We start from the raw sequence: 255,250 nt of genomic DNA on the forward strand, positions 1-255,250 counted from the left end.
GCAGAGGTTTTGACAGGTGTTTCTGGTGGTAAATGGGTTTTTGTTCCTCGAATTCAGTTGGCTCCATCAGATTCTAATTTACCTTTTGTTCTGAAACGTCGTCAGTTTCCTGTCAGATTGGCTTATTCAATGACAATTAATAAAAGTCAAGGTCAAACATTTGATAGAGTTGGGGTATATCTCAAAAAACCGTGTTTCTCTCATGGTCAACTATATGTTGCATGTTCAAGAACTAGAGCATTTAATAGTTTGTTTTTTTAAAATTGACAAACATCTTATTCAAGATATGGTAGGTGAAAAGTGTTACACAAATGTTATATTTTTTTTATTACTTTAATATTTTTTTCATAGTATTTGATTAATATACCTGTCATTTAATATGTTTATATGTATTATATGAAACCATATTTGTTTATAGCTGTATATATGTTTAAATTATGTTGTTTCCATGTTTTCAAAGTGGTGTGAGTTGGCATTATATTGAGCAAGATTGATAACCTTGCCAGCCAAGCGGTGTACTTATAGCAGAGGTGTGACTTGGCAGCATTTAGTGTCAGGCGGTTTTACTGCTTTAGAGCTAGGTTGTGTTGTCTAGCCTTTTTTTAATTATTCTGGAAACACAATAATGTTTAGCGTAATGTGTATGGGAGAGTTTGCAACCTTGATCTTTAAATCTAGGGTGTTTTCATGTCCTAAATTTGAAGTAATTGAATAACTAATATTGAATATAAAAACAAATATACTTTTATGTATTTATATGTTTAGTAAAAAGATAAATATATAGTTAAGTTTAAATTGGTTTTCTACTTTTGCCTTTCATATTTTAATTTGGTTTGTTATTTTCGCTGGATTTTAGGATCAAGGGTGTAAATATGCTACTGTTATGTGTTATTGTTGTGATGTTTTGTGTTGATAGACTGATTGGCTTACCTTCACGTTGGTGTCTATTGTTAAAAATGAGTAATAGGTAGTTTCATTATTGGAACTTACTGCTTTTATTTATTTACTAAAAGCCAACATTATGCTAAAAATGCAGTTTATATCTTAATTTGATTTTTTTTTTTTTAATTTATTTTAGTATTGTTAATCCTTTGCACTTCCAAACAGATTTTATAGTTACATTTTCGATGTTTTATTAACTGCCATGTCAAAATAGGTTACTATAAATAGGTAAATCGATTTTTAGTTTTTATGTGGTTTTTTTTTTTTTTCTTTAAGATTTACGATTGACGCATTTATACGATTTATAAAAAGAAAACCTGATTACCTTTTATTGTAAATTTTTGTCAGTTAAAATGATATAAATAGATGCAATTAGTTCAATTTTTTTTTAATTTTCTCTATTTTATGCCTAAAAATATCTGTTGTACGTAACTTAGGGGATCTTTTTAAACGGGGGGTGAATATTGTAGTTTTGCGCATTTGTCAAATATCGAGTTACTTAAATCTTATTAGGTGTTTAACTAATTAATTAGCTTAATTTTGAGGAAAGAAAAATTCTTATATATGATAAATTCTTAAATCATTGTTTCACATTTTATTATTCTGGTAAAAGGTCTTCATCAAAAACTTGATAACTCTTAAAAATAGCTCTATTCTCCTGACCACCATTAAGGCAAAAACGGGGAAGGGAGGTCCTTTATTAGTGTCAAAATATTTAAGAGAATTAAATTTCGTGTAACAAAAGGAATTTTTAGTAAATGGTAGCAAATTACCGTTTATTAAAAACTGTTGAAACAAAGAGGCCATATATGGAAATGGTCAGATTAGTGCCATAAATAGTAATGGTCAAATGTTCAAATATTTTTAATTTATTTTGTTGTGTACATTAAACGTTTTAAAGACAATTTCCTTTTTTAAAGAAACATGTATCAAGGGGATACCAAAAAATTAACAATTCATGTATAATTAACGTTCGCTTTATATTACTCTTATTAATTAAAGTTCATGTTATAAAAAATATAACAAAAATTTAGCTTTTTTCGTCAATTTAAAGCATGATTAAGTGTTTTTATTTTCTGTCAGTAACTAAAAACGTATTGTTTTGAACTTTGTAATGTCGAGGAAAATGGTTCTGCCTTACACTGATGTGACCTATGTCAGTTTAAAATTTCTCAAATGATGTTAAATAATTGGTAAATTATTTTACCTCCGCATACTTTTTGTTTTAATTTTACAGATGGTTTAATTTTTTAAATTTGAAGGCGTTTTTTTAAAAGGGTATTAGTAATGGTTTCGCAACTTTAAATTGTGGAAAACAGCCATCATAAATTAACAGACCGACCATAACCCGTATTACGGGTTGCTTATTGCTAGTTAGTAATGAATATGAACTGAGAACAGATGAAAGTCACCAACAAGATATTTTAAATAAAACTAATGGTGTAACTGGTTTGTCTGCATTACATAAATTAATGAAAATTCGAACAGGTGCACCAATTGACTACATGCATAGTGTCTGCTTAGGTTCAGTTAGATCATTATACTTTTATTGGAAGAAGTTTCAAATGCTTAATAAAGCTGATATAAATAAAATGAGCCAATTACATTCATCCTTTTTGATTCCGAGCTCAATAAACAGGCCTCCACAATCATTTAAAGAGGCTAAAGATTGGAAAGCATCACAGTGGAAATGTTTCCTTTTGTTCACTGGTCCAATTGTGTTACTAGATTTTTTGCCAGCTGAAAGCTACCTTAATTTTCTATATTTATCAAATGGTGTAAAAATTTATCTTGAATCTACTAATATTGAACAACTTGAAAATGCAAAGTTTCTTTTGAAAAATTATCATAAATGTTTGTCTACATTATCACAAAGTTGTTATACAATCAATAACCATTTACTTTTACATTTGCCTGATCAAGTTAAGAAATATGGTATTTTATCAGAGACATGCATTTAGCTTTGAATCAACCATGGGCAAACTGCGCAGATTGATAAGTGGTCCAAGAAATATTATTTCTGAAGTAGTCAGAAAATTTATACAGAAGCAAAGCGATGAGAAATGTAAGTCAAATATAGGTCCCAGCAAAAGTAATATCATATATTCCTTGGGAAAAACAATTACTACCAATGTTTCCGCAAATTCTTATGCTAGAATTGTTATTTATGGCAAACAATTTAACTCCACAAAATATGATAGAAATGGAAAATATTCATTAATGCATTATGCCCAATTGAGCAATAATGATCATGTTATATAAAATTTTTTCTATTTTGATGGTAGTAATTGGATTGCAGCTGTAAATGAACTTGTTGATGGTACTGACTTTAGTGACTTTTATGAATCAACATTAAACCATACTCCTCACATAAAAGTATATAGTGGAAAAGTCATTGGAAAACAAATATGTGAAGTGTGAAAATATAAAAAATAATTGGATTGTTTTAGAAAATTATGAATTGATTTATGTTATTAATTGTTTATCTGAGTTTGAGCATGACTAAATTTCTAAACATTAAATACATGTCAATGTTCCTAACAAATGTTTGTGTTTTTTATAATTAAAGTGGTTTCTTTTATATCTTGTTGATGTAAAATGTAAATGCTAAACTAAAATACACCAGCTTGTCTATAATTTAAATTTTTATAATTGGTGACAAGCAGGTGCAACAAGCGACTAATAAATTATATTGATAAATTATGACTATTTTTTGATAAAGAGCAGCAATATTCAATTATTTCAAGCTGCTCTAATCTTATATTACCTGGATCAGTCATTAAACCTGATTGCATCATTCAGGTAAAATACAACAATCAATTTTATGATGCAAAAGTTGTTGCTTTTGGTAATCAAAATTTTTTCAATTCACAAAAGGAGCGCCTGGAAGAAAGGTTGCAGGAAACTAGTGTGCATGGCCTAAGTTTCCTCAATGAGGAAGAAAATCTTCAACTTCCTGATAAACAGGTGTGGTTATTGACAGCTATCAAAGTTATTGCTTTGGCCAAGTCACAAAATTATTTATAACTGATTATTTATTTCCAGATTTATACGCATAATGTAACAACACCGACACACAGTTCTACTGAAAGTGTTTATGAAGAAATACAAAACAAGATAAGAAGGACTGATTCAGGCTTTGCACAACTGGAGGCAATTCCTAATGATTTGATGGTAAGAAAGCTGTATTTCTAAAATTACTCACAAATGTCTCAAGTACATATGTCATATAATAGCTTGCTAACTACTCTAATATAATGAAATTTTCAGCTGATTTTGATATATTTTAGGAATCAGATGAAAATGTTGCTCCAGAACAAAAACTTGTAAATGTTCTTGAAAATTTGAATAAAACTATGTTAGTTATGACAAAATCAGTCGATAACCTTGCAGCAGAACAAGCAAAAGCAAGATCTTTACTTAAAGGCGTAAGATTTAAACTAATTATTTTTAATATTTTAGAATTATATGTTTTACTAATAATAGTATACAGATTATGTTTAAGATTTAGTTATTATGTTAAGTTTTAGTTATTATACTTAATTTTAGTTGTTTAAGGAAAAGAACATCGGCTATACCCCAACAACTGTTAGCAGCACAGAACCAATTGTAAGTTACTAAGTAATGTACTGTATTTAAAGACTACAGGGGAAGACCCAAAGTTGTCCATTTTTTCTATATTTGAGAAAAATCAAATTTTGTCTTTAAAGATTTCAGTAGTCTTTAATGTTAAACATTTTTAAATGCCTCGATAAACCCTGATAATGGTGGTTTTTTGCTTGTATAAGAAGCCGTACCTGCCCCTTCAGTAGTAATGCTATTAATAACAGTTAATCAATAATGAAGAATGTTATTACAAATTTTTTTCAACTATAGATGCATGAGGGTGTTAATTTATGAACCATTATCGGTAATGAGCCATCGAAGTATGGTATTAAATTGGCGACACAATTACTCGGTACAGAAAATTTAAAGCTGTATATAATCGATCCAAAGAGAAATTATACTGGCGAAAACGCAAGAAAGAGCTACCCTGATGAATTTCGTGTGGTAATAGAGAAAATTAAAGAAGCAATTTGCAAAACGCTTTGGCGAACAGGCTGTTGACACAGCTGTAAAAGCCATCAATCAGCTGGGACTCTATCTAAAACGAAAATGTTTAAGCAATTAAACTGAAAACAGTTTTATGTTGTATAATTGTATATTGCTTGCTTAATATTAACCTATTCTGCGTCCACTTTTTGAGCATTTTGAGCTGACAGCATTGGATAATAGAGCGTTTGTTTTTTTTTTGTAATGTACTCACTTTAATTTATCACTAAATCCATCGTTTCATAAAGTAGTTCTTTTATGTGTATTGTTCTATCTTATCTGTACTTTCGATTTTTAAAGTTTTAAATTCAATATTCTCATTTTAAACTAATTTGGATGAAGTATAGGCTAATCTTCTTCAAGGAATATGCTGTATATCTTAATTTTCTTTCTTATATATATACACACATACAAACACACTTATGTACATTGTTAACATTTTTAATTTAGTAGTAGTTTTATTAATAATTATAATCTTTAATTAATTTTGAATGTAATTAATTTTTCAATTAAAATTAATTAAGATATTTATTTTGGTTATTAATATTTAATCTATATCTGAGGATATGAGTTCAAATTATTTGCAATCGGATTAAATCCGTAAGATCTTAAAAAATTTTGGTAAATATCTTTTGAATATTACAAAACCTTAAGATCTTCTAATATTCAAAAGATATTTTGTGTGCTAATTAGGACGCATTTCGTATGCATGCGCACTTAATCTTGTAAGATCTTCCATTTCTTACAAATCTTACTAAGAAATCACACTAAAACTTATGAATCTTATTAAGATCTTCCATCTCTTGCAAATCTTACTAAGCAATCGTAGGAAAACTTACAAATCTTAATAAGGTCTTACTAGTTTTCTTGCACGTCTTGCAAGACTTACTAATCTTACTAAGAATCTTTTAAAAATCTTGTTAAGATTTCCAAGATTCGTCGCTCTGGGTATAGTATAATTATTTGCATCTAATTTAATTCACAAAATAATTCGTTTATATATGGCATATTTATTATATATTTCTATATTACATTATTTTTCTTTGAGTTTCATCATGTTTTTTTATCATTTACTATATTTATCATTTGTTACATGTATTTATTATACTTTATTTATTGTATTTTATTTATACTTTTTCTTTTATTTATACTTTTTCTTTTATTTCTTTCAAATAATTACTTGAAAGTATGTAAGTTGTTCAATTGATTTCGTGTAGACCTAATCTGCACTATTAGATACTCAAAAGTATATATGCAGTTTAAGGCGACACGCTGTAAAATATTGTTACTTCCGTGTAGACCTAATCTCCAATTTTAAACATTTTGTTTTAAATTCGTAATATATATATATATATATATATATATATATATATATATATATATATATATATATATATATTTGATTTGTATTGACGATATACATCATGTATTCATTATGATTTGCATACATATATCGTATTTTATAAATTTATACTTCTTACCATTTTGCATATTGTGCATTTATTTTTATATAGTATATTCAGTATATTTATTCTATATTTATTATTTATTCCTATTGTAATTTATCTATTATTCATCATGTTTTATTTATGTATTACTTTTCATTCATCAAAAATTTCGACTATCTAATCGAATATATATTAGTAGCCTAATCTCAAATTTGAAGTATTCGATATATGCAGTTTAAGGCGATATCATTGCAAAATATTATCGATATCGCAGCTTTATATTCCTATTGAAGTACAATAGAACAAATATGTAGCATTGGATGAAGTTATTGCATTAGTTTGTTGAGAAATAACAGATTGGTGTTAACTTAAACACAGTTTTGTACGTATACAAGGGAGTGTCCGTTGCAAGCAACATTTCTTGTGAAGCGCGGTAAAAATGTAAAGAAACTATGATGATGTGGATAGATTTATATAGAAACCTTGATATTTATTAAATTGGTATAACTGATATTGTTTACATTGATATAACATAATATTGTTTAAAAAAACTAATTTAAAAAAGATTTTCATTACTTTAAAATCTGCGCATTACTTTTAAATTAAAAAATGACGTAACTTCGATTCCGCGCCAAATTGAATTTTTTTTGGCGTAAGAAAATGTATATCTTGTTTATTTCGAAACACACTCGTTTTCAAGACAAAACAAAATATTTTTAAAATAAGTATTCTAAAAGTCTTTATTAAACAGTTTTTATATTTTTGATATAGACTTAAATAACATAAAAATAATCGTGTAGGCCTAATCTTCACTTTTACGGATTTGTACAATATACATGCTTAATAATAAAACGCTGATTTTTAGCGAAATTTTAAATAAAAAACAAAAATATTAAATGGAAACTCTATAAATTATAAAAGAAAACCACACGGGTTGTGAAAAAAGTATCAGCTAAAAAAATTAGTCAGAAAAATTATGCTTGAATTAAGGTCTACACGAAATATGTCGCCCTTAGTTATATGTAGACCTAATATAGCAAACTTTCACATTTCGTGTAGACGTAAACTGCTCTTATATATATATATATATATATATATATATATATATATATATATATATATATATATATATATATATATATATATATATATATATATATATATATATATATATATATATATATATATGTATGAAGAGCTTATTTTCAAAACGCGTTAAGGGACATTTTTGAAAAAATTGCGTTAACTGCCCATTATTATAAAAATAAACAAATATTTTTAAGTCATGTTAGTAACTATTTTCAAAGACTTCAATATTTTGATTTATTTTTAGCTAAAAAATATTTTTATTTTCAAAACGCGGTATGACTTTTTTAATTTATTTTCAAAACGCTGTTTTTTTTTGGACCAATCATAGCGTGCAGAAAGATAATTTTTCGCGAACGCAATAAACCACTCGAAGAAAAACTTAAAAATGGCTAACTATGGTTGTTTGGATGAAAGTGTTGTTTTAGCGTTGAAGTCTCGAAAAAGAAAAAAGCAATGCTCAGCAAGAGAAATGAGAAAGTTATTTCGACATTCAAGTGGAGGAAAAATTCCTTCTATATCATGTAATCACGTTGCAGGCTTTTGCAAGGTGAGTTTATTTGATTTTGTTGAGCTTATTGTTATAAAATTGTTATAATAATCTTTAAATTTATGACAAATTTATTTCAGGCTCGAGATATTACACCAGACAATCTGTTTAAATGTCATTCAGAATTCTATTGTAATACCAACAAAGTGTCACAGGATGCTTCTATATTATCAATGCTTAATATAGTTAGTATAAAAAGAGCCAGAGTGAAAAATAATGAGCGAAAAAAGTTAAGAACTATGAGCATTGAGTACTTTTTATGCATTGAAGGATACAAACTACGAGTTTGCCAAGCTTTATTTTGTTCAGTATTGTGTAAGTTTACAATTACTTTAGTTTTATTTTAGAACAATTTGCATAATTTATGCATGTATATTTGTTGAAAAAATGTTTTATTGACAAAAATCAATAATTTATTTATTTTTATAATCTAGCCATAAATCCTGATAGAGTTAACCTGTCTTCTTTCTTCTGATTATTGGGGTGCTAACTTCATTAAATTCAAAGAGTATATCTCAAGATACTGGCTAAAAATTAAAGAGGTAATATTTATGAGGTGAACATCTGATCAATTATTTAATCAGGTGTTTAACTATCAGTATCTATATGATACTATAAGTATGATATAGAGAAATTTAATAGTTTTAGATTTATCAATTATGATATAATACTATAAGTACAGGGTGTATACTTAATTTCTGACCCCCCACATGTTACAAACATAAGATTTTGAGTTGCTCTCTTAAATGCTACTTTAGCCCGAAAAATACTTTAGTATGTATTTTGGTGTAACTATACTTTCTGCACGTAAAACGCTCACTTCAGATAGGATATGACCTCAGAAAATGTTTATGGGAGCCATTTTGTCAACATACATAAAAATGATGTTTGCATTCTCCTTATCTTCCACGGCCTTTGGCATTATGACTAAAGTTTTAGCACGATTTTTAAGTAAATTGTCCTTATTACTCCTTTATATGTGATCTTAGTTTGCCAATTAATAACACATTTTTTCTTCACTGTTTATGACGTATTGCTACTCTTCGAAACCGGGGTCAGAAATTAAGTTTACACTTTTTTAATGTTTAGCATTTTGGCTACAAGAAATAATCAGCATTATTTTTATTTGCCTTATTTATATCAGTGATACTTGGTGTCTGTTTATGATTTACATTAATTACTCTGTGTGTATTTATATGTATTATATGTATATGTTACTAACATGTATTATATAACATGTGTTTTTTAGCAATTTACTTTGAAAATTAGTTCTGATAAACAGTTACTTCGTCACCGAATTCAAGTTTTATGTAGTCAAGGATTAAGCATTAAAGAAATCACTAGACAGTGTAAAGTTTCTCGAAATACTGTAAGGAAGTGGGCAAGAAAACAAGAGGGTTTTTAAACAGTTACTTCGTTACCAGTTACTTCGTCACCAGTTACTTCGTCACCGAATTCAAGTTTTATGTAGTCAAGGATTAAGCATTAAAGAAATCACTAGACAGTGTAAAGTTTCTCGAAATACTGTAAGGAAGTGGGCAAGAAAACAAGAAGTGACGTCACAGATGCTCAGCGACCTGGAAAGCCAACAAAGTTTTCACCAAGAACCAAGGACAAGGTCAGAAAGTGGGTCCAAGACAAAGTCGGAGTTGGAACGAGAACTGTAGCTAAGAAACTGAATTTTTCAGACAGTTACAAAGAAAGAGGAAAAACAATTTCACACAGTGCTATCAGTAAATACTTGCGCAAGACCACATGGGGAAAGCATGCCTATACACAGAAAGTGAAACCCATGTTGCCGCAAAAAAACATCACTGATCGCATAAATTTTTGTACTCGTTTGCAAGAAGAGGGATTCGCAGATGACTCACCGGATGGTAAAGTGAAACGAGTTCACGTATTGTGGACTGATGAGAGTCCAATTGAATTATATCCGGCTCCAAACCGTCAAAATCAAAGAGTACGTACAGCAACACCAGAGTCAATACCTTATGTTCGACGTCCGAAATTCGGTCTCAAGATTATGATAGCCGGCGGCATTTCTCGATATGGCAAAACTGATCTGGTTGTTGTTGAGCAAAATAAAACTGTTGATGGAAAATATTACCGTGATATTATTCTAGCTGTGTACAAACGTGCAGCTGATGATAAGACCATCTTTCCTGTGAGAAATAAAGTTATTCTGATGCAAGATGGAGCAACTTGCCACACGGCAAGAGCAACAATGAATGTGATCAACAGAGACTTTCCTGCAGTGTGGACCGACTGGCCTGGCAACTCGCCCGACTTAAATGTCATCGAACATATTTGGTCAAGACTCCAGGACAGTGTTTTACACAATCCTCGACCTCGTAATCGTGAACAGTTGATCAGACGTGTTGAACAGGAGTGGGCTGCCATTACGCAAGAAGAGTGTTTTCGCCTAGTAGAAAGCCTGCCAAGGAGAATTACCCAATGCATAGAAAGAAATGGACAAAATACTGATTACTGACTATTAACATATATTCTTTGTCTAATTAAATTGATATGACAGTAATAAAATGGTATGTGTTGAAATACCGTATTCTTAAACCGAGATATAGGGGGTCAGAAATTAAGTATACACCCTGTATGATACAGAGAAATGTAATAGTTTTAGATTTATCAATTATCAAGTATGTTTATAGAGATGGGTTAGGGCATATCGAAGTGATAGATTTTTGGTGAATTGCAATACAAATAATGGTGTAGAACGACAAAACCAATCATTTAAATATTCATACCTTCAACGATATAAAAACTCCTCAATTACTAGCATGCTCACAATTCTAATTGAAGAATTCTTTCCTGATAAGCTAGAGAAGTTCTTTACTTTGTTTTTAGTTTATATTTTACATTTATATTTTATAGGTTTACAATAGTAGTTTCAGTATGGTAAAATATAAATTTGTGTGGAATTCTATAATTTAGATAAAAAGTTATAGTTATACATATATACATATACTTTTATACTGTCACACATACGAGCATTTTAATTTGCAATAGTAATGCGTGTCTATATACTAGTACATAATTAAAGTAAATAAAATAGTAATGTGAAGAGTTGCAAATGTATTGCAAAAGTAAATGCTGTAGTTTTATGAAATTAACCTTTTTAATTAATTTATTTAACTATAAAGAAGCGAACCTTAAAATGCACTCCAGCTATAAACTCTATAATACAACTGTCCCTGAATATCTATTCAACAGACTACATGATTTTATCAAAAACTGTTTAGAGAAGATTGCAATTGCTAATGACTCTGAGATGACTGGAGCTTGGCCACAAAGTCATGGAGTATTTACGGTAAACAGTTTCTCAGGTAACAATGAAAGTTACACTGTAGATTTTGGAAGTGACAAACTGATGCCAAAATGTTCTTGCAAAAGTTGGCGTGAATCTGCATATTTATGCAAGCATTTTTTCCTGGTATTTATAAGATTTCCTGAAACATGGTCATTGAATTCTTTGCCATCATTATATAAAAATTCTCCTTTCCTGACTCTGGATAATGATGATGAGAATACTGCATACATTCTAATCAACTCACCAACTCCATGTAAAGTTGGTGATGAATCAATACAAAATGACATTTTAAAGATCTATATTTTTCTTATAATTCTTTTTCTTTCGTTGATCTGATATTCCCAATTTTCTATGAGTCCCCTTCTCCTACTACTCCCATTTTTTGAAATGTTAAAATTCAAACCATCAAAAAAGATTACAATCTTTGTATTCGTAGCGTTAGAAAAGCGCTCAATAACATTACAACAAGATTTTAATAAGTTGAGTTCTCCGTGAAATGGGAGCAGCAGTTTTGGTATTTACTAACCCGCAAAAAGTCTGTTTAAGAAGTGAATTATTTGATTTAATTCTCACAAATCAGATATTTTACCTTCATACTTACTGTTTTACGGGGATGGATGCGGTAACGGAGAAAGAAGACGGTACTGGGTAGTTTTCAACAGGGGAATGAAGATAACAACAAAGTTGGAGAGTGGAAAGAACAAATGAGTTTAGTGGTTACAGTCGACTCCCTGACTACAGGACATGATTATTAGTTAAAAATGTAGACACTTTCTAGTATTTGTATTTAAGATTTGACTTTGGAAACAATCTGTTAAATATTAATACCAGAAGTAACATCTCAATAGATGTTAACTTTATAATTAAAAAATTGTCTGCGCAGTATCACAAAAAACTAGTTCTGGCGGAAACCTTTTAGTCTAATTATCGGTTTCGCCAAAAGTAATGGATTATACTCGGATTTAGGCCTACCTCTAGTCCAATTTGTATCGTAAAAAAAAAAAATCTTTCAGCAAATTATGCAGCAAAAAATCAAACATTAATAACATTTAAAACTTCGTTTCACAAAACTCAATAGTTGTATCAAATTTGGAAAATTCATTTCCATTACCAACCCACGGACGTAAAAATACAAAGTGCGAAAATTCTTGGCCGTGTTTAGATCAAATTTACGGTAATTTTAACGGACATTGCGGAGTGACCTTCTTTTGAGGGATGTTTTAGTATCTCAACCAATTAAAAAGGGAATTCTTTAATCTTTTTTGCAAAAAATTTTCTTAATGAAATTGTGTGGCTATGAAAATAGCCGTTTTTAATTAGGAAGATTCTAGGCAATAGAGATATTGCGTTTGTTTGTTAGTTTTTGAAGAGCATGACATGTTGATAAATGTAGAAACAAAATAATTATTCTGAAACATTCGTTTTTATATGAAAGACATAATGAAAATAAATTTTTACAAGGGGTTAACTTGAAGTAATAAATAAAAACTCTATAGTTTGAAATATACTTTGCTAATAAACAATTTAATTTTTTTTTAAATTTATTTTAGTATATAATCAATAACAGAAACTTTTAACTTATTCCATAAAAAACTTTAAAAGATATTCTAGACCACTAAGTAAGAGCCCTAGTTGAAGCATATTCGCGTGATAATTAAAACGCTAATGAATTCTCATGTTCTATTATTCCAAGTCTTCATTTTAACAAAATAAAAACCTGGTCGTGAATACTTTGAAATGATAACTTTTAGATAAAAAAAAAAAAATCATTATTCAAGATGACGAATATCAGGGATTTGTCTTATAATTTTGTACTTTCAACTTCAGATTGGAGCACTTTCCATTGATTTTGAGACCCATGTTTTCATACGATTCTTAATCAGCATAAAATTCTCTATAAGAATCAATCATAAAATTAGGAGGGGGGGGGGGGGCGGGGAAAGAAAAAGTCGAGTAGCGCAATATATATATATATATATATATATATATATATATATATATATATATACACACACACACACATATATATATATATATACATATATATATATATATATATATATATATACACATACACACATATATATATATATATACATATATATATATATATATATATATATATATATATATATATATATATATATATATATATATATATATATATATATATATATATATATGCAGAGGTGATATTTAAAATTTTTAACAACCGGTACGCTTAAAAAAAACTTTTAGATTATACATACTTACTTTTGTACATAATTATTTATTTACATAAAATAAAAACAATAATATTAAAATTCTAATTTAATAAGTTCCATATTAAATTTTGGTTTTCGCAAGGTGTGATGGGGGTTACTTGTTTAACACGTATATCATTTGCCAGATGATGTCCTTGTCGCAACCATAATTTAATTCCATTTAATGGAATAGCGTCGAACTCTTCTATCGTTTTTCCCATTAAATTTATTGTCATCAAATGACTTGTTGTCTCTGTTTGTAAGAATTTCTTTTATCATAGATTATTTTATTCATTGTACTTAATCCTCTTTCAGCTTCGGCGGAATTAACAGCAATTAAGTTTAAAATTCGTTTAGCCCTTAAAATACTATTTGGAACAATTGTAGCTTGTATATCTCTGCCATTAACAAAGTCTCGAAAGTCGTTTACTGAAATGTTGTATTTTATTAGTTTATTTAGCTGCTTTAGTCTATTTTCACCAAAAATCAATGGTGCTTCACAAATCGTCAAGTAGGAAACGCATTTTCATATGTTTTACTAAACTATCATAAAATTTATCTCTAAAAAGTACAATTGATGATTTTTTCCTGTTAATTTTAAACGGAATATTGTACTTTTTAGTTTTAATTATATTATCTACATCCTTTTCATATGTTCCTTTGTTTAATTTTAAATGCTAAATTACATTTATTGTTCGTCTTATCAATCTATCTGCTCTAATTATTGTATTAAACCTTATTCTCTCAAAAGGTTTTCATTTTTCAAATATGATAGTATTCCAATTTCTTGATTACGATTACAGTGAATATTAAAGGCCTGATAAGATTTCCAAGCTGCTTTAGTGGTCATAGCGCTGCATGCTGCCCACCGAGGGCTAAATATTCTACCAATTTTGACTACTTCAATTTCAAGTTCTTTAGAAATATTATTTAATTTCCGTTGATGTTTATTTGAATTATGATAATAAAGATAAAGTTTATCGAGAAAATATCTAAAATTATTTATTTCTTTTACTTCTTTTACTTCTTTTATTACATCATCTAGCAATAACCGAATGCGATAAGCTAAACGATGGCAAACGCTAAAATTTGGAAATTTTTCTAATATTTTTGCTGATATTCCAGCCTTTTTTTCTAACATTACACTAGCACCGTCTGAGCAAAATCCGATAAGATTTTCGTATAAATATTTTTCACTAAAACCATGTTTTTCAAGTACTGATATTATAGTTTCAAAATTTATTAGAAGAACCTCTATTTATATATGTATTGTACTTTAGCTTTTTCTCTGTTAACTGAACATGCTGGCTTATTAATTCTAATAAAATCGTTTTTCGCAACGTATTCTCTAACTTTTCTTGAGTTCTAATTAAATGTTATATTTATGTAATTTACTTACATAACTTTATCAACTTTTCAGGAAGATATTTGTGAAGGAAAAAGCTATTGGAAAAATATGGAAAACATTTTAGCGGAACTTCAATCAAGAAGTAAAACATCAATCGATTATGAATCAATCACCCATCCATTCTCATATTTAAATTTACCTCCCTCAAAGTTAAATCACCAAAGAGATCTAATTGAAAGAAAAATTTGGGTTAAACCGAAAAGTTCTCAATGGTTTAATGAGATTTTTACTCAAATGGAGGAACGTGAATTTAAAGAACATTTTTGAGTAAATCATAAAACATTTATTTTCCTGGTTAATGAATTACATCCACATTTAAGCAAAACTACAACAGCAATGAGAGAACCTATTTCAGTAGTAAAACGTGTTGCGGTTGCATTGCATTATCTAGCATCATGTGAAGAGTATCGTGTTGTGTCCAGTCTTTTTGGCATAGGAAAGTCAACTGCAAATTTAATTGTCCATGAATTTGTTAACGCCGTTAATTACTTTTTGCTCCCTAGATATGTTAAATTTCTAATGTCAGAAGAAAACTTAAAAGAATGTACCGTGGTGTGACCTAACAAAGTCCTATGCTGTAAGAAAGTAACAAATGATATGTATGTAATAAAATGTAACAAATGACTAATTTTGTATATTATAAAATAATTATTCTGAGAAAACACTTTGTTATTTTAACTAAATGTTTTTGAAGAAACTTTCCATAAAGAAATTGACTGGATTGGAGAATTCGGCCTGTCAGAGTATTTTTTCTACTGAGATGTAAATATTCAATATAAGTTAATACCATTTTGAACATTGCATCAAAAATTGTATGGTGAAGATTTAGGTTTTATATTGTAAAAATTTTGTTGTTAAAAAACTATTTTGATCAATAATGGCTCATGAACGTGGTAAGTTTGGAATTTGCATGTATAAACGATCGATTTACACGTAAAAGCTAATATTTTTACGAAAAAGTTTATGTGACTTTGTTTTTTCCTCTTTTTTACCGTATACAAAAGAAAGTCCTAGCTTTACAAAAACGATTTAATTTTTTGTTTTAGGCCCAAAAAGATCTTAAAAACCATATTCACAACAGGATATGGATGAAGCATTGAATAAAATAAAAAAAGAAGACTATGACAATATATGCAGCATCTAAATTTTATAAAATACGATAACCCTTGTTCAACGAACACAAGGTCGAGCAAAGAGTCAAGCAGGGCGTCCAACAATTTTTGATAAAAACATAGAGGTTTAAAATTAAAAATTGGCTAATTGATATGGCTAATGTTGGTATGCCAGTCACAGGGAAACTTCTTCTTAAGGGTGTATCTATTTTAGCACATAAAATGAATCTTGACCAAAAAGTAATCATACTCGTTGGGCAAGCAATTTTTTCAAGAGACATTCAACACTTTCAATTCGAAAGGCTCAGACACTTCCAAAACAAAGAATACTTGTTTCCAAACAAGATGTTAAAACGTGGTTCCAAAAAATAACAGAGTATATGGATAAAAATGATTTATTGTCTGTGTTTGAGGATCGTAATCGAATTTGAAACCTTGATGAATCATCTTTTGATCTGTGTCCATCTATTAAAAATGCAATTGGACAAAAAAAATAAACGATTGTATAACATCACTGCAAATAGTGATAAAGAAAGTTTCTCAGTTATGATAACAGTAAATGCAAGTAATTTATTTGCACCACCTTTGGTTTTGTATCCCTATGAACGGCGAATTCCACCAGAAATTGCAGCTGACTTTCCTAAAGATTGGGTTATGGGTAAATCAGCCAAAGATTACCAGATGTCCCAAACATTTTACGATTATATATCTGGACATTTTATTGAGATTTTAAGGAAAAATAGTGTCCTATTGCCAATAATTATTTTTTTAGATGGCCACAAATCACATTTGACCTTAGATTTGGAACATTTTTGCAGAGAAAATGGTATTGCAATCATTTGTTTGCCACCTAATTGCACCCATTTTGCACAACCAATGGACTGAGTTTACTTTCATGTTGCAAAAGATACATAGTCACAGAATGGAGAATGCAAAACCTTGGAGTTGCTCTACCAAAAAGGACATTTGCACCCCTGCTCCAGACTGTAATTGCAAAAACACAGGAAAATCCAACTTTAATACCAAATGGATTTAAATGCTGTGGTTTGTGTCCTTTTTCACTAGAAAATTTTGATCTTACAAAAGTCCAGTTAAGTGTACAAGAAAATGAAATTCAAAGGGATCCTAAAGAATCCGCTGAAACTCCGGTTATAGCTGAACTGTTGAGTCCAATTGATAAGGTCAAAAATAATTTAGAAACTGATATGACAGATGAGCAATTAAAATCTTTTAGAGCCCATCGTAATCTTATGTATTGGACAGGTGCAATAGAACAAGAAGCCTTATCTTATTACTGGCAGAAGAAAATGGACAAATTAGAGGGTGTTGATCCCACAACTCGAGAAAAGAACATGGTTCTAGAAACGCTATTAGAGGAAACTCCAGTAAGTAATGAGAACTCAACAATTGCATATAATGAGCTTTAGCACCAGTTCAAGGACCTTTGCAAGCAAATGACAATATTTTCGATTCAATATTTGTTAGTCCTGAAGAATTTCAGAGTAAAAGTACCAAGACAAGCCACAAGAGTTTCATCAGTCATTACATCTGACCAATATATAGCTAGTTTAGAGGAGAAAAAGAGAGCTAAAGAAGAATCAGAAAGACAGAGAATTGAGAAAAAGAAAGAAAGAGGAAAAAAGCTGAAAAAGAGTTTGAGAAACAGGAAATAAAGCGAATTCGGCTAGAGAATTTGAAAGAAGAACAAGAAAAAGCAGCTAAAAAGTCTAAAACTAAGTAAAGTTATATGAAGAATAATGGAAAGGAATTTTTAATTTTATATCATGTGTAGAATTAATAAATCTCTGTCAGAAAAATAAATGTCTTTAGTGTATTAGTCATTTTAATCTTCAAGAAATATACAATAGTAAACATTAGGACTTTCTTTTATTCCAAACAAAATTATAGAACTTTCTTTTTGTCATTACCTCGAACTATATTACACCTTAAAATAAGACTTTTTTGAATGTATTCACGGCTAAAATAGGGTAAAACTGAAAACTTATTCATTATTCTACAATAATATTAAAAACCAAGATTCATTATGTTTTAGTATTAATTCATTATGTTTTAGTATTAATTCACTTTTATAAATTAAGATATCGAAAGCTAGGACTTTCTTACGTCACACCACGGTAGTAAAAATTTTGAAGCTATACTTAGCTTTCCGCAATGCATTGGAGCTATTGATGGATGTCATATCCCTTTTTCAGCCCCTAAAGATCAAGCAATTTCTTATTATAATTAGAAAGGATGGTATTCCATTGTTCTTTTTGCCGTTGTAGACTGTAGATACCGTTTCATTTATACGAGTGTTGGATCACCAGGAAGAAATGATGATGGCTATATTTTGTAGAATTCTTCTTTGAAAGCAATTTTAGATTCAAATCTATTTGATAAATGTTGTAAAGAAGTAGGTGGTTCTAGTGTTCCTTTATGTTTGATGGGTGATTCAGCATTTCCTTTAACATGTCATTTGATGAAACCTTATCGTGAGCATTTAGAGCTTAGCGTTGTTCAAAAAAACTATAATAAAGTATTTTGTGGAGTTAGAAGAGTGGTTGAGAATGCTTTTGGACGTCTTAAAGCCCGATTCCGCGTTATTTGCAAACGTACGGAATGTGATATTAACTTTTGTACAAAAATTGTTAATGCTTGCGTCACTCTTCACAACATTTGTGAATACTATAACGATATTATTAGAATAGAATGGCTTATACGTTATCACGGTGATGACGGTCTGGCTCAACCAAATACAGTTTCTACTGTTGGGAACAATGGACCAGGAAAAATTATTCGTGATTCTATTGCTAAATATCTTTACGAAAAGGATCAATAAAGTGGTGATAAGAATGTTTTTTTTTTTATTTAAACCTTTAGCAGTAATATGTAATCGAGTCGTGTCCTGCAAATACTTTAATGGAGCCATCTGAACATCAAAGTTTTATAATTAATTCACTCCTAAAACTTCATGTCTGTGGAATTTTCTCCCAGCGCTCATGTTTTCAGTCTTTCTTTTGTATCCTCTTTTCTCCTGATGCAATAAGTAGCCTGTGTAGGGTAAGAAAAAAGCAAAGCTTAATTTTTGTTTATAACTAGGCTTAGACTTGGCAAGTTTTAACTCGGATTGGTGGCCAACATAGTGTGCTTAAGGAGCATAGCCCTACATAAGCTTATTCATAAAAACCTAGCTCTTTAACGCTAATTTTATTACCATGATATTTTGTTTCAGGGAAAATTGCTATATAATAACGATTAAATTCTATTTACATAAGTTAACGTTCATTTAAGCCATAGTCACAAGAATATATAGTCTGGAAACAAACAAAAGCGCTTTGTTTATATTATTGTTTAAGAAATTACTAGTTCTCATTCTTCCGAAGGTGCACAGTAACGCAAATAAACAAAAAACTGCATAGCTGAAGTCCTTAAATTTTTCAATTTTCCCCTAATTTTTGTAAAGTTTCAAAATTTTCAATTTTCCCCAAATGATGCAGATGAGTTGTGGCATAAGCTAAAGAGTCTTTTTGAAAAGTTATATGGTGACCCTAAGAAATATTACTCAGCATTTCTTAGCCTCATGTTGAATAATCTGCCTAAAACCTGACTAATTATTTTGAAGAACCCACTTTTTCCAATACTCTATTGCAGGACGTAGCAAATGATATTTTAAACTACTTTACCGATAAAAACAATGGAAGGATGCAAAAATGAAGTTTGCAATATTTAGCTGCTTATGTTATTCACTAACTGTTCAATAAGTTACACTATTCAAAAAACTTATTCTTTTTATAGCATTCCATGATGTTTTTTACTTCTTGCATGTTAAGTAGAACTTGACATTATTCAATGCTCATGATGGAGATGGTTTATGGAGTGAATTCTAAAATTATTGATATACTTGTACAATGTGAACTATTATTTAGAAAAAAAAACTTCAACATTTATCAGTGTTTTCTGTAAATGATTTTGCAAAAGAAATTCTTACAAACACAACAATTATATCTAATTTTAACAATTTTTGCATATCAACTAATACTTCTGTTACAAACAAAATCAAAACAAAAGTGCTTAAGCAGATTATCAGTTTGTTTGTAGGAGTTCAAACATTTTCATTTGCAAAAAATAAATGTGAAAACACAAATTTGCAAGGCAGGACTGAATAAATGTGAAAACACAAATTTGCAAGGCAGGACTCCAAAAAAAGATCACTGCGAACTGAAACAAAGAAACTTAGCTGTAGCAATAAACTTGTGTAACCGAATATGTTTTAAAACTGCTATTAAACTAAAAAAAGAGTATTTTTCATTTGTTATAAAAAAAACTACTAATAACAAATTTGTAAGAGCATTAAATTTGAAAAAAATGTAAATTTGCTAACAAGTCAAAGATAAAGAATACAAAAGTTACATTTTTATTATAATAGTAAATCTTTTATATTATCACTATATATTATCTGCAAAACAAGTTAACATCAGGAAGGGCTTACGATTCTAATAAATCACTCCAACTTCCATTTCATATTTACTTATTTAAATATGACATTAAGCTTCAATGTCATATTTAAACTAGAAAATAACATTATGGAAAACTGTCTATAGCACATACGCACATATAGTGCATATAGTAAATATAATTTATATATATATATATATATATATGATGTATATGTATATATATTATATAATGTATATACATTATAGACGGGTTTAAATGTTTACATTATTTTGCGCATGCGTATTTTGCTGGCAGTATAGAAAAAACAAAGTATCGTATTTCACACACAAACTAAAGGTATTTAAACTGCAACAAACTAAGAAATATGCCAGATAATTGTTGTGCTGTTGGTTGTAGTAATGTTAGAACAAATTATAATGATATCAAAAGAAGCTTCTACAGAATACTAGATAAAAAACAAGTCGAGAAACGCAAATTATGGCTATTAGCAATTCGAAGAAAAAACTGGTCTGAAAAATCCATAGAATATGCTAGACTTTGCAGTGATCATTTTATTTCTGGTAAATATTTATAGATTTTTTTTTTTTTTTTTTTTTTATTGATCTTTTTTTATATATACTTTGAATAAACATTGAATATAGAGCATAAATCAAATATTCTTTTTGTTAAATTGTCCTCTAATTTGAGATTTGGTTTATTATAGGAAAAAAGTCTGACAATCCTTTAAATCTTGACTATGTACCAAGCATTTTTAATTATAAAAATGTTCCAGAAAATGTTTTAAGCCAAAAAAAAGATCGTTTTAAACGTGCTCAGAAAAGAAAAACCCAAGTTTTTACTAGTTTAGATTCTCCAGCAAAAAACAACAAGGAACTATTAACTTTTGAAAAAGGTAAATACTTTTATAATTCAATTTTTTTTATTTGCATACAATTAATCTTGATTATCTATTGTTATATTCACATCACAAAAATTATAATTTTTTTCTAATTTAGATTCTCCAGCAGAAGACAATATGGAACCATTAACTTTTGAAAAAGGTACATATTTTTATAATTCTATTTTTGCATTTGCTTTTATTTGATCTTGATAATAACTTGTTATATTCACATCTATAAATACTTTTATATACTATGTAACAAAAAGTAAATAACGCAAATCTAAATAACGCAGCATATAAAATATAATTAAATAATATTTTATTACCTGCATTATTTACTTTTTGTAGCTTTTATAGCTTATAAGCTACTTGTTAAACTTTATTGAAGTATTTACTAATATTATGTAAATAAATAAGAATAAGATAAATAAGATTACTGTTTACGATTAAATTAAAATAACTATTATAAGAACAATATTCTTAACAATAAACTTATTATTTACTTCATTTTTATATTCCTCTGATTTCAAAGCTATTTTTGGTGTAACTTTATCTACAGTAACATTCATCTTTAGGTACACAGATTGAGTGTAATCAATTTGAAAGCCTACAAAAAGAACTTATGGAAAGAAATTTGGAGCTATATTAGTTGCGTGATAAAATTACAAAATTGGAGTCACACAAGTTTTCATACAAAAGTATTTCAAAAAACAATGCAAAGGTTCGATTTTACACTGGTATGAGTGCAGAAAACTTTATCTGGCTATTTGAAAGAATTAAAAACCATGTCAAAAGCTTTTCAAAAAAAATATCCTTAGAAGACCATTTATTGTTGGTTTTAATGCGATTACGTAGAGGATTATTTATAAAAGATCTTGCTTTCAGGTTTTCATTAAATTATGGTTTGGCATCAAAAATATTTAGATGTTGGATTGTTGTTATAGCAACTAGACTTAAATTTTTAATAAATTGGCCTGACCGAATTGCAATGAGAAAAGTTTTACCTCGTTGTTTTTATAATTTCAGAAGTTGTATTTCAATTATTGACTGCTTTGAAATATTTATACAAAGATCCCTAGGACTAAACTCTAGGGCTCAGTCTTGGTCGTCGTATAAAAATAGTAATACAATTAAATATCTTATAAGTATCACCCCAACAGGTTCTGTAAGTTTCTGTTCTGAAGGCTGGGGTGGCCGTGTTTCAGATAAACAGATTACAATACAGTCAGGTTTTCTCAACATGCTTGAAAATGGTGATCTTATTCTAGCAGACCGAGGCTTCCGAATTGAACAAGAAGTCGCAACAAAAGGTGCAATATTAAAAGTACCAGCTTTCACAAAAGGAAGAAGTCAACTCTCTGCTAAAGAAGTAAATAAATCTAGGCAACTTGCTAATGTAAGAATTCACGTAGAGCGAGTTATTGGACGCTTGAAAAAATTTGACATTTTGAATGCTAAATTACCTATAAGTCAAGTTGATTTATTAGATAACATTGTTTTTACTATTTGTGGACTTGTAAATATGAGTAATAGTGTTGTTGTTTAACTGAAAAACTGGCAAAAAGTTTACTTTATTTTTATTTTTGATTCTTGTTTTGTATCCTTGCAAGTTGGGCAAAGCCATGGTTTTTTGGGTGCATGTTTTATACTGACACACGAGTAGTGGTACCATTCAATTTTGCAGTTTGGACTATCACATTCAATCATTGGATAAAAACTTGGTTTCTGGCAAAGACAGTATTTTTTCTCTTCTAATTCATTTTTTGGGTCTTTCTTTCTGCATAATAGTTCTGGAAGTATTACTTCTAAGAAAACACTATTCAATTTTTCCAGTAATGTTTTACAAAAATTGTCATATCTTTCGACTCTCAATAAAAATGTATTTCCTTTTTTAAGTCCATTACTCCATACAAAAAAGTCACAATAAGTTCTATCTGTTACATACATCTGATGCTGCATTTGATAGTAATATTTATGTTCTTTTAATATGTTGCCATAAATATCAATTGGACTTCCTTTATCCTCTTTCCATCCATCAAGACCATTCCTAAATTTAAATGGGCATTTAACTTCTAAAACTCCAGCGCCATGACATTTACATTCAACAAAGCCATCAGGACTTGCTCCTAAAAATGGATTTTCAATATTAATGTACAATCCAGCACCAGTCAAGCGAAAATCTTTGTGCTTTGCTGCTAATAAAGTGTTGTAGCACTTCCTGGCGTGTTCCTCGTTTTTCTTACCGTAGTTTAAAGCAGGTAAGTTTGGGATTTGTTTATACTGCATTATTTCATAAATAAAATTTAATGATGGGTTTTCAATATCAGTGCAAAATGCTTGTTTTGATATTGAAGCTGTAATACGACCTGCTCTATGTAAATGCCAAATTTTATTATTACTTTGTGTCATAGTAACCATAGCAAGTTGTTCAAATTGTTTTTGATAACTAAATTTTTTATACTCACTAAAACGCTGTTTTGAAATATTTTTAACTTCATCTAAAGAGTTATTAACAATTGATGGATCGTATAAATAGGTTAAGGGCTCTGGCAAATTTGTGCGATCATCTTCATCAGCTGAATCTGTTTCACTATTATAACTAGTGCTTGATAACCAGCCTATACATGAAATCTTAAAAAGAGATTCTAAATCTTTTTTATCTTCTTGTGAAATCGGGGCACCGTGGTGTGTTGTGAATCCTTTAAGCATGTAATTAGCAGGTGGTTCTATACATGGCACTTTTGCATTATGTTTTGGCCGCTTGAGGTTCATATACTTCAATGGGACTGGTTCAGTCTTAGTTCTTGATTTGTTCCAATTGCACAGTTTACTTGTGCATGCTGTTTCCTCATTTAGTTCCAGTTGAACACAAGCTTGTAATTTGAACAATAGAGCAGCAAGATGGCTACAGGCTGATCCAAGTCCGGCCATACAGGAGCAATTACCGGTCAAAATCCAGCCCTTTTTATGCAGTGCAACCCAAACGCTGTAGTCCTCGTGTCTTTGTCCTTGCCGCTGACTTGGCAGAACCTATAAACAACCATAATTAAAAAAAAAAAAGTAAATAGTTACTAAATAATTTCTTTAATACATTACCTTAGTTTTCAAGTAACAGTAGTCAGTGTTTTTGATTTTATGATAAAATACATCATGAACATGCCCAGAAACAAAGAAGTTGTATGCTTCTAAAGACTTATATGCTCTTATATTCTCTCTGGTGAATCGACTAGGTGTGTCAATAAGGTAGAGTTGTATATCACCAAGTGATATATTAGGGAGCAGTGTCACATTGTTTTGCCAGTCATCAATTGATAATGGATCTGGCAAGACCGATCCGTTTCCAAGAGTTAATTTTTCTTTGTATTTTACTTGCTCTTCATTGTTAAGAGTTCTTCTTGCATCTGTTCTTCTCTCTTTCGTTTCAATGAATCTTTGTAATGTGAATGAGACATATTTACACTTTTAACCATTGATTTGGTTATTTCAACATTGCAAACTCCACCAACATGGTGAATTCTATCATATACCTGTCTTTGGGCAACTACAGAGCTCGCATGTAAATTTTCTACTAGAACATCTGAATTGATAGAAAACCCACTTTCAACTTGTGCATTTCCATGTGAAAAAGTGAAGACAATTTTGGATACTTCAAATAAGGAACTAAAATTCTGGCTTATAAAAGGAATTAAAAAAACATCCAACCTATCTTTATAAACATTATAATTTGTAAACTGTAATCTGTGGATGCCTTTGGCAAGATCACATAAATCTTGATACTGAATATTGACCTTATCAGCTAATGTGGCATTAATCCATTTAGATTCATGAAGGATTGTGAGTAAATCAGTCATTCTGCTTTTTCCTATCTCAGAATTAGAACAAATAGTAATGGGGTTTAAAGCGGATATAGCTCTTGTAAGTTTATATTTTAAAGGACTTCTCTCCCTCAGTTTATCAACCACTTCGATATAAAACTGGATACAATCACTTCGAAATTGTAACTTTTGATTTTCACTTACTTTTATTTTACAAAGAAGCGAAGAAGTTGCAATACCAAATTTTACTTCTTTTTCGTGACACTTGTGCATGATTAGGTCTATTTTCATTAGCTTAATAATAGATTTTGCCCCATCCAATACATCTTTTTTAATAAAGTTCTGCATGACAGATCTCATTAGTTTTTCTAGTTCTTGGTAAAGGAAAGGTGCTAACGGAGAATCTGACTGAAAAAGTCTTAAGAAAGGCTCTGCAATTGAAGCAAAATACTGAAAAAATGAAATTTTAGCAGGCATCAAAAGATCATTGACAGCGTCAGTAACAATATTTACAGTATAATTGTTTGGTAGTTTAGACTGTTTAACATACAACTTCACATTATCGTAAATATCTAAAGCTCTCTGACATACAGATACATTTTCAACCCATCTTGTTGAACAAAATTTCTTAGGAAACTTACCACTTCCACAAATTGATTGATAATCTGCCCTACGTGCAGGACTATCATGAAAAAGTTTATAAAAACTCCTGAGTACTCCATTAACATTCCAATCGACTTTTTTATGACCTGCTTGAAATGCACCATGTACAACATGTAAGCCACATGACCCCATTTCAAGAATAGATGTTTCAAATTTTTTACCGAATTCATCACGGAGTATATCAAAAAACTTCCAATTTACATTTGGTCAATCCATAGATATTTGTAAAATTTTAGCTTGGAGATTTTCATTTAGGACATTTGTAAAACCTTTGTACAAATTATAAGCAGTTGCATGGCCAAGAAACACAGACGAAAAGTATCTTGTAGTACTTGGTTACGCATCACATCCCAATATCGAATGCAAATATCCATTTGGCCTTTTTGAACAACTTCATTTAAAGATTCATCAAAACATACAACAATGTGGGTAGAGTTAAAGACAGCTTTTAAAACTAAATCATGAAAATACGGGGCAAGTCCGTGCGTAATGTTATAGGCCACTTTAGTTTTCCCAATAGTCATTTTTTTAGCAATATAACTGTCAGGAAACATACGCTGAAATAGAAGTCCAATTTTGGAACATGATCTGAAAATAATCTAGTACTTTTGGTTGACTTTTTAAAGATATTTTTTTAAAATACTTGCCACTTTTTTCATGGCTTCTAACTGCCATTATACCCATATTACTTAGAGAAAATGTCTTTCCACATACACTACACAAAGCCTTTGTTTTATCATCGGTTCTCTTTAGCCAATCCCATGATGGATGCAATTCATGATTGATCCAGTCATTGTCAAAATAAGTTAGTTTAGACATTATTGTTACTATTTTTTAACTATATACCTAGAAAAAATCTACACTACATAAACATACAGTTATAAAATATATTATATAGATATAATATATTTAACTCATATAGCAGCACACAGTTAAATAAATTGAATATAAAAATAATTTATTTTAAAAATAAGTTTCAAACTTTAGATATAATAATATAATAGCAATCATAGTTACTATTTTTATCAGAATTTAAGAGGGTTGTAACTACAATAACAAAAAAAATATTAAAATAAATTAAATTTTTCTTTCCTTCTCTTCTATTATTCACCTCCCCAAGGCCAAGGGGGCCATTTCAGTCAAGGAGGCTGCTCATTTTTTTTAAAACTTAATTTTCCCTGACTTTTGGCAAAAAAAGTAAAAACCCCTGACTTTTCCCTGATTTCACTGACTAAAATGTTTTTCCCTGACTTTTCCCTGATTGCCCTGATTTCCAGTTGGCTGGCCACCCTGGAATCACAAGGAGAATAATGTGAAAATTTTCGTTTTGTGCACCTTCACCGGGTCGTTGGTACAAGTTTCAACATAAAGCGGTTGAACAATCGAAACGGCCTTTGTTTCGAGCCTATATATTCTTGTGACTATGTTTAAGCGATATTCATTTTATGTACCGTCAAGCCGCATTGACGTGTGAACGCCACAAGAAACATTTTGAAGAACATTTTGTTCCGGTAACTTTTCTTCCGGAGTAATGTTCTGCCAAACGTCGCTTGTGTATCATGGAATAAGTGATACTTTCTTTTGCTTACCGTAACTAGAGGCTTGGAAGTAATTTCAAGAAGGTTGGGTACAAACTGTTGTTCACATGAAAATAAGTCAAGATATCATGATCTTAAAATGTGATGTTCGACCTTCATATAGAACCACATCTCCTAATCATAAGCCTTGGATAGCTCTTGATTTAATTGGTAATGTAGTGACTGCTCACTGTAGTTGTAAGGTTGGGTAAGTGTCTGTTGAGCATTTGAGTATGATAATTTAACACTTAAGATGGTCCTATACCATCAAACTTTTGTCGCTGACGTTTGACCTTAAAACACATTTTACTGCATATAATAGGATGCCCAGGTATAAAAAAAGAAAAAAAAAAAATTTTACGAGGTTAACAAACCATGTTGGGACCCGAATTACCCGAATTACTTTTTCCTTATTGAATAAAATTTTACAAAAAGTTTTGTATAACTATGAAGAACAATTTGAACTAAAATCAATAAAATTTATTGAGTAGTTATTATTTTATAGATAAAAGACAATTTATATCAAAAAGTGACTATAGTTATCAATCCCTGCGAACTCGGCTAAAAATCCATACATTTAAGTGTAATTGTCTGTAAATTGAATTATGGGATGTATTGCGGGACCATATTCTAAACAATATTTTATGAAACACAGTTGTTGTTTACTTTATATATAAAAAATAATTCTATAGACAGACTTATAATATTAAATATGCCAGCCTTTTGTTCAGCCATCAATTGAAAACAAGCGTGGAATGAATGTTGGAAATAATATCTTTTTTTAGATTTCCAAAGGACCAAAATAGGTGAGTAACTAATAATCAGACAAAATTTATAAACGAACTTGTGTATCCAAATTTTAAAGAGAATTATAAAATACTGTCTAACTTAAAATATTTTGAGATATTATATATATATATATATATATATATATATATATATATATATATATATATATATATATATATATATATATATATATATATATATATATATATATATATGTATATATATATATAACATTGGGCAGATAATTTCATGTATAATATGGGGCAGATAATTTCAACAAATTAATAAGGTTTTATCTACATTTTAGATGCAAACTTTGGGTTCGTCATGGTAACTGCTGTACCAACAACTTTTAATTTTCCTAATCAACCATCTTATTTAAATTTAAAAAGAAAACAACCAAGAATAAGACTCCATTATAGAATACCAAAAAAAGAAGTCAACAATAAAGAAATAGACTCCAAGATAAAATACCAAAAAAAGAAGTCAACAATAAAGTTGAATTTATCGGAAGCAATGAAGTTGAAACTATTAGTACGAGTAATGTAACAGCTCTCAAGACTTCTTTAGAAATAAGTATCTGTTATCTCAAGTAAAAATTTGTCGATTTAAAAATAGTTAGAGAACATAAAGTTAAAGCAAAAAGTGTTAAAAAAGTGTGATGGTTCAATAGAACACATTATCAATTTATTTAAAAAACTTTTAACAAACACACAACTAATATTTTTTCAAAGTCAATCACGTATGAATAACCGTGTTAAAAAAGGAAAACGCTGGACTGTTAAAGATAAATTTTTAGCTTTGAGAATTATGTATGATGTACCGGTTAATCCTGAAACTTTTTATAAATTCCTCACAGCCCACCCGCCCGCGTGCCGCCGAGCGGGCCGCAACTAACTATAAGATATCTTATAGTGTTAAGTACTTATTCTACATTTTTGAATGCTTATCAGAAAGTATTTTATCCTGCTTTTAAAAGTCAAGAGTAGAATAAGTACATTCAGCACCAAACTTAGCACCAAACTTAGCTTGATTGGCACGCTTTTAAGTAGGATCAGGAGGATAAAAAGTCATTTTATCAAACACCCATTGTCTCTTAAACACCTGAATAGTATGCTTTAATCGAATACGACCACGAACAGTAGTAGGTAATATTTCACCCTCTCGATAAGCAGGATCAACACAAAAAAATCAAACGCTTACAAGTCTTATCGCCAGAAAAAGGCATAATAGAAGGCAAATTGCTCCAAGTAGTATTAAGAGAATTTTCAACTAAGGCATTCCCACAAACTAGATCAAAATTTTGGCGATTCTTTAACAAAACAGCATCATGATCAAATTCGGAATAAGGCTGTAAATAAGTATCCTGACCTTGCTCCTGAAAATAAGGAACTTTAGCATTGCTAGCATAACGAGTAATCGCAGTAAATACAGCTGGAGTACTACCAGTAAGATATTCAGTAATGCCTTCAGCTTGCTGATAAAATCGAGCATAACCAACAGGATAACGTATATCCTTGCGAGTGTCATCATTGGCACTAACAATAATACGAGCACATAAATTCTTAAAACCAAACTTCGGCATCTCAATATGACCAAAACGATAATCACAAGGGTAAGTATTTAAAACAGACCAAGTCTCATGAAAAATATGATTTGCCTTTAAACGATCAGCACTAGCTGTAACATCGCAGCAAGAACCACCAGGATTACCAGAAGTATCAGTCAATCGAAAAGTAACCAAAGTATTAGGATCATTAAATAACAACTTATTAGGCTTACGTAAACCAATATCATTGACCCATTTAGAATGATAAATAACTTTCTCAGCAACATTATTTCTTTCAACAAAACGAGGATCCTTAGTTGTAATCACATTAGAAATTCGTGTTCCAACAGGCTTCAATGTCTTAGGATCATTAAAGAAAATAGAATCTTCATATAACTTCATAGTAGGCAAAGGACTAGGTTTCTTCTCGCTAGGCTTTAATTTCATATCTTGAATCTTTTTAAAATCGGCAACATCAAATAAAGGATAAACTGGATCAGTAAACAATTGATCACCTTCAACATCATAAAAACGAATACCAATATTAGACATCTCCAATGGTACAATAGAAGCCTGAGAAGTCTTTAATTGATTCTCAACACGAAAGTCCAAAACTTCACATTCTACTTCTTTATCAATATAGAACAAAGCATCAGCAACAGGCCAATATTGATCCACATTAGATCAAATATTAGGAAAATCAACAGGAAAATAATAAATATCATTAACGGTAGCAGAAGTAGAACTTATATAAAAATACAATGAACTTTCAATAGTATGTTCGTCCCAATATCCTTTGATAGGGTCAAAACTTCTTTCTATAACGAAATCGGGAGATGTTCGTCTAAATATCCTTTGAAATGGTCAAAACTTCTTTCTAAAAAGAAATCAGGAGACGCGCTGGGTTCCGAATTTGGGGGCTGCTCCGCCATAACTAATATGAGAACCTCGCTGAGCCCAACCTCTTCTTCCTTTTGGATGTACGAATCTTCTTGTTGTCGTTAAGGACATCAGCCAGCGAAAAGAAATCTTCTGGAGGAACGCGAGCATTTATATGCGGCATAGACCCAGAATGCTTTATCGAAGTTTTAAGCGAATCAGAATAAACACCGTACCAAACAGCCTTCATAAAATCAGAGGGACGATTATTCGAAGTATCGCTTTTAGACGGAATTTTACGGGAAACATTAGCCGCCCGTAAAGATGGTAAATCAAAACGTTTATAAAAAGGTTCCACGAGAGAAGGCTTAGAAACATTACGACGCATATACAGGAATATCGTCCGTAGGGACTGGCTTATAATCCGAATGAAAACTCCAAGTCGAACCTTCTGTACTGCTAGTGGAAAACAAACTACTCACATCGTTCGTAGAAGTAGAACGAGAGAAGTTGGAATTCCATTCGGATTCAGAATAAAGCGCATCTTCTAATAAACTTGTAGGGCGCGTCCTCCCAAATTCTTTCATGCCAATCTTTTTATAGAAGGTAAGATCATTTTTAGGCAATATTGCCTGCTTTAGGGTACGACGAATCTGTCCCACAATAGACACTGCTTTAACAACGTCTTTAATAGCTTTAGCTGCGTTAATCGTAGTTTGAGGGTTAACAGCGCCAGTAAGTCCCGTGAGAACAGGCTCACCAATTCGAGCAGCATTAGGGTCTTTAAAATTCGCCAATTCGAGCAGCATTAGGGTCTTTAAAATTCTTTTCGTTGACGCCAAAGATCTGCTTGTCCCATCCTGGCGCCACCTGAAAGCTCTTCTCCTCAGGCACTTTGTGCGGCCGGCTCTGGGGTCCGTTTGGATTGAACCCGAGGGGGAGAGGAAAAGCATACTCTTCTCCCATCAGCAAGGGCAAAGTTGTGACACCCGCAAATTGTCCAAAAGTCACAAGCAGCGAGATTATGATCAAGGCATTCATTATACAAAGCAAAACATGCTGACTTCCCACACCATTCACCACTAACAATTACAACCATAACAACAAAACCAAAATCATAACTGAATAACTAAAAAAATTTACACCTTATATAACAAAAAAACTGCTGACAAAGCATCTCCCACTTAAAATAAAACGAAACATTTACAAATTCCCATCCCGACCGACCATCTTCTATGAGATCTCATAGTTGATGGTCGGTCGGGATGGGCCGGCGGCCCGGGCGGGCGGTCGGTCGGTAAGTAATTTGTAAATCTTTCGTATTAGCAAGTATAACATAAAACCAGTTTTTAGCCAATAGGAAAAAGGATTAGCTTAATCCAAACTATAAAAGATTCATTTTTAAAACAACGCCTCATAACACGCTCCAACTACAAAGACTAAATACGGAATATTATAACTTTTATAAAACCTATTTTAAAATGCCTAACACAAAAGTTGTGAAAAGACAAAAAAAAGAAGTACCAAAGGAAGTAAAAGCAGCAAAGGAACGACAAATAAAATCATTAAAAGAAATGTTAGAGACTTGCAACAACCAACAACAAGCTTACGAAATTCTGATGCAACTTTCGTATACAGTAGATGACAATAAAGAAGCAATGGAATACAATAAAGAAGCAATGGAATGCGCTAAAGAAGCTTCAAATTTAAAACCGCTTACTGATTCGCAACTGGATGAATTACTTGCTGACGATATGAATCAGTGCACATCCAAAGATGCAGAGCCAAGAATTGAACCGCCAAGCAAGAAACAAAGAATTATCGAAATACCTGATTCAGAAGAAGAAACAGAACAAACAACAGAACTAGAAACAGCAACAACAGAGTTAAAAAAAATAATGGACTGAACATCAATAGAATTAGATAAAACAGTAAGTTATTTTCCTTAACATTTTAATAAAACACAGATTTTCATTTCCCTAAAGGAACTATTTATTTTCAACACAGGAATTGAACGAGGATTTGACCTGTTACATACAACCATTGTGGGAAAACCAAATGACGCTGTCTGGTTTGATCACTCCACCAGTCAATCAGCAGCAATCCCACTTAAGCAAAAAACGCACGTTAAATGCGAGTATGCCGATGGAAAATGTAGCAAGTTCGATGGCAAAGAACACACGCACTATTTCCTTGCCATACCAGTTGTCAACATTAAAGACCGTAACTTCGACAACCAGTCACTCATCGTTAGAAGACGAATATTCAAATCAAGGAGATTTACATGCCGAGGATGTAACGACATCCACACAAGAAGGTATGGAAGCAATTGTGACTCATGCCAATTTAAACTTGAAATTAAGCACGTTAATGACCGTTATTATTACGGTAACGTGCTTAAATACTTTGAAAAAATTGTATAAACACCTTGATGAAGTTTTAATAGCAACAGATATAGCACCTCCAAAAATTAATTTAATTAGGACAGAGAGAAAATCTAAAAGGAGTCAAACTAGAGAGCTATTCATAGATTACATAGTTAATCACAAAATTATGAATAGCAGACAGTACGACTTAACATTAAAGGAATGTAAAGAACTAAGACTCCTGGAACGAAATATGGCATCAGGAAAATTAGAATCTCGTAAAAAAACTATTTTCCGACAAAATTATTTACAATTTGGAGACAGTGATATTATCTTAACTAGAATTAAAGAATGCACAGACAAAAGCAGACTTGGCGCAGTCATTTATATTTTGCGCAATATAGCACAACAAAATTTATTAACAATTGATAGACTAATAACACCTTTAGCACGATTTTTATTTAATGAAAATTTTAAAAAAAAAGGATTGATCTTATGTGGAACTTCAGATGGCGGTAAATCTTTTTTCGCAAACCTACTTTATGCAGGTTTTTTACCACATGAAGTAGGTTTCTGGAACTGTCCGCTAAGCGCAAACCCATCGCCATTCCTTCTTCAAAACTTAGTTAATTGTATTGTATACAGATGCGATGAATTTATATTCGAGCAAGCTGGAGCAGTACAATTAATGAAGCAATTGTTAGAAGGAGCGCCCACCCTAACTACTGACATCAAATATAAAGACCCGCTACCTGTAGATCCACACCCAGTAATGATAACAACGAACAGTGAAAACAAAGAGGATATACTCAAATGGCATGCCAATGAATATAAAGCCTTTGAAAATCGTTGCGTCATCCTCTTCTTAGGGAAACCATTATTTGACTGGATTAAAGAGGAGGAGTTATCAGAATACGCTAAGCTCAATCCTGAATTATTATATATATTATCAAAAGCAAGAAAGAAAACTGCACCTGTAAACACAAATATATTTCAAAAGCATATAAACGAAATACATTTTTAAATTTTAATACGTTTATTTATTGGCTCGTCTATATTATCTTCTTCTACATCAGTAGCAATACCAATAAACATATTAACAAAAGCAGGTAAAAATACTTTTTGATAACAATTCAAAAATATCAATTGGGGATTACCCTTAACAAATGGGGTAGGCATAGTGGTAGTATAAAAGTAGCATCAGAACCAAATTTAGCTTGAACTTGTTTACATCTCACATAATTAGGATCAGGAGGATTTAATACACCATCCGCGCACGATCGTGCGCATATGGTCGGAGCGTGGTTATTTCTAAAAAGATATAGTATATAATTTCTATATATCTCATAGTATTAGATATGGATGGTCGGAGCGCTGTTACTTCTAAAAAGATATAGTATATTTGAATTTGTAAATGTTCCCTTTAAGCAATGAGGCGGCACACCTGAAGGAGTTAAGCTGTTCAAAAACTCAGGAAAGTTATTTCTTTCATAAGGTCATCAGTATCAATTTGATCAGCACTCAAAATTTGACCTGACCTGGCAGACATTCAAGCTCTTCATTGATTGATAATGAATCCTCATTAGTTGGTGTTAAAATCACGCGTTTAGAATAATCATTTTGATCAGCATCTTCAAAAATCTTCTCAACAATCGATTCATTTTCTCTAATAATGCATTGATTTGGTATTTCAATATATCCTTAAAAGGATCCTCCTCTTTAACTGGTATTGTTCCATTCCCAAGTTTTAGTAGCAATTGGGAAAATTCACCTTCCCCATCTTGTACTCTCTTATTTTCAGTTAAAGCAAACTTCTGCACTCATTGCCAATTCAAAGAACATTTTATACGCGATTCTACTATCTCAGCTGGTTGTCCTCTTTTTACTACATTTAAGGCATGTTTAGGTATCATGGATGTTTCATTAAGCAAAAACAAACTAACTTGTCTTAAAAATGCCTGTGAAAAGAGTTAGGAGCATGGCTTACTATATAACAGGCCTTGCCAACGAGCGGCTTGCGTAAAAAACTGGAGGCAAGATAGTTTTATGTTTGAAAAACTAGAAAGCCGTTTTACAAAATAAACACGGGGGTGTTTTTTTTGTAACAATAATAATTATATAACATTAAATAATTATTATAAAATTAACAAAATAATTTTCATTTAAAATTTATTTGATAAAGTTAATTAAAGTTGAATATATATACACGCATAAATTTAATATTTGCATAAAATTAACAATAACCAAACACCCGTCATTATTTTAACTAACTTCCAAATTAAAAAAAAAGTTAGTTGAGAGGTGAAGGATTAAGCAAAGGATTTAATTTAGTATTTAGAAAATGGTTCGTCGATGTTGTGTAACAAATTGCAATGGCAATTATAATCCTCAGAATAGAGTTAAAACATTTAGACTTCCAAGAAACATTGAAGAACGAAAACGTTGGATTGCTATAATACCAAGAGATAATGTTCCTGATACTGATAACACCGTAGTATGTGAAAGACATTAGCCAAAAAATTATTCAACTGTTACTGTTTATGGGAAGCTGAGACCTCGTGATGCTCCGTCAGTATTTGATTGCATAAAGCCAAGCTTAGTTCCTACTGTACCCATGCCACTTAGAAAAACATCAAAAAGTCTTAATAGTGCTCGCTGGCAAGAAGAGGATGAGTTAGCAATATTTAATTCACAAGAAAAAATAGAAAGTATTAATGTTTTATGTGAAAAGTTAAAAACTAATCAATTTAATTTTGCTATTATTAATTATTTATGCAATGATATATTACAGATTCAGTCTTCAGACTTTTTAAAGGAAAGTGCTATTCCTAGATTTCTTCTTTGCATAAATAAAGATCTCATTTTTGAAGCATTTCATTGTGGAGTTAAAATTAGTGTTATGACTTTATCATCTAACCGAGTTTATATTATGAACAAATTTTCTCATATCCAAGAAGCATTAAGACTTTTAAATTGTTGTGAAATAACACCTAAAAAAGAAGTTGTATATCAACAAATTTTGTCAATGAATAAAACATGTATTGGGGAAAAAAAGTATCCAGTTGAAACAATTGTGCGAGCATTTGAGTATTTTTCTCTTTCACGATCAGCCTACAATCGTATCAGAGAAGATTTTGAACTTCCAAGTTTACGCACTTTAGGAAGAATTACATCTAAATGTAAATCTTTAGATGATACCACTTACATCAGACATATTTTCTCTAATCTCAGAGATGATAGACAAAAAACATGCATTTTACTTCTTGATGAGGTTTATGTTAAACCAATGTTACAGTATCATGGTGGCATAGTATTTGGTAAATCTGTCAACAAACCTCATCTATTAGCAAACACAGTACTGAGCTTTTTGGTTGTAACATTGTTTAATGGACCAAAATTTCTTTACAAAATGTTACCAGTCAGAGAACTTGATGCTGAGTTTCTTTTTGAACAGACAACCCTGATTCTTGATGCAATTAAAAATAATGGGGGCAATGTTGTTGCTATTGTCTGTGATGGTAACAGAGTCAATCAGAAATTTTATAACTTTTTTGAAAAAAAAAGAAGCATGGTGCACTAAAGACAATATTTTTCTTTTATTTGATTATGTTCATTTATTAATAAGTATACGTAATAACTGGATTACAGAAAAAACTCAAGAACTTGTATTTTATATTGATGGTGAAAAAAAAATAGCACGGTGGGTTGATATTACTAATTTGTACAAGCTTGAAACGAAAAACATTGTTAAAATGTCTAAATTAACGGAAGTTTCTGTTTATCCAAAGCCAATTGAAAGACAAAAAGTTATCACTTGTCTGCAAGTGTTTTGCGATGAAACATTGTCAGCATTAAAAAGTCATCCAGACCTGCATGATAATGAAGGGACGATTATTTTCATCTCTAAAGTCATTGAATTTTGGAAAATTTGTAATGTTCACAGTCCGTATGCAGACATTTGTTTGAAAGATTCTAATCGAGCTGCTATTGCTTCTGCTAATGATGACAATTTAAGCAAACTTTCTGCAATGGGTGATTTTGCTATACAAATAAAAAATACAGAAAAAGGAAAAAGAGTCAAATTACTAACAAGAGAAACTGCTAGTTGTTTAGCTCAGACCTGTTATGGTTTGGTTCAGTTGTCAAAATATCTTTTAGATACAACTCATCAGTATGTGTTATTAGGCAACTTTACAACAGATCCATTAGAAAAGCTTTTTGGAAAATTAAGACAAGGCTCAGGAGGAACTTATTTTATTTCCGTTCAACAAGTTCTTGAAAAAGTAACTATATACCGTACAAAGTTGCTATTAAAGTTTGAGAAAAGTTCAGATGTGTTAGCCAATCTAGGTTCAGATCACTCTTGTCCAAAATGTAAATTTTTACCAAGCGAGGGTATTTGCAACGTTATTGACAATTTACCTGCTCTGTGTGACTCATTGACCGTCGATATTAAAATGTCATTAGTTTATATTGCAGGGTACATTATTCGTGAAGATGAAAATCCAGATGACACCTTTTATTTCTATGAAGCGTATGGAAACTTTGTAAAGGACTTAAATCGAGGAGGTTTAACAATTCCTGGTGACAAAGTTTGTCAATGGGCAACTTACTGTTACATTCTTTTTTATGAAGTATATAATGACACTTGTCGGTCATCACTGTGTAACCTCCTTATGATGCTATCAGAATTTTATTCATTAGGTATGCAAAGACATCATGGATTAACAATGACAAATATTTTATTTAATAATTATTGTCGACTCTATTCACCTCGTTCACACAAGGAGCCAAAGCAGAAGCTGATAAAACTCAGCACAAAGTAAAATGCTTTTAACAAAAACTGTAAAATAGTGTTTAGTAAAATATCTAAAAAGCTTGTATTTACTTTTTATTCTCTAAAGATTTTATCTCTTTTTTCTCAAAAATTTATTTTTAATACTTAAAAAACCCATTAATAAATTTTGTGGTAAATGCTAACATTAAATTACAGCAGAATATAAATCTATATATACTAACTAAATTGTTTAAACATAATTTGCTTTAGATACATTTAAGTTAATTTAAAATTGTTATAAATGTTATTTGTTAGTTATATTACAATGTTAGTTATAAACAAAATTAAAAAAATAATAGTAATAAATTCATCTTTTCACTTTTTATAAGTTACTTTTAGTAGATATATCATACAAATATTATATTCATGCAAAAATCACCTAACTGAGAATGTAAATTATTGCGAAGTAATATTTTTAATCTTGCCTCCAGTTTTTTACGCAAGCCGCGCGTTGGCAAGGCCTGTTATATAGTAAGCCATGGTTAGGAGCTACACTCCATTTGCTTTTATCCAATATTGGAACAGGAAGTTTGAATAAGCCATGCAATGTAGATCCATTTGTAAGAAGAGTTGCTGCTATGCCAGTCCATGCACCTGTAGCAGATTTAAAGCCCCTACTTATTGTTTCAGCAATCAAATAATTATAATTAAAGATTTTTCCACTACCAGCTGGTCCCACCATGAAAAACAATCTAGAATGTTGATTTTCTGCACTTGCTTGCTCATTTAGTGCAGCAAGGTCAGCATTACATACATTTTATTGAGTGACATTAGGCAACAGTCTCATTCGATTAGCTTCGTCAATAGATTGTTAAACATTTTCATCAAAATTTTCTAAATGTAAACCTAGAAATTCATCAATAACAAGCAGATTGTAATCAGCCAGCGTTTCACCACTTTGATTAACAATCTTTTTAACTTGATCAAGAGTAGCTTATTCAGTTATTAGAAGTGGGACTGAGCAGTGAATGAAATCTTCCATCATAAAAGCTTTGTATGTATTCCAGAGCTGTAAAGGATTGTCAGATTCACAAAAGGTCAAAATTATTGAAAAAAATGTCTAATGACATGAATAGTTAAATTATAGTCATAATTATGAAAGTTAATTTTACTTTTAAATGAAATTTTCACTTGTGTGACTGGATTCATAAATTAAGTTAAATTATTTTGAAGAACACTTTTTTTTGATGTGGTGTAAACCTGTTTTGCTGATCAGTGGGTTTTATGTGACAACTAGAAAGATTACCTCATACTGCAATTTTGTTTTAGGGTTTAGGTAGTTTTATTGTTTAGGTGGTTTAGATTTTTAAATCAGATTTATGGAGCCTCTTCTTCCCCATATGTAAGCAGTTTTACAGAAATATAAAAGTTTCAAGAAAGAATTTCTTTACAGAAATATAAAAGTTTCAATTGCAATGATTAAACCTAACAATGATTTTCTAGACACTTTTATACTGATATAAACCTTTTAGGCAGCCAAGAGTGCAATTTATTTATTTTATTTTTTAGTTAAAATAATTAATTTTTTTTGAAGTAATAATTTCTGTATGGGAAAGACTAAATACCAATTCTCCTGGGAAAAGAGTTATCCATGGATAAAAGCTTCAAATAAGTCTGTTAACCATGGCTTCTGTAGATTTTGTTATGTGGACATAAACATTTCAGCTGGTGTAACCCAGATTAATCTACATTTGAAATCAAAGAAACATAGAGAAAATGCAAAATCAGGTAGATTACAGTCTTAATTTGTGACAAATTCAGACAGTTTAGCTCTAAAGCTACCTACAAAAAGTATAACATTAAGTACCGAAGACCAAGTAGTTACAGCTGAAATTGTTCGTTGCTTAGATTTGATGAAACAACTACATCACAAACAAAAAAACAATATGACGCTTATGCCACGTACCATTCTAATCACTTTCAGCAAATAATAACATCATACTTGAGTACATTGTTTGTAGGAAGGTGTACTGCGGAAGACCTCCTTGGTCGTTTTAAAAAGTTGTTATGGAAAATGCAGCTGCAACCAGAGTCAATTCTCTCCATTAGTATGGACGGTCCCAATGTCAATAAATTGTTCTTAAAAAAATTAGAAAAATATTTTGAAAAAAAAGAAAAGTTCATTATCAATGTTGGGTCATGTCCGCTCCATACAGTTTCCAATTCATTTTTGAAAGGCTTGAAATCGTTGATTTCTGAGGGTATTGATTTGGACCAATTAGCAATTGATTTGCATAGTTTTTTTAAATTTTCTGCAAAAAGAATTGAAGAATATTTTGCTGTGGAATCATTCACTGAGCTTCAAGGTCAACGGATGTTAAGACATATCTCTAGTCGTTGGATAAGCATTCAAGACGTATTAGTGAGGGTAATGGAGCAGTTTGACAATTTGCGGGAATATTTTTTAAAAGTTCTACCAAATCAAAAAGAGTTCAATGGTAAAGCAGGTATTGAAACAACTGAAAGGTACATTCGTATTAAAAAAGCACTAAATAATAAAATGTTGCCTGCCATTACATACTCTGTCATCTTTATTGCTCATGATTTCAAAGGCTTCACAGCTGCATTAGAAACAAAACAGCCAATGATTACAGTCCTGTTCCCAAAGATGCAGAACCTTCTAAAGAATTTGCTCTCAAAGTTTGTTATTGTTGATGTTATTCTGCAACCATCCAAACGGTTGAAGCCTATATCAAAGTTGAAAACCCTTGACTTAAATAATGTTGAGATTCACAAGGTAACATGGATTTCATATGAGTTGGCTTTTTATTTTAGTTTTTTTTATTTTCAAAATTGACTATGCTAGAATGTTATTTTTAAGATAAACAATTTGTAATGTTTTTAGAACAAATGTGAACTTGGTAAGAAAACTGCTTTAGAGCTTGAATCTCTTAATGGTCTTGTTAGCAAGAAAGTTGTCAGTTTAATAAAAAACTTTTTGTCCAAAAGCATTACTTACCCATTGAAGAATCTTTCGCTGGATATCCAAGTGAGTTGTATTTATTAAAACTTGTCATTTAGCTTAACATTTTTATTTCTCTAAGCAATTTATTTCAACTATTTTCATTTTATTTTTATAATTTTTTATTATGTTATTTTCTAAAAGCTGATTTTTAAGCTGGTTTTATTTTCAGGTGATACGTGATGCAATATACTCACATCCTAAAAAACATGATGGCTTGAAAGCAGTTGATGCAATTGACCGATTATCACAAGAAGTATTTTTAGGCTTAGACTCATTGGTTCAAAATGTCTTTAAGAAAACATTTTCAAAGTTTGACTTCTGTGATATTGTCAAGAAAGAGTTTCAAGAATTTCAAAATGATAAGTTACCAGATTTTTCAAAGAAAGAAGAATTTTCTCTTAAAGCTTCTATAATACGTCCTTCTTATTGGGCAACTTGTTATGGCCAGTATGGAATATCGGTTATAAACACTGCTGTCAATGTAGATGTTGAAGAATATTGGAAAAAGGTAAAGTAACTTTTATTTTGTAGGATTTTTCTAATGCATAAAATATTCTTTGCGTTTTTCAGTGAAAATAGATGATAGACTTGATTAAACCAACCCAATATATTTTACATTTCATAACTAATTGGTATAGTTATTTTACTAGATTCGCTGTTTGGAAGACGAAAATGGCAGTGCAAAGTACTTTCACCTTGCCAATATGACATTAACAGTTTTACTTCTTCCACATGGAAATGCTGATTCAGAAAGAGGATTTTCTATCAACAAAAAATTACTCGAGGCAAGTTTACAAGAACTTATTGTTTTGTGTTGTCCTGATAATAAAAAATATTCAGGGTACATGGCAGTTTTGGAAATCCATTTTCCCTGAGTTTTCCCTGAGTATTCCCTGATTTTTACCCGATTTCAAGTACTTTTTTCCTGAGTTCAGGTGGAGAAAAGTATATAATTTTCCTTGCTAATGTTGAAGGATATAATACTTTCGCAACTGAATCCATGTTCCCCTAATATTTTTATCAAAACTTTTTAAAGATATAAATACTTCTTAATTAATTGATAGCAATCTGTTAAAGGAAGGTTTTTAAGTAATAAAAAGTGGTTTAAAAAGGAAACAAAACCATAAAAGTTCAATAAATATTTATCATATTATCTTTCCATACAATTTATTGATAATTAAACCTTATTCCTTTTATTATTCTTTTATTTAAAAAATAAAATGAAGAAGTTTTTTTAAAAGATATTTCGAACAAAGTAATGTGTTTTAACAAAATATAAACTTTATATGAGAACCATTCTATGTAAAGTTATTTTAGCAACTTTCTCTTTTGCTCTAAGATATCAAGTGCTAGCTCTAATTTCTTAATTTCTTCGTTTTTCTCATTTGCTTTTCGTTTCTTAGCATTAGCTTTAGAAATTAACCCCAGATCTTGCTTCTCTTCAGCTTCCTCAACAAATTTTACAAAATCAAACTGTAACATTTCACTGGTCTTCTTCAGTTGATCTCGTCTTGTTTCAACATCTTTTATTTCATCACTAACAACTTTCTTTGCCAATTGACTTGCTTTTTTTTTTATTAGTGTCTGTTATTGAACTTAGGTAACTTCTATATCTTTCATGGGATGATCTTACATTGATTATCATTTTGTTTATAATTTCAATATCATGTGGCTGAAGATTATTTGATCCATCTAGTCGGAATCACGTGACTTAATTGCGCAATAAAAGTAACCATATTGAAATGAGGGAAAACAAACTATTATTTCTTATACGTAAAGATAAGAAAACGCCCATTTAGTTATTATGTCTTTCAATTATTTTGAAAGTTTATCAAAAGAAGCAGCAGAAAGATATCTGCGAAAAATAAGTCTATTAGGTGATCAGCTTTTCTGTTAATTTACTTTTTAAACCATTTTAGTTAAAAAAAAAAAAAAAAAAGGAAGATAGAACAGCATTTTTATTTTAGGATCGGACAAGTGTCCATATAAGTATCCAGCCGATTCTTGGACTGAAGATCTGAGTCAATGGCCTTCTTTACGTTATCATAATCTTTATCATTACCTGATTAAGACTCCATGTAAGGAATATTTTTAAATAGTTGTTTAAAAGCCAATTTAATTCCAATATTTATTAGTTTGATTGGCTGATGTTGTAAATTTTTAAGTTTGTTTTGCGAATATTTATTTTTGCTTTGTGAATATTTATGTTTGCTTACACTTTTTTTTAAGTTTCAACATCGTTTAGGTATCTTTTCTCCAAAAGCTATTGAAGATTACAAGTCATTAGAGGCTTGGAAGTACTTTTAAGAAGGTTGGGTACAAACTGTTGTTCACATGAAAATAAGTCAAGATATCATGATCTTAAAATGTGATGTTCGACCATCATATAGAACCACGTCTCCTAATCATAAGCCTTGGATAGCTCTTGATTTACTTGGTAATGTAGTGACTGCTCACTGTAATTGTAAGACTGGGTAAGTGTCTGTTGAGCATTTGAGTATGATAATTTAACAATTAAAAACTCTTGTTTTGTGAACTTTTTTTTTAAAATTATTCAAATGCGATGACATTGTTCAAACATGTTTTTATTTTATTTACATCTGTAGTTAATTTTTTTTAACAGCCTTAGTGAAACATGCTCACATGAAGCTGCAATGTTATACAAAATTGAAGCTGCTGTTCGCATTGGAATGACATCGTCCACACCAACTGATTTACCATGTCAATGGAATCAAACATTTATTAAAAATATTGTTGGTTCCCCAGTTTCATCTATCAATTTATATTCTGATGCTGCTAAGGAAAAACTTAAGAGAAAAAGAATAAGGAAAATGCCTGTTTCTCCAACCAATATTGAAAAAAATAAGTTTTTGTCAGGTTTTCAAAGTGTACAGCCCAAAACAGCTGCTCTTCATTTGTTCAAAGATTATGATGATGAATTTATTCACCTAGAATCTACTGCTGTGGCAAAATTGCCACTATCTCTTAGAAATTTTTTCATTAAAAACTATAAATCTCTAGATAAAAAGCAGTTAAGTTCCTATTATGATGAGAAAAGTAAAGTTTTAAAAATCAGTTCTGATGACATCGTCTATGTTGAAGAAGCAACTTGAAATCAATCGTTGTGTGATTCTTGGTATCAGGTACAAGTAGGCCGAATAACTGGTACTACTTTGTATCAAGTTTATCATGCTAGAGTTGAAACACCACCTAAATCATTAATTTTAAATATTTGTTCTGAAAAGAATGTGATAATAAGAAGTCCTCCAATAGTTTGGGGACGAGAAAATGAGATAAATACATTGACTGTATATGCACAAATTTATTCAGACTACAATAAATCTCATAATTCAGTGCCACTTTCTGAGATTGTTGTCCATCAAAATTTGAAAGTTGAAAAATTAGGACTTTGTATTGACTATGAAAAACCATGGTATACAGCATCTCCTGATGCTTCTGTTTATTGCACTTGTTGTGGGCATGGTGTTTTGGAAATTAAATGTCCTTACATTTTAAAAGATAAATCTTTGAAAGAAGAAATATTGAAAGATGTTTTTTATGTTGGTGTAAATACAGATGGGAAATATTTTTTACAAAAACAGCACAAATATTTTTTCCAGGTTCAGCTTGAAATGAGAGTTACTGGAGTTAGTTATTATGATTTTATGGTGTGGACACCCAGTGAGTTTATAGTTTTACGCATTGAACCTGACAGCAGTTTTATTGAATCTGTGTTTAATAAATGTGATATTTTTTGGAATATGTTTATTTTGAGGGAATTAGTAACAAGAGAAGTTGAATCAGGAATGAAGTTGCCTGCCTTAATTTTAAATGAAACTGTCAATGAAAATGATAATGTGTTTTGTATTTGTTAATCTAAAAGGTCAGAAAATGGCAATGCAATGGTAGGCTGTGACTCATGTGGTAACTGGTTTCATCTTAAATGTATATCTTTAAAATCAGTGCCAAGATCGAATGTATGGCATTGCAATAGCTGTAAATACAAGAAACTAATACAATAATTGAGCAGTGCGAATGCTGAGAAATGAAATGAAAAAAGCATCATTTTGCTGAAATAAAGATTATCAAATTTTTGAATAACGGCTATTTTCATAGCCACATATTTTTAAAAACATAAAGGCATATGATTCAATATCGAAAAAACTATTACAGATTAGCTTTAATTATCTAGATTATCTTTGAGATTGCGGGGAATATGCAGTAAAAGAGTTTGATTATCTGATCGAGAGAAAGAAGTTGACTGCGGATCTGGGTACCATTTGGTGTTTTTTCTATGTGTTAAACGGTATTTTACATTAAAACAAGACTTTACTGTATTTTATGTTTATATTTCTCCGCAAGTTTTTTATTTTTTCCAACTGATTTTTATCTATTTTGGACAAACTAAATGTTAAGTGTGAGATGTAAAATGAGAGTAAAGTCTTCTCTAAAACATAAAGCTTCGTAAAACTGTAAAATCTGTGTAATCTTGAAGTTCACCTTTACTGAAATTGTACGAACCGATTAATTTACTGAAAAATCGTGTTAACAGATTATTACATTTTTGACCGTATAAACCGTACGGAAATATTTACAATTTTTATACTTTTTTAGCGGAAGTCAAACACAACACTCAACTACCTGAAAATATTTAATGCCATGTTAAGACAATATTGAAAGCAGATAGCTTATTGGTATGACCAATATTTTACGATACCTAGAAATGTAAAACTGTAAATTAGACAATCTAATTTGCAGTTTTACATTTAATAATAAATTTGTTTTTATACTTTTATTTACTTTTATACTATTCCCACCCACCCTTGTATTAAGGACTCGAGAGTATGGAAAACGTTTTGGATATGCAGAAAAACTAAAAGTTGAAAAAAATATCTGGAGAAAGATAATCCCTAAGAACACACCGCTTGCCCTACCCCCCTCCCCCTTCATCCTTCACGACGGCCTTGCTTATTAAATGTAAACAATTCTCTACGTCAAATAATGCTTTTATTGAGATATGGGGCTATGAAAATAGCCGTTTTAAGAAAACTTAGGATGAAACGTCTTTATTGAACACAATTCCTTCCCCAAGGTTTGGGGAAGGAATTGTGTTCAATAAAGAGGTTTCATCCTAACAAACTGTTTGTTAGGACGTTTCATCCTAACAGACTGTAACAATTTTGTCACAATTAGAAAGAGTAACTGAGGTAGCTTCATCAGTTATGTTTTTAACAGTTCGCAAAGGCAATACACCTTGAAGAATGGTGTAACGATTTTTTAAAAGCCCAATAACTCTTTCTATATGAATCCTTACAGATGATATTTTGCGAGATGTTTCTACCTCTGAAGCAGAGAGTTGTGCTTTACCCTTTGTAAAGGCTGAATTAATTAACACAGAGCAACTTCCAGCTGCAAAATCGTCTTTTAAAGTAAAGCCTCTATCTGATAAGATTTGATCACCTGACATATGATACTTGCTAGATGTAAAATCTGATTCTCGAGTTATTTGATTATCTGAAGCTCTCCCACCATAACATTTGGAAATAAAGTTAATTGCTCCAAGAGGTGTGCATGAGATAAGACATTTAATCGTACAATGTTTTTCATATTGGCTGTAAAATTGTGCTCTTGCCATAAGAGATGATGGTGATTCCACAAAAATCTCAAAGCAATCAATAATTGATGTTAGTCTTGGGAATTTTTTCTTGAAAACAGGAGGGATTGTTTCATATATATGATCTCGATCTTGCATTTTTATTAAAAATTTTAATTTTACATACATAATGTCAATTCATTTCCAAATGTTATCCAATGCAGTCGTTTTTTTAAAGCCAAACATAAATGATAACATGTCAAAGTATGCTTCCTGCAGAAAGAAAGACAAACTGCAACTTCGATTCATTCTAAGTAATAAGCGCTAGACTCTTTATGAGACGTGAGCATCATGTGACCCCTGTACTAAACACAGTAGGCCTATAGACACAGACAGTTATGTATATTGTTGTACTAGACGCTTTGATACTGTTAATTTTGTAATACATGTATAATTATATATCACATAATGTTTTTTGTTATATCACAGTACATGTTGCATAAATAAATAAAATAACAACAGGAGTATGACTCTTACAACATCTTCAGCCTTTAATATTCATTTACTGTACAAAAGTGTACCTATTGAAAATTCGATTTTTTGGTTTTGGGGTGACCTTTTTTCAAAATATGTCAAAATGAAACATCTATTCGTTCTTTTTACATAAAAGTTCATTGAATTACGATACAGACCTAGTAGGTTGCAAAAAAGTCATATCCCATATATATATATATATATATATATATATATATATATATATATATATATATATATATATATATATATATATATATATATATATATATATATATATATATTAGGGTTGGTCAAATGCCCCTTAATTTCGAAAATATAAAGGCACTGTTTTCCGTGTGCTGCGGGTGTACTCTGTGATTAATAAAAAACAAAATTTAACTCATTTACCCAATTTTTAGACCCTGCTCAATGAGCTCAAAGATCAAATTTTTACCTCAAAAAAACATATTTTAACCGGTTAAATAACTTTAAAGATAGATCTTTGAGGCACTTTTCATATTAGGCCCAACTTTATGATCATATTAGGCCCAACTTTATAGTTATTGAATAAGTTTTAGACTGTGTTCAAGCATTTTGGACCCAGAGTTTTGACCCGGTTTCTTAAAAACTTGACCGGTTTTTACCATACCTTCAACTTGCCGGTCCGTTTATTTTATTAGGATCGCAAATATTAATGACGCTTTTAACCTTAATTAAAGTGGAAAAATTGACTTTTTCGCCTAGAGAAAAATCAAAAATAACTTTAATTTTTATTATTTTCCTGTTTTATGTTTTACTTTAGCGGAAAAAATAATATATCTACATTTACAGTAGAAACAAATATAATGTAATAATTAAAATGAAATGGGAAAAGATACAAGATCGAAACAAAGTTTTGTTGATCAATGATACCATTGAGATACTACCATAATTTCAATTGTCTACTGGAGAGCAAGTTCTGCAATATTTACATGACAAACTAATTAAAGCGAGAAAAGAAAATTTACAATATAAACTCAGTGATATAGTTTCTTTCAAATTTCCGCATGATAGTTTTGAAATTGGTTGCAATAACACTGGAGGATGTAATTTTCTTAAAAGCACTTGTGTTGTTTCGTCACTGAAGAAAATCTGGAACAGAAGTTCAATTACAATAATAGCTGACCAATATATTTGGTAAATATAGCAAATTTTAAGCTTTGTAAACCTATAGCTTTTCATCATGCAAGATTTTTATCAAAAGCTACTACATGACAATAGAACTGCTAACATTTGATTTACAACAATTTGATATAATTAGTGCAGAAGAAATAGTAACAGTTCATCAAGTTGCTGAATTTACTGGGCTGTTTCATGCAAGATGGTTTCTGAAAGCACCATTAGCAGCCTCTTCTCCTTGCTTAGATTTACGTGCAATCAGGGACATGATCAAGTATGGGTCATTTAATAAAACAATTTCAACTGCATCAATTAAGAGTTTTAAAAATCATTTATGGTTTCTTACAGAACGAAATGTTGTACTTGCTATATGCGATGAAATGCTAGACAATAACACAAGAGAAAAAATTACCAAAAAGTTATTTTTATACCATAAACCTTCAAGATTAACATAGGGAAAATCATCTTTTCCAAACATTAACATAACAAAAATTCCAGATTATGGGAACTGGTTGGACCTCAAAGCTGGATTCTAATTCAACAGCTAAGTATATCTGCAATAAAAACAGAATGGATGCAAGTTAGTTCAAAGTAAATTTTTTTCTTAATTGATTTAATTTATTAATTTTATTAGCAATTAAAATATTTAAAAATGCATGTATATATTTTATTTTAGAGATTGGAATAAGTCTAAAGTCCTAAAAAAAATCGTAGAAAAGTTAATTGTAGTAAATGATTGTGCTGAGAGAGGAGTAAAACTTATCCAAGATTTTACACAATTGTGCCAAGATGAGGAATTAAAGCAATGTTTGATGCTTTCAATTTCAAGTTACAGACAAAAATTTTCAGCCAATACTAGAGACAAGTTGTCAAAAATTATTTTAAATGTGTTATTTAATCATTACATTGTTTATGTGATTGTTAAATTGTAAAAAGTTATCTAATTTCATAAATTTATGTCAAGTCATAAATTTATGTTAAGTTAATTGATAAAAAAAAAAAAAATTTTAAAACATAATTTTAAAGTAAAAATTTTAAAAAATTGTAAATATTATTTATAAATGTGCTAATAAATGCTTTCTTAACTCACAGATGTGCATAACTATGCATAGCATAATAAGAAAACTATCCCTAATTGTATATTTCTTCTGCTGTCGATAGCTAGACATTAAGTCTAATATTATGTAAAAAACGGGTTTTTTTGGGAAACCAGTTTAAAGTTTTAATATAAAAAAACTTACAAAACAATACCTAGAGCTGTCCTGATAGTTTCTATTTTGCTGAATTATTGTTTTAATTGATCACACAAATGTCCCCATTCACTTGAACAAAAAAAAAAAAAAAAAATTAATTAAGGTTGTTTAACTACTCATAATATGACTTTTTGGGGCAAAAATCAAATCTTTGAGCCCGTTGAGCGGGGTCTAAAATTTGAGCAAATAAGTTAAATTTTGATTTTTATTGATCATAGAGTATACCCACAGCACATGGAAAACATTGCCTTTTTATTTTCAAAAATAAGGGGCCTTTGACCCACCCTTACATATATATATATATATATATATATATACACACACACCAAAAACCCAGAACAACACTGCTAAATGACTTAAGTTTTAGTGTATCGCATCTAACCATGTTGCAGCTGTAGGACATGAGGGTAGTGCTTTTATATAAGATGTGTGTTTAAGTTAAACAATGTGAACAATTTAGATTAATCAATTAAGCACTACGTTAAAGGATGCATGCTTTGGATATAATGATTGTTAGCAGCAAACCGAATAATATATTACTATGCTGCATAGAATGCTTGAAATAACTAGAAATTGTTTGATAATATATCTGTAAATAGCTTGACTCTTTTCAGTGATATTCTATATCTGCATATAATCATTTTTAGATCCTTTTGAGAAGCTACGGTTTCCATTAAGCGATGCTGGTAAGGTTGTTTTAAGGTCTAATGTTTTAGATATAATATTTATTTTTTGACTCTCTTATTTTTTCTATTCACAGGAATTCAATGGAATTCTTGTTTAGCTGAACTTTGCAAATTAAAACCATTTCAAAAATTATTCCTGTGTAAAATGTGTTGAATAAGTCTCTTATTTTAAATGCTAGATAAGAGGACTTTGGAATTTTTTTAAAAAAAAATCAAGGCTTCTACAAGAATTATTAATCGCACAAGATTTTTTATCTTAAACAGTTTCAGAGTACCAGAAACTGTCACTTGGTCTCTTGTGGGAGATAAAAGAAAATGTTGTTAATTGTTGTTGACCAACAGAAGAAAAGGGTAGCCAAGCAATAAAAATGATGGCAACGATGGAAGATTTTAATGCCTCAGAAAGAGAGCTGTTAGACGAACAGAAACGTTCAATCATGGTATTTGTTATTTTTTTTTTTGTGTCTAGCTTTTTGATATTTAAACAAGATTGAAAAGTTATGCATTTTCCAATGTCTTGTCATTATAGTATTAAAATTTTGTAAGTAAAGTAAGAGAACCTCGCTATAACCAGAAAGCTGTTTTTAAACAGCGTTATCATGGTATTTATTATTGTGTTGCCTTACAGAGAAAATCTTTACGTCAAGTCCGTGGTTTAGATACAAAAGGCCAAGTAAAAATGATACTGGAAAGGTAGACTTTCTTATAGCTAAACATCATTGGAGTTTTCTAGTCTTCATTTTTTTTTATGTGTGTTTCATCTGTGTTGCTAATGATATTGCCTGTTTTTATAATTTTATGTTAAGTAAAGTATCATCATGTTTCAGGCTAAAATAGAGATTTGATACTTTTATCCAGTTTAAATGAATAACAACTCGTAATGTGTATTAGCTGAATTATCTTTTTGTTTTTGATAGTCTTTAGTCAATAAAGGATTTTTAAATTGTTATGGGTCAACAACACTTAATTTCAGCGAAATCAAGTAAAAAAAAAACCTCATAGAAGACAGGAAAAATATCAATATCTGTTTTCCATAACTTCTCTTTCATAGCAAATCTGAGAGGTGCAAATGCTTAGTTTGGTTTAAGTACTACATAATATAATACATCGTTGTACAGTCATTTTGATAATAATAAATTTCTTTAGCAAACTCAATTTCTTTAGCATACTCATTTTTTTTATTTTTAGACTGTTTACCGTTGGACTCCTGTCCCAATTTAACTTAGCGGGGACAAAAAGAAAGGACCGCGCTGGAAACAAGAGGGGGTTGAAAGGATCAGCCCTTTTTGAATTAAGAGTCGGTAAGTCTAATGTGTTTCAGTCAGCTGATAAAATTTCATTTGCTATTTCATATTACATTAAAACAAGTGACTGTTTTTCATGTTAACTCATTTTTTAGAAGTCGTAGCCAGCTCGTTTAAAAAGAGTTCTCGACGAGAAATAATTAATTTTATTCAGAGAAAGCTGAAGAACGCCCCTGACCAAATCGGGGGGTTGCATAAGCAACAACGCCAAGAAACAGGATAAAGCTCAAGAAACAGAGAAAGAGGAAGGTGAAAATAATGATGAATCTAGGGATGAATCTGCTGATGACTCTTAGATTAATATATTCTTTTATATTCTATTATATTTTTATATTATATTCTTATATTCTTTAGATAAATACAAAAAAAAGACGTCTTTTCAATCCCGAAAAAAGTTGTCTTTTAGATTTGCATAATCGACTAAAAAAAGACGCCTTAAAGACATAGTAAATAAGAAATTGTAAATAAGACTTTTAAAGAAGTCTTTTCGACGTCTTTTTTCCCACTGGGTTGTTCTGCTACTTCTCTAAAATACAATAACTGATTTTCAGGTAGATGTTTACCAAGTCACAGCACTTTGAAAACACAAAAATAACATAATATAAACATATATACCAACTATAAACACAATAAATGTGTTTAAATATGTATATAAGGTTAAATATATACCTTATATACATATTTAAACACATTTTTAAAACAATTAAATAACACATATTAACACATACACAAACAATAACACTTGACATTATTGTACTACTTTACATTATTATAAAAACACATTGATAAAACAACTATAAAGCACTTATTACCACATACTCATGCATATCAAAAAAGCATATATGCAAACAATAAACGTGTGCAAACAAAAATTTTAAAAACGACACGAGAAAATTTAAAGTATATATTTACAAACAATACTCTTTACCTTCTTTTTTTTTCATAAGAACTGTAATCCTCATAACAAAATTTAACCTTTACATACAATAACATGTGACATGCCATGTCAGTGTTGGCACAAAAGTTTAATTTATTTTTCTAAATTTTCTAAAAAAGAAAATTTAGAAAAAAAAATTGTATTTGTATAACTTTAAATAGCATCCATACCCATATTTTCCTTCTAAAAAATAAAATAATAAAATTAAAACTGCTAAAAGAAAAACTAAAACAAACAAAATATAAACGATTTAAAAAATTAAAGGCCTTTCTACTTTTTTCTAATAAAAATGTATATATAACTATTTCATATACTTACTTCAATTATAATATGATCTTAACGATGATTATTTATCTTAATATGATTCTTTATGTAATATCTAAACTAATAATTAAATTCCAAAAGGAAAAATATTTAACTCGCTTGAAAGATCTTTCTTTAATGACCGCGTGCATTTACAGAACGCGCTCTTTCAAAGCCTAGTAACCAATTCAAAGCCTATTAACTAATGACGAAACGACGTTAAACATTAAACATTGAACATTAAGCATTTCTGTAGGAATTATATGATTATACTTTGTAAACTGTGATCTGTGAATGCCTTTGGCAAGATCACATAAATCTTGATACTGAATATTGACCTTATCAGATAATGTAGAATTAATCCATTTAGATTCAAGAAGGATTGTGAGTAAATCAGTCATTCTGCTTTTTCCTATCTCAGAATTAGAACAAATAGTAATGGGGTTTAAAGCGGATATAGCTCTTGTAAGTTTATATTTTAAAGGACTTCTCTCCCTCAGTTTATCAACCACTTCGATATAAAACTGGATACAATCACTTCGAAATTGTAACTTTTGATTTTCACTTACTTTTATTTTACAAAGAAGCAAAGAAGCTTATCACTTCCACAAACTGATTGATCATCTGCCCTACGTGCAGGACTACTATGAAAAAGTTCATAAAAACCTCTGAGTACTCCATTAACATTTCAATTCACTTTTTTCTGACCTGCTTGAAATGCGCCATGTATAACGTGTAGGCCACATGACTCCATATCAAGAATAGGTGTTTCAAATTTTTGACCGAATTTATCATTCAGTATATCAAAAAACTTCCAATTCACATTTGGTCCATCCGTAGATATTTGTAAAATTTTATCTTGGAGATTTTTGTTTATGACATTTGTAAAACCATAAGCAGTTACATGGCCAAGAAACACATACGAAAAGTATCTTGTAGTACTTGGTTACGCATATCATCCCAATATCAAATGCAAATATCCATTTGGCCTTTTTGAACAAATTCATTTAAAGATTCATCAAAACATACAACAATGTGGGTAGAGTTAAAGACAGCTTTGAAAACTAGATCATGAAAATACGGGGAAAGTCCGTGTTTAATGTTATAGGCCACTTTAGTTTTCCCAATAGTCATTTATTTAGCAATATAACTGTCAGAAAACATACGCTGAAATAGAAGTCCAATTTTGGAACATGATCTGTATCAAAAATGCTGCTGAGTTACGTTTAGTGCCCAAAGTATATCTGTACGTATTACATCATTTTGAGCCATAAATAAAGAGAAAGATGGTACTACTGTCCTGGAAGATGTTGTTGAAACGATTGATACTGTTGATAAGATCTTGGAAATGAATCAGTAGCTAATGAAGTTGATGAAGCAGAAGCTTGTGATGCTGTATTTTTCTGTGACATATTACTACTACAATAATCTAGTACTTTTGGTTGACTTTTTAAAGATATTTTTTTTAAATGCTTGCCACTTTTTTCATGGCTTCTAACTGCCATTATACCCATTTTACTTTGAGAAAATGTTTTTCCAAATACATTACACATAAACATTGTTTTATCATCGGTTTTCTTTAGCCAACCCCATGATGGATGGAATTCATTATTTATCCAGTCATTGTCAAAAGAAGTTAGTTTAGGCATTATTGTTACTATTTTTTAATTATTTACCAGGAAAAATCTTAATATATAAACATACAGTTATAAAACATATTATATAGATATAATATATATAATTCATATAGAAGCACACAGTTAAATAAATTGAATACAAAAATTATTTCTTTTAAAGATAAGTTTCAAACATTAATAATATAATTGCAATCAGGCTCGTACGCAGGGGGAGGGGGGAGGGGAGGGGGAGGGAGGATGTGTCGTGAATAAGTCTTCAAGACGTAATTGAAGGTGTGTGAAGGCGTGTTTGAAGGTGTGTTTTTGTGAAGGCGTGTTTGAAGGTGTTAATATTTTGTAGATGCTAATGAGTGTATGAGTTAAGGTATTTAATTGCTAATGCATAAAATGTGTGAAAATGACGCGATTGTAAGAATGTATAGAAAAGAGAGCGTATTTTGTAAAATGTATTGACTCGCAGTCAGATGTAAAATATATTATCAAGTTTAAAAAGTGACTCTTTAGTGTCTCAGGGAAAGTCTAAATAATCCCCCAGAGATGTGCGTAAGGTGCGAATGCACCCCCCCCCACCCCAATTTTTGAAAGGTTCACATTTTATGTAATATTAAATTCTTTAAAGGAAAAATTGCACCTATAACTGCATATAGCATACGTTTTTCGTTTCATATTGATTAGATTTTTCTATTCTATGGTACTATACACTTTTGATGTCACTAAGTATCGTCGTTATGAACACTATGTCTTCATTAACGTTCGTACGATTTTTCTTGACAACAATTTTGTTTTTACTCAGCGTAGTTAAGGTGCTTTTCAAAAAACTGCCGTCAGTCGATTATTAGTTTGAACAATCAAGATATTTTCGGTAAATATCTGGTCTGCAATAAACCATTAGATATTTTATTGCAAAAAGACGTTTATTTCCGCAATAAAGTTTTGAATTGAAGTCTAGTTAAAATTTATTTTTAACGTAATTAGTTGCCTTTTTTTTTACTATTGAAAAAAGCATTTATTTCCTTTTTTGATTTAATTGTTTCACGGCAGTGGCTAAGTTTCCGAAGCCCCATGATGGTTTGAGGAGGAGGGAGGGGAGGGGGGGGGGAAGGTTGTAGTAAAAAAATTAAAGTTTAATTAAAACTTAAAAGGCTAAATTATTTGTATTTTATCATAGAGTATATATAATTTCAACCAGGGGTGGAAAAAGTAGGTTTTTATGCTTTTTTTTAATAAACTGTAAAAACTCAAAATTATTTTTGGTTAAATTACACCATGTAACAACATTTTTGTTTATGTTAATTTTTTAATGTTTCTTACATAATTTTTGTATGCTGATTTCAGTGGTACCATTGGTTTTTCTCTATCATCAAGATTTCCTGAGAAAAAGCATAAAGTATATTTCGGAGTTTTCGTATATGTGTAATGCAATTAAAACATTATATATATATGCTGATTTTAACTATATTCGTGTGTTTATTTTCAGTTTAACTAATTACAACTGTTACATGAAGTGGTGAATATGTCTAGTAGATCCTGCAAGCTTTGTCCTGACTCATTCTGTTATGTTTGTGGTTACTATATTAGTCCAACACAAGCTAAACATAAGATTGTCAGTGGTACAAAATTCTTTACTGCATATCATGCTTATTTTGGCATGGCTATGGGAGATCAGGACAAATCGTGGGCACCACACTACAGTTGTGGTAGCTGCAGATCAACTCTGGAAGGATGGCTGCGTGGAATCCGAAAGTCAATGCCCTTTGCGATTCCGAGAATATGGAGAGAACCGACGAACCATCATGATGACTGCTTTTTCTGCATTGTTGACATTTCAAAGTATAAAAAACCGAAAGATAGGCTGACTCTAGTTTATCCAAGTACACCATCTTCTATTGGACCAGTTCCACACAGTGATGAATTGCCTGTTCCTACTCCACCTCAATCCGAAGAAGCAGCTGCATATCATTCTGAAGTAGACTCACCGGATGAACTCAATGATGACTGTGATTTCAGGGAACCGAATGATTCACCTCATTTCCCTATCCAACAAGAACTTGATGACTTAGTACGAGATTTAGGTCTCACTAAATCAAATGCAGAACTTCTGACATCACGTTTGAAAGAATGGAATTTATTAGATCCAAGCTGCAGAACCTCGAAATACCGAAAAAGACATGAAACATTCGCATACTTTTATGTAGTATCAGAATCACTGTGCTATTGTCATGACGTTCGTGGTCTTTTCAATGACATTGGCATTGTTCACAATCCTGAAGAGTGGAGATTATTCATTGACAGCTCAACAAGAAGTCTAAAGGCAGTTTTGCTCCATAACGGAAACCGATTTCCTTCGATTCCAGTAGCTCATTCCGTTCATCTAAAGGAAGACTATAAGAACGTGAAGTTGTTGCTTGAGAAAATCAACTACGATAGTTACAAGTAGGATGTATGTGGAGACTTTAAGATGCTAGCATTTCTTCTCGGTCTGCAAGGAGGATACACAAAGTACTCGTGTTTTCTTTGTTTATGGGATAGCAGGGCTGCAAACCAGCACTTCACAAGACGTGAGTGGCCAGTGAGAGAACATTTACAGCCTGGTTCGCACAATGTTATTAATCAATCTCTGATACCTGTTGAAAAGATCTTACTACCACCCCTTCACATTAAACTTGGTCTTATCAAACAATTTGTCAAAGCATTAAACCCAGATAGTGCAGCATTCCAGCATATTCGGCAGATGTTTCCAAAGGTGTCAGATGCAAAAATTTCAGCAGGTATATTCGTTGGTCCACAGATTAAAGTTATGTTGGCATGTAAGGAGCTTGAGGACAAAATGTCTGCTGTTGAAAAAGAAGCATGGACTGCATTTAGACATGTTGTTCATAGCTTTTTAGGCAACAATAAGAGTGATAACTACAAAGAGATAGTGGAAAACTTAATTGTACGGTACGCAGATATGAAATGCAGAATGTCAATAAAGCTGCATTACCTGCATTCACACTTGGAATTTTTCAGACCAAATTTGGGTGATGTGAGTGAAGAGCACGGGGAACGTTTCCATCAGGATATTCTTGCAATGGAGAAAAGATACCAGGGCAGATGGGATGCAGCTATGATGGGTGACTACATCTGGTGTTTGATACGCGATGACGAGAAACTTCATAAAAGAAAACCTCGTTCTACTGTTCACTTTTAGTGTTTTTTGAGATTGTGAGAGACTGTTACAATACAATATAATGTAACATGATTGCAAAACGATTTATATTAATTATATGTTTAATTGATTTTTTTTTTTTTACGACCAAACGATTGATGCAATAAAAAATCCAATGTCATATTTAGACTCAGCATACTCAAATTAATTAAGAAACATCAAAAAACTTTGATAAACAGAAATTTTTTTTTTTTTTTGTTACATTGTGTTATTTGACCATTTTTTTGAAGAATACTAAATTGTATAATAACGGTAGTAAATGGATATTTTTAAAGACAATTATAGTTTATAAAGTGAATTCTTTTTGTAAATTTAGTGCTTTTTGCTTTAAAACAAAACACCTGTAAAGCCAAAAAAACTGGTTTCTTTACCTCCTAATATCAAAGTCAAAAAAAATTTTAAGTTTTCTAATCCATTCATAACTTTTATTTTATAGATATAATATAAAAATAACAGCAGTAAGTTAATATCACAACAAGATTACAGCCATTAAAAATAGAAATTAATTTATAATAAAAACAATTAAAACAAATAAAAGTTTCAAATTAATAAAACAAATCCAAGTAATATTAAAATTTTATGAAATAACATCAAAATAAAACGAATTTATTTGTTTTATTATTGAGAAATTGTTAAAAAAAAAGAAAACTATTTTAAAAATTAAAACTTTTTCATATTTCATAAGGAACAGCTTTTCAGTGTTTTCAAAAATATTAATTTAGTCTTGTTGGTCATTTTATTTTCAACTTTAACCTTATATGCAGGTATTTACATATTAGCATACGACAAGCATATTTCATTCCAGCAACTTTTAATGTAATTAAGTTCTTCTACAGCTGTTCAGGAAAGTTTAAACGATTGCAGAATTTTTATAAAGTATGTTTGGTTTTTGTTTAATAAAGAAAAACTGTAAAATGATATCGACTTCATTTTTTTATTTATTAAAGAAAAAGTAATTAGCTTTAAAATGAATATGAACATGTTATAAAAATTTTAATATTTAGTTAGAAAAAAGCCATTATAAAAAATCTTATAAGAAAAATAAGAAGCACAAAAGTTTAAACGAATTGCAACATTCGAACAAAAAATGAAAAAAAAAGTCAAACTAATATTTGAAGTGTCCTCCTTTGTTTTTATAGCAAAGATAAACTCGTTTATGCATTGATTCAACTAATTTCATGCACATCACGCGAGGTACCTTCAGCCAGTACCCATTCAAAAGTTGCTTTAAATGCTGAGTTGATTGAATTTCATGGTATGTCAGTTGATTGTCGATCCAAGACCAAATATTTTCGATTGGGTTGAGATCTGGTGATCTAGGGCACCAGGGCATCACATTGAAATTTTTTTTTAAAAAAATATTCTTTGATTGAGTGTGCTGTATGAGCTGAAGCCCCGTCTTGTTGAAAGATGAATTGCTTGCTTCTGCCATACAAGTGTCTGATTGATGGAACTAAACACGTTTCCAATGTGTTCTTGTAGGTGTATTGATTAATTCGGCCTTCATACAGCTCACAGAAGCCTATACCTTTGTGAGAAAAACATCTCCAGATGCCAACCGAACCTCCACCGCCTTGTCAACGATGTTGCAAAAACCTGTCTGAATATTTCTCAGTTGCAAATCTTTTCACATAGATTCTTCCCTTACGGTTTACAACTTGAAAGTTAGCTTCATCACTCCAAATAACTTTTGCCCACTGCTCTACAGACCAGTACAGCCATTCTTTGGACCACACTCGTCGGTTACGTTTATCCGTGATTGAAAGAATAGGTTTTTTAGCAGCTATGTACGTTCCAATACCTTTGTCCGACAATTTTCGTTAGGGTACAGTGAGATTTATATGTTTTTGAAAAAAATAAATTTCAAGCGTAAGAAAAGGTGTATTCCTATGTAAAATTAAATTTCAAGGTAGGTTTGTTATGGACCACTTTTTGATAAGAAAACGTCTTGATACCCAAATTTTCATATTAACAGATTATTAAAATGAAAAAAACTTAAATTATTATAAAGTAAACAAAATCCGTTTTTATGTAATAAACTCTCCTAATAAGCGCAGCGCCGAATTAATTTTAAAAGATATTTTTACTTGGCTCTCCGCTGTATAAAGGCTTTATACAAGATCGAAGTTTGTTACTATTTTATTCATTATTAGTTATTTAATTGAGATATTCATAAATGTCAAAAGTTAAGACTAGATCATCCACCACTGCAATTTCAGATTTTATTGGACCTGGAAAAGATTTTATTCCTAGTGAGCTGCCTACAAACAGAGCAGTTATTCAAAAAGGGATTTTACTAAAAGAACAAAAAAGCATGACATGCAATCTACACCATAATAAATATTCTAACAAAGATCTTGCTAGCGATCTGATTCCATTTGTTCTTGCTCAATGGAGAAAAGCAAATGTTAAGTTTCAACAGCCAGTTATTATTGGTGAGAAATCACTTTATTATAGAATTAAAACCCTTTGGGAGAAAGTAGAAAACGTTGCATGGGGAAGAACTAAGGCAAAAGTAAAAGAAGAACTTATATTGAAGTTAGATAAGCTAATGGACCTCATAACATGTCCTCATAAGATTTTTCTGTGTGAACATGATATGTCTGGGTGTTCTTCCCCCCAAAATTGTAAAAGTAAAGCACATATAAATTGCACCTGTATTTTTTCTAAAAAAATTACAACTATGGAGCTCAGGTGGTTATACAGTCAAAGAAATAAGACAGGTGAAAAGTCTGACATGCAAATGGGACATGCTGAAAAAATTGAGACAACGAAACTTAGAAAAAAATATAAGAGAAAAATCAGTGACGAAAAAGCTTATGAGAAAAGAATGAAAAAACTGAAAAATTTGCTGCGAAAAAAAATTTCGCAGCGGATTCATCAATTAATTAGCAAATAATTGATCCTAAATAAAATCATTTAAATTTTTGTGAAACCTCTTAATTTGCATCACCTACCTTTTAATGAAATTTCTGAGTAAACGGTAATGAGTCAAAACCTACTTTTTTTTATTCTATTAACAAATAGCTTCTTAGTTAACACAAAACGTTCGTAGAACGTTAGAAACGGTCGGGCACGTTCTAAGAACGTTTCTAACGTTCTTTGAACGTACTCGAACGTTTTGTGTTAGCTGGGCTATTTACCAAATTGGAAAAATAATTATTTTGATATCTATTTCCGTTAGATTTTTATTCAAGAAAAACCGAAGATTAGATTTGAAAATTCTGCAAACGTTTAAACTTTCGTGAATAGCTCTATTATTGTTTTTGTTCTAAAATGGTGTGGAGTCTTTTTACTAGATTCCACGTTTTTAAAATCATAAATTTCAACACCAAATTTTGTGTCACACCAATAAACATTTGTTTCAATAAGAAAATCAGCTATTTTTTGTAGCATTGCTTGACATTCATTCGGATAATTTCTCTTTATTTCAAAGGATATAGTTGTATTCGACTTTGGTCGAATGACTTTATAAAATGTTGAAATTAATGATTTTATGAAGGGAATTTCACTAAAATTACTATTTAACTCATTGGATACTTGCATCCTTATTAATGCATTTGAAATAATATGACTAGGGTGACGATTTGATGTGGCGCTCGTGGTTTTTAAAAAGTTAAACTGTCTTTCTTCTTTTTTAGTGTTTGCAGCTCTACCAGAAATAATTCTTAATTGGTCAGAAATATAAGTGACTAGACAGTGGAATTAGTTGCCGTAAAATTTTCGGACTGTTAAAACATTCAAATTTTCTCCAAGATTAGACATAACCAACATTACATGCTTAAATACCACTAGATACATTTTTAATGTAAGTTTGTTAGTGCGCTCAGATTCTCGTTTGTGTATTAATTCTTGAATTTGACATCCAAAGCAATCTTTTATCGCATGACTCGTTTTTTGCTCTTTGGTTAAACAGCACTATCTTTCAAATGAAAATTCCTGCATAACCTCAGTTTTTGTTGATGAACTTTTTTTCCCAAAAAAAAGATTATTAACAATTTGTTTGTAGTTTCAAACAAAAAAGCATATGGTTCTACAAACTTATAGTCGTTTTCAACTTGAAATTGGTTTTGAAACTGCATAGTATATGCAGTTTCAAAACCAATTTCAAATTGAATATATACTTACTTCAAACTAAATATTATATACTTACATTTTCTTGAAGTATATACTTTTTGACTTTCATCAAATGCTTTATTTTTATGTTGAAAGTATTATATGCAGCTGTTTTTGCAAATCCACAAGTTTGAGGATGTATTATAGATAACATTGTAAATTTCTTTATATAGTTTAAGTATCTATATAAAAACTTTATAAGAAAAAGTTTACCAATTGACTAATTTATCGCGTGATTGAATTTAAAATTACGATATCTTTAAAATGTTAGCATTAGCTATAATTTCCTGACCTGTGAAATCTCATGTTCTTGGACTCTATTTTTTAATTTAGACCTTGCTTAGTGCTGGGAATATCTTAGTTATTGCGAAGACATTTAAACAATAGAAAATTCATTGAGAAAATAGAAGAAAAAGAGCTACAACGTCCACCATCTCATTTTTTGAATACTTTTACTTAATAAGTGGGTAGCTTAGTAATTTTGAGTAAAACTAACATGTTTTTTATAAAATTATCAGCTTTAAACACTTTATAAATGTTCCAGCTTTTTTGATCTATAATCATGTCCAAATTAAGGATATTTGGTAATTTCGTTTACGTCAATTTGATGCAAACCGACCGAGCAAAATCGCAAAATACCTCAAATATACACTTTACAAAAACCCTAAATACTGTCTAAATATTCTTTTTTTTGTTTTTGTTTTTTTTTAAACACAAGCAGATATAGTTTTCATTAAAAATATTGAATTCAAATTTATTTCATCTCATTCAAAATCTAAGTTATAGATTGTCAAAGTTAGGAATTTTGTTGGAATTCTCGGATAAAATTTTACTAACTTGTCTTAACTACGCCGAGTAGATTCGCGTTTGCTTATTACCGCAACCAGGTGCTATCGTAGATTAATTAACCTTTTTTCTTTAAGTTCTCTTTATATATTACACTTTTATTACTATACGTTTCGATTACAACATCGTTTATTTCTCATCCAATATAGTATGATGCAGGGCTGTGGAGTCTGAGTCGGAGCTCGTTTTGGCTGGAGTCGGAGTCGGAAAAATTGTACCGACTCCGACTCCGGTTTAAAAAAATCTTTCAAAGTTTCATAATTTTCATAAGGATTTTATAGATGTTACAAAACTACAAGTGCCAGGATGGTCTGAAAGCTGTAGGATATCCAGATAAAATGGGAATTGTAGTTTGCAACAACTGGAGGACAAGGAGTTTGACATGTTGTTTTTAGGCCTTTAAAACAGTGATAAGCAATAGGATATTTTGCTGCTTATCACTGATAATCATATATCACCTCCCTTGCGCTCTCCTCTACCTTCCCTTAAACTATATAACTTCATGATCCCCTAACTCCCGACTTAAATTGTCTAGCACTGTGCTACATATTCTTAGTAGAAAGCTAGGCGTGCTACCACCAAGCACCAAAGAGTTGCTCCACAAACAGAAAGACTAAGTATTCAATTAACTTTGTTTCTCTGGAGAGAGAGAATATTAGAAAATTAGTGATTGAAGAAGCTGTTAAACAAAAAGAAGAACTTAATGATTGTCTCAAGGGACGCTCTGTGTTTCTTAACAGAGTGAACTATTTTTCAATCAATGTTTAATTCTTTTTTGAAAAAAATGAAGCAGTTACCAAGACATTGGCAGTAAAAGACGCCAAAACTAATCACACCAGCGAATTTCTCCAGTTCTTAGTAGAAAAGATTCTTAAAGAATATGAAGTTAAAGAAGAGCAAGTTCTTTCATGTTTGAAATATTGTCCAACTGACAATATTTCAAACATGATTTTGACAAATTCATAATGTTATTAGCGACTGCATAAGAGTTTATTGCATAACAAGAGTTCAGAAAAGTTGTTTGTTCAGAAATTGTTTTCTTATAAATATTGTGTAAAGCACTAAGTGGTTGGAATATTTGTATCATAGTGATGAAATAGCCAATGTTAACATTTTACTACAGTTATTTGTTGTTACAAACAAATAACTGCAGTAAAACAAACAACTATTTGTTGTTACAAATTGTTTACTTATGAAGGAGTCGGAGTCGGGAATCGGAGTCGGTCCATGATAAAATCAAGGAGTCGGAGTCGGAACAGCAGCTTACCGACTCCACAGACCTGGTAAGATGTCTTTTTTTTATTTATTCCGTATATTTTCATTGTTTATTATTGCAAATATTGTTTATTATTATGTATATTATTGTTGGACACTATGATAACTAATATTTTATGTTGCTTTAAATTGATTTTTACGTTATTTTTTATGATATATATATATCCTGTGCATCCACATTTTTACTAAAATTACTGGTGTTGCACAAATTTTTATCTGATAATATATTTTCATTTTTATATTTACATTACTATTATTAGTATATGATTTATTTATAATTTCTTTTTTTAAACATTATTTGGTTATTATTATGAAAAATTGACCATACTCAGTCACTCTTCATATACTATGGGGCGCAAATAGCAAAATAAAATATATACAAATAATAAGTTAGACGAGAAGGCTAAACAGCATCAAACAAAAATAAGCCACCGCGATGCAATGATTTTGTCAGAGACGATTAGTAATTCAATCAAGAAGCCAAATGAAAACATTGATCTCATTTTGATGAAGAAAGATTAACATAGAAAGTAATCCAAACATTGTTAAAACAATAGCTGAGGCAATTCTTTTCTGCGGATAACAGTGAATTGCTCTGAGATGTGATCAAGAAGCATTGTCGGCATCTGATAATTCGATAAAATACAACTCGGGTAACTTTTTGGCAGCGCTCCAAATTATTGCGAAACATGAAGAACTAGACCAAAATATCAAACTAAGCAGAAACCTATTTTATTTAAAAAAGTTAACTTTAAAACAAATATTGAAAATAGATATATAAGACTCTATATTCGAGAAACTGCATTAATTAACAATTAGACACCATCTGAAGTTGATGTTAAAGAAGAAATATGCTAGTAATCAAAAAATTTGATTGTCAAAGTGTGTAAACCAGCAAGCAAAAAAATGAACCTTAGGGTATCATACTTTTAAAAAATTTTAAATTTTCAAAACTAACAATTAGTGGAGTTACTTTTTTATGTGGTTGTTATTTCTAATCAACATTGAAATAAAATTCTTCTTCTTTTTTTCTTTTTCAGTAAACATGAACATGAAAATCGCAATATTAAAGTAAATACTGTTAAAATGAAAACAATGGATAAAATTACGTTACATTTTTATAACACGTGGTTGTTAAAGCATTTTACCAAACAATTTTTTAAATATGCGTTAGTGACAATTTGAAAAAACACTTTTAACAGCACTAAAAAACCAAGCAAATTTGCTGAAAAGTAAAATTTTGAATTAGATTTTTTCATGGGCAACCACATACTTTTTTTTTATGTTTCATATGCCATCTTCAGCCATTTGCAACTCCAAACTAAAGCATGTTCATGCTTATGTTAAATGAGAATGCTTCGCAAAAAAAGCACCTATTAAAGTCTGGAAACAAGAACACCTAAAAAGTTTGCTCATGAGTCTTGGCTCATTTGCCGAAATGCGTGAGGGCGGTGAGCTAATAAAATATATATTAGTATTATCAAAAAGTTCGTATAATTCGTGTTTTAATATTCTTGCCAATAAAAATTTTTATATTATAGATATTCTTTACATTAACTTATGTACATATATGCTTAATAAAATAGATATTTTTAAATCTAGATCATTTAAATAACTAAAGCTATAATGCAAATTGACAAAGTTGGTGTTAGATTGTTAATTGAGACTTGTCGTCGTAATCAGAAGTCTCCATCTGATGCTCACAAATTCATAACTACTGCCTGGGGTGAGGATGCAACTTCCATTCAAACAGTATACAAGTACTATCAAAAGTATTCTACATCAAACATAAGTGATTATAGTCAGTTTTCAGATGAATTGAGGTCAGGTAGACCCAGTACCTCAACAACTATAGACAACATTGAGATCATTCAACAAATGCTTGATGAAGACGAATTTTTAACAATAGAGCAAATTTGTGATGTCGTAAACTTTTCTTTTGGTTCAGTTAATTCAATAATCAACGAAAAATTGATGAAAAGATCAATTTGTTCACAATGGATTCCATAAGGCCTCATCCAAGCAAATCAACAAAATCGGGTTGAACTTGTGCATAAATTTCTGACCATCCTACGAGATGAATTGAATGTTGAACGACATCTAACTGTTGTGGATGAGAAGTGGATTTACCACAGATCGATCGGGTGCAAACGCAGTAATCGCGCTTGGATTTCAAAAGGTGAAGAAGCTCCGAAACGTATCAGGACATCACAATTTGATGCAAAAAGTATGGCAATTTGCTATATCTCATTTGATGGCAAGGCCTATGTTGAGGTACTTCCAAATGGACAATCGGTCAATTCAGAAGTGTACATGCTTTTCCTATCAAATATGCATAATTTTGTCAACAAAAGCATGAAAAGAGTAAGATGGAACACAATGCTCCTTCAGCACGATAATGCCAGGCCACAAGAAAAACTCTGCAGTCAGAGACTTTCTTCCTGAGAAAAAAGTCACCCGAGTCATTCAACCTACATATAGCCCCGACTTTAACTTGCTGGACAGATATGCTTTCTTTTCATTTGAATTCTATCGCAAGGATTTGGATTTTCAGACAAAGGAAGAGGTTCAAGCAGCCATGGAGACAAACTTTAGGTCACATTCACATGATCATATGCAACGGCAACTGGAAAAACTGAAAACAGATTTAAATGAGATTATTTTGAAGCATGGTGCCTACTTATGATCCACTATTAATTTAATTGTTTAATGCTTATTCTTTGTTATAAAAAAAAATTGATTATATGAACTTTTTGATTGATCCTAGTAGTTTTTCTATCTTATACTCGATACATTTTCATCAACAGGTTTCATCTAGTAATCTTTAGGCGTTCGAAAGTTACGATCATGTAAACTTCAATCCTTTCTAAGATGAGGTTTACACATTTTTCATGATTATAACTTTGGAGCACTAAAAAACTATTATATGAAATTTAAAACCTGCAGATGAACTACCTGAAACTGTTATAGGTGAAACCATCAAATTTTTTTGTGGACGCCCACGGAAAGATATTCCATTTTGTGTCATTATAGTATATTTTAGTTCAATTATACAATAATGACATAAAATGGAAAGAAAAAAAAAAAAAACACTTTTCGATGGAAAATAAAATTTTCACTAGAATCAAGCTTGAACATCAACTAAACAGTTTGATAAAATCTTTCTCGAATTTCAGATTTGGAACAACATTTCTGTCCTCTATCATTGTTCTGATAAAACCATCGCGTCTCTGAGAGCCATAAACAGCAGCTGCTACCTTAGTCACTTGCTTTACAATTCTTTTACATGACTGGATGTGGAGAGTATAGTAAGCTACTTCCATAAGATAATCTATTTTGTATATCTTTTTTTCGTCATATTGCATGTGTAATTCGGCTTCAAGTTTCATTACTCCAATAAATGAGTTCAAGGAAAGTAACAGCATCAAAATTAAGTTTTTTTCGGTTTCTTAAACTTGCATCACCTTGCTCTGAATATCCTTTAACTATCAGAATCATGTTAACTGCAAAAATTCTGTTTTAATATGTTGAGCTTGCAAGAAGAGAAATAAGAGAATAAGAATGAGCATGAAATGACCCAGTCTGAATAGACTTTGTAACGGCATCTTTAACTTCGACTCTTTGACTATTAATAGATAAAGAAGTTTGATTAGATGATGGGGCCCATCAACAATAGAATATTTTACCTTGATTCTAAATCACATATGAAAGTATACTTAAGATACTAACTGAGAAGGAACTTTTAAACTTATGAATATCACTTTCCAAGCCATGTTCACTAATTTAAAGCCAAAGGATTGCCTAACCAGTTGTGAGCCAGATGCTATGGCAAAGTTTTCCACATTTTTTGTTGACAAGTCAAGAATTTAGGATACCTGATTGATGATATGTGTATTAGAGGTTTACTTCTAACTACTACTCTTTTATATATATAAAATAAATTTAGCAGTTCTATTGGTTGATAGAAATAAAAGATAAAATCCCCCTAACTATAACCCCCTGATGTCCAAGTATGTATTCTATTGGCTAACCCCCATGATGTATAAGCATTAATCCTTTTGACTAAACCCCCTGAATATAACCCCCTGGTATAAAAGAATAAATGCTTTTGGCTAACCCTCCTGAACATTACCCTCTGTTTAAAATAAATTTATTCTATTTGCTGGAGACTTCTATAACGCTATTGGTTAACCCCGTGTATGCGCAACGTTCTTGGCGAAATTAATTTATATGCGACTATTTATTTCTCTTCATTCTATTTCGTCTGGGAAGCTTTCGCTAAAAGCAAATTACAGGGTGCGTAAAAAGTTCGGGGCCATTTTTCTATAACATTTTAAACAAGGTAGACGAACTTTTTACGCGTCCTATGCAGTTTTTCAAATTTTACATAATGTAACCCCATTTGAAAAAATAATTGTAATGTTTTTTAGGAAAAATGTCTGAACTCAGCCCCGCTATTATTTCTCTATATGAACAAGGAAGAAGAGTGAAAGAAATTGTCCGACTTCTAAACATCAAACATCACCAAACTGAATCCAAACTCATTAAGCAATATCAAGAAACTGGGAGCTATGAAGACAGAAGGAGAAGTGGACGTCCTCGGATTGCCAACATTTCAGCTAACCGGAATAAGATCTTAAGTCGAATCAAAAGAAACCCACAAGCACAGAAGAACTCAACAGGAAAAATGGCCAAAGCTATTGGAATTTCTGAAGGATCAGCCCGAAATATTCTTAAAGAAGCCGGATTAAAAGCCAAGAAACATGTTACAGCTCAATTACTTACAGAAGAGATGAAACAAAAATGTTTGAATCGATGCAGGAAGCTTCTGAAACGTTTTGGTGCTAGACGACACCGATAAATTCTGTTTTGTGATGAGAAATGGTTGAGCAAGCTCATAACAATCAAAATGACAGAAGTTGGTCTAAGGAGCCTCTGCAACTTAAAAAAATAATCATTTCCCATCAACAGAAGCCACAGCAACTGATGGTCTGGGCAGGAATCACCCACTATGCTAAAACTCTCTTACTTGTTCCAGAAAGAGTCAAAGTTCGTGGTGCTAAATATCGAGCGATGAAAAACTTTTGAATTGGACCCAGCAGCATTTTTGAGATGAAGAAAGGACCTTTTAACAAAACGGTGCACCCTCTTACAAAGCTATACAGACTCAAACTTGGCTGGAAGAGAACTTTCCCAATTTTATCAAAATTGACATCAGCTCTCAGAGACAGATTGGAGAATGGCCATCAAATTCACCTTAGGGGAGGGAAGGAAAGGGAAAGGGAAAGGAAGTGTGAGGAGGGAAAACGAAAGAAACTTTAAACATTTTAAATTTTGCCCGACTCAAACATATAACATTTGATCGAAGAAAATTGCGAGACAGCCGAAACATCGCGTGGATATAAATGTTCAAATGCGTAAAGAGTAAATTAATTACACCATTGATGCTTAAAACTGATTTTGTAAAAACTATCAGAAATTCAATCGTAACTACACTGATAAAATGAAAATAGTTCAATCAAAGTTCATCAAAATTCTGTTGCTATTTTAAAAATTTACACAAACAAGTCGAAACCAGAGACAAACGCTAATCAAAAGACAACAGGTAAAACCTCTTTTTGAGCACCATGACTCAGAGGTTGAAAGTAAAGCGGACTTGAAAATAAAGTCCATTGCACTTGCTAAACACAACACCTGATTTAGGAAACGTCTACAGACTTTTGAAAAACAACGGTTTAGAAAATCTTGCAGTTTTTTTGGAGAATATTATTAGAGAATTTTATGGTAAAATATTACCAAAAAAATGAACAGGAAATCAAAAACAGAATTTATTTTACAAAGATTTCATAAAAGGAGACTTTGTAAAAAGAGAAAAAACATATTTCAAAGTAGTAATAGTTCAAATATAGAAAAACGCTTTGAAAATTTTTATTTTGGAAACAGGAAATTTAATTGCCTCATGAGCTTCAATATTGCAATTTAATAGTGGTTTAAACCCTACTCCTCCTGTTACTATCCAATCATCTCTGTAATCAGTGGGCATACATTGAACTGCACCCCAATTTTCTTAATAACAACTTCCCTTTGGAGTTCATCCACCCTACCATTTGGTGTATTGTCCGTCGGGATTAGAATCTGTCTTTATTAATTGAATCGTTTGAGGCACTAGTGCTAATAAATATTAACTGGTATTCGTCATTTTATCATTTTCCCAACATCCTTCAAATAATACTCTGCAACATTATCTTTTTCTTTAAAACGAGAATTTAGGACAAGCCATTGAGTAATAGAACTGATCAGTTTCAGCAAAATGATATGCATTTTCTCTTATAACACATGGCGATAAACGGGAGAATTTGCTTTTTTCACTATTTTTAAGTGGGTTATCTATTATTGCATAATCATTATAAAAATGTAAAAGATCTTTAAAATTTTCATTTATCATAAATTATCTAAACCAAAAAATTTAATACCTTAATGATATCCACAGGAATAGCGCTTTGTGCTGAAGTTTTTAACTTATTGATAACTTATACATCTTGTAACTTCTAATCAGTTGATTTGCTATTAAAAGTTTGATTGGCTCACATAAAATAATCTAAATGGTAAGCTCCGGTGTCTCGAAACGTTTTGGGAATTTTCAATCGAGATGATATGGGAAGTCACGAGATTGGGTTTGAATACCCACCAAAAAATCTCGAAATATTCTAGATTATTTTTGAGTTTTTTTCGAGAGTTACGAGATTCTTTACGAGATTTGTTACGAGAATCTCGTGTTTACTTCATTTCGAGATATTACGAGAATCTCGTAATATCTCGTCAAAAAAAAAAGGGATAAATAAGTTAATCCGTACAAAGTACGAATTCTTGGGACAACTGACGCGCGCGACAGCTGAATTGTTTTATGTTTTTTTTTTCCAATGTAAACAGAGCTAAAAGTTAAGTAAAAGTTAAGTAAAAGTTAAGTAATATATTACGTAATAGTTATAGCTAAGTAAAAGGTAAGTAATATATTTTTGAAGTGCGTCTTGTAAATGGAATTTGACAATATAAAATATTATAAAGCCTTTATGGACCATTGTTGCGGATCGGCAACAATGGTCCATAAAAACATTCTTATACACTTTACAAAAACATTAAATATCTTGACATTTATACTTAGGTTTTAGACTGATGCGGTTGTTTTGTAGATATACAATGTGAACTCATAATATAAATAGAAAAAAATGCTTTTATATACTAAGCATATTCTAGTTTCTAAGAATGCATAGTTGTTACAATTTTTCTCATTTCATTTTCTTCTGTAAACTCCTAAGAATATTTTGCCATATGGCAAAATCTAGTGCTCTTTTTATTAGAATGTATCCTATTGTATCATGTAATTTTATTCTAACATTTAACGAAGACTTCATCTTTCTATTTGTTTCCACAAAAATTTCAACTCGATGATTTTCAACTACAAAATGTTTGTATGAACAATGATGTAGTTGCTGATGCTAATGCTCAGCGGTGATTTTGACAATAATGTGAAAAGCAATAATAATAAAACTGATGAATATGCAAGTGAAGCATACCTTTTGATGGAGAGAAAAAGATTCTTTTAAATGTCATATTTGCCTTTGTTTAAACCATTACTAAAACAAATGTCGCCTCATTAGTGCGTGTTTCTCTCTCTACTGTGATAAATCTATGACCCCGTCATGTAGATGATTTTTGAGCAACATAAAGAATTTTGATTTTGTTTAAAGCAGAGTCCTAGAGTATGCAGGCTGTCAAACTTTTTGAAAAGCGAATTTCTAATAAGTTATTATCTTTAAATGGCAAGTTACCGTCCAACTTATCTTGCCGGACACGTTGTTTGTTGGAAAGCGAAAGAACTCATGCAGTTTTAATTTTATACTGGTCTTATGGCGTTGAAGGCTGCGCTTCAAAACGACATCTAACAAAATATAAATATATTTCTTGCAAGTTTCTGTTGCTATTATTTTGAATTCTAGTTGTGAATTCAGGCCTCATTACTTATCTTAAGTTCGGGACTTGCCTACCTGTTTTGTAGAAAATGTTGCAACAATTTATGGTGAAACTTCAAAAACAAGACTGTTCACTCAATAAAAGTTCCCGTTTGAAAATTTTCTGCAAACATAGAAATAACAATTTTGAAATTGAAACAAATCAACAACATAAGTTACAAAGTATCAGTTTGAATTGCAAAATGTCACAAGCGCTTTTAAAACTTCAAACCATACAAACTTGTCTGTCTATCAAAGTTATCTGTCTGTCAAACCGTACAAACTTTCTGTAAGTTTCAATATTCTTGTTTTCTACATCAAAACTCTTCTTTACTATGAAAAACTTCTAGAAGATAACTTTTACAACTGTTTTAAGGTGAAACATCCTCAAAGAGTTTATACCAGTCCTGTAAATTCAAGATACTTTGACTTTGGTTTTGTTGAGAAGTTTGATGAAGTGCCATTTACATTCAAATGAGTTCTAGTACTAAACTCTGAACTCGTTAGACTGAATAAGGTTTGTATTGCTTTTCAATAACGGTATATATTTCCCGCTTTTGCATGAATCTGAACAAAATGAAATGGTTTTATGTAAATTAATTACAACTTTTTTGTTTAGTTTCTAACTACAGAACTAAGGTTTCATTTTTTCAAAAAAAATTTGCTTTTTTGAACACAATACAACACCCTTAACCCTATAACGTCGAGCGCGACGTTTTCGTAACGTTTCATTTAAACGTATTTAGTACCGAAAATATAAAGTTTTTAGAGCCGTCGACGATTTTGACGATATCGTCACACTTTTGTAGTTTAAATGCAAACCCCTAGTCACGCATTCTAGCGGCAAAAAAAAATTACTTGTTTTGACAGACTGCGCGTTTGAGGTTAGGTGGTTTTTGGCACTTAGTGTATTTTCCGATTATTTTCAATCTACTGAAGTTTTAGTGGTGATATTTGCTGTGAATATTAAAAAAAAACTGTAATAATTATAGTGAGAGTGTAATTCTTGTAAAAAAAACATTATATTTATTATATATATCCGCATTTTCCAAACGTTACGAATTCGTTACGTCCGTCTTTTGAGTCAAAGCGGACAAATATTATCACGGCATGGATTGTGGAATGTTTTATGGAAAATAGCGAATTTATGACCTAGATGGATGCGATTCAGAGTCAGATAAGGAACCAGATGCTAATATGGATGAAATTGGTAAATAAAATGTGTTTTATATTTAAAAATTTTGATTTTACAATATAGAATGTTTATTTGATTCTTGTTCAAACTATTTTGATGATAATATTTATTTTTTACCCGCCACAGGAAATGAATATGTGCCCGACGACTCTGATTTGGATGAATTAGAAGACCTCCTAGTTAGTGAAGATGAGTTAGAATCTTCAGTTGTTGAAGTTGAAGAAACTATTCCAATAATTACAAGTTCTGAGCCAACAACATCAAGAACTCGAAGAACTCCTCTTTGGAAGCACATTTCTGGAGCTGATGCACAGCTAGATCTATACCTGAATGATTAGGACAAAAAGTTTCCTCTGGGGTGGTAAAACGCCCTGTTGAATATTTTAGGCATTTTTTCTCGGAGGATATCATTGCCCATATTGTCCATCAATTCAATATTTATGCAATCCAGTAAAATCCCAATAAAAGTCTTGCACTGAATAGTCAAGAGCTTGAGCAATTTTTGGGTACACTACTTGCTATGTCAATGGTGAAGCTCTCAAATTCACGACTATATTGGAAGAGCAAACTAAACTGTCCTATTGTATCGGAAGTGATCAGTAGAGATAGATGGGAAGATATAAAGTCCAAGATTCACTTCAATGATAATACGAAAATTCCCTAATCTAATGAGAAAACAGACAAATTATTCAAAATCCGGCCTTTAATAGACCACTTACAAAAAAAGTTTCGGGAAATTCCAATGCCCCAAATGCTATGCGTAGATGAACAGATAGTTCCATTCAAAGGTAAAATAAGCATAAAGCAATATATACCAAAAAAAACCACACAAGTGGAGATATAAATTGTTTGTTCTTTGCGATGATAAAGGAATCATGTATGATTTTTTCATATATTCTGAGAAAATTGAGCCGGTGTTAGGAGAACCTGACTTGGGAGCTAGTTCAAATGTGGGGCTGAAATTGACCCAATCAATTCCTGTGGGATTGAAACATCTTTTATATTTTGACAACTGGTTTACATCACTTCCTTTGATGACAACTTTGGCAAAAAAAACAAATATTTTGCCTGGGAACCGTTAGAATCAATCGTTTGCCTGGGATACCACTAATCAAGGACAAAGATTTGATTAAACGAGGAAAAGGGTCCTATCAAGAGGAGACTGCTCTAATTGAAGATACTGAAGTACGGGTAGTGAAATGGGCAGATAATAGAGTTGTCAACCTTATGTCAACTTTTGCATCGGCAGAACTGAAAGACAACTGTAAGCGATTTGACAAAAAAACAAAACAAGCCATTACAATCGATTGCCCCGCTATTGTGAAAACCTACAACAAGTTTATGGGAGGTGTTGATTTGATGGACTCGCTAATTGCACTATACAGAATTCATATCAGATCGAAAAAATATTACCACAAATTATTTTTTCATTTTATAGATGTGACTGTTGTGAATTCTTGGCTAATTTATCGTAGAGACTGCGAGAATCTTCAAATACAGAAAAACAAGATCCAAAGTCTGAAGAATTTAAAATGAGCATCGCGGAAGCTCTTCTTCTTGAAGGAAAGAGTAATAGAGGCAAAAAAAGAGGCAGACCATCTACTTCCTCTACTGATGTTGAGTTTGCGAAGAAAGAAAGTAGAGGTCCTGCCACCAAAAGTATCGCTGGAAGTGATGTTCGTTTGGATGGTCTTCACCATTACCCTGAGGTCACAAACAGAGGAAGATGCAAAAATGTAAATTGCAAGAGTGCACCAGTATTTTTCTGCAGTAAATGCAAAGTTCATCTTTGTATCACAAAAGAAAAAAATTGTTTTGTTCAATTTCACACTAAAATAATAAATTAATAAATGTTGCATAATGTTTTATAAATAAAATAAGTTTTTTTTATTGAATAACAAAATAATATTTAAAAAATATAAAAATGAAGGTGCATTTTTAATTCTTGCATCATGGACCTATGGACGAATGTGACAATTAAGTTACATTAAAAAAAAAAATGCAAATTATATATTTTTTAAATATATTTTGGTTGTTACATATTGATAACTAAGAAAGTAAAAAAATAAAACCAAAAAAAATTTTTTTTATCAAAAATTTTAAATTCAGGCGTTATAGGGTTAAGCAATTTCAACGAGCACTACTTTATTCAATCATTATAAGATTTTAAGAATTATGTAATATTAAAATTATTCTCATAACAATAGTTTTCTGATCATTCAAAAATTTCAAAAATACTTTAGAATTAATTTATAATAATTTTGAGTTAGAATAAAAGTTTTAAATGTGATTATAACAATCACCCCAATATTGCCTTTTGATCGGAGCTTTTCTCATTTTCGGATTCGTTGCTTTTGATTGATTAATAAAACTTAGTAAGAAAATTTGATGAAAGATGAAACCAGTACCAATGAAATAGTGAGCTTGTGCTGTATGGCAATCGAAGAGCAAAGCAGAAGTAGGAGTAATTCAACGAAAATGGATTGACAAAGAAAAAAAGGCTGTTTATTAACTGAGCAGTGTAGACGTGTTGCGGGCAGAGAGATACAATATTTCACCAAATTCAAATTGAAAACAGTTTACTCCTATAAAAATGAAATGTGAAAATCGCAGGTCTTATGACATTTAAACGTTTAAAAGATGCTGCTTTCAAAATGCTGTTGCTTTTACAATTTATGCCTGAGGAAGAATCTAACTTTGCTATTTGCTTTTTTTTAAAAAAAAATTTACATTTTTCTTAAAGATGATATGGAAGTGTGTAAACTATCAGACTCATTTGGTTTTATTGTTGACAACTCATTGACTTCCTATTAAACAACAGGTAAACACTTTGCTGGTTTGTTTATAAAAGTTTTACATTATGTGCCTGTAACGTAATTTTTTTTTTTTTTAGATATTCCATCAATAGTCTTCCTCTCCCTCACAGAACTAATTTAACAGCTTTTTCAACTATATTATCTTTTGTTCTTTCATTTTCAAAAGTATTTTAATTACTACAAAAATTCAGAGAAGCAACACGCTCTCGATCAAAATCTATTTGTGGCTAACAGGTCATTTAACTCTGTTTTATCACATTTTACTCTGCGTTACTAAAGAAAGAGGTGATATATCATTTCCTGTTTCAGACACCTTAATCTTTTGGATGCAGCTGCTCCCTTTGAAAATGCACGTAAAAGAAAATTGTATCTAAAGTGGTTAATTTTTTAAATGAGGAAGTTTGAAAGCTGCAATAGAGACTTGTTGCGTACAAAATATGAAACTTGAGCTATCTTTAAAAATTTGGTATTTTTACCTCTGTTGTAAACTTTCACTTGTAAACTTTTTTAAAAAAATCACACAGACAACCCAAAATTTTTAAAGATAGATCTTCATTTATAGTGTAGTCAAAATAGACTGAAAATGGGATCAACCTGGACAAAATTTGTAAAAATCAGTGTTTGGTATCATTAGAAGCGTAATTTTATGTAATTTTAAACAGGATAAAGTCCACCGAATAACTATTAAGGGGGAAAAAAGATATGGCAATTTTACTTAGGGTCACTATTTTACATTTTTGACAATATTATAATTTAATGGAATTCCAAATTATGCAGAGTTTGATTATTATTGTTTATTTATATAAATAAAATATAAGTTTGCATAATTTGTTTTTTAATTCTTAACAATATATAAAATGAATTTCATTTATTTATTTAATACAAGGGATTTGGTACCAAGTTTAACAAGCAATATAACAACTTATTGCTACATTGCTTTAGGCCTTTTTTTTTCTATTTAATGCCTAATATATGAAAAAATACCAGAAATAAAATGTCAAACTTTAATTTTTTTGTACAAAAACATTGAGCATTAATTATTTACTGACACATTAGTATTATTGCGCAAAATGTTTCTTCAGAAATATGCATTTTATGTTACTAAAATTACGAAAAAATGGATGACGATATTTGCATTATCTGTAAAGAAACAAACAACTTTGATAAACTTTGCATGTATTTTGAAGCTGCAATGGCCCCTATGACAACGTGTGATATGCATACAAAAATGATTTAACTAGCAGGATCGAATGACAAAGTTTATTTGATGAAACAAATGAAAAGAAAGTTAGAGCTTCGATATTGTGATGATATTGTATTCTTAAAAAGCGACGGAAAACCAAACCTCATTTGTATAAAGATATTGAGAATTTCATAATTCAGAAGACCATAAAAGAAATGGCACAAGACAACATAAGTGAATGTGAAAGAATTATTAAAACAGCTGCAAAGCTTATAAAAGTAGAAACAAATGCTCAAAACTTTAATACCAAAGAGTACCTTTCCAACTTAAATATTGAAAATTATCACGATAGCCTAACTCCTCTTCTTCGTCTTTTTATGAGAGTTTTGATAAAAGACGAACTAAAGCAATCCTCAATAGGTCAAGCAGTTACAAAAGCTGTAAGGCCAAGATCATATATACCACCATTGCTGTTTGGACTAGGTGCAGAAGCAGATCATGTTTAGCTCTAAATGGTTAATAAATCAGCTATTCAAACTAGGATTTTCCATTAGTCCGTACGAGGTAACTCGATAAATCGATACAAGCATTCAATTGTTAGAAGTGAAGGTAAAGCTATTGAAGCGTCACTTAAAAGATCTTTTACCCAATGGGTAGCTGACAATGTTGACCATAACATCTGCACTTTTGATGGTAAAGAAGCATTGCATGGCATGGGGATTATTGCAGTTGATACAAAAGATCTAAATCAACCATTAAATATACTAATTCGAATTAAAAGAGTAATGTCTCGAATAACAGTAATGTCTCGAATAACAGAAATGCACTCCCAGAATAAGATCCCAATTCTTTCGTACGATACTCCAGAAGTGTCTTGTTTGTCTAAAATCATTTTCAAGCCTATTTCTCAACTTCAGTCACCTTCAACCATACTTTTATCTACTGGAATTGATCTTCTTTGGGATTTATTAAATACATTTCGTTCAGTTAAAAATAGACCACAATGGAATGGTTTTATGCAAAAGCATCAAAAAAATGAAAATCATCCACCAAAAAGTGACATCTTTATGCTCCCTATAATCAATATTAATCCATCAGACGAAAATTGTATTTATTCTACTTTGATGTTTGTAAACCATCAGGCAAAACAACATTTTAATTAAAAAAAGGTTTGTCTGGTATTCAACGACCCTTTTGCAGCACAAGAACAAGTTCCATCTGCTGGAATAAAATTTGCTATAAAAGCTTATGGTAATGTAGAGCATTTAAAAGATTAATTATGATAAAAAAGATTCACTTAAAAATTAAACTATTTTTATATTTTTTTGAAATCAAACCTTAGGTGGAAACAACGAAAAAGAAAGCCTTACATTGATGAGAAAATATAAGTAATGCAAATGACAACATAATCCTTTAAAGATATTCAACCAGAAAGACTTCCACCAACAGAAGATGCAATAAGATATCATTCTTGAAGAGTGCACTTGCAGATTTTGCAATGGTTGAATATTGAACTTGAACCAACTGAGTGGGGATGGAGAAATCATAGCAATATCTCGGTCCCAATAATGACAGATAAGGTAAAGAGAAAAAAAAGTTGATTGAGTAACTTATGTTATGTTAAATGTTTGTCGATATGTAAAATAGGTTCAAAAATTTTATTTCATTTCAGGCTGCAGCACCAGAGCACATTCTTAGCATTATCCGATGTAACTGTAGTATTGCAACAAAGAAATCTCGCAACAACGCTGGTCCTTGTAAACGGAATGGTATTAGGTGCATGAGTGCTTGCATACAGTGTCATGGAATAGATTGTCACAATTCTATGTCTTTGTTTGATAACAACGATCAGGGAGACAACGTCGATGAAGTAGAAGATAGAAACATATTTGACAAGTGGTTCAGTTTGTTTGAATAAAATCATTTTGCATTTGTATTTTTTTTTCTCAAAAAAAAAAAAAAAAAAAAAAAAAATTTTTGGAGGGGGGGGGGGGGGAGCCCCACCCCCTGGCCTCCCTGGTGTTGATGGGGATGTAATGTATTTTTTTAAAGTTGCTTATTGCATATTATATATTTATCATTTTTTGATGACATTAATAAATAGAAAAACCATTTAGACATTTAGTGTTTTTTTAATGAAAGTGTGAAAAAATGACGTTATTGCAACAATAAATAGTGTAAATAATTTTGCCCAAGAGGTTATTTGATGGACTTTTTCCTGCAAAATGTACATAAAATTGCGGTTCTAACGATACCAAACACTTTTTACAAATTTTATCCAGGTTGACCCTCAAGTTGACTACATTACTTTTTATTCTTCTATACAGGTACAACAGCTACATCAATTTGTGGGTGTAGATACCAAAAACGCAACTTCAAAAATAATTGACAAAACGTTTTCTGTGCAGCTACATTATAAAATAAATATGAAGGGCAGTGGCAGAAAACTAACATTAGAAAAGTCTGGGTTATGAAAAGTTGTAGTTTCTAAATTAGATTTTTGTTTTCTTTTTTCAAGGTTGAGAAAAATTTAAAAAGTTAGCTAATACATTAGTTCGTATTTACTGAAGTAAAGAAAGAACTAAAAATAGATTAGATATTTTGCTTACTTTAATTGTTTATCTGTTTTACTTAAAGATGCTTTAAAAGTATCGCTACCTGGTCCGGTATAACAGCATGTAATGATTAAGCTGAAAAATTTTAATTGATAACTGTACTTTTATTTTAGACAAAGACACAACTAAATTGAAAGCTTATGCAATGCATAATTTGTAAAGTTTTTACCAAAGAAAAGATTTGAATTATTTGTCATTTTAAAATTAATTTTTGATATTCGATATTTCTTTATGTTTACTAAATCATTCACACCCACTATGAATTCTCATTGTGTGAATGATGCATTATCATAAATTGTTACAATTAGTGAATAATTCTATAATAGGTACGTGACAATTGCGTTTTACGGAACCGAATTTCGTGCTAAAATTTTGTGCAACGATTTTCGTAGTCTCTTCAAAGTTAGCGTGCTTGAGGCTGGCTCTCTGGAATAACTTTTTAGTATTCATTATCAACATAGATGATTTTTAAAAAGAAGAAAAGTTGAAGCTCATTCGTATTTGGGTTTTAATTATACTCAATTGATATATTAAAGAGTTTATTGATGTCAAAGTTTTGGTTGTACTTCTCTGGTGAAATAAATGCCCAGGATATGCTCTTTTTTTTTTCTATTCAATTTTTATTTTTAAGTTATTCATTTATCTATGCACCTGCCAAATTTCGTTGAAAAATATTATGAAGCAGTCACCCTATTTCTTTGTTACCTAATTTACATTTTTCCTGATGTTGGCGCGGGAGACAGAGGGGTCCATTGTTTATTTATATTTTTTATATGTATAACATTCATTTTAGCAATATTTGACTTGTCATAAATTGATATTGTAAACCTAGATACTTTATAGTGAAAATATAATTTAAAAAATTGTAAATTTAAAAGAAATTCTATTATTAAAACGATTTTCAGTAAATAATAAAAGACTTAAATTTTATATTTCATTTAGAAATTAAATGGAGAAAGAAAAAAAAGGTTTCACATAGTATTTCATATCATATTCATAATATAAATTAGATATGAATCAAATTACTTATGAATCATATCTAATTTAAAGTTTGAACTTTGTCTTTATTTAACAATAAATGTTTTTAGATTATAATTTATAAATAATAAATAAGTTATTTTTATATGAATTTATTAAACTGTTTTTAAATTATTATTTGGCCACTATCTAATTTTTTATGTATAACTTAAATATTTCTTTTGCTGTTTTAGATACTCAAAGTTGTAGTGAAAAGGGGTCAGCCAACAACATCAGTTAGTTACTTTCTGTAATCAATAGCTCAGTAGTTATTATTATTATATATATAAAAATAAATTATATATATTAAAACAATATATATATATATATATATATACACACACATAGACAAAATGTTTATAGTGTCATTTAATTTAATACTTTAATTGTTATTTGATCACATATGCATAACTTTTCCATGTTTAAAGTGATCAAAATCAAGTTAAGTTTATTGGTTTTTAATTTATTTTGGATAAATGTTGCAAATTTCTTAATTACTTTGGTTTGCAGATACCCGATATTAAAGATGCCGAAACAGTTTCAAGCACTTTTACGATAGATGATGTGACAGACAAATCTCAGGTTAAAAATTAAGCTGACTTTTTTATAAAAAAAATATTTTAAATACTTAACATTTTAAAAACTTAGAAAAACACTGATTTGGTTCTAAACATTTGAAATCTTTCTTAGCATTATATGAAATAAAATCAAGAAAAACTGATAAAAAAATCTCTTACTTCATATTATTGTTAAATATTCTAGGTAGTTCAAAACAGCCAACATTGCCTGATGAAGAAATGCCTAAAAAAGATCATGTACCTATTAAAAATACACTTTTTTTACACAATTTATAAATCAATGTGAATAAAGTAAAATTCCAAAATTGTCAGAAATTGTTATTTAAAACTTAAATTTTTAGAATCTAAGAAAAAAGAAACCACATCGATTTTTCATTTTTTGTAAAAAGTATACATCATATTTAACAAGACACATAAAGCTCATGCACAAAAATCATCCAGAAGTTGAAGTTGCATTATCAATTAAATCAAAAAAAGAAAGAGATGAAGCTTTTGGAGTTTTTAAAAGAAAAGGCATTTTGGAAGTCAATGTAGCTGAAGCTGGAAAAGCGGAACCAAAATATGAAAGAGAACGAGTGGCTGAGAAATACAAGGAAATTAGTTATTGCAGTCAATGCCTTGTGTTTGTTTCTAAACGATTCTGGCATAATCATGTGAAGTCATGTCAAAAACACTCCTGTCAAAAAGTTCTTCCCGTTCCAGTGGGGCTTCTAAGATTACCTGAAGAAGCAAGATTAAGTGAAGAATTTAAAAAAAACATCTTATCACATTTTCGAACAGACAAAATTGGTCAGATTTGCCTAAAAGACAAAACAATTCTTAAAATTGGTTCAGTTTTTTATGATAAAGAAAAGAGGAAGTTTGATAAAGTTATGGAAGCAAGAAGCTCTGTCAGAAATGCTATGAGACAATTAGCACATCTTTATAACTTATTTTTACACTGCAAAAACTTACCAATACAAAGTAAAGATTCTAGTAGTATGTTTTTGCGCTCTAACTTCTTTGCCTTAAGAGAATCAATAGATATTTTAACAGAAAAGACTGATTCAGAGATCAAAGCTGGTTTAAAACAAAATTTATTTTATTTAATAAAACGTGCTGCAAAAGTACTTAAAGCATTATATTTATCGGAAGCAAATGACAGTGATGCTAGTGAAACTGACAAGTTTGTTAGTGTTTTAGAAATGTGGGAGGACTTTATCTTTGCAGATGCCACTTACAAACTAAATAAAAACAAAAACGTAAAATCCCGTAAACCATCTGAACTTCCAGTTGAAGAAGATGTAATTGCTTTTCGCAATTTTGTAATTACAAAAATGGCAGATTTAGCAAAAGATTCCTACAAAAGGTTTGACTCTGAATGTTTTGTTGAGCTTCGGGATTGCGCATGTGCAAGACTTACATTGCTAAATGCTAGAAGAGGTATGGAGTTACAACTACTGTTTTTAATACTATTTAATAAATTCTAAAATAATATCAGCCATTAAAATCAGATATTCTGAGTTTTATTTTGTTATAAATGTTAACAGAACTTTTAACTTTCATATTCTGCTGCAACTTTTGTTTTTTATTTTTTTAAATGATGCCTAACAGAAATTTTTTACAATGCTTAATTTCCAATATTTTAATTACCATACATTAAGAGCAACTTGTTTAGCTATATTAAAAGTTAATCAACTTTTGTGAAAAGGTTGCTGTATAATTAGAATTATAATTCTGCTTGTCATTTCAGGATGAACTACTTCCAAATAACTTGCATCTTAGTTTTTAATAATTACTAATCTTAGTTTTAATAATAACTAATCTTAGTTTTTTATAATTACAAAAAGAATTCTAAGCTTAAGAAAAAAAAAATTAGAGCTTGAAATTGATGTTAATGTAACTTTAAATAGTGTTAATTGAGCAACATAAACTTGTGGTTTTATATGCAACTTACAATTGATTAAGAATTTTATATTATAAAATATATTTTGTAAAACAATAAGGTTTTCAACTAGTAATTGTGAGATTGACATAAAAGTTTGTTATTCTCACAACCTTTGTGGCTTTAAAATCTGTGTACCTGATTTTTTATGCTATTTACATATTAGATCTCTTTTTCAAATCTATGCCTACTGTTTTAAGTGATATAAGAAGGTCAAGAATTAACACATGATTGATAAATAAATAGTTTTTGCTAAAAAAAAAAAATTAAACAAGAATCCTCATAAAACAAATTAAGTAAATCATGACTTAAACTATTTTGATACTTAAGATTATTTCCTATGACTAAAATAAAATTGTTCTAGGAATTGAATATTAACAGATTTAAATAGTACAAATAATTATTTATATTGGTAAACTAAAAAAACCTAGTAGATTAAACACATCAAATGGTAGATCATTATTATATATATATATGGCAACATTATAAAGGCTAAGTATCAATAAATATCTTTTTTTATTTTTTTTACACTTTTATAATGATAATAATAATAACAATAATAATAATAATAAAAACAATAATAATAAAAACAATAATAATAATAATAATAATAATAATAATAATAAAAACCATAATAATAATAATAATCATAAAAACAACAACAATTATAATAATAATAATAATAATAATAATAATAATAATAATAATAATAATAATAATAATAATAATAATTAAAACCATAATAATAATGATAATAATAATAATAAAAACCATAATAATAATAATAATAATAATAATAATAATAATAATAATAATAATAATAATAATAATAATAAAAACAACAACAACAACAATAATAATAATAATAATAATAATAATAATAATAATAAATAATTAATCTTATTGTTCTTATTGTTTTTATTATTATTGTTTTTATTATTATTATTATTATTATTATTATTATTATTATTATTATTATTATTATTATTATTATTGTTGTTATTATTATTATTATTATTGTTACTATTATTATTGTTACTATTATTACTATTATTATTTTTATTATTATTATCATTATTATTATTATTATTATTATTATTATTATTATTATTATTATTATTATTATTGTTATTGTTATTGTTATTGTTATTGTTATTGTTATTGTTATTATTATTATTGTTACTATTATTGTTACTATTATTACTATTATTATTTTTATTATTATTATTGATATTGTCCTTACTCAATTGTCCTCATATTATATTTAGCTTTTATATATACAAAATATGGTATATATATAAGAAAAATAAATAAAAGGATAATGCAAGTTGAAAAAAATAAAATTTTAAAGGTGTTTTTAACTTAAAAATTACTTATATAAAACAAACTATTTAAATTTTATATTGGCATTTTACATATAAGGTGGTGAACCAGCCAGGCTTCATCTTGATGAATACCAGCAAGCTATTGAAAACACATGGATAGACAAACAACGCTTGTTTGATCTAGATGAGATTGATCAAAAGCTAGTTGAAACTTTAAAGATAATTTTTATGTCTGGAAAAGGAAACAACGATCTAGTTCCTGTTCTTATTCCTCCAGATATTCTTCCAGCATTAAAAATTATAGCTAATAGAGATAAGAAGAGAGGTAAATATACCAGAAGGAAATAAGTTTTTATTTGCATGTACAAGAAACTCTGAAGGACATACATCTGGTTGGAATGCTGTTCATAGTGTGATTCAAAAACTAAATCTAAAAAAACCAGAAAACTTGAAAGCCACTACAAATCGACATAGAGTGAGTACATTATTTTCTGCCCTTGATTTACCTGAAAAGGATAGAGCAGTATTTTTTAAGCATATGGGTCATTCAAAAGAAATTAATGAGAATACCTACCAAGTACCACTTGCTTTGATGGAGATAACTAAAGTTGGAAGACATCTTCTTAATTTTGACTCAAGTAGGTTTAACTTTTTATTATAATTTGAGAATTTATCATATAGATGTTTGATGTAGGAAAAAGAGCACTTTAGCTCATCTCTTAGACAAAAAAAATAAAATTTTAAAAACATCTTTTTTATTTTATTTTTCTAAAAAGATGGAAGTTATTCCAAGGCACTTAATGAGAACTCAAGGTTCCCTCAAACTTTAAATCTTGTATCTAACAAAACTGATGTTGAATCTAAAAATGACATAGATAAAGCTTATGCTGACTCATCAGCTGAAAGTCAATAAGGTAGTTTACCGTTTTTGTTGAAATTTGTGGTAACTTTTATATAAAATATGAATAACTTTAGTATTTTATGTTAGTTTTCTTAATAATATAAGAAAAAGTCTTTTTGCATAAATTTGCACTTTTTGTGCAAATTTATGCAAAAATTTCAACATTTTAGATCTGTTCTAATGTTTCTAAATTTACTGTTTTTATTTTAATTTCCATAATATCTCAAAAATTTTATTTTAGATTTTTGTTAAAAACTTTTTCAGCTTTTAATAAATAAATAAACTTTGTTTCAAAAGTTTCGCATTCTTATTTAAATTTTAACTACCTTTTGAAATCATGCAGAAGGTCAAAAATTACCTTTGTGTAACTGGATGATCTAGAATCAAAGTTTTAAACACTGTTCTTAATTTGACTGTCAGAATTTAGTATTGTTGAAAAGCAAGGTTTTTAGTAACTTATATTACTTGTATTCTTAGAAATTGTGAAAAGAAACAAAAAGAGACAAAAAGCGGAAGAACCACAAAAAGATTTGGCAGGTACCTAATTATTTAGTAACAAGTATAATTTTAAATTAATTTTTTTAAAATGATTAACTGTTTGAAATGTTCCTGAGATATAAATAAATCTGTAAACTAGAGAATCATATTTATAATAAAAAATGTTTTTATATAATTTGGCAGCCAACCATTATTGGGTTAGAAAAAAAAAACATTTTAAAGGTTTTTAAAAATGAAAAAAAAAATAAATAAAAAAACAAAATGAAAAAAAACCACAACAATAAATGATTAAAATAAAATAGAAATACTTCAATGGCACATGGCGCTCCAGTGATAATCACATTTTTATTTGCTAGAACAAAAAAAAAAAAAAACACAGAATAAATGAAAAAATTAGAATAAACATTTAAAAAAAGAAATAACAAATAAACTAGATTTAACATGACCAACCTTCTCCTAATAGTTATTTATATGTTATATAAATTTGTGATAAGAACTTTATTTAAAAGTAAAACTTTGCATGCTGTTGATAATTTATACATTTTTTCAAACACGCAAGAATTTGAACAACATTTAAAAGAAAACTAACTGACTGCAAACATTAGCTTTTCGCTCATTATTTAAAACATAAATTTTGTTTAAAATTTTTTAATTTTTGCAGTAAACTGTTTTCTTTCTCTTTTACCTCTTATCGTCATTATCCTATGATTATCTTAAACATTATCATTTCATAATATCAGGAATTCTATTTACTTTGTATTTGCATATACTAGTTGAGACCGAGGAGTAGCTGCCTCTCGGAAGAAATAATATGAGTTTTAAGATTAGAAATAGTATAAATGTTTTTGGGGAGATGTCTAGACTCACGGAGATGAATAAGTTTAATTGCTATGCATAGTTGACAAACATACACAACAAAACACCGAATTGTTTCATATATGCTTGTCTTTTTACAATGTTAACACGTACAAAAGTTTGATGAGCACGGTTAAAAGAATTTAAAACTTAAATAACCCAAAAGAAACATTTTTGTATAACGCAGGTTTAATTCGAACCTTGAACAAGCTTTGATCAGTATTAGAACAATCCACTATGCCACGCGGACTTTAGGATAAGTTGTTGTTATTTTGTATATATATACATTTTCCAAACAAAAATTTTCTTCACTGTATTTCTGTTAAAAAAGAAGACTAGACAATACTTACGAAATTATATAAACAAAATTTTTTTATACACAAAATTTTATGCTAATAATAAATTGTAGGGGACAAGATTGGGAGAAGGTAAAACATCTGTACTTTGTTCTAATTACTAGTGTAGTGGTTAAGTGACTTTGTCCTCAGGGCCATAATTGTGTCACCGTGGGGTTTCGAAGAGACTATAGCACTAAGTCCCATAATTTACACCACCATTTGATCCCACTTCTAGGCTAAAATGAGCACGAACTGAAATTTCGAAAGCATCAGTATTTTTAAAGTATAAACATTTGAGTTGAGGGTTTTCGTTACTATTTATTATTCTAATTCTTTTCTTTCTCTAATTCTTTTCTTTCTCTTCTTCTTTTCATCATCATATTTCAATGATCATCTTAAATGTTATCTTTTCCTTACATCAAAAACTTTTTTTTTTAGTTTTTTACTTTTTACATGTTATCTAAATAAATAAATTAAAAAAACTGATTAAGATACTTTAAAGATATTCAATTTTTATCGAGAGTAAAGAGAAAGCTTTCAGAATTACTTTCGAGACAAAATTTTTTTCTCGTACGATAAACATCCAGGCAATTTAATTAACCCTTTTTCGACTGACGGGACTTATATATCCCACTACATTAACTCCTGTCTTTCTCTTAAACCGGTTCTTTTTTTGCTTTAAAAATATTAGCCCGTAAAGCCTGACAGGACTTATTTGTCCCACCTAAATTTTTATAAAAAGGTAGTGTATGCAAAACTTTAAAACACTTAAACTAAATTTCAAATATTTAGTTACACATTAAAGAAGCTCTTAAAAAATTCTCAACACAAATAAAAGTATGTAAAAATAAATATAATAGGTTTGCTTTTACAAAAAAAATACGCTTGATTTCCTTAAAAACCACCATTAGAGATCACATCTAAATTAAAAAATAATTGATGACAAATAATGAAATATAACTTTAAAACAAGACTAAAAACCAAGTGAAAACTTACGCAATAAGTAAGTTTTCACTTGGTTTTTAAGTCATGTTTTAAAGTTATATTTCATTATTTGTCATCAATTATTTTTTAATTTAGATGTGATCTCTAATGGTGGTTTTTAAGGAAATTAAGCGTATTTTTTTTGTAAAAGCAAACCTATTATATTTATTTTTACATACTTTTATTTGTGTTGAGAATTTTTTAAGAGCTTCTTTAATGTGTAACTAAATATTTGAAATTTAGTTTAAGTGTTTTAAAGTTTTGCATACACTACCTTTTTATAAAAATTTAGGTGGGACAAATAAGTCCTGTCAGGCTTTACGGGCTAATATTTTTAAAGCATGTATTGCTCGATTTATGGCGTAAACCGAAAATCAAAGAAATGGTGGCACCGAATATTTTTATAAATACTTTAATAATACTTAGCAGACTACCCAAAATAGGACGCCCAATCTTATCACCTTCTTTATCAACAAAAAAAACGCCGAAATTCTAATTATTCAATACCTTTGTCAATTAGAGGAGAAAATCAAGGCATTCATTGACCTTTTTATGAAACTAACCTTGGAAGATGTGAAGTATGCTCAAAAGAAAAGGTTGAGTCAAGACCACATTTTAAATCCACTACTTGTAAGATTTTTTTGTGCATAAATGAAAAATAAAAAGTTTTTCGAAATATCATAGCATTTAAATAAAATGTGTTTAATAAGAAACACTTTGTTTTTTCTTTATTTAACTAAAAATTTTTTTAAAAAAAGGCTTTTATGGCCTGACGGGACATATTGGTCCCACTTCAGTTTCCATAGTAACAATCACTCTGATATATTGAAAAAATGTGTATTGTCTATTACTGGACCATAATTAGTATATTTCAATTGTATATTTTATTAAACACCAGCGTTTTCCACCCTTAGGCCTTAAAGGGTTAATAAATAAGCTACTTACGGCTTCGTGTTTTTTTAAAAATCTCTAAAACTTTGTTATACATGAGTTGTATTGTTTGGAAAACACGTAACAGGTTTGTTTTCATAATGCTTTGTTTTTTATGAACTTAATTAAATTTCCAAAGCTTTATCATATTTTTCTCATATCATAGAAATAGGATTTAACAGTAATGTCTTACTGTTCGTTTTACACAAATTAGGTCAAATAGTAATAACTATGATAATGAATTTCTAACGCATCTTTGCTATATGTTTCAGGTAAATATAAAGTTTCTTGTCGTATATTGTATTTTATACGTCTTCATCAAGTAAGATTTTAACAAAGATTTTTTGAACTACATCTTCCGGCCAATTATTTAACGCATCTTCATTTATTGCATTAATCATTATCAATTTCAACGTGGTTCTTTCTAGGTAATACTTTATCTAACAAATTATTTAACGCTTCTTCATATTTTCTCATTTCATAGAAATAGGTTTTTTTTTTTCTCAACTTTATTCGTCCTTTCTAATGAGATGTTTTTCTCTACGAAGTAGTAATAGCAGTTATGTTGCAGCAAATACTTGTTCAATTATCTTTTCGGCTATTAGCATCAAGTTATTAACAACAACTTCCTTAATTTACTTGCATCAATGAAAAGTTATGCTTTCTCTTTAAAACACCTTTCTTTATTTAGTTGCAAGTGTCTGTGCTTTCTCGTATTCAATTTCTAACAAAACATCGTCTAACTTTTAAAACTAAGTCGTCAAATTTCTTAAACTTTGACGCTTCATAGATAACATTGAGGATTTTATAACTATATATAATGTTAAAAACGAAATACTTTACATCCTTAATCATTTGGTAAACATTTGGTTAATATAATCTGATGTCGTTAGTCTTAATAATAGATCTAAATAACAAGTAACACAAATAACAAACTTACTAACTTTTGGAAGTTGAAAAATAGGTGAAATAATTTTAATGGTTTACAATTATCTGATGGAAGACGTTTTAAATATCATTGTCTTCTGTGATCAAAAAGCTTTAACCGTATTCCAGACATGGTTCAACAATGATGTTAATCGAAAGTACAATTCATTCCTTTGATGATGTTGCTAATTCATATAGATCAAACTGAAGTGTTGCAGGTTTGTCTTAATACCAATACACAAGTTGCTCCGTTTGTAACATTTACGTGTTATTAAACCTTTTTAACTCTTTGTGCTGCTATTTTTGAAGTTATAAATTTAAGTAAAGATTTACAAAAATACTTTTTAAGTCTTATATATGGGCCTTATTTTTAATTCCTTGATAAATCTCTTTAAATAGCTAGATGATGAGGATGAAGCGAAGTCTATTTTTACTTAAAATTGTTTTTTTTTGCATACTTCTGTTTGAGTGTGTGTAAAGACAAATTTTCCCCTAATATCTTATAGTTCTCATAATCAGAGTCAGTTGACATTAGGACTTCGTTTTGCTTTGTTTAAATCCTTTGGCAATTTTTAAATATGAAAACATCTTGATTGATCAAATCAAAAGAATAATTAGATTCAATATACTTAAAACCATGAAGGTTTAAGTTTTTAAAACCTCTTTTATAACTGTAAAACAAACCATTAAAGATTTTAGTAAAATATCTACCTTTATCTTTATTGTCCTAAATTTCTTTAAATAATCACATATGAAGTTTGATAATTGCATAACTACTTAGTGTCCTTGCTCTAATTCCACTGACTTAAAAAAAAACTTTCTGACATAACTTGCAACATGCAGAAAAATGATCACCATAAATTACTTGGATCCAGTGAAAGTCAAACTCTTGCAATTTAGTATATTTCATTTTTCTCTAAGATATCTTAAAAATATAAATAAACAGTTGAATTTTTGAAAACTTAATGAAGAAATTTAAAAAATTATGTACAATGTAATTATTACACTTATTGAGACCAAACTTAACACACAACATTAATTTTGCATTCATGTAAAAAGAACAACAACATAATCGGAACGGAATAGTCACGTGTTAAAGATATCCTTGTGATAAAATTATCGCAATATGATTGGCGCACTGGTAGTAGCAAAATTCGATGGCTTATTGTCAGTGCATCTGCACTGGTAATAGATTTTACGGTATAATATACATATATGTTTATGTAAGTATCTGTAACAAGGTTGTTTGTTAAACAATTTTTTTTTATTGTAATTTTTAGCAAAAAAAACAATTATTATGAATATGTACATGGGTCAAGAAGGGTCAACCGACTTCTTCCTTTTTTGGTTCTTCGGGCTAGAAGAGTTCCTAGAGCCTGTTTACTTAAGCTCTACAGTTATGAAATCAATAACTCTTCATAAGAAAACATGGCTGAAGAAAGTATGCTTGTTTTTCTAATTTTTCTTAGTGTTTGTTGCACAAAAGCAATCATAATATCTTTGTTCTATTTCTTCATTTAAGGGCGATGTTGTAACTTTAAAAATCAATAACATCAACTACGAAGTCAAGCTTTATGCTAGAGGATCTGAAAAGGATTTAAAAACCAAAATGAAAGATCTGGAGAAGTATATTAGTGATGGTGTTTCCACTGACACCCTATTTAAAGATGTTAGTGCTAAGGTATTTTTTCATGACATATTTTAGTCTTATGAATATTGTCTATTTGAGTTCTTTCCAAAAGTTTTGGTTTTTATATTTTCAGTTAGAACTACTTTTTATAGATAAACTCACATTATAAACTACCAATTTTTAGTACTGGTATTTGTTTTCTAATATATTCCTATAAAATGGACAATAATTTCATAGAAGGAGACATTTAATTTTAGCTTGTTACTGAGCAATCATCTGCTGATTCTGATGAATATCAAGATTGGGGCTTACCTGCAGACTCCTGTATGTTACTTTAAATTATCTAGTTTCATATTTTTTTTTAAATATATCTATGGTTACATTCAGCTCATTTCATTTTAGTAGCCAGAGTCAATAAAGAAAATTCACTTCTTGCAGATTTGGAAATGCAATTTGGTTTAGCCACAGGTATGTTAATAATTGCTAGAGTATATTTCATATAACTTTTATCAATCTATCTTCTATTATCTTATCAAATGTTTTTTTTTGTAGAATCAACACCTGCAAAGAAAAGGAGTCTTGATGCTGAAGATGTCATTCCAAAAAGTTAGTTTTATAAGCATATATCATGCAAATATACATTAGTAGATTAAAATATTCAATTTTGGAACAGCATAATTTAACTGAAGACATTTTTCAATAGTTTTCATTGTATTTTCTTTAATAGTTATTATTAATATTTTATTGAGTTAATTTATTTAAATTAAAAGATATTCTAGATATATGGGTCAAATCATTATGTTTCAACCGATTAAAAGAAAACTTTGTGGGTCACCATCTCTGATGAACTATTTTAAAATTGAAAAAATAGACTATTTTTTTAATCCTTATATTGAGGGGGCCATTGTGTAGTGTTTAAAAGGCTATATTTTCTAAACCAATGCAATTGGATGTCTGAAATTTCAAATTTAACCTATCTACATAATGTAGATAATGATATGTAAAATTTCAGGAAAATTAGAGATGGTGACCAACAGATCATTGGCTGAACTATAATAATTTGACCCATATACAAAGTTTTTGTTTCTACTTCAGCAAAGCTTAAACAAAATTCAAACTACTATACAAATAAATTAATTTATAAAAGGAGTTCCTGTGTGGGGATGCACAAATGATTTGGATATATTATTATATGATTTAATTTGTACATTATTTTGATATTTCATGGTGCTGTTAGTTATATAAATCTTTTAAATAATAATGTCCCAGCGTAATACTACTTAAGTATGTGCTTTTAACAAACAATACCTTAATAAAATTAGATAGCATTATTATCAATGTATATTTTTTTATTATGACAGAACATGATGTTGTGCCTCTATCAGCTTCATCATCATCATATATAAGTACATTATTAGCTTTAATAATTACCATTGTTGTTTTTGTTTACATTTACTTTATGATTTAAATAAAGTTACAATATACCATGTTAATAACACCATGTTACTATTGTTAATGAACCTTATGGTTGATTAACAATAGTTAATTTACCCATGAATGAGCAGGCATTAATTAACCTTGTCTTAAAATCATGTGCTACACACCCTAAGATTAATGCTATGTTATGCTCTAGCTTCATAGGTAATATCATATATTCTCACAATTGATCAATTGCAGCTTTTTTGGTTTAGTTGTCTATTTAATTCATAAGTATTTGCATACGTTTTTCTGCATTTGTTTCAGTTGCGGCTATCAATAACCAAACAAAGGTGTTGCAGGAGTCTAACAGTATGTAATTTTTATGATTTTAATAAATAATTGTGATAATAATGCTGGTAGTTTTTACCAGCATGATCATCACATTTATTTAACTTGTAAATTATATTGTATAGGTGTGCTCATTAATACCGGAAAAGAGACCAATCGCCTTTTACGGTCGATTCAACAGCTCCATTGAGAGACTGTCAATTTGCTCAATAATGAGGGCTCAGTCAATCAAGCGACTGAGGTTGATGTAAGTAGATCAACAATTGTGCTAATCATTTTTGATTGGCACAATTATTGATTGAACAAATTAAATTTTGTTGTCTTCTTTTTGCAATTTTGGCAAAATGGTTTTCTAATTATTTTTGAATATTGATAGGCTACATTTGTTGATGCAGATGGGCGAAGCAGACGTTTAGACACTTTAAACAGGTCGAATGCAAATTCATTTGCAATTGATTACGTCAAATGCAAATTTGGGCCAGACTATATGTCAAGTCTTATCCTTGAGCCCCATGGAAAAGCTGATAGGTAAGTTTTAATTAGGGCATGCGGCGCTACTCCACTTTCTCCCCCCCCCCCCCCCCCTAATTTTATGATTGATTCTGATAGAGAATTTTATGCTGATTAAGAATCGTATAAAAACATGGGTCTCAAAATCAACGGAAAGTGCTCTAATCTGATGTCGAAAGTACAAAAATATACCACAAATCGCTAATATTCGCCATCTTGAATTCACTAACTTTACGGTTGATATTGTTTTTAACCGCAAAACATTGCCAGCCTGGTTTTTACTATAAGGAATTTTTTCTGGTTTAATATAGATAGCGATTCCACGGCTCAACGAAAAACATCTGACGTTTGACAAAAAACACGAAATTTTCTTTTTATTTTCTTTTCTCTTTTTATAACAAGTATTTATTTATGTTTTTTTGAAGAATAGATTCTAAGGATTTGTATACAGAAATTATGTATATATATATCTATATTCCTTCGCATATTTTATGACGTTTTTTATTTTTATTTTCGCGACGTAAGAATCATTGTATATGTTTATTTGAATTATAAAAAAATCGTCTGGAATGGCTAATATAGACGCGTAAGTTCTTTCCAGAGCTATCAGGCAGACGATCGAGTTATAAAGTTATAAAACGTGTCGCTCTTGCGAAATTGCGATTCCTTCTTATGAAATTTAGTTTTGTAACAGAATTTACGATTATTTTTTCGGTTATTTTTTTTTTTTTGTTATTAAAGAAAAAAATTAATTGGAAAGACAAACTTTCATGGAGTAATAAAAAAGGGCTTTCTTAATGTTCTTTGCAAAAAATGTTCTTAATAATTTTGTGTGGCTATGAAAATAGCCGTTTTTTGATTTACACAACCTTAGGCATGAATTATAATGTATGTTACGTTTGATGCACACAGGATGTCAAACAGGATATGCTGTTAAAACTTGATCCCAAAAGTGAAAAAACCGGTGTTCGGAAAATCTCTGCATCCACATAAACTCGGATAAATAATCAGCTACCATTTCGCGATTAGTTGGCCCCATCATTGATTTGAATTTTGCTTTTGCTCGACACCACATAGCTTCCACGTGATTTGTTGTTACACCTGTCTGTGGATCTACAAAGTTGAGGGTGTGGTTAACGGTACCATGTAAATATGCTGGAGCTTGCAAATCATTATATGCTCTCCACATGTCACTCCAGACAATAGAGCCAGGAAGTATCCATTGATGTATGATAGGAATTAATGTTGCAGCATCGCGGTTCTGGACAGGAATCAAAAAGCCTTTCTTCGTTGCAGGTTCATACCCACCAAATATCCACTGCTGCGGGATTATTCTACCAACTTGATATTTTCTTCGACAAAAAACAGATTCATCTATTTCAACAATGCACCCTGGACCGCCTATTGGATCAGGATTATTGAGGAAATATGAGACGCAAATGTCTCTGCAAAATTGATTCCAATCAACAATGGTGCTGTCGTTTCCGATATTTAACTCTTGCCTTAAATCACTTATTGATAATCCCCGGCTCTTACCTGCACTTCTACTCCAAGCGTAAGTTAAGCCCAATATTTGCCACAATTGTAGGTGAGATTTCTCAAAGAAGCTGCCTTTTCTAATGTTAAAGGTTCTTTTGCAGCGCTTGACTGGACATCTCCAAATAACTTGATCAACTGACCCATTCTTTGTTTGCTGTGTGCAGGGCACGTTACATACACTACAATTCATGCTTTCAGCGAGTAAACCATAAGTTCTGCACCAGTGAATTGTAGCTTCGATATCGTATTTGAATTTTGCTCCTATTTCTGTCAAAGAAAGTGAGTCAAAAACGTCTATTGTTGGTCTTCGAAGAGCCATGATATGTAGATAAATGAAGAAGCAGAAAAACTATTCTGAAGCACTCCTTTTTATATGACAAACATAATGAAAATGAATTCACGGGGGGTTAACTTGAAGTTTTAAAAGAAAGTCAATAGTTTTAAAGAATTATTTTTATAATTAAAAAATTTTTATCTTGTTTTAAAGTGAATTGTAAAATATAATCAATGAAAGAATTTTTCAACTTATTTGACAAAAGTTTTAAAAGACACTCAAGCTAACAAACTAAGAATCCAGTTGAAGCAAATTGACGCGATAAGAGTAAATGCCATTGAATTTCATTACCTGGTAAGAGAAAAAAAATGCGGTCAATACAACTGATTATGAAACTTAACGCACCGGTTCTTTGTTCTTTTATTCGAAATCTTTTATATAAAAAATAAAAACCAGGCTGTTGATACTTTGAAAGGATAACTTTTAAACATAAAAAAATCACTTTTCAAGATGGCGAATATTAGCGATTTGTGGTATATTTTTGTACTTTCGACATCAGATTAGAGCACTTTCCGTTGATTTTGAGACCCATGTTTTTATACGATTCTTAATCAGCATAAAATTCTCTATCAGAATCAATCATAAAATTAGGGGGGGGAGAAAGTGGAGTAGCGCCGGGCATGCTTATGTAGGTAGTGTTATTTGGCACTTCGCTAATTTAGTGCCAATATCAGTTAGCTATTTACACGATCTATAAAGTAGGGGAGAAAATTGACATTCTAATATATCTTTATTTCAAATTATAAAACCGCAGTTCCTAATGCAGCAATGCGAGATCTGAAGGAGCAACTTACAAGAGTTTTCGCCAATTATTCGTGGGCGTGTGTAAGACGAAGTCTAAATCAGAGTGGCCTAGATATGAAGAAAAAACGAAAGTCGTCAGTCATGCCATTGTAATTGTATGCAATGTAATTGTACTAAAGAAAAACAGTATCTGCTATACTAATTATTTAGATTTTAATATGTGAAAAATTTATTTTACACAGAATGAAATTTTATTTCAATAAGAAAATATTACTTCCAACTTAAGCTTACGGATTTCCTATACGAATCTAAACCTAGCCTACAGCATACTATAAGAATCCTATTTTGATCCTTCAAGATCTTTTAAAATTTTCTTTTAGATCTTATGTGATGTGATTATCTTATGTGATGTGATTATCTTTATCTTAGATCCTGTGAGAATTCATTAAAATCCTACAAGATCCTTCAAAAAGATGCTTATAGGTCTTACAGGGACTTGTGCAACTTAACCCACAAGATTCTTGTAGGATCTGTAAGTTCAGTCAACTAGGGGCAGGTTGATTTACCTTTAGATTGATTGTATATGAATTTCTTGTAACACCTTTTCTCGGGTTATTTTTATTTTGTTATTTTCGGGTTTTTTTGTCGGGTTTAACGCTTTTCTTAAACAGAGTTTTACTCATAAAATATTATTTTAAAATGGTATCCTTCCATTATTTCTATTTTCTGATGTTTTTCACATAATAATTACCCTTGATGAATTACTAGCTTTGTTTTTTAGGTTAATTATTTAAATTAACCAAAATATCCTTCTCTATCGCCATAAGCATCAAAAACTGCAAATTATCTTGTTACAAGGAAAATCTGAGTCTATTTTTTATAATTTTTATTTTGGAAAAACTACGTTCACGCATGGCCTACTATATTACACGGCCGTATATGTTACATTTTAGAGGCCGATTCTAAGAGGCCTATTTATAAATAAGATGGCTGCGCAATTACAGAGAAAAAACATATCTCATGCGAAATAAATGTAATATTACGAGTACAAATAAAAAGTATTCACAGAAAACTGGCATTTTGTGTTTTCATACCAGCGATTTATGTATATATAAACATATATATCTATGTATATTATATATATTTGTGTCTAATATACATTTTTATATCTGTTAATAATACATTTAAATTGACAACAACATTGGGAATTTATAAAGAAATCACAGGTTAAGGTTTATGTTCTTTTATATATTTTATCCATTTCTATGTTTTATCTATTTATAATATTTGTTTGTTTTTTTAACTTTACTTTTGTCTCTGTCTACTTTTAAAACTTTTAACAGCATCTTTTCTTACAGTGGCATTGATAAGGTTCTGCTTATTGTTAAAAAAGATATTAATTATAATTTTAGAAGCAAAGTTAAAACCCCATTCTTTGTGTAAATCACAAGTAAAAGTAATTGTTGGGAAGTATTTTGATAAAACAAAGGTTGATACTTCTTTGACATTAGCCCCTTGTTTAGTTATTAAATTTGAAAGTTTATCTAAGACTGCAAAACATCCACATGTAAAATCTTTGAGTGAAAGTGAAGGTACAGTAAGACCACCTCTTGAAAGTAATTGTAGATATGGACAAATAACTATATTGTTTGTATCTGTAGCTAGCATAGATTTGCAATAACTGCATTTGCTTCTTTTTATCAATTTCTTAGCTATATAACCAGCAATTGTTGTTGCAACCTCTTCTGTATCAGGTAAGAGAGTTGATTCAGATATCTCATTTGAGTTTAAATCTAATATTTCCAGTAATTCTTTATTATTAGGGTTATTATGGTCTTTCTTTAGATCCTCTTTCCAAAAATTTACATTCTCCTTAATTAAAGACCGACATGCTAAAATAACTTCTGAATGTTGAACTTCTACTAAGCTTACTAGAAATCTCCCCCCACTCATCTGTCTATATTGTGAAAATCTACGCTCTATTGGGTCACTTTGAAGTCGTGAAGTGAGCACATACGAATATCCTTCTTCAATAAGCTCATCTATAAGTAAAGCTTGGGAACGCAGAGTTGTGATAAGAGCAGATGATGTTTGTTTTGATAGTGTAAAATATGGAGATTTCTGCCAAAGTTCAATCCAATTAGCAAGTTGCCTAAAAAAAGTTGTTTTACCATCATCACAAACAATTGCATTACCAAGTTTATTTGGACTAAATTGTTGTTTAGAATTTGAAATAGTCCACCATTTTTGAAAAATAGTAAGAAAACCAGAAATGTCTTTTCGTTCTGGAAAATAACTTTTAAAACTTGCAATTGTTGTTTCATCAAAAATGGACAGTGCAAGAGAAACATTTTGCTTTCTGTTACCAGGGTGAAGACTTTGATATGTGATTTTTGGAGCTTTTCTTAAATTACCCTGAAGTTGCTCATCTTTAGAATGTAGATGATGAAAATCTCCCCAAGTAATATAACCAGCTGGACAACTATAAGAATCATCCTTTATATTGTATGTGAACGATGGAAAGACAAATTTTTTACAGTGTAATAAATTATTTCTGATATTTTTAACTAAGTGAACACTATCATAAAATAAGTATATTTTATTATTCGGACTATCAGGATGATGAATAAACAAACTTGATTGGTTACCAAATTTAGAATGAAGTAAACTAAATGCAGTTACATTTGCTTGATGATTGTCAGTAACAATTCCTCGAATTTTAAAACCAGATAGAGAAAGAGAACTAATAGAATCTGATATTTGATCTGAAAGCCATTTACCACTTATAGTAACTTCAGGTATTGCTTTTATAATAAAAGGAATAGATTTTTTTAAACTAACTATCATAAATGCAACAACTCCTTTGTACAGAGTACCCTCGTCATTTGCACCCACATAAACACCACTACAATATTGTGCTTGTTTCTGAAGATAAAATTCATCTACAATTAGTATTATATCTTCATGTATTGAACCTTTCTCAAGCAGTATTTTAGCACCCTTTATTGCATCAACTCCACCTTGTTTTATTTTATTCAATAAAGAAATTGAAGGTAACGGAAAAAATTCAAGTAACATTTTATATGCTTGTTTAGATGTATATCTTAATAATAAAGCATGTCTAATCATATTGGCAGAATACTGTGGTTGACCCTTGGATTTATAGTATATTCGACTATTTATTTCATCAAGAAGCATATTTCTATTAGAAGAAGCAATGATTTTTATGTATGAAGCAAGATTCTCTAACATACTCAAACAAGTTAATTTGGCATTATGACCTTTAGTTAACCATGGAGGAAGTGGAACATTATTTCCTTTATATTGTAAAGCTACACATAAACAATTGTCAATTTTTATTGATTCAAGAATTAAAGGAAAATGTGTAATTGGATCAAATACTAAACTATAATAAATTATACAATTGAGATGTTTTTTAAATTCAAAGCCTTCTGGTGAATGTTTACTATTTAACATGTTCCAGTCAGTAATTTTATCATTTTTAGAAAAAGAACTAAGTTCATCTTCTTGATAAATCCGAGTTTTAGGTGGTCTTCTCATAGCAATAGGTGATGGTAGTGTGGAAGGACGTTTTAAGCACTCACTTGAAAAAATTTCAGGAATAGGATCCAAATTCCAATTTAACTTGCATTTTACACCACGGATAATGTACTTTTCATTAAAATGCTTTTCACACAAAACAGAGTTAGGTGAAGGCATCCAATCACTACGGTTTACAAAATGAACCCAATAATTTAGTAACTCTTCATTTTTTAAAGGAAAATGAAAAGAAGCAACTTTTTTATCTTCCAAAGAACTGATGTATCCAGTTTTACAACCATATGCAACACACTTGTTAACCATGATATGATTTAACTTTTTAAACTTTTATTAACTTTCTAAAATAGCTATATATATATATATATATATATATATATATATATCCTTTTTAAACCAATAATCTTATGCAAGTTTAATATTTTACACTTGCAATTTTACACTTTATCACTTGTAGTTGTGTCATTTACTTTTTTTGCGCAAATAGGCCTCTTAGAATCGGCCTCTAAAATGTAACATATACGGCCGTGTAACATAGTAGGCCATGGTTCACGAGCTACTTGCGTCGAAGATAATGGTAAAATAATTTAATATGCAAAATAAACATTGCTGTATACTTTGCTATATAAATTATATTTAGCCAAGAAATTGAAACAGCAATAAATACAATTTTTGCAACTCTTTTTGTTTTTGAGGCATACTTCCCACTGAGAAAAAAGATTTTTTCAAAGAGCTCTTTTTATAGTAACCCAGCAGCTCATCCAAGAGCTTCTTTAAGAGGTCTTAAAGGAGGCAGTCCGCCAAGAGCTCTTCTTACTGAGCTCTTCATTTGGTTTTCACATAGCTCATCCAGGAGCTCCTTGAAGAGGTCTTTAACGAGACATCTCATAGTACATAAATGGTTTATTAAACCATATCTGTACTATGAGAAAAATTGAATCTTTTTCACTTAATTGAAGAAGATTTATTTTTTATATTTAAAAAAGAGTAATAGAGCTTGATCGTTTCATAAATTTTTATTTTATTAATAAAATATTATAAAAATTACGTAATTTTTATATGGTATACCATTATCATTTATATAGTATTAATATTATTACATGATATCAAAATTTACTAAAAGCATAATATTCCGCTTTGTTTTTAAGGTTCGTTATTACTTTCTTCCTCACTACTTTCTTCACTGTCTTCTTTCTTATCTTCCTCCATCTAAACTTCTGTCTTATCGCAGCAAATCATTAGAGCGATCTCTGGTGTTATTAGCGAATCGTGCTACTTTGCTATCTCTAATGGCCAATCGTGCCATCTTTTTTGTCTTGGTTGCCTGAGAAAACTTGAATAGTTGAAGCTATAAATACATTATGTTAAAATAGTCACTATTTTTTTACAATAATTAAATATAAAAACATGATAGTTAAGCTTAAATTCACATGAATAAGAGAATGTTATATACAATCATGGCCAATGATAGGGGCTAGGGCGGACGGGGGAATAATCCCTGGGCCAAATAATACTTTTTTATATGGGATAATATTTTTCAACATTCCCCTGAGACCCATCCCACCCAACATAAGACGACTTTAAGACGTATGTAACTTGTCTTTCCCAGCCGGCACAAAGACATTTAAAAGATGTTTTTTATAGGCATATTTTTGGTTTTGAAATCGTCTCCGTAGACGTCTAAAACGTGAGACGATAAGACGCTTACTGAAAGTTTGCTTAAAGAAGTCTTGATATTGCGTCTTTTAGAGCTTTTTTTCTTAGCTTGCCTGTAACCTTTTTCTTTATGATCTTTTTTCATAACTATTATTAACTCAATATTACGTAAAGGAAATTTATAATAAATTTCATTATTAAATGTCCTTCAATAATATCAAGTTAATAATAGTTAATGCATTGGAATATTTCATAAAATACATTCTTTGTAAATGTCATCATCTATATGGAAAATAATAGTAAAACGCATATTTATTCATGTCATACATATTTATTTTTCAAATGCAAATAGTTTACATCCGTTATACATACAAAAAATCAAAGAGAAATGTGTTATTTTAACTATTCATTATTAGTAGAAAAATAGGACTAACACGGAACTATATTTGTTCTTATATCAGTTAGATTATAGAGTTTCTTAAATAAAACTTTTAAATGGAAATGCAAAAGCACAAATATCCAGCATACTTATTTAAAACATTAACAAGAAATATTACTTCTATCCTACAAATACAGTGGCTGAAAAATACAAGTACGAATTGTTAAAATTTTAGGAGTTTCTACTTGTTCGAACCACATTCGTATTAAACTCCTCAAAGTAATGCGTTCAAATGCAGTTCATAACATCTTTTTGGATTGGTGAATTCTTTAGCTTAACTAATGCTCGAACGTGCAATAACGACTCTTTTAATAACGGAAACTTTTACAGCATCTGCAAAAATACTTAAACATTTTTAGTAAGTAAGAACAATTCAAACCTATAATAAAAAAAAAACTAAACAACTATACTTAAAGATAGTTAATAGTTACAAGATTGAATAATAAAAAGCATTTTTAAACACAATAAAAACACCCAACAACAACAACACTAATACAAAGAATTTAAAAAGTTTAACAAAAGCAATAAACAATAAAAGTAATAATCAATTACAAAAATGATAAGGGATAAAAGGAATTTATTATAACAACATTAACTTAAAAGTGTAACAAAGATAATAAACAACAACAATAGTTAAAGTTGTTGCAAAATATAATAGAAATCTTAACTAACCTCATCAACAAAAACAGCAACAGCAACAACAACAACCACAACAACAACAACCATAACAACAACAACAACAACAACCACAGCAACAACAACAACTACAATAAAAACCCTGCCTGAAAAAAAAAAACAACATAAAAGAAAATAAATAAATGAAGTTTTAAAAACTGAAACAGATTATGAAAATAATACAGAAGAACAACTAATAATTATAGAGAAAAATTTAAAGTTTGATGAAATTATTAACAATAATAAAAGATATATGGTAAAAAAAAAAAGTTAAAACAATAATAATGATAACAAAAAAATGTCAGAATGTTGTGGATCTCATGGCCATAGAATGAAAATAAATGTATCTTTCCAGCCTTACATGAAGGTAGAGATGGAGGAGAGGGATTAATCTGGATGAGAGGGTTTATTGATTTGATTTAGGAGTTGAGACTAGCATCTAGGTAATTGAAAAAAAAAAAAAAAAAAAAAAAGCATAGCACTTGCCTATGTGAATAAAGGAACAGAAATTTTAAAAAAATGACACTTTAAAAACTTAAACAGATGATGAAAATAATATAGAAGAACAGCTAAAAAAAAAAATTTAAGCTTGATAAAAACATTAACAATGAGAAGTGATAAGTAATAAAAGATAGATAACAAAAAAACAAAAAAACTTTAAGATAAAACAATAATTAAGATAATAAAAAAGTGTCAGAATGTTGCGGATCTTGTTCCATAGGAGAAAAATAAATGTATCATTCTGGCCTCATTTTTGGCAAGGAGGCAGGGGAGGAGGAGAGAGGATAATCTGGATGAAAGGGATTGTTGATTTGAATGAGGAGTTGAAAACAGCGCTTTGTTGCTACAAAAATAAAAAAATTGCAGCAGCTCTTTGTATTAACAAAATAACGGAACAATCAAGTGTAGCTTATAAATATAAATCAAAATTATACAAATATAATTAAACTAACAAACAACAACAACTATAAATAATAGCAAGAGCTTTAAAATGTGATAAAAGTAATAAACAACAATAATAATTAATACAAAAATGCATCACAAAAATGATAAACAATGACAATAATAAACAGCAAGAAAGGTTTTTACAATAAAAAAAAATCTCAAATATTAGCAATATAAAGTTGTCAAAATTTATTTTTAAATTCAATAAGAGTTATTAAAGAGTAAATACAATAAGTAATAAATATTAAAAAAACATAGAAATATAATAAAAAGAACAACAACAATAATTAATAAAGAAGTAGTTAAAAAAAACTTTAAAACTTAACAATAATGATTAAAAACAAAAACATTAATACAAAGATTTTAAAATTATATCAAAAGCAATAAAAAATGAAGTTAACAAGCAATAGCAATAATAAGTAAGAAAAAGAACTTAAAAATATAAACTAGTTAATTTTAAAATGTGATAAAAATAACAAACAATAACAATTATAAACAAAACTTAACTTCTTTGAAAGTAAAGATAATAAATAACAACAACAACTACACAAAAAAATAAAATTGCAACAAAAGCAATTAACAATTAAAACTATAAACAATAGCAAATGAAGTGCTGCCAGCAAAAACTGCTTAAGTCCATTAAAAAAACAAAAACAAAAAACAGAGATAACTATGTCACTTCAATAATGAACTAATAAACTTTTATATGTACCAGCTATTTTGAACAAAAAAAATATCTGAGCTGCATAAAAAATAGAATCAATTGCAATAAGGGATTTTACAAGTGACAAATAGATCTAATATTTTTGCCGATTACAAACAAGCTATCATGGCATCCAAAAGGAGAAAAAGAGTTGAAGAAAACTGGTGCAGAAATACAAATAAAAAGATTTTAAAAAAATGTGAAGAAAATCTGTTCTACAGTTATAATGATTAACAGTTATTATAATGGAAACTCTTAATTGGTAAAAGGAACAATACTACTGTATTAATAAGTTTAAACAAAGGATCAACACTTGTGATAATTGTAGCATGCTATTGATTAATCTTTCATTATTAATCTTTAGTGTTTGTAATGCCTATACATTTGTTTCGTTGAAGTTGTAACTACCATTAGCGGTCATTATAACTATATGATATTTCATGGTATTATTGTTTATTTTATTAAATTACAAACTATTTCATCCCTTACTTGAAATATGTTTGAAAAAAGATTAACATTTTAGCATAGAAAATACTATTTACTGTTTAATTTACTTATAGATACATTATAAATGACTTTAACTTAAGTAAATAAGTAAAATATAATAGTTCATAGATATATAATAAAATTTCAATTTAGGAATTCAGTTTGTTCATCTATTTTTAAGGACATATTTTCAATTAAAAAAATATTGAGTGTATGTTTACATGTAATGATTATAAAACTAAAGTAATATTTTAAGTTACCTTAAAGAAATCATTAATTAATAATGTTTCAGTTTAGTCTAGTCTAGCTTTTTAAATTTAGTCTCTAAGTTGTAATAAAGTTGCATTTTAAATTCTTTTTAATGTATAAGTTAATAGCAAATTTGTTATAAATTAATGATAACTTTATCAAATTTATATTTAGATTACACTTTTTAATGCTAACTTTTAAAAGGAGGTATACTTCTAGCAAAAAACTTCACACTCCAACATGATATGCATATCTGAAAAGCACAGGTTTTGTATGATGAAACAAAAAAATATGAGTTGGACAAACAAGAGGACAGTCTTGTATTATGTACGAATTATCAAACAGTAACTAACTACAAGTAAGCAACTAATGTTAGTGGAGTATATTAGAAAAGACACATGGGTACACAATTTTGGTATCATTAACTTTGTTTCTTAAAAAACAACCTTCTATTATAATGTAGAAAATGCTGCAGATAAAGGACCCAATGAAGTAATAACATTTTTAGATGATTATATTAAAGAAAACAAGAATGATAGAAACGAGAAGATAACTCTGTTTGCCTAGAAGTGCTACAGTCAAAACAAAATATATCTTTTGTATTGTTTGTTTAACCTTTGTACAATTGAGCTTTTCAAAGAATAATAATTAATTACCCTATTTCATAACACTTATTAACTGATGCTTTGCAAGAATTGAAAAAAGAAGAAAAAATTGGAGAAATAAGCAAACCATATGAATGGGTTAATATAATGAAATCTTGTAACAAAAAGAATCCATGCAAAGTTATCCTTGTTTTGTTCTTTAAAAATAAACTGTGAGATATTTTCTTTTTTCTTTTTAATTCAACATTTTGAAAGTTTTAATACTTAAAATATAGAAATGATATTTTGGTGCTTATCCTTTCTTTTTTTTGAACAAAAGAATATTTGAAAAAACATATTTGTTTAATAATTCATTTTTTAAAATAAACAATCAATACTATTGGTTCTTGCAACGAAATTCTGCATATTAAAAAATGCATGATGGATTTTATAGTTATTAAATTCATCAACCATTTATTTTATATATTTAAACAATAAAATTGAAGTTATTTTCTCTTTTTATATCTTTTTTACTATCTTTAGAAAAACAAAACAGACTTGTGAATTTCTTGACAAGAAAGTTTAAAAAATAAACAAAGCAGTGAACTTATTTTAGTTTATTACAAGTAATCTTAAAATGGTTACATCTCAAAATGAAAATAGTGTGACTAATGCAGTTTGTGCAGGTAGCATTTCAATTATAAATACAAAAAAGAGTTTAAAATAAACAGTAAAAATGATACACAATTAAAAAAAAATCCAATAATAAAAAAAACAAAATTAAAAACAATTTTAAAAGAACAACTAATTCAGTTCATTATTTCTTTGGTAAAAACATTACAAACTATGCATGGCATTAGCTACCATTTCAGTTGTTTCTTAGTCTTAAATAAAAGTATAATTACCAATTACAATTCTCCCAACATCAGACCGTTGATCGGAGTAAACCTTTTATTGGTTTTTTGTACCATCTTTTCGACCTGGCGCATTCTTTAGCTTAACCATTACACGTTCTCTCATACTGGACTCTTTCATAGCAGGAAATGTTATTTTCACAGCATCTTTAAGTAAATTAGATAAACAATTAAAGAAAGCAAAATATCTAAACTAGTTTCAGTTCCTCTTAACTTCTGTAAAGAATTTACCCACAAAATACTGCATTAGCTAATTTTCTAGATGTTTCTCTCTCTCTCTCCCTCTCACACACACACACACACACACACACACACGCACACACACAAAAGCATATTTACCAATTACAACTCTCCATAACCCAGACTTTTCTAATGCTAACTTTCCGCCACTCCCTTTCATGTTCATTTTACATTGCAGTTTCACAGAAAACATTCTGTCAATGATTTTTGAAGTTGCATCTTTGACATCTACACCCTCAATTTGAGAGAGCTGTTCTACCTGTATATAAAGGCCAATTGCAAATTAGGAACTATCTTTAAAAAAAAAGTAGATTTTCTGTCCAGTAATTGTTAAAAAAACAACAGTGGTGAAATTACCAAATTTTTTCTGTAGTTTTCATCCTTCAGTTGCTCTTCTACTGTCTCAAACTCTTCTATGCTCTAAAGAGCTGAGATTTGTTTGGTGTCATTATGGACAGCTCTCCTTTCGCGTAGCTCATTCATGAATACTGCAATCTCTCCCAAATTGTTAAGAACAGGTTTTTGAAACTCTGTTAGGATAAATTGAAAAATATTGAGTAGAAGTCACCTGAACAGAACATGTTCCAAACAATTCTTTATTGCAACTCTCAAGCTCAATCATATTTAAAATAAACCGCTTAAGTCAAAACAATTTTCCTTACGTGCAGTTTCAAGAGGAAAACCTTGGGAGGAGCTGCATGCAACAGGTTGAGGTGTCCTTAACATGAAATAAAATATCACATCACTGCATTGTTTAATCATGCAGAGTTCAATGTGATAAAACTCAGTTAAATTACCTGTTGGTCACAGGGGATCTAGACCGAGAGCGTGTTGCTTCTCTGAAACTTTGCGATGATTGACTGACTTTTGAGGACGAAGGGACAAAAGAAGATGGTGGAGTTAGAAATTCTGTTAATTTGGTTTTGTGAGGAGCAGAAGCTGGTATCAATGGAATGTCTGAAAAAAAACAAAAAAAAAACCATGTATTTGTATTAAATGACTTGCATTTGATGTAAAACTATTATAAAAAATCCAACAAAGGGTGCAGTTTCTAACCTAATGTTTCATTTGAGGTCAATGTATTGTCAACAACAAAACCATGCTCATCTTCTGAAGCAGACAAGTCTGATAGTTTACACACTTCAATGTCATCTTTAACAAAAGTAGACATTTACTTTTTAAAAAACAACAACAAACAAACACATAGCTGATTTAAATTTTACTCACACAAATACAATAAAACCAATAGCAACTTGAAAAAATGATAAAAGACCTACCATCCTCACATTTCATTTTTATAAGTCTAAACTGCTTCCAGTGTGAACTTGGTTAAAGGTTGTATCTCTCAGCCCGTAATACATCTACACCACATGGCCAACAAACAACCTTTTTTTCTGTATCAATCCATTTTCTTAAAATTACTCCTATTTCTGTTTTGCTCTTCTCTTGCCATACCGCACAAGCCCACTTTTTCATTGGTACTGGTTCCATCTTTCGTTAAACCTTTTTACTAAGTTTTGTTAATCAATCTAAAGAAAACAATTTTAAGATGAGAACAGCTCCAAACAAAGGACAATATTAAATTGATTATTATGATCACAAGTAATGCAACTGTTAATGCAATTCAGAAATACTATAAATCTATTCTAAAACATTTTTGAAATACTAAAATGATCAATAAACTGTTGTTATGAAAAACATTTCAATGTAACCTAATTCTTAAATTCCCATATTGAAGAAGAATAAAAATTGAGCAAGTTGAAATTGGTTAAGGATGTTGCATTGTGCTAAAATAAGCAAATTGATTTTGAAAAACTTTAATTCTGCAGTTAAAAACTAAATAAAAAAAAAAAAAACTAAACTAATAAAAAACAAAGAAAACTAAATAAATAAAAAACAAACAAAGTAACAACAACAACTAATGCACAAAAAAAAAATTGTTTTTGCTCTGATTCATGCAAAAGAGGAAAATATACAAAACCATTATTGAAAGGCAATACTGAAACCTTCTTTACTCTTACAAGTTCAGTCTTGAGAACCAGAACCCTTTTGGATGTAAATGCCACTTCGTCAAACTTCTCAACAAGACCAATGTCAAAGACTTTAGAATCCACTGGGCTGGTATAAAAGCTTTTAGTATATTTCACCTTTAAACGATTGCACAAGTAGTTATCATCTGCAAGATTTTCAACAATCACAAAAAAATAGTTCTGATGTAGAAAACAAGAATCTCGAAAACTTACAGACAGGTTTGTACGCTTTGAAGTTTTAAATACAGTTCTGACATTTTGCAATTCAAACTGACGCTTTGCAACTTGTGATATTGGGTTGTTGCAGTTTCGAACTTGTTTCTTCAATGTTTGCAGGAAATTTTCAAAAGGGAAAGCGGACATTTCGTTGAGTGAACAGTCTTGATTTTCAACATCGTCTGAGAGATGAACCAAACTGTGAATGTTATAAACCACAAAGGTTTCACCATAAAAAGTTGCAGCGTTTTCTACAAAACAGTTAAGCAAGTCCCTAGCATAAGATAAGTAATGACGCCTGAACTCACTATTAGAACTTAACAAAATAGAAATAGAAACATGCAGCAAAAGAAAATGTTGATACATGTCGCTTTGAAGCACAGCTTTCAACACCAGAGGACCAGTATAAAGTAAAAACTGCCTGAATTCTGTGGCTTTCCATCTGTCTAGCTCAGACAATGAACGTGGTTGGCGAGCAAAGTCAGAAGGTAACTTGCCATTTAAAGATAACAGTCTGTTAGAAACATCGCTTATTAAAAAGTTTGACAGCCTGCATACTCTTGGACCCTGAACTAAAAAAGTCAAAATTCTTTTTGTTGCTCCTAGACAAACTAAATGCATGTAATCTAAAACAAAGTCATTGATCAAAGATGCACCTAAACTTGAGAGAGGGGATACACCAACTTGATGACCATTTAAATACAACAGCTGATCAAAACAAGCATTAGACCTTAACAGATATGAACTTTGGGGCTCGAACACCACGCGATGAGCAACATACTCACCAAGAATCTCACAACGCTCACAAGCGTGCTTTGAGGTATGTCCAACAACTTGTTTCAAAAATGCTCTAGCTGGAGCATCACAGATAAAAACACCAAGACCAAACTTTAAGTTTGTTTTGTTGAAGGTTATACCAGCTACACAGAGGTGCTTGACTTCTAGAACAAAGTCCTTCAAAAAATCATCTACAGGATGGGGCTTAGATTTCCCACAGTATAGTGCAACAATGAAAACATTAGAGTGAAACAAGCCCAAAATAGGCCACATTTGTACAAGCGATGATTTAAACAAAGGCAAACCGTCTATGCTGACATTTAACTTAATCTCAGTATTATCAATTTCATCCATTTCTTTTAAACATTGAATCAAACCTTCCTGAATTCCAAAGTAAGCATAGGAGCCACCGCAGATTTCTTGAGTACAGATTCGTCTGGGAGTCTTTAACAACGTTCTAGCATCCTTTTGTAAATGCTCATAACCATGTCTATTGAGAACTGAAAGCAGATCATTGAAGGACTCACGAGATACATTGTGCTTAACTGCCCACCTAGCTAATTCGATGTTTAGAGGTGATGTCTTCGATCGATCAGCACTGCTAACATCGCTAACAATTTCGCTGCAAGCTAAAACGTCATCAACGTGAAGATCATGTTTGTCTGGTACTGCAACATCACCACTAGAAGATTCAGTCGAAGTTAGCATCTTGGTAATCTCGGACTGGATTCTCCTATACTTTTTACTGTATACTCTTGCTCTTTCGTTCATTTCAGTGCTATAAACATAATGATGATAGTAAAAGTAAAAAAAAAACAACAAACAAACAAACTTGTATCAAAATCTTGTATACATTGCGTCCGCAAGGCAAACTTTAAACTTACAAAAAAGCCGGGGAGGAAGAGATGGTAAAAGCTCTAGACCTGCAGAAGGCATTCTTATTCGTTATATTTAAAAACTCTCTTTCATTAAATACGCAACACAACATTACCGAATCATTTTCATAAAATAAACACGAACATCATGAGAAAATTGATAAACCGTAAATAACATAAATTTTGCAAAGAGATGCCAGCATGTCTAATAACAATTTTGTCCCCCGGTCATTCAAGCTAGCTAAAGCAATTCTGTAAAACAGCCAAACAAAAACTTACTCAAAAAAGCAAAACAAAAAACTTACACGAGCCGTTAAATACAGGAAAGTCTCCCTATTTTGATTGGATGGCGAAAAATTGGTCTACAAAGTCCGAAAAACATTATTCTCGTTTGCCGGACTTAGTGACTTCCATATGATATATGTGGAATACGTATATGAAATATTATAAATATATTTTTAGAGATAAGGACCGCGTGAGACACATATTTTAAAACAATAGCTAAAAAAACAATTTTTTTTGGATAAAATGGCACTTGGAGCCGTTGCCAAAAACACTAAAATTTTAAATTACCCCAGCCATCGCATCTAAAAATTTACACAATTTTAACAAAATCTTTTTGCCATACTGAAAGGGTTGTTCGAAAGAGATTTTTCACAATTTATAATAGGCAAATATATTTGACCTAATTTGGGGTAAAACATTTGACCGAATTTTGTAACTTTTTTGATCTGTTCCCTGACTCGAATCAATTTTATAAAAAATCTGCCGCGCTTAAATCACAGAAGACAATAAAACCGCAACAACCCCCGTTTTCAGAGGGAGTAATTGCAATTGCAAAAAGAAATAAAACAACATCTCTGTCCTCTATTCTTGCTCTGATAAAAATATCTCTTCACTGAAAACCATAAACAGCTGCCGCTGCTGCTTCATGGAAGTAATAAACAAATGCTGTGGAGAATGAACTAATATTTTTAATTATAGATTTCATGGTGTTTATTTGTAATTGTTGATTTAAATCCACATTGGGTACGGTAAAAAGTGTGTTGTTGAAATTTTAAAAGTTTTTTTCATATGTGAATACAGAATTATGTATAAATATATTAATTGATATTTCATTTGCTCTGAAAATTCTGAATACACCCAAACATAGAAAACAGGTTAAAAGTTGGACTTATATAATGACTCATTAACTCCAACATTTGCTTACTCGAATTAACTTATCTGCCCCTTGGAGAGCCGACATATTGGGAGTTAAATATGCAATTAAATATCTACAAAACTGCAATTACAAATATAAATTGGTAAATGAAAGAAGTTTTGGGAATGAAATTATCGAAGTTTTTATTAAATTAGTTTAAACTAATTTAATAAAAATACTTTGTTGTATAATACATTACACAATTATGTGTTGCAAAAGCTCTGTTATTTAAATAATATTATAATGATGTAACCAACATTATTTCTTTATATAATCTATTAAAAACAGACTACTGAAAGGTTATTAAAACATCAAAAAATGTAACACATCAAAGACAAGTAAAAAATATTTAATTAAACAAAACTAGTTAGAGTGAAACTTTTTCTAAATTGTAAAAAACCACAATCAAATCTTTTACTTTAACACTTCACACCAAAACTGTTAATCTCAGTAATGCACAAATGTGTTGTATAAACATTTTCAATAGAAACTCCAAAAACAATAAGAATCACACTACAACATAATTTATCTTGTTCTATTACTGAAGTTGCATCAACATTTTTTCTAATAACTCCTTTTTTTAAACTAACTTATCATCACTCTTTTTCTTAACTGAAAAATATTTTTTATAGTAACTACTAATCCAGTGTTTGATGTAGTAATTCATGTTAATGCTTGATAAATCCACTTTCAGTTCTTCCTTGGCTAAAAACAATGGCTAAAATGGCTTCTTTGGCTAAAAACAAAAACAATTTCTTTAAAAAATATCTAAAGAAATTGCTGCATAAAGTCTTTCATATTAATAATATCATCAATAGTTGAGTATTACTGGATCTTGAAGACAAAATATTTAATATTAGATACCTTCAAAGTTATAGGTACATAGTTACCAATTTGATACTTCAACTTTGGCCACATAGTCTTTCATAAAGTCAAAAATGAAAAAAAAAAAATTTTTTATATGGCTATTTCATTAGTCAATGAGTTTATTTGCATAGCATTAAAAATTAGACAAAGTAAATACTATATGCATGGTCAAATAAACGTTTTTTTTTAACTTTGACAAATACTTCCGGATATATTAAACTTTGGATAATTGTAATGTCATGGTTAATTATTTCCGGAGATAGATGAGCAGTATCTATGTTCAGTTCATTTTCAGTCAACATATGATTTGTATGCGATTTTCTGTACCCAAAAAATTCCAAAATTTTTTTCTGATCTAAATTTTAATCAATCAAAGTAAAATAATAAAAATCAAATTGCAAAACAATCAAAAAGGTAAACTAATTATTGAAACAAGGGTTTCAAATAGGCTAAAGTGTATATATGCAATGGTTTAGAACTTATGCTAGCTTTAAGTTTTGGAAAAAGTAATGAATACAACATATATGACACCAAATAAGCAGTATTGATTGAAATTAAAAAATCAAAAAAAGTATTTTACCTGGTGATAAAATGTTTTTTTTAATAATACAATTAGTTTGTGTTTCAAGTTTTGGCTTCTTTAATTTACTTGATGACTGTAATTGAGAGTCTTGATAAAAAAAAAAAACATATTTAAAAGCATAAAATTGAACATATAGATATCAGTAAGGCCAAAATATATATATATATACCTTTTATTTTTAAATTCCAGTTGGTAAAATCAAGAAAACTATCTATTTCATCTGCAGAAGGCTTTGCAAGTCTTATGTTTGATGTTTTACGCTTTTTTTTGGTTGAATAAAATGGAGACTGCTTGGTTATTTGAGTGTTTGATGGAACATTACTTTTGAAATGTAATTCATTTTGCTTATTTGTTGTTAAGTTTAAAAAGGTATTTTGAGCTAATGATATATTTTTGTGTAAGCTCTTCAAACCTTCTTCATCTGATACTGTACTACAGGTAACTAAATTAACTAGATTGTTTAAATTTTTAATAATGGTATTTTTTAAAATATTAATATCTGCAGGTTCACATCCTTTTACAACTTTACACTCTAATTCAATAGAATGTGTTGGCAAATGAATAGGTTCATTTTTTTTAGTTTCACAAACCCTGCTAAGACGATGTATTAAATGAATGTGTTTACAGGGGATATTTTTGGTTAGAAAATCCATACAGTCGCAACTATATAAATGAGCACATACTTTACATTCTGGACATTTTGTGAGGCATTCGTTTATTTCACACAATTCTTGGTGTTTTAAAACTCTGTATAGGCAAGCATTTGTTTCAGACTGTACTAGCCTTGCTCCTTTATCATCCAAAGTAAAACTTTCATTCAGTTGCAGACTTGCAATGTGCCTAGAATGCACCATTTTCAACTTGAAGCTGATTTTACCTTTAGTTAATTTTATTATTCTTTCATATACTTTGTCTCTGTTAAACTTTAACAAAGCAAACAAGCAATTATCAATTCTTTTATTATGCTTGCCTTGTAGGTAACTGTACTTGAAGACTTTGTGAAAAGATTCAACATACATATTTGTATTTATGCCAAGACCCATACGATAACAGAATGCCCAATTTTGTTTATTACTGACCCAATATTTCTCAAAATACTCCGCAAATAATTGTGTTAAATCAGATGATTGCAAGTAATTCATTAATAATTGTAAATAGTCATCAAATAGGTTTCTATCACTTAGCTGTAAAAGAAAGCGAATACGTTTGTATATATCTGCTTCCATTTCAATATTGTGTATTTTTTTATGCAATTCTTCTCTCCAAGCTTTATCAACATGCCAAGTACACCAGAACTTTAAAGGCTCACACAAATAAGCATCACAAAACGCTTCGTAATATTGTGATGCCATATCACTCATTATCCAAATTGGACAAAAATTTCCAGAATGTTCTTTTAGTTTTATAAAAAATAATTTTAGAAATCTGAATGAATCACTATTTGATATGCACCATCCAACAGGTTGCCCCTCTCCAAATTCATCAATAACTAATATTGTTGTCAGCAGAAAATCATAGGCATTTGTGCCATGTGTAGAATCAATACAAACACCATTTTTGCCAAACTGTTGTAAAATTTTTTTTTGATGCTCTGTTTGCATTATAATGATAAAGTCAGCATCTTTAAGTTTATTAAATGTATCTGACTCTCCCTGTAATTTATAATGTAAAACATGATTATTTTCCTTCATTTGCCACTCTTTTAGCCAAATTGCAACACTATCTTGGTCATTAGCATGAAGCTGTATAGAATTAATGTTAAATGCTTTTTCGAGATTTTTAATATCTTGGTATTGAGTTAAATGTAATCTGGATTGAACAGAACCCATTTCATCTCTAATATCATCTAGGATTCTATCTTTGGTTACACCCATTTTTAGTTTGCTGGCAATTTCTAGTCTTTGAGCACTTGATAGGGAAATATGTTGAATTTCATTGCTATGTCCATAGTGAGAATAACAAGCGTGAACCAGAATTGTTCCATCTAAGTTTTGGTAAACTTTTAGAGTGGATGTGCAATTTTTTGCAATTTTTCGAGTGCCTATTTTGTAAAATATTCATTATGGTAATAAATAATCTATTATGGTAAATAGATAATTGTAACTATTAAGATTACAATTAACTGTACTTATATATTATACATAACTTTTTAAATTGTTTTAAAGAAAGATAATAAAGAAAATTCTAATAATATAAACAAAACATAAAAATAATTAAAAAAATAAACAAAGTAGTCTTCAGAGACTATTTCAGTGAAACATACCACTACTTTTAGCTATTCTTTTCTTTGCCATGCTTTTATAAAATCCACTTCTGTTGCATTGATAGTATGATACTTTCCTACCATTTTTATCCAACTTTTCACCAGAAGGTAAAACATATTGCATTGAGTTATTACTTTCAATATCTGATTTCCACAAATCAAATTCTAAACATTAACAAAAAAATGAAACAACAATTATAAAAAAAAGGTAATAAGAAAGACAGATAACTGATTGTTTAATTCCTTTACAAATTTGGCAATGATTCATAATATAAGAAGCTACTATTCTGAAAGATGCATTATAAAAGGGCCTGCAACAATAACTTACAATTTAAACTATGAATAATCTACTCCTGTGAGTATTGTGAAATTAGTTAACTATTTAATTTTTTTTTTTTTAAATCTTGAAAACAAAATGAAACTCAAATTTAAAGAAGTAAACAAAAAAATAAATAAAAATCATTTTTTTTATAAAAGCATATAAAACAATTTACTTCAAAAACATATAACTACCTTTAAAATTAGAAAATGATAATTTTTCTTCCTGAAAAGTATAAAAATGAACCGCAGATAAATGTTTTCGTAAACCATTAATTTGTCTGCATTGAAAACCACATTCTAGACAAAAAGAAATGCCTGACTGAATATATGCTTGAGCTTCATTAATCAATTTGTGCTTATTTTTTATATGTCGCTGCATATTCTTTTTTTTGGTGAAAGTAACATTGCAAAATGCACATTTTAGAGATGAAAAATTGTTACTTTCTATATTAACAATAATATTCTTATTTAATGATGATTCAGAAACATTTGTATATTTGAAATCTTCATTAGAAGGCACTTCGAAACTGCTAGAAACTTTGCCTAAAGCAGGAACAACAAAATCCAAATTTATTTCTTTACTAATAAACCATGACATTAAAACCAATCTTAAATATTTAGAATATTTTGTAGGCTCTTGTAGAAAAATGTAATTATTGTTCTCTCTTTTATCATTGCTTATTATATGTACAAAGTAATCATAATTTAAACAAGATATCGCACAAATTATTATAGTAATAACTCCACAAATATTTCCACATGTCTGCTTTGGGTAGTTTCCTCTGCATAATGAACTGCATTTTTTGACGCCATATCTGTGCGTTTTTGGATCATGACAGTATGTAATGCTAACCTCTTTATTTAAGTGATACAATTTTCTGATCAATAATTTAACTTTACATAAAAAATCATCTGGAACTGACCAACCTAATGAATCTCCATAGTAAAAACTACACTCAATATTATTATAAACTGCAAATGCCCAATGGGAACCAGGATTAAAATCTGTGCCAGAGAATGTTTTTTCATTGTTTCCTCCAACATTTATAATAAATATCAATTTAATAGGGACAGAAGTTAATCTTGACACATAATGCTCAATATTTCCTATAAAGTTAAAGTAAATTACCTTTGAATGGCTTTGAATAGAATTTAAAATACAAGATATTTGCATCATATGATCTGAGGAGAGCCATCTAGTACAGCATAACTCAGCTAAAGTATTAGGGTTCATCCCATATTCTGAAATTTCTGTACTAGCTGGCTTTCTAAAAAGCACTTCCTTGAATTTTTCAATTAAATTTTGAGGAGGGAATATACCAATTGATTTTGGTACCAACTTTGGAGAATTAAACCATGTCAGCTCTTGATCAACTGCTAATTTGATCTCTTGAACCCTATGAAGCGCTATTAGATGCTGAACACTTTCATAGAGGAATTTCCCTAAATTACATTCTACGTAATGAATTCCACTTGCAATATTATTGCGGAGAGATAATTCAGTTGACCATCTCATTAACTGATGTTTAGGTGGCAAACTCATAAGAGAAAACACATCTTCAACTTTATCAAAAGAAAACTGGCTGGTTTTGATGGAATAATCTTGAACAGTTTTTATAAATTGTTTATGTGACTCGTATGCATCTTGTCGATTATAACTATTGATCGTAAGCTGATTAAGCTTCATTTTGTTTAGAGATAAGCTACCAGATACCTTAAACATAAAATTTGTTATTTAGAAATAATAAAAAAAAAGTTTAAAATAGTTATATTATTAAAAGAAGTAGCTAACTCACAATCGTTATTGCGAAATAGAAACTGGAAACTGTAAGCGTGCTCTTTAGTATATATATTTCTATATATATATATATATATATATATATATATATATATATATATATATATATATATATATATATATATATATATATATATATATATATATATATATATATGTACATCCATACATGGTCATAAAAACATAAACTTTTTTACGATCCGGCAAACGATTAAGTTGTTATTCGGGCTTTGCGGAACAAGATTTCTTATCCAATCAAATTAGGGAGACTTTCCTGTATTTAACGTTTAGTAAACTTACACAGTTTCCTCCTGATACTTGCAGATTTTGAAACTTTTTTTCATTGAAGACTAAAAAAAAACAACAACTATATAAGAAACCGGGGAGGGAGAAGGCAAAAGCTCAAGATCTGCAGGAGGCATTCTTATTTATCAATTTTAAAAATTCTACCTTATCAAATAGTAACACAACATTTCCAAATCGCCTTCATAAAAACAAACTCAAACACCGTGAGTAAATCAATAAAACATAAAAAATTAAAATTTTGCAAAGTAAAACTAGCACGTCAAAGAAAATTATTGTCCCCCGGTTATTCAACCTACCTAAATAAACTCTGTAAAACAGCCAAACAACTCGAAAAATCAAAACAAAAACTTACTCAGTTTACTCCTGGCATTTGCAGATTTTGAAACTTGTATCACAGAAGCCCTTTTTATGTCTATTTTCAAAACCTCTTAACGTAGGTGTATTTCCCATAATTGGCTCATTAGGACAAACCTCTTGTGGGAGGATAGACATTTGTGGCAGAGGCGAACTTCCAAGCTCATTGTTTGCCTTAACCAATAACACACCAGGAAACGGCCCACGTGAGTGTACCAATTTCATTCTATGCACGCTGGATCCGCACAAACCTAGGAATTTTTGACATTCACGTGACCAAAGGGGAGGGGGTTTTATCTTGTAAAAATTTTACTATCTCTCTCTCTTTCTTTACCCCTCTCGCTCCCCCTCACCCCTCTTACAACAGGCCTATTCGTCGTGCAACCGGAATTTTTTGTGCAGGTCTATTTTTTTACGGTTTGTTTTAAAAGAGAAAATGCAATGTTGTTTATCATATGTTGTGAATTGTTGTTGCATGATGTAATGCAAACGAACTTGGATAATTTTAGCGTGGAGTTTTAGAATTCGTTTAAAGCAAGTGATATACATATATTTTTAATTTCAGATTAAGTTTTTATATCGTGCCAAAAAAATTGTTGTGTGTATGCCTGTCACAATAATTACCAAAATGAACAAAATAGATGTATCGAGTGAAGCTAGTAAAGTGTATCAGTGCATCATATTTTAAATTACAATGTTGAGCGTGAAAAACGGATAAAAGCCATTCCAATCTCTAATTCAGTTGTTAACAATAGCACTGTTATCCGTGAGTTACACTGGCCTCCAAAATTTGAAACAGTTACAGTATGTGGAGGAAAAAATCGACCAAAAAAGCTCCATTTTCTTGGCTGGGAGTATCCTTATCTCAGATTCCAACTGCTGGTCCAACTCAAAGAACTACCATAATATCTTTAAGTGGCATTAGAAATACATAATATGATGAGTTTATAAAAATCTTCACTTTGAGACATTTCATAATGGAGTTAAGCGTAATGTTTCTATTTTAACAATCAATCTAATGATAACTGTTGAAACCTGGTCAAAGTTTGATAAGATACTTGACTTTTATGTTCCTTGAAAATGGACAATAAAAAAAAAGGTAATTTTGCAACATATTTTGGTTATTGGACAAAAAATAATTGGAGATAAAATTTAAACATCAGACATAGTTATGTGCTTATTTGGCATATTTTTCATCATCAAGAGATATAAGGCCGAGATCCACAACATTCTGACATTTTCTTAGAATCTTCATTATTGTTATATCTTAAAGTTCTTTTTATTTTTGTTATTTGTTACTTACGATTTCTAATATTTTTGTCAAGTTTTAAATTTTCTGTTTTTGATATTTTTACTTGTTCTTCTGTATTATTTTAATCATCTGTTTCAGTATTTAAAATTTCATTTATACAGTTACTATGCTTTTTTTGTTGTTACAGGGCTTTTGTTGCTGTTGTTCTTAGTTAATGTTTCTATTTCACTTTGATATATTTTTAATTATTGTTGTTGTTTATTATCTTTGTTATACTTTTAAATTAACATGGTTATAATATCAATTTTCTTTATCCTTTTTATCTTATCATTTTTGTAACTGTAAGTTTGTAAATTATTTTTGTAATTGTAAAAATAATCACTTACCATTTTTGTAATTGATTATTACTTTTATGGTCATTGCTTTTGTTAAACTTTTAAAATTGTTTGTGTTTTAGAATGCTTTTTTATTATTCAATGTTGTAATTATTGATTATCTTTAAATATAGTTGTTTTTGCTTTGTTTTGTTTGTTTCTTTTTGTTTTTGTTTGGATTAGGGTGGATTAAATTTCCATCAGCTAATTCTTGCCAATTTCTTTGTTCTAACTTTTCAAATAGTTAAAGATCATGTTTGCAGGAAAACTTTAGGTAATTATGATGATATCAGACTATTATTTAATGGATATGGTTGAACATAATTGTATAATACTGTGCAATATTTTTTAAAAAAATTATGTACCACTGTCGCAACATCATCTGGCAAAGAATCTGCATTAAATGATCTTGTTGTAAATATATTTTATAGTTTAAAAAAAGTTTCATTTAGTTGTGTTGTTGTTTTCTGATTTTTTTCTTATTTTGAAACAAAATTTAAATGGAATTATTTGTTTGGTTTAGTAACATTTTCTCATCATTATAAAAAAATAACAATTATGTGTTTCAGACTGTAAAGCAGGTGAAATTATAATTATAGGTAATATAACTAACAGGTAAAATTATAATTTTGTAAACATATTATGCATATGAATTAAAAAATATTTCAGTGAGTTTTATTTATGTTGTTCATTAATTTAGGTTAATATTTTTGTTTATCTCATATAAAAAAAATTACTACTGCTCATCCTTATCCCCTTCCTCCCCCTCCCCTTCCCCTGCCCCTCCTTTCCTCTTTGCTATATAAAAGATCCCAAAGGCTAAGTTTACTTCAAATTTATAGACGCTAAATCAAAAACATTCTCACGAGTGAATATACAAGATTTATTTCACTTTCAATCGCCCCTAAAAACATTTGCGCTGTGATTAAGTTGTATTCTTTGGTTCCAACTAATTGTTCTCTATTTATAATACAAAATCAACAGCAATGATATCCATTTCATTATAACATAAAGAGTTGTTTGCAAAACCTACCTAATGCTTATGCAAACGAAAAATACCGTAGTTTAAAAAAATATAAAACTTATGAGAAAATAAAACAGAAAAGAAATACAAAATTAATGAATTTGTAAATAAAGAAAAAAAACAAAGCCCAAGTATAGCATCATTTAAAGCAATTAAGCTCATAACATTCTCAGAGCCAAAAACAAGATATCTTAAAAACGTATACAAAACGCAATTAAAATACCCGTTTTCACGTAGACCAAATGGAGACCTCTAAAAGTAGTCTAAAATGCGCTTGTGCCGGCAGGGTTAACTCGTCTAGACGTCTACATCTAGTTAAAGACGTGTTTAAGACGGCTTTTCAACACCTCATTAAGACATCTTCCAACAACCAGTTTAAGATGTCCTTAAGACATCTTCACAAGACGTCTTTCGGAATAACCAGTTTAAGACATCCGTGAGACATCTTGACATGTTTAACAACAGGAATATATACAGTTAAGGATAAATAAATTAAACATAAAATGAATGTAAATACAAGAAAGAAAAAATAATTTTTCACAGTTTTAAAGAATTTAGCAAAACCAGTTTCAAGAATAACTTAGTATTTAATATTAACATAACATGATTTACCAGCTATATATAAACTAAATTTTATTTGACGAAAATAAAATTTAGCTTATAATGGGTTATTATGTGCTTTTTATAATAAATGAAATAGTATATGAAATATGAAAAACGAAAACATGAAATATCTGGCGCATTTTGCAAGATAATTATAAATTTGAATAACTTTTTAAAAGATTTTGCATTATCAAATAAGTTAAAAAATACCCATTAGAAAATGCACCTACCAATAAACAACTCACAGTGGAATATATATTGGGGAGCTTATAGAGTTGTCGACGCAAAAAATGACGGCATATGGGAATAAATCTTAAAAAATACATAAATTTAAGCCTGGTGCACGAAGGACCAAGGAGTTGAATGAAACCAGATCTTTACAAAAAATTATATTTAAGCTTTTTTATGTTTCGCTATACTTTTTTTAGTCATTTAAATTGTTTTAACAGGTCTGTTTTATCATTGATAGACTTTGTTTACACGAAAAAACCTGTCCAAATTTACAAATGTTTATCTTGAAAAAATGATAAAATCTGTTCGTGCCGACAACTAATTTCCTTTACCTTGGAGTAATTTGTTTAATAATTTGTCAACACGTGAAGTAGTTACTTTATCCTGAACAGTCTTATTAAACAAATACTATGAAAGTTTAAACTAATACTAAAAGTTTAAACTATAACAATAAGTTGCACGTCTATCTCTTATACGTCCATGCTTTAATTCCTTCCTTAATTGAGTCTTTAATTAAGCCTTTAATTCCAATTGCGGAAGAATGACAAGAATTGTATGGTTTATAAAGTTATGCGGACAATTTTATCTGACAATAAAATCAGTTGTACACACTGTTAAAGTTAGAACTTTTTTCTGTGATGCCCTAGGAAGATCATTTTTAAAATGGACTGTTGCGCTCATACTGGATATTATTCTTGTGAAAGAGGCATTATCAAAGGTTCTTGGGAAGGAAGGGTAATGTTTAATGAAGAACAAAAACTTTGCAAGCGGACAGATTACGATTTTAGCTGCCAGTCATATAAGCAACATCATAAGTATGTCTCCTCTTATAGCTGCTCGTTTTGAATGTGTTTTTCCGGATTTCTGCCTCGACAATATGCAAAAGACCAACTTTGAATTATTTCGTTGGTCTTTTGCATATTGTCGAGGCAGAAATCCGGAAAAACACATTTAATAATTAGGTCCTATTGCTAGGTTACTACAAGCACACATTTTACAGATTTCTGAGAAACTAATCGAATTTAGAAATTAGATTGTTCACTAATGATTAATTTCAACATGGATCTACAGAGAGGCGGAAAGAGAAGTTTTAAAGAAACCCACCTTTACAAATGTATAATTGGTAAGTGTCTTCGAATGCTGCTTTCCAAAAAAACAATGATTTTCTTGACCTATTTTTTTTTTTTATTGATTTTCTCTTTTTAGCGACTGTTCGAGCGACATATCCAAAAGAATTGGAGAAGACTGTCCATAAATTTATTCAGAACATGTTAAAAACGCACCAGCATTACGAAAATCTTATTAAAAATGTACTCTTTTTTGTGGATGCTGTGAAATATTTCTATAGTAAATCATGTCTCTTTTTTTCATTTAATGCATTTTGATAGTTCATATTTTTCACACCTTCCTATATTCAGTCACCACCTTTCAGTCTCTTTCTAACACAATATAAAAATATATATTTATATTGTATTGGAAGGAGACTGGAAGGTAATTATATATATATATATATATATATATATATATATATATATATATATATATATATATATATATATACACGTCTTTTTAAGCCGTCATTAATATGTGTTAAATAAGAAAACTTGAAGACGTTTTAAATAAGACGACTTACTGAGTTTCATTTGAGGCCAGTTTAAGCCATCTTTAAGACGTCTGAAATAAGGCAACTTTAGGAGGTATTAATGAAGACGACTTGAAGTGTTTCATTTGAGAACAGTTTACGACAACTTTAAGATGTCTTAGATAAGGCAACTTTAAGATGTGTTAGATAAGACGACTTACTGTGTTTCATTTGAGACCAGTTTAAGATATCTTTAAGACCAATTTCAAGACATCTTCAATTTGTCTTTAAGACGACTTGTTGTTGGGTGGGATATTGCTGGTGTACTGAGATGAAGAGCAATTGTTTGAGCAATATTTTAATTGCTTTAAAACAGTTTTCTATTTTTATTGCTGAAATTTGGTCTTATAAAAACAATAGATTACTGAAGAATCTTTAAGAATGAAACTATATTGTCAACGTTATATATATATATATATATATATATATATATATATATATATATATATATATATATATATATATATATATATATATATATATATATACATATATATATACATATATATATATACACAAGATTGTTTGTAGGTCGCTACTCGACTTTCTCCCTCCCCCACCCTCTAATTTTATGATTGATTCTGATAGAGAATTTTATGCTGATTCATAAAAATATAAAAACATAGACCTGAAAATCAACGGAACGTGCTCTAATTCGAAGTCAAAGTTGTAAGAAATCCCACTAAAAACCCTAATATTCGCCATTTTTTTTCAAAACGCTTTCATTTTTACGAATATTAATTACCGTTACATTGCGCAATAAACAGACTTGGTTTCCATAAGCCTTAGCATTATTATTTTAAAGTATGGTAACGAAAGTGTTATAAGGAAATAAAATTAATAGAAGATTTCAAATAAAGTTTGAACGTAGGAATTTGAGAATGTAGAAAAATTGATGAATAATTATTATTGTATCGTACGCTGGTTTTTTTTATTAAAAAACGGTTTGAAGGTTACATTTTCTAAATTTTACATGTGATAGAACAACTATGAACTGAGTTTCAAAAGTTCTGCTTTTGGGAAAAAAAACTGTTGAATTCTTTTTTAAAATTTATTACAAAAGTACATTACTTGCAAAATAGTTTATTCTTTAATAATCAAAAAACGGCTACTTTCATTGCCACAAAAAATTGCGCAAGATAAACATACTTTAACGACTTTTTTAACGTAAAAACTATGCTATTAATGTATTGCTTTTGTCAGCTAAAAGTTCATTAACTTATTATTTTCAAAATGGCGAATATTAGGGTTTTTAGTCGGATTTTTTACAACTTTGACTTCGAATTAGAGCACTTTCCGTTGATTTTCAGGTCTATGTTTTTATATTTTTATGAATCAGCATAAAATTCTCTATCAGAATCAATCATAAAATTAGGGGGGGGGGGGAAGAAAGTCGAGTAGCGCCTGTTTGTAGTAAATCTATAACAAACTCACTTCCATCACTACATATGTAAAATTCAGCATGTGCTGATTAATCTCTAAAAAAATGAAAATTATTCAGTATTTTTATCGCGCAATTATGAAATGAAGTTTAATTCTTATTTACAGCGAAAGTTTAATTACAATGCTATATGATGTAATTGAGAGAGTATATTTGTTATGTAAAAAGTAAACAACCCAACCAACATTGACAGACGGGTACCGTACGGGGCCCATACGGGTCTGCAACTGGTTCCCGTATGGGTAGACCAACGGTATCCCGCCGGATCTTGGCCGCGGTTTCCATATGGGGCCCATATGGGTATGCCCGCTGGGTATCCCGTATGGGTCCCAGTCAAATCCCGTACTTTAAAACCATAAGGGGCCCATTTGGGTTTGCAACTGGGACCCATATGGGAAACCCATCGGGAACCCGCCGGATCTTGGCCGAGGTTTTCCTCTGGGACCCATATGGGTATGCCCGCTGGGTTACCCGTATAGTTGCCACAAAGTTTGCCAATTGCAAATCTTGAAAATCTACGTTTACAATTGACAGATAAAATAAAACTGTATATGATTTGACTGTTTGTTTCAAACAAAATAACAATTAAAATTACAATGTCAAAATTGAGAGGATTTTTAACCATTCTTTAATCGCGTATCATCTGATTTCACGGTTGTTTCGCGTATTGGAAGCTTTTCCATCGTTTTATTCTCGTTTCGAAGCTTTTTCTTGTTTCAATATAAGCTGTAAAAATTAAAATTTAACTGTAAGTCTGAAATTTTATAGGTAACACACCTGGTTTTATTCATTTAATATATTATAAAACTCTCTACTCAACACTCTTCAGATAAAAAATTGTTGTGATAGTAAATGTATAACATTCCTTTAGTTACTGATAGTGTTCGGCACAAATTCAAATAGTTTGATCAAATATGCGTCAAATGTTTGAAATGGCCAAATTCAAATCTTCCTATTTTGAATTTAGATCAAATTCAAATCATTCCAAGATTTGATGTATATTTGAACGTTATTTAACTTATTTCATTTATTAATTTTAGTTATCTGAATCTATAAATTTTATTCATATTGCAGCATTTGTTACTATTTCTCACACATTACAGCTTCTTTTATTCTTTTTAATCCAACCAAGACTTCAAGCACTGGCAAGCTTGAATGGTATCTGCAGAGAGAAGATTTCTTTTGTCAGTAATAAGATTTTTTCCTAATGAGAAGAGCCTTTCTGATGATACAGATGTAGCAGGAATAGCCAGGTAATCTCTGGCCATTCTGGATAGTTTTGGATATTTGTCAGATCGAGATTTCCACCAAAGTAATATGTTGCTATTATTGCCGCCATCTATCTTACTTGTATCATTACAATAGTTTTCAAACTCATTACATGGGTTTGATGAAACACGCGATTTGAACGGGGTATATTTTGAAACGTTTTGAATGCTTGTAGCAGATGTACCATTGCTTGGGGCATAATTGATTTGATATTCACAATTGACTGTGTCCATAATCTTTGTATACGACTCGCTGTTTGCGCCCTTATCATTTTTGTAATATTCAATACCAAATCTTGGGTCCAGGACAGTGCAGATAGTAAAGCAGTCACTAGTCAAATTATAATATTTTGACATTTTTGCGAGCGCTGCAACTGTAGAGCGGTGTAGATTATCTTCAGGGTTGGTTTTTGTGGTCATCCATTCAGTAATGTGATCCAAAAGAATATTGAAGAGAGGAACCACCAAAGACAATGTGGAATATGAATCACCACTAATGAGCTGAGTAAATTCCTTGAATGGTTCAAGATACAAAACAATTGTTTCAAACCTGTTCCAAACATCTGCTGAAATTGATAGACAACAGTCTGGATTGTTTGCAGTTGAGTCAAAATCGCAAAAATACGCAATGAAACCAACTTTTAATTCCATTGCTCGTTTAAGCATATCAGCTGTTGAGTTCCATCTTGTAGGGACATCAAGTATTGGTTTTAAGGTGCAATTTGATTGCTGGAAACCTTTGAACCTAGAATATGATTGAGGACTGGATCGGATTTTTTTAATTCCTGTTCTAAGTTTTACAAGATCATCTTTCAAAACATCCAAACCTGCTTGCGCGCCCAAATTCAGCACATGAGCAAAACACCGGATATGCTCAAAGGTGGTTTTAATTTCGTACTTGGAATTTAAAATATCCATAAATGAATTATTATTGGAAGCATTATCTAAGGTAATGCCCATTCCTTTGCTTGTAAGACCGAATTCAATCAAAACTGACAAGAATGCATTAGATAAATTTCAACCTGAATGGGAATCAGGCAAGGATTTGAAATCAAGAGTTTTGGCATGTAGGTTCCAGTCTTTGTCAATGTAATGAGCCGTTATGCCCATAAAAGCAATGTTGTTTGGTGATGTCCAGCAGTCAGTGGTGAATGAAACCTTTGAGTCAAGATTCAAAAAAAGGGTCTTTAGCAATTGTTTTTTGGTGTTGTAAGTGTCCATTATCTGGCTTTTTAATTGGCGCGCACTCATGATTGACAAATTTGGTTTCAGTAGAGTGAGTAGTTTACGAAAGTGGCTGGACTCTACCTCATTAAATGATTGATCATTCTTGACAATCCAGCTAACTAAGTATTCATTGAATAGATCTGAAGAATAAACGATTGGTGTCATTATCATGTCATCTAAACGTCGTTGCTTTGGTTCTCTGTCCCCAAGTAATTTGCTTTTGTGTTGAGAATTTAAATGGTTCATTAGATTTGTTGTCCCACCTTTATTGTAAGCATACTTGTTCTTGTGCTTTGGACAATGCTGGCATATGGCCTTGGTTTTGTCATGCTCATCAACTGTGAAATGATCCCATACAATTGATTGTGAACGTTTGGTGGTTTTTGTAACAGAAAAAGATTCGGGTTCTGGATTATCCGACATAATTAGGAATGTAATATATATTTCTGAAATAGATACATTTCAAGGTTGTTTACAAATAGTAAATATACTAATATTAAGTAAACACCTAATGAAAATGATTAAAATAATAATGGTTTAAATAATAAAAATAATATTAATAATAATGATAACAATAATAATAATTATATATAAGTCACTTGTCTTTTTAAATACAATAGCTACATAAACAAAGTTAGACAGTTACAAACAGTTAAAACTGATAAAACGTAAAAGTAAACAATGACATATAGCAACTATTACAATGAAAAATAATTAATGAAAATAAGAATAACGAATATTAAAATAAATTTGAATTTGAATACACGACGGAAAATACAAACAATAGACAAACATACAAGACAATATACAAAAACGCACAGAAAATTAATAAAATTAAAAAAAAAAATTCTTTGCTTTCAAGCAAGCCATTATTATTTTTTTTTATTATTTTCTTTTTTCGAATGATTGTTTCTTTCAATGAATGTTTTTCGATTCGTTATTGTTTTACTTTTTCCATTTTTATTGTGGTTAAATTGTATTTGCAATTTTTTCTTTTGATTTTTACATATATTTTTTTCTACGTTTTTTCTTTTAATCTTGTACTTTGTTTACATTTCTTTTCTTTTTTTCTTTCTCTATGCTCTTTACTTTCTCTTTAATATTAACAAACTTTAATTAAAAACTCTTTTTTTTTTTTTTTTTCCGTTATTGAAAGGCGACCGCCATTCCGGAAACCACTGCAAAGACCCCGGAATAAAGTGATATATATGTTTGCGGGCCTGTAAAATTTGGCGTTTTTTTTTCAAATGCAAAAATTGAGAACAAAGTGAATATTTGAAAATCAAATCCAAATCCTCCAGATATTTGTCAAATCAAATTCAAATCTATCCCCTCAAAGAACAGTTCAAATTCAAATCTTTAAAGGTTTGACGTATATTTGATTTTGCCGAACACTAGTTACTGATAAATAAATTATAATTTTATATTGATATTGTATATATTTTATAATATATATATATATATATATATATATATATATATATATATATATATATATATATATATATATATACACACACACACTATATATATACAATAACCACAACGACGGGGGGTGGGGGTGGGTGGGGACAAAGATCCTCTTGATTTTTTCAAAAGGACCTCATATAATATTTTTTCTCACTAAGAACTTAAAAAGTATTTTAGATTTTTTTGGTACTTCGGTCCCCCACTAAAATGTCATGCCATGGCCCATATATATATTTATAAATTAGTAAAAACACTTATCTACAAACAACATCATTCGACTGAAACACTTTTACTTAAACTAGCCAATGATATATTTGAACTTTTTTAGTTAACTGTACCCAAAAAGTTAAAATTGGTAATTCATGTTCATCTAACCAAAATGTAAAATATGGAGCAGCCCAAGGTACAGTCCTGGGTCCAAATCTCTTTAACATCTAGTTGTGGATGTACCAAAATGTCTTGAATACATTTTTAAATGGATGTGTGAATCATTCATAAACCAATCAAAAACAAAAATATTAATTATGGCACCACCTAACATTCAAAAAGATATTATTATTAAGGGTACTTTTGTTAACAAGAAATGCATTTGATTTGTTGATTCCGCAAAAAGTCTAGATGTGATACTCGATAATCAATTATCTTTAAAAACACAAATAAATAAGATTGTTAAAAACTGTTACAATATAATAAGAAAAATACCCAAAATAAAACAACTCTTATCCCATAAAGATCTGTGCACCATAGTTTGTTCATTATCATTTTCACAACTATATTATTGTAACTCCCTCTACTTTGGAATTGATAAAACCCTATTTAAAAAAACTGCAGTCTGTTCAGAATTGTGCAGCAAGACTGCTCAGAATTGTGCAGCAAAATTTAACACCAGAATAGAAACTCAAGTAAATAACAAAGAATATAACAACTTGCATTGGCTAAAAATTAGAGAAATAATATATTTCAAGGTCGTTTTAATAATGCAGAAATCTATTAAACAGGAAGCACTAATGTCGTTATGCAATTTAATTCAATACTCTATGTCAGAAAGAACACTAAAAATAAAAGAAACAAAATACAATAATCATTTCAGCAATCAAGCATTATCCCAGTATGGTCTTAAACTTTGGAATATACTTCTAAATACCATCAGTATAAGAAAAAAAACACAACTATTTTTAATGAAAAACTAAAATCATATTTAATGGTGAATGGAGTACTCTTCCACCAGAAAAATCTTGATTATTAAAATTTCTAGTTTTGTTTAATTTGTTGTACAGCTGAGCAAGTGTTTTGCCAACTTCTGGCAAAACACAGTAGCTGTGGGTAAACCCATGTATTTATTATTTTTTTATTTATTTATATAAAAGCCTGTCTAACTTATCTCAATCTACAAAATCTAGAAAAAAGAAGGCAGTTAGGGGATATGATACAATAATTTAAACATTCAAGGAGGTTAAAGAAGTAAATTGGTTTCATATCAATGCACACCACATTCCCTTGTGGAGGGATTTTCGATTCCCCTTGAACACTCTATACATACGTAGAGCTTGCTTAATTCTGACATTTTTTAAGTCTAGATATCTATCTTGTCCCTTTGATATTTCATATATATATATATATATATATATATATATATATATATATATATATATATATATATATATATATATATATATATATCATATATATACTATAAAATATTATAAAAAAATAAAATTTTTTCCTACAGAAAAACCTTGACAATGGAAGCTATAATATACATAAAAAATTTTATGCAATCTATAAATGACAAATATTTAATTGAAACCTAACATTATAATAGATAACAATTATTAAAACAAATATTAAAACAATATCTTATTCACTTTTCTCAAAAGGCTTTTCTTGATTATCTCTAAAGGATTGTCTAAATATGAAAAGTATTATTATTTTTTTTTTAATTTTAATGATTCATAAATGTACAAGTTTTAAGCCAGTTACATAAACATAGGCGGAGTAACACTAACATAAATACCTTTTGTATGTTAAATTAAAATTATGTAACTTTATATACCTATTTTTTTGGTTTTGATATACTTCATCAACATTTGAGGTATCTTCTGCATATCTGCATTTTTCTTTTGCTTCAGATTCTGTGTCTATATTTTAAAAAGTACTTATGATAATTATTGATGTATCAAAATTTCATTTTCAAATTTCAATAATTATGATTAAATGCTTAAATAAATTTATAAAAAATCATCAAAATTATTACTTTACTATCTTTGACAATATTATATAAACTACCTGCAGTTGACAAAATTCTTCCTGAAAACCTAAGCCATCCAACCTCAGGTTCTTGACATATTGATTTAGCTAAGTTTATTTTTTTCATATTTGTCCAGCGAGGCCAATAAAAATCTGTAGATTTTCTATGTGAAATTTTTGATAACACAATTTCACTCATAGCATTCACTAACCAAATTAGTGGTACGTAATCGGTATTGTTTTCTTCATCGAATGCAACATTTGCATACAACACCTTACTCAGTAACACAGTACAGAAATTACACAGTAAATTACTCTGCTACAAAATGTAAACGAAAGTAGAAAAAATCCATACTCCGCAATCTCCTTTATATAGGAATAAAATATTACTAAATTGCACTTTTAGATTTACAGAAAAACGTTCAATGGTCTTCAAAAACCATTCATGATTCTAAGAATATATGCCACAAGGAAGTAAGACAATAATGAAAACCCTCACGTCACTCTTTTAATATTATATGCATTTCCTTGTGGCGTTACTTTTCATAAACGTAAATATTAATGAATTCTTTAAAGTATTTATTGTTCAAATTGCATGTAAAACTTAGTAAAATTTTCAACTTTTTACTAAAGAAAGAAAAAGAGAAAAATTTATGTATAAAAAATAAAAATAGTTATAATAACTTTTTATATAGAGTTTCATAAAAAACATAAAACGAGAAAACGATTATAACTTTAATTTATACGTTATATTGTAAAAACTTTTTTGCCCAAGGTAAGTTGCAAATGGCGATAATGGTGTGATTGCATATATTTTTCCGCATATTACTTTCACCAGATGGGTCCCTAATGGGAAACCCGTAAATATCCCAGATTTCTTAGCCCTTATAAACACCACATGCGGCTCATATTACTATTTTTGCTTAATTTTTCAACCGTACGGGACCCGTCTGGAAACCAGAACACAAACCCTTCTAAATCCCGTTCCCGTAAGCCCAGTTAAAAACCATATGGTACCCGTCTGTCAATGTTCGCTGGGAATGTCAGATCACACAGACCATAGACTCTATATACACTATTTACCTGTTTGAGACCTATCGCTGAATTTCTTTCTGTGCCTATTCGAACTACCCAATGTTCCATTGCACCCCACATTAAATTCAGCATCAGCTTCAACTTAACAAAAAAAAAAGTAATGAAAAAATTTAAGACTGTTGAGCTTTTAACCTTAATGTATTTTTTATATTGGAACTCCTATTACGCAGTTTCAAACTCAAATTATATATATTTCTTACACTAAAACTCAGTCCTTCACTTATCATTTCCTACCTCTTACACAGGGACTGTTCCTAGCCTCCTTTGGTGGCACAGTAAGTCCTATACCCTTGGCAGTAGGACTTAGTTCTCTACACATGACAGGTGACCTAGAAGAACTGGATGCTAAAAATAAAATTTTACTATTTCAAATAATAAATGCAAAATTAAAAATATCACAAAAAGAAACTACTAATTATCCCTTATAAATTCTCTTTAATCCGGTAATACATGCATAATTATCATTAGTTTTACATTTATTTAATAAAAAAAAAATATTTATTCTGCAAAAACTATACATAATATAAAAACTTTTTAGTTTAATTTCTTAATAACAAAATCCAGTCTTTTATCATTACCTACCTTTTTTATTGGGACTGCTCCTTTTCCTCATTGGTGTTGAGGTAAGTCCAACATCCCTGTCTAAAGAACTTTGTCTTCTAGTCCTGGCTGAAGGAGACATATCTCCAAACATAGGAGATCTAGAAGTACTAAATTCTGAGAAAAAAAATTGCAATCAAAAGACTTAATGGAATTTATAACTTGCATTAAAAAAAATAAAACATAATTTTTTTAGTTTTATCTACCAAAATTTTTATTTGTTTTTTAAATTAAATATGATTTATTAACACTTGACTCTGAGTCACGAAACAGGTTCTTTAAACACAAAAATTTATATTTTCATTTTTGTTTATTTTATAAGTTTTCAATTATTAAACCTAAAATATAAAAAAACCGATATAGAGCATTAACTATTATTCATCTTATTATTAAAAATTGCATATTCATTGTAACCATTTATAATTAAAAAAAGAAGAGTATACCTTTATCTAAAAACGTTTTACAACTTTAATAAATATTCTTAATAAATATTCTTTCTCCAACCACTTCACATTTTGTACAGGAATATTCCCCTGTATGTCCAATTGTATTAAGGATAAAACTTTTAGCAGGGAGGTCAAAAACAAATCCACTAATACGAACATTATATTGTTTATTTTCAAAAGCTATACCCTCATTGCACAGTTCAAGGCATTCATTAACAAAATCACTTATTTATAAATTTAATGAATCAGGTTTTTTAAATCCATGGAATATATCGATTTTAAACACAGATACAGAATTCAAATTGTTCACTTTCCCTAATATTGACATGAATTGGCTCATGCTGCTTTTACTTATGCTAACACCGTCAATGTTTGTTAATATTTCAAGGATACTGCCACCATCCAAAATATCATTTGTTTCTTGAAGTGATTCTATTATTCCTGATCTGATTCCAAAATGGTAGTAATGACCTGGAGGAATTTCCTGTATAACTACTTTTTCTGTAGGAGTTCTTATTAATGCTTTACGAGTTTTTGTCAATTTATCAGTGAAACATGGATGCCTTCTTAACAACTTTAGTCGTTTATTGGTTGCTCTTTCAGTTAGAGCTGACTCAACCACAAACGTTGCTAACTCTTGTCTAATAATTACTTCTTCATCACTTGAAAATAAGACAGCTACATCTGATGAATCATCTGGAATAGGTGGAGGTATTTGAGGAAGTAGTGTTTGGAGAGGTGGTGTCTGCATAGGTGGCAATATTGGTAAAGGTGAATCAATTAGTTGATGGATAGGTACTTCAGTATTTAAACTCTCAAAATCTGCATTACCATTACTTGAGTCTGTATCGGAGTTATGCTCTACTGTAGCTTGCTCTCTGCGGTATTTTATTCTCTTGTAGGCTTGTGAGCGCGATAGCTTATGAAAATTAATTCTTTTGTTCATATTTGCTGCAAAAATAATGTCTCATTGTCATTATTTAAAAATCGCTATATTGACAGATGTATAATTATATATTTGTAGACAAAGTTTTAACATTACATAATATATAATTCTAGTTTCGTTATAGTAGTTTAACATAACAAAAACTATGTATAATTCCAGTATATATATCAATATACCAATATATAATTCCAAGTAACAAAAATGATATAAACAATATTAATAAAAACATTTTTTTAATCAGACTGACTGACACTTATTATCAGTGTTTGTTTATAACACTATAGTGTTATAAACAGTTATTTACAGTATACTGTAATTTAAATACTAAATACAAAAAATATTTACGAATATAAAGTTCAAACCCTAAACTCCTCCATAAGCGAGCAATATATATATCTAAGTGCTATTTTATTTTTTGTAATTAAATTATTTGAACTTTTAACAAAATATATTGCATACATGTTTCCTCCTCGTGAAATTATAAAATGCAATGCAAAGATAAAATTATAACATTATGCGCATGCGCCTCAAAGCAACATTTCACGTGAAATGTTGCTTTGAGGCGCATGCGTACGCATTAATGCGTGAAATGTTAAATATTTAACAAAAAAAATTTGTAAATGAAAAATTCTGCAGAGAGCTCTCTTCGACTCATTTAAATGAATAAACTGAAAGTAACATTATGTACTTGAAAAATATTATACATCCCTTAAAAAGACAAACTATAGCATAGGGAACATAATTTTCATATAAAAAGTGAAATTGAATCAATATAATACATAATATATGCACATAATAAAATTTACTCTTCAAGTTACTCTTCAAGCGGAGTTTATTGTAAAGCTCTAAGAGCTCCGCGAGAGCTCATTTTGCTCATAGGGTTCACTTATTATTTCTGAATCTGAATCAGTTAATTCATCGGTGTTATATATATCTTGCATAGATATTTTAAAGTCGTCCCATTTTGTCATTAAATCAGTTAATTCCTCCCTTAAATTTGACGCTGTAGCTGTTTTATGCTATTTTACTTGTAATTTACTGAGCTCTTCTAAACTGTTTTCTGAACATTTATTGTCGGTAAAATATTTAGGGTCTAATATTGCCATGTCTGCATATAATTTTCCATGACTTTTAAAACGATTTTCTATTGTTTTTATTGTGGTATCCATATTACGTTAAACGTGGTTATTTTATGTTTTTCGATTGGGTTTTGAAATTCATGATCTTCGGTAATTTCGTCGGGCATTCTCTTTCGTCGTCTAAATCTCTCTTCTGGTATATCTTCTTCGACAATACACCGATTGAGCGAATTTAAAACACGTCATTTTTAAGAGATCTGAACTCCAATAGGAGGGGTAAAAAGATACTTCCGTTACAATATTTACTTGAGAAAACGAAGTATAAACATCTAACTAATACTGCTAAAACAAATATTTACTATAAAATCAATCATGGAGTACAATATGATTTCAAAAATGAAAGTTAAAGAGTTAAAAAAATCTAAAGTTAAGAGGATTAAAGTTAAATGGTAAAAAGGAAGAGTTAGTCGCTCGTGTATTTGCTGCAATAGAAAACAATGTTCTACCAATAAAAACAGCAGTAGAAGTTGAGGCAGATTTAAAAAAAGAATATAATTTAAAACTTGAATTAGACAATATGCAAATACCTGATCCATTTAAAATTCTTGATGGCTGGATGGACGAACAAGAGGGTATGCCATTCTGGCCAATGTTGTTATATCCAGATATATTTACCTATTTAATGTTTAATCCATCAGAACTAGGAAGTAAAGACTTAAGTGACTATAAAAACTCATAAGCATACAGCTACTATAAATCTTCCTGGATTCAGCCTCTTATGTATCATAATTTAACAGGAAGTAATTATTGTATATTTAAATCAGAATGTCGAAGATCACAATCTATTAATGATACATATCATAAACTGTGGTTAGTATTAGAAAAAAGTGCAAAAATAAAAGCCTGTCATTGCACATGCATGGCTGGCATGTTTCAAACTTGTAATCATGTTGCTGCAGCAATGTATAGAGTTGAAGCTGCTGTAAGAAACGGATTAACAAACCCTGCATGTACAAGCACTTCAAATGAATGGCTGCCATCTCAAAAAGAAGTAGCACCTTCTAAAATCAAAGATCTTGACTTTAGTCGTGAAGATTTTGGCAAAAGAGGTAAAAAAAAGAGAAAGTTAGTAGATATACAAAAAGAAAAATATAATCCTCTATCAAATAATACAGTGCAGTTATTAAATATCAATAATGTAGCTTTTGCTCTTGAAAATATTGTGCCGACAAGCATTTTGTTTACTGCTGTTCCAAAGCCAAAAATAGACTTTATTCGTGAAGTTTTGACAAACGTTGATATGCCACCAGTTGATTTGCCAAGCATTGACAGTTTAATTTCTACCTCTTCGTGTTGTTCTGAATTTTTTACAAGTTTAAAAGTAAACATGTCAGCTGAAAATATAAAACGAATAGAGTTAGTAACACGAGGTCAAAATGAAAATGAAAATTGGTATCACTATCGAAAAAGTGTAATAACTGCCTCTAAAGCTCATGAGGTAGCAACGAATATGGATAAAGTTAAAAAAACTGTCGGTGGGTATCATAACTTTTGGTCACTAAACCAAAAAATATCAGGACTGACATTTACTAACCCCAATATCCCAGCCTTAAAATATGGTCGTACAATGGAAGTTGAAGCAGTGAATGCATTTTATGAAAAAATGAAATGTCATCATAAAAATCTTACTTTGAATGAATGTGGACTTTACCTGGATTATGAACATCCTTACATTGGAGCAAGTCCAGACCGAATAATGTCATGTGATTGCTGTCCTAAAGCATGTATTGAGGTGAAATGCCCTTACAAAATTAATTTTACAACACCAACAGAATTTAATTTACATATTTAATAAAAGAGGGTGTCAATGTAAAGCTTAAAACTAACCATACTTATTACACCCAATGTATGTTACAAATGGCTGTGACAAGGTGCAGTGTTACATACTTTGTTGTATGGACTCCACATGGCATAGTTGTTGATAAAATTAATTTTGATGTGTCTTTGTGGAATTTGTTAAAGGAAAAATATATTAATTATTATAAAGATTATTATTTGAAATCTATTTTTAGCACATAATCTAACTCTTTTCAAAAAACATTTTTTTACATTTAGGTTTTTATCATATTTTTAAAAACTAAGTTGTTTTTTTTTCCACTTTTGCCTTGTCTCTTAATTGTTATCTTTCTCTAATTCTATTATTTTTGTTTTTAAAATGTTTCTTGATAAAATTTATTTTTTAATGTTTGTCAGTAAAATATATACTGTGATAATACTGTGATTTGAGGATATATTTATATTTTAATGTTGGTGAATGAAATTTAAATAGAAATCTTCACAAACTTTTTCATTTCTTTTCCATTTGTTTAACCTAAGTAAACTATATGTAAAGATAGTGAAAATTGACGTTAACTTTCACCATTGTTACATATAATTTAAGTTTTGGTGGTCTTCTTTTTAATTAATTGAATTTTATTAAGAAGTTTTTGCTTTGATTTTTGTACTTCATTATACTATTCCTTACCTTTCCTGCAGGGTCTCAATTTTCCTATACTTTCATAAAATTTATATGGTAAAAAGGTGGTAACAAATTAAAAATGTTGGACCTTCAGTACTTTTTATAAACTTAATTCATCTCATATGTATATATCTATAAGTCCAGCAGTGCAGTGAAGTTTTTTCTTTTTTAATGGTATAGGGTGTTTTAATAAATTTCTTCTAGATTTATTAGCTTTTATTTCATATCCAAGACATAAAGTAGGCGTAGGGTTTGCAGTTGAAGGAATTCCATCAACAAAGTGTATGGAGCATACCCTATCACTACCTGTTGGCTGCCATGTCTTATTTATAAATTCTCTTCTTAAAGCTTTGACCCATAATTGTCTTTCTTTATTTTTTTGATTTTCTGATGGAAACTTATATAATAAAAATGGCTTTTCGCATAATTGGCATTCCTCTCTTCTTATATTTTGTTGGTGTTTATTGCATAGTTCTTTTTTCCATTTTTTCAATCTATATGTACTATTTGTACAACCAATTACGGCACAATTAACTTTCGGCATATTCAAATACAAATTTTGTTTTTAGATTATACTTTATAATTAAATAAATTTTATTTGAATGCTTTTGATAGATGTTTATACTTCGTTTTCTCAAGTTTTAATGGGAGATTTGATACGTTGTCTCTACTTTTACCCCTCCAACGGGGTCTCGAACTCCCAAATCATAATGGCGCGTTACAAAGCTCAATCGGTGTATTATTTCACAATTTTCCTCTTCAAGTAGTGTATTCGCATTTATATATAGAAACAATTTAAACAAAATTGTTTCTATATATAAATTCTACGAGCCTGCGTTATTGGGTTAAATTAATTGATGGATAGTAAAACATTGGGGAAAAAATAGTTAAATAGTCAACCTGTTAAGAGTTAATTTTAAATATCACCGGACGAAAGTGCAAGGTGATAAAATAAATTGAAATAAATGTATAAAAACATATTTTCTCTTTATGTGATTGTAATACCAGCATTTGGTATTTTTATACTATATAAATATAACATTATAAAACAAAAAACAAAAAAATTTTATATGTGTGTGTGTGTGTGTGTGTGTGTGTGTGTGTGTATGTGTGTGTGTGTGTGTGTGTGTGTGTATGTGTATAATATATAAAATTAACCCTATAAAATATTAGAATTAAGAAAAAAAATGAGAATAAGATCTGCCAACAACGTTCTTAAGGTTTTTTATTTTTAAAATGCAATCTAAAAAATTTAAAATTTTGTAATTTTAACAATTTTAATAAATTTATAAGATGTATTTTAAACGTTGTTCGACCGGCCCACCGGGAAATGTCCCGGTGTCCCGCCGCCCCAGTCCGCCACTGGCTTTTGGTAATGCCCAATACATTCTTGTTTTATTGGAACAAGGTCATCACCATAAGGTTTTTGTGCAATAACTGTACTAAATGAGGTAATGTCCCGCCCCCAAGATATTTAAAATAGCAAATGTTATATTTCTTTACTAAAGAGCAAAATATTTCTGTTGCACCAGCGGACTCCATGGCACCAGCTGATTTAGCGTGATTTACTGGCAGGAATGATTAACTTTCCAGTGCTCATATTTAAGTGTCATTTTTTTTCCTTCCCATGTTTGACAACCTTTACGAAACTTAGAAATTATAACAGTATCAAATACCTCGTTGTTGTCGTGAGACGTTGCCACCACTACACCGTTCAAAGAAGAATATCTTCTCCGCTGCCAGGTACCATCGATAGAAACACCACAATCAATAACATCATTCATATTAGAGTCAGGTTTCAGTATTCTCCTAACTTCTATAGCAGCATTTTTCATACTTTGCTCAGCAACTGATGTATAAGCAGCATAACGTTTGCTGATGTATAAGCATCATAAAGTTACAGTCAAAACTAGGTTTTGACAGCGGTGGTGGCATGTTCAATATGGAGGTAAAAGTTAGCATTGCATCTCCTCCTCTGCCAATCTCCCTGAATGCCATGATACTGCGTATATTAATTTCACAAGTATTTATGCCAGGTTTATTGTTTTGATAACAGGAGAAGAAAAAAAATCTTTAAATGCACAGCCACTGTAAGAAATTTGAAAAAACGAAGAAAACCCCAAACGTCTTGAATGATCATGCAACATGGAAAGCTTTGTACCACATATATTACAAGTAGCTTTTCAAAACAACTTTACATTTGTTTAAAATGCATAAAATATATAAATTCATCATTATCAAATAAGGTTTTTTCCAAGATTATTTTTCAGCTTTTTACTACTTGTAAAACAAGTTCCTGTGTTTGTGTCAAATCGCTTATTGGTGTTATTGGAATTATTATGCTGATTGCCATTAAACTTTCTTTTCCTTAATTTACTTTTCTGCCTTAAACTGTAATAGGTTAAATACAAAAATTAAAAGCACTATTTTATCTGAATTCAAAAAGACTACAAAACAATGTTAAACCGTTTAAAAATAGCAATGTGACTTAGATTTATGGCATTTAGACCAATAAAAGCTTAAAGCATTAAAAAAAGAATTGTTGCAGGGTTGGCATGTTTAGTTTTTAGGGACTTACTTAAAGGATAAAAAGTTTGCTAAGGTCATTGCTATGTGATTAAAATATACCTTAAGGTGTTTAAGAAGAATATTCTTAAGGTAGGCATTATTTGTACGCGCGTACAAATAAGAAAAAAGTTATTTGTACACGCGTACAATTAATTTTTTCATATTTGTACGCGCGTACAACTAATTTTTTCTTACTTGTACGCGCGTTCAAATAATTTTCTCTTAATTGTACGCACGTACAAATGTGAAAAAATTATTTTTACACACGTCTTTTCACTGCTTACGTAAGCATTATCTATTATAAAAAAAAGTTTCATAAAATAAAATACAAACAAAATGAAAACGTTTTGTTAAATCTACATTTTTTAAATTCAAATCTGTAGTTTTCTTTATTTAATTATAAAAGAGATAGTTAAGAAGGGTATAAAAAAATGGGCAGAAGAGCCAGAGAAAAATTGCCTCGTCATTTGTTACAAAAAAAAGAGGATAAAATACCACTAAAGGTTCATGAAAAAATTAGTCAAACCGCATACTTACTCGCCGTTTTGAACCTGTGCCGTACACAGCGATAGTTCAGACGGTAACGGTCCGTTACCGCCCAAATAAAGTGGTAATATTCCATTTGAATGTACCGATACATCGAAATGGCGATTTAAATTATACGTTCAGCAATTTACGTTTAAAAAAATATTTGATCATTTGGAACGTTTAAATTGTTTTTGATATTGTTTATGCGGCGTATATTTACATTAAGTTCATTATTATTTAAAATTTTACATTTTAAAAGAGTTACTTGCTTTTTTTAAAGCATAACACTTCTCAGCATACCTAAGTAGGAATTTTTTTCTTTCTTATATTATATAAGCATACATACGAAAATTAAGGTGTTTGAATAAAATCATGTATTATGTTAGTGCTTCAAATTATGCACAGTTGATATTCATAAAAATAAAGGAGTTATAAAATTGTTGAAGAAAATAATCCGTTTAAATCACTCCATTAAAATTAAGCTAGGTAATTCTACTTTCATAAAAAAATAATCCTTTTTTTTTTAAATTTATGAATTTTTATTTTTAATTTGAAATAAACATTAGTGTATTAATGTCATACTAGCAGTAGGCATCCAGTAATACGGTTTAGTAATAAATAACTAAAATTAAATTGACATATTTTCTGAAATATAAAATACAAATTCATCTATATATCGGGCTGCGATTGTCTCGGTTTTTCCGCTGAAAAACTAAAAGTTTTAATAAGTTTTGCGCTCTCCTCCTTAAAAATCAAGACGATGGCAGCCATCTTTATAATATAATCTTTTTGGTTTTACTCGTTAGTTATGGAATTTAGTAAAGATCACATAACTTAAGTATTAGATTCTTTTTAATAACAGCAAGAACTAGAGAAGAAAAGCCAAGTAAATCACGCCAATACCTAAAAAAAAAGATCATCTGAAACTGCAAAAGCATTATTTTACATTTTTATTATTTTGTTTTAGAATAAGCAACTTTATTAATAAAGGGGAGCATTATTTTACATATTAATTATAGTTTTCGTGAATCAGTGACTCATTTTTAAAACATTTTTTAAACATGGTCATTATCTATTATGGTACCAAAAAATACATAAGTGCTTAGTGTTCCAATAACGCTCCACTTTGTCAATAAACTTTCATTAAGCAGAGAGGAGACAGACTGTCTTTCAAAAGCACTGTGTTAAAAAAAAATTACAATAAATTATTAAAATCATACATTTTTTTAATGACAATTACAAAAAAATATATATTAGTAAAAAATAGCTATAGCACAATTAACCATAAAAAATGGCTTTTTAATGTTTTCACTAAACAAAATTATTTATACCTCAATTGTTTAGAATTCCAATTTCTTCATAACTGTTAAATAATGATTGACGCAGTAAGTTTCATATCATATAAGTTTACATAATAAAAGCCATGTCTCAACAGTGAAGCAAACTAATAATGCGATGACAACTGAAAAAAAGTCAAAACACATTTGTTTTTAGAATAATTATAGCATTTATATAAAAAATTTAATAAAATTTGATTAAAAAAAAAAAGTAGTAACTAATATTAGAATCAAAATATATAACAAATCTGAAAATAGAGTGTAATTAATAATAGTCATAAAAATTGATAACAAAAAAGTTTTTATAACAATCTTAAACTTGTCGTGATATCGTAGAATATCTGAAAGTAATGAGAAGTTGAGTATCATAAAAAATAGATGTAACGCAAGGTCAAATTTCAATTAAAATATAAATAATAGCACTTATCTGATGGGTTTAAGAAGTTATAATTGGTAATTTTGAAAAAAAAAAAGGTATGTAGCTTAATAACTTCTAATATTTACATTTTCAAAGTTTTTTTAAAGACCTAAGTTAATAAAAAACTATAATAAACCCTGGTGACATGATTGTTACCAAGATTACTTGCATCTTCATGTAAGGCATCATACTCCATATTTCTCAGTTTGCTTTGGTTACTTCTAGAAAACCAAGACACTGCTCTTCAATTTTAACATATGCATCAGCAGCATATTGTTGAAATAGTTTCTTGCCTTAAATTGTTGAACAGAAGTTTTGTCTTAATAAGGTTCATAATCGTAAAACTGAATTACCTTAACATGGTTCTAAGAGAAAATATACATATAGTCTATATTATAGATAGAGATAAATATAAAATATAATGAAATATATGTAAATTTATGTATATAAACTTACATGTACACAAATTAAAGTCCTATTTTATTTAACTTTTCATGTTAAAAACATAAATAAAATTCCAACTTAAAATAAAAACGAATAGCGAGCTGTTCAAATACAGTATTGAAATTTTCTAATATTGAATTAATCAGAATCAGTTTGACTGTCTAAAAAGGTATACTTTTATTAACCCTTCAAATAACAAAAAATAACAAGTAAGTTAAAGTAACTAAAAAGCAACTCAACTCTTTCCAATTGCTATAAAAAGTAAAACAAAACCTGCTTAAAACAATTTTAAAAAGATTAAAGACAAAACTGAACCAAAATGAAATTGCACAGTACTAAAATTGTCAGTGCTAATAAAAAAAACCTACTTTACCAGTCATTTAGTTGTAATTTCTTCCAAAAAAAAAAGGAAACAGGCTATAAAAATTAGAAAAATAAAAACAATCAACTACAAACAAACTTTATTTAAATTTTTATTGTAAAATTGAACAATGAACAAAATCAATTCTTAAAAAAAACTATTAGGCTAGTGCTTATTTTTTAAATTGTATATAATATCTAAATATAAAGACTTTAACTTGCTCAGTAAATAAGTTTAAATAAAATAATATAGCAAAAATAGGTGAACTACGATTTGAAAGTAACTAAAAAGTCATTACGTTACTTTTGCTTTAAGAAAACGGTTATTCCCCGTGACCCTCGAGTTAACGCTAGTTTTTATTCAAGGTGTTAGCCAGGAATATACTTATACCGTGATTTTGCCAAATATTGGAAATTTATGATGAAATCATTAGTACCAAAAAAAAAAAAGGTAATTGAATTTTGGTATATTTAAACGAAATGGGAATTCTGATGTACACTCTTTGCCATTTTTTCCAATGCTGGTCGTTGGACTAGCTAACACCCTGCATAATTAGAGAATTTTTTTTTCTCCAAAAGTAAATTGATGTGGGTCTAAAAAGAACCAGAATAGAGTATAAATAAAAATCCACACTCTGTTTTATTTAAAAAGGTTTGAAAAAATATATTACAATAAAATATCATTAATAAATGAATTGGTCATTTCATATGGTCACACCATAGACAAAACTCAAAAACATTTTAATACATAGTCACAAAATGTAGAAGAAAACAAAAAAGCATATGTATGCTAATTTATGACAAAAAGTCAATACATTACCATTTTAACAAATATTGCAACAGATAGTAAATATAACAAAAAATATAACGTAAAAAATATAATACATCAGGATTAAGTTTAAAAAGTCAGGATTAAATTTTAAATCTAACATTAAATCTTAATTCGTAATATTATCACAGAAGATATATAAAATATAATTTCAAAAAATGCATCTTGAACATTTCCAAATTTTCTTTGATGCCAAAACGGCATTGGGTACTGACTCACAAGATATGTGATACTACTCCATTTTTGATATTAAAAGTCGCAATGTTTTGATATTAAAGTTCGCAATGTGAAAGAGTTCCATGGCTTTCTACCTCTTGGCCGTCCTTTCGATCTTATGACAGCTGGCACTCTAAAAGAAGATCTTATTTCAGGTATTAGATAGTTATTTTTATCTGATTGTTTAATGGATTCTGATGTTAAACCTGATGTTGTGTCTATATTGAAATATATTTCATTGAGTATTTCTTTTGTGTTTTTAATTACTATTTTCTGGTCATATTCATCCTTGGAAGATGATAACTTTAAATCTGACAGAATATTATTAGTTGATTAAACTGATGTAATTTCAACTATTTTGCCAGACTGCCACAGGTTTAGCAAGTGTTTTACTTGTGATAACTTTTGTTCAAAGTCTGCTCCCCCACAAGTTGCAAGGTAACAAGCTAAAGCCTCAGTTTCTGTGTGAGCAGTTCTATATCGTTCTTCTTCATACTTACTATTTTTCATTTGTTTATTTTGTGATTTGTAGACAACATTTGTGTAATGTTGAAAATTGATCATATGTGTAATGTTGAAAATTGATCTGATCTCGTAAAATCTTTTAAAACTTCAGTTTTTTTCCACCTTAATGGCAAAGTCATTTCTAGTTTATTGCCAAACAGTGGCATGTTTTTAAAATTTCTCGCACAAAAAATATGCCAACAAGATAATTGAAAATTCATAAAAAATGAACATTGCAATCAGTGAATTCATTTATAATATAATTCCTACAGAAACTTTTAACGCTAAATGTTAAACGTCGTTTCGTCATTATTTACTAGGCTTTGAAAGACCGCGATCTCTAACTGCACGCGGCCATTGAAGAAAGATCTCTTAAGCGAGCTAAAACTTTTTTCTTTTTAGAATTTAATTCTTAGTTTAGATCTGGAATTTAATTATTAGTTTAGATATATTACATAAAGAATCATGTTTAGATAATCATCGCTAAAATCATCTTATAATTGAAGTATATAAAATAGTTATATATACATTTTTATTAGGTAAAGTAGAAAGGATATAAATTTTAATTAGATAAATTAGAAAGGATTTTAATTTTTTAAATCGTTTATATTTTGTTTGTTTTAGTTTTTCTTTTTGCAGTTTTTTTTTTTATTATCTTATTTCTTAAAAGGAAAATAGGGGCATGGATTTTATTTAAAGTTATACTAATGCTATTTCCATAAAATGGTTTATACTACATTGAAATTTATGTGATGCTATTAACTATTTTTGTTCTTTTTTAGAAAATTAGAAAAATAAATTAAACTTTTGTGCCAATTCTGACATGGCATGTCACATGTTATTGTATGTAAAGGTTAAATTTTGTTATGAAAATTGCAATTCTTCGGAAAAAAAAAAAAAAAAAAAGAAAGTAAATAGTATTGTTTGTAAATATATATTTTGCTTACTTTGAATCTTTTTAAATTTTCTCGCGTCATTTTTAAAATTTTTCTTTGCACATGTTTATTGTTTGCATATATGCTTTTTGGAAATGTATGTGTATGTGGTAATAAGTGCTTTAAAGTTGTTCTATAAATGTGTTTTTATAATAATGTAAAGTGCTTTTATTGTTTGTGTATGTGTTAATATGTGTTATAAAAATGTGTTTAAATATGTATTTAAGGTATATATTTAACCTTATATACATATTTAAACACATTTATTGTGTTTATAGTTGGTACATATGTTTAAATTATGTTGTTTCAGTGTTTTCAAAGTGCTGTGACTTGGTAATCATCTACCTGAAAATCAATTATTGTATTTTAGAGAAGGAACAGAGCAAATGGCTTTAGATCGTGCAGCTCAACGTGATACGCACCTAACGGCATGGTTTAAGTTAAATACTGAAAATGAAAGAGCACATTGCTATTCTTATGTAAACATTCCTTATCACTTTTTATTTGATGATAAACATCGTAAATGGAAGGTTAGACAAAAGGGGTGGTAATAAGGTGTTAGTACGAATGTATAAGGTTAATCCAACTGGAGAATTGTTTTTTCTTAAACTGTTACTTTTGCAAGCAAAAGGAGCAACATCTTGGGAGGATGTGCGCACTGTTAATGGTATTGTCCTTGAAACGTTTCGTGAAGCATGTGTTTTGAATGGTTTGTTGAAAGATGACAATGAATGGCAGATACTCTTTCTGAGGCGGTTTTAACACGTATGCCAAAGCAAATTAGAAAGTTATTTTCAATTATTTTCAACTTTTGTGAATCTGACAATCCCTTACATATCTGGAATACATGCAAAGCTTTTATGATGGAAGATTTCATTCACCGCTCAATCCCACTTCTAATAACTGAGCGAGCTACTCTTCATCAAATTGAAAAGATTATCAATCAAAGTGGTAAAATACTGGCCGATTACAACATGCCTGTTATTGATGAGTTTATAGGCTTAAATCTAGAAAATTTTGATGAAAATATTCAGCAACTGAAATAGTAGAATTGTGTATTAACCCAACCAGCTGAAATACTAGAACTGTGTGTGAAATGTTCTTTGCATTGGCAATGGATGCAGAAGTTTGCATTAACTGAAAATATGAGAGTACAGGACGGGGAAGGTGAATTTCCCCAATGGCTACAAAAACTTGGGAATGAAACAATACCTGTCAAAGAGGAGGATCCTTTTAAAGGATGCATTGAAATACCAAATCAGTGCATTATTAGAGGAAACGAATCAATTGTTGAAAAGATTTTTGGAGATGCTGATCAAAATGACTATTCTAAGCGCGTGATTTTAACACCAACTAATGTTGATTCCTTACCAATGAAGAAGTGCTTGAATGTCTGCTGGGTGAGGTCAAAATTTATTTAAGTGCTGATCAAATTGATACTTATGACCTTATTGATAGAAATAGTTTTCCTGTTGAGTTTTTGTACAGGTTAACTCCCTCAGGTATGCTACCTCATTGTTTAAAATTGAAAATTGGTTGTGTAATAATGCTACTTAAAAATTTAGATCTCAAAGCTAGGTTATGCTAAGGTACTCGAGTGAAAATTTGTGCTCTTCAAAATAATTATAGATGCAGAGGTTTTGACAGGTGTTTCTGGTGGTAAATGGGTTTTTGTTCCTCGAATTCAGCTGGCTCCATCAGGTTCTAATTTACCTTTTGTTCTGAAACATCGTGAGTTTCCTGTCAGATTGGCTTATTCAATGACAATTAATAAAAGTTAAGGTCAAATATTTGATAGAGTTGGGGTATATCTGAATAAACCATGTTTCTCTCATGGTCAACTGTATGTTGCATGTTCAAGAACTAGAGCATTTAATAGTTTGTTTTTCAAAATTTATAAACGTCTCATTCAAGGTATGGTAGATGAAAAGTGTTACACAAATGTTATATTTTTCTTATTATTTTAATTTTTTTTTTCATAGTTTTTGAGAAATATACCTGTCATTTAATATGTTTATAGGTGTTATAATATGTTTATATGTGTTATATGAAACCATATTTGTTTATAGCTGTATATATGTTTAAATTATGTTGTTTCCATGTTTTCTAAGTGGTGTGAGTGGGCATAATATTGAGCAAGATTGATAACCTTGGCAGCCAAGCGGTGTACTTATAGCAGAGGTGTGACTTGGCAGCATTTAGTACCAGGCGGTGTTACTGCTTCAGAGCTAGGTTGTGTTGTGTAGCCTTTTTTAATTTTTCTGTAAACACAATGTCTGTTAATGTTTAGCGTAATGTGTATGGGAGAGTATGCAACCTTGATCTTTAAATCTAGGGTGTTTTAATGTCCTAAATTTGAAGTAATTGAATAACTAATATTGAACATAAAAACAAATATACATTTATGTATTTATATGTTTAGTAAAAAGATAAATATATAGTTAAATTTAAATTGGTTTTTTAATTTTGCCTGTCATATTTTAATTAGGTTTGTTATTTTCACAGGATTTTAGGATCAAGTGTAAATATTCTATTGTTATGTGTTATCTTTGTGATGTTTTGTGTTGATAGACGGTTTTGCATACCTTCACGTTGGTGTCTATTGTTAAAAATGAATAACAGGTAGTGTCATTATTGGTTTTTACTGCTTTTATTTATTTATTGAAAGCCAAGACAACATTATGCTAAAAATGCAGTTTATATCTTAATTTGATTTTTTTTTTTTTTTTCTTTTTTTTTTATGTTAGTATTGTTTATCCTTTTGCACTTCGAAATAGATTTTATAGATACATTTTCGATAAATGTTAATATTAAATGCCTTGTCAAAATAGGTTACCATAAATAGGTAAATCGAATTTTATTTTGTATGTGGTGTTTTTACGATTTATAAAAAAAAATTCTAATTACCTTTTGTTGTAAATTTTTGTCAGTTAAAATGGTATAAATTTACGCAATTTGTTCATTTTTTTTTAAATTTTTCCTATTTTATGCCTAGTAATTTGTTGTACGTAACTTAGGGGATCTTTTTAAACGGGGGGTGAATATTGTAGTTTTCCGCATTTGTCAAATATGGTGTTACTTAAATTTAGTAAGGTGTTTAACTATTTAAATTAGCTTAGTTAGCATTTGCAATACTTTTGAGGAAAGAAAAAATTCTTATATATGTTAAATTCTTATTTATAAAAAGAAAAACTTCTTATATATATGTAAATCATTGTTTTACATTTTATTATTCTGGTAAAAGGTCTCCATCAAAAACTTCATTACTCTTAATAAAAATAACTCTATTTTCCTGAACTTGACGCAACTTTAATTTGTGGAAAACAGCCACTATAAATTAAGTAACAGACCGACCATAACCCGTATTACGGGTTGCTTTTTGCTAATTGCTAATGATTTACTGGCAACTGTCTTTGGTCAATAGTATATCAATTTTATTGTGCAAAACCATTTCAACTTTTTCCTTGGTTGAATACATTAAAAACTGCGAAGAGTATAAATCTGTTGCAAAGTTTGTTAGTGACTGTCCAATTTCTTTAGGCATTCCAGATGCGGCAACTGTTCGAACACCTATCTCTCTGTATTGTTTATAGCCCTTGTCACTGGAAATGTGTAGTTTGGCATCATTAAGTCTTTTAATGGTTTCAGCCAAATGCGTACTAGGTTTGATTTTTTTTTTTTAACTGTAGATTAAAGTTTTCAATTCTATTGTTGGTGTTGTTACCTAGTGTTAACTTATTTTTTCGATAAGCTGTACACCATTGTTCCTTACATGAATGCCAATTGTTTAAAAAATATATTTTAAAGGATTCAGGGAGCTGATGATTATTCACCATACTCTCGTATGCTTCATGGTAATCAGCTTCTGAATTAGCATATACCGCTTTTAATATCAAATTCATCATCTCACATTTAGTTGATGGAGGTACAAACAACTGTATGACAACTTTTTTGATGTACTTTATTACATGAAAACGACACAGCAACACTGATGAATGCAAACATGTAGGCCTCAAAGCATTTATTAACCCAATATCTTTGTCCACAATAATAACTTTAGTTTTGATGTTATTATTTTGGGTACAAAACCATTCCACAATCTATTTCAAGATGTCTATAGTCTCATGCTGAACAAAAGCAAATAAAACTAGCACTCCAAATCCTAAACCATCTTCTACTAAAAAAAGCCAATAGTGGAAATCGTTCAATATTAACTTTGTAAGTAGAATCCACAAAAACTACTTCACCATATATTTTATATTTCTCCTTCATCACACTAGTTTGCCAACATATAGCTTGTAACTCATCATCGTTTTGAAGAATAGAAACTGAGCCACCATCAACTTTTTCTAAAGGTTTGTTAACAGCATCTACCAGCAACTGTCCCTCTTTATTATTACCACGCTCAACTTTTTTATTCCTAGCTTTTAAGTTGCGTAAATCCTGTTTAGTCACACATTTTATGTGACCATCTAAATGCAATATTTGTTTTATCTGTAATGGGGTGACATTAGCATTTATTAAATTTATTATTATTAAATTTATTATTATTTTTCCTCCTGCATTGTCATCTTTCTATTCCTAGGATAGCAACAAAATAATTATTTACTTGTTGGATGGTTGTGGGCCTCTTCTAGTTGAGCCACCTTTAATTGAAGTAATTTAGTTTTTTTTAAATAAAAAATTTAGTTTAAAAGTTTAACTCAGTAAAAAAACTAAGACTAATTGCTAAGTTATCTAAAACCAAGAAATAGTTTTATCTAATTGTTCTAAACAATCAAATTACAAAATAAATATTAAACTTAAGTACTGAGTACCTCTAAAGCAAAACTGTCTATTTTACTTTCATAGCATTTTAGCTGTAATCTAATTTTCATTGGATAGTCAATGCCAATTTTTGTTTGATGCGGTCTACAAGTTGTCACTTTGCTTGTGCGTGGTTTCCCATAGTGTACGCATGTAATAAGAAGATCATTATAAATAAACTTTTCAGCTTAGCTGTCATCAAGCTACAATTTAACGTATGAAAGTTTTTCCTTTAAAACTTAAAATGATCAAAGGTTTGCACATTTACTCTTTAAAATGCTGGTCATTTGAAATGTTAAACAAATATTAATCTCAGTTTCAAAAAAATATTACCTAAAATACTAACTAAATATTACCTTAAGCTTGTGACTCTTTCTGTAGTGTATAGGGTGACTATTTTCTTCGCAGTACTCTATTAACTTCAACTCAAACTCGGCAAATGAATCGAAGCGGTCACATTTTTTCATTTCTAGAGTTATATAACAAGTTATATTAATTAAAACTAGTCTCAGAAAAATTTGGCACATGAAAAAGTGTAAGTGATCCGAGTTGTTGTTGACAAGGTTGGTTTACAACATAACTTATTTATATGACAACATAGTGGTGGTGCAACTTTCATTTTAGTTAAGTGCACTTTTTGATAACAGCTTTTATTGTAACTCCCAATCAAACAATGCGCAAAAATATTGTTGTTGTTGTTGCTTTTGTAAATAAAATATCATAATACTTACAGATGCAAGAAAGAGTTAAGTTTTTGTTAATACCTCAGTAATTTAAATCCAAATAATCACAGAATGAATTACGTCGTAAACACGTAACTTCCGCGTACAAATAATGTTTATATTATAGGTTCATTATTTATTTCACTACTTTCCTTTTTTTTATTTTTCACCAAAATAATGGCTAGATACCACCATAAGCTGGTATAAAAAAAAATACTTGATTTCTCATGCTCAATTAGTAAACAAGCATTTATGAGAGTACTTTAGCATGTACTTTTTAAAAATCTACTATTTCACTGATTTCCCACCAGTAAATCAAGTAAATATGAGGATGAATACAGAACTCTCATTTTCAAATTGTATGTCTGTATTTATTGTAAACTCAATAGTCAATAACACTCCCCCTTAAAAGACTTAAAGAAAATAATCTTTAATCGTGTATTAAAATAGAGAAAAATAAGTAAAGGAACCTGTTGTGCCTCTTACCGCTTTTTGTTTCCAGGCGTTTTTTTTTCTTGGCTATTGAATCAGTTTACATCATTCAAAGTTTATGTTATTCTCTTTTATTTTGCGCAAAAGTGATACTTTTGACTTTTTTTCTTATTCAACCAAAAAGTATCATCATTGAGCGTTTTTAAAAAGTAGTCAAATGGTCAATGGTTCAACATGAATGTCATAGCTTTGACTAAAGTATGTTGTTCCTTTGACCATAATGTTATTAATAAGTAATCATGAGGCTGGGTTTTAAGAGGTTTCTAAGTTAATAGGTTTTTAACTTAGAAACCTCTTAAAACCCAACCAAAACTATTTTTAGTTCTCAGATTCATTTAGATTTGACCATAATGCTTTTTAGAGGAAATCTTTTAATTCAGACAATCAAAAATACGAAATTAAAATATATTATATTAAATAATATTACCGTACAGTAAAAGATGTCAGATCAACATCAAACATAAGATACTGACGTTTAGATGATCCATGACCAAAACTTGTTGGTAGGAATTTCATTATGATATTTTCAAGTTCTACATCACTACGTCACTCATTCCTGCCAAACATTCTATCATTTGGCAGGAATGAGTGACCTCGTTTGGGTATTTAATATTGTATCTCATTTACATTGTTACCTAGTTCAGCTACCAGTGATAAAAGAACCCGGACCATGGCATGATTCCGATTTTGACCAGCATAACCATTTGAAAATAGGTGCAGTTCTTTGGCATCATTGCCAATATATTTTTTAACATAATCCAGCACAAAAGTACATACTTTATTTGGACTTTTGTTAGCAACGACTTCACAATAAGAATAAAATACTGATTTAGCTGTGTTAAGATCATATGTGCAAAACTCATACAGCCATAATTGACGTTGATAAAAAGTCTCCTGGACAGGCATATATGAAAGTGGCAAATTTTGCATAAAATTAAATGCAATCCCATACACATTCGGATCATTCTAGCACTTAGTTTCTACTTACTGTATTTTTTTGTAAAACTTATTTGCTTGTCTTTTATGGATCTCAATATCTGCTTGATATACTTTTTTTGCGTTTTCATTAATATGTGGATTTTTTAGTTTAATCTTTAACTCTTCATACAGTCCACAGACATCAATTAGCTTCCTACCGAACGATAAGCTAAAATTTTCCTGGAATTATTTTAAGTAAAATATATATTTAACAGGATGATCTAGATAACTTTGTTCGTATAATGTTTGCATAATTTTCACATTGAGTTCTTCATCTAAATAATAAGATGATGCATCTTTATTATAGTAGTGCACATGTTTAACAGGAAATGACTCAATATGCTCTCGTACTTAAATTAATGTATCACCAGGCAATGCGTTGCTTCGTGATTCCTCAGATTTACCTCTGAGATCTATGGGCTGCTCATTTCTTTTTAAGAAAACACATAAACGTCTAACTTGTTTCATAGAAATTCCATACATACTGCAAAATGGTTTTTCCAACACCATTTATCCTAATGTGATAAATAAAGGTAAATTCTTTTTTCTTAGGTTCTTCAGATCTAGAACGTTTTCTCTGTATATCCTTCTTTTCAATTAATGACTGCAAGTATATATTAGAGATGGGAATCGAACCCTTTTTTTAAAGTTCGGGTCCGGTTCGGTTCGGTTATATCTAATGTTCGAGTTCGGTTCAGTTCGGTCTTAAGCACAGTTCGGGTTCGGTTCGGTTCGGTATCAACACAACTGTTTTTTAATTAGTTACAAAGTTTACATCCACAATGATAAAACACAAATAAATTAAAGTAACATTAAATAGTTAAAGTATTACAAATAACTTGAAATAATTTGCAATGCTTTTATACTGCAACTTTAAAATTCCAGAAAACAATGCAGTTGCTAATAGCTGCAGTTAAAGTGCGCAAAACATTAAAGTAGTAACTTTCTGATCACAGATAAAGTTAGCTTAAGTAGCCTACTGTCAGTCTATTAATCAGGGCTGCATATTGTATTTGAGAAATATCAACATTTCCAATGTTTCTGGATTTAGGCGAGCCCTGCGCTCACTCATTGTCACCCAACACACTGAAAACACTCTTTCACTGGCAGTACTTGTAGCAGGAATAGCCAACAACTTTCTTCCAATCAATGCCATCGTCGGAAGCTTATGTTCACGGTCATTGTCTTTCCAGAATTGCAATGCATTACACGCTGTCACGGGCAGTGCCAAGTATTTGTCAAGTTCATGTCTTGTGTCATTACTGTCGGCATTAGACAATGGAGTGGCAGCTGTTTTTAAGTCTGCCAACAAATCATAAGATTCAGGGTCAGCTTTATTCTTCTTTGAAGGAGGCAGCTGATCTGAATGACTGCATTCACTAAAGCTGTTTATATCTGTATTGCCTGAGTCCTTTCCTATCACCTGATTTGGTGAAGAAGAAATAATTTTGTCCACCATACTACGCATTTCTGAATAAACAAAATTGCGATCTTCTGCGTTGACAAAAGACAAGTACTTGTAAGAAGGAACAATAAGTGTTGATAGCTTGTGCAAAGGATGAATAATATACTTTTCATTCAAGCTCGACAGAAAAATTGCCTTCAAATCACGCATACTGTCGCTGTCTGAACCATTGATCTTACAGACTGATCGAAGATAAAATAGCATTGGCCATACATCAGGGGACATCGGCACATTGTCATGTGACAATTGTACAGTAGCCTTGTGAAAGGGATGCAAAAATTTTACGACGTCATGCAACAATTTTTCATTAACGTTGCTCAGTTGCTCAAGTTTGTCAAACTGCTTTGAATCAGCAAGAATTGACTTGACATGATCTAACTGGCATGACAATGATTGCAAAAGAAAAAGTTGACTGTTCCAACGAGTTGCAACATCCTGTTTGAGAGTGTGATTTAGTTCCTGGTTTTTCCCACTATGTTTAAAGTAGCCCACCATTTCCTTTGAAGTCTTGATCATTTCATGAACTAAATTAGCACCAGGGGATTTCAAAGCCTTTTCAACAGCTAAATTCAGATTATGACCTGCACAGCTAAGTCTAACATCGTTGCGATAAGCCGACTTCATATTACTCCCATTATCAGTCACAAATACGAAATTGTCTCTTTTTAGAGTCTGAGGGAAAATTTTTTTAAGTATTTAAGTTGTCTTTGCTTTTACGGCAATGCCAGTCTTAGACTCACTAAACTCAAACAATCCAACACACTTACTTATAAGGCAATAACTGCTGTTAATGTAATGTGCTGTAAAAGTCTGATAAGAGTATTTTAGAATGTCATCGGTCCAGTGATCAGTTGTTATTGCGATATGAGTAACCCCAGCAAGTTCGTCTTTCAGCTTTCGAACACATTCGTTGTAGAACTTTGGTAGTAGCGTCTTAGACAGCGTTGTTCGATCACACATAATATCCTCAAGTTTCACTGATCCATACTTCGATCCAATATCAATCATTGTTTGAGCAAAGTGACGGAACCCATCATCCTGAACACACGAGAATGGCTGAATGTCTTTTGCAATCATGTACAGGGCCGCACGTTGAGCATTTTCACAAATGTGTTTAGGAACCTGTAAAGTATAAAGCAATAAACAATAGACATTAAATACATACCAATACATAATGGCCTTTTTTTTTGTACTACAAAAAACATTGTATTTCTAAAATATTGCTTACAACTTGTAACAGATTTATTTTGCTATCAATGGCAGCAAGTAACAAGTGAAAAGTTAAAACAGTAAATAGAAAAAATCAAGATCCGCTAACTATATTTACTAACCTCTGTCTTTTTAGGTAAAAAGCTTGTCATTTTTAATTGTCCAGGTTCTGAATTGATCTTACTGATGTGTGATCTATTATGTCTTTGTAAAGTTGTAGTATGACCAATTGGCACTGACAACCATAATCCACACTGCTTACAAACGGCAAACTCCTCGACAACCTGTTGATCGTAACATGATTACTCACAGTTATACAAAAATCAAATAAAATGTATTGTAACTAAGGTCAATTGACTCTATTTAGCATTGATATTCAATTAATTATCAAACCTGAATGCTGCTCAGTTTGGCATTGTGTGCAATATGAGAGATGTAGGTGATTATTGATTTATTGAAATATTTATAAAACTAAATAATTACATATGCAGTAAGTATAGCTACAAACCTCATCCCCAACTTCAACGCAACGAAAGCGTGTCCAGCATTCACTCTTTGTCCATGATGCAGGTACTAAGCGAGCCGCTCCGTCTGTTATCAATTTCTCCAACACTTTTTTAGTCCATTTACTATTACTCATTATTACTAAAATATTATGTAATTATAGCAATCATTAATTACTAAGATATGAATAAAAACTCAGAACATTAACAACACCTCAATATTGCAAATGTTTAGAAACAACATTTCCATTTTGGTTAGTAATGTTATGAAATGTAGACTTATCGCGAGGTTAGAATTATTTTGTTCTATTTCCCATTTTAAACGTTGGGAGAAAATATTTAATTTTTTTCTAAAAATAAAAATTACTTAAAATTTTAGCTTAGTTTTTAAAGAAATAATAACTTATGCTTTAAACAATTTTGATTTAAACAAATTATTTAGAAAAAAATTTGAAAAATAAAATATATTTTAAAACTAGTTATTAATTACTAAAATTACTAACTCATTTTCTTCCAACACTTGAAAAGAGAGATAGAACAAAATAATTCTAAACTCGTGGTATGTTATGCATTAGGTTATGAATTATGTTATGTATCATGTTATGTATTGTAGTGATGTGCGAATTGCAAAATTTTCACTTTTTCAAGCCCCTATATTATCTTGTTTAGGGTAAGAACAGTTGGTTTGATTCGGTTGGTTCCCAACAGTTTTAAAGTTCGGGTTCGGTTCGGTTTGGTAACAACTAAAGTTCGGGTTCGGTTCGGTTCGGTTCTGTCGTAGAAAAGGTTCTAGTTCGGTTCGTTCGGTTCGGGTTCGGTTCGTTTCCCATCTCTAGTATGTATCTAGGGCGTTTTGCTATCAAGTTTGTTAACAAACTGTATAGCACTTTTCATAGGATCTTCAGATTTAAGCTCCATACATTTTGCATTGCATCTATGAACAAAAGAAACAATAAACATTATCTTGAGATAATAATATAAAAATTATATTATTACCTTAAGGTAATCATTTACTCCTAGTTATTGGTGGTTAAAAAATCATGAGTAATAAAATAAATTAACAAGATGGAAAAACTAACCTGTCTTTGGGCCACATCATTCCCGTTGTGGTTTTTATGAGCTTCTCCAGCAATTTTAGCTTTTATTATTCTAGTATGTTTATATTTTTCACTGTTTGTTATACCAGACACTCTTTTTCTATATTTATAAGCATTTTCGGCAAGCTCGCGATTCTCGATTTTTGTAACTGATAAAGTGATGTTGCATTTGATGGTTGCGCTTCGTTTCTCTAGAAAGGGGCTTAAGTTCAGGACTGGTACCATTTTCAAGCAGACTTTAATTTTTATTTGCTTTAAAAAGTTGACTTGTGGTATATGGCAATGTTCCTTTTTCAAATGAAATATGTAAAACACTTCGATAAATAAAATTGTTCAAAAAAGTGAAGTTCGAAAAAAGTGTGACTTGTGCCTTTTTCGAAATAACGGTTTCAATTTATTTCGTATATCGGTCGGTTTTTTAGAAAGGAAATCAGTTGTCCTATTTTTGCATGTGCGAATTTTTGATGACAAGAAACAAAGTGTGTCATTATAAGCTTTCTGCTATGAAGCGCTAAACATACCAACAAGTTCTTCAGAGTCAATGTTATGAGGTCGTACCGATAGTGTCTGGGACTTCGATTGATCAGTTGAGGTCATATTGAACTGGCACTCATAGTGACCGTCAATAACACTAATGATGTCATTTAGGCAGCTAGCTAATGTGCCTCTCTCATTTCCTCAGTTCTTGGGCAAAAGTCAATAAGTAAGTTAAAAACAGGGTCATTGAAAACACCACCAAAACTTATCAAAAAGTGCATTTCGAACATCTCTGACAACTTGAATGCCAGACAAGAAGTCAAGTCCATGACCTGATGCAGCATAGAATTTGGTTAAGAATTTGCTACATATAATTGAAGAATTTGCTACATATAATTGACAAAAGCAATATATTTTTTAATTACCTTAATATATCTCAACTAAATATTTTAGAATATATTTGTAGAAGACGAATCCAGTGATTCAGAAGGCGCTCATGAGGACAATACCAGGCGCCAGTGTATAGTTCAGTTTTGATTTATTTAAGGTGGTTCACGCCATTTAAATAACTTTTTATTTATAAATGTTAAAAACTTGTCTTTTTATTTTTTATATAAGGAAATTATGTTAAAACATTAACTTTTTAAAAGAAAAATGAAATTTGCATTTTTTGATGCTGAGTCAGCACAACTTCTCTAAAATCTTATCTTAACTAAAACAATTATATCTTAACTTTTTAAAAGAAAAATGAAATTTGCATTTTTTGATGCTGAGTCAGCACAACTTCTCTAAAATCTTATCTTAACTAAAACAATTATATCTTAACTAAAATATGGACTAAATATACCATATTTTGCCAAATGGTAGCTAAATAGTTGCTCTTGGGCTGGAACTAAATTTTTTTCCAAATGTTGAAAATGACTAAAATGGCAGCACTAAACGTCCAGAAATTGATTTATTGCCTGTGTCAGTCTGACAAACTACATTCAAACAACTTTTATATACTTGAAATGCTATAATTCCAGTTCTAATAAACAAGTTAATAAATATTCTTTGAAATTTGGAAGATAAAAGCTTTATCCAAACTGAAGATATTAACGTTATTGTGAGAAAAAGATATTAAGATAACAAGGTCTTAAAAAAACACATTTAAAAAAAACAAACATAAAAACGAAGATTTTTTTTAACAAAAAGTTACTAAAAACTCCCACTAGCGTAAGAGTTCATATCATCTCTCCTTTCCAATGTCTAAGTAACCTTTTTTTTTTTATCAAATTTTATTATTAACCTTAATATAACTTCCTTGACATATTCGTAACCGCTTTTTTTAGCACATTTTTTATAAATATAATATTTTGCAGAACAGTAGAAAAGCATAATAAATCTAACACTGAGAAATAATTCAAAACTTTGTTTATTTTATATAATATACTATTTCTTAATTTATTTTATGTAATTCTCGCTTATTGTATCGCAACCAAGCTTCTTTTGCGCCCCATGGCACGTGCCCTACCCTAGATACTCCACTGATTATAACATTATCCAATGCAGATGATGAACTTTTTTCAACAATTCCATTGATTGTTGGGGTATACTGGCACTCACAAAGTTGGCAGTATAATTCACTTAAAGGGCTGCAGCATTAACATTTGAAGAAGAAATGCGTGCAAAACTAAGACAGTGCTGTTTAAGATTTTTCTAGGAGGACCACTGGACATACCAAAAAAAAAGATTTTTAAGTAAGAACTATTATTCCTTAGTTAAAGTTATGTTATTACATTATAAAAATGTAAATATTAAATAAAAAGTAAAATCAAATATACACAGATAATTGTTTTTACATTTTATTATCTAAAAAAATGTCAGCTTAAAACAGGCTACAATATGAAAACTTATTTAGAATTATTCTACAAATTGGATTGATAAAAGTGAAAATCAAAATCTCTTCTACTAAAAGTCTTCTACTTACACACACACACACACACACACACACACACACACACACACACATATATTTATATTTATATGTATATATTTATATGTGTGTATATATATATATATATATATATATATATATATATATATATATATATATATATATATATATATATATATATATATATATATATATACATATATATATATATATATTTGTTTTTAAATTTTTCTTTAACTGAATATATTTTTCTGTTAAAAAAATAATAATAAATTTTAGAAAATAGTCAAACAAAATAAAAGATAAAAATAATGAGAAAAACTTTTAAACAATTAAAAATAATGTATTTAAAGTTTTATAGGTAATTTTTATTTAAAAAAAAATTGTGAAAAAGCTAAGAACCACAGAACAAAAAACGGTAATTTTTATTTAATACCGCTTCATTCTATCATGAATGTTTAAGCACTCATTTATACGATTTGGCATTGAGTCTATTAAATTCTCTAAAATATGTTTGGGAACATTTCCAAGTATTGCTGGTAAAATATTGCGCAACTCCTCAAGGCTCCTTGGTGCTTTCTTGGCAATCTTTTTATCAAGCCAACTCCAATGATTTTCAATGCAATTTAGATCTGGGCTATTTGGTGGTTAAGTTAGACGTTCAATACTTTTGCTTTCGAACCATTCAGAGACAATTTTTGCCCTGTGACATGGTGAATTGTCTTGCTTGAAAATGAACGGAACGCTTTGCTCAAGTGCATCAATTGACGGTAACAAGTTGTTATTTAAAATATTGACGTAATAAATAGAGTTGAGTCGACCATCAAATAGTTTAAACATACCGAGACCATAATATGTCATGCAGCACCATATTCCAACCGACCCGCTACCTTGTTTTGTTCTTTGAACGGTACAATCGAGATTATATTTTTCTGAAGACTGCCTGCAAATCATAATTTGATTTTTTCGGTTATCAACCTCGATATTCATCTCAGTACTGAACATTACTATCCTCCATTTTTGTTTAGACCATTCTTTGACGCTTTGGCAAAGTCGCGGTTTTAGAACAGCTTTTTTCCATTACGTATTGTTAGTAATAGTTTCCTACGCACAAGTGATGCCGATGCTTGACGTCCATTTGAAAGCTTCCATTCCCTTCTTAACTCATGCGATAGCATGGTTCAATTTTTCTTCGCCAACCTGATTAAAAGGCGATCATGATTGGGTGTCGTCAAACGCGGTTTTCCAGAACGTTGGCGATCAACGTAAGATTTCGTCTTTTGAATCTTTTGACGATTGTGAGCACCGAAATCTGTGATCGCTTTATCATCTTCCAATTTCACAAGCGGGTTTACCTTCCTGGTGAAAATGCACCACTTTTACACGATCTTCATAGGTAATAGCTTTCTGCTCAATTTTTGAAAAGAAAGGAAATATTTTTTGTTTGAAATTAAATACTTTTATTGGTTTTTTGGTAATGACTCAGGTCTTTGATAGAATATTTTAATAAAAAAGGTTAAAATAAAATAAAAAATATGTTTCCACCGCATTTAGCACAAAAAATTCTTTGTGATTCTTAACTTTTTCAAAAAAAAAAGTATTAAAAAAAATGAACACATAATATTTAATCCTTATTTTTACAGGTTCTATTAATAAATTTTCAAATAAAGAAATTCTTTTTTTTCATGTTCTGTTTAATATGTTTGAAAAAAAAGACTATTTTATTATCTTTAGAATAAAAATTAATTAAGTTTATTGGAAAAAAATTATTTTATTTAGTGGTTCTTAACTTTTTCACAATATTGTATATATATCTTAGTAAAAAAACTTTTTTTTGAAATTCAAAATTTTTAAATATTTTCAGATGTCCATAGACATTTAAAAATATACTGTAAAAAATATTTTTCCGTAAATTTTAAATAAATGACCATAATGGGGTAAAGGGGGGAGTTATTAACAACAAATAGTCATAACTATTAAACCCAACATATTTTTGTTAAAATTTAAAAACTGTCATTGAATTTTTATATATTTTAAAATAATTATTAAAATAAAATTTAAAAAATTAGTTTATTATAGATTTTTTAAAGAAAGAGGGGTAGTAGAGGGGGGGGGGGGATTCAGTTTTGAGACCAAACCTAGATAACAATATTTTTTTGTTTACTACCCTTATTTGCCACATTTATAGCACGAAAAATATCAAAAATTTTGCCTCAACCCTTTCAAAAAATAACAAAGCTATACGAGGATTAGACATGCAAAACGAGCCTTTTATGGATTATGGACCCTGTTTAGTATAAATTAAAATATAAATTCGTGATGATCAAATAATTTAGGAAATATGTACATTCATTTTCAAAATATAAAAAGTATAGGGTAACGAGGGGCAAAATGAGACACTTAAGCACTAATTTATCTTATATTTTTGAAAAAATAACTTGATATTTTTCAAATCTTCTACCATCTTACTTGAAGCTTACAAAATATAGTGTGCAAAACTGCAGTGGTTTGGTCACCAGAGATCATTTATTGACAGCACCTATCCTGTTTCATTTTGCCCTGTATAACCGGGCAAAATGAGACAGATTTTTTTTTAGCAACTTAAGTAAATAAAGATATACAAAAACAGATCTTTAAAAGGATTAGCGAGAAATACATTTTACAATATATTACAGCTATTCTCAAACTGTCACTAGTCACATAAATTACATATTGCTTGACCCGTATTTTGAAACGAACAATAGTCCGAATAAGCCCAGGTTGTGTATTTTGAACATTGATTCCACTTCTCTCCTTTTGCAGCCTTATTCCATAAACCATTACAAACATAACATTCGCAATCTTTGACACTTAAACTTTGAACTTTTTCTTTTCCCTTTCTTAATGCACTTTTAATTTTTATTTTGCGTTCTTTTAACTTTTTTGATTTTTCAGAGGATTCAAATAGTGATTTTCTGTAATGTGATGTTGTTATTATCTGTGATTCTTCTCCCTCTTTTGGTGGTAAAATGATCTTTGGAATTGGTACAATATTAGAAAAGTATGGTGTTATATTAAAATCAATATTTTCTGAAGATCCTGAGGGCAATAGTAATAAGGTGCTCGAATTAACTAGTGATTCGATTTTATCAGGTTTATATAAGATAACATTAGATCTTTTTTCATTATTAAACTCAGTGTCTGGAATTATATCCGGACAAAATGGACAAATTCCAGATATACAAAAGCCAGAACAAGCAATTTCTACAGAGGAAGCCTTATTATAGGCTTTGAAGAATATACCTCCAAGTTGATCAGTTGTTATTTTTCTTCCAGGATGCTCACTTAAACATGATCCACATTCTTTTTTATAAAAAGTTTTTAACGGTTGAAAAAAGCTTCGATCAAGTGGCTGCAACTTATGAGAAGTATGAGGTGGTAAGGTTATAATAACTATTCCATTTTTCTTTGCAAAAACCAACAAGTTAATGTTTTTTGCGTGAGTTTTGTGCCCATCTAAAATTAAAAGAATTTTATTTTCTATAGAAGCTCTAGTGTACTTAATAAAGTGTTGTATATACTCCATGAACAGATCAGTTGTAATCCGTTGTAAAGTTATGTAACCATAGCTGTCTTCTGTAATATTCACCAGTAACGTGAGTTATAGGAAGGGGTAAATTTTTTTCAAAATCCATGCATACCACTAGACTATCCTCTGGTTTTTCAAAGTGATATCTTTTAAGTTTATCATAGAACACCTGTGCTTTTCTTAAATGTATTTAATGCTGGACTTCAAAACTTTTAGCTGAAACTTTGTCTCCTTTTCTAACAGCTGCATCTTTCTGTACTTTCAGTTTTTCACATGTTTCGCAAATGTCAGATCTTGGTGTCCCAAAACGAAAATTCAATTTGTAATTGAAAATATCACGAAATGTGTGTTCTGAAATGCTTTCATTTAATGTTGTTTTACAAAATTGCTCGTTTAGCTTTTTGATGGTAAGATTGAAATCAAGAATTTTATTTATTTTATTTTCATTTCTTTAATAATATGATTGGCAATGTGGATATTTTTTTAAAAAATCTCTTACACCATTTAGTTGTTCTTATGTTGTTCTCTTTCTGTTGTCATGATGACCTCTGGCATCTATAACTGATTTTTTTCCCTCTCCTTTTGATATAACTTTACGTCTAAGCCTTCCTTCAGAAATATTAAGAAAACCATAAATGCTTTTTTACATAATTGTTTAGTTTATTTTGGTACAACTACTGAGTACTTAAACACTTGTCTGGAGTACTTTGCTGGTAATTTTCTAGGACGATGTCTTTTTGTCTCAGTTTGGAGAGTACAACTTCTTAGATATGCCACTTGTAGAGAAGGAGATGTCAGTGAGTGAAATGATCTGTTTAAAAAACATATTTCATCATCCGTAAGTTTCAGTCTACATTCACATATACAATTAGGTAATACTTGATGTCCAGCATTGATGTTTTCTATAGAATAAAAACAGTTGATTCAGGTATAAAAATCTGAATCATACACATTGTAATTTAATATATTAATTTGTAAATCAAAGTCAACACAATAGCAAACACCATTACAATAAAATATGTGCTTATAAATATACAATGCCTTGCTGAGTAATAACACAGTGAAAATATTGAAAAATGTTTACATTTTAATTTATTGACTAGTTATGAAATTTGATTTACTATATTAGTACCAGTAGTAAGAGAAGTAACATTACAATAAAAAATTATTAATGTTAATGAACTACTTTTGGCAGATTTATTTATAATCCCGCTTGTTTCATTCATTTTATATCAGGTAAATATAATTAAACAGAGTTACTGTTTTACTACAGGTTACCAATATAAGTACAAAAACTATTGCAATAAAATAAATACCTACGAATTTTCCGAAAACAAAGAGTTAGAGACTTTCATTACGGTACTTTCAGTTACAGAAAATAACAATTTTTACATTTTATTTTCCTAATAAATTATGAAATTCGATATTTAATCATATTGTTAGTATTATTAACCCTTTGCACTCCAGCCTAGTAATGCATAAAGGCTACCAGCAACTCCAGCACTATATTAGGTCCAAGTACATACCTATGATATAGATGAAAAATAGAGTCGTTTAAATAAAACAAAGTTTTTATTTCTTAGTTATTTTATAAACAAAACATATTTTAATTTATATTATAAAAGAAAAACATAAATTTTTTTGCTTAAAATTTTTTAAAGTGTGATATCTTTCGAAACAATTGCCCATGTGCATTCGCGGTTTACCGGGACAAGTATCACAGTATTCCGAAGTTTCGCGTCTTTGTCCTTTTTCCTGTCTATTAGAACAAACAATACAATCTCTTTTCTAGCCTTTTCGCAATATGTACTGTTTTTTGTCCAGTCTTGTTTCAAATGCTGAAGTGAAAGGTCTTGATCGATCTTCGCGGAATTCGCCTACAAGTTGATTGACTAATCTCTTGACGAACTTTAAATGGGGTAGTGGTTTTTCGTTCTTGCTTTTTTTTACACACTTATATAAAATGTATGCATTTATTGCAGATATCTCCATTCCCCAAAAGAACATCTTCCTCCACCACTTAAGAGATTTTCTTAGAAATTAATATGATGATGCGTATTGATCAGCGCGATCAACACCACCCATTGAAGCCGTGTAGTTAACAGTAATTTTTGGCTTTTCCACATTTTGTTGCTCACCTCCTCTTACAAATCTGGTTTTTGTAATGAATTCAGCGCTATCACTGGTGCTTATCAGCGTAACCACCCTTTTATCTTTCCAAGACAATATCATCGTTCTTCCCTTTTTGTAAGAGATCGATTTATTTTCACCGAATTTGGGTTTCTTTATTGGATCAGGTATGTTCATGTAAGACATTATACTGCTCGCTTCTTAGTTTGTTTTATTTATTTCTGATGAAAGTATGGCGCTGGCTTTCAATTTTAACATGCGCATCAATAGCATATTGCTGAAACAGTTTTTTGCCATTAAAGAGTGAAGAAAAAAATTGAAAAAAATTATAAACTTTCAGTCTAACTGAAAGTTTATAACTGTAATACTGAGATAATGTAACATGATTTCTAACCAATTTAGCACGTTCAGGGTTGTGAACCAAATGATTATGCCAACCAGCCCTCTGAAAAAATAGATAAACCATATGATCTAAGTTAGCAGACATACTTGACATAGTTTTAAGAGGATGACCACTTGCGTAAATAACATCTTCCCTGGAAGCAGTTAGTGTACCATATTCACCAACAAATACAACTGTAACTTCATTATGTGAAGGGAGATTATAGTGACTTATAGCGATTATAGCAATTTATGCTTGGAACATCATGATTTCTAAATATTTATAGCAAAATCATGTAGTAAAAAGCGCTAAAGACAAAAAATCAAATGAAATAAAAGAAATTGTATATATGGCAAAATAATTTGTATTGGCTTTTAGTAAATGACTAAAAGCAGTGATTTTTAATAAAGTTACCTTTTTAACATTTTTAATAATAAACACCAACATGAAGATAAGCCAAATGTCTATTAACTCATAAGATAACAAAAAAATATCACAGCAACAACACACAACAATAGCACACACAATAAGTTAATATAATATGTATATAATATAACTTAAGTAAGATAAAATTCATATATAACAAAACATAAGTAACAACATTACGCAAAATATTATTAAAATACATTATTATGTATTTTTAGAATAATTTTTTATAATTAAGGCTTGAAAACAACTAGACCTAAAGCAGTAACAGTTTGACACTGAACACTGTCATGAAAAAATTTTAAAAATGACGCGAGAAAATTTAAAAAGATACAAAATATATATTTACAAACAATACTCTTTACCTTCTTTTTTTTTTTTTTTTTTTTTTCATAAGTACTGTAATCCTTATAAGAAAATTTAACCTTTACATACAATAACATGTGACATGCCATTTCAGTGTTGGCACAAAAGTTTAATTTATTTTTTTAATTTTCTAAAAAAGAACAAAAATAGTTAATAACATCACAGAAATTTCAATGTAGTAAAACCATTTTATGGAAATAGCCTAAGTATAACTTTAAATAACATCCATACCCTTTCTAAGCCTAGTAACTAATGAAGAAACGACGTTAAGCATTAAACATTAAACATTAAAAATTAAGCAATTCTGTAGGAATTACATTATAGATTCTCACATCGAGCAAGAACCCAAATTTTTTATTGAGATCATTTAATCGTCTAAAGCGAGTTGTTAGTTCTTGCTAACTTCATCGTCAGCAGAGAGGCCACTTTCTACAGCCCTTTCACCTGGCATTATTCGCCGTCACCTGACTCTCCTCTCAATTTCAATTCCCCATTCCATACATCTGCCTTTGCTATACTCAATTGCATTTTTGCACAAATGATCATGAAATTCTTTAAAATAATTTTCCAAAATTTCCATATTGGATGCTGCATCTTTAAAGTTCAGTGTGGGCTCTTGTAGTCATTTTTAAACGCGGTTTACTTTTCGAAGAATGTTGTTTCAGAAATGAAGTAAAACAATGAAATTAATTTGTAGAACATTTTGAAGTAAAGTTGTAGCTTCATTTCTTGTATCCATCGTCTGGCTTATGTCATCTGAAAGACTTTCAAGAAACTCAACCAATTCAATGACTCCTTTAGAAATAGTTTTAACAGCTTCTGCTTTTGCACTCCATCTGGTTTCTGCTTCCCGTTTAACAGTGATCTTAACAGCACTTTTTAATTGCTCCCATCGCAGAGTCGAACGAGAAAAAAACAGATAAATGCTTTCAAATGTTCCAAAAGGTGTTATGACTATAGGATCTATTTTTTTTTTTTTTGCCGATGGTTCGGCAAAACCGAACTTTCTGTTTTGCCTAACCTTAGCAAATGTTTGGCCAATAATGCAAATTTGGAAATCATCATACAATTACCTAAATATATATAAAATTTAACTCATTTGTACCATGGCTACAGTTTAAATGGATAAAGTTTTTATTAAAGAAGCGTATCAATTGAACATAGAAAGACATAAGATTTTATAAATGTAACTCAATTCAGTTTCAGTTTAAATTTTTATAGGTATTTTCATTACAGAGTAATTTTAATCGGACCAAACGGAATGAGAAATTTACCAAAACTATTACTTTACTAATATAATTGTAAATAAAATACCCCTGCATCAATTGAGTATTATTTTAGTTCATAACAAAAATCTAATAATATAGAATCACCATTTGATAATCTTAAAACAACAAATAGGATTTTAAACGAAAAAAATATTTTATTGAGCTTAAGTTTGTTAAACTTGGTGCCTATTGATGCTGTGTAAAATAAATTTCTCTACAGAGAAAGTTTCTTACAAGCTTGCTACTCAACTAGTTTAACTGATGAAAAATATTTGAAAGAAACAAACTTAGGGAAAAACATTATTATGGAGTTCCATAATAACACTCTAATTAAATATTTTGTTATTATTGTATAATTGTATTATGTAATAGTAACAACAATCACAAATCAATAATTTTTGAAAAACAAAATGTTACTAACTTGAAAATCAATTATCACTTGTTGCCCTCACGTTATAATGTACAGCTATTCACGAAAGTTTAAACGATTGCAGAATTTTCAAATCTAATCTTTGGTTTTTCTTGAATAAAAATCTAACGGAAATAGATATCAAAATAATTATTTTTCCAATTTGGTAAATAGGTTATTTGTTAATAGAATAAAAAAAAGGAGGTTTTGACTCATTACCGTTTACTCAGAAATTTCATTAAAAGGTAGGTGATACAAATTAAGAGGTTTCACAAAAGTTTAAACAATTTTCTTTAGGAGATCAATTATTTGCTAATTATTTTTCGCAGCGAATTTATCAATTTTACTTTTTTTCGCAGCGAATTTATCAATTAATTAGCAAATAATTGAGTAATTTCTCAATCAAAAAATTCATCACAACATCATCAGGCAGCTTTTAATTCATTAAAAATCAACCTAAAATATTGTGAATTTCAAATTAATTTCAATTGCGTGCAAATGGGTCGAAAATCAGTTTCTAGTGACATCAAATGGCAAGTTATTGGTATGGCGCGGACAAAAAATCACACAAACGTTCAAATAGGCAAAATACTTAACATTTCTGAATATTGCGTTTGAAAAACCATCAAAACCTGGGAACTTACCAAGGACGTCTCCGACATGTCGCGTACTGGGAGACCATCCAAACTCAGCAACCGTGACAAAAATGGTATATTCAGAATGAGCAGAGAAAACCCCAGGCTCAGCTACGAAAAGCTAGCACAAATCTTCAATGAGTCAAAAAATAATGCAAAAGTTAGCAGAGAGCTCGTGAGACGAACATTGTCGGACAAAGGTATTGGAACGTACATAGCTGCTAAAAAACCTATTCTTTCAATTACGGATAAACGTAACCGACGAGTGTGGTCCAAAGAATGGCTGGACTGGTCTGTAGAACAGTGGGCAAAAGTTATTTGGAGTGATGAAGCTAACTTTCAAGTTGTAAACCGCAAGGGAATAATCTATGTGAAAAGATTTGCGACTGAGAAATATTCAGACAGGTTTTTGTAACATCGTCGACAAGGCGGTGGAGGTTCGGTTGGCATCTGGGGCTGTTTTTCTCACAAAGGTATAGGCTTCTGTGAGCTGTATGAAGGCCGAATTAATCAATACACCTACAAGAACACATCGGAAACGTGTTTAGTTCCATCAATCAGACACTTGTATGGCAGAAGCAAGCAATTCATCTTTCAACAAGACGGGGCTTCAGCTCATACAGCACACTCAATCAAAGAATATTTTTTGAAAAAAAAGTTCAATGTGATGCCCTGGTGCCCTAGATCACCAGATCTCAACCCAATCGAAAATATTTGGTCTTGGATCGACAATCAACTGACATACCATGAAATTCAATCAACTCAGCATTTAAAGCAACTTTTGAATGAGTACTGGCTGAAGGTAACTTGCGTGATGTGCATGAAATTAGTTGAATCAATGCATAAACGAGTTTATCTTTGCTATAAAAACAAAGGAGGACACTTCAAATATTAGTTTGACTTTTTTTTTCATTTTTTGTTCGAATGTTGCAATTCGTTTAAACTTTTGTGCTTCTTATTTTTCTTATAAGATTTTTTATAATGGCTTTTTTCTAACTAAATATTAAAATTTTTATAACATGTTCATATTCATTTTAAAGCTAATTACTTTTTCTTTGATAAATAAAAAAAATGAAGTCGATATCATTTTACAGTTTTTCTTTACTAAACAAAAACCAAACATACTTGATAAAAATTCTGCAATCGTTTAAACTTTCGTGAACAGCTGTATAAACATTAATTTTTCACCACTCTCTGGTGATAATCTTTTTCTACTTGGTTCATAAATGTTGCCACCGGTACTAAAAAGTCTTTCACTTTCAACAGAAGAAGGTGGTGCTGAAAGAAACCTTTGGGCTACTTTATTTAAATTTTGTAAAGAGTTTCCACAATTTTTCCACCATAAAAAAGGACTTTCTTTTTCCATTTCAAGAGGGACTTTTAAATACTCTTCAATCTCCATGTTGATCATTTCCACATTAGAGTGTGATCTTTTAAATCTTTTGCTACCTTTAGTAATTGAAAAACTGGAATCACATTCATTTTTAGTTGTCAGTTTGAAAACTAGTCGAAAACATTCATTAAATTTTGGATACATTGGTTTCACAAACACTTCATTTGCTTCACTTACTGCGGGTTCTTCGCAGTCAGAATCAGAGGATCCAAGTTCTAAATTATGTTGCTGCATTTCTTGCATCTGTTCATTATGCCAAATTTTTATTACATTCTCATCTTTCTTTTGATACACTAATTTATATCTAGGGTCACAAAAAGTGAAAGGACAGAAATACTTATCATGTAAAAATGTACTCAGTCTTTTTTCTACTGACTCTTTGAATTGTTCAACTAAAGTATTTATACTTAAAAAAGCCTTACAAACTTATGCTTGATTAAAAAATACTTTAAGAGCCATAATCGAAGGAATAACGTTTGATAAAAATGCTTCACGTTTGCTGAGATTAATGGTTAAAGTTTTAAATGGTTCTAAAATATGAAAAACTTTATCTAATAAGCCCCATTGGTATGAGTTTAATGTTGATTGGGTTGCATGATCAGCTGTATAAGTTGCCAAAGAAACTTTTTCATCAAGCATCCTTTCAATCATATTGTAGGAACTATTCCATCTTGTAGGAACATCTTGTTTTAACCTATGCTTATTTTGTTTTTGAATTGCCGAACCGTTTGGTGTTCGGTAAAATTTCGCGGCCGAACGTTCGGATTCGGTGTTAGGCCAAAAATTGAGTTCGGCGCATCCTTACTAATTATGACCGGCATCGCGTCATATTTGGTAATAATGGCAACGTGTATAAGACTATATTTAATACTACAAGTTAATTAAAAAATTAATACTATAACAAGTGTATAATACTATACTTTATAATAATATATGTTATAATATTTTTCTTTCTATATTTGATTCTTCGTTGCCGGAAACGTCAGGAGATACATCATGATGAAACCTTTTTTTTTTTGAAGTTTTGGCACGTTTGGCTCAATTGCCTTTTCGGTCACGTGAGCCGGTAAGCCAATTGGACAACCAATTTCTACGTCTCCCATATTCGTTTTTGATGTAAGAACATTCCTCTTTATAGCCTCTGTAAAAAAAAGAAATTAGATTTAATAACTCATTTAAATAAAAAAAAGCAATTATAAAAATGTTAGTAAAATTAAATATATATTATATTAGATATATTGTTATAAATAATTTGCACTTGAAAACCAAAAATATTATTATTTATTGCAGTTCTTATATATTTTAAGAACAATATATATATATATATATATATATATATATATATATATATATATATATATATATATATATATATATATATATATATATATATATACATGTTATCTTGCTACTATTAACATGTAATCCAGTACAATCTGCTTGTTATAAACGTCTGGAAGAGCATCCAGTTGTAAAACATGGATGTCATGTATATATATTTACATATAATACAATTCGATTATGTTACTTTAATATAAAATTGTCTAATAGTTAAATAAAAAACATTTTTATCAGAACAATAGTTAAAGCACATAAAGCATAGATAAAGTTGATTAAACCATAGTCGAATACTTTAAATAAGTAGTAAACTGAAAAACAAATTTACTAGTAAGACTAAGAAATAATAAGGATCTTTTAAAACCTTTCTTGCCATTATGACCACAAAGGTTACAACTGCGAGCTAATTCATTTGAAATTAGTTTTCCCATCATGCGGTTAATAGCCTCCACAGGATTGCGACCTCCTTGATCACTTAAGTATATAACCTGTTGAATTAAAGCAAAAATATTTTAGGTGGTTTTAAAAGTAGACAGGTCATACGGTAAACTACATATTTTATTATACATATTAACAATGTATATACCATAGCTTTAAAGATATCAAGATCTCTCAGCTTCATCTCAAACTCTTCCACAGCTCCTAAACCTTGTAGAGGTAGCAACAAAGTGATTTCGTCAGGCATTTGAGTAGCCTGACAGTTAATGTTGCGGTGTCTTAACAGACTATTTAAAATTACACTATGATTTTCTTGATTAATTTTTATCTCCTGTTGACAATTCATAATTTCTTTAAGTACTGACATTGTAGAATCAGATTTTGCAACTGTAACAACATAGTTTTAATAATTCAAAAACAATAACAAAAGAAATTAAAATTATCTTGTAAATCTGTAAAGATTAGGATTCCCATAGCTTTTATTTTTATATTTATATAATCAAAATTTTAAACATTAAACTGTATATATCTATTGCGGTCACTAAATAAAGTAGGTGTATTAAATGATAATTGTTCTGCAATAAAAAAATACATTTAAAGTAATCAGACATTAGAAGGTAATTAACGCAATTACAGAAGGTTTTATTTAAACATCATTAAAATGATGATCATGAAAATATGTTTAATATTTATTAGCTAAATGAAATATAATTTTAACATAATTTACAAAATGTAATTAAAAAAGGATCACCTCTCAGCTGTGATGGCCTTTCAGGAAGTGGAGAGGAGCTAAATGAATAACTGTTTTTTTTTGAAGCAATTTCTTTTTTAAAGGCAGTATTTGAAAAGAAACTTCTGAGGGTATATATATATATATATACACACATATTGCAAATTGCAATTGATATTTGATTGCAAATGGATGTACCTTTCCTTTTGTTATTCCATTGTCAGTAAATATAGGGTTATATTTTCATAATGTTTATACACTACAATCTTTTTTACTTTGTGCTATTGTATAAATTTATTCTGCTCACCTTCTTAGAAAATTGAGTCGTTAGAAGCTGGTAATTCTATGTGCGTTACTTGAGGAGGTGGTGGCAGTAAAGTTGAAGTAGATAAAGCACCTACATAATAACACAATTTAATCTTTATAACTTTTTGAAAAAATAAAATAGCTTAAAAATTACAATATTCAATTAGTGGCAGTGAATATTCTTTTTCTTTAAATTTAAATAAAAATAAATTTATGATTATGTGTTTGAATTACTCATGGATATATATATATATATATATATATATATATATATATATATATATATATACATATATATATATATATATATATATATATATATATATATATATATATGATCAAACCTTTTTTAACTATTGATGATTTAATATTACTACTTTTGGCAGTTTAACTTTTTAAAAGTTGCTTTTGAAGAACATCACCATATTGCTCACTGTCTGAGTCAAATTGAATGTATCATGTAAATTGTTGTAATTTTGCTTCAGCTTTTAGTACTTTTGAGATTATAATTAAAAGCAACATAATTACTCAAAACCTCTTCCGCTTAGGCACATCAGTTGCTTTTTCTGTGATTTTATTTCTGTCAGATTTAAATCAAAAGAGTGATCTGCAAGCTTTAGTTTTTCTCTTGCTTTTTCATAAGTAGCTAAAGAATAAAGTTTAAGCTTTTTTAAAAAATATTTTACAAATTGTGAAATAGCTTAAAGACATTCTAAAATATTAGCATTAACTGCCTTTCCTAATGTTCGAACACTATATTTTTTCCATGCAGGATTAGGATCAGCTTGCTGGCTTACCAGCTTTAATATTTTTGAAAATGGAAATAACTCAGGCCAAAAACATTCCTCTTCCTTTTCTTCGTTACTCCATTTTACTGGAATAATTTCAACTGAATCACTAAATTCAACTATTGCAAACGAAATCTAAATAGTTAACCGATTTTATCAATATTTTCAACAAAATGTTAAAGTATCTATTGACATGTCGCCACCCTAAAAGAGTGAAAAGTATAAGTATAAAACTATCAAGATTTTGTACTCAGTGCACTTTTTATCAATGTACAAATAAGATTTAATATTATCTTTATATTAAACCTAAAGTAAATGTAATACATTAAATAAAATATTTTATAAAAAAAGAACGGTAATAACCCTTTTTTAACTTTAATCACGTTTTACCAAGAATATTTAAACTGTTCTGTTTAACAATTCAATTCTAAGGTGAAAATGTAATGCAGGTGTTTACAAAATCGTGTATAAAAACTACTTTAAACATTTAAATATTAAAAATAGTTCTTATTTTATTGAAATAAAATTATTTTTTCACTAAATAAAAGTTTATCAGCAATATTTACAATTACTAGCTCATTTGAAAAATATTTTAGTCATTCCATGACCGGTGGAACAGCCTCTTGCCTAAGAAACAAGCATTTTACAAAATAATTTTTATATGGTTCAAATAAGTGTCCTATAAATTTGATTGGAATTAATAAAAAAACAAATTTATATGGATATGTATAACCTCCAATTTATATGGATATGTATAGACTCCATGGCTATCTAGAAATACAGGCCTTGACAACGCGCCGAAACTTTTTTTGACTGGAGGCCGAGTGAAGCGCTAATAAATAGAGTGGATGTGGACAAGAAAAGCAAATTAAGTATATTATTAATTAGATCTAGGAGTCTTATAAGTAAAATTATACAATAAATTTCGAAGGTTAATAAAATATAATAAAGTTATAACATAACATATTAAAATTTAAATAGACTGAATGTCATGACAGTTTTATAACTTTTTGTCTTGACTCCTTGGAGCATCTTGGAGATTTAATAATTGCTAAATTTTTTAGAAATATGTTTGCTAAAGTGCGGCAGTGTCTTTCATCAATACCAAATTGAAACTTTTCCGATACAGATAAAAATTGTTTCATCAAAAATAATTGACAAAATTCTTCTGATAACTGCTCAAACAAAATAAAACAAAAAATGTACCACTGAACAATGTTATCAAAGGGAATAACAACCACCTCTATTCAGGTCATCAATATAGGCACCACATTTTATATAATAAAATTTTGTATCAGTATAACCATAGCCATTTTTTCTTTGAACGTAACCAGCGATATATACAATTGAAAGCAATGATTCTGCTTGAACTTTATCTTCTAATTCTGGTAAGTTATCAAAAACCTCACATTCCTGCTCATTTAAACGTCGAAAACAATTATTACAGGAATGATCATTAAAACAATCATCAAAACACTGCATTTCTAATTGGAGAGAAAGTTTTGCATGTTGGATTCTCACTTTTTCTATGACAGACTGAGCAGTAATAAAATAGGTTCCTCCAGAACCCTGCCTAAACTTGCTGAAAGCTTTCTCCAATTGATCGGTTGTGAACCACCCCAGGATAACATAGTCATTTCCACAATCCAAAAGATACCTTGCCATGTTAACTAAGCCCCTACATACATGAGAATTAGATTTAGAAGTATCTTTTGAAAGCTGCTTAACACGTTTAGGGCCTGACTTTTTCATTCTTTCAAACATATCTGCTACATCCAATAAGAATAACAGACTTTAATCTGTGTGTGATTTTATAACTGCACGGTCCTCATCTTTATAACGAATATCTGCTCCAACACCTTTCACATTACAAATTTTCCAAAACTTCACAAATATAGAAATAATCTTGATGGTGCCAATAACATCATTCTTTTTAATGGATGGATGATTTTTTAATGCTGCAATTGTTTCATCACAGAAAACTCGCAAACAAGTACTAACTTTCTGCCTTCCAATTGGTTTTGGTGAGATGGAAATATCATTCAATTTGCTAAGCTTTAAAAGATTGCCAGACTCTAACTCATAAAGATTCTTTAAATCAGCCCATTTTGCTATATGTTTATTACCATCAAACTCAAAAACTAATTCTCTGTTTTCTTCAGTTAACCAATTATTACGAACACACTTCATAACATGAACAAAATCAAATAACAAAAATGTGTGCTCGTCATCTCCGCACCAAGGTTTTCCTTCAATTTTATTCATCATTTTGAAAAATCTTTGATTTACTCTATTTCCATCAACAATAACCGATAACAATATTGCATTGGGTTGATTGTTAATCACTTCAATAATTGGTTTGCATTGATTTAAAAGAAAATCAGAATCTAAGCAACTGATTGGAATCATTTTTATAAGAAACTTTGGTCCACCAAATAAACATTTTACCATTATAGCCAACATAGTTTTGGCAAGGACACCGGGTTGATCAGCAGAATACCCAAACAATGTACCTCCATGATAAGTTAATATAGATTTGATATAAACTTCATCAACCAACAATACACATTTACACTGTGTATCTTCAATGCTCATCAAAACATTTTTTAAAAATTCCATACTATCTTGTGATCCAACTTTTGAAGTGATTCTTGTCAAAGTTCTAATACTTGGTAATTTATAGTCATTGGAAATACGACTGTACAGTGACCTGGATATTGCAAAATATTCAAATGCTCTAGTAATTATATCAGCAGAGTAAGTAAATTCACCAATTTTCTTTTGAGACATACACTCCATATGTTCGAGTAATATTTTTTTTTTATGGCAAATATCTTCGTTTTTTAAGTATCGAATAATCTCATCGAAGACAGACCAATACTTACAATAAGATGATGACTTACTTGATAGAAGAATAGGAATACTGCAAGATGATCCAAGGTGAAACGAAGTCAATGTTAAATCCCTGTTAATAATAACCAAAAACTTTGCAATACCACATATAAATTCTTTTGACTGAACGTAAACATCATCATTATTATCATTTATGTTGTATACAATAAGATCATTATTCTGCAAAAGTCTCTCCTTGATGTTATCAAATCGAAAAAGATCATATTCTCTAAAACTATCTAGTTCATCTGATGTTGTATTTCTTATAGTGAATGATGAAAGTTTTGTTGGTCTGCATTTAGAAGGAGGTAAACTAAGACAGCTAGATGGTATGTTAGGAAAGACAGTCGGTGGTTCTGTAGGACGCTCTTTTGCACGATATGATGTAAATGATTTGCAATCTACAGGCCAGTGAAAACGACATACAACAGTGTACTTGTTAACAACCAGATTTTTCCTAAGAATAGCTTTTATCCATTTGTCTTTTTCGTATTCATCGCTAGGAAATCGATAAGTGGACACCTTTGTAGTTGATGACGCATAACCACTATTACAAAATGGTACACAACATTTTCGAGGCATATTTGATAATTCTTTATTGAAAAATATATTGAAATATATTGCACTTCTCATTAACATTTATCTAAAAGTGCGAAGTTTTCAATTAAAAAACGTAAGTTAGATTAGAAAACGGTACAAAGTCGCTAAAAATTTGTGTTTACGCCAATCGCTGTAGAGTATTACTACCGTAAAACAAAGATAATTAAATATCGTGGAAATCCAGCCATATTCAATCGGCCTCCAGTCAAAAAAAGTTTCGGCGCGTTGTCAAGGCCTGTATTTCTAGATAGCCATGATAGACTCCAATGGATTGAACTAATAATATCTTTCAAACAAGCATAAGACGAAATAAGAAATTAATAAAAATTCACTTATTGGTGAAGAAGTGGAATTAAAACAAAATTTCCTACCAAGTTATGAAATGGAAGCATTTTTTAAATTTCCAGTCAAGTTTTTTTCAAGGTATATTTCTAACTGAGTGGATTATAAAGGGTAATCAAAAAACAATACCAACTCTTTAAATGTGTCATACAGCACAATTGCTTCATTATCTTCAATAAGAAGAATATTTAACAGCAATAATGGATTTCTGGATATTTGGAAGCAATTGTCGCCGTAAAATTTATTTTTTTCTTTGTACTGTCTATATTGCTGATAGAAAAATTGATTTAAGCATTGTGGAACTTGTCCAGAAGTATGTTTTTTTTGTATACGTTTATTTATCTGCTGTTCCTTTTAATACTTTGTTTATATTATTAATAGCATTCGCCTTCTCAACCATTCGACATACAATCTGTGCAATCTGATTTTGTGGTCGGCGAACCATTTTTTAAATTTTCTTAACTGATTTTCATATGGAAAAGCAGAAATATTATCTAACGCTCCAAATTTTTTTGCATCTTGAACTTGATGTATTAATGAATGCACATTATAAACTAGTTGGGTCTCTCCGTAGAGCTCTTTAAAATTAGAAACGAAATTTCACAACAACCTTTCAATATAATCTAAGTACTCTAATATGAAACCCAGCCGACATGCCCAAATGGGCTCCACTTGGGTATTAATTGGGACATGTGGGCATGGGATACTCTACACGGGCTGTAGATGGGCCCCATTTGGGTCAGCTCATTAACGCAACAATTTAACGGAATATTCCGTTAAATACACGGTGTGTCCCAAAAATACCCGAACTTTTTGGATATAAAATAAAACACACATTGTATCATCAGTGAAAGTTGTTATTTATTCAAAATAGGTTCCAGCAGATTCAATACAACGTTTGGCACGATCAACCAGCGCATGCATAGATTTTTTTATGTCATTTATAGGAATGTTCTTCAGCATCTCAGTTAGAGCTGCATGAATGGCTAGGATATCATCATAAAATGCTCCTTTCATCTTGGTTTTTAGTTTTGGAAATAGAAAATAGTCACATGGTGATAGATCAGGCGAATTTGGAGGGTGGTTGATGAGAGAAATCCGTTTTTTCATCAAAAATTCGTTCACTTTTTTGGTCTTGTGAGGCGGTGCATTGTCGTGCATATAAACAGTTCATTCATATAAACAGTTGTTTTCCTACTGGATATTCAGGTCTAACACGACAAATTCTTTTCCACAAACGATCTAAATCGCCTAAATAGTATTCTCCACTAACAGTTCGACCTTCAGGAACAAATTCCTTGTGGACAATACCCTTCGAATCATAAAAAGTAATCAAAGTTGTCTTGATTCAAGACTTCTGGAAACGCAATTTTTTTGGTTTTGGCTCGCCTTCGGACTTCCATTCAGCAGATTGACGCTTAGTTTCAGGGTCATATTCAAAGCACCATGCCTCATCACCAGTTAGGATCGAATCAAGAAAGTCTGGATCGTTTTCAACAGTTTCAACAATGTCTTTGCAATGCTCCACACGAGCGATTTTTTTTGTCTTCATTTAATTCATGTGGAACAAAACGCGCACATACCTTTCTTTTACCCAAATCTTGAGTTAAAATTCTCCAAATAGTGTTTTTACTTGTATTTAATTCCTCAGCCAACATTCTTGTAGTAAAATTTGCATCGATACCAATGATTTCATGGACTTTTTCCACCAATTCAGCACGATTACTAGCTTCTGAACGACCTGGCCTCAGATAGTCATTTAAATCCTCACGACCATTTTTTAATCGTGTAAACCACGTATAAACTTGAGTACGATTCATACAATCATCACCATAAACTTTTTTCATCAATTCGTATGTCTCAGCGAATTTTTTTTCAAGTTTAACACAAAATTTTATATTCGCTCTTTGTTCCATTTTCGTTTTGTAATATTAGGACGGGTTTTTCTTTTATTGAAATGGCTGTAACTTTCACATCTGTCATCCGATTTACATGAATGTACGTGCGTTTGAAAGAGGATAAATGTATCTTTTTGATGCTTCAATGGATGGCGCTGTATGTTATATGATTTAAATAAGAATTTCGGTTATTTTTGGGACGCACCGTGTATATATTGCGTAATGTTTTTCATCACGTTTTTTTTCCGTCAAATGTGTTTATTGATAATCAGTTGAAGACCACACTGGAAAAACGATCAAGCAAGGTTTTATTGTTTTGAGTAAATTAGATTTTAAACTTCAAAAAACAAAGCTCACTTATTTCTTAAGCTAAATATATGTGTAATTTGATCGGTTTTCTAGTTATATTGTCATTTATTATATAGATATTTAATTGATATAAAATTTTTGTATAACATTTTTTCTATATTTTTTATTTCTTATTTTCATTTCAATATTCTATGTTATGATGGATTTTTTTAATGAAGTAATGTGAATTTAAAACTTAAAAAAAAGATAAAACGCTATTGGTATTTAATTTCAGTGAAATTGTTATGGATGATTGCCAAAGAACAAAAAGACGAAAAGTTAAAAATGCCGTTAATTCAATATTATCAAAGTTAGCGACAGAAAAAATTCAAAATGACCATGTAAAACAAAGCGATTTATATCTAAATATTTATAATAAAAACTCATAAGCTTCACCGTTATTTGAGGTTGAGTTTGTATTACTAATACTTATGAATGTAATGCTAACTAAAACATCTTCGAGTTTGAACGTTCGAACTTTCAGCCAAAATTTCAACGTTCAGGTTCAAGCTTTTTTCTATTAAAAGTTCGAATTTTCAGAAAAAATGCCTTTACGGTCAATTCGATAAATACAGCTAAAATATAATCAAAAATGTGTGTTTTAAAATTTGTTACATTTTTTGAAAAAAATGTTCTTTCCTTTTTTATGTATCTGTAGCTATTTAAATTTTAGAAAAACAGGGTTTGTCTGACCACTCTAAAAAGATAAACAGAATAATGTCACGTGTAAAATCATTGCTTATCAGAATGTGTAAGTTTTTTTCCCGTTAAAAATTAAAGGAACAGTAAGCGTTTGATCACTGCTTATTTACGTTTTGAAAAAAATAAAAATTAAATAAAAAGTAAAAACAAAACATTCCTACTTTCAAAAACGTCAGCACATTTAGAAAATCTGAGGTTTGGGATTATTTTAAATTTTCTTGGGGTTACTTGTTACTGGTGGTTCGGGTTCTTGATGACTAGCTATTGTTTTTGAACTTGCTTTTTTATTCAGCTGTGTTACTTTTAGTAACTAAGCAGTTGTTGGCTCTGGATCTGAGTTGTGCATTCATTTACTTTTGTTATTTTTTCACTTCTTTTTCGCCCCCACTCCAGAGTGGCGCCCAGGGCGACCGCCCCACCCGCCTCTCCCTTGCTACGCCTCTGTATTTTTATCCCTAAACTTATTTATAGTTCTACTTAAAATAACTCTTTAATCTTTGCACATCAGAATCTAGAAAACATTAAACATAATTTTAAATGTAAACAACGCATAATTTATAGAAAGTAACTTTACAGGCCATTATTAGGGTTAAAGATTTTTGTTATTTTATGAAAATATTTAATATTGTTTTTATAGTAAAATATTTTACAAAGATGAAATTGTTTTGATAGTATAAAATTTAACTTTGGAGTTTAAAAATAAGCGTTATTAATTTAATTTATTTTAATGTGTATTTTGTTTTTTATGCAGCGTTTCCGTTTACTTTGCTTACGACCAAAAATAGTAACTTAATTTAATCATTATAAAATATTTAAACTTCATTTTTGTGCTTTATTTTGAAGATATGGAAAAAAAAAAAATTATAGTATATCTTAAAATGTCTATGAAGATCTGAAAGTAATATTTAAATTTTTAATATCGAGAAAAAAGTTTTTTCACTACACTCTAATATATATATATATATATATATATATATATATATATATATATATATATATATATATATATATATATATATATATAATCAAATATAATCAAAATTAAATTCTTTTTGTTCCAAAATCCACCACTGCTGATAGAAGCCTTTCGCCATGATCTGAATGCTCTTTTTGTCTCTTAAATCTATTCCATGTTGGTTTAAACTTTGCATGAATACCTCCCCCATATTGTTCAGCTAAGTTTCCTAATCCTTGGTTTTGTTTTTCCACATATGGCTGTATATGACTCAGTAGAATGTGAACTTTCCATGTTGTATTAATTTTTTTATTTAAATTTAATGCAATCTCTTGTGCAGAAAGAAATGAACTTTTTAAATTTGTTATGGTTTCTTTGAAGCCAGGTTGTAACTTGCTAGAAAAACAACTCTTTTTAACATTACGAAATTCTTTTAAACACTGAACAATTTTAAGCAAACATGTAAACTTCTCTAACTTTTTTTTTCAAGGGAATCTAAGTTTTCTAATATTTTATTTTTATTGTTTCCATCACAGCCTCTGCCTTGATAGGCTCTCTGAATGACATTTTTTGACTATAGCCAATCATCAAATCCTGGCCAGATAATCAACAAAAAATTTTTAAGCAGTGAAACGAAAACAATTTATAAATGAAGTTCAGGCAGAGGATTTGTTATATATTATATTTGTTATATAAATGAAGTTCAGGCAGAACACTTTATAAATGAAGTTCAGGCAGAGGATCAGGAATTAGTTGTTCAGTTAAAGTGTCTGGATCTAATTGATTGAACTACATCATTATGTAGTTCAATCAATTAAAATCATCCCAAAAATCATTTTATTTTAGAAAACATTTATTTCTCAATATAGCAATTCAAAGTTTTATGTTAAAAAAATATTGATTTATATGTTTGATATTGATACTATAAGAGAGGAACTGCTGTTCAAGCCAAAATATTCCAAAGGTTAGTTCCTAGAGACTCATTCTCATAACAGGTTTTCTTAATTGATTACTACTCATACCAAACACAACAGAATCGAAACGCACTCAAATAATGCTTTACAATAGTAGTATTATTACATGAGTGTCATCTTTATTGCAGGTATCAAACCAAAGAATAAAAGAAGGGAGGAGGAAAATGATAAAAAATGTTTATGTTGCAATAATTTTTATGTTGCAATAACTCCATACTTATAGACTGATTGATTCAATCATCAGCATAATATGGCGTGTCTGTTGAAAAACCATCTTCACAATCAGAGGGTCCAACATCTGGAAAATTGTTGTAGAATTCATGGTTCACAGGATTGCATAGTTTTTTCAGGCACTGCGAGTCCTTAAATTTCTCCCGACTAATTGGTATTGGGGCAGTGTATAAACACTCAAGTGAGCTTGTTTTCATATGGTTGATTGTTTGTTTACCTTTAGGTGTCAATGTCACAACTGCAGTTTCAATGGTGCCATTCCAGGAATCTCTAAATCTGATGTAAAATATAAACAAAAAAATTTTATTTGGTGCATTGATTCTTAGATAGAAAAAAAACAAGAAAAAAATGACGAAAATTTGAGAATTTTTATTGAAATAACGAAATAGACCAAACTAATACTTTGTGGTGAAGCCACGGCTTTTGATCACTGCCTTGCACCGACGAGGCATACTCTCAACAAGTGAATGTTAGAGTTCCCCAGAAATGTTCTTCCATTGATTTTGAAGAATTTGAAACAACTCTTCTTCATTTTTTGAAGCTGTTGTCTTGATTCCATGATCCAATATACTCCAGAGATTCTCAATAGGGTTTAGATCAGGACTTTGAGCTGGCCAAGAAAGAACCACTAATTTTTTGTTAATCAAATAATTTTTGACATTGTTTGCCGTATGTTTCGGGTCATTATCTAGCTGAAAGACCCAACTTTTATCTTTTAAGAGCTCATTTGCACTAGGTATCACTTGATGAATTAAAATTTGTTTGTTCATTTTACTGTCCATAATACCAGGAATTTTATACAAACGATCAACACCCGATGAAGTAAAACATCCCCATACACTCACTTTTTTATCGTGCTTTACTGTTGGCGGTGTTACTAATGGATCGTAACGTTCATTATGTAGCCGCCAATCACGCGACCGTCCACTGAAGCGCAAACAAAATGGTGACTCATCACTCCATAAAACATTTTTCCATTGTTCGATTGTTCAATTTTAATATTGCTTTGCCCATTGAAGTCTTTTTTTCCGGTTACTTTCAGAAATAAATGGTTTTTTAACGCTCCAGTAAGATTCAAAATTCCCAATAGAATAGATCCTTTGAAGAACCGTCCGTTCGTCAACGTCCAGTTTAAAATTTCTCTTTATTTCAGCCGCTGTCATCTTTCTATTCTTTCGAACCTCTCTTATAGTTAATTTGTCCTCTCTGGCAGTTGTTTTACGCCTTCTCTTTTTTTCAACAAAAAAAGTAAAAAACAATATTTATTGAATATTTGTATCCACATAAATTAAATAATCTGTTAAATAATACGTAAATTTAAATTAATTATGGTTTAACTAATCATCTCGTGATTAGTTAAACCCATAATATGTGGGCATTATATTCTGCCCACATATCGCTCCAAATAGTTGTGCTAGGAAGGATTCCTTATGTATAATTGGAATCAATGTTGCAGCGTCGAAATTTTTCACTTTGAATTAAAAACCTTTGTTAGTTGCAGATTTAAAACCAACACATATGCACTGCTGTGGAATTACGCAACCAACGTGAATCCTTTTTCTACAAAAAATTTATTAGTTTTAACAATGCATCCTAGCCCGCCTATTGGTCAGGAATATTGATGAAATATTTAACGCAGGTATCGCTGCAATATTGATTCCAGTCAACAATGCGATCAGATACAATCTTGCGTTCTTGCTTTGTATAGCTTATTGAAAACCCTCGACTTTTACCGGCCCTCTACTCAAAACGTAAGTCAAGCCTAAAACTTTTACCCTCTTACATTTTCCTTTTTTTGTTAAGTAAAGTAGGTTTTGCAAGAATCATTACAAATGAAACTAATGACTTATTTTAAACTTTAATTTTTATATCTAAGCATAAGTTATGTTTATAATTTTTTTAATACAAATTTATAAAAAATACCGTACTTTATTTTAAGGAATTCCAGGAGGAATTGAGACTCAACAAAAACATTGCAAAAATAATTAATATAAAGAATAGTTTTAGGCATGATGATAACGGGGAACTTTGTAATGCGATCCATAAAAAAAATGGGCAATCATTTTATTTAGGTAAAGTTATTCTCTAAAGAGTTATCTTTACACGGTAAGTGCACAAAGCAGCAATTGCAAACATTTTGATTTACATTCTAACCTTTCAATTGAAGCTAAAATGTTCACTCTGACTTTATTATAAAAGTAGTTTAATGTCATCTTAGTTTAGATGACCAATAGCAAAACTCTGCCTGATATATTTAATGTGCAGCGTTTTAATGAACATCGCAAAACACACATAGGCGTAGAATTTTTGTTTTCCCGGATGGGGCATAAACTATTTTGTAGGAGTTGAAAATCTGTAATAAGAAATAAAAAGTTGTTTCAAAGGGCATAAAAATAAAATTTATTTCCTCAAGTAAAATGTGTTCATGCGTATGGAGGCACGCATTATAAAATCATCGATCAATTGATGAAGATTAAGAGTGTAGGCAATATCGCGATGGCAATTTAAAATACCGAGATGATTCAATCGCTCCTGAGACATTGTAGAACGCAAATAAGTCTTTAGCCTACGAAGACAAAAAAAAGAGCGCTCACACGGACATGAGGTGACAGGCATACATAGTAAATTTTTTTACCAGCTTCACAAAATCGGGAATCAGTGGAATTAATTAAGAAAGGACACCATCATGGTCTACAAGCTCATTCAAAACTGATTCAAAATCAATTAGTTGAATAATCTTGAAATTTGCATGATCCACAAATATGTCGCAATGGAGTTGTAGCCTTCTATAATCTTCAGTCATCTTTGTAAAAAGCCTCAACGAATCCAACTTCCAAGCACTAACCAATGAGAAATTTTTCTACATTAGCTAAATGCTCAGTGGTCTCAGTCGGTTCGAAACGGGTCGCAAGTCCCGTTATAACACAATCCAGAGATGCATAGAAAAGCTGGCGGTAGTGGTCTCCTGGAGTCGTAGCAAAGTATGGAACTCCACATCCAGTAAATTTTGATGTAATTTTACGTTTCCGTGGTATCTCTGGTTTGTCAAGTAAACTAAATTCTGTTGCTATAACGGCTGCATTCCATAAGACTTTAAAGTGAGTATCACCCCGGGTTTCTTTTAACACCTCCTAAAGCGTGTTGATGGTATTTATTGCTTTGAAAAAATTAAGCTGCATGCCTAAAATATATTTCATTAAGCGTTTAACATTATAATTTGCTTAAAATAATATATTAAAAAAAAACACTATGAAATACAAGAATATTTACCTTGGAGTGCTGTATTAGCATCCTCGATTATCTTGAAGATCATACGCAAAATTTCCAATTTGAAAAAATTGTCAAACTTACAAAAAGATTCCAGATAACCCACTGCTTCTGACTTGTTTTTAGCTGAAATATCAGAACTAGCAAAAAGCAACCCGTAATACGGGTTATGGTCGGTCGGTTACTTAATTTACAGTGGCTATTTTCCACAATTTAAAGTTGCGAAACCTTAACTAATACCCAATTAGAAAAACGCCTTCAAATTGAAAAAACTAAACCATCTGTAAAATTAAAATAAAAAGTATGCAGAGGTAAAATAATTTACCAATTATTTAACATTGAGTAATTTACAACTGACATAGGTCATATCAGTGTAAGGCAGAAACATTTTCCTCGACATTGCTAAGTTCAAAACAATACGTTTTTAGTTACTGACACAAAATAATTACACTTCGTCATGTTTTAAATTGACGAAAAAGTAAAGCTTAATTCTTGTAATATTTTTTATAACATGAACTTTAATTAATAAGATTAATATAAAGCGAACGTAAATTATACATGAGTTATTTATTTTTTGGTATCCCCTTGATACATGTTTCTTTAAAAAAAGGAAATTTACTTTAAAACGTTAAATACACACTAAAAAAATTTATTAAAAATAACTGATCATTTGACCATTACTATATCAGGGTTCCCACAGAAAAAAAATGAAAATTTCAGGGCTTTCCAGGACTTTCCTGGACCATTTTCCTACTTTTCCAGGATTTTCGCAAAAAAATTCCACGACTTTTCCAGGATATTCCCCCCCCCCCCCCCCAAAAAAAAAAAAAAAAAAAAAAAAAATTCCAGGACTTTCCAGGATTTAGCTATAAAAAATTCGAAAAATTTATTTGAAATAAACCATTTAAAAAGATAAAAAACTTTACTAAAATTTTCATAAATAAATCTTTCTAATACAACACAAAACCTAAAGTATAAAATAGTGTAGCGCAGTCTTGCCTTATATGGAAGATGGAAAATAGTGTCTAGTTCTTATTCAGCTTTTTTTCAATCAAATCTAACTCATCAATTTCCTTCGGATTTGCTTTACATAACTTTTTTTGTTTATTTGACTCTATTAAAAGCGTAAAGTCACTTTTCTTTTCTGCCTCAATAGCAAGTTTGTCCGACTCGTTAGATAACAACTCAATTTGACTTTGAAGAAATCGCCGTTTCGCCCGAACAGCTTTTAACTCATCATCAACAATATTTCGCTTTAGCGCCACATTGTCACTTTCTTTTTTTAATTTTTGTTTTCTCAAGTCTTCATGGTATGAGCTGCTTGCTTTTCTAGCATGTTGCTGCATTTCTTTGGTAATTTTGATGCTTTCAGAAGTTTCTCCCGAAGATGAAAGGTGGTCTTTCATGATACGTAAAGCAGCAAGGGATTTCTCCTTCATGTTTTGAACCAAAAGTTGCTTATTTATACTAAAACCACGTTCTATTGATGACTGACCATGCGAGAGCACAAAGATCAATTTAAAAACCTTCCAAACTTCTTCATAAGCTGTATTTTTCCCAATGAAGTCTGAATAAAATTGGTCAAGCCGATCATTTTTAAGGTCAAAATTTTGAAATGCGCTTTTGTTGATGTCAACAATTTCAAATATTTTTTTGTATTGTTCTTCTGCAAGCTCCGCAGACTTTGTTGACAGCCGATTACAATTTACTAGTTTTTGTAAAAGAACAGAAAAACTTTTGACACAGTTTCTTCGTTTGCTATCAATGGCCATTTAGATTGGATTTACAGATATAGCAAAGCGTACGATGGAAATCTTTAATGGGGACTTGTCAAAAAGATGTGCTAACAGAACTGCTAAAAACTCCCCAGGTTCACTTTTAAATGCAACTACTCTGTAATCGGTAGAAACTAGATTGGCTTAGTCAAGTTTTAAACGAGAAGCAAATTCAATATCAATGTCTGCTGGAGGTTTTCGAATATTCCTATCGTTTATATCAAGTTGAAGCAGCTAATAAAGTGCATCACATTTCTTTAAGACATCTTTGAGAATAAATCAGCTCAATAAGTCTTTGACAATATCACCAAGAATAGCACTCATAAATGGTACCATGGGGTTATCTGTTTGGAAACCTTTTAGAAAGGCATTTAATTTCTCAGATACCATTTCAAAGAATTTCAATTTTGCTGGTAAAATTGGATCATGTATCGAGCTTTTAGTATCTGCCAACTTTTATTATTGACGTCAGGTAGCTTGCTTTTTTTTAGACCACTAACGTATGTTACAAATTTTTTGTAACCATCAAGAAGAGAATTAGCTTTTCGTGCACAGTTTTCATTTTCGCACGACCTGTGTCCACTAAATTGAAGTGGATATTCCAGTGTTTCAGCAACGTTTTCATAAGTTTCTCGTCGTGTGGGCAAATCATGTAAGAATTGCCACATCGATTTCAAAGCATCATTTATTTTCCAGCCACTTGCTTTTGCACCAGCTTTCAAGCTTCCGCGAATGGTGTGAAGACCAAATGTTCCTATATCATTAAGGGGATTTAGTTCTTCCTCTTGCCTTTGTTCAATGAAATTTTTGAGAAATAACAAGTTGACATTGGGACCATCAAAAGACACTTGTAAAATTTTTGCTTTGTCAATTTCGGATACACATATGAGAAATGTATTTAAAACATCCTCTGCAGAAGACCGCCCCATAAACTCTGAATTAAGATATTGAGTATTAACGATGTCAGATTTTTTATTCCAAAACATGATTAAAATATCCATTTGTCCTTTTTGAAATATTTGATTAAGTGATTTGTCAAACGAAATAGTGTAATATGGAGCAGTTAAAAGGGTCAAAATAGCTCACTTCGAAAATATGGAGCAAGTCCATATGTAGCCACATACCCGGCCTTTGTTCGACCACATTGAAATATCTTTGCATTATTGCTATTAGGGAACATTTTTCTGAACAATTCTTTAGAACTTAATGAGTTATTCATTGAATGTCTCGAGTAAACAGTATTTAAAACCCAGCGTATCTCAGCTTCAAGTGTCAATGATCCTATAAACAATTGATCAATTGTTTTTGAATTGCTTGATTGTGATATAGCTTCAGAACAAGTTTCTAGAATAAAAAGTGGGGAAGTTAAAGGTGATAAATATGATTTAATGATTTGCTCTAAAGGTTTTCTTTAGATATGCTTTTTGCTTCTCATATGTGATGTTAATGAAGCCTCTCTCATGTTAGAAACAATGATTTTACTAAAGCAATAGATTCATTTAGCAATTGTTTCATTTATCTTCCGAACCCAGGGTTTAAATTGATCATCATATAACCATTTTTCTTTAAATACACACTCATTCTTAGGCATTTTTTAAACCTACTACACTAAAAGAAAAAACATTTTGAAAAAATCTAAACATAATTTTAAAAACTGACTGCAATTTAAACTATGCTATAAACATTTAACTAATTTAAAAATTAAAAATATGAGAAAATCTCAATCAATCATATAATTCTTATCATGTCAAGCATTTTTACAAATATATTAAGTAGAAGCAACCAACTGTGAACTATACTTTACATTTTGAAATATTTGTTTTAATCAAAATATGATAACATTGGTGAGAGGGAAAATATACTTGATTATGATATTATTCATAAATCAGAGCTATAAAATTTAACCTCTTAAAATTAGTTTAAAATTTTAACTATAGAACCCATGTAACTTAAAAATATGGTTAAAAATTTTGAAATTTAAATCCTTGAATTTAAAAATTCCAGGACTTTTCCAAGATTTAAGAGAAAAAATGAAAAGTTCCAGGACTTTCCAGGACACTCGTCAAATTCCAGGACTTTCCAGGACTTTCCAGGACTGTGGGAACCCTGTATATATGGTACTAATCTGACCATTTTTATATATGGCCTCTTTGTTTCAATAGTTTTTAGTAAAGGACCTCCCTTCCCCGTTTTTGCCTTAATGGTGGTCAGGAGAATAGAGTTATTTTTATTAAGTGTAATCAAGTTTTTGATTAAGACCTTTTACCAGAATAATAAAATGTAAAACAATTACTTACGTGTATAAGAATTTTTTCTTTTTAATATATATAAGAATTTTTTCTTTCCTCAAAAGTGTTTCAAATGCAAACTAAGCTAACTAATTAGTTAAACTAATATATCAGAACAAAAGGAGAATTAAAATCTGATGGAGCCAAGTTAATGTGAGGAACAAAAACCCATTTACCACCAGAAACACCTGTCAAAACCTCTGCATCAATATAATTATTTTGAAGAGCACAAACTTTTATATGAGTATAGTTTGCATAACCAGCTTTGAGATCTAAATTTCTAAGTAGCATAATTACACAACCAATTTTCAATTTTAAAAAATGAGGTAGCATACCTGAAGGAGTCAAGCTGTTCAAAAACTCAACAGGAAAGTTATTTCTTTCATTAAGGTCATCAGTATTAATTTGATAAGCACTTAAATAAATTTTGACCTCACCCGGCAGACATTCAAGCACTTCTTCATTGGTAATGAATCAACATTAGTTGGTGTTAAAATCACGCGTTTAGATTAATCATTTTGATCAGCATCTCAACAATTGATTCATTTTCTCTAATAATGCACTACTTTGGTATTTCAATGCATCCTTTAAAAGGATCCTCCTCTTTGACAGGTATTGTTCCATTCCCAAGTTTTAGTAGCCATTAGGAAATGTCACCTTCCCCATCTTGTACTCTCATATTTTCAGTTAATGCAAACTTCTGCACCAATGCAAAGAACATTTTACACACAGTTCTACTATTTCAGCTGGTTGTGTTTATACACAATTCTACTATTTCAGTTGTTTAACATAATCATCAAAAATTTCTAGATTTAAGCCTGTAAACTCATCAATAACAGGCATGTTGTAATCGGCCAGCATTTTACCACTTTGATTAATAATCTTTTCAATTTGATGAAGAGTAGCTTGTTCAGCTATCAGAAGTGGGATTGAGCGGGGAATGAAATTTTCCATCATAAAAGCTTTGCATGCATTTCAGAGATGTAAAGGATTGTCAGATTCACAAAAGGTGAAAATAATTGAAAACATCTGTCTAATTTGATTTGGCATACGTGTTAAAACCGCCTCAGAAAGAGTATTCTGCCATTCAGCGTCATCTTACAATAAACCTTTCAAAACATATGCTTCACGAAACGTTTCAAGGACAATACCATTAACAGTGCGCATATCCTCCCAAGATGTTGCTCCTTTTGCTTGCAAAAGTAACAGTTTAAAGAAAAACAATTCTCCAGTTGGATTAACTTTATACATTCCTACTACCACCTTATTACCACCCCTTTTGTCTAACCTTCCATTTACGATGTTTATCATCAAATAAAAAGTGATAAGGAATGTTTACATAAGAATAGCAATGTGCTCTTTCATTTTCAGTATTTAACTTAAACCATGCCGTTAGGTGCGTATCTCGTTGAGCTGCACGATCTAAAGCCATTTGCTCTGCTCCTTCTCTAAAATACAATAATTGATTTTCAGGTAGATGATTACCAAGTCACAGCACTTTAAAAACACGGAAACAACATAATATAAACATATGTACCAACTATAAACACAATAAATGTGTTTAAATATGTATATAAGGTTAAATATATACCTTATATACATATTTAAACACATTTTTAAAACAATTAAATAACACATATTAACACATACACAAACAATAACAACACTTTACATTATTGTACTACTTTACATTATTATAAAAACACATTGATAAAACAACTATAAAGCACTTATTACCACATACTCGTGCATATCAAAAAAGCATATATACAAACAATAAACGTGTGCAAACAAAAATTTTAAAAATGACACGAGAAAATTTTAAAAGATTCAAAATATATATTTACAAACAATACTCTTTACCTTCTTTTTTTTTCATAAGAACTGTAATCCTCATAACAAAATTTAACCTTCACATACAATAACATGTGACATGCCATGTCAGTGTTGGCACAAAAGTTTAATTTATTTTTCTAAATTTTCTAAAAAAGAACAATAGTTAATAGCATCACAGAAATATTTCAATGCAGTAATAACCATTTAATGGAAATAGCATTAGTATAACTTTAAATAACATCCATACCCCTATTTTCCATCTAAAAAATAAGATAATAAAAATAAAACCGCAAGAGATCTTTCTCCAAAGGCCGCGTGCAACGGAAAAAACGCGCTCTTTCAAAGCCTAGTAACTAATGACTATTCGACGTTAAACATTAAACGTTAAAAATTAAACCTTTATGTAGGAGTTATATTAAGATAAAGGTTCAGCTGTAATTAATAAAATTTATTTATGTGTATGTTTGTTAAAAGGTCGCAAAACCTTTTTTACTGTACGTTTGGCTTTTTTCTTATCTAATTTAACAATAACTATAAGATCAGTGAATTAAAAGCCGGTGAGAAAAGCTATCAGTGAAAAGCTGTCTGCATCCAATTTCGATAAATATATGGCTATCATGTCAAAAACTTGAGTTGTTGCAGCCAGACAGAGTATAGCCACTGTTCTCAGTCGTTTATTTCCGAGCGATTACCTCCTATTTGAAAGTATTGCTAAAGCTTTGGCTCGCATTGTATCCTCAACAGAAGTTTTTTCCAGCTCCGCTAAAGGAATTGCTTGTTCACAGGAAATCATTGCTGCGGCTGACGCAGAAAATAACTTACTGAATTTATGAGTTATTATAAACATAAAATAAATTTGTACATATATAGATAAAGCAAGTTATACTCTTTTTGCCTAGAAAACTCGCGCAATATATAAGTTTTTTAATTACCAAAACAATATATGCAATAATATTAAGCAATTCTGCAAATCTTACATTCAATTTCATATAAAAAAGAAGAGAAGGTGTAAAATCTCGAGGATTGGAAACTGTTTCTTTTACTTTGGAGAGAATATGTATTTTACTGGTACAAAATAGAAAAGTGTCTAAGATGTTCTACCAACAGAATATATAATAAAAAAGAGGTCTGTGGAGAGCACGCACCAATAAATTAACTATTAACAGTAATAGCAATAGTTAAGTTACATATGCTTCATTTATCAAAACCCAGTTACAATAATGAAATAATAAATGACATTTTCAACATGCTTGTAAAGATATAAAATCACCTGCTGCTCCTGAAATTAGAATGCACATAGATTTTGGTAATCGCCAAAAACAAATACTCTAAAATTGTTATCCCTGTAGAGGTGTGTAGAAATGTAAATATAAGTGTAATGTAAATAATATTCGTAATATATTCTTTGTTATATTTGTTTTAATATTATTTATTAAGATAAATTAAAACTAATTAAAAAATTTTGATAGTTCAAAGTTTTATGCATCTTTAAATTTAAAAAAATCAGTCATTTAAAAGAAAAATGATTTTGGTTCTTAATCTTCAATAAATAAAATATCTGTAGAAACCATAAAAAACAACTTTAGTTGAAAAACAAAAGCTTTTTCAATCTTAAAAGCAATTCACAGTGTTTATATGTTCCTGAAAGTAAAAATGTTAATAATCAATATGATTATCATTAAAAAAATAAAATAGATTTATCTTTGTTTACATTTAAATAGTAGGATCTGAAATAACAATCAACCGCCTTCAATATATTGTAAGGATTTGGCCATTGACACAATAATTCTTTAATAGATTCAGAATGATAATACAGTGAAACCCATTATGAAACAAAATATTAAATCTATTGCCTATGAAAGGAGCAAACATAAACTTGTCTTCACCTTTTCATTGAGAAAAGAATTGAAATACTGTGCCACACCAGGTTCATTACTTTCTTGTTTGTGGAATGTTTTACATGCAGTGCGTATCAGTCTTGCAACTCCAGATTCAAAAGTTTTAAATACAAAATTGTTTATGTGAGCATCACTCAGAGCAATTTTTTCAAATGAATCCAGTACTTTTTCTGTCTCAGTTGCAAATTTTATTAAAAGATTGAACTTAGAAAAAATGTTTGACGTATCATTAAGTGCATTTTTCTATTCAATCGTTAAACTATTCCAATCGTCTGTAACTTTTGGTACTTATAGCTCCTTCATTTCTTTTAACTTACTGTGAAATAGTGGACAGAATCTAAATCTTGCAAAGTAGTCTTAAACGAACAAATTAACTTTGCAAAGTTCTTTTCCCTGTCTTTGTGTCTAGAATTTCACAAACATCATTCGATATTTCTGTTAAAGAACTCAAAGTTGATACAGCATCCCTGGAGGTCATTTCTAATAATTCTAATGATAGCTCTCTACCACTTTTATAAGTCAACTGAAAGTTTTGATAACACCTTAGTATTTGTTTGTTTCATCTAACATTTCCTCTGATACTTGAAGCTGTGCAAGAATTAAAGCTCCTGGCATTAATCTAGATCTTGTACCTACTAAGGGGAGTTTTGTAATTTCTATTTTTGCAAGTTTCTTTAAAACAGTCTTAAAAACATCATTGATCTTGTTCATACTGACTTTTAATGACTTCTTTATTACATTCTTTATTGTTAACAGCTTCTTTATTACCATTTGAATAACGTCCTCTTTCAAATTTTACAATTTCCTTATCTTCCAACAATTCCAAAAGAACATTTAAGTAAATGTTTTCTGTTTTATGCTTCAACTTTTGCACTAAGTTCTTTAACTTCTGACTTATTAAAAGTGAGATTTTTAATTGAAGAAGAGGAAATTGTTTCCTTTGTTTTATTTAAATTGACAATATATTTCAACTTTTGTATTACTAATTTCTAGCATTAGATTAAGATTATTGAATTCCATATATAAAGTTTGAGATTGCTTTTCAAATTGCTCTTTTAATGCAATAATTTCTTTTTCTTGTTTTTTCAACTTTACACCTTGATAAACAATCTTGTTTGGATATCGGCTTTTGTTTGTTATTGTATATAGTGCTTTACAGTGGTTGGCTTGTTTTTTAAGTTCAATTTTCTCTCGATTGCTGGTTTTTCCAACTAATTGCTTTTTTATTTCACTTTCAAGACCATTTAACTGGTAACAGAAGTCTTTATTTTTGTGCTCTAGAGTTTTATTTTTGGTTTTGAGATAATGTAGGTCTTTTATAAGATTTTTTCTTTTTCAGAGATGTTGACTGTAAAGGTGGTTGAGCATTTGTTTTAGATAATGGTGATATAAAATTTAAAAGCAAAAATTCTTCTTTTTTTTCTTAGTTAGCAACCTAACTTTTTTAATCACTCGTTTTATTTTCGAAAACAAAGTGAGGTCATTTTTAGCAATTTGGAAATTGGAAAAAAATTATTTGAAAACTGTGCGTACATTGCCTAAACTTTTTTCTTATGATAACTTTAAAATATTCCCGAAAAATTTGCCGAATCTGATCATCATCCCAGCAAACATGCCTTTATTTTTGCTCATCGGTTCTATGGCGGCCCACCATCCACAAGCCACTGATGGGCCATCATCGAAACGGCAGAATCCCCGAAAACAAACTTTCCTTGGACCACCGCGTTCCCGGCGTCGGCTAAATATGCTGGCCCGGCTTTGGCGCGCCGAGCCTGTACCACTGTTTACTTTTCTTAAAGCTCCTATGGCGGTCCTTCGGCGGCAAAGCAACATTGTATGTTGCACTAATTTTATAGCATTGTTGCACCTCGAGGGAGCGAATTCGAATAAAATAGTAAAAAATTAGTCATGAAACTAAAATAATGCTATTATTAAGATAAAAAATTTATTCTAGTGGTTCGTCATCATTGTCGATATTAGCTCTTCTCTTTTCGATAAAAGTTCTTCTTTTAACACTTACGATTGCTCGCGCTTGCCTCCCACCATTTCGGTCTGGTGCTCCTCGTAAAAATCGTACAATTTCTTTTTGAAAATCACACTCACTAACTGTACTTGTAGACGGATTCGTTTGCACGGCTCCTTAAAATAAATATACGCGTATGGGATTTTAAAATAAGAATAGCACGTTTACAATTATTTTATAACCTATAAAATTATCTCCGACAAAACAAATGACATTTTCTCAGAAATGCAAGCTAATATACCTGCATAAACAAAAATCAACTCACTTTCAAGTACACGCCTACACTGCAATTCTTTTGATCCAAATTTATTTTTTGTATGCAATTTAAGACCAGCTTCACTTCCTTTACGTTGACCACCGGTCCAATTGAGCTGACAACAAAGTTGATTTGTAAAAAGAGAAGCAGACATTCTTCTTACAGCATCTTTCAGGTTGTATCAGCCTTTGTAGCTACAGCAATAACCTATATTATAAAAATTGGAAATACTTTGTAGCAAAATATTTTATTATGTTTATCAATATTTAAAACAATTTACTTACTAAGTTTGAAAATACTGTCCTATCGTTCTTTATCAGCTCTTCAAGTGTATTCAGCTGTTTTAAGTCGTGAAGAGGTAAGTGTAGCTTATCAAAAATTCCTTCATCATTTTTCCCCGCAGTTAAACTTTGCAGCAATTTTGTATTAATTTGAGTTAGACGTTGAAGATCTTTCAAGTAAACTTTGATCTCCATAACAAAATTTACTAATGAAGTTATATCAGTTGGTATAATGTTCAAAGATGCAGAAGGAACGACAGGAACATTAAATGTATTTTTTTAAAACATGGGTTGTGTTGTTTTCTCGAAATTGAATTGACCATTTGTTACTGATAACGATTGATCTGTATTATTATTTGGTGAAGATGTTAATAAACCTGGAGGAGTTACTCTATTAATAAGTATATCATTTCGAACCAGTTGGTTTGGTATTGCCAATGATATCTTAGAAGCTTCAGTTAGAATGTGTCTCTTCAATAACTTTGTCATCTTAGCTTTGTTTTGCTTATAGCTGTTATTAAATTTATTTGTGTCATTATCACTCTCGTCCTCATAATACCAGTAATCGTTCTTTCTGAAAAAAAAAAAAAATAGTAAGTTAATGCAGAAAATAAGTTAATGTTTTAGAAATGAGAGTTTATTATTAAATACAAGAAATTCTTATCTACTAAATTCTAGTTTTAACTGTGCAGAAATTCTATTGAAACTAGATAAAACAAACAAAAAACTAGACAAAAAAGGTATTAAAAAAATAAGTAAAAAATAATAAAAATAAACAATTCTCAAGTATGAAATCAATAATAAGAGAAAAACATCATTAAAACTATTTCCATAAAATTCAAAAAACTGTTAAAACATAAACCTTTTTTGGCGGTTTTGTGTATTATGCTCTTCATCTCCTGTTTGTAAATCTGAAGTATCTTGCGCAACCACCAATTTTTTACAAGCTTTTTCATATGTTTCTGAATAATAAATAATTTTATTTAATTTCATAAATATTCGAGAGGTGGTTTTGGTATTATCTGAAGATGGTTTAACTTAGTTTGCCCACTACTTATACAAATCTCTTACTTTCTCAAAAACAAAGTTATAAAAGATTATACCTCTTCTATAAATGATGGAAATGGTGTGCTTTGACCAGGTGTCATCTGGGATCTCCCCGGCTTTACTTGATTTTTTAACTCTTGCATTACTAACATATAGTGGCCGGTAGCATGAACTATCATCTACTAACCAATTGTCTGGTATAACATACATTGAACCTTGTTTGTTGAGAAATGATACAACAAGGTATTTCATTTTTCTTTCTTTCTAAAAATCAAAAACACTACTTGGTTAGGGTTAGGGGTTAAGGTGTTATAGCTAACCCTAATCCTGATGAGTAAATATTAAAAAAGATTCATAGCTGTCGAATAAATATATTGCTAAACAAATATTTATTTATGATTTAAATGTTGTCAGTAAGAAAAACTAAAAAATCTACAAACAAATCAAATAGTAATTAATATTTAAAAGTACATTGTATAATAGCAAGCAATGAGCAGTTTTTTTTATAAAACCTTGTATACAATAACTCTAGAGCCTGCTTATTTTCTTCTTGACATTAGACTTAATTACTTTATAATATATTGCATAATTTAGTGAAACTAAATGTTTTTTAAATTATTAATTAAAAAAATACAATTTGAAACAAATACAAATTAGTTTTAAATATATTTTGAATTTATAAATAATCCATTACATAGACAAAAAAAGCTTTTAAAAATAGAGCAAGACTTTGTATTGTCTGATAAAAATAGAGCAAGACTTTGTATTGTCTGATAAATTACAAACTAAGTATATGCCAACGGATGATGAGTTCCAAGGATATGTGAAAAGTATTTCTACGCTTTCAAATGTGTCGTATAAAACTTAAATATCACCATCTTCTCCATATTTTTTAACTATGTTTTGCACATAAATAATTTCACCAGTTTTCAATTGGCAACAACTGTCACCCACAGTACACTTAATACAAAAATCTCTTAAAATCGCTTGCTTATGCTGAGATTCAATATCTGTAATATCGTTTGGAAGCCTAATATTCTGCTGGTGTTTTAATATAGGATTCTTCAATTCAACCGCTTTTAGTTCCAATAAATTTTTTTCATGCAATCTTCATTGTACCTGTTGTAATGGAAAATTTGGCTTTCGTAATAACTTTTTCAGCTGACCAAGATAGTTTTCAAATGGAAACGCAGATATGTTTTCTAAAGGTCCATACTTGATTGCATCTTGGCACAAAAGTGAAAGTCCATGCACATTATAAGTTATCATCTCTGGACCATACATATCTGAGGTATGTTTTATGAACAGATTAAGTAAAGTATTAGCACTGACAGCATGATGTAAACATAATTTTGGACACAATAAAGTTCTCAAAGCAACAGATAATAACAAGAAGTTTTTATACATGGCTTCATTTACTATATCTGCTAAGTATACAACACCAGTATATAACAAGAACTGTCTGAGTTCGATTGCTTTCCACCTTTCAAATTCAGACACAGCCCTAGGCTTACGAGCATATTCTTTTGGTATAAACTTGGAAGCACCGACCAATCGAACAGAAAGTCGTGTTGAATCTCTTGCACCTAATCTAACATGCAAAGAACCATTTAACCATATGTAAAGCAACTTTCTTACCACTCCCAAGCAGACAAGATGCACATAGTCATGAGGAAACTGTGTTACCATTCCAATACCAAGTTCCAAAAGAACAGACTTCCCATTGTGATGTTTTTTTTGAGTCATGTTAAAAAATGACTGATCTGTTCGAAGTTTAGCAACTAAAATAGGAAAGGTTACCCTTCCTATATAAAAGCCTTTTTTTGCAGTACTTATCACATCCAAAATATCCTCCATGCCCTTTGCATGCTTTTACAAACACTCGTGCTGGACTATCACAAATAACAGCTGATATACTAAATTTGTATAATTTTCTACAGATAACAATTCCAGATAGTAAAAGTGCCTTACTTTCTTCAACAAACTTTTTTAGAAACTCGTTGCAGTTTGATGGTTTGCTTTTACCATAAAATAAACCAATTATAAATGGAGTTTTGTTATTCTGAATATTGTTTTGATGATACTCAATTAAACCCAATATTGGCCAAAACTGACTATTAGAACTTCGAAACAAAGGAAGACCATCAATATTTACTTGTATAGATATGCAATTTAAATCATTAAAAAAAATTAAATTTGAAACAGAACTATTAGTTCCGCTTTCAACACCAAAGTGATAATACTGCCCTCCAGAAATTTTTTCAACAGACATAATCAATTTTGTTTGACGTAAAGTACCGTAAAACGGGGTGAATAGAAACAATTTTCAACTTTGGTTTAAAATTTTGCATATTTGTAGTTGTTTTAGGTACACCATTTTTTCCCCAAATACAGGTCTCTGTTAGACCTATTTTTTTATGGTATTTCCATTTTTTTTTATCTTATTTCATTTTATTGAAAACAAATAAAAACATGGTGTTTCTATTCACCGCGCAGATGGGGGTGATTAGAAACAGTACTTCAATTTCATGTGTTTTTCTATTAAAACAAATTGAGGGTGAATTGAAACAGACAAATATGGATTTTTGGTCAATAAACGAATACAAATAAATTTATTTCTCAACATAATGATTTATTTGAGTGCATAAGCAAAAGAAGCTACATAAACTGTGCCCAACGGTAAGAAAACAACCTATTTTTTTATGGTATTTCCATTTTTTTATCTTATTTCATTTTATTGAAAACAAATAAAAACATGGTGTTTCTATTCACCGCGCAGATGGGGGTGAATAGAAACAGTACTTCAATTTCATGTGTTTTTCTATTAAAACAAATTGAGGGTGAATTGAAACAGACAAATATGGATTTTTGGTCAATAAACGAAAACAAATAAATTTATTTCTCAACATAATGATTTATTTGAGTGCATAAACAAAAGAAGCTACATAAACTGTGCCCTACGGTAAGAAAACAAATTGGAATAGTCCTCTTCATCTCCTGATGATATCTCCACACGCTTTCGGCTTTTCTTTGGCTGAACCTGTTTAGTACCTGAGGTACCTGGGTTTTGGCCAGTAGAACATGAAGTTTAGGGAATCTCATCGTTCACGACGAAGTCCTCAACACCGATACTTTTGCCAGGTTTCACATTTACTTTGGTCCTTTTTTGCCTTATCTTAGGAGTCTGATCATGACGCAGACTCTGAAGGAGCTCTTGGAAACTCCTGTCAACAGCTTCAGTGTTCTTTTGAATGTTTTCTGGATTCTGATTTTCCTCACCATCAATGATTTTTGGAAGCATAGACAGCACTTTGTTCCTGTTTAGAGGCGCTATACCGCACTTCTTAAAACCGCTGATCACATTTTCTTCCTTCAATGAATCACAAAACTTTTTCAATAACGCGGGAAATTTGTCCTTAGGAACAGTTGCTTTTGCTCTTCCTGGGCCCTTTTTCCACTCTTCGAGAATCTGCCACCCTGTTGATTTCAATGGGCGAAAAAAGGCTACGTCTAGAGGTTGTGTGAGATGGGTGGAGTTAGCTGGGAGAAAAATAAAACTGATATCATTGTCTTTACACAGCTTCACAGATTCCATTGCTAAGTGAGAAGACAAATTGTCCCCAATCAGAATTTTTCGACCCGTTTTGTTTTTCAGGTACGGAAGAGCAACTGTCAGTACCCAATCTTCAAAGCAAAAGGAATCGAACCAGCCAGACTTTGTTCGATTGTACCTGGCGTTTTTTAGCCCACCTTCTGTCCAGCTTTGGTACAAGTGCATAGCCTTATACACAACGTAAGGTGATAAAATAGTGCCATCAGCAGCGGCAGTAAACATCACAGACGTAGATGACTTTGATGAGTTTATGGCTCTTTCTGGATATTTTGTCCTTCTACGTATAATGACCTTTCGCTTACCAGGGTCATCACTTAGATTCGTCTCAACGTAGTTTACGATATTAGATAAAGGCACATCCTTTAATTCATTTGTTAGTTCATAAAAATAGTTGTTAATTGTTACTGGTGTTACACCAGCCCTCGAGCATTTAATATTCTGACACATTCTCACGGCCAGTTGTTCCTTATGACGTTTTATAAATGATTCCACAAAGTCACGGCCGGGGAGGTTATCTTTAAACCTCTTAACTTCTTTCCCTCTCCGGTCTAAAAAGTCTTTTACAAGGAGTCATAGAGTTGTAGTGTCAATGGGATAAAATCCATTCGCCACATATCTTAAGCCTATCAACAAACAGCTGTTCTTCTTCAAGTGATAATGCTGTCTGACCACCATGTTTCTTCAAATTTGGACCTCTTTTCAATTGTCGATAAAGAACACTATAATGCAAACCATGTTTTTCAGCAGACTTTCGAAGGCTTAATCCATTCTGTATGTCAGAAATTGCTTTTTCGATTGTTTTTGGATCGTGCTTTTTGTAGCCACCTCCAACCACGTGTTTGTACTTCCTTGGCATTTTACAGGGTTCTGAAATAAAACAGCTGTGTCAGTTAAGTATATAAGTGTATAACACATAATTTGTATTTTATATTGTATAAGTGTGATTTAGTATTAAATTTTTTTTCTGGGGTGAATAGAAACACTAAAAAATATGTGTTTCTATTCACCCCACGAATTCTAAAAATCTAACGTAATCAATATGAATAATTTCTGAAATAATATTGTTAAAGTTAAAGCTTAAAGTTAGCCTTAATCTTTTATATGGATAGTTAATCTATGTTTTGAACAACTATTTACTTCTATGAACAGTACACATTCTGACTTTCCTGGAAAGTTCAAAGTAGATGAAAAAACAGCATGAATCACGTGCAACATTCAAGAAGGCAAACAAATAGGAACCAGTGCTGCCACCCAAACAAACCATTATTTCCCTTTTAGCCTAAAGTGTACCAACTTAAAAAAAAAAATAGTTGCCACTATTTGACCATAGTTATGCAGGAAATGAATTACTATATATATAAAAACGAATTTTTGTTTCTATTCACTCCATTTTACGGTACGCGAATCATTTGGCAACTCTGGAAACTAATTTTGCAAAACTTTTAACAATGAAGACAAGCCTTTCTCTGTAATGCCAAACTCAATTGACCATTGTACCAAATTAAATCTTAAATTATAATCAATAGGTAAAATACTATCACCAGAAGATTCAGTGTCGGATGATTCTGGATAGCAATCAGAATTGTTCAAAATAGAATTTAAGTTTGTATCAATTTCATAGGTAGAAACATTGCTTTGACGTTGAACTACATGATTTCGTGCTAAATCAGGACTACCAACCAATTGAAGATTTGCATTATCTGCAGTTTTTTGTAAAATGTTTCTTTGATCATCTGTGTAGTCATCTAAGAACCTCTTTACATGTTTTACTACCATTCGTCTTTTTGTCCAATAATTCGTTACTAAAGATAAATTAGTAGTTTTGTTAACATCATGTAGTTATTGTATAGTTTAAGGTGGTACACCCTCATTCTAAAAAATTTCCTTAAAATAATCAATACAAAATTAAAACTTCAATACACAAGTTAAAACAAGTTTGTTGATTTTTTTTTAAATAAGAAATCTCGATTGCCCAACTTTTGCCTCACTTATTCCATGCGAGTTGTTAAAATATGGGTGTAATTTAAAACAAGATATCTCCAGTTCTATATATCTTTTAACTCTGAAATTTTCACACTATGTTCCTAAAAGGTACGAAGAGGTTATGAACCAAAATCATGCATTAAAGATGCATAGAACATTTTAAAAATAATTTTCTATATATTTAAGAAAATTTTTAACAAAAAAAGCAAGAAAAAAAGATTTTAAACATACTTATACATCATATTTATTTGTAGTTTTGGTTCATTACCTAAGTCAATTTATAACAAAAACACCCTGAAAATTTCAAGTCAGCATATGGTCTCAAACTGAAAATATTGCGTTTTAAAATTTAGGTATTTGGTAAAAATGACATTTTGAGAAAAAAACAAAATAAAAGTTCGTTAAATTAGGAAAAGAAGCACGAGCCCAATTAAAAACCTCCGCTATTATATTGTGGGTCCTTTTCCAGTTCTTTTTCAATATCTGTCACCTTTTTTGATGGCTCTAAGCTGTTTTCTCCTTATTTTACCTTTAGCACATTATTTGTGATTCATTTTTTTAATTCGATTGCAGTCCAATTTACGAAGTCCTTCCTGCATAAATATACTTGGTTCGATACCTCCAGCACTAATTACTTTTTCAACTGCTGTGCTTCCATCATTAAATGCTACAATAGCTGAGTTTATACAAATCTCAAGAACTTTTTTCCCAATAAAAAAATCTTTAGGACATCTCTTCCATATTAAGGCATTCAGACTTTCATTGTTATTTTGAGTTTGTCCGTGCAAACATTTTGACAATAATGTTTCATTTATCAAATCTGTAAATATAGGCATAAGTACTGCTTTAATTGCTAATGGTAAGCGTAATTTAGTTTTGTATGTTGTTTCACCTGTTACTTTATTACTCTGCCACAAACACCAACTAGTTCTAGTTCGTGGGCAAAATTTGTGTCTCTCTGACTCTTCACTTATGTCACTGTTGTGAAATAAAACAGCCCAAGCACCTTTTTTCATTGCATATAGGTTATTCACATTTTGACGGGTAGCCATACCAAAATAATTTTGAAGCGTATTTATGGCTTTATCTGTCAGCCGACCTTTTCCATCTATTTTTTTTTCCATCTGAAAGAAACTGACCTTTAAGTGTCACTCTAAGGTTACGCGCACGATTTCCAAGTCTCTTTTGGTAATGTCCAACACAATGAAGTCTGTTTATTTCAAAACCTGGATATGGATTACTTGCAACAACATCATTATATGCTGAGTTGTCACCGTTTCCAATATATCCTTCATATCTCAAACCATGCTTTTCAATTGACCGTTGAAAAAGTTGAAACAGCACCAGAAGCTTCCATGGATCCTGATGATTTATTGTGGTTAGCTTCACAAACATGATTTATTTTCCAATTTTGATAACCTGGTGTTGACTTTTTTTTGTTCCAATAACTACAAGCTTTGCAGAACTTAGTTAACAAAATTGAATCAAGAGATTTTCCTTTCTCTCTTGATATTGCAGTGACAATACCATTTAAAGATTGATGGCCTCTCTTTTGCCAGGTACCATCAACAAAAACCTGGCAAGCAGAAACACCATTAACATTGCTTGATTTAGAAATAATAAAAATACTTCCTTATTTATTTGTTAAAAAAAAAAAATTAATAATATTGTTTTATGAAAAATTGTTTTATGAAAAATTTTGAATTTTTCTAAAAAATTTCAAAATTAATGGGGATGTACCACCTTAAAGATTCCTCTCAAAAATGTTTAAGAAATACATACATACATATATATATGTATGTATATATATATATATATATATATATATACATATAATTTAATATATATATTAGGTATATATATCATATTATGTATGTATATATCAATGTGTATATATATATACGTATATATATCATATATAAATATATATATATATATATATATATATATATATATATATATATATATATATATATATATATATATATATATATATATATATATATATATATGTAAATATATATAATATATATATATATATATATATATATATATATATATATATATATATATATATATATATATATATATTACGGTTATCCAAAAAAACTTTTTTTACTTTTTGTTATTCCTAAGGTCTAAATGTGTTCATTTATGAAAGAAAACATTGTACCAAAAAAATCAGCCAAATTTGTTAATATTTAGAGGTCGCGCTGGGGCGATCTTTATACACCTCTAAAATAGGAATTTTCAAAAGGTCATTAAAATATTGACCTTCGTTTTCTGTGCACATTTCGGTTATTTACCGTTCCATTTTAATAAAATAAAAACGAAAATAAAGCTCTTATTACGCATAATAATTTTTGTTAAACAACATTTAACAACATTAAACAACAACAGCTGCTCATTGTCGCCTGGTTTGTTTAGCACTCAATGTTGATTTTTTTGCATCTGGTAAGACAGCCCTGTTTTCTGCAACTAAATTTAGCACATACTTTTGCTGCTCTTCATCTTTTGTTAAGACAGCATTAAAGTCATGTACTAACTTCACCCCTCTTTCGGCGCAATCATTAGCAACTTTAAGAGACTTCACTACTTCTTTAGAGTCGGCATACGACTCATTGTTTTTCCAGTTTGAAGGATCTTCTTCAAGAAAGGAAATGTCAATATTTAAGAAATAAAAAAATGAAAGTGATTTACGCGTTACAAAGTCCTCAAGGGATTTACTCATTACATTTGTAATATCTGCTAATTTCTTTGATGGCCTATTATTGTCTACGCATTGACGCTGAAGGGCAGTTATCATTTTTCTTTTAACTTCAATCTATTCATCATCACTAAAAAAGGCCAAAGATATAAGTTCTTCATTTAAATACCATAGATGCCGCTTCATTGCCTTGGTTGCAGCGGTCGCTATATTTTCATTCATTTCACGATATTCCTCAATATTTTTTAGAAAATCTAAATCATTAAATGGGGCCGAGGCACTGAGTGGTGCAGTAAACCACTGTCGAACATATATTAACGCAGCAAACATGCTAATATCTCTTACTGCGTTTAATTCATGTTGCACCATTTTATACTGATCTCTAAATAACCATATTTTAATTGAATAAATAATTTTTGCCATCCACCGAGCATGATGGAAGGCTCCAGGTGCTTTAAATCTTATTCCACTAGGAGGTTGCTCTCCTAAATATATTAGACATAATTCAAGAAGTTCTTTATAATCATCTCGTGGTTGTAAGTCTTGCAAACATTTTTTTAAGAAATTAATTATAGACGATTTTTTTTCAATCGAGACGTTTGAAAGATATCTTTCAGCTTCTTCATCTTGCACTGTTGGGCTAAAATCATCTTTCTTGATATTCTTCCAGGCTTGTTTAAATCGTTTGAAAATAGCAACATCTGGTCCGGACGTTGTTGGAAAATAAATTTTAAACACAGATTCTGCAACAATTTCAGTAATGTGATGACGACAAGCTAAATTCAATAATTCTTTTCCTAATTTTTCTTCAAGTAAATTACAAGCACCTTTCTCAGATCCTGTATTGCTAGCTGTGGTATCAAACGACATGCCACAGAGATTATTAATAAGATTCGAAGCGTCCCATTCATGGAGGGAGGCTACAACTGCAGTAGCAATGGCTTCTCCTTTTGAATCAGAACGTTTTGGCACTCCCAGAAGTTTTTCAACACCACGCCCTGTCACTAAAACTGACAAACGCTCAACATTTCCACTTCCATCGATGTCTGCCATCGTTTTTCCATCCCAATAAACTACGAGAGGTATATCCGGTTTGAAAATTTCTTTCGTTTCATTGTAATGAGTTTCACGATAATCAGTTCTTGCCCTATGAAAAGTAGTAACAGATATAGAGAACTCTTCAATGGGAGCTCCTAAACTTTGCATTGTAGCTGCTATAGTTTGCATTGCCACACGATTGCTTACTTTTCCTCTATCTAAGGAAGCGACAACTTCAGGGGTAATAATTTTTTTTATAAAACGCTTCCTTTTCAGACCGGAGTTTTCTGCAACATCATCTTTTCCTTTCAAAACTACGATATCATCATGATCGCTTCTAGCAGAACTTGAAGGCGAAGTTGAATTCTCAAGAACAACTACTTCTTCAGAGCGTTGTTTCCTTAACGCTTCATTTTGCAAACGTTTATCCAAACTTATCTCTCTGCAAACTTTATTTTCTTCTTTCTCTGCATCATCTTTATCAACGGAACCCAAGACCATGTTTCTATCATCTCGTTGATCTATGAGGAAATCGCGATCTTCAGCAATTTTTATTAAATCAAAAACATTAGTTGGCGCAATATCAAAAAGTTTCATAATTCTCTTTTCAAAGTCTGTTACTTTGCTTCTAGCAACAGCTGATTTCTTATTTCTGTCTTTTAATAGATCCGTATATTCTTTATGAAATTTTTCAAGCCTTGTAACTGCATTATCCTTTCGAGTTGTAGGAATTTTAGCTTTTTCCCAAATTTCACAAGTTGATTTGATAACTGTTACCGAACTTTCATGTATACTCAATCCTTTCACCTCATGGTGGAAGAAAAAACATTTTAATACTTCCAAAATCGTTGTAAGCTTAAGATGGGAAAGCATTGATATTGGTTGACCAATTAACCATTTTGCTGTAGAACTGCGTGTTGACTTTGCGACTGCAGCCATTTTAAATTTTCTTTAATACAGTGTAGGAATGAAAATATATTTTGTTGTCAACTATATTTCCAAAAAAAATTAGTTTCGTTGAAACTCGCAATTATATCACTTTCTTAAAATACTGTAATTAATATTATTAGTCAAGCAAAATAGATAAACTATTGTAATTTTATTTCTGGAATCAACACACTCTCGATAAAGTCTAGAACTGAACTAAACCATGTAATAAACCAATATAATAAAATATAATGAAATTTGGCTTAGTTTGCAATTTATTTTGCCGCTTTAATATGCATTTAAAAAGGAAATGTTGTTTAACAAAAACTATTATGCGTAATAAGAGCTTTATTTTCGTTTTTATTTTATTAAAATCGAACGGTAAATAACCGAAATGTGCACAGAAAACGAAGGTCAATATTTTAATGACCTTTTGAAAATTCCTATTTTAGAGGTGTATAAAGATCGCCCCAGCGCGACCTCTAAATATTAACAAATTTGGCTGATTTTTTTGGTACAATGTTTTCTTTCATAAATGAACACATTTAGACCTTAGGAATAACAAAAAGTAAAAAAAGTTTTTTTGGATAACCGTAATATATATATATATATATATATATATATATATATATATATATATATATATATATATATACATATATATATATATATATATATATATATATATATATATATATATGTATGTATGTATATATATATATATATATATATATATATATATATATATATATATATATATATATATATATATATATGTATATATATATATTAGGGTGTGACAGTTGCCCCTAAAATATTAAATTTTTATTCTAGAGGGCTGTTCATAATTTTAGTATTGCATATTGGTCTCACCAGCATTTATGCGAAATTTCAAGAAGATTGTGCAATTTTTGTTGTAGCTCCGACCTTGCAAAGTTTTTGTTTTTTATCGTTTTTACCCAATATATTGGGCAGGGTGCAACTGGCAGTAAGGGGCCTGGAGGCAAGACATAGATAAGGCCCTTATGGTTGCAAAAAATTAAAACCCTTAATTACTTAAGGGTTTAATTTTGGTTTTTTGGAGATAGGCGTAGAGGATATTTCTAATAATGTTTTTCAGTAAAATGTGATAAATAATTTAATTTTAGAAATAACTACAATACTTATTGCATTGTTTTTATAAAATAGAAGCATACAAACATTATTTATTACTATTATTTATGTCTTTTTGTGTGTTTTACTTGTTCATTTTTTTTATAGTTGGGCCCAGGACCTTTGTGTCTGGCTGGGGCCAGGGGGGATACCCAGACTCCCATCCTGTAACTTGAACTCCTTTCAGAAAAATATATATATCGATATTTTTTCAGATAAATATTATCAAAGAAAGTTAAAGGTTCTAAACTGCCAACACAGAGACAAGTATTGTTATGCCTTTTATCAAACCTGAAAGATTTGCATTGGGATCAAGCGTTATTAGCAACTATAGAAAATGTGCTCTTACACAATCAGAAAGCCAATATCCCAACTCTAAAAGGCAGAAGCAATATTGATAGAGTAATCAAAGATTACTATGAAAAAGGAATTCATTAGTTTGATGAAATTGAAAGATTATAGAAGACGAGAGGATGAACCTAGAATAATAAAATTTAAATCAGAATTGAATTTGACAATAACATTTTATAAGAACACAGTACTTAAGGACATAGCTGCTAAGAAAAAGGGGATAACTAAAGTTGAACAAGATGCCATTGATGTTGATGTTGAATTTATGAAAAGCATGTTGAATGACAGAGTAGCTACATACTCTAAGTTGGATAAATTAGTCACAGAAAAGACCAAAAAGCGAATAGAAAGACAAAACATCATCTGGAGCGTGAAGAAATAAACCCGTGTAAACGTACTTTTGAAATGATAAATCTTGAACCAGACACTAGCTCTTGTGAGGATGAAAATATTGAAGAAGTTGCCACCATAGCACAAAGTAGGAAACACAGAAGATTAGTTAAATGTGGCATAGATATCTTTGTTCCTCATGATATATTGAAAAACCCTGATCTTGCTTCATGCAGTATTCGTAACAACATCTCATCAACCAAACTTAGTGCAATTGTGTATTCCCTTGTAGCAGCATGTGGGAGTGACCTTTACAAGCTATGTCTAAATGCAAGGACAGCCCACCAGTATAGAACCGCCATTGTACCTGAAATAAGTTTTAAGATCAAAGAAAATTGGATGCCATCGTCGAATATATGAATAAAGGTTTTACATCTACACTGTAGACATGCATTTTCAGGAAAGAGAACTGCTGCATGTGTGTCTTTACAGAAGGAATTAGATCGTACCCTATTCTGGTTTCCTTGTCGAAGGCATGTGGGTAAATTACTTTTGAGTCATTGCTGGGAAATCCAAATATTTTGATCTTTCAAAAGTGAGCCTAATAGAATATACCATTAGTGTTACCTTCAATCAATGAAGAGACACATATAGTAGTAAAAATCTTCTTTAAAAAGTTGGGATGAGTGAACTAACTCTTTATATTTTTAACTTACAAGCTAACATTTATTTACTATCTTTTACACTTTTCTTGGTTCAAAAAACATTTCCCTCAACCATTATCAGATGAACAAGCGAAGTATCATTACCCTAATATGATGTTTATAAAAGAAGAACGCCAGCAAGAGATGGCTAATTTTTTTTGTGAATCTTTAATACAATCTTTCACACGAGGTGACTACAAAGAGTTGGTTCAGCTTTTTTTTTTTATAATAACTAAGGGATCTGTACCAAAGAACTCCAAGATGCGCTATCCTGGTACCCTTCACAAAGCAAGGTGGATAAGTAAACTCCTTTATACTTTAAAGATTGTGCTTCTGTCTGGAAAGATCAAAGAACATTTTCAAGAAGCTGAAATTGTTACTAGCAACCAAATAAGAAAATTGGAACGATTTTTTGTGTCAAAACATGAAGCTGATTGTCGACAAACTTAAGGAAGTAAATGAGGCAGCAGAGTGTGGTTTAAAGGTGTGCCATGACTTTCTAGGTGTAACTAGGGATGAGAAGCACTTTCAAGATGTTCTCCAAGTAATAGAATCTGATAGACAACGGATTCCTAATCAGCGAAAGCGATTTTGTGCACAAAATAAGAAATCAAGGTTTCTAGTCCAGAAAAACAAGTAATTTCATTTAGACATTTATACCTTAATACACCATGTAAAAAAACTTTTTCTTATCATCTTGTACTTTGTATAGCTGTATTTAATATAAAAAAAACTGTTTTTATTTTCTAATCTCCACCATGGTATTAGAGCGTAGTGAAAATAGTAATTTTTAGGCTGAATTCTGTATTTTAAATTTAACGGTGCTCATTTAATTGTGGATTAATCTTAAAAAAAACATTATATATCTTATTTTTATGACAAAATAAAATACCAAAATTATGAACAGCATCATACGACAAAGTTGGGGCAACTGTCACACCCTTATATATATATATATATATATATATATATATATATATATATATATATATATATATATATATATATATATATATATATATATATATATATAGATATATATATATATATATAGATATATATAGATATATATATATATATTTATATATATGTATATATATACTTTTGTCAGGTCAGGTTATCCTTACGTAAAGTCAGGTTATCTTGCTACTGCTAACATGTAATCCAGTACAACCTGCTTCATGTTAACGTCAGGAAGGGCATCCGGTTGTAAAACATCGCTTCAACTCTTTCATAATGTCATTATGAAGAACCATATAAACCACACAAGTGTGGAAAAATAGACAAAAATTACGAAAAAAATATATATGTATATATATAGTCAACTCTCGTTATGTCGACTACTTAATGTCTCGAACATTTGGTTATCACAAACTTTTTTTGAGATAACCAAATGTTCGAGATATTAAGTAGTCGACATAACGAGAGTTGACTATATATATATACATATATATTTTATGACTATATATATTGACTATATATATACTTATATATTTAATATACTAATGATAATTCAAACTTTCGTTATATCAAACTAATTTTTAATTTAAATATCAAGAGTTGACTGTAAATACACACACACAGACAGATATATATATATATATATATATATATATATATATATATATATATATATATATATATATATATATATATATATATATATATATATATATATATATATTAATTTTTAGTATATATAATATAAAGGTAATTTTAGCAATAAAGCATGTACAACTTTATTATTAAACATCAGGAGAAACTTCTCAACATAAGTAGAAGTTTCTCCTGATGTTGAGTTTAAGCTAAACAAATCTTAGAAATAAGATCTTAGAAATACATAAGTAACATTATTTAAATATTTTATTTTCTAAAAATTTACAAAGCTAAAGTTTAGTAAACTTTTTAAATTAGAATTGGTAATGGGGTATATACCACATTACCATGTTTAATTTTTTAATTTATATATATATATATATATATATATATATATATATATATATATATATATATATATATATATATATTAATATTAAAATTTTAATGTTAAAGTTTTAATATTAATATTAAAATTCAACATTTTTTCATTAGAAAGTTTTAAATAACAACATAATAAATTTCAGTTGTCATATAATATGAACTATACTTTATTACTTAAATTTATTACCTTATAGAAATGTGTCTAACCAATTTAAATAATGAACAATTTGAACTTTGCAATAAAACTTTACTTAAGTACTTAAGTTCTAATTAGAACTTTACAAATTTCAAATTAAAAAATAAACAGCGTAAACTTAAGTTCACGCGTAAGTGTAAATTTACTCTTCCCGCCAATTTATTTTCTAGTTAAGGCACTACAGACATCGGACCGCCATGCTGAGCTGCCGCATTCGGCATTCTGCATAGAAACGACAAAGGGCAAACATGCACCAGCTTCTGTCGGCATTTTGTAGGCAAATCAAGCTATGGACCGCATTATAAATGCCGGCGGCGGTATTTTGTAGGTTAATCGAACTATGGACCGCTTTCAAAATGTCAGCTGCGACATTTCAGATAATGGTCCGCAACCGGCATGTTTGCTGGGATCATGATGATGATCATGATGATGATGATCACGATGATCATCATCATGATGATCATGATCATCATCCATTCATCCAGATCATCATCATTATTATCATCCATTCGTTTTTAAGTTCTTTAATATCTATTTCCGACTCATGCACTGTCACAATGCTTTTCTAATGGTAGCAATCACGGAAATTGACCACACCTTTGGACCAATACCAGGGAAACTGGCATGTTTTTTATTTTGTTTTAGTGATTTAGTGACATTTAAATCTTTACTGAGTTTTCTACCTGCTGACAACAAAAGCATTCATCAAAATGAGGTTTCCAGTTCATACTTAAAAGAAGTGTTGTTGATTTCATTATTTTTATCACTTTGTTTATGGAATCAGAACATGTGAAAAATTTTATATGGATGAGCATTCTCTAAATCTGACAATATGACATGGAATACCTTTTTAACTTTATTTTTTTGGTTTGTTCTGATAGGGTACCTTTTTTTCCCATCCAATTATCCACAGACCCTGAATGAAGATCCAAAATCTTGTAATGAATTTTCATTTTAAAATATTAAAACTTTTTGGATGGTTTTTTTATTTAATGTCATTTTTTATTTTACTAACCATATAAATAAAGTTTTGTCAATTTAGGACGATTGTTAGATACAAATTTTGAACAGGAGAAAAAATTGAGTGCGATGATTGGTTATAAGTAATAAAAAGTTAAAAGTTATAAGTAACAAATGTTAAAAGACTTTCAAACCTATAAACAAATCAAAGAAAAAATATTTTAAGAAGATGCTCTGTAATCATAAAATAATATTCCCCTTTCATTTTAGTTTCTAATAAACTTAAGTTACCAAAACACTACTGTTAGCCTATAAACTGGTTATCAAGCTAGAAGATGTTAAAAAACGCGATAAGTAATGAAACTTTGATCGTTAAGTAAGAATTAATTTTTTTAGCGAAGGTCCGAAGGCATTTTAAAAGTTCTAAAGTTTACATAATCCAACTGAGCTTATGTGCAATAACCTGTCATTTATTACCAGAGTTTAAACGACCGTTAGTATCGCTTGAAGACCAATTTTGAAGAGCTCATTTATAGGCAGAAATCTTTTGAACTATATGATTTAAAGGAATACTCAACAAAGTTAAAAACTTCTGAATCAATAGACATGAATCGCTAAATTGAAATGATTTTTTTAATATTTAGATTATTTTTTCCTGTTAAAGAACTTAATCAAACAAACAAATAATTAAATAAAGAAAAAACCATTACTATTGCTACAGCACTGATTAGCATTAAAATCTTGCTCTAGATCTGATTAAAAAAGCCTCGGTAACTTTTACTTTTTTTTGTTAATATTTGCAGAAGCAGTGCTAAATCAAGAAGTACAGCATGAGAGTTATTATGGTGAGAAATCTCCAGTAGTGCTTAATCGCACCATTAGAAGGAGAAAACTTATACTCCCTTCAACTGCTGACAGACTCAAGTCTCTTTTGTCAATCTGAGTCAAGTATAAGAGAAATGATCCACTACAACTCAGAGCTGACCTTGAGATAACGTGAGGCATAGCAAAAAAATCAGCCCTTCAAAATTATAGAGCAACCCTGGTTTAGAGACATGATGGCATGCATTGCTTCAAAAGTTGTTGTGAAGTCAGCATCAACTTTCTCCAGATATAAGTCAGCAAAAAATGTTTTAAAAAATGGCAATATTTAAATAAACAAAAAAATACTGACCTAAAACATACCAAAACAAAATAAACTATTGCCATTTTATTACATATTCTCACAATTTTTTGCTGTTTAAATTTTTACCAAGATAACATAATAAGTAACAATTTCTAGACCAAGTTATTATCATTAAAATAAGTTACGATAATTAATTTCCGGATCCGAACCAAAATATTATACCAGTATTTTAAATTTTTTGCTAGGTTTTTCATGTTCTTAAATTAAAAATCTAGTAATTTATATTAATCAATATTTATTTTCAGTAAAAATTATGATTAACATAAATTGTTACGTACTGTCAAATTATTAGAAATTTAATCTCGACATTTAGGTTGCATTTGCTGTATGACAACATCAAAAAAGGTGCTGATCTTATTCGGAAGCTGATCTAGATGTGTATGTACAGATATTTGGACATCAAGAAATACGGATCCGCATTACATTAATGAGAGTTGTGAAATAAAAAACATTGTGATGTCAGTTGCTTTTTTTGGCGGAAGTCACGTTGCAGCAGCCATTGCTTCACACCTGGACACACTAGTCTCATCACTTCCTGGAAAAATTGGTATTATTCCAGTGTTTGTAGTTTATGAGCAAGCTGCTAACATGAAAGCAGCTGTTCCCAAGTGCACTAATGTTAACTTTTTTTTAAGTTTGTACTGATCACCGCCAGAATCTGATCAACAACGATGGTATCAAATCATCTCTGGCTTTCTCCAGAACTATTGAAAGGTGCACCAAATCGATCAGTCGTTGTTATAAAAGTCATTAGTGCAATGCCAGAGTCAAAAAAGAAATGAAATCACTCCAAGAAGATTCTGGTACAGAACCAGATTGGCAGAGTTGATTCAATCTGAAGATGACTTTAACTTGCTGGAAAAAGTAATACATGTCACTTTAAAAATGCGCTCCAAAAGCATGTCTAAAGTATAATCAAGTGACAAGGATGTCACATTGCACAGAGTTGTTGGCCATTTTTATGCCATGCATGCAAGAATTGACACTGCCAAGCAGACTACCTCAGAAGATGCCAATGTTTTTTTTGATAACTTTAAAGTGCAAATGGAGAATCTCTTCCCAAATTTTGGTTGCATTGACAGACTTTTGGCTGTTGAATACATGCTAAAGCCACTCTACAGAGATCATGCACTAAAACAAACTAATACATTTCAAGTAGACTGTGACATTCTCATAACAGAGCACATTAGTTGCCAAGATTAGATTGAAAAAAAAATTTGACACATTTTTCTCCAACCAGAGTTGCTAGTCATCAGGATCAAGAAGAGTTTGAAAATAACCCATTAATGAAATCAATAATGGTGGATGAACCAGTCTTAGAAACTAGTAATGAAATCCAGACAAAATCTGATGCTCAAGCTGAGCGGGAAATGGATGATGAAACTTTAAACAATCAACTATCTGCAATGGTGGAAAGCAAGTAAAACCAAGCTTCCACTCAAAGCAGAATGTGCAAGAAAGTTTTTTTGCATCCCAGCAAGTTCAGCATATTCTGAAAAAGTCTTTTCATTAGGTGGCAATAATATTTCCTACAAAAGAACTAAACTTCAGCTAGAGTCTCTTGACAAACTTCTGTTTTTAAGTCAGAAAACAGAAGTGGTAACTTATAAAAAAGTTCCATGTGACAATTTTAAGTTCTTATTTTGGAACAATTTTCAGTTTATTTCATTTATTTATTAAATTATGACAAATTTTTTTTATTTTTACTTGCAAATTTGAAATATTAAAGCATTTATTCGGTCTTATTACATTAAAACATTTACGTTCATAACATTTACATTCATAACATTTACTTAAAATATATGCTTCTTGTTATGTCACATAACGTTAAAATATTTTATCTTATCGGTATTTTTCGTTACATATCGATATTCCAAAAAAATGTACGATTTTAGCGAAAAATTCTGAGACTAATGCCACAAACTTTATTGGGTTCCATAATTTACCGAAATCACGGTATTGTAACGTTTCGTTTCAAACGATACTGAAATCAAATCTCGTATCGTATCGTATTTTTTCAAAAATAAGATAAGACTCAGATAATTACTTTTAATTGCATCCACACGAGAATTTCTCCGTGCGTAATTAATGTCTTAGGAATTCTAGTGTAGAAATTGTTAATATTTGTCCAAAAAGCAAATCGTTAATGATTGTCTAAGGGAATTTTTTGTGTACAAATCGTTATAGATCGTCACCCTAGAATTGGTTTGTTTAACAGAACAATTTACAAATTGTTGGTAAAACGCGATTAATATTACTACTCTCGTATTTTATTTATAGCTGGTATAAATGTTTTAATGTACTATCTTTACTTTAAAATTACTGATAAATTGAAATATAAAGCTTGTTTACCTAAAATTAAAACGATATCAGCATATCTTTTTTGGACATAGAACTAAACTGCACTGAGTAGAAAATCTTTGATAATTTTATAGAATATTGAACAAAATTTCAGGATAATGAACAAAGCAACACTAATCACAAATAATATGTAATCTTGTTTTCTTTAACAATTTCACAAAATGAATTACCATAGAAAAAATAAATTCAAAAAAAATTCTTTTAAGCAACCATATAGGTCAGTGGTTATCAACCTTTTCTAATCCGTTCCTAAATTTATATATCATAAAATCTCCATGGACCCCTTTGCTTTTAAAAAGTTATTATAAAAAATTGTTAGAACATTTTAGTAATGCAATTTTTATTCATCAGGACAATATTTTATTCAAGGTAATTTTTAAAAAAATAGAATATGACCCAAAAATATTTAATCTTTTTCAGAAGATTATCTCTTATCAGTAGAAAGCCATCGCGCTGAAGTATAAAACAACTTATTGTGTTCAGCATCTAGGTCAGAACAAAATTTTGTAAAAAGTCGAATGTTAGGAGCAGAATATTTTATATGATTCACTAATTTGACAAATTGATTAAATACAGTTTTCGAACTACCTGGCAAATTTTTGGTTGCCAAAGCCTGTCTATGAATAAAACAGTGTACACCCACTGCATTTGGAGCAATTTCTTTTACCCTAGTCTTCAATCCAGACTTAAAACCGATCATGGCTGGAGCTCTATCAGTAGTAATTCCTAACAAACATTTCTATTGTAATTGGTTGTCATTGAAAAAACTGTTTCATAATTTCCATATCAGCTGCTTTTGTTGTTGTTTCAGGGAAAGATGAGAACAAAAATTCTTCTTTTAATTAGTTGTTATGAATATACCTACAAAATACAATTAATTGTGTCATTGAACTTACATCTGTGGACTCATCCAACTGAATAGAAAAATATGGTGATTATTTAATTTCATTAATAGCATTTTCTTTAATATTTGATGAAATGTCAGTTGGCATTCGTTTGACTGTATTTGATAAAGATATATTATCTATCTTCTTTACAGCTTCTTTTCCAAATAACAATCTAACGATTTCTTTTGTACATGGAACCACTGATATAGGTTATCACCAGTTTGAAGAACTATATTGCAATTGTAATATTATTACATAGTATTATAATTATAATACTATGGTTTCATAGAGTCTTATAAGCAGTCTTCTTTCTTTTTTGGTTTTGTTTTATGTGTTTTTTAGTTTTTAAATTCAGTTCATAATATTGTTTGTCAATTTCATGGGGAATATACTTCAGCATTTTAGCTAAATCTCTCTTTTTATTTTCCAATATTGAAAATTGCTCAGTTTTTAGGGCCATTACTTTTGGCAATTGTAGTTATTCAGAAGATTTTTGTTTCCTTGCACTTCGTTTGTATCCAATTCAAAAAAATTTAAAGCCTTCATTGAAAGATGTTCTAAAATCAACTTTTAAAATTGTATTTTTGTTGTACACATTTTATTTTATTTTCGTGTAAGGAATTTTAGAAAATAGAGAGGTTGCTGCTTTTTGATAGTCCGGAAAATCTGTGGTAACCATCTGAAGGATTTTGAAATTATTTGATTTTGTAGGCATAATTTTAAATACTCCTATCAGGCCGATTGGATTGTATATTTCTAAATTTTTAGTGTAACACTCTATAACACTGTGTGCTGCATCAATTTCTTGTAAGTTACCGTACCTGGCTCTGAAAATTTATGCTCTATACTTTCAATCTTGCCGCTGTCTTCTGACTTTAAAAAATTAAGTAATGCTAAACTCATTATTGAATTTTTATTTTGTGGAACGCAACTGTCCGACCACAGAATGGTTTTACTTATATAAGGAATGTCTTTTACTATATTTTTTAATATTTTCACAACTGCACTAGCAATATCATTACCAGATCTCCCGCTTAAGTATTCGGACCATATGCTGTTGTATACCCTTTTGTAAATATTACAATGACCAGTTAAATTGTAAACATAAAGTTTACTAAAATAATAAAAGCTTGATACATTAGCTTTTGGCAGATTAAAAACATTTTCAAGATCAAAAACTACAACTATTATACCGTTAATTGTCGGTCAAAAAACATTTCTTAAAAAATCTTTTGGGAGACTTGAACCTGGATTTTCCAATAAGGTTATGGTTTTACTAAAAAAGAGAGTAGACACCATGACAAAATTGGAATGAAACTGTAGCTTTGTTTTTGATGAAATTTTAAAGCAACATCTTGATTATGACAAAAACAGTGACAAGGTCATTGGAATTCTATCTAATGGCAAAGCAGTGAACCAAGTTCTTGTATTGATGGTCCGTGGGTTATCAACAAAATGGAAACAACCAATTGCTTATTATTATAGTAATAATTCCATGTGCTCAACCAATTTAGCCAGGAGAGTACATAATCCTATGATTAATCTACATACCATAGGTTTAACTGTAAGATATCTTGTTTGTGATCAAAGCTCAGGTAATATTAGAGCTCTCAAATTTCAAGAATTTTCATTATTAAAACAACAAATTACACATCCAACTACAGCAGCAAATGTATATAAAATATTTGATCCACCACACCTAATTAAAAATGTCAGAAATATTTTAATGCGTTATGACATTTTATCTAGTGGTAAGAAAATCTCCTGGAAGTATCTACAAGAACTTTATAATTTGGACAAGCTCAATGCTGTCCGACTTGTTCCAAAATTGACTGATCGTCATTTAAATCCAGGACCGCAATTGACCATGCAAGTTAAGTTGGTAATACAAGTATTTAGCAGTGAAGTTACAACTGCTTTAAATGTATATGCTTTTGTTAAACTATTGCCTGAAATTGTTTTGCCTACAGCCTTTTTTTATTAAAAATATGATTATTTTGTTTCACATACTGAATTCTCATAAACCAAAAGCAGATAAACGAATGCGTTCTGCTTTAACTCTAAATAATATGTTTATACAAGATTTGAGAGTTTGGATCAAGAGGTGCTATTTTTGAAGTGCTCACAGTCAAAAAGGTATATCCAGTCATTGGGGTTTAGATGTCACTATTTCTAATATTATTTGTCTCACAAATGAATTGCTTTATGAGTATTTATTTTATGTTTGCACAGCTCAGTTTAATTAGGACTGTGTAGAGATTTTTTTTTTTTGCATTAATACGAAGTAAAGGAGGTTGGAATGACAGACCAACAGAATTATGATTCGAATCAGCTTATCAAAATGTGTTATCATTCCTTTCAATATAACAATCTAGTTCTAACAGTAATTGTCTCCCAGAGTCTGATTTCTCTGTTGCAGTTACAATTGACTCAACATAGTAGTGATGTAAATTTTCCGGTAAACTTTGACTCAAAATTTACCGGTAAAACTTACCGGTAAGTTCACCGGTAAATTTTAAATAGAATGGTAAAATTTTCCTTTAAATTTTTTTTTTTCAAGTAACATTTGTTATTTGTAAAAACCAAAGCGGTGTAGTGGTAGACCGCTCGCTTCGTAAGGGATTAGTTCTGAGTATAATGACCGCCACAACTGCCCTTAACTTGTTTCTCCCCATAACAGCTCTATTCTTTAAGGCTTATGTTAAGGAGTTGAAAAGTTAAGAGAGGGTTGTATGAAAACTTTATTAGGGTTGTATTTTTAATATAAGACTATATCAAAAATTAATAAACAAAAATTAGTATTCTCCTTGACTGTAATTGATAATGCCTTTACATTAATCATCATATTAAGACACAACTCTACTCGCTATTCCAACAGAATTCTTTTTTACCAAAAATAATTTTATTTCAAAAAATATATAAGTGAAACACAAAGTTTTTGATGTGCAGTTCATTTAAGTTCTTCTTGTATTTTCCACATTGTACAATAAGTAAAATTTTAAAGAGGTTTCTATGCAAGATAAGAAAACAAAGCCCTATGACAGAATTTGACCTTCTACAAAAAAAAAATATTTTTTAACTTTGACCTAAAGTGTATTTTAGGTCAATTTAGACCAAACCAAAACCTTAATGATGCCGTTGCACCGCATCAACCTAGCTAGAGCCCTGCCTTGTTATAACATACTTCACAATAGACACTATACAAATCCCTTTATTTTATGTTGCTGGTTTTAAATGTTTATTCTGCCGGCTATACCAGGGCCTGATCTTCCAAAAGGCACGTAAGACCCGGGCCTAGGTCCCCCTAATTTTCAGCTTTTAATAATTTTTTAGCCCATCAGAATTTTATGACGAAACAGTAGAATTTAAAAATATTTATTTCAATTTTTAAATAGTTAAATCTTTTGATGGCCGCGATGATTCTTGGGTAGCTGGTCATATGTCAACTCAAACTTTCCTCCCTCAGGGTTCGATAAATGAGGACACAAGGGAGCCCCCAAATTGTGTTGTGCCTATAGTCCGTGTTGTTCTAGATCGGGCACTGGATTATATACTACAATCTGGAGTTACTAACACTTTTTCGATTACATGTGTATAAAAAAGACTTCATCTGGAATTGTATAAACAAATAGGCAGCAGATTAAATAAATTTACATTTCACAAAGTATATACTTACATCTGTATGATAAAATATAATACATATGATAAAATAAAGATGTTATTAAACTGCCAATTCAAAAATCAACTTCAGCTTGATCATTATTATCTTCGTCAGAATTACTTTCTTCGAAACCCTCTGTGACTAATTCACCATCTGATTCAGAATCAGAGCTATCCAATGAAGATACCACTGAGACCGGTTCAATTCGCTGGATCCTTCGAGGTGGTTGTGAATCTAAAGAAACTTGTACTTATGTATAATTTAATTTTAATAAGTTATAATATTTTCATTAAAGGTGAAGGAAGAACATTTTACATTGTATATTGAAATTGTTACATAATTAATAATACTCGTTTACATCAGAACCAAAATATAGAAAAACAATTATTCTAAACAAAGACTTTGCATATGTATGATGATTATGTACTTTCACAGTTACCTTTTAATGTTATTATGGAAGAAAAGTTAATATCTATAGGACCATCGATGAACTGGAGCGCTGTATGAGTCAGCTTCTTTTTCCTTCTCACAGGTTGTTGTACTTCGATTTTATATGCAACTTTTGTTTCTGTTACGCTTAGATCATTTGAAAGTCTGTTACGCTTCTTTGTTTTTTGCAGTGCGTACTCTTTATTGCTTCGCTCAACTGCAGCTGATGAGGCAGGTAATGATAGTAGCTTAAATGCAATATTCTGTAAAGGTTGCCCTCTACAGAATGCAGACCACCAATGCAATGGGTCAATGGTAATATCAATAGCTTCCCAAATCAATTTGTTGCCATAAACCTCTCCAGATTGGGATTTAAAAGACATAAAATCTTTCATTATCTCCCCACTTAATAATTGAAACTCTAATCCTATTTTGACAATGGTTGAGAGACCCTGGCTTTTTTCTGATTCTATCAAATCATTTCCCATGAATCTAGGATCCAAAAGATTTGCTGCTTTTTGAATACCACGCACACTGAATTTTCTACGTCTTTCAACAGCTTCAGTTATTAACTTTACTTCATCTCGAGGAATTTCACAGTCACTATTTAATAACACTTCTTTAATGTTGTTAGCAACGTAGTTCCATAAATGACGCTTTACAGATGCACGAACAAGATCTCCTTCTGCAGATTTAACTGCATTTCGAAGTGATGCCAGTAATTGCTCGCAAAACACACTCATTGACCAAAATGAAACAGTATCATGTAAAGTATTCTTCACAGAATTTAGTTTTGCTTTATCAGGTGCACTTGTAGCATAAACTCGAGCATCTGAAATTGAAATACGCAAAACATCTTGAAGATCATTATTTCTTTTGATCATAGTAAATGCAGTTGACCATCATGTCGGCATACTTTGTAGGCAAACAAGTTTAGACTTTTTCAATGTCATTTGATGTTCTAACATCACATGCTTTAAAACTTGCTTCTTTCGAAAGAAACCAGACACTTTTTTGTGTTGAAGGTGGTTAAACTGAATAGAGGGAATCTTAAGTATATCTGTAGCCAGGAGTTCGAGTGCATGTGCCGCACAGCCATAACAAAAAATTTCTGGGTGATCATGTTGTAACAGCTTCCATGCCTTTGTAATATTTGATGCATGGTCAGATATAAAGGCAATAGGTTTAACATGAACTTCCTTAATTAAAGAGTTGGTAATATTGTATATATATTCTGCAGAATGACGGTTGCATTTGGAATGAAATGACTTGAGAAATATTGGTTTTGGAGTAGAAAGAAGAAATTGTATATGATTATCATTACAAACATCTGACCATCCATCAGACATCAAAACACACCCAAGAGATTTTTTTATCAGAATTGCATTTTCACTTTCAATCCGTAAATGCCACAATTTTAGCAAAGGACCTGCTAAAATTGTGGCATTTACGGATTGCGAAAAACTGTATAACTATTATTGCTTACTATATTTTTATTCTCGTTATCAAGATCTTCGTCGTCTTCATCTTCAGTGGAACTAACAGCAATTTCTGCAACTAGTTCAGTTGACAAACTTCCTTTTATATTAAATTTCTGTTTGACATCATTTGTTACATTTTTACAGTTCTTAACTAGGTGCCGCTTCATCCGAGTTGCATTATTTACAAACTGCTTCCCACAGAAGATACACTCACCCAGCATTTTTTTATCTGTGATTTTACATTTGAAATAATTCCACACAAGTGTTTTCTTATTATTCACCATTTTTTTAATTTCAAATAAATATATACAACAAATATATAAAGAGCTGTAGTATAATTGTATGTTGTTATGATTATGAGTATGTTGTTATGATCAGAACTCATTTAACTGACACTGCCATCTTATGCGCAGAGTTTACTAAAAAATTTCAAAATTTACCAGGGGGTAAATTTTCGAATTTTTCCGGTAAATTTACCGGTAAATTTTACCTTCGCAACACTACAACATAGTATTTGAGAACCAAATCTCTACAAATGTACAAGAGATTTTCAAACAGCCATCTGCATTATTAAAAAAAAAATTAGAACCTTGTGTATTATCAAATGTTTCGAATGATTTAGTTTTCTCAGACTCAGTTAAAGAGGTTTTGAAATCAATTGCAGATTATTTGATAAAGAAAGTTCAAATCTGTCAAAAATGTATTCAAGTTCTTTCAAGTTGACACCAAGTGAAAGTAATTTATTTAATGCTGATTCTTTTTTACAAAACTTGCATCTCGAAATGGAAACTGTTTTTCTAACGAAAATGAAAATTTTATTTACTTAATGAAATATTATACAACAAATTATTGAAATAATAAACATATTGATCATGCCTTTCATTTTAAAGAAATTCTAATCAGAATCTTTTTTTATATGAGAATATCTTTTTTTATAAGGTTTTATAATCGAGATATGGCACCAAGAAACAAGACATGTGAAAAAAGTTGGCTCGTATTATACATGCTTAATTTTATTTTTATGTTATTTTTCAAAAAAACGTATTTCTTAAAAAAAGTCGTATCATCGGCTACATATATAAATAAACTAATAAGAAACAAATAAAGTGATATGTGATTTTAAAAATTTATGCAAAAGCTATGTTACAAATATATATTTTTATATCATTACAAAAGTATAATAAAGTATGATTAATGCAAAAGTTGATATATTTCATTAAGTTGCATTTAATTAAAATTATTTGGTCCCACAAGACCTACCAAAATGCTTTGCGCTTAAAGTTACACTATTTTATCGGGAGTTGGCAGACATTGAAGCCGACTAGCGAGATGTTTCGAAATACGGGTAGTTCCGATGATCGGGTAACAAAAGCGGAAAGTGTATTTAATAAAAAATGTAAGTAAGTTGAAAAAAAAAATTTTTGCTTACACTTATATTTTAGAGGTGAGGTGATAGCAGAATGTTAAAAAAGAAAACTGTTAAAATTTGATTATAAATTCCACCTATTCCGTATAAGTATCAATTTTCAGCTAATTTAAAATTAATACTTAGGGTAAAGGAAGGTATGTTCGTGATATATGTAATTTCGTGATATTTCGCTCGGCATTTGTAGCGAACATACCTATTAGTCAAAAACATCGAAATTGCGTCAAATGGTACCCCGGGGTACTACTGTCGATTCACAAATAGTCGTTGGGTGCGTGTGATACGTCAATTGTTTACTATCAGTTTGTACATTCTTTAGCATTATTTAACGTGCGTTCAGCACATTTGTTTGGAGTACTTGTCCAACATTTTTATTTCCAGACTTGTGTTTTAAGGTAAGTAAATTATTTTTATTAAATATTAAACTAGAAAAGATGCTTGATTTAATGGTAAAACTTTTGTTTTTTTATTAACTTCCTATAACTTATGATTCCTTATCGCAGTTACACATTTTCTTAACGTTTTCACCTCAAATGAATTTACATTTTTAATCATGTTTCTTTTATTAAATATAATGACATTAAAAATTGTTTTAAGCACGATATAACTATATAGTTAAATGATAATAATATCTTTCTCTATACGAATCTGCAAATATTTTTGCAGTAAAGCCTATCCAAATCGGACAACTTTTCATACAATATTGAATCCAGCATTTATTAAAAGCTTTTCTAAAAAAAATATAGAAAATGCATTTAAAAAAAGTGGCATTTGTCCTTTAAATAAAAATGCCATTCCTCCAGAAGCAATGGCTCCATCTCAATTGACAAACAGAGAGATTCAAAGTACAAAAATTCAACCACACAGTAATACTGCTATACAAACATTGTTAACTATTCCATCTGTAGAGCCAACCACACCTAACCCTAATAGGCCAAAAAGGGATTCAAGTGCAAGTGTCTGACTCCTCCTGATCAACCTATTCCATTAACTTCAAAGGATTCTATTCCTGTATGTTCTAAAAAAAGTAAAAAAAATAAAAATGCTTCAAAAGATGATGATTGGGAGTGCGGTGTTTGTAAAAAAAGTTACAACAGTGATGTAAAAAAAAATAAGCCTGACTATATTTATATTTTATGAACTTAAAGTCTGATTGAATAGTTATGAATTCAAAACAAGTGTTGATATTTTTTGTTATATTATACCAGATGTTATACTTAATTAATAAAGAAAAATTTAAATATTATTGTGTATTCACGAAATTACCTAACCACTATCACGAAATTAAATATCATATCACAAAATTACCTAACCTTTCTCAATGACTTTTGAGCTTTTATAAAAACTTATCAAAGGACTTAAAATCCCAAAACTGCATAGATTCTAGTAACTTTACTCTATGTACATCAAACAATTAAAGTAATTAAGTAAAATTACTGAAATTGACTTTGTAATTACACATCTAGTTAATTTATCACGAACATACCTTCCTTTACCCTACATAAAGTAGGTGGAATTAACAGTTACATGGATTATTAGTTCCACCCACTGATGCATCTAAGTAATAATGTTTAGTTTTTTAAAAAATTCATACTTACATGGAGTGGGTGGAACTAATAATTAAAAATATAAGTGATACTAACCCCTTGTGTACATTTGACGTCTGAAAAACATCATTCACTTGTTTTCCCTAGGAGCGGATGACGTTCGTAAAACGTCATTTGAGGTTAAGCACAATTCTGTTCATTTCTTTGTAGCTTGTATCAGTCATAGTAGAAGGGCCAATAACAGTATTTCGGTGAGCATTACTTGAGATACACTGTCCAAGTATGTCAAAAACAAGGAATATATTTTATGATAGTGATAGCAAAAGTGACTTTGAGAAAACTGAAGAAGAATTGTTAAGTGATCCCGAAATTGAAAATTGTAATGAAATACAAAGCGAAGTTGGTCAATACGATAATGAAATAGAAAATGGTGACAATTTTAATGTAACATCAAAGTTTCTAAGTCGCACAAGACGCCTATCGGGCAGTGATAGTGAATCATCTCGTGAACCAGCATCAGAGGAATGGATTTGGGAAGAAGAAGAAAATGTAGCTGATATAAAAAGTTTTTCTTAAATATCTGGAATTATTTCTATGAGCCTGCGTAGGCTAGGTGGTAATCCTACGCTTTTAGATGTTTTGAAAGAAGTCTTGAATGAAGATTTTTGGGAAACTATAGTAGAAGAGACGAATAGATATGCCAGACAAGTGATAGAAAAAGACGATTGTATAACAAAAAAAAAACCAAAGGTGGTTTCCTAAATGTTCTGACGAAATGAAAGTTTATATTGCATTATGCATCTTGATGTCGCAAATAGAGAAGCCGAAAATACATAAGTATTGGTCAAAAAGATATGCATAAAGTATTCCAATTTTTGCCAGCACTATCCCACGCGATAGGTTTTTTGATATTTCAGGTTTCCTTTATTGCCTCCAAAAGAGCTTGTTTTGGCATGATATTTTATAAACTTTGCGAATCTACATCAAGTTATTTCATTCGTTTCAAACTTTATGTTGACAAGAAACAAAATCCAGGGAAATGATATAACAACTACTGAGAGTGTAGTCATCGAAGTGGCAAAGGCTGTTTTAAAAAAAGGTTACACGTTTTAAATGGATAATTTTTATTAATCACCACATTTATTTCTCACCTTACTAAAAAATGATATAAATGCTGTTGGAGTTGTTCGGAAAAACAGGAGGAATATGCCGAAGGTTATTTCTTCAATTAAGTTAAAAAAAAGAGAAGTGAAAATTTTATTCAGTCACGGTTTATTGGCTTTGAAAAGGAGAGATAAGAAAGACGTTCACATACTAAACACGAAACATTCAAATGCTGATTTAATAAACACAGGCAAAAGGAGAAAAAATGAAGGTGGCGATAGCGAAAGTTTTTTAAAACCGGCCTCTCTGCTTGAGTATAAAAAAGGTATGGGAGGCGTTGATTAACAAGACCAACTGCTAGCATGCTTCCCAGTTATAAGAAAATTTTCATTACATCAAAAGTAAAGTCTAAAGTTGCAAAAGCATCACAAGCATAATGTTGTTTTTAATGCCTGAATTGACTTAGACCATTTTCAAAATTAACTGAATGTCCTATTATTGACTTAAAGTAATAAAAAGTTGTTATTTTTATTTGAAATAACAACTTTAACGAAATAATTCATAAACATTTTATTAATCATTTTTAAAAAGTAATCCATTTTTATCATTATTTCGAGTATTTAAGATTCTTAAAGTGTTCCTGAAAAACTAGAGGGATGTACGGTAGTAAACTCATAGTATCTTTATGTCTTTCTTCCGATACTGGTCTAATGGTGGTGTATAGTTGAAGTAATTTAATATTTTCGCATATTTTTGGTCTTCCTCTTTTAGGTGAAAGATCCAAAACGTGAATTTTAGAATCATCTAAAGATGTTTTATAGAACATTTTATAAGGTTCATTTTTTAAGAATCTCATCCATTGAATTTGTAGCCAAGAGACAGATTCGCCCGCGGTATTTTTTACTCTTCTTGTTATTTTTTTTTTTTTAGTGATTGCGTTGAAATAAAATTCGGCTGCGACATTCGTTTTATCGAAAATGTATTTCTTCTTCTGCGCTTTTCTATTAATTCATAATAATGCTCAGGGTTGTATAAGTAATTTTCTATTTTTATTTTCATTTCTATCTACCCAAAATCACAGTCATTCAGTAGAAAGGAATGACCCGATACCAAAAATTTGTGGTCTACAGTTTCAATATTATTATTTGATGGATGAGCAATTTTCATCCACGTCAATGCTACTTTAATGTTCCGATTTTGGCCTGAACAAGCATCACTGTAAGCTATTACGTGTTTTTTAGTAGTTATGTCCTGCATATGCGCTAAAATGCATGATGGTACTTCCTGTGCACCTCTTGAAGCTGTAGTTTCGTCCCATACGTACATCTTCACATTATCGTCATGGAAATTATGGAAACCCAAGTTGTATACATATATATTTCGCTTATAATAGGCTAACGAAACAGACAGTTTAGGGTATGGAAGAGCCTTTTGCAAATAAAATGAGAATCCATAATATCCCCTGGAATTTTCTTTTGCTTTTTCCTGGTCCTCTGCAAGACAGTTCCTAGCTCGTTTAGCATTTTGTAAATGTATATTATCACTTTCTCTCAGGTGGTATTTTTTTCCTCATGATTGCATGCTCCAATTTTTTCTTTTAGTAAATCGCATTTTTGGCATGTGTCTTTTCGAGGAGCATGGAGATTTAAGTTAAATTCTCTATTAAATATTTTCCTGTAGATCAATTATATTTTTAACAATAAAGCTTTGCTGTTTTAGTGTAACATTCAATGAATTTTATTGTATCTATCTCGTAACTTGAATTTATTATATTCAGAATGTTAGCTAAACGTTCTATTAATTCTTTACCTATGCCTGTAATAGAAGAAAATAAATCAAAATGTTTAAATGCTCGTCTGGCAGTATTACCATTATTTGAAGTTCCAGAACCACCTTGCCTAGGAAAATCTACTCTTAACCCTAATTCTTCAATGAATTTATTCTGTATGATTCGTTTTTTTCTTTTCCACAAACTTCTTTGTCGTCGTTACCACGAATATGCCATTTTTTTATTTTAAGTCTGTAAGAAATGTGTAACAAACATTCAAAACGCCTTATCCGAGCATGCAATGGAGAAAGGCCTAATTCAATGTTATCTATATTAGAAGTTAGAGTTGGTATTGAGCCACATGCAATAGAATTTATTTGTTTAGGAGAAGCTGAACATATATTACAAACTTGTTGTGAAGAAATTGAGCATATTGCATTGGCAGCCTTACCGTCAATAATTGTTAATTTCAAATTAAATTTAACTTTAGTTACAATTACTTTTAAACTATTCATCAACTGAAACTCTGAATCCTCTAATAAAATTTTTTATTTTGAATATATTCTTTTTCAAATTTCAAAATAGCTTCTGATTCTTTTAGATATTGAACTCGTATTGGTCGACAAAATCTAATTGACGATGGTTTAGGGTTTGTCCAAACAGAAATATTTCCAAATGAAAGATCCAAAGGAACAAAAGTGGTAATAAATAAATCAATCTTTCGAACTATCATTGTCAAATTTTTGTGTAAATTCACTTTGACTAGATGCACCACTTTACAACTTAATATTCCTTTTGTTTTATCGTTATTCTCTGGTTGCATAATTTGAGTAATGATTGAATCCATTTGAAAAAAACGAATTATTGTGTGATCAAGAAGACTTTGAAGTTTAACTTCAGCACTTTGCTCACTAAATATAATGCGATCAGGAAAGCATTCTTTTCTTGCTAATAAAATATCACTATATAAAGGATATATATTTGCATTCCTTTCCTCAGCTGTAATCCTTATTTATGATAAGCTCTTTGGGACAAACCAGCTGAGACCATCAAAGCCAAACCTTCTTTGGAGATTTTATAGTTTTTTTCTTTGGAGATTTTATAGTTTATAAAATCTTTCTAGTTTTTTGTTTTAATTTTATAATAGGCTTTTCATTTTTAATCATATTAGCTACTTTATTGGGTTGACTAGGAGAAGAAACTAATTGGTTTAAAATAAAACATAGACAATAGCATTGACTTCTCCTTGAACTTACTATAGCAGATAAGATCAACTCGTCATAAGTATGATTTGTACCCATTTTTTCACTCTTTCTTTTTGTTCTGCTGCTTGATTGTTTCCATTACAGGCATTTTCTTCCAGGTGTTTTCTTTTCATTTTAATACGTTTTGTTATTAAAAGTTGACGCAATGGAATGTTCTTCTAACTTTTCTAGAATAACTAGATCTGATTGAAGCCAACTTGCTTCTTTAATTTCAATACGTTCCCGTTGTCGATTATGATTATAAAGTTTCTTTTGTAAGTTTTGAACAAAATTTTTCATTACTTTTAGTATACTTCTATATTGTTTAGAAGAACGCAAGTCTGTCTGATTAACTTCCAAAATATAATCAAAAAGTAAATTTTGAAGCAATTCATTTTTATCAATTAAAACTCTGTCTTTAACAACCAAATAAAGCTGATGTTTAGTAAACTTTATTTTCATTTTAAACTAAGAAGAGAGATAAATTGTTTTAATTCTACAACATAGATAACTACATAAGCTATGTGCTAGAATAAAATAAAATTAAAAGGTTGTGTTCAGACGTGTTATGAAAACTCTCAAAACATGAAAGTTGCTAATTTTTTCTATAAAATGAACTTTTTAAAACTACATTATTTCTAAATGAGGCAAGTTTGGGCAGCTAACTTTTTTGGTTTCTTATAAAATGATACAAGCTCTCTTTAAAAAAAGAATTGGCTTCGTGAAGGAAGTCTAAGGTAAAAAGCCCTAGCACCATAAAAAACAGTTTAAAATCGTTAAAAAAGCACTTTTTAGATGCATTTTTAACAACTTGTATAAATACATATTTAAATTAAATTTTTATAAATTAAAATAGAATTATTTATTATCTTTGTATGTTATAAAAACTAAATTAAAAAACTTTGTATATAGGGAGAAAAATAAGTTTTAATAATGATAAAATTTTAATGATAAAAAAAAAGCTGTTTTCGATCAATTTCAAACGAATATTAACGTTTAAATTTATGATTTCAGTATTCACTTTTAATACCAGTTATTGCTTTGTGCATATGAGTAACGTGCATTTCGTTAATATGATGTCGACACATTAACCAAAGCAGTTGTTTCTATAAAATTCTTGTTAAAATTATAATTGTTCCTTCCAATCTGCCTGTATTTGAAGCATTAATGTCAGTACAATTTACAAAAACTTGATTGGGTACTTCAAAATACTCCAACAGGTTTTGTATAACTAAAGCCTGATCTAGTGCTTTTCTAGTGTTACTTTGTACAACTCCAAGTAGATCATCTTTATGCCAAAAGTCTTGGCTTCCATCAGAAACAGCCATTCGGTCACGGGTAATTTTCAATTTCAGTTTTTCTTTAATATGGCTAAATACTCTACCATAAAAATGGAGAACAAGATTTTTACCTCTTAACTCATGTCTGTAAATTTCTCGTATTTCATAGCGTTTCTGTCTTACAGTCTCTCTATCTAATTTAAAATCTTTCATTTCTACACCTAAGTAAGGACATAAACGATTTAATAAAGCATATGAATACCTGATTCTAAACATATATTTCCTTTTTTACAATTGGGTTCTACTTCCAGACTATAATCGGCTGAAAGGCACTTATTGACTTCAAGGCATATACCAATATCTTCAACAATTTCCATTATGGGTTCGCAAGTGCCATCTGCCACCATTACGTTGCTGCATTTTCATACCTTACATATCTCTCCATTCTTCTTTCAACTCTTGCTTATAATTCCTTTTTTCTAATTTTACTAATGAACTGAACTTTTTCATTCTTCTGATCTTCAATGAATGATTGATCTTCCATTATACTTTCTTCGTGACGGACTAGTTCTTCTATGATTGCTTTTCCAATGTCAAAAAGACCTTCCATTATACCCTAAAAAAAAATTACATATGATTATATATTAAAATACTCTAAATATTAAATCTTAATATAAAATATTATTATGCAGATCTACATATATTACAAAATAATGTTATGTCTTTACTTGAAACTCAGTAAATTTTTGTTCTCTGATGTCTATCTCCCGAGTTAGTTTTTCTTGTTGTACCATAAGCTGCCAATTTTTGTGAAACTTGAAAAATATTTCAAGATCTTTTGATTAAAAAACTTAATAGTTGTGAAATCCTCAGAGTTTCCCGAGGTTTCCTTTTTTCGGGGGAGACAAAAGTTTTCGTTTTCTTGCTGACATGTTGGGTTTTCTTTGCATACCATATCAAATATTTGCCAGATGCAAATGCTAAGTTTGTTCTAAATCGATTTAACCTAAAAACTGATGAGATAAAAGATAAGATATTGGTAATGACTTAAAACTACTCCGTTGGTAGAGAGCTGGTAAGGTTGCAACTCAGAAATTGGTGATTTAAGTAGGTACACTGGTCTTCTAACTATCCCAGTAACCACACAACGTTGAAACACCGTTGAAATAACATTGATCAACATCGATCAACGTTATTTCAACCTTGTCTCAACGTAGTGTACTTACTGGGATTGTATTTATGTTATATAAAGAATTGCTTTTTTTTTTTTTTTTTTTTTTTTTTTACTTTTCCCATCCTCAACTCTTAATGGAATATTTAATTATTTTTCTAAAATCATAAATGTGCAGGAAATATTTATTTTATTAGTTCATAACAAAAAATAATTGAGCTTTATATTGACAAAAAGTAGATGAGTTAATAGTTAGATGATATAAAATTTTGATTAAAAAAGTTTTTTTTATAATTTGTTTAGTTTTCGAATGCGTAATGATTTTTTTTTTTTTTTGAAAAATGGACATAAAACTCTCGGAAATTAAATTTCATATCATTGAACTTAATATATATACTGGCAGAACTTTTTACGCTGGTCAAGAATCTTTTTTCAAAATTAAATTTGCTGTTCATGGAAAAAAGTTATGAGTTAAAAACGGAGACATGTGGGGTTGAATGAAATACCCTAATTGCTCACTTGTTAAATGCGGCTTTTATTAATTAAATCTCAAGTGCCCTATTAAACTCCATATATTTTTTGTATAAATTTTAAATCGATTATTATTAAATCTATTCTAATATAAAATATGCCTCGAAACAACTTGCTCTCAAAGAAAAAGGAAAAACCATACATTGAAGCGCAAGTTGCACTTGCATTACCCAAAGTACAAAGCGGTGAATTTTCACTTAAGGTGGTACTAAAGCTATTATCAAAATGTTAAATACTGTATTAAAAAATTGCAAATAAGAAGTTTTATATATAAAAAACTAAAATATACAAATTTTGAAATTATTTGTAACAAAAATTTTTTTTTGCCTCGCTTACCCAAATCTAAAAACACATAAAAAGAAAAATACGCAGAATGCAATATCTCAAGATAGGGTCATTTATTTGCTCTAAAACTTTACAATAACATTGGTCCCATATTGATGTAGGAGTTGTTCTAGAATCATCTACTGTATCCATATAGTTTAGGAGTAAAGGCAATTTTACCATATTGAACCAGCTGCGAGTGCCAGGTGGGGGGACATATCAGACATTATTTCATGAACTATTTTGTATTAGAACCTAATTCTAGTACAAGTCCTGCATGTGAATATAATGAATATATCCTGAAAATTTCATTGTAATTGCACCTTTAGATCTTGAGATATTTAATTCTGCGTAATCGTGTATATTGAGAATTTTCAAATGGCAAAAAACACGTTTTAAAAACAATAAACTTTCCCAGTCAACTACCAACCACCAATAGAATAAGCTGGTTGTTTTTCTGATTCATTTTCAATGTCTATGTAACCTTTTCTCATACTTTTAAGGATTTTTCTTTGTTGTATTTCTTTTTTTGATGATTTTCTCCTCATATTTCTGATTCGTTCATTGTTTTTTTTAATAAATCCTTTATTCATAAATTGTCCCAAAGGAATTTATAAACGTTCAAAAACTTTGCAAATACCAGTAGCACCTTCATTAAACTGTAGTATTGCAGATGAAACTCCAATCTCCAAAACTTTTTTTCCAACAAAAATATTTTTGGGGCATTTTTTCCATATTATAGAATTTAAAGCTTCATTGTTGTTTTGGGTTTGTCCGTGTAAACATTTGGAAAGTAACTCATCACTTGAAAGATCATGAAAAATTGGGAGAAGAACAGCTTTGATCGACAATGGTATATTCAATGTGGGTTTATATTTGTTTTGATTATTAAACCTATCTGTTTGCCACAAGCACCAGCTGTTTTTCGATTAAGGGCAGAATTGATGGCGTTCGATGGGATTACTTATACTACTATTATGAAATAACACAGCCCAAACAGATTTCTTCATTGGGTATAATAGTTTATTCTGCCTAATTGCCATTCCATAATAATTTTGAAGTTTATTTATAACGTTATCTGTCAATCTTCCTGCCCCATTTAATTTTTTTCCATCACTTAGTATTTTTCCCTTCATACTTTGAAGCAAACTGCGGCATCGTGTACCTAATCGCTTCTAAACGTGGCCAATACATTCTAATTTTTCAATTGTTATCTTTTCGCCATATGGTTTAGAAGACTTGACTTCATTAAAAGATGAAGTGTTACCATCACCAATATATGAAATGTAACGCAAACCATAATTTTTTATTGATCGAGAAAACATTAAAATAGCACCAGCAGCCTCCATAGAACCTGAAGATTTTTTGTGATTTGCTTGGCGGATATGATTTGTTTGCCAGTTCAGAAACCCTGATTTTTTTCTTTTTACCTTTCCACATGGCACATCCTTTGGATAAAACTGCTGTGTCTAAACACTTTCCATTTTCCCTTGAAATTAAAGTTACAACACCGTTCATCGACAAATACCCACGTTTTTGCCATGTACCATCAACTGAGACCTGGCGATTTGTAATGCTATTATCAAATGTATTGATAGCAAGTAAACTCTTTGTTTCTAAAGCTACATTTCTCATGCTTTCTGAAGCTGCATCGTTATAAAAAGTATGCAACTTATTATTTATTAATTGATATCCAGCAAATTATAATGGTGTTGGCATGTTCATAATGTTTGCAAATGTACGGATTCCCTGTAACCTTGACCAATCTCACGAAAAGATATAACCATTTGATGATTAATACAGCTTACAGCTTTTCCTAAAGTAAGTTTATTTGTTTTCTGTGAGGTTTCAAATTCATATTTCCAGTCACAATTTGTGCAATTCAAACATAAAAGGTACGAAAATCCCTTTCTCTTTTGGAAATTATTTGATGAAGTTACTGTTTTCCTACATTTAGGACAAAAAATAAGTTTTACAAGCTCATTCTGAAGAATCGAAAAGTTTATTAGAATGTTATAATCATCATTGTTATTAAATGAACTACTGCATTTTTTGTTTTTAAGTTTTCTTTCACTTGAACAAGGTTTTTCGAATTGCATGGTTTTATCATCAAGCTTATTGTTTTTTGTGAATCTGTTACCTTTAAACTTCATCTTTTTCTTAGCTCTTAAAGACTTTGGCATCTTTAAAAACCAACTAATATACTTAAATGTTTTTATAATTCTAAATAAAATAAATAGATAAGGAACAGCACCAAACAATCAATTATTGTATTTGTAGTTAGGTGTCTGTTTCACTTTAGAATTTGAAACTTGCAGTCGTGATTTAATGAAATTAATGTGGTTTTAGCTAATGGATTTAAAACATTTTATCAAAAAAACTTATTTGGAAGATTCAATGTGACCCCCTGTTTAAAAACATGGATATATTACAAGATTTTGGGACAAAACCAAACCTTGCTTGGCGTTGCCTAGGCGTTGCTAAGCGAAGAAAATTTTACCATGTTTTTTAAAAATCTTATATATCTTAATATTATTTAAAAAACATATCAAAGTTATACATATTTGAAACCAGAATTGAATTCTACATATATTGAAATAAAAATCCCAAAATCGTTTTTTTTATGATTTTAATGCTTTAGTACCACCTTAATAAAACTGCTCAATCATTCAGCATACCAGTAGCAACACTTCATAGTTATGTGCACGACATAAGTGAAACAGGATTGATTCAAACACGAGATTTTCGCAACAACTTGAATCAATTCTGGTAGATACGCTCATCAATTTATCCGATTGGGGCTTTGGTAGTACTTACAATGACGTCATCACACTAGTTACCGATTATTTGCAACACCAAGGTCAATCTCATTTGATTCCTCATGGTACACCAGGGAGAGATTGGTATAAGCTTTTCATAAACCGGTGGAGTCATAAGTTAAGCATCAGAGCCAGAGGTGATATTTCATCACTCAGAGCCGCTTCTTGCACGCAAGAACTAGTAGCAAATTATTTCAACATACTGCAAAGAGAATTCAACGAAGCAGTTATCAACAAAAACAATTCGCCTCATTTGTGGAATTTTGATGAAATCGGCTTCTCTGGTGATCAATCCAAGCAACATTTGCTGGCGTGGTGTAAAACTACCATTGAAATTGGTTGGCAACAGTGAAAAAATCCATTATACAGTTGGAAATTTTATCAATCCAGCTGGTAATTGTCTTGCTCGATACATTATTTTTAAATCAAAAAAAAGTTGGTACAAAGATTTTATTTAAGTGGTCCAGACGATGTCGTATACGCCATATTTCCATCCGGATGGATGGAAGATAAGCAATTCGTGAGTTGGCTCACTGGCGTATATGTTCCCGCCAATAAAAAAATTCCAGGTGATTAGTTTAATCTTTACTTTAATCAAATCATAATTTAATTAAATAAACCTAATTATAGTTATTCAATTATAGGCATTCATATATTAGTCGTAGATGGACATGTGACATATGTCACCTATCGGGTTGTACTTATTTGCATCGAAAACGATATCTTGTTAGTTTGCTTACCAGCTCATTCGTCAAACGTTTTTCAGCGAATAGAAGTCAGTGTTTATTAATTGGAGCAAATTACTTCAACAGTTTTATGCAGAGACAAAGTTCAGCAACTTATCAAAAGAATATTTTAGTTAAAGCGATGTGTAAAATGCACCAAAAAGTGCTGCACAAGTGGCAACTCAACTCAACCTCTGAACGACTCAACATTATAACAACTATAAAAAATACTTTATTTGGTTGTTTTTTTTAATTGTAATTATTGTTTGTGTTTTTTTAATTTATTATTGGTTGCTTTTTGTTTTGTTTTGTTTTTTTTGTTAAGTGTTGTTTTTATTACACATAGATTTGTGTATTTCATTCTCCCCGAACGTGAGGGTAGAGTGAAATAACTCTTTTTTTTTTTTCACTTAAATAAAGTTTCTTAAAAAACAAGAAAGATTTCTTGTTTGATTTGTATATATTTAAATACAACTCAAAGTTCTCTACCGCTTTAAATAAAATAAAATTAAAAACCTTTTTCCCTTTAAAAAGTATTTATTAAAAATCTTAACTATTTCATTTGACCCCATTTACTCAATGTATAACATATATATATATATATATATATATATATATATATATATATATATATATATATATATATATATATATATATATATATATATATATCGCCATTTCAATAGTTCAGTGACGCATAATGCGGAGAGATTTTTTTTAATAAAAATTTTTCTATAACTCAAAAATAAATTTTTATTATCCTAAATCAATCTTGAACTAAAATTTTATAATATAAATTAAAAAGAGTTGTATTAACATAACACTTACACATAGTAAAAATTAAACATGAGTTCAGTGACGCATCGCTGAAGAAAGTGTTTTTTTATCAGCATACTATTAAATGGAGTTTTCGCAGAAATTTTAATTCTTGCGAAATTAATTAGATTTTTTTTGTTGTAATTTATTCATTTGGCAATAAGGCATTCATAAAAAAAGCCACAAACATTAAAGTTTTCATATCGTTTTATCTTACAGAAAAAAACTATCAGTTCAGTTACGCAACATTCAGTTACGAAACAAAAAGATGGAATTAAAATCATTTTAAAAAACTTTGTTATTTTGTAATAAATCTTAATTATACTCAGGTGAGAATAGCATCAGAACAACGTCATCATTCTGAACGCAAAATGAGATTTTTCATCACTGGACTCAACTACAAAATTTTCAGATTCTTTTTGAATTAGAAGTCCTTCTTGATGAGAAAGATATGTTCAGTACAAGTCCTTCTTGATGAGAAAGATATGTTCAGTACACATATTGCTGATGGAATGTTTAAATACTCTAAAAACAAACTTTCAATCTTAGACTTTTAACAAATGGAGGTACCAGAAGTACCTCCATATTTTATATAAACAACCAATTAATCAAAACGCAAAATCTGCTGCTGACCTGATCTCGCATTGACTAGATTTAACTCTCAGGGCTGCGATTTGCTCAACAGTAGCTCCTATTCCGTCAACCACTCCTTTTCCGTGCATCGCTGCAAAGAAATGCCAGAGGAATTTTTTATGAAAATGTTTTTCAAACATAGACGTTGCAGCCATGATGCTTTTGTTTTTGAACTGAGAAGTGGCATTATCGCTGAACATAAGCACTTTGACTTGATCAGGAATAAAGAATACTTTGCATGATCATTTGAATCAGAAGCTATGGCAAATGTTTTTAATTCAATGTTCCAGACTGCAAGGGTTATGATAGAAACTTGATTTTTACCAAAATGAGCTGCTTACTGTTCATTTTGATAGAGACACTTAGCGTTTTCAGCCCAGTCAACTTGGATTACCTCAATTTCAGAATTAATACTCATCGAAAATTCCTTCAGTTTCTTAAAAATTGTTGATTGGTTTTTTTTTACAAATGCGTGTTTAACGAACTTATCACGCATCGCTGATATGTGTTGGATGAGTTCTGTTACAGTAGACTTTTTTGAAATTTTTTCAATGTTTGCATATGTTTTAGTTTCAGACTTTCTCCGCTCGTCCCAGGATACTTCGAAACCAAATGTATTAACTGTTTGCAAGTGTTTATCGAACTGTTTCATACCTTTGCATGCAACGCATTTGTCATAGGCGCAATCGTATGTGTACTGTTCACAAACAAAGTTATTTATCATTTCAGATCCAAGTTTTATTGAAGACGCTTGAATTGATTTTGTTAATGCATCTAAGGCAAATCGCATATTTTCATGCAAACTACAAACACAAACATTATGCGGAAATTTTGTAACTGATTTCACATTGCGTGGACGAAGGTCGCAAAATTTTCTAAGTCAAATTTTTATGTGCTGATGCCTTTCCTTGAATAACTCGACAGCTTCTTCTATATTATATTATTATATTATATTTAGCGCGTATATATATTATATTATTTTATTATATTTAGCGCGTTTTATATTATATTTAGCGCGTATAATATAAATAACGTATCTGAATATTATTTGCTTTTCCGTCAGATAATTGAATTCCAGTGACATCTTTTTTTTTTTGGTGATATTTGGGAAACTTCATCTTCATTATAAAAGTTTACAACTGCTAAAACATGGCTTTCAGAAAGACCATACAGCTTTGAACATGCTGGAGGTGGACCCGAATTATCTTAACAAGCAGAGCTATTTGAAAGAATAGAAAGAATTTCAGATTGTTTCTTCTTTGAAGTTGGTAGTGCTTTTAAAACTTTTTTCAATGCTTTTTCTCTTTGTTGAACGTTTTTAAAAGATGAGCTTGGTCTTTGAGATTGATTTAAAAGTGTTCTTTTTAGAGCGCGACTTTTTAAAACTCTTAATTTTGCTTTAGCAGCATAAGCTGCTTTTTTATTAGGATCGGCTTTCAACTTTTCTCGATATCTCTTAGATCTTACACTGGACATTTCTTTCTTTTTATCAGCATTCCGAGAAACATAATTAGCTTGGTATTCTGCATAACGTTTATTTTTTTACTTCAAATTTTGATTCAATTTCTTAAAAACTTACAACTTTATAAGAAAATGTTAACATAAGTCCAATAGTTAACTAATATTTACTAATAGCCCTTCACAATACTAAAATGCTAAATTTATTCGAATAAATCTACAATGAAATCTGAACATTTGGATGATATTTTGACTTCCTTACCTTAGTTCAGTGACGCAACCTAATTTTTGCAGATGTGTATGTGACAAAAAAACACTTGAATTATTTTTAGATAGTAAAAGTTTTTTTTCTCAAGACGTATAAATAATCTCAAAGATTCTTTCTAAACAAAAATATGGATATGTTTTGTTTAAAATTTTGCAATAACTTGCCCTCAAATTTTACTCACTTTTTCGAATAAAAAAAACCGTTGCTAACATTCTTCAAAGTTATCTGCTCGGTTCAAATATTTTTTACTCATAATTTATTTTAACAATAACTTTAAGGTGTTTAAACTACAATTAAAGAAAAAAAATTTTTTGAAAAAAGGAACTTTTAAACACGAAATTTATCTCTTCCATCGTGGAAGTAGCCATATAAATATATACATATAAAATAAGTAGTTAGGGTTTCTTAACACTTTCGGTAGAATTGTGTGAAGCTTTATGACCCTCATCAGTTTTTATTATTCGTTGATGTTGAGAACAAGTCATATTTTTAAAACGATCAACGTAATTTTCAATTGATTTCTATCAACAACATCAATTAAATTATCTTCTAAAGATGTACTAATTTTATCTAATCCAAAAACACCGCCATTACCTTCTTTAATCAATTTCATAACAATTGAAGTGTTATCTATGAGGATTTTTTATTCTTTTCAGTTTTTTTTTAATTTTTTGAAAGAAAATCTTTTTCTTCCATCATTTTCTTTTAATTTATTCATAAATTTTGTAATATAGTTAATGATTTCATTTAAGCGTGCAATTTTGTCTTTTTCAATGATTAACCTTCTAAAATCTCCACTAAACTTGTTTAAATTTCTTTTCATTTGTTACAGTTGTAACTACCTATATAATTAAAATTACCGGGTTGGTAAAATTACCGGGTTGGTATTCCTTTACATTGATTTTTAAAGAATACTTATTACTAAGTTTAGGCATTTCCTATTCTTCTCAATACAAACTTTGTTCTACAAAATCAAATTTCTGTTGCTAAACCATTCCACCAATTATATCTATCAAATACATTTCTTCACCACTCTTTTTAAAAATTTTGAAATATGAATGTCCATAAAATACTTGATCAATACTTTGTATTTGATCTGTGGTATTGTATATTGGATAGTTTAAGTTTTTTTATAGCTTTATAGGAGGTGGTAAACCATCACATTTTGGCATAAATGGAAAGATGTGACCAGTGTCACATCTTTCCATTTATGCCAAATGGAATGAGATTCCAAATCATTATTTTCAATTTTTGACTTAACATAACGATTAGTTTTAGTTACAATATCTGCCAGTAACTCATCAATAAAAAATAACTTGAAAAAATCTAGTTCACGTGTTAGTTTATTGAATGCTAAGGGTCTACATTTGTTACTGTGAATGGCAATGCTTCAAATGCTGGAGTATCTTGCACTACTTATATCCATCCTATGTTCAAAGCAGGTCCATTATCATTAATTTCATTTAGTTCATTATCTTCCTCTGACTTGATATTTCTGAGAATTCAGTCTTAGATTTACTAAAAGTGTATTCACTGTCGCTTTCAGTTCTTGTTTCACCCAATGCCTTTAATACTTCTTCAGGTGTTTAACGTTTCCTTGCCATTTGTAAATGAATTTTTATAAAAATTTCTAAGAGTGTAAGTAAGGTTAGACGTTTAAAAAATGTTACTGAAAAGCACTAAGTTGAAAACACACTTATAATATTACCAATTGAACCTTGTAAATTGTCCAAGTTAGCTTAAAAAGATAATTTTTTCTGTATAAACATCAACATAGTAGATGTCCCGTGGCACGGGATGTTAGGCCGCAACGACAATTTTATGATGTTCCGTCACGCGGGACATTGGACCGCAAAGGGCTAATACTATCAATCATAGTTATGATCATTTGATAGTTAATCTCAAAAATTTTTGGTCCAAAGTTCATAAGTGTAGGAAGAATTTTTTCTAGTTGCGTTAGAATGGTTGAATGAGTTTTTTTGGCCAACATTGGAGTTTCTATGGCAAATTTAAACGAGATTGGCCTTATTGTGTGTAAGATGGACTTTTTTTTACCAAATTAAATTGTCGATTTTGTTAACAATATGAAGTTTAAAGAGAACCAAAGAGCAAATTAACAAATTGCTGTCTGAAAAAGTAGACATCTTCATCTGAATAAAATCTTCCTTTATATTCTGCCTGTCCTGATGAACCATCATAACCCCATTTTGAAATTAGATAACAGCAATGGATGAAGTGTCAAGTGAATTAATCATGTGTTTATCAAAATTAATTAGCTGGATGCTGTGTGATTTAATAGATCTTGCAGAACCAGTTCAGCGCTAGTTTCTGAAAAATTGATATTCTCAGGATAGCATTCTATAAGAAACTTACTTATAAGACTTAACTTCTTACTTATAAGAAAATAATGAAGTAAATACAATTTATAAAACAATTAGAAAATAATGAAGTAAATACATCTAAATACAATTTATAAAACCTCTGTTTTAGTCAAAGTCGTTGGTTTCATAACATCCTTTAGGGTTGAATAAAACGCTTGCCGGATGTTCCTGGATCTAGTTGGTGTTGTTTCACTGTCCTACTTCACCAAAAATGATGAATCCACTTGACCCATTTCTTCAAATTTCATTTGAGTTGTGAAAGAAAGTTCCTGAGCAGAGGATTTTGTTCTTAAAGGAGATGTTTTTTTCTCCTTTTTGAAACACAGATAATTTCTAAAATTTCTTTTCTGGTTTACCGAATTTTTTCGAGACTATTTTATTCAATTCACGGCAACATAGAAATTCATTTAACTCTAATGCGGTAAGACCGAGGAGTCAATATGATCTATTTCTAGATGCTTTCATGATCCTATATTTACACATTTAAACGTTACGCGATAAAACAATTTTTTTTACTCTTGTGAGAAAGTTTTGTTGATTTTTATTGAATTAAAATTCGATAACATTAAATTGTATCGAGAGAACTCATCCCATAATCAAACAAGAAACTGATGCCATAATCAAAGCTTAAATTTCTGTTGTTTGTAGACAGATGGTAAGATTAATGCCATCAAGTGTAAAAATTAATAGTCATATGTGTACAGTTCGACATTATCATCGACATTAATTATGAAAGACGGAAAAGTAAATCTTCGAAGAGCACTTATAATAAATTTTATTCATGAGAAGCTTTTCTTCTTAATTTAATCAAAGTCTTAAAAACCAGTGAGTTTAAACTTGGGTTGTCGTCTTATGCATGAGTGGCTTATGCATGCGTCATGTAAATTAACATTACAAAATAAATAAGTTCGTCGTAAAAAAAAAATTAGCAAATCGCGTCAGACAGAAAACGACGAGACATGAGACTCAGAAATAAAGACCAGCTATGATTATTGGTTAATATCAAAAGATATCCTGGGATTTTAGCGTTAATGCTTATTTTTTTCCTTTATATGTTAATACTTCTCGTTTTTTTTCTTTATATGAAATTTTTTTGTAATTCATAAATTTTTTTTTTCTCCGTAATTTTGCCTGCTCTTTTGAATTTAGAGTTTTTATTCGGACTTAATCCAAGCATCTCTCTTTTTAACAAAGAGTTTTTGTTTTTAATTGCTCTAACGCGTCATTTACAGGTCATTTAAATCGACTACTATTGATAAAAATACAAATATACAAATCAATTGTAGTCGATTTAATGATAAAAATACATTTAATGATAAAAATACAAATATACAAATCAATTGTAGTCGATTTAAATAATCTGCACATTTAAATGAATATAAAATTTCGGCTTATAAATCTATTTATTTAAGGCATTGTTTGATGTTAGTTTCCTGAGAAATGCAAAGAAATAAAGAATTTGTATCGAGCCACAATCAATTCCAGAGCATATTTACCGGAAAGATTAGAATGATGTTATCGATCGAGTTCTTATTGTTTATTTTGTTGATGAAGTTCCTTTAAGAGACTCACTAATTTCGTTTGACCAACTTATTTTATACTCAATAATTCTTTTTCTTTAATAAAAGTTCTTATGTTTTATCTTCAAGTTATACATTATATTTACAATTGAGAGAAATTATCAAAAAATTTTAGCAATTATTTACTATTTGATCAAATAACTGACAACTGACACCGATTACTAACTCAGATCGGATTTGCATAATGGGAACCTGAACTAAATAGTTTTTGAATGAAAAATTGCTATCAATAAAAAATGGATTTCGTGTTATTCATATGAAAATATGGAAAAAAATACAACTTTGTAGACCGAATCTGAAACGGATTTTATTTTTTAAGTCTTAATTACAACTTTAAGAATTATGAGAATATTTGGTCATTAGCATATTGACTTATCAATTAAAACTATTGCGCAATACACTATTTAAGAGTGAAAGCCTTTTTATATTTTCATGTGAAAGCCTATGTACACAATTTATAAAGTTTAGTCAAAACGAAAAGATAAGCACAATAGCCACAAAGGAAATAAATTGAGTTTTTAGGTCGGATTTGAGACAGTAACCTTGTGTCAAATGCACAGTTTTACAGGTGTAGATGTAAGCACTTTAATTATGCATGTTTATGTGGCATAAGCATAGACATAAATATACATAAAATAAAAAAAAGAAAAAAGAAAAGATCTCAAATACATACACAGGGGTACGTTATAAAAGCGTACATACGCACACAAATATCTACAAGGACTAAAGAGAATCGCCCGATAGGATAAAAAGTTTTTTTACGATATTACAAATATAAATATCGGACTAGAAAAGCACTTTAAACATCTTTAAATAAACAATAGTTCTCAGGTCATGTTTAAAATGGCCTTGAGGTTGTGATTTCTTAGAAAGCGTTTATAAAATGGCTTTAAAAAATTACTCAAAAACAGACTTAAAAATGACATAAGTTACAAAATTTTCTAAAAAAAAAAGAATATACAAACGTGTAAATTGTAGAAATATAAACTGATTGATTTTACTTTGAAACCAATTAGTTTTGGCTAAATAAAGGCCACTTTACGATGATACTTGCTACACAAATTAACTAAGTAAGCAGTTTCTTTATGTGACTTAAAAAGAAATAAAATATATTAAAATGAATTATAATTTTTGAGAAAATTCTTCGTTTTATTGTGATGATAGTAATAGGATATGCTAACGAACTATCGCATTGACAGTAAGGAGTATGTCTAATGCAGGTTACACGCCGAACAATCGATTTTATTTGGTATCCAAAATACCACAAGTTGGCGTTGTTACAATCAAGTCGGTAAAGTTGCAGACTCGTTATATGGTCCTTCAAAGCGTAAGTACTAAAAAAAAAAAACTACGTAGGAGAACAAAAATTTAAAAGGGCGATTATTGAGTTAGAGGTTTTAAATGAAGATGAACAGCAAAATTTCAAAAAAATTATTCACTAACCTGGATAACTACAGATGGTCCGCTGGCAACAATCTCTTGGGGAAGCGATGTAAGTGGGCACGCATCAATATTCATTATTGACAAATTTTGACAAAGTACAAGTGCGTAAGGAAGAGCATTCAGATTCTTATTGTCATTAAGAAAGAGTTGTTCAAGAGATTCAAGGGCACCTACAAAAATAAGAAATGAAGACAAAGATTACAATCTGGTGAAGACAAAGATTGCAATCTGTTGCTGATTGGCTATTAACTGATCACTTATAATTGTAATATTATGAAATGCTTTCCACAAACTACCTATCTCTTGCGGGAGCTCTTTCAAGTCGTTTTCACCAACACTTAAATATGTCAATTTCTTCAAATGTCTAAAATGAAGTTTGCCATTTACTTTTAATGTTATAGATATCAAATGTTTATTATATATCAAATATTTGTTATACATCAAGTTTTTATTATACATCAAATGTTTATTACATATCAAATTTTTATTATATATCAAATTTTTATTATATAGCAAATTTTTATTATATATCAAATTTTTATTATATATCAAATTTTTATTATGTATCATATTTTTATTATATATCAAATTTTTATTATATATCAAATTTTTATTATGTATCATATTTTTCTTTATTTTTATATTTAAGGCAATACAAGAGAAAAATATCTACCCGATTGTACTTGGCAAAGTGGTAAGTTTGTTAGACTGCAATAACATCTTTTCAAGACTTTTTAAATATTCTGAAAAAAAAAAAAATTATATTAGTAATTTTTAATAAGTATTTTCTTGACAACCACTAAGCTTTTCGTTCTATAAGAATAACATGAAGTAAAGAGTAAAAAGTTTTTAACAAAACAATTTTTCTCTACCAATTTCATTAGGAAGACATTCAAGATTGTTTTCATCAAGATCTAATATTCTTAACTTGCGAAGGTTTCCAATAGATCTAGGAATTCTCTAACGATAAAAAAAAAAAAAACTTAATGTGTTAAAAATATTTAAGATTATTCTCATACTTTATCATTTAATTTATAAAGACTAGCTACGCAAAATTTGAGCACTTTTTAACGGAAAGTTTTTTTAATAAAACATCAGTCTAAAATTTCGGTTTATGTCTTAAATTGTCTTAGCTATTGAAAAAATAAAATATCGTAAAAGAAGTTTTTCATACTTTTTAAAATGCCGTCGAAACAAGAAAAAGTTCGCAAAAAAGTTCGATTCCAAGCGTTTCACAATTTTCAATCGCAAAGGCAATAAAGTCAATCAACAGTCCAACGTGTGATTTGTAGATTCCGGGAGCCTGGAATTATTCAACGGAAGAAAGGTTCAAGAAGAAAACAAGGATTTCTCGATAAGAAATTTGTTGAGAATTTAAGGCGATCATTCAAGCAAAGTCCCAGCATATCGGACAGAACTTGAGCTCAATGATACTGAATTTCAAGATCATTTGAATTTTATGTCTCTGAGTGCTTGCAAAAACGACTGCTACCTTTTATCAAGTCCCATAATGGTCAAACCACCTTCTGGCAAGAACTCGCCTCATGTCATTACGCCAAATTACGGTTGATTGGATGAATGCCAAAGAGTTAGTTTTCGTCGCGAAAGAGCTGAATCCTCCAAACTGCTCTCAATGGCGACCTATCGAGAATTTCTGGGCGATTATCATGGGATACATGTCTAAGAATTCACAGGTAATTAAAACTGCCGACGTTATGTTGAAATCATGGGAGAGAGAGAGTGTCAAGAAGTTCCAGAATCTGTTGTGCGCAAGTTGATGAGCAGTATCAAGACAAAGATTTGTACATACCTCAGAGGAAACCAATTGTAAATTTTTGTTATGTAGTTAATAAGAAACGTAGCTTTAATTTAAGACATAAATCGAAATTTTAGACTGATGTTTTATTTTAAAAATTTCCTGGTAAAAAGTGCTCAAATTTTACCTAGCCAGTCTTTAGGGTTTTATAAAGTATACAGAATGCTTCAAAACTTATCACATGGTCAGCATGTATTTACTAGTCTCAATAACTTTGCAAATAATTGACTGATTTTTAAACAGCTTGGAAAGTTTTAAAAATTAATGTTCATTTAACTATTAAGTGCCCTACATCGTTCTAAGTGTCCAAATTTCTTTAGATAACAGAAAGTACAAAGAAACACTTGCTTTTACTTATTCGTGATTTGATTTGTTCAAGACTGAAAAGACGGCAAAAATAAAAATATATCTCAAGGAAAAATAGCAAAAATACAAACTTCCTAAGACCACAAAGCAGAGCATAATAGAAAACTATCAGAAAACTGGAAAATTAGAGCAGCTTTAAGTCAAAAATGGATTTTCAACAATTGTGATTAAGAAAGAATATTTGAACTAGAGGAAAGATACACCTTCCAATATGATAATGATCCAAAACATACTGCAGGAATCTTTAAAAACTATTACAAGAAAACTAAGATAAAATGATTTGACAGGCCACCTCAGTCTCCTGATTTGAATCCCAGCTCATTATTTTCTTCATTGTATTGTAGGATCTTACATGTAAAGCAAACTGCCATAACTTTTGAAATATAGTGGAAAACACATTTTTGAAAACAATGTTGCTTACATTGTGAATAACACAAACACTTTAGGCACCAATTATTAGTTTTAGTTTTTGAAAAAAGAAGCCAAACTATGTTTCACAAAGATAATAGCTCATATTTCTATACAATTGGTGATATTGCTTGAATGATAAAATAAACAAGTTCAATTTCTAATAAATGAAAATTGACAAATAACAGATACCTTAACATTAAATTGTGTACTGTAAAATGTGCACTTATGAAACATGTTAGGAAATGTATGTAACAAGAAGAATTATATTTTTCAAAAATTGAGCAAATACATTCAAATGCATTAGTTTACACTGTTATCGACTTTCAAATACAAACAGAACATTTTCTACTTATAAAAATCAAACTAATAAAACATAAAACTAGAAAAAAAAAAGTCACCTTGAGTTGGTTGTTGCTTAATGTAAGAACTTCCAAGTTAACCAGCCATTTTATGTCATCTAAAAAAATTAACTTTTATATAGTGATGAAATCAATAAAATTATTCCATATAATAAATATACAGTGTATATCACTGAAATTTATAATAACGAAGTGGTATTGTGCTAACACAGATCAGGGTGCATTAAATCTTAACACCTAAAACAAAAAACCTTAATAAGTAAAAATTTTCACGGGAAAATAAATAACCTGGTAAAACAGTAAGTTGATTTGTTCCCATATTCAACTCATCCAAATTAGCCCATGTACCAAAATCTGTATATAAATGTATATATTTTCTGAGACATTTTAGAAAATAAATATACTGTTGTTCCCTAAATATGACACTTTTTTGTGCAAGGTTGTGTTACGAAAAAAACAAAAATTTTGAATTTTTAAGTTTTGTTTACAAAAATGAGCTTGTAGAAAATGTATTAAAAAGACTTTTTCAATATTCAAATCCTATTTTTTGAAATTGAAGTTAAAAGTGAAAAAACTTTTCATGGCTTCTGCAGTAGGAACTCTACATGAATTCATAAGGAGTACCCACTAAAGAGGCTATTTCGAATCAATTTTTACTCTAAAAATAGTGCAGTCAATATTGTAAAAAATTACAACATTGGGTGTACTACTTTTAAAGAAAAAATTTTTTCAAAACCATATGAAAATGATGAATAAAACCATATGAAAATGATGAATAAAACCATCTAAAATGTTTTCATTTTGGTGCTGTATTTTTCAAATAAATTATTCAGAAAAATTGTGAAGTGTCATTTTACAAGCAAACAGTATACAAATAAGTTTGAAAAAGTAACTGTTTAAACATGAATTCTAAAACAATGATTGGATTAAATTCAAGATAAATGAACTGTGCTTTAGTAAATAATTTATTACCCAGAGGAAGCTCAGAAATCAAATTGTCCTTCAAATTTAATTTAGTCTAAGGAAGAAAAAACAAATGCATATATACATAACAGAAATTGAACTTGGTTTAAAATACTCCAAACTATTTGTGGATTTATATAAACACATTACACCTGACAAAAAATAAACATACATTGGATGTGTTTAGATAAAGAAACTTTGTATAGAATTTCAAAGTTAGAGAAAAAAATTTTAAGCAGCATTTGTCATAAATTGTTTAGAAGATTAGTTTCCTGGCAAATTATTGGTTTGAGCAAAAAAGGCAGCAAGAGTAAACGAGAATTAGGAAAAATTTTAAGAGTGAGTGTTGTGTAAGCAATACAATTAAAAATTATAACATGACAGATGAGGTCAAAGATTCACCATGGTCTGGTAGGCCTCAAATATTGATAGATAGGGATGAACACCATCTTTATAGAATGGCTAGATAAGTTTCTATGTAAAGTTGTAGAACTCTAGCTGATAAATTTAACACAACACATAAAATAATTAAGTTAAGCAGAGAGACAATCAGAAAAAATTTCTAATGAGAGTTTCACCACCTTGTAGCCTTTTTACCACAGACCCTAGGTTTGTGGTACCAAGGCTACAAGGTGGTGAGGGATCTGTAGACATATAGGGTTGTTTCTCTTTTAAAGAAACAGGTCATGCAATAATTACACAGGTCAGGTTAATTAGTTTACTTATATATCAATCTTGAAAAACTGCCTTTTCTCATCAGTTGCAAAATTTTATGGACATGGCAAATACATCTTTCAAGATGGAGCTTCAGCGCACAATGCAACTTCCACAAAATGGCTTACAAAAAAAAGGTAAAAGTGATGCCCTGGTGTGCCAGATCACTGAATCTCATTCCAATTAAAAATATTTGGGTTTCAATAGATGCGTAAATGATCAAAAGTAAAATAACCTCTGTGGAGCATTTTAAAAAAGTTTTAGTAGAGGTCTGGAACTCAGTACTGATAGAACCTTGCATGAAGAAGTCAATGCCAAATAGAGTGAGATCATGTTTAAAAGCAAGATTATCCTTATTAAAACCATAATTGCTGTATTATATATATATATATATATATATATATATATATATATATATATATATATATATATATATATATATATATATATATATATATATAGTTTGCCTTAATTGTAAATATATCTTCTAAAGAAACTATTTAAAAAGGAAAAAAGTCTTTTATAGTTTTTATTTTATGCAACTTTCTCTACCAAACCACAAAAAAGGGTTTTAAGGGAGGAAAAAACCTACAGCAACATTTTTAAGAGAAAACAAATCTTCTCTACACCAAGCTTTTCCAATTTTTCCAAAGGAGAAATAACTTTTAAAATAGCTTTCAATTAATTTCACATTTGTTCCCACTTCTTATAAATATTTTTTTTCTTTTTAACATCAATTGATTATTTAATTACGCTTTATGCTAATTCCAATTTATTGGATACTTATATTAATAGTAAGTATCTATTAATAAATAACTACTGTAATTCTTGTTGGTATTATATTGTTTTCAGATTTAATTTTGCTTAATAAGGATCTGTAAACCTACCTGATCTATTCTGCTACATGACTGAGACCACAAAATATTGGCAATTTTATAGAAAAGAAATGCTAGAAGGCAATTTTTTTGCTCATCTTGTGCAAATAAAGTGACAGATTGGTTCAAAAGTCATCAAAACAAGTTTTTGTATTCTGGAGTGGCTAGATGGCATGAATCCAAAACAAATACGAAACTGAATTGTTATACTTTAGTAAATTCATACTTTATTATGATAGTTAAATAGGGATTGTTGTTTGAAACTTGCAACTTTGTGGCTTATCAAAACAATAAGTTTTTATATGGTTGCCTTACAATGACTTGATTGATGCAAGGAAATTTTTGCAAGTTTACAAGCAGAGAATTTGCAGAGGCTTAAAGATGGTTACACCTCAACAAGTCTGCAGCAGTTTTGTAAATAAGTCAGACAATCGGCAAATGATTTGCTAAAAGTTTGGATTATTGGGGATTCTTATATTATAAGAATCAGCAAAGATAACCAGAGACACTCAACTTGGCATAGAAAAGTAAAGAATTTTTTACTTTTTTGTAATTTATTGCAACTATGAATAAGCTTCTGCTGTACAAAATAAAGAAAATATTGTATGATAATGATCTAAAAGTATTTTAGATTTGTTAATGCACTTTTTAATAAGATTTGTTAATTTAACAGCTAAAAACTTACAAGAAATAATCTCTCTTACATAAACTCTCTTATATAACCTCTGTTATATGATCTCTGTTATATGATCTCTGTTATATAACAAATCATATTTAGATTTTATCTTGTAAAAAACTTTCCCAAAATAGATAAAAATTAAGCTTTTTAAAATCGTAGAGATTTTAAAAATAAAGATTGTACTGTGTTAAAGATTACTTACCAAGAATTGAGCTTTTGAAAAAATCCCATAAGGAATTTTTGTGATTTTATTGTGTTCAAACACCAGTGACTAAAAATGATAAGCAAAACATAATATAGTATTGCATAATCATATTATTATCTGAAAAAAAATATTATGGGTTATCATATTATCAGTCATAAAAATTAATATGAATAAGGTAATGCATAGAAACTTAAAGATTGAGGTAACTTAAAACAAAGCATTTTGATTTTGGAGCTCTGAAAAGTCAATAAAGAATTGAATTAATTATCAAATATTCTATTTGTAGAATAGAAAGATAGACTTTTGTCTAAAAATTTATATCAAAAACAGTAAATTATATGGGAGCAGTCTGACCTCCTTATTGAATAAATTCTCAGCTATATATTTAGATTTATTTCTTTCAATTCTTTGCATTGAGAGTTGATTGACCCTTCCATTCAATTAAAAAGCCAGGTTGGTCAATTGTTACCGACTAAATGAGCTTATACTTGCAATTTGAGGTTGTGGAATTTCTTTGTAAAACTTATTGCAAGTGTTAATTGTCTTAAAAACTTTAATTCAAAACATATCAATTTAGAAAAAACCACATTCCAAACTGATGCTAGGAAGCTAAAAATCTTTTGTAAGCGTGCTCTTGATAACATGCTTAAAACAATGGGTTCATCAATGAAAATACAAACATACAAAAAATTGAATTTTTATGAATAGATGCGCTTTTGTAATGTCAATAAGCAGTTTCTGAAGTTACAAAGAAATGCTGCATTCTCACATTCAAATACTATTGTTGATGTTAAAACCATAGGTATTTATCCACTTAAATGTGTTAAAATGAAACTGAATGTTACTTTAGTACAATAGTTAAATAGGGATTGTTTAAAACTTGCAAGATTGTGACTTATCCAAACAATAAGTTTTTATATGGTTGCCTTACGATGACTTGATTGATTTTAGGAAATATTTGCAAGTTTACAAGTGGAGAATTCATAGAGGCTTAAAGATGATAACAGCTGAACAAGTCTACAGCTGGTAACAGCAGTTTTGTAAACAAATCAGACAACACACACATGATGTGCAAAAGGTTTGGATTACTGGGGATTCTTAGATTATTAGAATCAGCGACATTAACTGCTGGCACATAACTTGGTAGAGTGCATGATTTCTTTGTAAAACTTGCGGCTAGTATTAATTGCTTTAACACTTAAATGAGCTAGAATAAGTCCATTCTATAAGTCTAAGTGAGTATAAAGCTGCTCTTTTCATGCAATTGTAAATAATCTCACAAGCTAAACATCTCACTAATCACTACAAGTAAAAAAGAATTGGCAGATTTTCTTTCATCAAAAACTCTTACTACAATAGAAAATCAAAGAAATCAAAGGTGGCAAAAAAAAACATCAAAAACTAATCAGAAGTAAGAACAGAAAGTTTTAAAAACACTTTAAAGTTTGTTTCTTCAATAAAATCTAATTAGGGTCTCTTTGAGCATATGAATGTTGCAGTTGGAAATTCATTCAGTTCAATTAATATTTTATACAGAAACATCCATCTTAGCTATGACTTTACTGTCATGCATGCAGATTTGGCAATTCTTTGTGACTATTTAAAAAAGCAATTGAATCTGTTTTTATCAAATGGATATTTTAACTAAAAAGAAATTTTATTATTAAAAATTATAGATGTACACTAGAAACAGCAAAACATTTATTACAACTTTTAAGATTATTAACATACAGTAACTGAACCAAACTGCTTTGGCCCATCACTTGGAAAATTCTCAAACTCGTTTCTAGATAGTGTAATTGAATTACATAACTTGGATGAAAGCAGAAAGCCAGCCTACAAAGAATGTTTTCAAATTTGCTTATAAGTATTTTTATGGCCATGAACTAAAAGTAGAAACAGAAAAAATAAAGAATATTTTTAACTTTTAAAAGGTTTCAAAATATTTGATAAAATACAGACTTAATTTTCTACTTTAAGAAAAAAAGTTATTATTGATAATATTTAACAATTAGTCTTATTTGTATTATTAGAATAACAATTTATCTAATAGGTTTTAAAAATTTTATTTCCTTAAACAGTTACAAATAATTAGTAAATACAAAAAATTATTCTTAAATATACCGGTAAACTTGAGATGCAATTGGACTCAATATTAATTTCTTGAAGTAAAGTACATTGACATATACTTTTGGGTAAAGAAGATAGTTGATTGTATCTACATAAATTTGATTTAAATAAAAGCAGAGGATTTACATAGGTTAAACACGGGGAAATTTAAAGAATAAAATAAAAAAATACGTTTATTTTTTAAATATTAGCTGTAGCCCATTATTGGATTGCCAATATGTTAAACAAAAAGATCTGATTAACTAAAGTTAACCTTAAACCAAGCCTTGATAAAGCTGTTAATTTTCCTATAGTATCAGGAAGTTCTCGCAACTCATTGTGTGCAAGATCCAAAGTGTTCATTTCAACACATTTACCTATTTCTGAAAATAAAATTTAAAAAATCAACAAAAAAAAATAACAAAATTTTAAATTAATAAGTAACTTGTACAAGACATGGCAATAAAAGAAAAATTGAAACAAATCTACCCTACCTATTGGTAAACTTTCTAAGTGATTCTTAGACAAATCTAGTGTAACTAAACATCTTAAATTCCCTAAAACAAAAAATGATATTTTACATGAGAATTTTCTCAAAAGTATCATCTTATAAACTTACATAAAATATTTTTGTTAAAGCAATTGTATCACGTAACCTACCAATTGTTTCTGGAATATGCTTAAGACGATTTTCACGCAAACTTAACATCGTCAATTGCTACAAAATAAAGTTATTT

The 255,250-nt window shown here is 29.9% G+C and overlaps 15 protein-coding genes, 1 long non-coding RNA gene and 19 pseudogenes across 28 annotated transcripts in view; 14 read left to right on the forward strand and 21 right to left on the reverse strand.

Annotated features, from left to right (window-relative positions):
- Nucleotides 1–659: 659 nt before the first annotated feature.
- LOC145191773 (uncharacterized) lies at nt 660–5,226 on the forward strand (annotated as a pseudogene). The gene is made up of 5 exons (XR_016454705.1): nt 660–3,909; nt 3,988–4,116; nt 4,233–4,370; nt 4,492–4,551; nt 4,819–5,226. The product of XR_016454705.1 is annotated as an uncharacterized LOC145191773 (transcript).
- A 2,730-nt stretch (nt 5,227–7,956) lies between these two features.
- On the forward strand, nt 7,957–8,465 carry LOC149884649 (uncharacterized). Its single transcript, XM_090094532.1, has 2 exons — nt 7,957–8,118; nt 8,199–8,465. The coding sequence occupies exons 1-2, from the start codon at nt 7,957–7,959 to the stop codon at nt 8,463–8,465; spliced, it is 429 nt and encodes a 142-aa protein (XP_089950658.1).
- An 8,670-nt stretch (nt 8,466–17,135) lies between these two features.
- LOC149884650 (uncharacterized) lies at nt 17,136–17,879 on the forward strand (annotated as a pseudogene).
- A 3,037-nt stretch (nt 17,880–20,916) lies between these two features.
- Nucleotides 20,917–23,090, forward strand: LOC149884651 (uncharacterized; annotated as a pseudogene). The gene is made up of 4 exons (XR_016454642.1): nt 20,917–21,224; nt 21,368–21,556; nt 21,660–21,704; nt 22,120–23,090. The product of XR_016454642.1 is annotated as an uncharacterized LOC149884651 (transcript).
- Nucleotides 23,055–26,841, reverse strand: LOC149884652 (uncharacterized). The gene is made up of 5 exons (XM_090094533.1): nt 26,666–26,841; nt 26,355–26,610; nt 25,072–26,211; nt 24,641–25,003; nt 23,055–24,574 (listed from the first exon to the last, which is right to left on the reverse strand). The coding sequence occupies exons 1-5, from the start codon at nt 26,839–26,841 to the stop codon at nt 23,111–23,113; spliced, it is 3,399 nt and encodes a 1,132-aa protein (XP_089950659.1). The 3' UTR covers nt 23,055–23,110.
- Nucleotides 26,842–30,915: 4,074 nt separating this feature from the next.
- Nucleotides 30,916–34,206, forward strand: LOC149884653 (uncharacterized). Its single transcript, XM_090094535.1, has 2 exons — nt 30,916–32,747; nt 32,802–34,206. The coding sequence occupies exon 2, from the start codon at nt 32,875–32,877 to the stop codon at nt 34,204–34,206; it is 1,332 nt and encodes a 443-aa protein (XP_089950661.1). The 5' UTR covers nt 30,916–32,747; nt 32,802–32,874.
- Nucleotides 34,207–35,426: 1,220 nt separating this feature from the next.
- On the forward strand, nt 35,427–38,642 carry LOC149884654 (uncharacterized; annotated as a pseudogene). Its single transcript, XR_016454702.1, has one exon. The product of XR_016454702.1 is annotated as an uncharacterized LOC149884654 (transcript).
- Nucleotides 38,643–39,513: 871 nt separating this feature from the next.
- Nucleotides 39,514–42,676, forward strand: LOC149884655 (uncharacterized). The gene has a single exon (XM_090094879.1). It carries the CDS (start codon nt 40,034–40,036, stop codon nt 40,814–40,816), a length of 783 nt encoding a protein of 260 aa, XP_089951005.1. The 5' UTR covers nt 39,514–40,033; the 3' UTR covers nt 40,817–42,676.
- A 95-nt stretch (nt 42,677–42,771) lies between these two features.
- LOC145189970 (uncharacterized) lies at nt 42,772–44,615 on the forward strand (annotated as a pseudogene). The gene is made up of 4 exons (XR_016454703.1): nt 42,772–42,861; nt 42,952–43,062; nt 43,230–43,458; nt 43,608–44,615. The product of XR_016454703.1 is annotated as an uncharacterized LOC145189970 (transcript).
- A 3,728-nt stretch (nt 44,616–48,343) lies between these two features.
- LOC149884656 (uncharacterized) lies at nt 48,344–48,706 on the forward strand. The gene has a single exon (XM_090094881.1). The coding sequence runs from the start codon at nt 48,344–48,346 to the stop codon at nt 48,704–48,706; it is 363 nt and encodes a 120-aa protein (XP_089951007.1).
- LOC149884657 (uncharacterized) lies at nt 48,706–51,790 on the forward strand (annotated as a pseudogene). Its single transcript, XR_016454704.1, has 6 exons — nt 48,706–48,842; nt 50,152–50,190; nt 50,455–50,630; nt 50,819–50,883; nt 51,379–51,491; nt 51,590–51,790. The product of XR_016454704.1 is annotated as an uncharacterized LOC149884657 (transcript).
- A 13,652-nt stretch (nt 51,791–65,442) lies between these two features.
- LOC149884658 (protein GVQW3-like) lies at nt 65,443–65,826 on the forward strand. The gene has a single exon (XM_090094536.1). The coding sequence runs from the start codon at nt 65,443–65,445 to the stop codon at nt 65,824–65,826; it is 384 nt and encodes a 127-aa protein (XP_089950662.1).
- A 2,425-nt stretch (nt 65,827–68,251) lies between these two features.
- On the forward strand, nt 68,252–68,677 carry LOC149884659 (uncharacterized). Its single transcript, XM_090094537.1, has one exon. It carries the CDS (start codon nt 68,252–68,254, stop codon nt 68,675–68,677), a length of 426 nt encoding a protein of 141 aa, XP_089950663.1.
- Nucleotides 68,678–90,211: 21,534 nt separating this feature from the next.
- LOC149884660 (uncharacterized) lies at nt 90,212–93,315 on the reverse strand. Its single transcript, XR_016454962.1, has 2 exons — nt 91,464–93,315; nt 90,212–91,325 (listed from the first exon to the last, which is right to left on the reverse strand). It is a non-coding gene; the product is annotated as an uncharacterized LOC149884660 (long non-coding RNA).
- Nucleotides 91,209–96,647, forward strand: LOC145200943 (uncharacterized; annotated as a pseudogene). The gene is made up of 10 exons (XR_016454961.1): nt 91,209–91,352; nt 91,434–91,592; nt 91,799–91,865; nt 91,944–92,009; nt 92,094–92,147; nt 92,903–92,947; nt 93,285–93,329; nt 93,434–93,555; nt 93,685–93,836; nt 96,446–96,647. The product of XR_016454961.1 is annotated as an uncharacterized LOC145200943 (transcript).
- A 5,549-nt stretch (nt 96,648–102,196) lies between these two features.
- On the reverse strand, nt 102,197–108,414 carry LOC149884661 (uncharacterized). Of its 2 annotated transcripts, XM_090095379.1 has the most exons (8): nt 108,162–108,414; nt 107,941–108,036; nt 107,682–107,841; nt 107,547–107,602; nt 107,242–107,414; nt 106,984–107,143; nt 106,636–106,791; nt 102,197–102,421 (listed from the first exon to the last, which is right to left on the reverse strand). In XM_090095379.1, exons 1-5 carry the CDS (start codon nt 108,175–108,177, stop codon nt 107,305–107,307), a joined length of 438 nt encoding a protein of 145 aa, XP_089951505.1. In that variant the 5' UTR covers nt 108,178–108,414; the 3' UTR covers nt 102,197–102,421; nt 106,636–106,791; nt 106,984–107,143; nt 107,242–107,304. The 2 variants fall into 2 exon arrangements, with proteins under 2 accessions (XP_089951505.1, XP_089951506.1); XM_090095380.1 differs by lacking the exons at nt 102,197–102,421; nt 106,636–106,791; nt 106,984–107,143 and having other exon boundaries at nt 107,318–107,452.
- A 191-nt stretch (nt 108,415–108,605) lies between these two features.
- On the reverse strand, nt 108,606–134,357 carry LOC149884662 (uncharacterized; annotated as a pseudogene). Its single transcript, XR_016454643.1, has 4 exons — nt 133,430–134,357; nt 112,848–112,904; nt 110,792–110,916; nt 108,606–110,685 (listed from the first exon to the last, which is right to left on the reverse strand). The product of XR_016454643.1 is annotated as an uncharacterized LOC149884662 (transcript).
- On the reverse strand, nt 112,190–117,776 carry LOC149884663 (uncharacterized). Of its 2 annotated transcripts, XM_090095369.1 has the most exons (7): nt 117,147–117,742; nt 116,210–116,314; nt 115,697–115,861; nt 113,603–115,474; nt 113,431–113,520; nt 112,848–113,205; nt 112,190–112,719 (listed from the first exon to the last, which is right to left on the reverse strand). In XM_090095369.1, the coding sequence occupies exons 1-6, from the start codon at nt 117,211–117,213 to the stop codon at nt 112,991–112,993; spliced, it is 2,514 nt and encodes an 837-aa protein (XP_089951495.1). In that variant the 5' UTR covers nt 117,214–117,742; the 3' UTR covers nt 112,190–112,719; nt 112,848–112,990. The 2 variants fall into 2 exon arrangements, with proteins under 2 accessions (XP_089951495.1, XP_089951494.1); XM_090095368.1 differs by having other exon boundaries at nt 116,210–117,776.
- On the reverse strand, nt 125,654–131,460 carry LOC149884664 (uncharacterized). 2 transcript variants are annotated; one of them, XM_090095382.1, is made up of 4 exons: nt 131,294–131,460; nt 131,061–131,145; nt 130,873–130,901; nt 125,658–125,768 (listed from the first exon to the last, which is right to left on the reverse strand). In XM_090095382.1, the coding sequence occupies exons 1-4, from the start codon at nt 131,451–131,453 to the stop codon at nt 125,692–125,694; spliced, it is 351 nt and encodes a 116-aa protein (XP_089951508.1). In that variant the 5' UTR covers nt 131,454–131,460; the 3' UTR covers nt 125,658–125,691. The 2 variants fall into 2 exon arrangements, with proteins under 2 accessions (XP_089951509.1, XP_089951508.1); XM_090095383.1 differs by lacking the exon at nt 130,873–130,901 and having other exon boundaries at nt 125,654–125,768.
- LOC149884665 (uncharacterized) lies at nt 132,292–133,516 on the reverse strand. Its single transcript, XM_090095384.1, has 4 exons — nt 133,393–133,516; nt 132,932–133,066; nt 132,584–132,694; nt 132,292–132,430 (listed from the first exon to the last, which is right to left on the reverse strand). Exons 2-4 carry the CDS (start codon nt 133,041–133,043, stop codon nt 132,330–132,332), a joined length of 324 nt encoding a protein of 107 aa, XP_089951510.1. The 5' UTR covers nt 133,044–133,066; nt 133,393–133,516; the 3' UTR covers nt 132,292–132,329.
- Nucleotides 134,358–135,792: 1,435 nt separating the features above from the next.
- On the forward strand, nt 135,793–137,272 carry LOC149884666 (uncharacterized; annotated as a pseudogene).
- Nucleotides 137,273–139,333: 2,061 nt separating this feature from the next.
- LOC149884667 (uncharacterized) lies at nt 139,334–140,153 on the reverse strand (annotated as a pseudogene).
- Nucleotides 140,154–144,671: 4,518 nt separating this feature from the next.
- LOC149884668 (uncharacterized) lies at nt 144,672–150,648 on the reverse strand (annotated as a pseudogene).
- Nucleotides 150,649–152,703: 2,055 nt separating this feature from the next.
- LOC149884669 (uncharacterized) lies at nt 152,704–157,574 on the reverse strand (annotated as a pseudogene).
- A 12,519-nt stretch (nt 157,575–170,093) lies between these two features.
- On the reverse strand, nt 170,094–170,990 carry LOC149884670 (zinc finger BED domain-containing protein 4-like). Its single transcript, XM_090094539.1, has 2 exons — nt 170,834–170,990; nt 170,094–170,731 (listed from the first exon to the last, which is right to left on the reverse strand). The coding sequence occupies exons 1-2, from the start codon at nt 170,988–170,990 to the stop codon at nt 170,094–170,096; spliced, it is 795 nt and encodes a 264-aa protein (XP_089950665.1).
- A 285-nt stretch (nt 170,991–171,275) lies between these two features.
- Nucleotides 171,276–172,491, reverse strand: LOC149884671 (uncharacterized; annotated as a pseudogene).
- A 6,456-nt stretch (nt 172,492–178,947) lies between these two features.
- Nucleotides 178,948–179,689, reverse strand: LOC149884672 (protein GVQW3-like). Its single transcript, XM_090094540.1, has 2 exons — nt 179,357–179,689; nt 178,948–179,085 (listed from the first exon to the last, which is right to left on the reverse strand). Exons 1-2 carry the CDS (start codon nt 179,687–179,689, stop codon nt 178,948–178,950), a joined length of 471 nt encoding a protein of 156 aa, XP_089950666.1.
- Nucleotides 179,690–195,875: 16,186 nt separating this feature from the next.
- On the reverse strand, nt 195,876–198,152 carry LOC145200217 (uncharacterized; annotated as a pseudogene). The gene is made up of 5 exons (XR_016455188.1): nt 197,609–198,152; nt 197,368–197,467; nt 196,505–197,079; nt 196,234–196,431; nt 195,876–196,084 (listed from the first exon to the last, which is right to left on the reverse strand). The product of XR_016455188.1 is annotated as an uncharacterized LOC145200217 (transcript).
- Nucleotides 198,153–198,263: 111 nt separating this feature from the next.
- LOC145188664 (uncharacterized) lies at nt 198,264–202,963 on the reverse strand (annotated as a pseudogene).
- LOC149884673 (uncharacterized) lies at nt 200,607–202,021 on the reverse strand (annotated as a pseudogene).
- Nucleotides 202,964–203,578: 615 nt separating the features above from the next.
- On the reverse strand, nt 203,579–204,505 carry LOC149884674 (uncharacterized; annotated as a pseudogene).
- Nucleotides 204,506–221,468: 16,963 nt separating this feature from the next.
- LOC149884675 (uncharacterized) lies at nt 221,469–222,412 on the reverse strand. Its single transcript, XM_090096563.1, has 2 exons — nt 222,028–222,412; nt 221,469–221,822 (listed from the first exon to the last, which is right to left on the reverse strand). Exons 1-2 carry the CDS (start codon nt 222,410–222,412, stop codon nt 221,662–221,664), a joined length of 546 nt encoding a protein of 181 aa, XP_089952689.1. The 3' UTR covers nt 221,469–221,661.
- LOC149884676 (uncharacterized) lies at nt 222,413–223,796 on the reverse strand (annotated as a pseudogene).
- Nucleotides 223,797–234,202: 10,406 nt separating this feature from the next.
- LOC149884677 (uncharacterized) lies at nt 234,203–235,049 on the reverse strand (annotated as a pseudogene).
- A 10,192-nt stretch (nt 235,050–245,241) lies between these two features.
- The window catches only part of LOC145186824 (uncharacterized), an 18,593-nt gene continuing 8,584 nt past the window's right edge, over nt 245,242–255,250 (reverse strand). For both annotated transcript variants that reach the window (XM_090095603.1, XM_090095604.1), the window contains exons 9-22: nt 255,174–255,231; nt 255,008–255,070; nt 254,788–254,896; nt 254,529–254,622; nt 254,136–254,240; nt 252,402–252,470; nt 249,941–249,986; nt 249,257–249,322; nt 249,008–249,066; nt 246,889–246,976; nt 246,690–246,759; nt 246,313–246,380; nt 246,017–246,186; nt 245,242–245,907 (exon numbers count right to left, since the gene is read on the reverse strand). In XM_090095603.1, the coding sequence (XP_089951729.1) occupies nt 245,857–245,907; nt 246,017–246,186; nt 246,313–246,380; nt 246,690–246,759; nt 246,889–246,976; nt 249,008–249,066; nt 249,257–249,322; nt 249,941–249,986; nt 252,402–252,470; nt 254,136–254,240; nt 254,529–254,622; nt 254,788–254,896; nt 255,008–255,070; nt 255,174–255,231 (1,116 nt within the window). In that variant the 3' untranslated portion in view covers nt 245,242–245,856. The remainder of the gene's footprint in view (nt 245,908–246,016; nt 246,187–246,312; nt 246,381–246,689; nt 246,760–246,888; nt 246,977–249,007; nt 249,067–249,256; nt 249,323–249,940; nt 249,987–252,401; nt 252,471–254,135; nt 254,241–254,528; nt 254,623–254,787; nt 254,897–255,007; nt 255,071–255,173; nt 255,232–255,250) is intronic.

The sequence above is a fragment of the Hydra viridissima genome, unplaced genomic scaffold, assembly GCF_058129835.1.
Source record: "Hydra viridissima isolate aposymbiotic clone 2 unplaced genomic scaffold, HvirCarnegie_v1 scaffold_8, whole genome shotgun sequence".
Classification (NCBI taxonomy): domain Eukaryota; kingdom Metazoa; phylum Cnidaria; class Hydrozoa; order Anthoathecata; family Hydridae; genus Hydra; species Hydra viridissima.

What these genes read in the sequence shown, in the direction of transcription:
- LOC149884649 (XM_090094532.1), top strand. Translation starts at nt 7,957, where the DNA reads ATGGCTAACTATGGTTGTTTGGATGAAAGTGTTGTTTTAGCGTTGAAG. An exon ending in ACGTTGCAGGCTTTTGCAAG is followed by an intron (nt 8,119 to 8,198) that starts GTGAGTTTATTT and finishes AATTTATTTCAG; the next exon opens with GCTCGAGATATTACACCAGA.
- LOC149884652 (XM_090094533.1), bottom strand. Translation starts at nt 26,841, where the DNA reads ATGTCTAAACTAACTTATTTTGACAATGACTGGATCAATCATGAATTG. An exon ending in AGCCATGAAAAAAGTGGCAA is followed by an intron (nt 26,611 to 26,665) that starts GTATTTTAAAAA and finishes GATTATTTTCAG; the next exon opens with ATCATGTTCCAAAATTGGAC. An exon ending in CTGTAGTTGCCCAAAGACAG is followed by an intron (nt 25,004 to 25,071) that starts GTATATGATAGA and finishes AATGGTTAAAAG; the next exon opens with TGTAAATATGTCTCATTCAC.
- LOC149884653 (XM_090094535.1), top strand. Translation starts at nt 32,875, where the DNA reads ATGACGCTGTCTGGTTTGATCACTCCACCAGTCAATCAGCAGCAATCC.
- LOC149884655 (XM_090094879.1), top strand. Translation starts at nt 40,034, where the DNA reads ATGCAGCTGCAACCAGAGTCAATTCTCTCCATTAGTATGGACGGTCCC.
- LOC149884656 (XM_090094881.1), top strand. Translation starts at nt 48,344, where the DNA reads ATGACAATAGAACTGCTAACATTTGATTTACAACAATTTGATATAATT.
- LOC149884658 (XM_090094536.1), top strand. Translation starts at nt 65,443, where the DNA reads ATGCAAATTGACAAAGTTGGTGTTAGATTGTTAATTGAGACTTGTCGT.
- LOC149884659 (XM_090094537.1), top strand. Translation starts at nt 68,252, where the DNA reads ATGTCTGAACTCAGCCCCGCTATTATTTCTCTATATGAACAAGGAAGA.
- LOC149884661 (XM_090095379.1), bottom strand. An exon ending in GACCTCAAATGAAACATTAG is followed by an intron (nt 107,842 to 107,940) that starts GTTAGAAACTGC and finishes GTTTTTTTTCAG; the next exon opens with ACATTCCATTGATACCAGCT. An exon ending in AGATCCCCTGTGACCAACAG is followed by an intron (nt 107,603 to 107,681) that starts GTAATTTAACTG and finishes TTTCATGTTAAG; the next exon opens with GACACCTCAACCTGTTGCAT.
- LOC149884663 (XM_090095368.1), bottom strand. Translation starts at nt 117,740, where the DNA reads ATGTTTAAGGTATCTGGTAGCTTATCTCTAAACAAAATGAAGCTTAAT. An exon ending in ATCATTTTCTAATTTTAAAG is followed by an intron (nt 115,862 to 116,209) that starts GTAGTTATATGT and finishes GTTAATGTTTAG; the next exon opens with AATTTGATTTGTGGAAATCA. An exon ending in AAAAAACATTTTATCACCAG is followed by an intron (nt 113,206 to 113,430) that starts GTAAAATACTTT and finishes ATTAAAATTTAG; the next exon opens with ATCAGAAAAAAATTTTGGAA.
- LOC149884664 (XM_090095382.1), bottom strand. Translation starts at nt 131,453, where the DNA reads ATGAGTGAAATTGTGTTATCAAAAATTTCACATAGAAAATCTACAGAT. An exon ending in AAGAATTTTGTCAACTGCAG is followed by an intron (nt 131,146 to 131,293) that starts GTAGTTTATATA and finishes TTTAAAATATAG; the next exon opens with ACACAGAATCTGAAGCAAAA. An exon ending in TATCAAAACCAAAAAAATAG is followed by an intron (nt 130,902 to 131,060) that starts GTATATAAAGTT and finishes ACAATCCTTTAG; the next exon opens with AGATAATCAAGAAAAGCCTT.
- LOC149884665 (XM_090095384.1), bottom strand. Translation starts at nt 133,043, where the DNA reads ATGTTTGGAGATATGTCTCCTTCAGCCAGGACTAGAAGACAAAGTTCT. An exon ending in GAGCAGTCCCAATAAAAAAG is followed by an intron (nt 132,695 to 132,931) that starts GTAGGTAATGAT and finishes TTTTATTTTTAG; the next exon opens with CATCCAGTTCTTCTAGGTCA. An exon ending in GAACAGTCCCTGTGTAAGAG is followed by an intron (nt 132,431 to 132,583) that starts GTAGGAAATGAT and finishes TTTTTTGTTAAG; the next exon opens with TTGAAGCTGATGCTGAATTT.
- LOC149884670 (XM_090094539.1), bottom strand. Translation starts at nt 170,990, where the DNA reads ATGATTGAAAGGATGCTTGATGAAAAAGTTTCTTTGGCAACTTATACA. An exon ending in AACCATTAATCTCAGCAAAC is followed by an intron (nt 170,732 to 170,833) that starts GTGAAGCATTTT and finishes TAAATACTTTAG; the next exon opens with TTGAACAATTCAAAGAGTCA.
- LOC149884672 (XM_090094540.1), bottom strand. Translation starts at nt 179,689, where the DNA reads ATGGAACAAAGAGCGAATATAAAATTTTGTGTTAAACTTGAAAAAAAA. An exon ending in AAGATTTGGGTAAAAGAAAG is followed by an intron (nt 179,086 to 179,356) that starts GTATGTGCGCGT and finishes TATGATTCGAAG; the next exon opens with GGTATTGTCCACAAGGAATT.
- LOC149884675 (XM_090096563.1), bottom strand. Translation starts at nt 222,412, where the DNA reads ATGAAAGATTTTATGTCTTTTAAATCCCAATCTGGAGAGGTTTATGGC. An exon ending in TTCCATAATAACATTAAAAG is followed by an intron (nt 221,823 to 222,027) that starts GTAACTGTGAAA and finishes AAGTTTCTTTAG; the next exon opens with ATTCACAACCACCTCGAAGG.